The sequence below is a fragment of the Mastigoproctus giganteus genome, chromosome 6 (genome assembly GCF_048544385.1).
Source record: "Mastigoproctus giganteus isolate SK-2022 chromosome 6, ASM4854438v1, whole genome shotgun sequence".
In the NCBI taxonomy this organism is placed as follows: domain Eukaryota; kingdom Metazoa; phylum Arthropoda; class Arachnida; order Uropygi; family Thelyphonidae; genus Mastigoproctus; species Mastigoproctus giganteus.
In genome coordinates, this window is record NC_143580.1 from 121987925 (window position 1) to 122240267 (window position 252343).

The following is a 252343-nucleotide window of genomic DNA, read 5'->3' on the forward strand; positions in this document are numbered from 1 at the left end:
CTTACTTCCTTTGCTGCCTCCTTTAATATAACTGGATAGATCCCATCCACCCCGGGTGCCTTTCTTGTGTTTATCTTCAACAGTTTCTCCTCCACTTTACTCCCAGTTATTTCAAGATTCTGTAACTTACTGCTAGAGTTGAATACACCTCTGGCATTCCCCTCGCTGAATAACTCCTCATGTGTGAATGTCGATGCAAAATATTCATTTAGTTTGTTAGCCACCTGAGCAGGATCATCAACATTTGAACCATCGATAGCATGTGGACCAATTTGATTCATCCCTTTCCATCTAGAGTTTACATAAGTAAAGAACTCTTTGCTGTTTTTCTTTGCATCCCTTGCCAAGGATTTCTCGTAATCTGCCTTCGCCTGCCTAACCTCCTTTGTAACTTGGTTGCATATCAACTTGTATCTATCATAGGCTTCTGTGTCATGTGTTAATTTGTAAGTATCCCATGCATTTTTCTTCTCTGCCATATGCCTCATTAGTTCATCTGACATCCATTTTGGCCTAAACCTTGAACAATATTTCTTAGTTGGTATGTAAAGCCTAGTAGCTTCCAAGATAAGTTCTTTGAATGCTTCCCATTTTGAATTTGCTGTTGGTAACATCATCAGTTGGTCCCACTGTATAGAATTTAAATACTGTCTCAGTCCATCGTAGTCGCCTTTACGGAAGCAATAACCCTTCCCTTTACCCCTAATGGTAGTTACCTCTTTGAGTAAATCCCACTTCAGCACACTGTGATCACTGCCACCTAGTGGTTCATTTATCTGCAGATTCTTAATGCATGAAGAATCACTGCTGATAATCAAATCAAGAGTATTACTCCCTCTAGTTGCCTCCCGAACATGCTGATGTAGAAAACAATCATCCAATAAATCCACAAAAGCCCTGCTTGTGTGTGAGTATCCAGCCCCCAAATTCCAGTCAATATCTGGGAAATTAAAATCTCCCATTATAAGACACTCTGATTTACTGGCCCACTATTTCCCTGTACAGTTCCTTATTATACTCATCAGAGTCATTAGGCCTATAGCACACTCCTACTCTCAATTTTGATCTCCCAATGTTTATGTCACACCAAACTGACTCCACACTGCACTGTCCAGCGATGTCGACTGGCTTCACTTCCTTGGTTTTTATGTGTTTCTTAACTAATAGCATAACACCTCCCCCCTTCCTATCCTGTCTATCCTTTCTGTAGACGTTGTACTCCCCAAATTGCAGTTCCGCATCCCTTATATCTGTGTGACACCACGTCTCTGATATCCCAACAATATCTGCCTTCGATGTTTTGAGCAATACCTCAAATTCATCAAATTTATTTACTAAACTCCTAGCATTGGTGTACACGCAAGTATACCTGCACCTGTTTCTATTCTTAGCTACCCTAACACAACCCATGTGTTTACTTGTACCACAATGGCTCCCAGCAGTCTCTGAAATACCATGCATCTTGTTTTTCAGGCTTCTGCTCATTCTAATAGAAGCAGTGCAAGAATCTCTTTCACCTCTGCCAGTGGCTACTGTCAATCTATTGGTCTTTGTTTACAAGATTATCTAGCTTACTGCCAGAGTTTAATACAACTCTGGCATTTCCCTCCCTGAATAACTCCTCATGTGTGAATGTAGATGCAAAATATTCATTTAGTTTGTTAGCCACCTGAGCAGGATCATCAACATTTGAACCATCGATAGCATGTGGACCAATTTGATTCATACCCTTCCTTCTAGAGTCCACATAAATAAAGAACTCTTTGCTGTTTTTCTTTGCATCCTTTGCCAAACATTTCTCATAATCTGCCTTCACCTGCCTAACCTCTTTTGTGACTTGGTTACAGACCAGCTTATATCTATCATAGGCTTCTGTGTCTCCGTTATTTTATATGTATCCCATGCATTTTTCTTCTCTGTCACATGTCTAATTAGTTCATCTAACATCCATTTAGGCCTAAAACTTGAACAATATTTTGTAGTTGGTATGAAAAGTCTAGTAGTTTCCAAGATTAATTCTTTGAATGCTTCCCATTTTGAATTTGTTGTTGGTAACATCATCAGTTGGTCTCACAGTATAGAATTTAAATACTGTCTCAGACCACCATAGTCACCTTCACAAAAGCAAAAACCCTTCCCTTTACCCTTGATGGTAGTTACCTCTTTGAGTAAATCCCACTTCAGCACACTGTGATCACTGCCACCTAGTGGTTCCTTTTTCTACAGATTCTTAATGCATGAAGAATCACTACTGATAATCAAATCAAGAGTATTACTCCCTCTAGTTGCCTCCCAAACATGCTGCTATAGAAAACAATCATCCAATAAATCCACAAAAGCCTTGCTAGTGTGTGAGTGACCAACTCACAAATTCCAGTCAATCTCTGGGAAATTAAAATCCCCCATTATAAGAGACTGATTTACTGGCCCAATCTATTTCTCTGCACAACTGCTCATTATACTCATCAGATACATTAGGCCTATAACATACACCTACTCTCATTTTTTCTTTCCCAGTGCTTATGTCACACCAAACAGACTCAACATTGCATTGTCCACCAACATTAATTGGATGCACTTCCTTAGATTTTATGTGTTTCTTAATTAACAGCATAACCCCTCCTCCCTTCCTGTCTATCCTTTCTGTACACATTGTACTCCCCAAATTCCAATTCTGCACTGCTTATGTCTGTGTGACACCACGTCTCTGATACCCTAACAATATCTGCCTTTGATGTCTTTACTAGCACTTCAAGCTCATCGAATTTATTAACTATACTACTAGCATTGGTGTACATGCAGGTATATATGCACCTGTTTCTATTCTTAGTTACCCCAACACAGCCAATGTATTTACTTGTTCCACTATGACTCCCAGCAGTCCTGGAAATCCCCATTGCCTTGCTTTCCAGTCTGCTACTCAATTGCATTTCAATAGAAGCAGTGCAAGAATCATTTTCACCTCTGCCAGCAGCTCCTGTTAATCTATTAGTCCGTGTATCCCCCCCCTCCCAAGCTAGCAGTTTTCTAACTTACCTAACTCTGCCTCGATAGCAACAGAAATGATCAAATCAAATTTAATATTGTAATTTGATATAAATGAATTACTTTACAAAACTAATATAATACATCTACAAATGTTGACAACCTACAATTATAGTATGGGACCAATACATTTTAAATGCAAATATTTATCAAGAGATCTTGTGGACCTTCAAACAGGAAAGTGCCCAAAGGCTACGAAGATTTTAATCTCCCCTGACTCAGCTACAATATCATGTTTTGAAATGATTAAATTTATATTTGTCCAGCCTCTAATAATTTTGTTCTTGTACTCACATCAAACATACTATTATTTTTAATATATATTGTCATAAAAAAAAAAAGATCCATCCATATATTGCCACCCTTGCACATTATTTGTACCTGGCTTTACACAGTTATTCTACTCAGAACTCCCCAAAAGGAAAAAAAAATTAAACAGAACTTCAATTCAAAATGAAGTTTCAATCTCATTTCATTTCTTCACCTGCCTATCATGCCAAGATCTAAATAAATATAGTTCTATAAATAATTCCCAGACAGAGAAATATAAACAGAACTAATGTCAGCTGACTATGACATTATGGTAGAGTATTTGAACAACTTCTCAGAAGGAACTAGAAGACAAATTATAGGAACTAGAAGTCCAAGAAGAAGCCTCTGTTGACCCAACAAATGAGGAAGAAGCGACTTGCTTGGGCTAAAATGCATCTTTCATGGACAAAAGAGCAATGGGACACTGTCATCTTTTCTGAAAAATCGAAATTCAACCTGCAAAAAAAACCAAAAAAAAAAAAAAAAACCCAAATTATAATATTAGGATTCCCCCTTAAACGATTACATCTACCCATATATTTATTTTGTCTGTAAATTGCGTGTGTTCTCTGGTCAATTTGCCTGTTTACTGGACAAAAAAAAAACCCAGTTTCTGGGGAGGAAAACTTTGCTATCTGCTTGAGACCGACTACACTGAGTGAATAAGCCCACTAAAGTTCCTTGCATCATCCACGGGATTCAAACCTGGGGCTTTTCCACCCGGTGTGGGATGGACGGTGACGATACCACTGTGCTACCCGCACAGACAAAATTTGACCCGCATGGCTCAGATGGGAAGCGATATGTGAGAAGATGAAAATTGGAGGCATACCATCCTGACTGCATAACACGAACTGTAAAGTTCCCCACCAACCAGATGGTCTGAAGATGCATAACAAGCAAAGGGATGGGGCGAATTAAGTTTATTAACGGAACGGTGGATGCAGAAACCTACACTGCTATCTTGGAGGAGTACCTGAAATCCGTTAAGGATCACCACACAGACGTCCAAAACTGCATTTTTCAACAGGACTCAGCACATTGCCACACAGCAAATTGGTAAGTTTTATGCTATTTAGATTTAATGAAGAGTTTGTCTTCTTGTCTTAGAAGGCTTAAAACATATTTACACCAATATTTTCCCTTGTTTTTCTCCTTTAAGGTGCAGTCATACTTCATAAATGCTGGCATTAGTGTTGGACTGGCCCGGATTTGAACCCTATTGAACATTGCTGGTACATAATGTTGTCTAAAATTGCTCATAAGAAGCCAACAAGTAAGATTCAGCTGCAGGAGAGCAGTGTAAGGGTTGGTACCACAAAATTGGGCAACCGTATATGCAGAAGTTGATTACCTCTATGCCATATTGTGGCAAGGCTGCAATTGTGGCTCAAGGAGGAACAACAAAATATTGAGGACTTATTTTGCTGATTTACAGTACATAATACTATTACGTTAACTTGTCATTTCAGTTTGTACACGTAAATGCAATAAAATGTATGTAGCAGTACTAATAGTAGTAGTGACATGTGATGCAAGAAAGCAAGTGTATGAGCTTATGAAGCATCAGCCTAAAAAAAAAAATTTACAAAACATCCCATTCTAAATGTTTGTCCAGTTCCTCCTTAAATTTATTTAACCTATCAACTTCCACAATGCGAGATGCAAGTTTGTTCCAGCAATTAACCACCCACTGCCTAAAGGCAAATTTCCACACATCTATTCTACATCTGTCTTTCCTTAATTTGAATTTATGCCCCCTTAGGTTCGTAATCTGAACAAATGGAAGAATCCCATCAGAATTCAGTGTGCTCAACCCATTCAAGGCCTTATATCAATCAGATCACCTCACATGTGCCTAGTCTCCAGCCACTGCAATTTGCAGAACTTAAGCCTCTCTTGGTAAGAGGATCCCTTCATTCTCCTTACAAATCTTGTTACCCTTCTCTTTACACGCTCAAATAAATCTACATCCTTCCTAAAATGAGGCCTCCAGACCTATACGCAGTACTCAAGGCGTGGCCTGACCATTGCCATATACAGAGGGACAATCACCTCCTTTTCTCTGCTAGCAAAATTCCTATATATCATTCACAAAACCCCATGACCTGCCCTAGGAGCCTATCTGCATTGCTCACAAAACTTCATATCTGACTGTACAATTACTCCCAGGTCTTTTTCATTTTCTACCACCTTAAGTGTACTACCACACAGTTGATACGTTTCTCTGGGGTTACTTCTACCCATATGCAGTACTTTGCATTTGTCAGTGTTAAACTTCAGTTGCCCCTTCTCATTCCATCTGCCTAACTTTTCCAGATCCTGTTGGAGTAGCATACTGTCATTAACAACCCTGCCAACCATTGTGTTATCTGCAAACTTAGACATTAGGCCTGATATACCTTCATCAATATCATTGATAAATATATAAAACAAAAGTGGACCCAACACCGAACCCTGTGGGACTCGACTTATAACATTAGTCCACGAAGAGCAACACCCATTTATTACCACCCTCTCTCTTCTTCCACTCAACCATCCTTTTATCCATTGTAGCAATTTACCTTTAATACCATTCTGTTCCAATTTGTACAGTAGTCTTCCATGCGCAAGTGTCAAAAGCTTTCCTGAAATCCAAATATATGATATCAAAATTATTTTTTGCATCCAGTTCCTTTGTAACCACATCATAATAACCAATCAAATTAGTCAGACAAGACTTTCAATTAACAAACCCATGCCATGTCCAAATTATTGCTACAGTCTTGTCTAGATGATCCCGCAATGCATCTTTAACCAGTGACTCCATTATTTTACCTGGAAGAGAAGTTAAACTAACTGGTCTGTAATTACTCGTGTCACCCTTCAATTCCCCCTTTGTGAATTGGGGACACATTTGCACATCTCCAGTCCGTGGGGACCTCCCCTGAGTCCATGGATGCTCTTATAATTATGGCTAAGGGTTTGCTTACTTCCTTTGCCGCCTCCTTTAATATAACTGGATAGATCCAATCCACCCCAGGCCTTTCTTATGTTTGACTTCAACAATTTCTCCTCCACTTTGCTCTCAGTTGTCACAAAATCATTAAGCACCCTGCTACAATTTGATAAGCTTCTGGCATTTTCAAACCTTAACAACTCCTCATGTGTGAATGTAGATGCAAAATACTCATTTAGCAGGATCATCAACAGTCGAAACATTGATATCAAGTTGAGCAATCAGATTCACCCCTTCCTTTTAAAGTTTATATAAGTAAAGAAATCCTTGTTGTTTTTCTTAGCATCCTTTGCCAAATATTTCTCGTAATCTGCCTTCGCCTGCCTAACCTCCTTTGTGACTTTATTACAGACTAACTTATAGCTGCCATAGGCTTCTGTGTCGCCTGATAATTTATATGCTTCCCATGCATTTTTCTTCTGTCACGAGTCTCATTAGTTTATTTGAGAACCATTTAGGCCTAAACCTTGAACAATATTTTTTTGTTTCATACCTAACAGTATGTTAGGTATGAAACTTTTAGTAGCGTCCACGATTAATTCCTTGAATGCTTCCCACTTAGAATTTGCTGTTGGTAACATCATCAGTTGATCCCACTGTACAGAATTTAAAAACTGTCTGAGACCACTGTACTCACCTTTACAGAAGCAAAAATCCTTTACCTTAACCCCTGATGGTAATTATATCTTTAAGTAAATCCTGCATCAGTACACTGTGATCACTGCCACCTAGTGGTTCCTTTATGAGCAAACAGAGATGGCTCTGTCTTCTAACTTCTTCACTAATGCCGGTGTCTCCCAAGGTTCAGTTCTTTCCCCCACTCTTTTCCTCTCGTATATTAATGACCTTCTTCCATTGACTGGAAATCCTATCCATAGTTTTGCCGATGATAGCACATTGCATTCCACTTTCCATTTTGAGAAACCTTGTCCTGCTCAATCAGCTTCAACTTCTCGAAAATCTGCTACCAATTCCTTAAATGCCGATCTTCAGGTAATTCTCCAGTGGGGCAAAGACAACTTAGTTGATTTCAACCCTTCTAAAACTCAGTCTTGTCTTATATCTCGCAAAACGGATTTTTCTGCTTCTATGCTTACCTTTGGTGACACTTGATTTCTAGGCAAAATGATATGTCTCCTTTGGGGATTACCCTGACTTCTAATCTCTCTCTCTCTTGGCACAAGCACATTACAAATATTGCTTCTTCTGCATCTAAAAAACTTGGTTTTCTCTTTTGCTCTCGGCGCTACTTTTCTTCCAAACAGCTGCTCACTCTGTATAAATCGCAAATCTGCCCTGCCATGGAATATTGTCCCCACATCTGGGTGGTGCCCCCAAAACCTCTCTCAGGCTTCTTGATTCCATTCAGAAGAGGGCAGTTAGGCTAATTAATGATTCATCTCTAACAGAGTCTCTCCACTCGCTTTCTCATAGACGTACTGTTTCTGCTGCATGCCTCTTCTACAGGTACTTCCATGGGTACTGTTCTTCTGAATTGGCTTCTATAATTCCTGCTCTCTCTTTCAAAACAGTCCGAACACGTGCCGCCACCAGCCAACATCCATTTACTGTCCAACTTCAAACCCACAGAACCAACTTTTCATCTTCCTCATTTATTCATTCAACTGTTGTTTTCCGGAACAACCTTCCTTCATACGTATTTCCTGAAAATTACAATCTACAGAAGTTCATGTCCATTGTCAACAAATATCTTCTTTTGTCTTCTCAACCTCCAACCCAAGCACGGTACTAAGTACTATAGGTTCTAATACCTCTCGTGATTGGGGTTCACATAAAAAAAAAAAAAAGTCTTAATACACGAATGATCACTGCTTATAACCAGATCAAGATTATTATCTGGTTGCCTCTCAAACATCTTGCTGCTGTTGCAGAAAACAATCATCCAATAAATCCACAAGTCTTATTAGTATATGAGTGACCAACCCATAAGTTCCAGTCAATATCTGGGAAGTTAAAATACGACATTCTGATTTACCTTTAAGACCCTTATAAGACATTCTGATTTACTAGCCTACTCTATTTCTCTGTAGAATTGTTCATTGTACTCATCCGAGTCATTAGGCCTATAACACACTCCTACTCTTATTTTTGCTTTCGCGGTGCTTATGTCACACCAAACTGACTCAACAGTGCACTGTTCATCTATATCAACTGGATGCACTTCTTTTGATTTTATGTTTTTCTTAATTAACAGCATAACACCTCCCTTCCTATCCTTTCTGTACACATTGTACTCCGCAAATTCCAGTTCTGCATTCCTTATAACTGTGTGACACCACATCTCTCATATCCCAACAATATCTGCCTTTGATGTCTTGACCACCACTTCAAATTCAAATTTATTATGTACTATACTTACACCTATTCTTATTCTTAGTTACCCTAACACATCCCATATACCCACCTGTTTCACGATGACTGCCATCAGTCCCTGAAACCCAATTGCTATTTGCATGATTTCTCATATTTTCATTAATTACGCATTTTACCCTTAGGGAAGATATTTATGGCAATGAGGTATATCAGGTGGAGTCTTTTTATTGGATTTCATTCGCAGAGATATACAGGTTATCCCAAAAAGGTGTAACCAATTTTAAATGTTTGTAACAAATGTAATTTTAATGATAGAACCACAAAACTTGTGCTAAATGCGAGAAAACAGTTGAAGGTTTTACTGACATTCAACATGTGCACCACTTGTCACACAAAGAGTATTTTTTTTTTTTTTTTTTTGTAGTTGTTGGCGCATCGGCTTCTGTGGCCATAGTGCACCTCCCAAGGTTTTTGCAGAACTCTGATCCAAGCCCGAGGCGGGATTCGAACCTGCGACCTTTGGGTTGCCAGGCAGGCACTTTACTCACCTGGCTAGCCCGGTCGGCGAACAATATCTAATCGGTAATAAAATTCATCCCATGTTTTTTCAAGGATGTCACGCTTAATCATGGTAATTGCATTTGTAATCCTGCGCTTTAAGTCTGCGATGTCTGTATCAGGGGTCTTGTAGACTGTGTCTTTGATGAATCCCCATAAGAAGAAATCACAAGGGAATAAATCTGGTGAATGTGGTGGCCACGCAATGGGACCATCACGTCCAATCCAGCGGCCAGGAAACTTGTTATCAAGAGACCTCCTCACACTTAAAGCCCAATGTGGTGGTGCTCCATCCTATTGGAAAATAGCCCTATTTGGCAGTTCATCCAATTGAGGATACACAAAGCTCAAGCATGTCCTGGTAATTATACACTCTTACAATCGCTTCTTGAAAGAAAAAGGGTCCATAACAGGATCAACCATGATGCCACACCACACATTCACCTTTGGGCTATTTCGCTGATACTCCTGCATGCAGTGTGGGTTTTCAGTCCCCCAAATTCTGACATTTTGCTTATTCACCTTTGCCGAAACATGAAATGTGCACTTGTCTGTGAAACAAATGTGTCATTACATGTTCAACTTGTTCCATTTTCTCCAACATATTTGTATTGCTCATTTAAAATTGGTTATACCTTTTTGTTCGTGTAACAAGTGGTGCATATATTGAATGTCAGTAAAAGCTTCAACTGTTTTTCTCACATTTAGCACAGGTTTTTTGCTTCTATCATTAAAATTATATTTGTTACAAACATTTAAAATTGGTTACACCTTTTTTGGGACACCCTGTATATCCCATCTAACAAATGCATTTCGAACTTTTCTGCAACCCACAATGCAGCGCAAAACACATTTGCAAAATTCACAAGTGATGAAGTTTTTTTGTCCGCCACTGTAATTTAATATATACTTATTCAGATGACATTGACGCTAATGTTTTTAAAGAATTAATGCATTTTATACATTTTGCAAAAAAAGAAAATTTATATTCATCTTCTTTAATGAATGAAGCAATTCAAGGAAGACATTAACTTTCCTAATGTGAACATAATTTTAAAAATATTTTTGTCAATTCCTGTTTCGAGCGCATCAGCAGAACGATCATCCTCTGTGCTTAAAAGAGTTAAGAATTATATTAGAAATTCACTTGGACAAGAAAAATTAAGTACTTTGGCAATAATTTGTATTGAGAATGATATCACAAACTGATATAATTTCTCAGCCCAAAAAGCACAGAAAGTCCTTATAAAGTAGTACAAGTATAAAAATACTTATTAGTTAAGTGTATGTATTATTTCTGGATTAGATATTTTTCTTATATCATATATATACACACACATTTTTTTTTTTTTTTTTGTTGTCACAATAAAATCTTTATTTTTTTCTTTATATGGGGCCCCCAAATTCCATTTTGCCTTGGGCCCCATGAGGGTATAACGTGCCCCCTGACTATTAGCAGATATCATCTTTTAAGGGCACAAAAGATGATACTGTTGTACACGTTGGCATTAATATTAAGAGTAGGAGACCAGCGGAATTAACAAGTACAGGTCAATGTTGCAAAAAAGCCGTAAGTTAGGGTTGAATTTGAAAGTGTAAAATTTGAATTTGCGGGGGTCTTTGGTGGAGGATGCAGGAGGAACAGCGAAGTGTTCTTTACTTGTGTGAACTCTGGAAGGAGGGGGATGAGTCGGGTTGGTCCACTTGATGTCGGTGGTTCGGCTGTGGATGATCGTGCTCAGGTGGCTGGCGGACTGGGTGAATATTTTGCTTCTACATTCACGTGAGGAGTTGTGCAGGGAGGGGAATGCCGGCGGTGTGTTAGGCTCTGGCAGCGGGTTGGATGGTGTTGTGGTGGCTGGGAGTGGAGGAGGAGAAATTGTTGAAGATAAACATAAGAAATGCACTTGGGGGTGGATGGAATCTATCCAGTTATACTGAAGGAGGCAGCAAGGGAAGTGGGCAGGCCCTTGGCCGTGATTGTGGGAACTTATTTAGACTTGGGGGGGGAATGTGCGAGTGTGGCCCCAGTCTGCGGGGGGGGGGGATCTGAGGGAGAAACGGGTGGTGATTGTGGAACTATTGGTTTGGCTTCTGTTCCGGGAAGATTAGTGAGGCACTGGTTGGGGAGGTGTTGCAGGATCATCTGTACAGGACTTCAGTTATAGCTCGGACACGACATGGGTTTGTTGAGGGGAAGTCTTGTCTGGCCAGGTTGATTGGGTGCTGTGATGTGGTTACAAAAGAAAACAAAGAAACCCAGATTATTGATTTTTTCAAGAGAACAGATACAGAAGATACACAAAATCTAGATGCTGCAGAAAAAAGTTCAAAAAGTGCAGATATTCTACAACAGAGAAAAAGTTTGATTGTGCTTAGCAGCGATGAAGAGAAAGAAAAGGGGGCTCACATCTGGTGAGTATGGGCTTGGCACACCCAGGGTCCTGAGTTGGATATCATCATTCTTCTCTTCCTTGGTGATTTCCCTCTCTCTCTGTGTCTCTCTATCACAGGGTAACTCAGAAAGAAATTTTTTTTTGGCTGGTGCAGCATAAGCCTCAGGCTTCCTTGCACTATATGGCTAATAATAATAATAATTAAATGAACGTACATTATCTGATATATAATATCGGTGTGTAGATACACCATAGACAACTCTTAAGAAACTACAAAGTAGTTGTTGTAGGCATCATTTGCTCTTTCTCATATTGTGCTCTGCCTTCACGAGTTGCCATGATATTGCACTACCTCGAATAAGTAACGCTTCACTAATAGAGAAGACTATTGTTACTTATTCTCAGTGAGTACCACCACCCACACATGTTTCAAGGCTATTGGCCTATCATCAGTGGGTGGGCAGGTACCCTGGTATTGCAGACATGACAACCCAGTTGTGAAGATAATCACACAATATGAGAGATGCCAAAAGGTGTAGATGACAATATTTAAAATATTATGATGCTAACTGATGATAGGCCAATAGCCTTGAAACATGTCTGGGTGGTGGTACTCACTGAGAATAAGTAACAATAGTCTTCTCTATTAATGAAGCATTACTTATTCGAGGTATTGCAATATCATGGCAACTCGTCATGAAGGCAGAGCACAATATGAGAAAGAGCAAATGATGCCTACAACAACTACTTTGTAGTTTCTTAAGAGTTGTTTATGGTGTAGCTACACACCGATATTATATATATATATATATATATATATATATATTAAACTTAATGTATTATGCCTTGTGCATTTAGTTATTTTAAATATTGTCATATACACCTTTTGGCATCTCTCATATTGTGTGATTATCTTCACAACTGGGTCGTCATGTCTGCAATACCAGGGTACCTGCCCACCCACTGATGATAGGCCAATACCCTTGAAACATGTCTGGGAGCCTGATATTCACGGAGTTTCCGAGAATAGGTAACAACAGTCTTCTCTACTGGGGAAGCGTTACCTATTCGAGGAGTTTGAGTTTTTGAGTGGTGTGAGTTGAAGGAGTTAGTCCCTTTCATTCTTCTACATGTTTCTTTTTCCTCTTCCACTCCTACTATTACTTTCCCTCTACCTTTTTTGCTTTCTAAGTCTAATAGGGACAAGTGGACAGTAGAGCTATTATCCCACACATATACAAATATGCCTTGAAACATGTCTGGGTGGTGGTACTCACTGAGAATAAGTAACAACAGTCTTCTCTATTAGTGAAGCATTACTTATTCGAGGTAGTGCAATATCATGGCAACTCGTCGTAAAGGCAGGGCACAATATGAGAAAGAGCAAATGATGCCTACAACAACTACTTTGTAGTTTCTTAAGAGTTGTCTAAGGTGTATCTACACACCAATATCATATAGATATTAAACTCTTAATGTATTATGCCTTGTGCATTTAGTTATTTTAAATATTATCTGATATATATATGTACCACGGTTTGTAAGACATTTATTCAGTTATTACTATTTTAATAAAATTTAAGTTTCCGATAGTTATAAAAAAAAAAAAACTAATTGTGAACTGATATTATGCAACAATCGATTACTTACTTTATACATGGGGTTGAGTGAATTGGGCCACTACGTAATATCATATCATGCTTCCGACACAGTAGTGTCAACTCCCATAGACGATAATGTTAATTCCAGTTAACATTAACATTGTATACTGTCATATGTATGAAATGCATAGAAAGTGGCGCCACCAATTTCGGACCTAAGAAACAGGCTGGAAGAGTGCATGGAAAATTTTCTATGGCTTTGTAATTGCGATGGACAACATATCAGTTTACCGATTATTAGTATGAAATATTCACAATTAATTATTATTTTAATACAAAAAAAAAAGTGTAAAAGGCGAAAGAATAACAAAATATAACATAAGTAAAAATATCGGCAAACTTAAATTAACGGTTATAATTGCCGTGTGGTAACGCTAAACGCAGGCGTTTTCTTCCTCCTCAGTTTACCCCACTGCCTTTTTCTTTCCTTTTTTTTCCCTACTTATAATTTAAATTCATTTCTCAAGTATACACATGGTAATTTACGCATGTTTTCAGATTTTTAATTTATTTCTTTTCCTTTATTTATTTATTACTTTTGCTATGGTATCCTATGAACTGAACACTATCATATAGCTGCTAACCATAGCCACTAATAAACTTTTTTTTTTTTGGTATACTACACAAAAAAATCTGGAATCAGTGAAAAATTTGGAATACAATTATGTGACTAAATTTTGACTGTTTTATTGCTGAGTTAGTTATTTTCTTTAACAAAATTTAGCATTCTTTCATTTAGATTACTATTTATTTGAGTTAGCTGTACAACAAAAAAAGGACAAAATTCACACTTTATTATTCAAATTCCTTTAATTTATAAAGTTTCTCATTATGTATGAAAGATTCTGTAATATCATCACATGAACTGTCCTGTAATATATATATAAAAGCATATTGATTTGTCATAAAATTAAAAGAAAAACATATGTCCAGTACAAGCAACATAGACAAATCAATAATAATAAAGCACTGTGTTACAGTCTTCAATACAATCCTTGAATTCATAAACTGTAAAGATTCTATGATATGCTGTTACTGAGAGATAAGCTTTGCTTCCTTTGCAAATACAAAAATCAGTATCTTTCTTACAACTCCAGCATCAAAATTCAGATAATTTTCATACCGGAGTTGTAAGAAGATACTGATACAGATAAAGACTCTGAAACATGCTTAAGACTTCCTTGTGGACAGTTCACTAGACTAAAACAAGTAGGAGCTGTCATCTTCAACAATATCAAAATCTTTTTAAACTATGATGCCAATTCTGAACTATTTTTTTTTTTTAATAAAAAGGAACAGGTACTTTTCATATTTACAATAACCTTCAGGTCTGGCTTTCAGAGACATTCTGAAGATTACTTTGGAATATCTCTGAAAACCAGAAGACACCTCAGTGGTTTGGAGTTCACCAGACAATAGAATTCCATCCAATTGAAATGAAATTGTATCTTATTTGCGGATTTGTCATGTTTTATGTAGTTCAGAATAGTCGGTTAATATTGCTTTGATACAACTGATCTCTAATAAAAAAAAAATGACAATTTTTTCCCTCTAGCTTTCACAGCACATGTTTTATCTGGTGAGTATGGGCTTTGCACACCCAGGGTCCTGAGCTGGATATCATCATTCTTCTCTTTCCTGGTGATTTCCTTCTACTTTTGACTCTCTCTCAGGGTAACTAGGGAATTTTTTTTTGGCTGGTGCAGCATAAGCCTCAGGCTTCCTTGCACCATACAGCTGATAAGCTATCTAATCTTATTTCCCAGTTACAGGTGTTTAATATATTTCAATTTTTAAAAATTTTTTTATAAGGGATTTTGATGCTGGACTAGACCAGTAAGCCAAGTTCACATTTTTCACATATTATCTTTGTGCTTGTGGCTCCCAATCCACTCAAGGATAATAAAACATGTTTTATCACAAACATGTTTTTTCCCAAAATTTTCCTTATGAAATACCAAATCAACTTCAGAAAATAAGATATTTGATACACATATCATTGTATTCAACAATTCCTTTGGTGGCCATTTCAATCCATTCCCCTCACGTTAAAATACAATATTTTTTCAATATTAAGATCTTTTGGGCCTAATAGTAAATTTTTACGTTTCAATTGTTGCTCTTTAAAATATTTCTGGCTAGGTAACCTGAAACATATGCCAGTACATTTTCATCAGAAATATCCATATCCTCACTGTACCTGGTTATTCTGACTCTTTCACTTTGTCAGTGAGACTTACTGGCTCACTAGCATCCTGGCAAACCAATTCAATCTAAGTATCAGTATGGTTTTAAGAGGCCAAGAATTTCACAATTAGATAATGCACTTTGTTTATTCATTGCATGCATAGCTGTTATTTGCTTCCTTAAACAATTCAGCAAAACAGCAGAATCCTGGCTTATTAGCAATGTTCAACATTAAACGCTTCAGGGTTTTTCTGCTTGGTAAATTGATCTTCTTTCTCAATAACTTATAAGTACTTGGGCTTTGAAGGTAAGCAAAAGCCTTGGGAATGGCTGAAAAACACGGACTGAACACCTCACAATCAGTTGAAGGAGAAACTCAGTATTCGGCTAAGCAAATTTGATAAGTTTTCCCTTTCAGTGCTTGTAAAATACCAATCATAAAGATGAGCTCCACAGAGTCTAGCATTATTATATAATAATGATGCATAATTATCTTGATGTCGAATACTATCATACTTACCAACTGCTATCAGCCAGTCAGTAACCCAGAAAAAAAAAGTCAAAACCACGGATGATAATTAAAAAAAAAAAAGGTTAATATGAGTATGAGCAGGAATGGCATATACAGTATATAGAACTGCACATTTTATAAGGGAAGAGTAAATTCTCCAACCCAATTATGCCTTTACATCTATAAATTCAAATTATTTAATAAACTATTACTTTGATTAATATCAATATTCTATTCATATTAATGCAGCTGAGTGGTTAGAGGTAGGAGTGCAGTAGCACACACTAAGTACACTGCAGTTCAAGCCCCTGACTGCTAATCAGTGCATTGCAGGTTATGGTCTATTTCGTTCAATATGAATTGTTTGAGGAGGCTTCCATCCTGCAGTGGATTGATAATGGCTGCTGCTTACCTCTTACTCATATTAATTAAAGTAATAAGTTTGGAATTAGTTAAAAATTAGCTATTCAGTAGATACGTAAACCTTTGATTATAATTTATATAATTTTTTGCAAATTTTAATTTGTGATTTTGATCTAATTAAACTCTGATTATTGTCAGAATAATCAGAGTTTAATTAGAAATAATAAGAGTGAAAAATAAATAATCAGAGTGAAATAATTGTTGTTGTTTTTGGGAGCATTAGCAACTAAGGCCATATTGCTCCAGGATATGTGGTGGTCATTCCCTGACCTTTCCGCATCCTCCGTATTTGGTGGTGACGGACTCGAACCCCGGTCTAATCAAGAAGCATGTGCTATGCACTGCTGCTCCTTCCCACCTGGCTACGGAGGCGCCTGTAAAATAATTGTATACTGTCATTATTTTAGCATTAAAAAATAAATATTTCTATTTCTTTCCTCATATTATTATTATTATTAGCTACATGGTGCAAGGAAGCCTGAGGCTTATGCTGCACCAGCCAAAAAAAAAAAATTCCCGAGTTACCCTGAGAGAGAGAGAGAGAGAGAGAGGTAGAAGGGAATCACCAAGAAAGAGAAGAATGATGATATCCAGCTGAGGACCCTGGGTGTGCCAAGCCCATACTCACCAGATGTGAGCCCCTGGGGTTATTGTCTTATTACAGTGAAAATGATGATTATTATGTGATATAAATTCGAAAAGGTAAACAATTCATAAATGAATTAATTTATACAGATATCTAATAACTAAAACGACAATTGTAATTTTGTATTTATTCAAATAAGAAAAATAAAAAAAAAAAAGCTACACATGTATAATAATAGACATTTAAATTAATGAAACATCAGAATTTACATGTAAAGTATACAATGTGCTACTGCTCTTAAAAATTCTGGTATAATGCCATCATCATATTCCTTGCATAACATTTAAGTTTGTTAAATTACGTAATAAATAGTTCACTTCTTTTTTAAAATAAAACAACCGCATTACGCTGAGCCAGCTTAGTTTCATCTGCCACTACCTCAAATCGCATCTTCTGAATAAGGGCCCAAATGGATGGGTGAGATCGAGACACTAGTTTTGAACCGATGATTCCAACCTTCACATTGGTTGTTAATTCTTTCTTCCTCTGCAAGAGTAGATTCAAGTACATTCCAAAGCACTGGAGGAAAAAGAGCTGAAATTTTACGAAATTTTACACACCTGTGGGAAGTATTTTTGCCTACTCGTCTGAAACTCCCACTAACGTACGTGCAATCAAAATAATCCACGATATCAACAGCAGCAGTAGGCGTAATTTTTCTAAGATAATCCATACCATGGGGAACATCAGAGGTGGGCAAGAAAGCAAGATGTCTAGCATACGGCAAAACAACTAAACTCTGAGTCTTCTCTGTACATACTTTCTAGACCCAGAGATGGATTTTACGATGGGTATTCTGGCATAAATGGTAAAAGCATGCACGAATGGAAATGTGATCACCTAAAACATTTTTAATGGCATGAATGACGGACTGTTCAAAATCATGTGAATTGCCGTGGGAACTGGAAACATATCACAGGCTATACACTCATCTGTAATCATATGGAGCATATTTTATTATGTCCATTGTGGTTTTTGCTGCAAAAGACAGTAGTAGTAGTAGCAGCACATGCCACTACTACTATCTTTTGCAGCAAAAACCCCACAATGGACATAAGAAAATATGCTCCGTATGATTACAGATGAGTGTATAGCCCGTGATATGTTTCCAGTTCCCACGGCAATTCACATGATTTTGAACAGTCCGTCATTCATGCCAGTTCACTTTCCTGACAAAAATTCTGATTATGTAAAGCTGTTGAAAATGACGAGGAGCTACAGTGAAATTGCCATCCATAAACCATTCTTCAGATTCGCATAAATCAGAAAGATTGTCGTCAGTTGCAAAAATTACAATTCGTTCTTTTGAGTGAGGCCCATTGTCACAAAGAAGAAATCGACGAAAGATGGGAGCACCAGTAGAACTCCAATCAAAAGAAAAGCCAAATCGTTCAAACTATGAGGTTCAAGGGGAAACCTCTTCGACCTTTGATTACGAATTGTCATCTTTGCAATCTCCTCAACTGGCATACGGGCTTTTATGGAATTTGGAAGCTGTGATACCGCTTCTGCATAAATTTCTAGAAGGTTACATCCCCTACTAGAGGTTTTCACTTTCATATTAGCAACACATTTTAAATGGATTTTTTTATGTTGTTGCTAAGATTTGCAAAACACACATTCGTTGGCGTTGCTCTAAATATGCTTCCCTTAAGTGTAGAGGAGGCTTGAAAACTTTAACATTAAAACTGAATCCTGTTCCTACTTGTGAATATAACCATCCTGCTGACCAGGAAGAAGTGGAAGTCTTAAACATAATTTATCTTTCCCTTTGTTCGACTTAATAATTTCCATATTAGATGGAATTAAATTAAAAAGGTTGCAGTAACACAAAATAAACACAAAGTATTCACAAGATAACACGTCGGACTTCAAGGCCTAATGACATTTTCATGAGTTCAGATTTTTCTGTTCGAACAGAAATTTTGTTATGCGTGACCGTGTTTCTGTTTGAACAGAAATTTCATTAGGCGTGACCGCTTGACAAGAGGAAAAGCTAATAAAACTTTAATTTAACTAATTTTGCATTCAATGAACTTATAAAAATCACCAAAATATAGAAATAAAATAAATATTTGTAATTATAATAACAAGAAAATACGTTATTTTTAACGGAGATATTTTTATCGGTTAGCGCCTAGGGTGTTTCTCCTCACTTGATGACGTTTTTAAATCATGAACTCGTTTACAGATTTTAAAACAGCTAGATAGGAGGAAAACACCCTACCTCGGCTAATCCCCCCTCGACGATACAAATCAATCAGAAAGAAAACGATTTTAAAACACGAACTCGTTTACCGGTTTTAAAACAGCTGGATAGGGGAAAAACACCCTACCTCAGCTAAAACACCCCCTCGACGACACAAATCAATCAAAAAGAAAACGCTCTCGCCTTAACGGAATCACAAAATTCGACTCTACAAATAATCCGTTTTAACCGGATATATTTTTACCCCACCTCGACGACACAAATCAATTAGAAAGAAAAAACGCTTTTAAATCGCGAACTCGTTTACCGATTTTAAAACAGCTGGATAGGGGGAAAACACCCAACCTCAGCTAAAACCCCCTCGACGACACAAATCAATCAGAAAGAAAACGCTCTCGCTTTCACCGAATCACAAAATTCGACTGTACAATTAATCCATTTTTACGGAAGATATTTTTACCGATTACCAGATTTAGTAACGAATGGGCCTGGAGTCCATGGTATTAATAATATTCACGTAAGTTAAATCCAGTTTAATACAAATATATACTAACAAAAACAGTAGCTTTCGAGACGCGTGTCTCTTCGTCAACTGTTGACGAAGTGACATGTAAAGTTGACGAAGAGACACGCGTCTCGAAAGCTACTGTTTTTGTTAGTATATATATTTGTATTAAACTGGATTTAACTTACATGAATATTATTATTACCAGATTTATTACATGACAGGCACTTCTCTTCATAATGTCAGCACGAGAGGCGCTTCTTGTTCATAATGTCAGCAGACAAATACAAAAAAAAAAATAATAATGCACAAAAATAATTATAATGACAGTAACTAAAATGCAATGAAAAATGAACTCGCTACGCTAATAATAATACGATACGCCAAAAATAATACACAAATAATTAAAATAATAGTAACCAAAATGCAAAGGAAAATGAACTAGCTACGTTCAACGAATTAATCTTTTCAAACCAGTACCAATTTCATTAGCAATGGGCATGCGCGTTAGCACTCTGTGGATTTTGATGATCGCGTTAGTTTATAGGTCTGGAATTGGTGGCGCTGGGAGACACTCTGTATCTTATTGCTCTGTGGTTTCCGAGAAAAGGTAAGTTGAAACACAAAGTGAGTAGACAGCAGATGTTATCGCAGTTGAGACGTGAGCGCATGTGATTATTTTGCATTCACAATTACGTAATGCTATAACGAATGACAGAATATAACAAATTCCCAAACGCAAATTATAAAAAAGGTAAATACATATATAATTAGAGCTGCCCGAATAACTCGAAAATACTGGAGAGTTATATATTATATCTGTAACTTTCAGTTCCGTGCGAACACATTCCAGAAAGGCTTGAACCAAAAAAAAAAAAAAAAAAATTTAATTTCTCAATGGAAGTGTGAACTAACTTGGAACTTTATTCAAATAATCTACAAATGTACAACTTCTAATTTAAATTTCATTACACAGCTTAATCAAATTTACTTTATGGGTTTTTTTTGTTTTTTTTTCCCTCTGTTTTTAGAGAAAATATCTTTCACATCCAAACAACCAAGATATATTTTTTAAAAAAGCAGAAAATAAATTACTTCACACAAATTAAATGCAGAAAATGCTATGTTAATCTGTGCACAGAAATTGAACTTTTACAATTTTATTGTTCTGGTTATGTGGGAATAATAAGGGTTACAAAATAGTTTTCTATTTAAGACAGTAGAACTGTATCCAGAAATATCAACAATGGTTGCAAAATTTATTAAAAAAAACAGGTAATCTCCAGAACACGGTGCCCCTTTGACAATTACGTCGAGAAGAAGAGGGGGGGAAGCAGTGACGTACGGTTCGTAACTCCGCCCACTCACTGCGTTCCCCCTCTTCTTCTCGACAACTGCACGTGGCGAATGTCACGCGACATAACAGTATGGCGGAACCGAAAAATAACGAAATTATCGGCAAGCAGCGAAAATAATTGCAAATTAAACACTAATTTCGTTCTTCAAAACGAAAAAAAAAATAATGGGACGCAGCAAACGACCAATTTTAGACAAATAACTGGCGAAGTCCCGCAAAAAGGTAACCTACCATTTTTAATTAAACACAAACGAAAGACAATTAAAAACGTAATTCCCAATTGAAAAACGTTCTTCAAAACGAAAAAAAATACAATGAGACGCAGCAAACGACCAATTTTCGACAAATAACTGGCGAAGTCCCGCAAAAAGGTAACCTACCATTTTTAATTAAACACAAACGAAAGACAATTAAAAACGTAATTCCCAATATACATTTTTTTTTTCGTCCAACGACTGGTTTTTGCTTGAATCCTTCCCGAAGTCGCATGAAAACCTAACCTTTTCTGGCTAAACAGAAACGAAAGTCAATTAACACGTGCAACGAACAATAAAATTGCTCTTTGCATAAGCACAAAACGGCAACATACAATTTTTTCTTTTTTTAAAAAAAACGCAACGGACACACTACTACGTTAATAATACGTGAAAATAACACAGAAATACAAGACAAACTAAACTCACCTCACAGCAGCAAAAAACAAAGAAACAGTTTACCAGCAGGATGTAACGGGATAACGACAAAATGAAAACCACGAGGCAATAACCAGAGAAGCAACAGCTCAGCACCGTACGCACTAAAAACCAACATTCAAAAGAAAGAATACGCAACGAATTTCGCATTTAGCGCTCCAGTGACGTCGTGTCACGTGCCATCCACGTGAAACGAAGAGGGGACGCAGTCAGTAGGCGGGATCAAAACCTGTCAGTCACTGCTTTCCCCCATTCCGACAGCCAATTACAAGGGGGCACCGTATATTGGAGTATGGCCAAAAAACAGGAGAAGAAAACTATAATGAAATCTGAATATAACTAAAATTAAACTAATAAAATGATAAGGCACATATAGTTAGGGAAGGACGTTACTTGGTTGTATTCCTAAATAATACCATTCATGATTACTCCTAAATATAATACCAGAAACCTGTTGTGCATACCTATTGGGTATGCACATCAGGTTTCTGGGAGCATCGGCAAGAGGAGTCTGTCAGCAGCGCGGTCTGATGATGGGTATTGGTAAGATACCCATCATCAGACCGTGAAACATTACCTTAATGTATAGTAGTTTAGGCGAATAGTTTAATAAACTATATTATTAATTTCACGTGCAATAAATTAATTTTATGTGGTATTATATTTTGGAATAATCTTAAAACACACATGTATACTAGTGTACCAGATGATGCAACTTAAAAGGTTAACACACATGTATACTAGTGTACCAGATGATGCAACTTAAAAGGTTAACACACATGTATACTTAACCTTCTAAGTTGCATCATTTGGTACATGAGTCCTCCATTGTACCATGGAATAAAGGTAATGATGATTTAAACGAATAATTAGTAGTAGTAGTAGTAGTAGTGGCATGTGATGCAAGAAAGCAAGTGTATGAGCTTATGCAGCATCAGCCAAAAAAAAAAAAAAATCATACCATTCCTTCCAAATGCCTGTCCAGTTCCTCCTTAAATTTATTCAACCTATCAACTTCCACAACGACAGATGGAAGTTTGCTCCAGCAATTAACCACCTGCTGGCTAAAGGCAAATTTCTGCACATCTATTCTATATCTGTCTTTTCTTAATTTGAATTTATGCCCACTTAGGTTAATTCTTAATACAGTCATTATTTTGACAGTATAGTGGATATAAAAAAATGTATAATTTTTTCATTATTATTTGAATTAATTTATTCTTTTTATAAATTAACATTAACCAGGATTATTATTATTATTATTATTATTATTATTATTAGCTGTATGGTGCAAGGAAGCCTGAAGCTTATGCTGCACCAGCCAAAAAAAAAAAATTCCTGAGTTACCCTTGGAGAGAGAGAGAGAGTCAGAAGTAGTAGGACTAGTAGCAGTAGCGGCATGTGATGCAAAAAAGCAAGCGTATGAGCTCATGCAGCATCAGCCTAAAAAAAATAAATAAAAAAAAAAATTACAAAACAATCCCCTCTAAATATTTCTCCATACCTCCTTAAATTTATTTAACCTATCAACTACAACGACAGATAGAAGTTTGTTCCAGCAATTAACCACCTGCTGGCTAAAGGCAAATTTCTGCACATCTGTTCTGTTCTACATCTGTCCTTTTTCAATTTATGCTCCCTTAGGTTCGTAATCTGAACAAGTGGAAGAATCCCATCAGAATTCAGCGCTCAACCCATTCAAGGCCTTATACACCTCAATCAGATCACTTCGTAGGTGCCTAGTCTCCAGCTGCTGCAATTTGCAGAACTTAAGCCTCTCCACTGACTGCACAATTACTCCCAGGTCTTTTTCATTTTCTACCTCCTTAAGTGTAGCACCACACAGTTGGTATGTTTCTCTGGGGTTATTTCTACCCATATGCAGTACTTTGCATTTGTCAACGTTAAACTTCAGTTGCCACTTCTCATCCCATCTGCCCAAATTTTCTAGATCCTGTTGCAGTAACACACTGCCATTATTGTCATTAACAACCCTGCCAACCTTTCTATCGTCTGCAAACTTTGATACTAAGCCTGATATACCTTCATCAATATCATTGATAAATATACAAAACAACAGTGGACCCAACACCGAACCCTGTGGGACTCCACTAATAACATTAGTCCACGAAGAGCAGCACCCAATGATTACCACCCTCTGTCTTCTCCCACTCAACCATCCTTTTATCCATTGTAGCAACTTACCCTGAATACCATTCTGCTCCAATTTGTACAGTAGTCTTCCATGCGCAACAGTGTCAAAAGCTTTCCTGAAATCCAAGTATATGATATCAAAATTATTTTTTGCATCCAGTTCCTTTGTAACCACATCATAATAACCAATCAAATTAGTCAGACAAGACTTTCAATTAACAAACCCATGCCATGTCCAAATTATTGCTACAGTCTTGTCTAGATGATCCCGCAATGCATCTTTAACCAGTGACTCCATTATTTTACCTGGAAGAGAAGTTAAACTAACTGGTCTGTAATTACTCGTGTCACCCTTCGATCCCCCTTTGTGAATTGGGGACACATTTGACATCGCCAGTCCCTGGGGACCTCTCCTGAGTCCAAGGATGCCCTTATAATTATGGCTAAAGGTTTGCTTGCTTACTTTGCCGCCTCCTTTAATATAACTGGGTAGATCCCACCACCCCAGGTGCCTTTCTTATGTTTAACTTCAACAATTTCTCCTCCGCTTTGTTCTCAGTTATTACAAAATCATTAAGCACCCTGTTAAAATTTGATAACCTTGTGGCATTTTCAAACCTTAACTCCTCATGTGTGAATGTAGATGCAAAATACTCATTCAGTTTGTTTGCAATCTGAGCAGGATCATCAACAGTCGAACCATCGATATCAAGTGGACCAATCAGATTCATCCCCTTCCTTTTCGAGTTTATATAAGTAAAGAAATCCTTGCTGTTTTTCTTAGCATTCTTTGCCAAAGATTTCTTGTAATCTGCCTAACCTCCTTTGTGACCTGATTACAGACTAGCTTATATATATTATAGGCTTCTGTGTCGCCTGATAATTTATATGCATCCCATGCATTTTTCTTCTCTGCCACGAGTCTCATTAGTTCATTTGACAACCATTTAGACCTAAACCTAAAAATGTTTAGTAGCTTCCACTATTAATTCCTTGAATGCTTAGAATTTGCTGTTGGTAACATCATCATTTGGACCCACTGTACAGAATTTAAAAATTGTCTGAGACCACAATAGTCACCTTTACAGGAGCAAAAACTCCTTCCTTTACCCCTGATGGTAATTATATCTTTAAGTAAATCTCACATCAGTACACTGCGATCACTGCCACCTAATGGTTCCTTTATCTGCAAATTCATAATACATGAATGATCACTGCTGAAAACCAGATCAAGAGTATTACCCTCTCTGGTTGCCTCTCGAATATGCTGCTGCAGAAAACAATCATCTAATAAATTCACAAAAGTCTTACTAGTGTGTGAGTGACCAACCCATAAGTTCCAGTCTATATCTGGGAAGTTAAAATCCCCCATTATAAGACATTCTGATTTACTAGCTCATTCTATTTCTTTGTAGAATTGTTCATTGTACTCATTTGAGTTATTAGGCCTATAACACACTCCTACTCTTATTTTTGCTTTCGCAGTGCTTATGTCACACCAAACTGACTCAACAGTGCACTGTTCATCTTTATCAACTGGATGGATGCACTTCTTTTGATTTTATGTTTTTCTTAATTAACAGCATAACACCTCCTCCCTTACTATCCTGTCTATCCTTATTGTACTCCCCAAATTCCAGTTCTGCATTCCTTATATCTGTGTGACACCACGTCTCTGCTATCCCAACAATATCCACCTTTGATGTCTTGACCAACACTTCAAATTCATCAAATTTATTTACTATACTTCTAGCATTGGTATACATGCAAGTATACATGTAGAAGGGAACCACCAAGAAAGAGAAGAATGATGATATCCAGCTCAGGACCCTGGTTGTGCCAACCCATACTCACCAGATGTGAGTCCCTGGGGTTGTTAAGATCATCATAGCAGTTAGCAAATATTCTCATAAGCATATAAATACACAGAGAGGTGCAGACTGAGCTAGCCATGTGGGTAAAGTGCCTGCCTGGCAACCCAAAGGTCGCGGGTTCGAATCCCACCTCGGGCTTTTTTTTTTTTTTTTATGAAAACCCCAAACATGAAAGGTATCAAAACCTATAGTACTTAGTACCGTGCATGGGTTGAAGGAGAAGTATGGGGGGAGGGAGGGATGCCGGAAACTTTGCTCTAGAGACTAAACATGGGTTTCACCACTTCAAGCCACCAATAAGCAAAGTGGGCTTGGATCAAAGTACTGCAAAAACCTTGGGAGGTGCATTATGGCCACAGAAGCCGATGCGCCAACAACTACCAAAAAAAAAAAAAAAAAAACACACAAAGAGGTATCCTGTAGAATATCTTTTAAGCATATATAAAAAAATAAATTTAAGTTTTAAAATAAAAGAATAAACTTTAAGTTTTAAAATAAAAGAAAAGATTGAAGAATAAACAGAATAAGTTTTTCTATATCTGCTTTGTTTTAAATTTTTAAAAAATTCTTTAAAATTTTTTAAAAAAGAAAGAATTTGAGATTTCCAGCACTTCCTGGAAATTTCCGCAATCACGTGCTTAGATAATTCTTAATCAGTTAATGCTATGGCCAAACCAGCCATGGCCGGGGGCCTCACGCAAAGTAGTGATAAAAATTTATAATGAACCGAGAAAAAGCATTCTTAAACTTAACTTGTTAAGTGTTTAAATTTTATTCTTATATATTTTTTTTGTACAATAAATAAGTTAAAAGTTTATATTAAAATTATTTTTATTGTTACTTTAATTTTCTAGTCAAAAAACATAAAACATTTTTGACCTCTTAGTTTACATTTTTATCAAGGAAACAATATAAATATAAAAACCAATGTAGTATTTGTATTTATATATATATTCAAGGGGCCTCAAATTTCAATATGGATGGGAGCCTACTTCATCCTTAATCCAGCACTGATCAAATGCAAATATTGTAGGGATATTGGAGATGTGGTGTCACTGATACAGATCAGAAAAAGAATTTGAGGGAATAAATGTACAGACTGGATAGGAAGCTGACCACTGAAATGTTTAGCCAGTTTGGTGAGACATAAGCACAGGGAACACAAAAAAAAAAAAAAACTGGGAAAACAAAAAGGATAGTTGAAGTGTGTTATAAACCTAATGACTGTGATGAGTATAAGGAATAACTGCAGAGAATTACAGTGGGCCAGTAAATCAGAATTCTTATAATGGGGAAATTTTTTATCAGATAATAAATGGAACTTGTGGTTTGCCATTCACACACTAGCAAGATGTTTGTGAATTTAATGGATGACTGCTTTGTATAGCAGCATGTCAGAGAGGCAATAACAGGAAGCAATACTCTTGTTCTGATTATCAGCAGCGATTCTTCATGCATTAAGATTCTGCAGGTAAAAGACTCCTCCAGATCAATGATCACAGTGCACTGATGTGGGATTTACTTAGAGATAACTACTGTTAAGGGAAGGGCTTTTCTATTCTAAGAGTGATTACAGTGGTCTCAAAAAGTTTTTAAATTTTGCAATGAGAGCTTGATGATCTTACCCACAGAAAATTCTAAATGGTAAGCATTCATGGAAGCAATTGAAGAAACTACTAGACTTTTTGTACAAACTAAGAAATATTATTTAAGGCTTAAGCCTACATCAGTGTTTCTCACACTTTTTTTTAATTATCGCCCCCCCCCCCACCAAAGAGCTTTCTTAAACAGTTTTTTTTTCCTAATCGAACCCCCATGAAATTTTAAACAAGAAAATACTTTATACTTACTCCTTTTATTCAATGGGATACCTAAGCCTGATGCTTCTTAGCTAAAAGTTCAATGTTCAGCATGATGTTAGTAAGTTTAATTCTAATGTCTCCTCTTGAACATTATTATTATTATTATTAGCCATATGGTGCAAGGAAGCCTGAGGCTTGTGCTGCACCAGCCAAAAAAAAAAAAACTATATCAATTCTGTTTCTTTCCTTTGTTAATATTTTATTTACTGAACTAAACCATATAAGACATTGGAAAACAAAAAAGTACTTTGGCCATTACAGACTACATTGTTGGATAAAGAAGTTCAGTTGTTTTTATCCCAACAACTGCCATTCCACCTTTTTTGAATTTATATTTGCATTCTTCGTTACATGTTAATTAAATGAGTTATTGAATTTCTTCATTAGCAGACACAAAATCACATCCAATTGGATCTAACATCCATGGCTTCACTTCAAAGAAAATTAATCTGAAAATCTATTTTTCATTTCACCTTTTAAAGAACACAAATGATCTGAATAATTCTTAAGATCATTCTCAGTGAGAGATTCATTGATTTCAGCTAACTCTTGCATACCATGAAATTGTGTTCTGTTTAAATTGCTTTCAAATATTTTCAGTTTTTCACTGAAGGCGTTTAATATGCGTTTGCAGTCTATCACCATAATTAATTTCCCTTGAAGTGATACTTCATTAAGTTTTTGAAAACTTCAAGCCATATAGTATAAGTTGTTTTTATGTTTACTGATCTCCTTTGCTAAATCTGACTCCTTTTCTTCTAAAAAACTAATTATCGTATCAGAAAGGTTTACAAATCTTGTTAAACAGTTTCCTTTAGAAAGCTATCTGACTTCTGTATGTGAAAGAAGCCTCACATACTATTCTTCATTATCAACACAAAATTTTCTGAAAGGCAATCATATTTGCTATGTGACTTTGTTTTATTGATGGTTTTAATCACTATCCAGAGAGATTGATAAAGAACTGGACTAATATTTTTTGCAACCAGAGGATGTCGATGCACAATGCAGTGTATTGCAAGACTTCACTTCGGAACATACTTCCTTTAGATGGGCTATAAAACCTTTATCTCTTCCAACCAGAGGTGTATTGCTAAAAAAATAGTACCGGAACGCTCATTGATTAACTACAAATAGTTACCTACCCTTTTTTCATTTGCAAAAATAAATAAGTCAAAGATTAGAATATTTGTTCAGTATTTATTTATAACTATTAAATAAAAATTTCAGAATTAAAAAACAAAGACAAAAAATTTTAAAAAAATCAGAAAAGAAAAAAACAAACTCCAAAACAATATAAAAAGTACTGTTCAGAAGAATCATAGAAATTCCCATACAGGATCGATCACGTATCCTTGTGTGACTGCCCTTTTTATTTGTCGATCAACAGCAGAACGACGAGACCGCAACCAAGTTTGGACATTAAAATTTGGATTCCATAATTCTAATGGTGGACTGTGTAGTTTAATAAACAACAAACTTGCCACATGTTCGACAAGAATACGGGATCTTTTCTCAGTTAATATTAAATTCATACTGCTGAAGCCACGCCACATTCAGAAGAACTGCAAGCTATAATTTTGGAATAAGTTTTTAAATGTTCCAACTCTGTGGGCACATTACGACCACCATTAGCTAAGTAATCCCTGTAGGCATTCAAACATTTTGTGAAAGATAAATTAAAACGTTTACAGAGAGATTATATTTCATTTTCTCCAAATCCAAGATCAATTTCAGATGGCCATTCACTTGGTTCAGGAATTCGCAACTCTTTTATAATGTCTGAAGTTGAAATTCCTTCAGTAAATTCAGTAGAATCTGTACTAACACTCAGCCTATGCTTCATATTAATAATACTGTTTAAAAATTGATTTCTATGAATTAATGTTACTTTGTTATTGTCACTGAAAATAATTGCATTTTTTCAATAACATCTGAGGCTTCTAACAACTTTTTTTCCTTTTTGAGGATCTTTTAAAAATTCCAAGTAACGAATGATCAATTTGTCTGCATATACTATTGTTGTATCTCTTTTTTGCAATGACTCTGAAAGAATCTGTTGCTCAAATAATACATCGTACATCAGGACTAAATTTAGAACAATCTGTTTGGATGAAATTTGTATATATATAATCCATTGAACATGGGTTGTTCAGTTTTGTTTTGGTTGTTATCTTTACTGGCATTTTCAAAATGATGGCATAAAGGTGCAAAATTTTGCCAAAATGCTGATACGGTCCTAAAGGAGCTGGCCACCCACCTTACATTAAATACCCATCCAATCTTTAATTTCTTCACTGATGCTGGTAGTGCATGCTTCTATTTCTCTCTGGTTTTTTGGAGATTGACTGTACAAAGTGTACAGGTTGTCCATAAACATTTTAAAATGGTTAATTCCATGAACTTCTGATATTGCAGAAGTTCATGGAATTAATTTCTGCAATAACCAACTGATAACTCAAGCTGATGGTTTAAACAATGCCATATGATCAAATTTGGATATTTTTCTAATAGTTTATTGACAACTCAGATTTTCTGCCCAACGTAACACTTGCCCCATCGCTCGTAAAAGAAATTAAATTGTGTTTTAAATAATTGTTGTCAAATCCATATTTTTCAAGACATTTTAAGAGACACTCTGTTATTCTGAAAGCTGTTTGTTCTGGCAATTCGATTAAATCAAGAAACAAGTAATGTGAATCTTTCACTTTATTGCTTTCACATTTTAAATAAATAATCAGAGTAGATTTCTTGCTTAGAGTGGCAGACTCATCAGTGAGAATTGATAAGTTTCCACGTATGTCCACAATTTGTTGGCACAATTTTAATTTCATTTGCATCGCAACATGCTCTATTATACTAGTAGCACTTAATCTTGAACGCAAGCCATGAGCATTAACAGTACCATTCAATTCTTGAAGTTGTAACAACTCAAAATGGTCAGAATGTGGTCGATCATGTTTCGCAATATAATATGCAGTTCTAAAAACCTTACAGGTGCTAGAAATTTCGGAGTCATTCATTTGCATCTTACAGGATTTTTTCAGCCTCTATGTGTGAAGTACTTTTTGAATGTTCATAAATTTTCTTATGCAAAGATGTCAATCTTTGCCATAAGATACCACTACTAAACTCCATTCCTTTGAAATGCTAACTCCCTGCGTTTTAGATGGTCCTAGTTTTTTTTACAGCAACACATGGAACTGATATTCGGGTGACACTCAAGTCAAGTGGACCCAATTTCGGCGAAGTCCGGACGGTCTGTGACAGCCAAATCCTCTGCTTGCACCTTCACGATGGTGGGACTGTTAGTAATCCTGGGTATAACCTCCATGCACAAGCACATGGTGGGCGACCACCCAGGTGTGAACCAACATAAGCAGGGGTCGAGGTGTGGCGCCCACACCACATGGAGGAATGCCGCCCCTCTATGTTACCAGGCAGTACTAGGTGGTAGATGACTCTCATCAACCGGTGCAATACCACCACTTTGCTTATTGGAGGCTTGAAGTGGTGGAACCCATGTTTAGTCTCTAGAGCTAAGTTCCGGTCAACCCTTCCCTATCTCTTCCATCATGCAGTATGATTGATGACTTTTGAGGTTATGATGAACGTCGTGGCGAGATCCAAATTCCTTACATTTCGAGGGGACAGCTCTAAAACGGTTTTTGCAGGCCGGCCGCTAGTTAGTACACCGGACCGAACCTATTGGTAACTCTCTAGGAGGCTTCCGGATCAGCTAGTGTATAATCTTGCTACCTCTTCTCTGCCAGATAGTGACTGGAGGGAGTCCGAGTAGTGCGTATGCGGAGAGCATTGTCGAGGCCACGTTATGTCAAGGATCTGGGTATATTCTTACCACATGTACGCCATATCCAAAAATTTCATTACTTCATACAGCATGTCCCACCCACTTTTTCTTACTATTGAGTACACCATGAATTGTCAAACTAATAGAACAAGCTTATCTGCGAAAAGATCTAAACCTCCCAAGGACTTCCTAATTCATTTCACAAATATACGTGGTCTCAATTCTAATCTCAACGATGTCCATTTCCACTTGCAGTCTGCCAAACCACATGTACTTTTTCTGACAGAATCTCAGTTATCAGTTGATTCAACTACTGCTCATCTCAGATGCCCAAATTATTTGCTGTATGATTCCTTTCGCCTCAAAGGTGGTACTTGTGCATATGTCCATTCTGATATTCCCTGTCAGAGACTTCGCAATTTGGAATCTCCTCTCTTTGATCTTCTCTGGCTTAAAATCTCTCTACCTCATTGTGTCAAATTCATCTGTTGTCTCTACCGTTCTCCCAACTCCACCAATCACTTGTGGAGCTCTTTGACTTCCTCTCGTTGCAACTTGACTTTCTTCAGTCCAACTTTCCTAACAGTGAGGTAATTTTCCTTGGTGATTTTAATGTTCACAACTCCAGCTGGCTTCCGTTTTCTAGTCACACCGACCCAGCTGGTCAAGATGCTGAGGTTCTTGCAATTACTAATGACCTAGCACAGATTGTTCATTTACCTACAAGAATACCGGACAATCCGAATCATACAGCCAATATGCTTGATCTTTTTCTCACAAACAACCCTTCTAAGTACACGGTCGAAGTGAGAGGTCCTTTAGGCACTTCAGATCACAACTTGGTGATTGTCTCTTCTCCAATGGAACCTTTATCTCGTGGCTATTCCCAACCTCGTGTTGTTTGGCATTACAAGAATGCAAAATGGGATGACCTGCGAGACTTCTTTTCTTCTTTTCCTTGGTCGGATTACTGTTTCAAAACTACTGATGTCAACGTTTGCTCAGATCGTCTCAGTGAAATTATTCTTGCAGGAATGGAATCCTTTATCCCACACTCCACTTTAAAATCTCGTTCTTTATCTAAACCTTGGTTTTCCAATAAATGTGCTAAGGCTGTTCAAGAGAAGAATGTTGCATATCGTAATTGGCTTGTTTCTAATTCTTCAGTTTCATTTTCTGCCTACACCAAAGCTCGCAACAATTGTAAAGCAGTTATTAATCAGTCCAAACTAGAGTTTGAACAGGCTAAGAGTAGAAAACTTGCTTCTTGCCCTAATGGTAGCCGAGCATTCTGGTCTCTTGCCAAAGCTATTGGCTGCAACTTTTGCCCATCTCTGCTTCCACCTCTGTCCAAACCAGATGGTTCTGTTGTCACTTCAGCCAAGGATAAAGCTGACCTGCTAGCATCCCATTTTTCTTCCAACTCATGTATTAATGAACTTGGTAAAACACCTCCCACCATTCCCAACACGGTCCATTCAATGCCTCCTGTGGTCTTCCCGTCAAAAGGATATCAGAAGGATTTTGATGAATCTTGATGCTAAGAAAGCTCCAGGTCCTGATGGTATTTCTCCACTTGTTCTCAAAATCTGTGCTCCAGAACTTACTCCTATTCTTTGCCGCCTTTTTTCACTTTCTTATTCCAAAGGTGTTTTTCCTTCTGCTTGGAAATTTGCTCATATCCAGCCAGTTCCTAAAAAGGGTGACAAATCCCTCCCATCCAATTATCGTCCCATTGCAGTTACTTCTGCTCTTTCTAAAGTAATGGAGAAATCAATTAACCGCCAACTCTTAAACTACCTAGAAACCTTCCGTCTGATCAACGATCACCAGTATGGATTCCGTCAGTGTCGATCCACTGGTGATATCCTGGCTTATGTTACCCATTTATGGACTACTTCAATGGAAAGGTTCGGTGAAACACAAGTAGTTGCTCTTGACATCTCAAAGGCTTTTGATCGTGTTTGACATAAAGGTCTTCTAAACAAGCTTCCATCTTATGGTTTGCCAACTGTTTTTAGTAATTGGTTATCCAGTTTTCTCTCTGATCGCTCACTGAGGGTGATGGTAGATGGCTCTCTGTCTTCTAACTTCTCCACTAATGCCGGTGTACCCCAAGGTTCAGTTCTTTCCCCCACTCTTTTCCTCTTGTATATCAATGACCTTCTTCCATTGACTGGAAATCCTATCCATAGTTTTGCCGATGATAGCACATTGCATTCAACTTTCCGTTTTGAGAAATCTTGTCCTGCTCAATCAGCTTCAATTTCTCGAAAATCTGCTACCAATTCCTTAAATGCCGATCTTCAGGTAATTCTCCAGTGGGGCAAAGACAACTTAGTTGATTTCAACCCTTCTAAAACTCAGTCTTGTCTTATATCTCGCAAAAAGAATTCTTCTGCTCCTATGCTTATCTTTAGTGACACTCCAATTTCTAGGCAAAAGGATATATCTCTTTTGGGGATTACCCTGACTTCTAATCTCTCTTGGCACAAGCACATTACAAATATTGCTTCCTCTGCATCTAAAAAACTTGGTTTTCTCTTTCGCTCTCGGCGTTACTTTTCTTCCAAACAGCTGCTCACTCTGTATAAATCGCAAATCCGCCCTGCCATGGAATATTGTTCCCATATTTGGGGTGGTGCCCCCAAAACCTCTCTCAGGCTTCTTGATTCCATTCAGAAGAGGGCAGTTAGGTTAATTAATGATTCATCTCTAACAGAGTCTCTCCACTCGCTTTCTCATAGACGTACTGTTTCTGCTGCATGCCTCTTTTACAGATACTTCCATGGGCACTGTTCTTCTGAATTGGCTTCTATAATTCCTGCTCTCTCTTTCAAAACAGTCCGAATACGTGCCGCCACCAGCCAACATCCATTTACTGTCCAACTTCAAACCCACAGAACCAACTTTTCATCTTCCTCATTTATTCATTCAACTGCCGTTTTCTGGAACAACCTTCCTTCATACGTATTTCCTGAAAATTACAATCTACAGAAATTCAAGTCCAATGTCAACAAATATCTTCTTTCGTCTTCTCAACCTCCAACCCAAGCACGGTACTAAGTACTATAGGTTCTAATACCTCTCGTGTTTGGGGTTCACATAAAAAAAAAAAAAAAAAAAAAAAAAAAACATCCTAATTTTCCGATGTCGCATGTAAGCCAAGGATATGCTTTTTTCTTCTCAGTCCACATGTCAGCATTCCAAACATGGGGCCAATTAAATTTTAATTCTGTGTCACTGTTTTTCTCACCTTTAGATCTTGATGGAAAAGAAGAGGTCATGTCGTTATCATTTCCACATGTTTGTACATTTTCTTGCACAATTTTAAGTTTTTTTAATCAAGAAATCTATATAATGTTGTTTGCTTGCATTTTTTGCTCATTTTGTGTTTAATGAAAATTTCCTTTAATTTTTAAATAATGAAATTATGTAAATTTAAATTTATATATTTAATCCTGTAAAAATTAATTTTTACCTTAGAAGAAACAGTAATAAATAAATTGTCTTGTTTTGTCTTTCTTCACAGATTAGGCGATCCACCTGTTTCGATCTCAAAGAAGTCTGCCCATCTTTTCTTCGGTCTTCCTCTGTCTCTTTTTCCTTTTGCTCTGTAAATTAATTAATAAATAAATTAATTAAATTATCTAAATAGTAGAGATTGATCATAAACTCACATGTACATATTATATATATAATATATATATGAATGACAAAAAAAAAAATCCTGTATGTCGTTCTCCAGAAGACTATATGATCATACCACTTCAACTGTACAGTAACTGAATCAGACTCACGGTTCATAGAACAACCAGTTCTAGTGTTCAGCTCATGGCGAACCAAAATGCAGCATTCACACGCATCACCACCGTATGTCTCATTTGTTGGATCTCTTTATCTAACACATTGTACTTTAGTAAGAAACGTTCAAGTTTCATTGCAAAATTTATATTTGTTTTTAAATAAATTTTTAAAGAAATATTAATTTTAAAGATTACTATTAATATGTATATTTAGTAGCAATGGGTAAAATAGATATTATTTCTCCCTCCCCTTTGATTATGCCATTCTTTCATAATATTAGTTGTATAAATTTAATGATTTTCTATTATAACATTTAGAAAAAAGTACTGGAATGTTGTTCTGATGCATTCCGGCCCTAATACGCCACTGCTTCCAACCATGGAGGTAGCAGCATCAGTGGAACAGGATACCAAATTTTCCAATGGTACTTGATTTTCATCAAACCATGTTTTTACATCAGCAAAAATGGATGCTCCAGTACATTCAGTTTCTATAGATTTTACAAACAACATCTCTTCTTGCAATTTACAATTATTATCGAAAGAACGAACATATGCCATTAGAAGGGCCGTATTGTCAGTAACTGTGGATTCATAAATCTGAATAAAAATTTTTCTCTGGTTTGTCAATTGCTGCTCTTCACTGTTGGAATTAGTCTCTAATGCAGATCGTATAACAGTCTGAGCAACTGCATGAACACTACCAGTTTTTTCAATGATTTCTGCAATTTTATAAGATGCATTTATTCTATCGTCATTTGTTTGTGTATTCTTCTTCAATAAGGAAGTAACAGTGTTATGTTGCTCAAAATTCTGTTTTAAATTATTAAAATATTCTACATGTTTACCAACTTTATCAGGATGTTTCCTTTTTAAGTGATCTAAAAATCTTGAAGGTTTCATAGCCTCATTTGAAAAAGAACTATTACACATAAGACGCATAGGCTGACTCGAGTCGAACGGGCTTTCAATAAAACCAAAACTAGGTATTCATCCTGTTAGTGTTGACACTTTTCTTTCCAGCACCTGACATGGTTGATGATGGGTTGAATAACTACAAAGAATTAGACTACAAAGAACGATAGGAGGGAGTATATGATGAGAGCCCTGTCGATCAATTCGGCCCTGGAAGGATTGTACAAGGCTCAAGGGGTAGAATTTTTTTCAGCCTGGTCTGTACTTGTTAACAGGAGAGACTGCTTCTACAAGGATGGGATACACTTAAATAGAAAGGGTGCAAGAATGTTTGCTGATGCTATCGAGGCAGTGTTAGGTGGTTCGGAAAACTGCTAGATTGGGGGAATACAAGGACTAATAGATTAACAGTAGCCACTGGCAGAGGTGAAAGTGATTCTTGCACTGCTTCTATTGGAATGAGCCGCAGCCTGGAAAATAAGATGCAGGATAGTTCAGAGACTGCTGGGAATCATTGGGGTACAAATAAACACATGGGTTGTGTTAGGGTAGCTAAGAAAAAGAACAGGTGCATGTATACTTGCGTGTACACCAATGCTAGGAGTTTAGTAAATAAATTTGATGAATTTGAGGTATTGCTCAAAACATCAAAGGCAGATATTGTGGGGATTTCAGAGACGTGGTGTCACACAGATATAAGGAATGTAGAACTGGAATTTGGGGAGTACAATGTCTACAGAAAGGATAGACAGGGTAGGAAGGGAGGAGGGGTTATGCTATTAGTTAAGAAATACATAAAATCCAAAGAAGTGAAGCACTGTCCAGTCGACATTGCTGGACAGTGCAGTGTCCAGTCAGTTTGGTGTGACATAAGCATTGGGAGATCAAAATTGAGAGTAGGAGTGTGCTATAGGCCTAATGACTCTGATGAGTATAATAAGAAACTGTACGGGGAAATAGAGTGGGCCAGTAAATCAGAGAGTCTTATAATGGGGGATTTTAATTTCCCAGATATTGACTGGAATTTGGGGGCTGGTCACTCACACACTAGCAAGGCTTTTGTGGATTTATTGGATGATTGTTTTCTACATCAGCATGTTCGGGAGGCAACTAGAGGGAATAATACTCTTGATTTGATTATCAGTAGTGATTCTTCATGCATTAAGAATCTGCAGGTAAATGAACGACTAGGTGGCAGTGATCACAGTGTGCTGAAGTGGGATTTACTCAAAGAGGTAACTACCATTAGGGGTAAAGGGAAGGGTTATTGCTTTCGTAAAGGCAACTACGATGGACTGAGACAGTATTTAAATTCTATACAGTGGGACCACCTGATGATGTTACCAACAGCAAATTCAAAATGGGAAGCATTCAAAGAACTTATCTTGGAAGCTGCTAGGCTTTACATACCAACTAAGAAATATTGTTCAAGGTTTAGGCCTAAGTGGATGTCAGATGAACTAATGAGACATATGGCAGAGAAGAAAAATGCATGGGATACATACAAATTAACACGTGACACAGAAGCCTATGATAGGTACAAGTTGATCTGTAACCAAGTTACAAAGGAGGTTAGGCAGGCGAAGGCAGATTATGAGAAATCTTTGGCAAGGGACGCAAAGAAAAACAACAAAGAGTTCTTTACTTATGTAAACTCTAGAAGGAAGGGGATGAATCAGATTGGTCCACTTGATATCGGTGGGTCAACTGTTGATGATCCTGCTCAGGTAGCTAACAAACTGAATGAATATTTTGCATCGACATTCACACATGAGGAGTTATTCAGCGAGGGGAATGCCAGAGGTGTATTCAACTCTGGCAGTAAGCTAGAGAATCTTGTAATAACTGAGAGTAAAGTGGAGGAGAAATTGTTGAAGATAAATACAAGAAAGGCACCTGGGGTGGATGTGGGATCTATCCAGTTATATTAAAGGAGGCAGCAAAGGAAGTAAGCAATCTGTTAGCCATAATTATGAGAGCTTCCTTGGACTCAGGGGAAGTACCCATGGACTGGGGATGTGCAAATGTGACCTCAATTCACAAAGGAGGATCAAAGGGCGACACAAGTAATTATAGACCTGTTAGTTTAACTTCTGTTCCTGGAAAATTAATGGAGGCACTGGTTAAAGAAGCACTGCAGGATCATCTAGACAAGACTTCAGTTATAGCTCAGACACAGCATGGTTTTGTTAAGGGGAAGTCTTGCCTGACCAATTTGATTGGATACTATGATGTGGTCACAAAAGAACTGGATGCAGGGAATAACTTTGATATTATATACTTGGATCTTAGAAAGGCTTTTGATACTGTTGCACATGGAAGGCTGCTGCACAAATTGGAGCAGTGTGGCATTGGAGGCAAATTGCTGCTATGGATAAAGGGGTGGTTGAGGGGGAGAAGACAGAGAGTGATAATCAATGGACACTGCTCATCGTGGACTAATGTTATTAGTGGAGTCCCTCAGGGTTCAGTATTGGGTCCATTATTGTTTTCTGTATTTATAAATGATATTGATGATGGTATATCAAGCTTAATGTCCAAGTTTGCAGACGATATGAAGGTTGGCAGGGTTGTCAAGGACACTACTGACACTATGCTACTGCAACAGGATCTAGAAAGGTTGAGCAGATGGGCTGAGAGGTGGCAAATGAAGTTTGACATTGACAAATGTAAAGTACTACATATGGGAAACAGCAACCCCAGAGCAATGTATCAACTCTGTGGTACTACACTGACAGTGGTAGAGAATGAAAGGGACCTGGGGGTGGTTGTGCAGGCAGATATGAAGTTTTCTGAGCAGTGCAGACGGGCTGCAAGAGTAGCTCATGGTGTATTGTCGATGATATATAGGAATTTTTCTAGCAAGGATAAGGAGGTGATTATTCCCTTGTATAAGGCAATGGTCAGAGCACACCTAGAGTACTGTATACAGGTTTGGAGGCCTCATTTCAAGAAGGATGTAGAGATGCTGGAATGAGTACAGAGAAGGGCAGCAAGATTAGTGAATGGAACAAAGGGGTGCTCTTACGAAGAAAGGCTTAAGTTTTGCAAATTACAGTGTCTGGAGACTAGGCACTGGCGAGGTGATCTGATAGAGGTGTATAAAGCCTTGAATGGTTTGAGCATGATCAATGCTGATGGGATTCTTCCTCTTGCTCAGAATAATCACCTGAGAGGGCATAAATTCAAATTGAGAAAAGACAGATGTAGGATAGACGTGAGGAAATTTGCCTTTAGCCAGCGGGTGGTTGGTTGGTGGAATAGACTTCCATCCCTTGTCGTGGAAGTTGACAGCCTAAATAAGTTTAAGGCTCGGCTGGACAGGTATTTCGAATGAACAGAGGGGTGAAGTGGAAGTGGTTATTTTTTATTTATTTAATTATTTATTTATGTTTTTTTTTTTTTTTTGGCTGATGCTGCATAAGCTTGCTTTCTTGCATCAAATGCCTCTACTAATGCTAATGAAATAAAACACGCCCACTATTCTGCAGCCATGGTTGCAGCTGTCGGAAGGGTGCAAATGGCAAGGATTGCAGAGACATTACCTCTGAAAGCACTTAGGCATTTAATGCCCATGACAGCAAAGGTGGTTGAATTAAATCATGCCCACTATCTTCCTTTTATCAAATTTTCTCACTCACTCTCACTTTTACCTGATATAATATACCTAATGTTAAAAATCAGTTGTCTCTGGGGAAAATAAACCCAATGAGAGAAATTAAATATTTAGGAATAAGATGTTGTCGAGTAGTGTTGAACTTGAGGGCCACAAACCATTGTAATACCAATGATTTTTTTGCCCCCTTGCAATCTGAATCCCTGGCCTAAATAGATATCAGGTGAACTAATATGACTTGCGGCAGATATAAACTGGTCTGCAATCAAGCCATAAAGGAGGTTTCATAAGCTAAAGTATATTATGAGAAATCTTTGGCAAAGAACAGCAGTAAAGTCTTCTTTACTTATATTAACAATAGAAAGAATGGGTTGAATCACATTGGTCTCCAGTTGACTTTTAACTGTTGATGATCCTGCTCAAATTTCTGACAAAGTAAATAGGAATTTTGAATCTACATTCACACAGGGAATTCTTTAGTGAGGGGGATCTCACAAGTTTATCAAACTCTACCACGAAACAAAATGAGTTTGTGATAATGGAGAGAAAGAGAAATTGTTGAAGCTAACATAAAAAAGGCACATGGGGTGGATGGGATCCATCCTGTGTATTAAGTTGGATAGATAAGCAAGCGAGATAAGCAAACCCTTAGCCATAAGTATGAGAGTGTTTCTTTGGATTTGTGGGAGGTCCCCCATGGACTGGAGATGTGTGACTGTATCCCCAATTCACAAAGGGGTATCAAAGGGTGACAAGTAATTACAGGCCTGTTAGTTTAACTTTTGTTCCAGGGAAAATAATGGAATCAGTAGTTAAAAAGTAATGCAGGACCATGTATACTGAAGTGCAGTTGTACTTCAGTCCCGGCATGGGTTTGTTAAGGGGAAATTCTGTCTGACCAATCTGATTAGATACTATGCAGTTACAAAGGAAATAGATGGAAAAAATAATTTTGATTTCATATACAGTACTTGGATTGCAGAAAGGCTTTTGATACTGTTGCACATAAAAGACTGCTGTACAAACTGGAGCAATGTGGCATTAAGGGCAGGTTATTGCTATGGATAAAGAGATAGTTAAGTGGAAGAAGATCCCAGGGGCTCACATCTGGTGAGTACGGGCTTGGTACCCAGGGTCCTGAGCTGGATATCATGATTCTTCTCTTCCTTGGTGATTCCCTTCTACTTCTGACTCTTGTTCTCTCTCAGGGTAACTCAGAAATTTTTTTTTTTTTGGCTGGTGCAGCAAAAGCCTCAGGCTTCCTTGCATCATATGGCTAATGATTATAATAAGCCAGAGAGTAGTTATCAATGGGCACTACTCTTTGTGGACTAATGTTATTAGCAGAATCCCCAGGGTTCAGTGCTGGGCCCATTGTTGTTTTCAATATTTATCAATAGTATTGATGAAAGTATTAACCCCAGGGGGCTCACATCTGGCGAGTATGGGTTTGGCACACCCATGGTCCTGAGCTGGATATAATCATTCTTCCCTTCTATTTCTGACTCCTGTTCTCTCTCTGTCTTTTTCGGGGTAACTCAGGATTTTTTTTTTTTTTTTTTTGACTGGTGCACCAGCAATCCTCGGGCTTCCTTGCACCATATGACTAATAATAATAATGTCTAAGTTTGCAGTTGATACAAAGGTTGGCAAGGTGGTTAACAACAGTCATCAGAGTGAGCTACTGCAAGATCTAGAAACACTGGGTCGATTGGCTGAGAAATGGCAGCTGAAGTTTAACATTGACAAATGCAAGGTACTGCAGTAACCCCTGAGTAACTTATCAGCTGTGTGGTAATAATAAGGTCTTTTTCATTCTCCACTGCACTTAGGGTAGTGGGAAATGAAAAAGACCAATGGGTAATTGTGCAGTCAGACATGTTCTCTGAGCAGTGTAGATGGGCTTTTAGGGTAGCTCATGAGGTTATATTGTTTATATACACAAATTTTCCAGCAGATATAAGATGGTTTTCCTGCTATGTAAGACAATGGTTAATGCACATGTTGGGTACTGCTTACAGGTGTATAAGCCTCATTTTAGGATGGACATTGACTGTTGGAACTGGTGCAGAAAGAGCAATGAAATCAGTGAGGGGGTGGGGGGCAAAAGGGTACTCTAACCAAGAGACTTCAGTTCTGCAAATTGTAGCATCTGGAAACTTGCTCCTGTGAGGAGTTCTGATTTGCTTAAAGCTTTGAATGGATTGAGTAAGCTAAATACTGATGCATCCTTCCTCTTGCTAGACAACACACATAGGGCTGCCATCCATCCTCATGTTCCCGGACATGTCCTCCTTTTTTACATATTATGGATAGTCCAGGAGGAATTTCTAAAATTTTGAAAATATCCGGAATTTTGGCTCTTAAAATTTGAAAATCTCCTGATCCTTATCATTGGTAAATTTTTAAGGCACACACCAGTTAGCTTTGCAGAAGTAATCCCAAGAATCTCCACTTCCGGTTATAAACAATGCAGATCGAGGAATTTATCATTTAACATTGAGGAGTTTATCATGCATTTTCGAGTTATTGACATTTCGATCCTGCAGTTTGACTTTTTCACTCCATGTTTTTTTTATTCTCTTTTATGTTCTTGGTGAGTAGACAATTCAAAATAAATTTTCTCTCGTTATTTATTTTATCTGAAATTCATTATAATTAAGTGAATTTATTCTAAATTAAAATTATGATTCCACGTTTTTTTTTAAATTAAGAGATCTCACATTTTCAGTTCTTCTTTCAGCAGTTCGTATAAACAATAATTTGATATGTCCAGCTTCAATTTGTCGTATTTATTTATGAGTAAGCACAGTAGCCGAGTGGGCAGGAGCGGGAGTGCAGTAGCAAACGCTCTTTGAGTAGACCGGGGTTCAAGCCCCTGACTGCTGAATACGGTCGATCTGCCAACCCGCACTGGACCAGCGTGGCAGATTATGGTCCATTTCCCTCAGCATGAATTGTTGAAGAGGCTTCCATCCTGCAGTGGGTTGATAATGGCTGCACTTTACTTTTTTAAGCACAATTTTTGTATGCAATATTTCTTAATTATCAGTTGATGAAGTAATTTTTTTTATTTATTTATTTTTTATTATTATTATTAGCTATATGGTGCAAGGAAGCCTGAGGCTTATGCTGCACCAGCCAAAAAAAAAAAAATCATAAGTAGAAGGGATTCACCAAGAAAGAGAAGAATGATGATATCCAGCTCAGGACCCTGGGTGTGCCAAGCCCATACTCACCAGATGTGAGCCCCTGGGTAATCAGTCACTTCTTCAAATATTTTTTTTATTTCTACTATTTAAATTAAAATAATTCTTTAATTTACATAAATCCAGGAATACCAATTATGCCGAAAAGTAAGTGCAAGTTTACGGATGACTCGAGGATGAAATATCCAGGTTTTTGAAAGGGAAGAGTAGATGAGGAGGTGGAATGCATCATTTGCAGTTCAGAAAGCTACATCTCGGTTGCTAACAAAGGTTCAGGTGATTTGAACATCCACATGAATTCAGAGAAACATAAGAAGAACATTAGCTTTGAAAAGTCTTGCAGCAAGGTAACAGACTTTTTAGTAAATGCCCCCAAAAGGCTTGATGCAAGAGTTTCTGCTGCTGAAGAAACCCTTGCCTTTCATACAGTGGCACATCACCACAGCTATAAATTGATGTCTTGTACAATAGAATTATTAAAGTCAATATGCTCTGATTCAGATATTGCTAGGAGGTTATCTTGTGGAGGTTATCTTGTCAGTGGAAACTCCAAAAAACTGTAAATTCTGCAGTCCCTGCAGAATTTACAGTTTTTTGGAGTTTCCACTGACGTCACTAATCATGGATTTCTGAAAATTTTCCCTATTCTTATGCATCATTTTGACTAGAAAAATGGTGGTTCAAAGGTTAAGAAAATCGAATTAAATAGCAAGTCAGATGAGACTACACCTACTATTTCTGGCTATATTTATGAGACCTTGTGTAAAAGTGGCCCGGATAAGAAACGTATTGTATTTGGTGGAGATAATTGTAACACCATGTTTGGAGGAGTGCGGAGATAAAATTGAAATAATGTATTTTCAAATTTACAAAGATTATTTGGTCGATCACTAATAGGAGTGAGCCACCCTGCCTATATTCTGCATAACTGTATCCAGCATGGAGCAGATGCAATTGATATAGACATTGACTCTATTGTTCTTAATATTTTTAATTATTTCAGTGTCTATACTGTAAGTGTTGAAAACCTAAAAAAATTATGCGAATTTACAGAGGTTACCTATAAGAAACTTCTGTATCATAGCAGAACATGTTGGCTTTCTCTGTTATCTGCAATTGAAAGGATTATAAGTATTTATCCAGCCCTGAAGTCTCTTTTTGTCTCAAGAAATCCCCCCCATGATTTTAAAACTTTTCTTTGAAGATGAGTTTAGTGAAACTTATCTTGTTCATTGCCAAACTATAATGTCAGTCTTAAATTCACATATAATGAGCATTGAAAGGAATGACATTTTTTCTTTGGTAGAAGTTATTGAAGCTCTTGCTTCTGTAAGAGATATTCTGTCAGAAAGAAGTAATTGTCAGTTCATTTCCCTCAAAAGTGAAGGAAATGTTGGAGAAGGGACAAGAAGAGGGATATACACAGAAATGTGGAGTTTTCAGAAGAAATATCCAGAACTTAATCATGCATCATCAGAAATATTCATCATGCACTGAATACTTGGACATGTGGTTGAAACCACTGGAAGAAGTTTCTTCATTCAGGTGGTTTAAGAGAGCCTCTTGATTGGGATAGTGTGGTTTCAACAATTAGGTACCTTCATACAAAAGGAGTGTATGTGTTTATAATGTGAAGTGCTTTGATCAGTTTTGTAATTTTAAAAAAAATTGTAGTGGAAATTAAGGAACATGTTTCTGTTCCTTGAAATGTAAGATGGGCTAATTATTTTAGCCACTGTAAGAATGAAGTTTTTCACAGAGCTGTTAATGATTGCTCAATTTTTCTTTTCCATACCACCACATAATGCATTTATTGAAAGACTGTTTTCAATGTTGGAGATGCTGTGGTCTAAGGATAGAAATTCGTTTACTGTGGATTCTACACTGGTGTGCAAAACTTAAGGACCAACACTATTTCTAAAGGTTACAACCACAAAATCAAATGAAACAGCCTGTGGCAATTTGCATAACTGTGGCTGCAGAGTTTGGTATCGCCCATAGCATCGTCTCACGTGTATGTGGTCAGCCTTCAGAATGACAGATACTGCTATTCGAAGGACCAGTGGTGGTCGTACACGAAAAACAACGCCGTGATGACCGCTATATACTCATACAGGCCAAGAGGGACCGACACCAGAGCAGCAGAATCCATTGCAAACCAGCTGCACAGGATGCAGGATATTGCGGATTACTGTGGCCAGGCGACTCCACAAAGGTGGACTGTTTGCCCGACAGCCAGTACACTGTGTCCCTTTAACACCTGTCCATTGGAGACACCGCTTACAGTGGTACATCGAACACAAGGACTGGACAGCAGCGCAATGGGGTAAGGTACTCTTTATTGATGAGAGTAGATTCAGTCTCAGCAGCGATTCTGGACATCAGCTAATCTGGGGAAAGGTTGGCACACGTTATCACCTCACAAACAGTGGTCATGGTGTTCTCGTCTGGAGAGGTGTTATCTTGGATGGAAGTACACAACTTCAGATACAAGAAGGCAGTATTGTAACTGATGCACGATACTGTACTCAGGTAATCCTTCCCCATGTGCATCTGTTCCGAAGTGCCATTGGTTCCGAGTTCGTGTTTATGATGATAACGCCACACCCCATTGATATGCTTTTGGAAAGTGAGGACATTGTTCGTATGGAATGGTCTGTTCGTTCCGCCAATCTAAATCCCATCAAACACATATGGGATGCTCTGGGGAGATGCCTAGCAGCACATCCACATCTACCAACTGAAGATAGCACTGACAGAGGAATTAGCATTAGTAGAGGCATATGATGCAAGAAAGCAAGCTTATGCAGCATCAGCCAAAAAAAAAAAAAAACCTTCCACTTCATCCCTCCGTTCGTTCGAAATACCTGTCCAGCTGAGCCTTAAATTTATTTAGGCTATCAACTTCCACAACAAGGGATAGAAGTCTGTTCCACCAACCAACTATCCGCTGGCTAAAGGCAAATTTCTGCACATCTATCCTACATCTGTCTTTCCTCAATTTGAGTTTATGCCCTCTCAGGTGATTATTCTGAGCAAGAGGCAGTATCCCATCAGCATTGAGCATGCTAAAACCATTCAAGGCTTTGTACAACTCTATCAGATCACTTCGCCGGTGCCTAGCCTCCAGACACTGTAATTTGCAAAACTTAAGCCTTTCTTCGTAAGAGCACCCCTTCGTTCCGTTCACTAACCTTGTTGCCCTTCTCTGTATTCGTTCCAGCAGCTCTACATCCTTCTTGAAATGAGGCCTCCAGACCTGTATACAGTACTCAAGGTGCGGCCTGACCACTGCTTTATACAAGGGAATAATCACCTCCCTATCCCTGCTAGAAAAATTCCTGTATATCATTGATAAGACACCATGAGCTACTCTTGCTGCCCGTCTGCACTGCTCAGAGAACTTCATATCTGCCGCACAATTACTCCCAGGTCCTTTTCATTCTCTACCACTGTCAGTGTAGTAACACAGAGTTCATAAGTTGCTCTGGGGTTGCTGTTTCCCATATGTAGTACTTTACATTTGTCAATGTTAAACTTCATTTGCCACCTCTCAGCCCATCTGCTCAACCTTTCCAGATCCTGTTGCAGCAGCATAGTGTCAGTAGCGTCCTTGACAACCCTGCCAACCTTTGTATCGCGCAAACTTGGATATTAAGCTTGATATACCATCATCAATATTATTTATAAATACAGAAAACAACAATGGACCCAACACTGAACCCCCTGAGGGACTCCACTAATAACATTAGTCCACGATGAGCAGTGTCCATTAATTACCACTCTCTGTCTTCTGCCACTCAACCATCCCTTTATCCATAGCACCAATGCCACACTGCTCCAATTCGTGCAGCAGTCTTCCATATGCAACAGTATAAAAAGCCTTTCTAAGATCCAAATATATAATATCAAAGTTATTCCCTGCATCCAATTCTTTTGTGACTACATCATAGTATCCAATCAAATTGGTCAGGCAAGACCTTCTCTCAACAAAACCATGCTGTGTCTGAGCTATAACTGAATTCTTGTCAAGATGATCCTGCAGTGCTTCTTTAACCAGTGCTCCCATTAATTTTCCTGGAACAGAAGTTAAACTCACAGGTCTATAATTACTTGTGTCAACCTTTGATCCTCCTTTGTGAATTGGGGTTACATTTGCACATCTCCAGTCTGTGGATACCTCCACTGAGTCAAAGGAAGCTCTCATAATTATGGCTAACGGATTGCTTACTTCCTTTGCTGCCTCCTTTAATATAACTGGATAGATCCCATCCACCCCCAGGTGCCTTTCTTGTATTTATCTTCAACAATTTCTCCTCCACTTTACTCTCAATTATTACAAGATCATCTAGCTCACTGCCAGTGTTTACTTCATATATGTCATTCCCCTTCCTGAATAACTCCTCATGTGTGAATGTAGATGCAAAATATTGATTTAGTTTGTTAGCTACCTGAGCAGGATCATGAACAGTTGAACCATCAATATCAAGTGGACCAATCTGATTCATCCCCCTCCTTCTAGAGTTTACATAAGCAAAGAACTCCTTGCTGTTTTTCTTTGCATCCCTTGCCAAAGATTTCTCGTAATGTGCCTTCGCCTGTCTAACCTCCTTTGTAACTTGGTTACAGATCAACTTATATCTATCGTAGGCTTCTGTGTCACATGTTAATTTATATGTATCCCATGCATTTTTCTTTTATGCCATGTCTCATTAGTTCATCTGACATCCATTTAGGCCTGAACCTTGAACAATATTTCTTAGTTGGTATGTAAAGCCTAGTAGCTTCCAAGATAAGTTCTTTGAATGCTTCCCATTTTGAGTTTGCTGTTGGTAACATCATCAGTTGGTCCCACTGTATAGAATTTAAATACCGTCTCAGACCATCGTATTCGCCTTTACAAAAGCAATAACCCTTCCCTTTACTCCTGATGGTAGTTACCTCCTTGAGTAAATCCCACTTCAGCACACTGTGATCACTGCCACCTAGTGGTTCATTTACCTGCAGATTCTTAATGCATGAAGAATCACTACTGATAATCAAATCAAGAGTATTACTCCCTCTAGTTGCCTCCCGAACATGCTGATGTAGAAAACAATCATCCAATAAATCCACAAAAGCCTTGCTAGTGTGTGAGTGAAGAACCCACAAATTCCAGTCAATATCTGGGAAATGAAAATCCCCCATTATAAGATTCTCTGATTTACTGGCCCACTCTATTTCCCTGTACAGTTTCTTATTATACTCATCAGAGTCATTAGGCTTATAGCACACTCCTACTCTCAATTTTGACCTCCCAATGCTTGTCACACTAAACTGACTCGATACTGCACTGTCCAGCGATGTCGACTGGCTTCACTTCCTTGGATTTTATGTGTTTCTTAACTAATAGCATAACCCCTCCTCCCTTCCTATCCTGTCTATCCTTTGTGTAGACGTACTCCCCAAATTCCAGATCTGCATTACTCATATCTGTGTGACACCACGTCTCTATATCCCAACAATATCTGCCTTTGATGCTTTGAGCAATACCTCAAATTCATCAAATTTATTTACCAAACTCCTAGCATTGGTGTACATGCAAGTATACATGCACCTGTTCTTTTTCTTAGCTACCCTAACACAACCCATGTTTACTTGTATCCCAATGACTCCCAGCAGTCTCTGAAATATCCTGCATGTTATTTTCCAAGCTGCTGCTCATTCCAATAGAAGCAGTGCAAGAATCACTTTCACCTCTGCCAGTGGCTACTATTAATCTATTAGTCCTTGTATCCCCCCAATCTAGCAGTTTTCCGACCCACCTAACACTGCCTCGATAGCATCAGCAAACATTCTTGCACCCTTTCTATTTAAGTACATCACATCCCTGTAGAAGCAGTCTCTCCTGTTAACAAGTACAGACCAGGCTGAAAAAAATTCTACCCCTTGAGCCTTGCACAATCTTTCCAGGGCCGAATTGATCGACAGGGCTCTCATCATATACTCCCACCTATCGTGTCTGGGCAGAATTGCAGGCACTTTTAAATTCAACCCTAATTCACGGCTTTTTTTCAACAGTGACCTGTACTTGTTAAGTAATTCTGCCGGTCTCCTACTCTTAATATCATTAGTGCCAACGTGTACAACTATATCACCTTTTGTGCCCTTAAAAGATGATATCCGCTCTACGTCATCAAAGTTTGCCCCTGGCAGACATACCCTGGTCCTGTTCCACCTATCCTTTTTACAAAGCATGTTTTCCGTTTCTCTGACAATAGAGTCACCAACAACTACTAGTTCCTTTGGGACCAGCGCATTCTGTGTTGCGTGATGTGCAAGCTCTGGCGTTGGTGTGGGCAGCTGAGAGCTTGATGGGTCCCTCACTTTTAATCCTTCGAGGGCATCCACCCTGTCCTTCAAGCTCTGATATAGGCCCATAACAACGCTGAGTTGTCGCCTGATTTCTTTACACTCCTTGCATCACGCACATACAAAGACATCCCCCCATGGCAGTATCATGTCCCATACTTGACTGTTCCACAAACATCAAGCAAATAGTGCATTTTAAAAGGGTGTGATTCAGAGGGCAACTGCCCCCCTCAGTTCTTCCCTGAGCCACAGCACTCCCATTAGCTTGAGCCTTTTGCTTTGCTGCTCTGGTCTGAGTCATAATTTCGATTTAATTTCAATAAAATTTCAATTTCAGTACAAAATTAAAACCCTAAACTTGTATCCCAACACAGTTATAACGCTATATTTATGTTTCAGTATCGAGAGTTATCTGCAAAATTCCTTTATATAACTTCCGTATCAAGTTAAATATTAATTATTTATTTTTGCTAATTATTTATGTTATGTATTCTAAACTGTTATATGTATATAGTTAAAAGTACAATTTAATTGACAATGAAGTTCAACAAGATTAATAGATTTACTGATTAATTGACAATATTATATTATGTACTATATTATACTAAGCTTATGCTATCTAGTTCGAGAATTTTCTATCGCATAACAATGGCGGCAATTTACGAACGGTAAATCTACGGACACTTAAGTATCGATTAACTTCCAAATCTCGCTGTCTCAATTCAGAATAAACTAAGGATCCTGACTAGCTACTTACAGAAAATAATGGATGTGTTACCACAAGAACTTATCAACAACATTGTTCTAAGTAAGGACAGGCAGTGCAGAGCCTGCATCGACGTTAGGGGTGGCCATATCTCCTACTGAGGACCACCTCTTTCCTTTGTTCCATCTTTGGCAGTGATGCATCTGATTCATGATAGCCAGTGCTATGTTGCCATTTTTGAATAAAATCTCTCTGTACCGTTTTGTTTCCATTGTGTCGGTGTTGTTTCCTTCATCATTTCTGTATCTCACAAGGTTCCTTTGGTATGTTTTTCCCCTATCCAGGCCACTCCTATGAGAATCTGCAAGTGAAAACCTGACTGGTCCTGAAGTTTTGCCCACCAGTGTATTAAGAGACTAATGCTTACAAAATTCAGTTTCAGTGACATGCTGTGTAAAGTTTTCCATTCATATTTATCCAAAGACACAGGTTTACAGAGAAAAATTGCATCAGTGGAAAAATATAAAAGAAATATAGAGAACAGCAAATAAATTATGCCGAGAAACATAAAAGTATTTTTTTCATCCATACCATAATTAAATTTTTTGTGTATCATTTTACAAGTTAAGCAATCCACATAATAATGGTAAGTGCGAATTCTGTTAATTTAAGGGATTTGAGATATTCACTTAAAATATTTAACATGTTATTACCCTATTATTATAACAAACTGGCATAGGCATTTTTGAAATGATTGTAAGCTGTTTTGGTAGAATAGGGAAAGGTGTCCTCAAAAGTCCGGATTTTTCAGCCCAAACGCCCTCAGTTTTAAGGTTAGAGAGGTGGCAGCCCTAAACACATGAGGGGAGTGTAAATTTAAATTGAGGAAAGTTATTTGAAGGATAGATGTGTGAACATTTGCTTTCACCCAACTGATAGTTGACATTGGAACAGACTTCCGTCTGATGCTGTGAAGTGATTAGTTTGAATAAATTTAAGGAAGAACTAGACAAATAATTGGAGGGGATGGACAGGCAAAATGGGAAGTGTCTTTTCTTTCTTTTTTCTTTTTTTTGTTTATGAATATCATAGTTCAGTGAAGATGATCTGATGTGTACTATACAAGTGAAGTAGGGTGAAGTTATCAGTAGTCTGCATCATGGCTGAGACCTTAAGAGTATTCATCATTTTTTGGTATCTAGTTCAGATATTAGCATTAGCATTAGTAGAGGCATTTGATGCAAGAAAGCAAGCTTATGCAGCATCAGCCAAAAAAAAAAAAAAAAAAAACCACTTCCACTTCACCCCTCTGTTCATTCAAAATACCTGTCCAGCTGAGCCTTAAACTTATTTAGGCTATCAACCTCCACCACAAGGGATGGAAGTCTGTTCCACCAACCAACCACCCGCTGGCTAAAGGCAAATTTCCGCACGTCTATCCTACATCTGTCTTTCCTCAATTTGAATTTATGCCCTCTCAGGTGATTTTTCTGAGCTAGAGGAAGAATCCCATCAGCATTGAGCATGCTTAAACCATTCAAGGCTTTATACACCTCTATCAGATCACCTCGCTGGTGCCTAGTCTCCAGACACTGTAATTTGCAAAACTTAAGCCTTTCTTCGTAAGAGCACCCCTTTGTTCCATTCACTAATCTTGTTGCCCTTCTCTGTACTCGTTCCAGCAGCTCTACATCCTTCTTGAAATGAGGCCTCCAGACCTGTATACAGTATACTCTAGGTGTGGCCTGACCATCGCCTTATACAATGGAATAATCACCTCCTTATCCCTGCTGGAAAAATTCCTGTATATCATTGACAATACTCCATGAGCTACTCTTACAGCCCGTCTGCACTGCTCAGAGAACTTCATATCTGCCTGCACAACCACCCCCAAGTCCCTTTCATTCTCTACCACTGTCAGTGTAGTACCACAGAGTTGATACGTTGCTCTGGGGTTGCTGTTTCCCATGTGTAGTACTTTACATTTGTCAATGTTAAACTTCATTTGCCACCTCTCACCCCATCTGCTCAACCTTTCCAGATCCTGTTGCAGTAGCATTGTGTCAGTAGTGTCCTTGACAACCCTATCAACCTTTGTATCGTCTGCAAACTTGGACATTAAGCTTGATATACCATCATCAATATCATTTATAAATACAGAAAACAATAATGGACCCAACACTGAGCCCTGAGGGACTCCACTAATAACATTAGTCCATGATGAGCAGTGTCCATTGATTACCACTCTGTCTTCTCCCCCTCAACCACCCCTTTATCCATAGCAGCAATTTTCCTCCAATGTCACACTGCTCCAATTTGTGTAGCAGCCTTCCATGTGCAACAGTATCAAAAGCCTATCTAAGATCCAAGTATATAATATCAAAGATATTCCCTGCATCCAGTTCTTTTGTGACTGCATCATAGTATCCAATCAAATTGGTCAGGCAAGACTTCCCCTTAACAAAACCATGCTGTACACGTTGGCACTAATGATATTAAGAGTAGGAGACCGGCGGAATTACTTAGCAAGTACAGGTCACTGTTGAAAAAAAGCCGTGAATTAGGGTTGAACTTGAAAGTGTCTGCAATTCTGCCCAGACACGATAGGAGGGAGTATATGATGAGAGCCTTGTCGATCAATTCGGCCCTGGAGGGATTGTGCAAGGCTCAAGGGGTAGAATTTTTTTCAGCCGGGACTGTACTTGTTAACAGGAGAGATTGCTTCTACAGGGATGGGATACACTTAAATAGAAAGGGTGCAAGAATTTTTGCTGATGCTGTCGAGGCAGTGTTAGGTGGGTCGGAAAACTGCTAGTTGGGGGGGATACAAGGACTAATAGATTAACAGTAGCCACTGGCAGAGGTGGAAGTGATTCTTGCACTGCTTCTATTCAAATGAGCAGAAGCCTGAAAAACAAGATGCAGGATATTTCAGAGACTGCTGGTAGTCATTACGTTACAAGTAAACACATGGGTTGTGTTAGGGTAGCTAAGAATAGAAACAGGTGCATGTATACCTGCGTGTACACCAATGCTAGGAGTTTGGTAAATAAATTTGATGAATTTGAGGTATTGCTCAAAACATCAAAGGCAGATATTGTTGGGATATCAGAGACGTGGTGTCACACAGATATAAGTAATGCGGAACTGGAATTTGGGGAATACAACATCTACAGAAAGGATAGACAGGATAGGAAGGGAGGAGGGGTTATGCTATTAATTAAGAAACACATAAAGTCAAAGGAAGTGAAGCCAGTTGACATCGATGGACAGGGCAGTGTCGAGTCAGTTTGGTGTGACATAAGCATAGGGAAATCAAAATTGAGAGTAGGAGTGTGCTATAGGCCTAATGACTCTGATGAGTATAATAATATATTGTACAGGGAAATAGAGTGGGCCAGTAAATCAGAGAGTCTTATAATGGGGGATTTTAATTTCCCAGATATTGACTGGAATTTGTGGGTTGGTCACTCGCACACTAGCAAGGCTTTTGTGGATTTATTGGATGATTGTTTTCTACATCAGCATGTTCGTGAGGCAACAAGAGGGAGCAATACTCTTGATCTGATTATCAGTAGTGATTCTTCATGCATTAAGAATCTGCAGATAAATGAACCACTAGGTGGCAGTGATCACAGTGTGTTGAAGTGGGATTTACTCAAGGAGGTAACTACCATCAGAGGTAAAGGGAAGGGTTTTTGTTTTTGTAAAGGCGACTATGATGGTCTGAGACAGTATTTAAATTCTATACAGTGGGACCAACTGATGATGTTACCAACAGCAAACTCAAAATGGGAAGCATTCAAGGAACTAATCTTGGTGGCTACCAGGCTTTACATACCAACTAAGAAATATTGTTCAAGGTTTAGGCCTAAATGGTTGTCAGATGGACTAATGAGACATGTGGCAGAGAAGAAAAATGCATGGGATACATACAAATTAATGGGTGACATGGAAGCCTATGATAGATATAAGTTGGTCTGTAACCAAGTCACAAAGGAGATTAGGCAGGCAAAGGCAGACTACGAAAAATCCTTGGCAAAGGATGCAAAGAAAAACAGAAAGGAGTTCTTTACATACTTGAACTCGAGATGGAAAGGGATGAATCAGATTGGTCCACTGGATATTGATGGTTCAACAGTTGAGGATCCTGCTCAGGTGGCTAACAATCTAAACGAGTATTTTGCATCTACATTCACGCATGAGGAGTTATTCAGGAAGGAGAATGATGTAGGTAAAGTAAACATTGGCAGTGAGCTGGATGATTTTGTAATAACTGAGAGAAAAGTGGAGGAGAGATTGTTGAGGATAAACATAAAAAAGGCACCTGGGGTGGATGGGATCTATCCAGTTATATTAAAGGAGGCAGCAAAGGAAGTATGCAAACCCCTAGCCATAATTATGAGAGCTTCTTTGGACTCAGGGGAGGTACCCATAGACTGGAGATGTGCAAATGTAACCCCAATTCACAAAGGAGGATCAAAGGCTGACACAAGTAATTATAGACCTGTTAGTTTAACTTCTGTTCCAGGTAAATTAATGGAGGCACTGGTTAAAGAGGCACTACAGGATCATCTAGACAAGAATTCAGTTATAGCTCAGACGCAGCATGGTTTTGTTAAGGGCAGGTCTTGCCTGACCAATTTGATTGGATACTATGATGTAGTCACAAAAGAACTGGATGCAGGGAATAACTTTGATATTATATATTTGGATCTTAGAAAGGCTTTTGATACTGTTGCACATGGAAGACTGCTGCACAAATTGGAGCAGTGTGGCATTGGAGGCAAATTGCTGCTATGGATAAGGGGATGGTTGAGTGGCAGAAGACAGAGAGTGGTAATCAATGGACACTACTCAACTTGGACTAATGTTATTAGTGGAGTTCCTCAAGGTTCAGTGTTGGGTCCATTGTTGTTTTCGGTGTTTATGAATGATATTGATGATGGGATATCAAGTTTAATGTCTAAGTTTGCAGATGATACAAAGGTTGGCAGGGTTGTTAAGGACACTACTGACGCTATGCTGCTGCAACAGGATCTGGAAAGGTTGAACAGATGGGCTGAGAGGTGGCAAATGAAGTTTAACATTGACAAATGTAAAGTACTACATATGGGTAACAGTAACCCCAGAGCAATGTATCAACTCTGCGGTACTACACTGACAGTGGTGGAGAATGAAAAGGACCTGGGGGTAATTGTGCAGGCAGATATGAAGTTCTCTGAGCAGTGCAGACGAGCTGCAGGAGTAGCTCATGGTGTATTGTCGATGATATATAGGAATTTTTCTAGCAAGGATAAGGAGGTGATTATTCCCTTGTATAAGGCAATGGTCAGAGCACACCTAGAGTACTGTATACAGGTTTGGAGGCCTCATTTCAAGAAGGATGTAGAGCTGCTGGAACGGGTACAGAGAAGGGCAACAAGATTAGTAAATGGAACAAAGGGTTGCTCTTACGAAGAAAGGCTTAAGTTTTGCAAATTACAGAGTCTGGAGACTAGGCACCGGCGAGGTGATCTGATAGAGGTGTATAAGGCTTTGAATGGTTTGAGCATGCTCAATGCCAATGGGATTCTTCATCTTTCTCAGAATAATCACCTCAGAGGGCATAAATTCAAATTGAGGAAGGACGGATGTCGGATAGATGTGCGGAAATTTGCCTTTGGCCAGCGGGTGGTTGGTTGGTGGAACCGACTTCCATCACTTGTTGTTGAAGTTGATAGCCTAAACAAATTTAAAGCTCAACTGGACAGGTATTTCGAACGAACGGAGGGGTGAAATGGGAGAGGTGTTTTTTTTTTTTTTTTGGCTGATGCTGAATAAGCTTGCTTTCTTGCATCATATGCCTCTACTAATGCTAATGCTGTGTCCGAGCTATAACTGAAGTCTTGTCTAAATGATCCTGCAGTGCTTCTTTAACCACTGCCTCCATTATTTTTCCTGGAACAGAAGTTAAGCTCACAGGTCTATAATTACTTGTGTCAGCCTTTGATCCTCCTTTGTGAATTGGGGTCACATTTGCACATTTCCAGTCTATGGGTACCTCCCCTGAGTCCAAGGAAGCTCTCATAATTATGGCTAAGGGTTTGCTTACTTCCTTTAATATAACTGGATAGATCCCATCCACCCCGGGTGCCTTTCTTGTGTTTATCTTCAACAGTTTCTCCTCCACTTTACTCCCAGTTATTTCAAGATTCTGTAGCTTACTGCTAGAGTTGAATACACCTCTGGCATTCCCCTCGCTGAATAGCTCCTCATGTGTGAATGTCGATGCAAAATATTCATTTAGTTTGTTAGCCACCTGAGCAGGATCATCAACATTTGACCCATCAATATCAAGTGGACCAATCTGATTCATCCCCTTCCTTCTAGAGTTTACATAAGTAAAGAACTCTTTGCTGTTTTTCTTTGCATCCCTTGGCAAGGATTTCTCGTAATCTGCCTTCACCTGCCTAACCTCCTTTGTAACTTGGTTGCATATCAACTTGTATCTATCATAGGCTTCTGTGTCATGTGTTAATTTGTAAGTATCCCATGCATTTTTCTTCTCTGCCATATGCCTCATTAGTTCATCTGACATCCATTTTGTCCTAAACCTTGAACAATATTTCTTAGTTGGTATGTAAAGCCTAGTAGCTTCCAAGATAAGTTCTTTGAATGCTTCCCATTTTGAATTTGCTGTTGGTAACATCATCAGTTGGTCCCACTGTATGGAATTTAAATACTGTCTCAGTCCATCATAGTCGCTTTTACGGAAGCAATAACCCTTCCATTTACCTGTAATGGTAGTTACCTCTTTGAGTAAATCCCACTTCAGCACACTGTGATCACTGCCACCTAGTGGGTCATTTATCTGCAGATTCTTAATGCATGAAGAATCACTGCTGATAATCAAATCAAGAGTATTACTCCCTCTAGTTGCCTCCCGAACATGCTGATGTAGAAAACAATCATCCAGTAAATCCACAAAAGCCCTGCTAGTGTGTGAGTGACCAGCCCCCAAATTCCAGTCAATATCTGGGAAATTAAAATCTCCCATTATAAGACTCTCTGATTTACTATATCCTGAAAGAGGCCTGTGAGGTCGGGAAAACTCATGTCTAAAAATATATATAAATTCATACACCGACCATTGAATAAAATTTAAAATTTAATATGACTACAATCTTTACACAAAAATATTTACAATCTATTTCCCTGTACAGTTTCTTATTATACTCATCAGAGTCATTAGGCCTATAGCACAATCGTACTCTCAATTTTTATCTCCCAATGCTTATGTCACACCAAACTGACTGGACACTGCACTGTCCAGCAATGTCGACTGGCTTCACTTCCTTGGTTTTTATGTGTTTCTTAACTAATAGCATAATCCCTCCCCACTTCCTATCCTGTCTATCCTTTCTGTAGACGTTGTACTCCCCAAATTCCAGTTCTGCATTCCTTATATCTGTGTGACACCACTTCTCTGATATCCCAACAATATCTGCCTTTGATGTTTTGAGCAATACCTCAAATTCATCAAATTTATTTACTAAACTCCTAGCATTGGTGTACACGCAAGTATACTTGCACCTGTTTCTATTCTTAGCTACCCTAACACAACCCATGTGTTTACTTGTACCGCAATGGCTCCCAGCAGTCTCTGAAATATCATGCATCTTGTTTTTCAGGCTTCTGCTCATTCTAATAGAAGCAGTGCAAGAATCACTTTCACCTCTGCCAGTGGCTACTGTTAATCTATTAGTTTTTGTATCCCCCCCAAGCTAGCAGTTTTCCGACCCACCTAACACTGCCTCGATAGCATCAGCAAATATTCTTGCACCCTTTCTATTTAAGTGTATCCCATCCCTGTAGAAGCAATCTCTCCAGTTAACAAGTACAGTCCAGGCTGAAAAAAATTCTACCCCTTGAGCCTTGCACAATCTTTCCAGGGCCGAATTGATCGACAAGGCTCTCATCATATACTCCCTCCTATCGTGTCTGGGCAGAATTGCAGACACTTTCAAATTCCACCCTAATTCTCGTCTTTTGTTCAACAGTGACCTGTACTTGTTAAGTAATTCTGCCAGTCTCCTACTCTTAATATACTGGCCCACTCTATTTCTCTGCACAATTGCACATTATACTCATCAGATTCATTTGGCCTATAACACACACTGACTCTCATTTTGTCTTTCCCAGTGCTTATATCACACCAGACTCAACATTTTGCATTGTTCACCAACATCAATTGGATGCACTCCCTTAGATTTTGTGGGTTTCTTAATTAACAGCATAGCCCCCTCTTCCTTTCCTGTACACATTCTACTCCCAAAATTCCAATTCTGCACTGCTTATATCTGTGTGACACCATGTCTCTGATATCCCAACAATATCTATCTTTGATGTCTTGACTAGCACTTCAAGCTCATCAAAGTTATTAACTATACTCCTAGCATTGGTGTACATGCAAGTATACATGCACCTGTTTCTACTCTTAGTTACCCTAACATAGCCCATATATTTATATGTTCCACTATCCCAACAGTCCTGGAAATCTCCATTGTCTTGCTTTCCATGCTGCTTCTCATTCTAATAGAAGCAGTGCAAGAATCACTTTTGTCTCTGCCTTACCTTTTAGTCAAATGATTAGTTGTACAGTAGTGCGAGTTATGCTAAGGATTATTTTGTATTGCTTTGCTATTACTTTAGTATTTTGGAAGCTTTGTTATATGCATTCACTGCAATTACTTTGGAAAACATTTCCGACAAGGAATGCAATTTTTTTGGGAGGATACATCTTATCCCTTCCAACTGAGGATCAAAAGAAAAGTTAGTGGTGACTTGCTGTTGAGTTTGTTTCCAAATCAGTTGATCATTAGCATCTTTGGCAATAGTCAACACAAATCTAATCTGAGAACCCTTTCCTGCCTGTCTTCCTACATGATGTGCATCTGCTCTAAATGTCTCATCATTGCTACAGTTATTAGTTGCCAGATGTTTGCAGAACAGGTTCCATATTTTTTTTTTTTTTTTTTTTTTTTTTTGAGTACATTTTTCATTTCCTACAGATAACTGTGGTATGATGTCAGGTTTAGGCTGCACCTTGGATTTGTGGACTTACTGTTCAGTTACATTTTTATCATGTTCAGACTCACTGAGATTGATATCAAACACAACATGAGTGGCATATTTGTTCCAGTCTGCTATGAAAAATTTCCATTTCTCATGTGGTTATTTGGATTCAACAAACTATTGGATAATGGTCACTGTTATAAAGGTCTTCTATCACTGACCGATCAATGTTGGGAAATAATACTGGAGAATAGATGGAAAGATTGATCATGTAGGAAAGTGAAGTAATATAACTTACTATACTAACATATGGAAACCAATGTTAGTATAGTAAGGTTTTATTCATTACTCTGCTTAGAGTAGTTTTCCTCACTTGGCCATTAGATGTTATTCCTAAAGTGGGTGGTGTCCACTGAAATTGCCTACATAATGAAATAACCTAATACTTAAGTGTTTTGGTGCACTATGGCCAAGTTGGTGATGCACCTAATAAATCCCTAAATCAACAACAACTTAAGTGTACACATGAGTTGGAGGTGTGTGTAGAAAAGAGTGAATTTGATGGTGAGAGTAATGCACAATGTAACAACCACTAAATGAACACAAAGAGGGAATTCTAGATTCCACAAAAATGGCAGCACCCCTGTGAGCTGCTTGCTGAATCTCTGTCTCATCTATAGTATTCAAACTTTAATTGAAGGAGACACTTCAGGAGTAAACCTGCAAACATGTGTGCCTATTGGGTTATAATGGGTATTCTACAAGTCATTAATGTTGCTACATAGTCTTCTACAGTTCCATTGTAGAACATTGTCCATTATTTTGATTTGGAAGTGTTGTGTGCATCTGCTTGTTTTTACATTGACTGTTTAGTTTTTATTGATACCTTTTTTTAGAAAAATGAGGCATCTTCTATGCACAGCACCTTCAGCATATATATTTCAAGTTATTCTTCATCATTGGTTGTTTTATCACAGTACAGTCAGTCCTCGTATAGCACGATAGTTGTGTTCCTAGAAACCCTCGTGCAATGCAAAATCGTGCAATATAAACAACAGGCCCTATCGAAAAAATAGGGTTAGGTGCCGACCACCCAAGATAGAACACACATTTGTAACCAAAACATTACCAAACACAATAAATTATCGAAATAAAATACATATTTTATTGCGACTATTATGTAATAAAATATTGCTAATGCTTTTGCTTCTATCGTAAGCAGACTTGTATTTTGTTTGATTTTCTATCAAAACAGATGACAGCCGTTCCATCTCTTCCAATTTTTTGTGTCTTAATCTAATGGATTTTAATTACACTTTGAGTTGTTCCTGCTATATTTTTATTTTCTCTGCATTCTTTGTAATTCTCAGCGTTGCCTCATTTAGGCCTATAGCACGTGCAATATCGCATGTTCTTTCATTTCGCTCAAAGCATTTCACAATTTCATATTTTTTCTCTATCAACAGAGACGGACTGGCCATAAGCCTTACCAGGGAAACCATGGTGGGTCGGAGGCTGGTGTGATTTTGGCCATAAACCATAGTATGAGGCCACTACAAATTTTCCCGGGTAAGAATTTTTGACCCAGTCCGCCTCTGTTTATCAATACAGTATTGCTTTCCTTTTTCCCTCTGAACCTGTAGTGTCTTCACCAGGATGCTTCCTTTTCACACCTTTTAAGTATTCTACTCATTTTTAGGGAATAAAGCACTATTACAAAACGAGGAGGCAAGCTTGATACACATAAACAAAGCTGTGGGCGTGTAGCAACTGAATAAACAACACCGTAAAGGCAGAGACAACTCTACTTCACTAGCTCACATTTTACTAAAGCACATTTCTGGAGGTCACTATCATAAAACAATAAAAACAATTTCCAGTTGCGTTGCTGCTAGTGGAATCTGTTATAAACTGATAGTAAACTTGATCTAATTACATTTACAATAATACCGATAGCTGGAATTTTACGTTATTATGGTGAAATGCGTTTCCCATTCACTGATATAAAAAAACAAATACATTTTCAAAATCTTCTCTTCATTCCTATTGTGTTGCGTTCAGTTGGGGTGATTCCGGTCCTACTGCCATTTCTTGTAAACACAAAGGTGAATCGTGCATAAGCAAATTCGGTTCGTGTTATATACGATATCGTTCCCCTATTTATATGATCGAATTCGTGTAATGTAAACACATGTTATACAAGGACTGACTGTACTTCATCTAAGTCGGAAAGTTTTTTTTTTTTTAAATTTTAACAGAATCGATTCTGTTTCAATGCTTTTTGAGTTGCTGGAACATAAGCAAATGGGACTGGGTTCGAGGTATTACTGGCTTCATCTGATAACCTCTGCTGAGTAGAATACTCAGTATATGTATGAACTAGTGGGAGATAACTCTCCTGGCCAGGTTTCTGGCTCCAATATAGGGAAGCAGGAGAAATGCCTGGTGTGACCAGGTGAAGATTAGTAAGGCTACATGATTAACTACAAAAAAGGTAACTTTTCTTTCTTAGTCTCTTTAAATGCTTTTTTTGAAAGAGGAGCACTTGAATAAGGAAATTTAATGAAACCTGGGAAAGTAAAAGAAGTGGTGAAATTTCTCTCTCTCTCTCTGAGCAATAACTGTGAGGTACAGTTATTGCTGTTCAGTCACATACTTGATAACTGGGATGTACAAGTGAAGCTAAATAAGGTAATTGTGTCATTCACCATGTCAAATGGAAATGAGCTCAGAAAATTTGAAAATGGGAAAGGAGTGAAATGTCACAGGTTACTACGTAACATATGACATTTACAAGTTCCTTAACATTCCTAAGTCTCCACTAGGAATACCATATATACGTGGAAAGCAGTTGGCCCTATAAAAGTTGAACATCAACCAGGGGTGTCATATATTTTAGTATTAGCAAATGATGCAAGCATATACAGAATAAGGGAAAATGTCTGTACCTCTGTCCTACAACCATTCTCAGTTTGAATTTATGCACCCTCATATGTGTAGTCTGAGCAAGAGGAAGGAAGCCATCAGCAATGATGGCTTCCTTCAGTCTATACAGAGCCTTAAACACCTCAATCAGATCTTGCAGGTACCTATTCCCCAGAAGCTACTATTTGCAGAACTGAAGTCTTTCTTGATAAGAGCACCCTTCTGTTCCCCTCACTAATCTTTTTGCTCTTCCTGCACCCATTCTGGCAGATCCACATCCTTTCTTTTAGGTTTTCTTTTAGCTCTTCTTGGATACCATTCTGTTATTTTCTTAGTCCACCTGTCATCATGTCTTCGAGCTATGTGTCCTGCCCAAGACCATTTCAGTTCTTTAGTTTTGATAAGAATGTCCTTTATTTGAGTTTGCTGCCTAATCCACGTGTTTCTCTTCTTATCTAACAGTCTGATTCCTAATATAATTTGCCCCATTCTTCGCTTCTCTTCCATTCTTTTGGTGAGTGCCCAAGTTTCAATTCCATAAGTCATGTTGGGGAATATACATTGGTTCATTATTTTACGTTTCAGACAAATTGGGATATTGCTCCTCAGTATGTGACTATATTTTCTGAATGCTATCCATCCAAAATTTATTCAACTCTTGATTTCCAACCATTTATCATTATTACAACTAATGACTTGTCCCAGATAAGTATATGAATCCACATTTCAATTATTGCTTCTTCAATGATTATATCCCTTTCTGTGGCATACTTGTTCATCATTATTTTGTTTTAGCCATATTCATCTTTAGTCCGATATCCTTACTAACTCTGCATAACTGATTAAGCTTTTCCTCCAATTTTTTGGGATCATGGCTTATGATCACAATGTCACCTGCAAATTGTAAATGGTTTAGGTACTCTGCGACCAGTCTAATCTGAAAGCTTTCTCAATGGCAGCAGTAAACAACTCTGGAGATGTCTCCTTGTCGAACTCCTCAGTTTTAAATTTGCTACTGTCTTTGTGTAGTCTAATAAAGGAGATAGCATTCTCATATATCTTCTTCAAAATCATAATATATGGGGAATCTATGCCATGTCTTTCCAGTGCCCGAAACATTGCCTTATGCTGTATGGAGTCAAATGCCTTTTCATAATTCACAAATGCCAAGCATAATGGCATTTTATATTCATTTGCTGTGATATTATGTGAAGGTGATCCATAGCTGAGAATCCTGTCCTAAAGCCAGCATGCTCTTTCGAGTGATTCTCATCAAATATTCTTTCTAATCTGTTAGTAATGACCCTTGTGAACAACTTGTAGATGTGGGATAACAAGCTGATTGGTCTATAATTTCCAATTTATCTCCTTTCTTATGCAGCAAAACTATGATTGCATTATTCCACTCCTGAGACATCACGCCTTTTCTAATGCATTTTGTGAAGAGTCTTGCCAGTTTCTGTGTTATGTCTCTTCCTTCCAATTTTAATGACTCTACAATAACTGCATCTTCTCCCGTACCTTTCTGATTCTTCATTTTGTTCAACGCATGTTCTGCCTCATCAGGAAGGATACCGGGTATGTCATATGTGTTACTAATTTGTGATCCATCTTCCCGACTGCTGGCATCGTTCCCTTGCTCCTTGAATTCTCTACAGTAGTCTTCTGCTATTTATAAGTACACCATCGCTATTCTTCAGTTTCAGTTTGTCTTTCTGTATTACTCCTCATGGCTGCTGATTTAAGCCCTTTGTTTTTCCTTAATGCTTGTTCTACTTTTCTTGTGTTAAATCTTATGTCCTCTCTGAGTCTCTTTCTAGTGGCTTTGCATAACTCAGTATACTCAATTTTATCCTTGTCAGTGTTTATCTTGCTCTTCATTTGTCATCTTCAGTTCATCATGACAAGTATTTCTTGATTAATTTTTTCTTCTTTGAATTTCTTTTAACCTATAGGTTTCTTGGGCTTTCACTTTCAGAAAGTTATAGTATTCCTCATTGATATCTTGGTTCTGAACAGTCTGCAGAAGCTCAAATTTGTTTTCAAAATACTACTTTGTCTATATCAAGCGTGCATGATACCACTCTGGGATCACTTGCAACACATATCTTGTTCAGGATGCTAACATCATTCACAATATACTTCTGTTAGTGAGGATGAAGTCAATTCCATTAGTTGTTAATCCATTTGGGCTCTTTCATGTCCACTTTCTGTTCACCCTTTTCTTGAAAAAAAAGTGTTCATTACTGACATTCTGAAAATTCCACAAGTCTTTCACAATTCCAAAATTTCCTATAGTTCCCCTTTTTGCACTGTTTTGTCTCTTTTCAACCTTAGGATTGAAGTCCCCCATAATGATAGTGTAGTGGGTTTTCTGCTCATCAAGAAGTCTCTCGATTTTAGTGTACATTTCTTCATCATCATGGCTCAATGTTGGTACATATATCATTATAACCTTTAGCTTGTACCCCTTAGAAATCCCGAGTAGTCTTGACACCCTTGGTGATATACTTTTGAATTCCAAAATGTTGTTTTTTCTATCTTTATGGGCTCTTTAGATTCCAGAAAGCCAACTCCATCTTCACTCCTTTCACTGTTTCCATTGATGTACAGCAGATTTCCACTTGATACTCTTATAAGTGATCAATTTCTTCTTGTTTCAGCCAAACAGATGATATTCAGTTCACATTTTCTAATTCCTTTTCCAGCTGTAATATCCTATCTTCAATGATGAGCAATCTTACATTGTAACAGGCCAAGTTCAGTTTCCGTGCATTGCAGCCTGGTCATACCCAGAGATTCTTAGCACCCTCTGCTTCAACTCTGATCCTCTTGCTGCTGTAAGAGGGGGAGTGAAAGCCGCTGGGGACTGAGGACCATTTGTTTCATCGTGCTGTCATGTGCTGAAGGGGTTGGTCTTTTCCTCTTCACACTGACCAGGCATCTTGAAGAGTGCCACTTTACACATTCGTTGCCACCTAGTGACATAACAGGGCTTACCATCGAGGTGTGCATGAGTGGATTTTAGGGAGGCAGGCCAATCGGACTTCTCCTAAATCTTCTGAAATAAAGATATTAGATCCATCAGTGTTTTAGACTGAGTGTCTGATAACGTACAGAATGCCTGTTTCCCCTCTAAACCCTGCATGTAGTACCATACAGAAATTGGTACATTAAACTGGGATTACTGCTACTCATATACAGTATCTTGCATTTGTCAATCTTAAACTTCAATTGCCATTTTTCTAGCTTGTTGCAGAAGTATATCTAGATTACTGTCATTAACTACCCTGCCAACCTTTGTATCTGCAAACTTAGACATTAGGACAGATAGACCATCACATCATTAATATATATGGAAAACAACAATGGGCCCAGTAGTGAACCAGGGTGGCACTAATAACACTAGTCCAAGAAGATTAGTGCCTATTTGTTTTCCAGCACTCAACCACCTCTTTATCCATAGCAGTAACTTTTGGTTACTGCTATGACATGAAGTAAGCATTTGCTATGTTGGGTTTCCAGAAGAATTTAGACCAGCATGATTCGTTCATAAGTGTTTTTAATTTTGTTTCAGTGCCTAGGATCCCCACCTACATCCAGTTAGCAATAAATGTACTCGTCCCTCTAACCATGAGGATAGGGGAACTCGATTGATATAGCTGACCCTCCAGCCAAGGCTACTAATTGATTGATCCTGGTTAAGCCATCCCAGGGCCACCCATGCTGCTGACGAAGGGGTGGCAAACTGGTGTGTTGAAGCTGGACCCTCAACCACCAGGACCCCCCTTTCTGAGTTCTGATGGGTCACATACAGCAAACATGCCTGATTCCTAAGATGGTAGCCTGGAACCTAGGCTGTAGGTAGTGTACCTTGTGATACTAATGATGCTGCTGCTGGAGCAGCAGCATCACTAGGAGGTCTCCTCGTCACATACAAGTGTCCACATTCAGGGAAGCACAACAGTGATGCTGCATGTAGAGTTTTATACCTCATGATGCTAATCTGGAGCACCAACATCACTAGATCTCACCACATACAAGTGCCCACGTTGATGGAAGCACAAAGTGATGCTGCATGTAGAGTGGTATATCGGTACACTGGTATACCACTCTACATTAAATAGATGTATGTTTTTTAATTTCATTATGCATTGCCATTTCATCAATGACAACAATTTTACTTTAAATGGTGTAGTTATACAGAATACACTTTACTAATCACAGTAAACAAAGTTTATGAATAAGGATAGTTTTATTGCATATTAACTTAAGTTTCTGAGAAGGTAACTAAATCTATATGACCTTTTATCAAGCAAGTTGAGCATTACGTGAAATGCACATTTTTAGTATTCACATTTCATAGGTGGATCAAAGTTGCACAAATAATGGAGAGGCTACAATGTTGAAACAATGCACTTCTACTATTATTTTTAGATTTAATTCTTTTCATGAGTAAATAAATAGATCTACGTTTTTCACACAAGTGCCCTAAGCAGTATATATGTATTTAGGTCTACGTTTTTCAAGGTAATTTCAAATAAAGTGTGTTCATGTATAAACTATTTTGAAAATTTTCATAGTATGTGCTTCCATCTCTTATCTGTATCCAACTAATAGACACAGTTTTGACAGATGGCACCATTAAAACAGTTTTGAAAATCAGGAGAACCTTGTCCTGTTGGCCAGCCATTGTTTATCTGATGTTGGCTTACAAAGCCAAAATTAAAGTACACAGATTTGGACAAATTAAGTAAAAAGATTTGGACAAATTAAGTAAACAGATTTGGGCAACATCCAATAAGCTTCAAAAATTTAAAGTTATCTTGTTATTTTCATTTTTATGAATTTTGCTTTTTTAAAATTCTGGTCTGAATTTTGACAATAATTTTACTCTAATGCTGAGCAGTGTGAAGAAATTAATAGGGCTGTTCAATGATGAATCTTTTTTTTTTTCTTTTTCTTTTTTCACAATATAGGTGGTGGAAAAGGCCCATATTTTGATGGGCTTTTTTCAAAGTAGTCCCCATTTGATGAAATGCATTTACTCCAATTTCTGCCACTTTTAAAAAACTTCATGGAAGCCATTTTTTGACATGCATTTGGGAATCATCTCCAATGTCTTTATAACTTCTAACAACTGAAAACGCTTTCCTCACAGTTCTTTCTTTTACTTTGGAAATAAATAAAATGGCACAACGTCAGAGCAGACATCAATGCTGGCTAAGTACTCCATGACAGTATGAGCAATGTGATTTGCTATGTTATGATGCAGCATCCACCCACCTGTGTGCAGTTGTGGTCATTTGCAACAAATGTGATCCCACAAAGTGTGCAGTACAGTTCTGTAGTAAGGTCCTGTAACAGTCGCATGACATGGCACAACATACTCATAAACCATTCCTTGAATGTGAAGAAAAAGAAATACCACAGCTTTTCCTGCAGAAGCCACAACTTTTGTTTTTTTTTTTCGATGTTGGCAATGACATAGACCTCCAAACAGAGCTTTATTACTCACTCTCTGGGTCGAAACGATGAAGCCATGTCTCATCCACCATTGTCACCTTGTATCGGTAACTATCCATTGCAGCTCTCGACAAACCTCCTTGCAAACTCCATTGCTCAGGTATGAGAAGTTTTGGAACCCATCGTGCACAAACACGTATCACACAAATGGCACAGAGAATATCATGCATGATTCTTACTGATATTCTCAACATCTTTACAAATTGCCTTACTCTTATACAATGATTCTCTCTCTCAATTACAGAAGCAGTGTTTATGGTTCTGTGATGAGAGCAGTGGTTGAAGCTCCAGGACTGCCAATTTTTGTGATTGAATCATGTCCATCTTGAAACACTGTAAACCACCTTGAAAGTTGTGCTATGTAGAAGCATAGATTTACCATAAGACTCTTAACATTTCATACACTTCAGCTGATATTTTCTTGAGATGAAAAAAAAACTTTGAGAGCAACATACTGTTCCTTGCATCACATCCATTGTTACACAGGTTAAACTGAACAGGCATAAATTTGACCAACTGCCAAGGTCATACAGTGCACATAAGTTGACTGCATAGCTGCTATGTGATGCAGCTTGGTTTAGTCTCAAATTCTGCAGCTCAGCTGTAAATAGCAAGCAGCACAGTTGTTCATGAAAAACATTTATTCAAATAATTTTAATTTTTATTAACTTCAAAATTTCACATACAAACTCACTTGCAATTAGGGAAAACTCACCAGTAAAAGGATTAAACAGTATCACAAACTCCCATATGTCTCATTTAACAGTATTAGAACTGCTGGTTGCAAAATCAACATATGCATTAGGCATTTTTGCAATGAAAACTTCCACCTTAAAAAAAAAAAAAAAAACACGTCTCCAAGGTATTCAGCACTTGCCAAAGATGTAAATTTTGTTTATTTTGAATAACAGAAACTTAATGCTGTCAAAATATGCATGATAACAAGTTAGACTTGATGTCTGGTGATACATGAAAAGAACAAGTGCTACAAATGAAGAAAAGCAGCCTAATGCAAATTTATAGCAATTGTTCAAAGTATGTGGTAGCAGCACCAATACATGTTAACTGTCCTATGTAAAACTGAATTACAACACACTTGTACATACCTATTATTGTCTGCATATTGCTTAATATATCACAGACACACAGTTCATTGTCTAAATGGAATACACATCTCCATGCGTATTTTTGAGATACTCTTCATTTTTTTTTTTTTTTTTTTGTCACTTCCAGAATTTTAACACTTTATTCATATGTGAAACACTAATATTTCATAGAATAAAGGCAACTGGGGCATATTTATTTCTAATAATTCTGGGGAAGCCCAGACATTAACATTATTATTAGTTTTCCACATTAATCGTGTATTTAACTGATTACCTTCATTATACATGTGTTCTGAGTATACTATGCTTTGAAATCTAATTGCACTTGATATTGTTTTTTTTTTTTTTTTTTTTTTTTTATTTTGATACATTAACCTTTCCTTTTGTCTTGACCACATTTGGCATACCGCAGACTCCAAACTCGTTAATGGCAATTGTTCAACCTGATAGTTGCCAAACTTGGACATTCAGAATGTACTGGTGTTTCTTTTTATTTACTCTCTGATTTATTCACTTTTAATCTACAAATTTATCTATGCTTACTACTTACACAACATTAGTAATCCTCCAATTTATTGCTCCAAATTACAGAAAAGTAAACACAAGATGACATGTACAAAGGCATTGCAAAGGTGTCATGAGTTTCCTTCTACACATACAAGTTCCTAATCATGACTTCAAAGAATCATTTACTTCATAGGTTATTTCCTTTAGGAGATAAATACAAATTATTACTTTAACATGCACCTCGATTATTACATTTGTTAACAGTATTAAGTTCTGGAACCTCTTCCAGTTCCTTAATCATAACACTACTCTGTGTTCAAATTGTCCAGGAAAGTAAGAGAAGGGAGATGACATCATAAAGGAGCAACTGAACCCTGATTGGTCCATCCATCAATCCAAGCTACCCCCACCCCTCCCTGCAAAGATCAGTTCTATCATTACATACATTGATTTTAATTCCTGAGTTTAAAAAAAGGAACTTATTTATTTATTTTAATTTATATTCTATTGTGAAACAGATACATCCATAGTGGTATTTAAAACAATGGGCAATGTTTCAATGATTCCCTCAACTAGGAGAAACGCATTATATACAAAAATGTTTAGTTGCAGAAAAATGTACATCAGTGAGACAGAGGTATTATTATTACAATTACCGAACATTGTAAACATGTACAAAAAGGAAATCAAAGGTAGCTGAAGAATACTGAGAGAGATATATAGTCTTTAATTGTGTTTCAACCCAGTACAATAAGTTGTATGGAATTCTGAGCTAAACAATGTGCTGAACAATGAACAAATAGTTGCAGCTGGCTGGTGAACACCAGTAAATCTATCAGCAACATTACCAGCTCCATCATGACATATGTCAAGGTAATCTCTGAAAGACAAGAAAAGCCTCTTTAGTGCATTTCTAAAATCAAAAGAAATGCTTTAGTGATAGTACCGCTCAATTCAGAGAATTCAACAAATGAATTGCATACATCACGCTGTGTCTTAATCGACATGGCAAAAAGAAATGCCACCAAATTCTGTTGTTGCAACATTAGTTGCTGGACATTCTTTTTTTTTTTATAAAATTTCTCACTTATAAATGTAATCTTTCTTACTGGAGGTTAGAATGTTTATTTTTGGAGCCCTCTTTTTATAATACCCAGAACATTACATTTTTTGAATTATCAAAATACCTTCCTTGATGATTGCTATTTTAGAATTTTTGTTTTTGATACATTAACCTTTCCTTTTGTCTTGGTCACATTTGGCATACTGCAGACTCCAAACTCATTAATGGCAATTGTTCAACCTGGTAGTTGCCAAACTTGGACATTCAGAATGTACTGGTTTTCTTTTTATTTACTCTTTGATTTATTCACTTTTAATCTACAAATTTATCTATGCTTGTAATATCAGCTCTCTGCTTCATACACATTTAAATAATGTTCCAAAGATAACACACAAACACTATCTGCAACATATATGCAATCTTGAGAATGTAACTGAAGTGGCTAATAGAAATCTGATTCATTATCATCATATCCACAAACTGCTAATCCTTGTTACCACGTGAATTGTAAACAGAATTTCAAAACACTATTCAGTTGGCAAACTGGCTGGAGTTCTGAAAAATACTACTGTCCTTTGTCCTTTGCTGGAACTGTCAGAATACCATCTAGAATCTACTGGACTGCAGTATGGCATTAGTTATTAAAATAATGATATCTGCTATTCAGCATTTTTGAGGAAACAAAGGTTACAGGGGGGAACACAACTATATCAAGGATCCAACTCCTTCTGTAACTCTCATAAATGAAGGAAGATTTTCTCCACTGGGAAAAAAAAAATAAATAAAACAAAGTGGCCAGAGAGAAATCCCAGAAATAAGAGTATCAAGAATGCTTCTTGCTTTGTAGATTACAGAATCATTCAGATAGAAATGGAATTGCGAGGGGAACCCAGCAAAAAATTGCTGTATTTCCCTCAGTTTTGAAAAGGGAAAATCTTGTATAATCAACCTGATTAGCTATTTTTACAGTCACTCATAAGCTGGATTTAGGAAATAATTTAAACATCATTTACTTAGATTTCAGCAAGTGTTTGACTCAGTCCAGCATGGGAGGTTATTATATAAGTTGGAATCACAGGGAAAATCCTTATATGGATTGCAGATTGGCTGCAGGACAGGAGGAGGCAGAGGACTGTAGTTAATGTTTATTCTTCAAATTGGACTAATGTAAGAAATGGGGTTCCCCAAGGATTGGTACTGGGACCACTGTTGTTTTTGATTTTCTTAAACTACATCAACAAAGAGATAGAGGACACAATGTCAAAATTTGCAGGTGACATCAAGATTGGCAGAGTATTTACAGATCAGTGTCAAGCACAGCTTCTTCAGGATGACTAAGATATATTTCAGAGATGGTCAGAAAAGTGGCAGAAAAGCTTTAATGCAGCAAAATTTATGGTCTTATATGTGGGGCTGAATTAAAATCAGTAGAGGCAGAAAGAGATTTGGGAGTTATGATACAACTGGACATAAAGTTGTCTGAGCAGTGTAGACAGGAAAGGGGGCCTGTGATGTCCTATCGATGATTTATCAGACATTTGCTTGTAGAAATAAGGGGTAGGGCTCATAATACCAGTGATTAAAGCAAATACTGTGTCCAAGTACAGAGACCACACCTAGAAAAAAAAGACACTGAGCTTCTTGAAAGGGTCTAAAGACAGGCAATGCACCTAGTGAGATCAGCAAAATTCTCATATGAAGGACTTCAAAAATGTGGGCTGCAGAGATGACTCCTCAGAGGAGATTTGATAGAAGTGCATAAGGAGAAGTTAACACATATTTGAAACGCTTCATCTATGATTTCATATAAATCAATAAGAATATCACCATCTTTTAATAGCATTTTTTCCTTTTACCTACTACTGTACTCCACTTTACTTTCATTCCAACTTGCAGCCCAGTTAAATGGCACATTATATGTCACAATGTTTAATACTGGCCAGTCTTTTCTCCCCTTATATCTTGCTCACTGTTGATTATGAAGAAGGAAAAAAAAAAAAAGGGGGGGGGGGATTTTCAATAGTTTCTTTCAACATAAATGTTTTTAGTCAAGCATGATCTCCTAATTCATACATTGTATAAGGGCTGTGATATTGGAAAGTAAGCACTTGACAGTACAAACATTAATGCATAAAATTTCAGTGGAAAGATGTGCAGGTGTATTATCTAACGATAATAATGCCTTATAATGTTTTCACATGCATTGAATTTTTCTTTATGAAACAATTCTGCTTCTTTTACAAAGTTAGTGAGATTCAATTTCATAAAGAAAAATAACACAGCCTTAAGGCTAAATTTAGAAGCATCTATAAATAGTTGCCATTCTTGGGGAATCTGCCTCATGTTCATTGCTGCCATTAACATCCTTACGAACAGTGAGCTGACCCTCTGTTTCGAGTACAAAATGTTGTCACTTTCACAGGATGATCTAGAACAGTGGTGTCCAACCTACAGCCAGCAGGCCAGATATGGTCCAAGAATAATTTTTATATGGCCTGCATGGAAAGTGAACTAAAACAGCATTTTAAATTTTGTAAATTATCAACCAACATTTTCTCATTAAATGTTAAGTTTTGATCAGTAAATGTTATTGTGTATTGTACTTAATAAAGTTTTTGAATATTTTCAATTTTAGGTATATCATTATATTTATTTATTCACCTTAACATTAAAAAGTACTGATCCTTTTCAAGTTGTAAATTTTCTAAAGTGAACATTTAAAAGAAAAAGTGAAGTATTTTTTTAAAAAACAAAAGTCAGTCATATTTTTATAATTTTAATAAAATCTAAAAAAATAAATCACTGACAGATTTGTTGCATATAAGTGTTGGGAATTTGCAGTTTTTATACATAGCCTGAAAATAAAAAAAGTTAACACAAAAATAGAAACTTCCTTTTACATGTAACAAGATATGAAAAATGTAGCACACTAATTTTTCTTGAATCACTCAGTGCAGCCCATGAAACAAATCTAGCTTTGAATATGGCCCCTTGTTGGACCACTGATCTAGAAGATTCCATTGTTGTAGCCTCAAGGCCAAAAGCTCTGCCTTATTCTTCAGCAGTTCAAGATCTCTGATCATTAAGTTCCCTAAGGCATAGGTTCCCAAAGTGGGCGGTACTGCCCCCCCAGTGGGCGCTGAAGCCTTCTAGGGGGGCGATAGTGGGTTCAGAACAAGTATCCTTTTACTAAGGATACATATATTTCTTGCCTCGTGGTTCTTCTGTTTTTGGCACCCCCTTAAAGAATGGCACCCTGGGCAAGGGACCTACTAGCCCATGACAATCTAGAATTGTTCATCAGTGTACAGAAAAACAGTCAGGTGGTTCAGGAATGGTGGTATTTCACGGTGAGTCACGGGATGAATTGCAGATGGTATATTTGGTCCCTTCACTGTCCACTTTTTCTTCATTGTCATCCCTTTTCTAATAGGAGGCAACATACAGAAGTGTGGTCTGTGATGTGATTTGTTCGCTCCCTCCATGGGTACTGCGAAAGGTATAAAATGTCCCTTTCGATTCACCCACATGTTGAGTTTTGATGAACAGGTAGTGTAGCATATGTGTGGAGCCCAGTTCTTGTCCTGTTCATCTACTTTACACCCAAGTACAAGTGGCTTGAGTTAAAGGACACTTTCTTGAAGCTAACATGACTTCTCCATACGTAACAGAAGTCACACGGACTATTCACACAATTACAGGGCATATTAATCTTATGCAACAAATACTGTGCAAAAAGTAGGAATCTCACAGAGAACAAATCACCCAGTTTTGTTCGAATATAGCAAATCACCTTGCCATATTCGAAGATTACTGCAACAGAGTTGAAGACGCATTTGAGGTGACAACTTATCATGTGATGCACAGTGAGGTGACAGTTGGCGGTCAAGTGATAAGAGCATGGTGGTACTGAAACAGCAGTGTTGGCATGCGTTTTGCCAAGAGCCATAGTTGATAACGTAGCGTAACTCGCTAATATGAGACCCTCACTGTAATTTGAAAACGAGAGCCAATCGACAAATTTTAATGATTTTCATTCAGCAGCATAAAATTAGTCAAGATTGGGTATTTTCATAACATTTTGTGTGTTGATCAGTTATTTTCAAAAACATTTCTGAGAAGAACAAAATTTATTGCTGATTTCTCAATTCACTGATTTCTGAACATAAAATTGTCCTCCACACTCACAAACCACTATTCATTTCTGGAGATATAATTTCTAATTTTTGCAGATTAATTCCATATTAGCCATTAATCCATTTCTGTATCTAATTGTTGTTGCAGTGCACGAAGTAGTTGCAGTTTTGGAAAAATTCTTTGATATTAACAAAATCTTTAATGATGTTAATCTTTGCTCTCTCACTGCTACATCCACATAGACCTTCCCTTTTACAGTCAACAGCTATTTTCCAAATATTTAATTACATTAAATTTAATTTCTAAGAAATTCCCATTCCAAAAGTGCAGAAATGCTCAGCTGCTAGTTTTTGTTAGCTGTAGGAAATAGATTTGAAAACAGATTGCAAAATTAAAAAACAGAATACAGTAACAACAATTTGTGAATTGCCACACTTGACACTATTCAATGCACTGCAATACCATGGCAATATTGTCTGGCATTTCTGATGGTAAAAATGCAACTTTGAAAGTGCAGTGATATTAATTGAGGCCTTCCTGTATTATATAATAACAGTTTCACTCTTCTAAAAAAAAAAACTGAATACTTGCTGTTTTACTGTTTAACAGATTGGATTTATGGAGAAAGATATATAATTACTTGTAAAGAGTAATTGTTGCTTATATTAAAAATTTATTAGTAAAATAATAAGAGGAGTTTACCTCAATATAGTGCGTAGAACACTTCCTTATGATACCCTCCAGAAATTAAAACGGAAAAAACGAAAAAATCAAAAGTTTTTAATTGTTTTATATTGATTTGAATTGTGTTAAATTGATTATTTAATTATTTATATTTTACTCTAATGTACCGGTTAGTTTTCGATTTTTTCGTTTTTTCCGTTTTAATTTCTGGAGGGTATCATAAGGAAGTGTTCTACGCATTATAATGAGGTAAACTCCTCTTATTATTTTACTAATATTATTATCTACGTAGAACATATTGAGCAGTATGGCTCTGATTCATACTATCTAATTAAAAATTTATATAGTAAAATCTCACCGATTTTTTTCTGTGTATATTAAATATGTCATTATGTAATTTATTTACATAAAATTTTTCCTAAACAAGAATTTAATGATATGATTCTAAAACTTTTTTTCCCCCAATCACCTTGTAAAAGAAGCAAAATCATTTCATAAAGAAAAATTCAATGGACGGCATACCTCTTGTCTAAAAAAAAAAAGAAACATACACAAACATGGAGAACATCCTCTTAGGTGTACACTATCAGAAGTGTGAGTGGCAGATATGTAGTGATTTAAAGGTAATTGCCATTTCATTAGGACTACAAAAGTGCTACACTAAGTATTGTTGCTTTTTCTGCAAGTGGAATAGTTGTGCCCAGGATATATGCACTACGAGAAGAGTTGGCCTCAACGAAAATCATTAACATCTGGAATGAAGAACATAGCATTTGAATCTCTGGTAGATCCAAATAAAGTTTTGCTTCCACCACTCCACTTCAAACTGGGGCTCATGAAAAATTTCATGAAGGCTTTGGAAGTGAACAGTCCTGCATTCACATACTTGCAAGAGAAATTCTCAAGACTTAGTACAGAGAAGATTAAGGCAGGTGTTTCATTGGTCCAAAAATAAGGCAACTTTTCAAAGACAAACAGTTTGAATGTGTTCTTAGTGATAGCGGGAAACCAATGTGGAAAAACCTTTGAAATTTGACTGGTTTTCTAGGAAATGTTAAAGCTGGCAACTACAGGCAGCCTGTGGAAGATCTCATTACTTTTTACGACAAACTGCAGTGCAACATGTCATTGCAGATGCATTTCTTACACTCACACCTGGATTTCTCCCAGCCAAACTGTGGTGCCATCAGTGACGAACATGGTGAGTGCTTCCACCATGACATTGCAGCGATGGAACAAAGATACAAAGGCAAATAGAGTGCCGCCAAGTTAGCTGATTATTGTTGGATGGTAAAAAGGGATGCTCCCAAAGCTGAATACAAGGTCCTATGTGTGATACAGATACAGGTTACCCCCGCTTAACGCTGATAATGCGTTCTGGAAAAACAGAGCGCTAAGTGAATCCGCGTTAAGCGAGCGCCGCATTCCCATAAGGTTAACATATGTATTTGTGAGTTGCGGTCGGTGCCATAGGATATTTCCTAATCAATAATAAACAGTAGTGAAAAGATGTACAAATGTCGTTCAAAATATTTAATATTCAAATATTTGTACATATAAAATATTCTGCATTACATACGTATATAATTATATGGTAACTACTTACGTGTCAAAATTAAACTTAAAATTCCAATTAAAATCATGAATTTAATTGATCTAAATTGATTTAATTTAATTATGAAAAATGTTTCGATTTTGGGTTGAACTTTGGCCCTTTTCCAAATAAATTAAAAGGGTATTAATTTTAAATCCCCCGCAGTTTAATTACTACCCGACAATAAAGTCAACCGATCCTTCGCCGCTTTGAAACCTGGCACGTTTTTTCCTTCTTTCAATATGAAACTTCTTTTAGGCATTCGTTTCCACAAAAGTCCTGCTTCATCTATGTTAAAAACTTGTTGAGAAGTATAACACATAATACCCCTCTTCAATAATTTTAACAAGTTCTTTTTGAAAGTTTCGGCTCCTTGATCTGCACTTGCGGCTTCTCCCTGGATTTTAAATCTATTCAACCAGCCCTTACTAGTTTTAAATGGTTCCAATTTTTTTTTTTTTTTTTTTTTGTAGGTGAGTTTTCTTCAGATCATCATATTGGCTAATCTCTCTCTTTTTTATTATTTATAACATTTAACTTAACTGAATTCTGCATTGGATATTATCTTCAATAAAATTAGTAAGTCTTTCCATTTCAATCCTAATAGCCGGCCTAGCCCTAGTTGCTTGCAGTGAAACAGCTATCTTTCCCGCTACTAAAATTAATTCTTTATTATTATTTTTTTTTTTATAATTGTTCTTACAGTTAAACTTGCAAGTCCTAAATTTTGGCACACATCCGCTTGTCTTTGACGGATCGATTCACTTCAAAACGTCTAATTTGATTTTCAAATTCAGTCTTTTTCCTTACATTTACAGTCTTCGTATTGCGCTCAGATGTTGTTGCTTTTTCATTCTTATCGGTCATTATTAACTCTTCGAAAATGTAACTGCGTTGGTTGCATTAAGTATGATACAATGTTCAAGTAAACTGTCCGTTACGCACGATGTCTAATACGGTACTGAGTGATGACTAGACTTCGGATAAATGAATATAACGCAAATATTACAAGCAATATACGTGATCATTTTTATTAAAATGTTGATATCTGAACTACGTAACAAGTCACTGTACTGCAATTAAATTAGCGCGCGAGAGAATTTCACTGAGCGTGGGAATATTTCTCAGGTCGGCGTGGGAAACGTTTTAACCGTATTTTTATATTCATTTTCAAGCTATCGACTCCATCAAATGAAACGATTTCATTAAATATGCCAAAAATGCAATCTGTAAAAGAGCGTTATAGTCAGATACGGGTTATAATATAAGAACAGCGTTATATCGAATCAGCGTAAAGCGAACCGCATTATAACGGGGGTCTGCTGTATGTTCGTAGCTACATCTTACTGCCATAAAAATAAAAAAATACTTTGTATAAATATAAAAAACAAGAGCCAATCTGCCATTTTACACACTATTTCCATGTCTAACACCCCAAAACGTATAAAGTAAACTTACTTTCCTGTCTGTAACAAGATGACCCAAAATTTGTTGTTCAGTGTAATTTAAAAATTAAATGATATTAGGTGCTATAAACTACTTAAGCTTATGCAAATGAAATCATAGTACTGAGACAAAGTAAAAATAAAAAGAAAGAAAAAATATTTGTATTTATATTTTCAAATGTTACATGAAATTTGACTGTTTACATAACTAGAAAACTGGATGCTTGTAATAACTCTGATAACACTGTATGGGATTATTCTGGAAACTTTATATACACTGGATTGGTTTTAATGCAAACTGCAAATGGCTTAGTAAAAATAACTACATAACTTCACTAATGGCAACTTTCAAAGGTACATTTAAGTTCAGCAAAATACACACTGCCTCCTTGTACTTTTGCAGAGTATTTTCATTTTCTCCTTCATTATAGAGGTTAGTAACAACTTTTTCATACTCTTGAACTTCTGTCAGCGAGACAATGTCTTCTAGTGAACAATCCCCAGTTATTTGAGAAAGATATGAAGGAACATTATGGATCTTGTTATGGTCACTTTTCTAAATGGAAGAAAACAATTTTAATTAGATTTTTCTCAATTGAAAATATATAAAACTTTTAAGATTAATTTATATCAGTGTTTTTCAGTAACAGTTTCCTTTACTTATTTATTAACTAGGAAATCATAACAAAACAATAAGATCATATATGTTGTTATATATAGAATACACACACTGCCAGGCTTACATAATACTCGTGTTATGGAAATTCAACTTTATGTAAGTTTTTGCCGGTCGGTGCAAAAACATAAAAAAAATTGTGGAAACACATTTTGCATCCTGCAGGAACCTCAGAAGTTGAAATTTGCACTATATAACTAAGCTATTTATTTCTCTTGGAAATTGCACTACACTTTCATCATTATCATATGTTCCGGTATAAGAATCAATTTTGAATGGCTTTGTGATATTTTTCTAAAACACATTTCTGTAGGTCACAACCATAAAACAAAAACAATTTGCACTTTCCAGTTTATTGGGCTTTTCTGTTAGCGCAATCTATTATAAACGGGTAGTAAAATCAATCTTATTGCATTTGCGATAATACCGACAACTGGAATTCTGTGGGGGGGGGTTGTATTATGGTGGAATGAGTACCCCTTCACTGATATCTTCAATTGTATAAAAAACAAATAAACTTTCAGAATCTTCTCTTCGTTCCTATTTACTTATTAAAATGGTCAAGGGAAAGTGACCAACAGAAAATGTAAGTGGTGTTAGGGCTAGGAAACAAAACAAAATTGATTTAGAAATGAAGATGTATGAAACAGTCAAAGTTTGTCGTCTATTCCACGGGAATTAGGTCTCGCTGCTTCAACAGTGAATACTATTTTAAAGGACAGTGCGCATATAAAAGAACATATTAAAGGATCAATGCATTTAAGATCAACAGTGATCACAAAACAGCTTTCAGCTGCTATGTCGATGATGGAAAAGCTATTAATAATATGGATGGAAAACCAGATTCAGAAGTGAGTGCACCTGAGTCTAATGGCCATTCAAGCCAAACCAAGAAGTATTTATGAAGATATTAAGGATAAGTATGCTGAAACCCAAGCCAAGTTAGTGGTAAGCAATGGGTGGTTTAATAGGTTCAAGCATTGTGCTGGTTTCCAAAACATTAAAATATGCGGTGACATAGCCAGTGCCGATTCTGCAGCTGCAGAGAAATTTTGCAATGTGTTGGAGAGTTAATTCTGGCAATGATGCTCAAAGGGTAAAACTTGCTGACGTTATGCCTGTTTCCTCTGTCTCTTTCTGTAATTTTATAATTTTGAAATTTTTAAAATTTTGTACACTATTGTAATTTTCCTGCGCATTAGATAAAAAAATTAAATACATAATTCTATTTACATGTTCGTCGACCATTTCTTTTTGCTTCAATAAAATTCAGTGTGCATAGTTGTGAGTGCTGCATAAGCATTCAGGGAAATTCCAACTTACGTAAGTCGGGGAGTGCCTGTATATGAATTTCTTGTTACTCTCCTTAATCTGGTGATGGTTTTAAAAGATGTGTCTAAATAGCAAAAAAAAAAACAGCAGGCATTTAACCCAGAGGTAATATTGTCCTGTTTTGTAATATGAGTGATACCAGTAGCCTGACAGGCCCAAGATTTTAACTTTAATATTGGGGGGGGGGGTAATATTAATACATCAGTACACTCCAAGCGGAATTTGAAAGTCTTTGAATTCTGCTTGGAGTCTACCAATGCTTGATCTTTTATCAATAGACTGCAATGCTTATTAATTTTATTTTTTCATTTTTTTAAATAATTTAGACTATTGCAAATGTGTTTTTTGGCCACTAAAATGCTAATTAAAAAAAAGTTTATTAATTATACTTAAATTTTCAGAAAAACTGGTAACATAAAACAATTAATTTCTGGCAAATTTAAGTTTGTGCAGGCATAAACAAGAAATTTCAACATAACAGATCAAGTGAATATTTACCAAAAACACTTTGAAATTAATGTATTCCAATGGAAAAAATAAAAAATAAATTGCTATTAATTTTGCCTGTATATATAAACAAATATTATAAACATGAAGTTATTCACCCCCCCCCATCTGGTGACATTCACTACTAAAAATTTATTGGGTTTTGCTGATTTACTGTTTGTGGCCACAAAGTCTACTAAACATTCTCTTATTTTTTCACCAGTTCCCAAAGTAAACCAGTAACTGGTGAACTTTGGGAAGCTGTTTTATGGTGAAAAGCATGCCATTCTGATGAAAAACAATACTTTGCTACATAAACTGGTAAATAAATTTGATGAATTTGAGGTATTGCTCAGAACATCAAAGGCAGATATTGTTGGGATATCAGAGATGTGGTGTCACACAGATATAAGGAATGCAGAACTGGAATTTGAGGAGTACAATGTGTACAGGAAGGATAGACAAGATAGGAAGGGAGGAGGGGTTATACTATTAGTTAAGAAACACAAAATCCAAGGAAGTGAAGCCAGTCGACATTGCTGGACAGTGCAGTGTCGAGTCAGTTTGGTGTGACATAAGCATTGGGAGATCAAAATTGAGAGTAGGAGTGTGTTATAGACCTAATGACTCTGATGAGTATAATAAGGAACTGTACAGGGAAATGTGCAAATGTGACCCCAATTCAAAAAGGAGGATCAAAGGCTGACACAAGTAATTATAGACCTGTGAGTTTAACTTCTGTTCCCGGAAAATTAATGGAGGCACTGGTTAAAGAAGCACTGCAGGATCATCTAAACAAGACTTCAGTTATAGCTCGGACACAGCATGGTTTTGTTAAGGGGAAGTCTTGCCTGACCAATCAAATTGGTCAGGCAAGACACAAAATGATGCAGTCACAAAAGAACTGGATGCAGGGAATAACTTTGATATTATATACTTGGATCTTAGAAAGGCTTTTGATACTTTGCACATGGAAGACTGCTGCACAAATTGGAGCAGTGTGGCATTGGAGGCAAATTGCTGCTATGGATAAAGGGGTGGTTGAGGGGGAGAAGACAGAGAGTGGTAATCAATGGACACTGCTCATCGTGGACTAATGTTATTAGTGGAGTCCCTCAGAGTTCAGTATTGGGTCCATTATTTTTTTCTGTATTTATAAATGATATTGATGATGGTATATCAAGCTTAATGTCCAAGTTTGCAGACGATACGAAGGTTGGCAGGGTTGTCAGGGACACTACTGACACTATGCTGCTGCAACAGGATCTGGAAAGGTTGAGCAGATGGGCTGAGAGGTGGCAAATGAAGTTTAACATTGACAAATGTAAAGTACTACATATGGGAAACAGCAACCCCAGAGCAACGTATCAACTCTGTGGTACTACACTGACAGTGGTAGAGAATGAAAGGGACCTGGTGGTGGTTGTGCAGGCAGACATGAAGTTCTCTGAGCAGTGCAGACGGGCTGCAAGAGTAGCTCATGGTGTATTGTCAATGATATATAGGAATTTTTCTAGCAGGGATAAGGAGGTGATTATTCCTTTGTATAAGGCAATGGTCAGGCCACACCTAGAGTACTGTATACAGGTCTGGAGGCCCCATTTCAAGAAGGATGTAGAGCTGCCGGAACGAGTACAGAGAAGGGCAACAAGATAAGTGAATGGAACAAAGGGGTGCCCTTACAAAGAAAGGCTTAAGTTTTGCAAATTACAGTGTCTGGAGACTAGGCACCAGCGAGGTGATCTGATAGAGGTGTATAAAGCCTTGAATGGTTTGAGCATGCTCAATGCTGATGGGATTCTTCCTCTTGCTCAGAATAATCACCTGAGAGGGCATAAATTCAAATTGAGGAAAGACAGATGTAGGATAGACATGTGGAAATTTTCCTTTAGCCAGCGGGTGGTTGGTTGATGGAACAGACTTCCATCCCTTGTCGTGGAATTTGATAGCCTCAATAAATTTAAGGCTGAGCTGGACAGGTACTTGGAACGAACGGAGGGGTGAAATGGAAGGGTTTTTTTTTTTTTTTGGCTGATGCTGCATAAGCTTGCTTTCTTACATCATATGCCTCTACTAATGCTAACTGTACTCAGCTGGCACAATAGAGTAACAAACAATATCGTTTCACCTCATACACAAAACAAACAACAATATAAATGGGCAAAAAAAAAAAAAAAAAGGAGCACATACAAGACTAAAGACACTACTAAGATACAACCTTAACACCTGCTAATCCGCAATCTGATCACCAGGATTAAATATTTTCCCACTGGGCCTGTCAAATGCACTGGTATAGAAATATACAATTCTTTAAGAGTTGTAAGGCTTTTATAATAGGGTTTTTTTTTTGGTTTTTTTAAACAATTGGAATTGAGAGTTAAATCCATTTATTTTCATCATTTTTTACTCTATTCAGTATGGTACTGAATATGGAAAAAAAAAAAAAAAAAAATCTTTCATCATGAAGCTTTCCTATTCCAGAAACACTTAATTCAAAGGGAAGGCATTATTTAAAAGACAAATATTCATATCCTGCTCAACAAAATTAACAGAACAAAATGTTTTTCATAAATATTTTATTGTGAACAGTATCGCTGATGGTGAATATTTGATATAATAGGCATCCTGGTAGGCAAATTCAAGTATCCAATAGAAATCGATCTACCACCTTACAGAGCTGAACATTATGATATTTAAGCCTATAAAAACAAGGGTTGCAACCACATCACTCTCAGGATGGCAAGTCATCCATCCTGAGAAGTGAAGTGATGTGGTCATTGCTTCTCCTGTACCCAGGATGGCAAGTCATCATTTTTTATTTGATTCTTTGAGATGGTGGGCCATTGGACAACTTGAAGCTGAGCAGTTGCAGGCAGAGGTGCCATGTTGGCTTAATGTGTCACACAGTGTCGTTTGTTTGTTTGTCATTTGGTTTTTAGGAGCATTAGCAACTAAGGCCATATTGCTCCGGGATATGCGGTGGTTATTCCTTGACCTTTCCGCATCCTCCGTATTTGGTGGTGACGGGCTCGAACCCCGGTCTAATCAAGAGGCGTGTGCTACGCACTGCTGCTCCTTCCCACCTGGCTACGGAGGCGCCCACACAGTGTCACCTTGGCACTACAGATGCAGTTTCAGGAGACAGGATCCATTACAAGAAGAACTGGCCAAGGATGCTCGAGGGCTACATCAAACAGAACAGACTGATATCTGGCTCTAACAGCAAGACAGAACCCTATGATGTCCTGTCATCAAGTGTCTCTTGAGGTTGCTGAAAACATTTCCAACCAGACAGTGTTAAGAATGCTCAATTCAAGTAGACTCTATACAAAGAAGCCAGTGGTTTGTATTCCAATAACCCCATACCACTGCACAGCTCATTGAACCTGGTGCCATAAACACGTGACTTGACAAATGGAGTACAGTTATGTTCTCCGAATAGTCCCGTTTTAGCCTACAGATTCCAGATCTTATTGATTTGGAGAAAGCGAGGAATGCGGTACCATCCATCCAACGTTAGAGAAAGGGATGCTTACAGTGGAGGCGGCATTCTCATGTGGGGTGGAATAATGATCAACAGCCATAGTCCCCTTCATGTTTTCGATATGGGTACCATAATCATAAAGAGGTACTGAGAACTGATCCTCAAACCCTATGTGCAACTTTTTTAGGGGTGTGGTTGCCCTGATTTTCTTTTCATGCATGACAACTAATGCACATGGCAGCTGACAGCCAAATCCTCTGTAACTTGCTTGGCTAAGGTCTAAGCTAGTGGAAGAATGGAAGTTGTTGCCACAGAATCTTATAGACACCCTAACATCGAGCATGCTTCACCACTGTCAGGAATTGGAAGAGATCATACGCTGTACTAATGTCATGTGACCATATATTCAAGCATCTTGTACAGACTTCTGTAATGTGACTGTTTTGGTAATTCTAATGCAACCCCTATAAATGTCCCTTATATTTGTTTAAAGTTTCTCACTGTTTCTTCATTTCATCATTATTCTATGGTACACCACTATACCAAATTTTGTCCCTCCTCATCTCCAGCTGCACAAGTTAAACCACATTTTCGATGTGTTCTGTTAATTTTGTTGAGCAGTGTATATTTACAATACATGTATGTTTATCTTGGGAGTGTACAAAATGCCAATAGTCGATTAACCTTATAAATAAACACAAAAACACTATGAACTGGATGTCTGCCGAGCTCTTCACCTAGCTTGTACATTCAATTAAGTAAAGAGAAATTTAGTACCACAAAATAGAATAGATCACATGGTGAGCTGCACTTGACAAATGTATGACATGTATTTCAGAATTTTGCATTTAATATGTGCTCTTTTTTTTTTTTTTTTTTTTTTTTTTTTTTTTTAATAATACCAACAACCAATATTTGAAACCATTCCAAATAGCAGCCTGTCATAACAATGTCAATAATAATATTTTGCAGTCGGTGGAAATGAGTCTACAATTAGTTTTGTATGCCAATTTAATTAAATCTATGAATATCATCACCAAAACTTAAATTATGATTATGCCCTTTTACTAAAACTGATTGTTGTGCTTCTGATGAACGTATAAGGAACATGTCAAGCATTTGATAATATAAATTTTGTTACTAACATCACATATGGCAGTAACTATTTCTGACCTGTGGTTCAAAATTATTATAAAAATCTAAACACCAATCGAATGTCCATTCCTTTTAAAAACTTTGCTTTAATCTTCTTACCACTGTACATGATGTGGTAATGATGCTATAATTGGTTTCAAACACCTTTCATTTATATTTATAGTATTTGCTTTTAGCAATGGTATTAATAGATTTCAGAATTCTGCAAGGAAGCAAGCACTTAAACACTTTAACCCAGCCGTAATGGTGGGTCACTTTACATGTGCTTCTTTTAAATAACCCCATTTTAACTATAAGTAATTTTTTAAGGTTTTCACAGAATAACTGTGCATGAGAACTTGTTTTCATGCACAATTACTCTGTGAAATACTCTTCACACTGTTCTCTGCTCATAGAGAACAGTGTGAAGAGAATTGCATAACATGGCTATCTGGAGTAGGGTTACCCAGAGAAAGGCCAATGTTAACAGCTGCACATAAAAAAGCCTGACTGATATGGGCTAAATGGCATGAGAGATGAATGGTCGATGATTGGAAAGCTACAGTGGTCTGACAAATCCAAATTTTACCTACACTAAATTTTTCCAGCCGGAAGTTCACAAGAGAACCAATGAGGCATTTCATCCAGGCTGTGTGCAAAGTGCTATACCATCTGGTTGTGGGTTAGTGATGTTTTGAGGATGTTTTAACTAACTGGATCCACTATTTAAAATACCAACCAGGATAAATCAAGTTGACATATATTTTACATTCTTAAAAAAATTAGTTGCATTTTTTTTTTTTCACTAGATCTTGTTTTGTTCAAAACTTTTTTTTTTTTTTTTTTTGTTTTATAACAAAGTTATAAAATTCCATGCATGATCAAGATAGCAAATTGTAATCATTTGCTACTTGCAGAATTGCTTTAAATACAGAAACTTCCCTTCAGTTTTACATTTCTGTCTACCACATGTATTAAAATAAAATATAATTTCCAAATTGGTAAGATAAGAAAGAAATGAAGTGAAAGGTATTATCACAGCTTCAGACATCTCAAGTACTGCTCTACTTAAGCACATTTTTTTATACGTGGTGCATAAGTGAGGCACTTGCCACAGGTGCCGCCTAAAATAGGTGCTACTAGATGTACTACTGCATATGTGTGTGTGTGTGTGTGTGTGTGTGTGTGTGAGTGAGTGAGTGAGTGAGTGAGTGAGTGTGTGAGTGTGTGTGTGTGTGAGTGTGTGTGTGTGTGTGTGTGTGTTAAGATACGAGATGAATTAGGTGCCATCCCAGAGTAGTATCCATTTTTCTTAACAGCACTTTATTTTAATACTTCATTGGAATACCGGCCAGTAAAAAACAAGATTGATTGATTTTGAAAAAATCAAATTGGGGACGTGTTATTGTGAACGGAGAGTACCTAAACCATTTACGATTTGCAGATGACATTGTGGTCATAAGCCACGATCCCAAAGAATTAGAGGAAAATCTTAATCAGTTATGCACAGTTAGTAAGGATTTTGGACTAAAGATGAATATGGCTAAAACAAAAGTAATGATGAACAAGTATGTCACAGAAAGGGATATAATGATTGAAGGTTATTTGGGTTTTTAGGAGCATTAGCAACTAAGGCCATATTTCTCCGGTGCGGTGGTCATTCCCTGACCTTTCCGCATGCTCCATATTTGGTGGTGACGGGCTCGAACCCCGGTCTAATCAAGAAGCGTGTGCTACGCGCTGCTGCTCCTTCCCACCTGGCTACGGAGGCGCCAATGATTGAAGGAGCAGTAATTGAAAAGGTGGAGTCATATACTTATCTGGGACAAGTTATTAGCTGTAATAATGATAAATGGATGGCAGTCAAGAGAAGAATAAATTTTGGATGGATAGCATTAGGAAATATAGTCACATACTGAAGAGCAATATCCCAGTTTGTCTGAAACGTAAAATAATGAACCAATGTATACTCCCCACCATGACTTATGGAAGTGAAACTTGGGCACTCACCAAAAGAATGGAAGAGAAGCTGAGAACTACACAGCGAAGAATGGAATGAATTATATTGGGAATCAGACTGTTAGATAAGAAGAGAAACACATGGATTAGGCAGCAAACTCAAGTAAAGGACATTCTTATCAAAACTAAAGAACTAAAATGGTCTTGGGCAGGACACATAGCTCGAAGACATGATGACAGATGGACTAAGAAAATAACAGAATGGTGCCAAGAGCTAGAAGAAAACCTGGAAGACAAAGGCAGAGATGGATAGATGAAATTCATGAGTTTGTGGATAGTAAATGGATGGCCAGTGCTCAAAACAGAAGGAACTGGAAAGTTGCTGGAGAGGCCTTCATCCTGCAGTGGATTGAAAATGGCTGATGATGATGATGATATTGTGGAATCAGGGCAACCCTTACATCCACAATTTTCAGGGGCAGCAAAAACTGTATATTACTAGAATCTTTTCATGTGACTCAATTGTCAGAGAGACGGGGAAATACACCGATGAGCCAAAACATTATGACCAGTGAGTCGTTATGCAAATCGAAACAACTGCAGGAAAACTACACTGTGCGTGGGTCAGGACATGGTATAAAAAACACCTAATACTGAGCTCTGTTAATCAGTATTACTCTTGTTCTTCAGATGGGAAAGGGAAGCGAACTTAAGCGAGTTTGACAAAGGCCAAATTATAATGGCCAGACAACTGGGGCAGAGCATATCCAAAATGGCATGGCTGGTGGGGTGCTCATGGTCAGCCGTCATTAGTACCTACCGAAAGTGGTCCGAGGAGGGGGAACCCATGACCCGCTGGCGAGGTGTTGAACCACCACGGCTCATCGATACTCGGGGTGAGCAAAGGCTCTCCCACATGGTACATGGCAACAGAAGGGTGACTGTGGCGCAACTAGCTGGTAATTGGAATGCTGGTGATGGAGGTAATGTGTCACAACACACAGTACATCAAACCCTGCTGAAAATAGGGCTGCGTAGCCACAGGCTGCTCCAAGTGCCCATGCTAACTACCGAAACTGGACCTTGAGTGATTGGAAGAAGGTCATCTGGTCCGATGAATCACGTTTCCTGTTGCATCATGTGGACGGCCGGGTACATGTGCATCGTTTACCTGGGGAAGTGATGGTGCCTGCATGCACTGTGGGATGAACGCAAGCCGGTGGTGGCAGTGTCATGCTTTGGGCGATGTTCTGCTGGGATACCCTGGGTCCAGTTATCCATGTGCCGGGCACTCTGATGTCTACCACCTACCTAAACATCATTGCTGACCAGGTACACCCTTTCATTGCAATGGTCTTCCCCTCTGGCAGTGCCATCTTTCAGCAGGATAATGTGCCGTGCCACACAACCCAGACTGTTCGAGACTGGTTTGTAGAACATGAGGAAGACTTTCAGGTATTGCTCTGGCCTCCAAATTACCCAGACATCAATCCCACAAGCATCTGTGGTTTGTGTTGGAACAGCAACTCCAATCTGCGGCGTCTCAACCACGGACCTTACAGGAGTTAAAGGATCTGCTGGTTATGTGTTGGTACCAGATACCACAAGCCAATTTAGAAATCTTGTAGTGTCCATGCCTCGCCAGGTATGGGCTGTTTTAGCTGCACGTGGAGGACCAATATCATATTAGGTAGGTGATCAAAGTTTTTACTCATCGGTGTATATTGTGCAAAAATGATAGATGGAATAGGACCATGGTATATCTTCCAGGGGCAAAAGTTGATGACGACGTAGAGCAGATATCATCTTTTAAGGGCCCAAAGTATGATTTGTTGTTGTACACATTGACACTAATGACATTAAAAATCAACAACATAATATACCTATATGTTGAAAATCACTCGTCTCGGGGTCAAAGGAAACCCAATGATAGAAAAAATATTAAGGAAGATGTCATCCGGTAGGGATGAACTTTGGAGGGCCACAAACCATTGTAATTCCCCATAATTTTTCACCCCATTGAGAATCCCTGCTCTACATTAACTAAGCAAAAGTAACAGTCATCACTGTAGTTTGTATGCTCTCACCAAACCATGGGAATTGCAAATGGTGTAGTCTTCTTTTTACTATTTTTACACAATCTCAATGCTTCAACACGGGTTTGGAAAAATGTGGAGCCCATTGTTTATCTTGGTCACCGAGTTTCATTCCAAAATAAGAATTTTTTTCAAATTCTGTAATATCTTGTCTTTGCTTGAGGACTACATAACTTCCACAAATACAAAGGGTACTAGGAAAGTTTTGCAATACAGCTTTGTTTATTTAATTTTTTCAAAGTAATTTCCTCTACATTCAATACACCTCTCCATCCTCCGAAACCAATCTTTAAACCAGTTCTGCCAAGTTTCACTAGGGAGTAAAGCACACTCGTTGTCCCAAGCCCGTAGAAGGTCCTCATCACTGGAAAACCGCCTCCCTTTTAGCTTCATTTTCACATGCGGGAACAGTGCAAAGTCGCAGAGAGCAAGGTCTGGACTGTAGGGAGGGTGCTCGAGAAGTTTCAGTCCTGTCGTGGTCAAATATTCGGTGCAGGCTTTGGCGCGGTGAGCTGCAGCATTATCGTGATGGAGGTACCAAGTGTCCATTCTTGACTTTGGCTGCAGGTTCTTCATAGATCCAATGACTTTAGGCAGGCATTGTTCAGTATACCACTTAGCTGTGACTGTCTTCTGCGTGTCCAAAATGACATGTTCCACAATTCCACTCGATTTGAAAAATACAGCTATCATTTTCTTCTTTACAGATTGGGATTTTCTGACAATTACGGGTGTGTCGTCATCATCAAAGACCCAAACTTTGTTTTGAGCCTTGGTCGGCAGATCGTAATAGTACAGCCAAGTCTCGTCACCTGTCACGATGTTGTTCACATACCGAGATTGTCCCTTATCAAACTTTTTTAACATCTCCCGGCACCAAGTCACACGTCGTGTCATCTGCTCTTCAGTCAGTTGATGCGGCACCCAGAGAGAACAAAGTTTCTTCACGTGCAAATGATCTTGCAGAATCGAACGAATTGCTGGTGCATTTAGGCCCAAAGTATCCTCTATCTGTTGGTAGGTCACTCGCCTGTTTTCGTCAAGCATTTTCCTCACAGCAGTAACGTTTTCCTCCGTAACTGACGTTCGTGGCCTTCCCGGCCTCTCAGAATCCTACAGAGTGAAATTTCCCCTTTGGAATTCTCTGTACCACCTGAATATCGTTGTACGATGTGGACAATCATCATCTAGTGCAAGAGTCATTTCTTCTAAGCACTGGTCTATGGTTAAACCACGCACGAAATTATACCGCAAAACTGTCCTTATCTCATTTCGTGACCACGATGCCATCGCAAGCACTTTACACTCTCACTACTAATGAATAACTGAGCCCATCGACTTGGCGCGGCAGCTACTATGCACGTATGAACATGTCTCAACATGCAGCAACAAGCAGCTTCCTGTGATTCATTGTTGCGTCATATTGTAAAACTTTCCTAGTACCCTTTGTACAACAAAATAAGTTTGGATTGTTCAAACACTTGCGTGAAGACATTTTATTCATTTTCCAGCACAAGTTTGGCACAATAACTTCAAAAATAAACCGAGCTCACACTGATAAACATTGCTGAATGGAGCTCTCAAGGTCAAGAAACAAATGAACGAAGGCAGTGTTGCAAACATGAAGATTTAGTTTACAAATTCTCAGCATTTACACCTAACTTAATAGATTCAATAATACAACTCATGACATCAACCTAAGTGGTTTGGGATAAAATGGTACATGATAGGGGGAAAAAATAACATTTCTAAAATTGTGTAAAAAAACAAGTTAAAAACAGCTATTAGTTTACAAAATACAGAGGATGCGGAAGGTCAGGGAATGACCACCGCATATCCCCCAGCCCGGATAAAGGGTGAGGGTTGGCATCAGGAAGGGTATCCGGCTGTAAAAAAAAGTAGTTGCATGCCAAAACAATAAAAAACGCTGACCCCATATATAATGGGAAAAGGGGAGGACAAAAAATAAAAGTTTACAACCATTGAAAACTATGCAGGGTGGTGTTATTGATCACTCGCACGATTTCTGCTTCTGCTAGTGACAAAAATGAGGCACTGCATATTTTTACTGTGGACCTCAATTTTAATAGATCCACCTCATTACATGATCTGCACATCCTACAATACAAGCACTTGTACATTTGGAATATTGTTGCCAATGCATAACATTTATTGCCACCAGATCGAGATTAATCAGTTTTTTACTGTGATATATTTTTATTGCTTTTAGTGTTTTAATTTTTTTTTTAATAAAGATTAAAATCTTAATAAGACTTATTTTTAATTTATTTTTACTTATTTATTTTAATAAAGTTGAGTCAGTTGTTTCAAGTAATTTTATTACTGATATGATCCCTGATACCCAAGGCCCTTTTCCTAATGAACACACCTGAATATTTTAAAAATAACATAAATTTTACCATAAATCAAAAGAAAGCTGAACTTATTGAAAAACCATAACACCAGACTGATTATCAGAAAACTTCTGATTGAATCAGAAGAGTTGGCAGATACGTTCACTTGTTTGCTATCTACAAAGCTACTAGGGCACCATGTGATGCTTTGTGTGTTCAAGTAGAGGCATCCCAACACCATTAGGCAATGTGTGCCAAGGATGTGTTCCCTTGTTTGTGCAATTTCCTGTTACTTGCAATAATTTTGCAATAATGCAAAATTATTACAAGTAACAGTAATATGCCTGTATTAATATTGAGATTTTGTTGGGAAACAAGACACACACACACATTGAATTTGAAAGATCACCTCATATGTACTACTGTAAATTTGCTTTAGGTTTACTGCCTTTGCTTGGATTAAAACAAGGTTATAGGAGTTCAAGTCCTTTTCTGTATAAGATTCAGAGTGAATCTGAATTTGATTCTGGGTGAATCTGACGGCCACCATTATTTCTGGGGATGTTCCAAGGAGGCAGAGCTCGTGCATTTAAGTTTTGGACCTCGTTAAAATCTTAGCTACTGTAGTTTGATTTTTTTTTTTTTTTTTTTTGATTTGATAGTTGTTGGCGCATCGGCTTCTGTGGCCATATTGCACCTCCCAAGGTTTTTGCAGTACTTTGATCCAAGCCCGAGGCGGGAATCGAACCCGCGACCTTTGGGTTGCCGGGCAGGTACTTTACCCACTCGGCTAGCCCGGTCGGCACTGTAGTTTGACTTGCAGCACACAAGCTCAATGAACAGTTGCCTTTTATTCACCCTACAAGAAATCCCTCTTGGCATATCAGCAATATGACTATATCAGCAATACAGTCAACCCTATCAATGTTCTAGTGCTTCTGATGTGATGATGCATTCTATTATAAGTTAAATGCTAACACAAGTGCATTTGTGCAGGTCAAGTCAAAACAACCCTGTATCATGAGGGCATGAGTATACATTAAAAAAAAAAGCTTAACTTACCTGTTTATTTAAAACATAGTTAAATTTCTTAATGAGCTCTACAACAGCTTTTTCTGATTTACTTCCTTTCCAAAAGAACTTCTCCATATCAGCCTCTGTTTTTTCTGACTCCCATGCTTCTACTTTCTAAATGTAAAACAAATAAGAATGAATATTTGGTAAACTTAATAAATGCATTTATTCTTCCCTTACAACAAATTACAACTCAATAAAATAATATAATTCATAAAAATATGAGCAAAACACTATAGAAATCTGAAAGTGATCATTACAATAATGGAGAAGTGGCCAACAAGTGTATAAAATGAAACTGATCCTGCTTAGAGACCACTAAGGCAAAATATCCATTGAAAAACAAATTGTAGGTACTCTCAGTTAAACCTGTTGTCAGCAGCATGATATCATATATAAAATATTTCCCACTCTGAGGGCCATTTTGTCACTATTCAATTCAGATTTTTTTGAATTTGTAATAGAAAATTGTGAGAAAAAATTACCTTAGCATCATGAGTTATTCTTGAATGAAGAGAATGATAACCTAACCTTTTTAATTAAAATGTTGCAGTGTCAGTCAATCACTGAAATGACATAATAAATGCAGACCAATTACTTGAAGGTCCTTTAAGACAATTTTAATCTAAACTTTAAAGCACTGAGAGTTAATATGCAAGAAATATTTTTCTAATAAGATGGAGAAAGACCACAGGAGAAAATGTGGTTGCTGATTTCCTTACGGAACATTTTTATAATAGGATCAATCACCTGAAATCCTGGATGCTTAGGATTTCAGTGGTCCTGGCCTACCATATAACCAGATTTGAATCTGTGTAATTATTTCTTGTGGGCTTAAGAACAATTCATATTTGGTGAAGAAATTAAAACTGAGATTACAGCTAATGTGAAGACTGAAGAAACAAGCTGTTGTCACAAATCTTCCACTGATATCAGAAACAATGTTGAAGTGAGATATCTCAATAAATAAGCAATTCACAGTGGAACTTTTTTTTTATCATCATAAGATACTATACAGCACATTGCCAGCATATTGCAGTGCAAACAACATAGGATTGATGCAGCATATCAATGACATCATTGTTATAAGGTGACTATGGTCGTAAGTAGTTGGTGACATGCAATGGTGATAATAAATGACTTTAACATAGGTGATTACTTCTTACAACCAGTACAATCCAAACAAACCATAACCATTTACAGCTAGCATTATCATCCTATTTTCTCACAGAATTTTTGAACACAGACAGAATCTACAAGTGCATCCAAGTTCTATCAGCAAACCTTAAAGTTATTCCTATGCAACATGAAAATGCTCACACTGTATCTGGAATGTGACAATGCCATTTATAAAATATAGTGTCAGAATTATGACAATATTAAAAAAAAAAAAAAAAAATGTAAGGGATGGTGTACTATATGAAATAAGTTATATAGCTATCAAAGAAAATGGCTTTAACCCTCTCCTCATCCCTGCTAGCAAAGTTCCTATATATTGTTGACAAAATCCCATGAGCTGCCCTGGAAGCCTGTCTGTAGTGCTCAGAGAACTTCATATCTGACTGTCCAAAAAAAAAAAAAAAAAAAAAAAAAGGTGATGCTGAACTCAAAATGGGTGCAACCTGAGTTTGGTGCCACTTTTTTTTTTTTTTGACCATTTGCTATTTCAGAAAAGGGACAAAAATGCAGTTTCACTTACAACAGAATTAAAGGCAGCCCCCCCCCCACACACAATTTGAAAGTGTCATTACTATACCCCATTTCATATCAAGATGACACAGAAAAGGCTGTCTTAAACAGTTCGCACTTGTCTTAGTATTAGAATAGATATGATATATGATGCAAGGAAACAAGCTTATACAGTACCGGGGGGGGGGGGGGTTAGCAGCAGCAAGAGCTAACCTCTGGTCAAAATTATGAGAGCATCCTTGGATTCAGGTGAGGTTCCCTACAGATTGGAATGTACAAATATCTCTCCTATTCAGAAAGGGAATCAAAGGATGAAGTGAATGATAAAAATTATTACAGGAATGGATAAAAGATGTGGGCAATTCTTCGCTTCACCCTTTGATTCCCTCTTTCTGAATAGGATAGATATTTACACATTCCAATCTGTAGGGTAACTCACCTGAATCCAAGGATGCTCTCATAATTATGACCAAAGGTCTCCTTACCTCTTTTGCTGCTTCTTTTAATATAATTAGATATATTCTGTCGGTCCAAAGTGACAGAATCTATCCCCTTATTTACTTTTCTCAACAATTTATTTTCCACTCCCCTCAGTTTTCACAAAATCACTTAGTTACAGTTAGAATTTGGTATTCTTCTGGCATCATGGTCTCTGAAACTTCATGCATGAATGTAGAATCAAAATATTTATTCAGTTTGTCATCTATAGTATTATCTATAGTTATGCCATTGATGTATAGTGCATATCTGGTGGACCAAGGTGGTTTATTACTTTCCTTCTCGAGTTAAAATAAGCAAAGAATTCTTTGCTACTTTCTTCACATTCATAGCCAAATACTTCTCATAACCTGCCTTAGCATGCCCAATCTCCTTAGTGATTTGATTGCAGACTACTTTATATCCCTTATAAACTATGATCATCCCATGTAGTTTTCTGCTCTGCCACTAGTCTCATCAGTTCATCTGACATCCATTTAGAAGTTGCAGCTGTTAACAACATCAGTTGATCCCTCTGAAAAGAATATCTAAACTATCTAAGACCATTACAGTCACCTTTATGAAGGCAAAATTCCCTTTTCCTTACCCTGGACAGTAAATCCCACTTCTGTAATATTCTCATATATGAAAAGTATGTGTTTTTGAATTAAAGCCAAATTGAAGATCAGTAAGGCCCATTTTACACTAAAAAAAAAAAAGAATGACCAAGCTCCTTCAACAAACAACAAAGGTTAAGATATGGTGACATTTTGTCAGCTATTTACAGAAAAAAAAACAGTTCATGACTTATTTAAGCAAAAATTAATGGGAATGCAGAATTAAGTTTTGAAAAACACGAGTAAAGTAACTTTGTGGCATCTTATGCACGATATGATCATTTTTTTTATTTCAAGTAGTTTTTTTTTGTTAAGTGAAAGGAAGTTTAAAAGAGGCATCAATTAGTTCCACAGTGAATTTGGCTACATGAATTAATAAATTGTCAGCACTCTCATTTCCAGGTATGGCAACATGACCAGGGGACCCAACAAAAGTTTACTAATTTCATCTCCTTAGCTAGATCAGTCAGCAAGTTCTGAATATGATCAAGTAGCTGTGATATTTCCTTGGTTGCTATAAAGTGAGAATGGCATTGAGATAGTCAGTGTATAAGACACTATAAGCAAACTGGTGCAATTTTATAGATACCAGGGCTAACTGAGCTGCATGGAGTTCAGTAGTAAAGATGGCACAATCTAAAAGTAACTGACTGGAGATTATGAAGAATGGAAGAACAATGGCAGCACCAATATAATTGTCAGTTTTGGAGCCATTGTGTATATCTGAGTATAAAATTTATATTTTGCAATTAGTGACTTATGAAGCTGTTTTATATTCCATTCAGAGAGAGTAGTTTTTCCCCATTCCTGAAGGGATAGATCACATGCTGGGGGCAGGAAAGCCCATGGAGGGGCAGTGGAACTAGTGATGGCTATTTCACAAATATTTGCCGATTATCAAGTAATGAGTGAAGACATCGCAACCAGGTGATTCACTGACGGATTAACGGCATACAAGTTATATGAATCTGGAGTAAATAGATTTCTCCAAGCTGGATGCATGATTTGACTTTTGATTTTGATAGCATAATTTAGTAGTAATTTGTCATCATAGAGAGAGAGCAGAAGACGATGAGCTTCAGTGAAGACTTTGGATGGAAGATGTGCAGTACGTTCCAAGAGCAATGCACAGGCCACGATGAATAGTGGTCTAACCCTCGAGGTGCTCAAGTTTAGCAAAGTTGTAAACTGCAAATCCATAATCTAACTGTGATCTTACTAGAGTGTGATACAAATGAAGGGGATGACAGTCGGCACCCCCATGATGTAGCTGATAATACTCTCAAGATATTTAATTTCTTGAATATTTGAATTTCTTTCTTGACTGATACAGTCAAGAAAGAAATTCAAATATTCAAGAAATTAAATAGCCAAGAATTCAGACAGTAGGCACAATAGGTATGATGGGGTCACCCACCTTTAGAACTGGGTCAGGATGGAGATTGCATCTTCTACAGAAATGAACTGCAACTATTTTCTCAGACGATATACGAAAACCATTATCTGCAGCCCAATTTGTAATCCTGTTAAGCATACACTGAAGTTACCTCCCAATCATTCTCATGTTTCAAGAGGGGCAAGATAAGATAAAGTCATCTGTGTATAAAGTAGTAAAAACAGAGGCTGGAAAAGTCATAGTTATGAGTTGAAACTGAGTCCTGTGGCACACCTTGGATGAAGTTACAAGAAAGAATGGACCTGGAAAGACCACTACTTCAGAAAATTCTGTATAAACTTTGGGAGATTCCTCCTTAGGCCTAATGTGTACACATTGTGGAGAATTCCACAATGTGTCAAAATCTTTCTCAATGTCTAAATAAACTGGAATTAAAGGCTCCTTCCTTATGAATGCATTATGAATCTGGGCTTCTGTCTAAAGTGACCTACTGGTATGAAATCCACACCATGATGAGCCGATGAGATTATATTTGATCAGCGACCAGGTGAGACAAAAGTTTACCATTTTTTCCATTATTTTGCCCATATGGCTAGTGAGAGCAATAGGAAAATAGGTGACATGGTTTCATTGTATCTTTGCTAGGTTTTAATAATGCTATGACATGTGAATGGCATCAGGTACTAGGGAAAGCATTTTCTGTAAAAATCCAGTTATACAGGAGTCAGACAGTTATTTTCACTGAGCTCTTTTATAACATGGAATAGTGAATTCCATCAGGTCTTGAATTGTCAAGAGCAAGCCACGATTTGATTATCATGACGGGGCAGCTGTGTAGTTGATTAGCATTAGTAGAAGCATATGATGCAAGAAAGAAAGCTTATGCAGCATCAGCCAAAAAAAAAAAAAAAAAAACCTTTCCCATTTCACCCATCCATTCGCTTCAAATGTTTGTCTAGTTCTGTCTTGAATTTATTTAAGCTGTCAACTTCAAGAACAGATGGAAGTTTGTTCCAACAATCAACCACCCACTGGTTAAAGGCAAGTTTCTGCACATCTATTCTACAACTGTCTTTCCTCAATTTGAATGTCTTCTCAGGCGATTAATCTGGGCAAGAGGAAGAATCCTATCTGTTATGGGGATCAGTGTCAAAACTTAGGGTCTGTTTTTCAGAATGGGACTTTAATTTCTGGAAGGCTGGTAAGTAAGAGGAAATGGCAGAGGTTTGACCTGATTTTCTCAATCCTCTGCAGTATCTGCTATATGGTGGAAAAACATCATTCACATTCAGTATGAACAGGTGTGAAGGAGGATATTTATTATACATTTTACTAATATGTTTTCAGATGGGTTGTGTTTTAGTAGACCTCACAATGTTGAAACAAAATGTTTCCACAACTTTCTTTTGCTTGCTCGCTGAAAATGTCTGGCATTTTCGGGCTTTCTCTGGTTTTCTTAAATTGCACTAGATTTGCGGCAATAGGGTTCTTGCAAAAGTTATTCCAGGCTTTATTTTTCTCTCATTTGGCTTGACAGAATTCATTCTTCTACCAGGGTTTCAGCATATTCAAAGATTTGTGAGCATTCTTGCTATTGTTATTTTGGTGGCCAGCAATATTTGATCTGTTTTATAAGTTACAGCAGCATTAATTGAAGCTTTTTTTATTTATTTATTTTTTTATTTATTTTTATGAAAACCCCAAACACAAGAGGTATTAGAACCTATAGTACTTAGCACTGTGAATGGGTTGGAGGTTGAGAAGATGAAAGTAGATATTTGTTGACATTAGATTTGAACTTTTCCAGATTGTAATTTTCAGAAAATATGTTTGAAGGAAGGTTGTTCCAGAAAACAGAAGATGAAGGAATAAATGAGGAAGAAGAAAAGTTGGTTCTGTGAGTTTGAAGTTGGACAATAAAAGGATGTTGACTGGTTGTGGCATGTGTTTGGACGGCATTGAGAGAAAAAATGCAGGAATTATAGAAGCCAATTCAGTAGAACATTGCCCATGGAAGTATCTATAGAAAAGGCATGCAGCAGAAACAGAATTTCTATGAGACAGAGAGTGAAGAGACCCTGTTAGAGATGAGTCATTAATTAACCTAAATGCCCTCTTTTGAATGGAATCTAAAAGCCTGAGAGAGGTTTTGGGGGAACTGCCCCAGATGTGGGAACAATATTCCATGGTAGGATGGATCTGCAATTTGCACAGAGTGAACAGCTATTTGGAGGAAAAGAAAACCTGAGAGCGAAAGAAAATAAGTTTTTTAGACGCAGAGGAAGCAGTATTTTTGTAATGTGCTTATTCCAAGAGAAAGAGAGATTAGAAGTAAGGGTAATCCCAACAGAAATACATTGTTGTTGTTATTTGGTTTTTAGGAGCATTAGCAACTAAGGCTATATTGCTCCGGGGATATGCGGTGGTCATTCCCTGACCTTTCCGCATCCTCCATATTTGGTGGTTACGGGCTCGAACCCTGGTCTAATCAAGAAGCGTGTGCTATGCACTGCTGCTCCTGCCCACCTGGCTATGGAGGCGCCACAGAAATACATGATCTTGCCTAGAAATCAAAGTGTGGCAAAGGTGAAAAAAAAAAGCCAACATGAGAACCACAGGAAACTTTTACCGGTTCAAAGCATTTCCCGGTACCGCAGCTTCTCCTGCATTCTCGGTAAATAGATGGTGTGTGTTAACAGATGTTTAGTGGCAGTAGAAGTCGATAACAATATATTGATTAGTTTTTTCTTATTATTAAAAGTAGATTATTGGAGTTCATGAGTGGACTGCAATTTACTTATGAGTACACCCTCCAGACTGTGTCAGTCTTTGCGTGTTTATCCTCCCTTCCCACAGTTTTAACCCGATATGAAAACGACTTCTACAGACAGTGCATGTTATTGGTAGTTGCAGAAGAAGTCGTTTTGCTATCAGGTTAAAACAGCGGGAAGGGGAGATAAACAACCTAAGACTGAGGCAATCAAGAGGGTGAACCCGTAAGTAAATTTCAGCCGCAAAGGCATTACACTCATGAACTACAATAATCTGCTTTTAATAATGAGAAAAAACTGATCAATACATCGTTATCGACTTCTCCATCATCAATAACACTCTCCATCTGTTTACCGAGAATGCAGGGAGAAGTTGCAGTACCGGGAAACAAGTTTGAACAATAAAAGTTTCCTGAAGTTTCCATGGTTCTTGTGTTGGCTTTCTTTACCTTCGCCCAAAGTGTCATCAAAGATAGCAGAAGAATCCTTTTTACAAGATAAAACACAGGACTGAGTTCTAGAAGGATTGAAATCAACTAAGTTATTTTTGCCCCACTGAAGAATTACCTGGAGATCAGCATTTAAGGAATTGATAGTGGATATTCAAGAAGTTGGAGCTGTATGAGCAGGGCAAGGTTTCTCAAACTGTAAAGTGGAATGCAATGTGTTATCATCAAAAAAACTATGGATAGGATTTCCGGTCAATGGAAGAAGGTAATTAATATACAAGAGGAAAAGAGTGGAGGAAAGAACTGAACCTTGGGGGACACCAGCATTAGTGCAGAAGTCAGAAGACAGAGAGTCATCTACCATCACCCTCAATGAGCAGTCAGAGAGAAAACTGGATACCCAATTACAAAAATAAGTTGGCACACCATAAGATGGAAGCTTGTTTAGAAGACCTTTATGCCAAAACGATCGAAAGCCTTTGAGATGTCAAGAGCAACTGCTTGTGATTCACCAAACTTTTCCATTGAATTTGTCCATAAATGAGTTTGTTTGTATGTTTGTTATTTGGTTTTTAGGAGCATTAGCAACTAAGGCCATATTGCTCCAGGGATATGCGGTGGTCATTCCCTGACCTTTCCACATCCTCCGTATTTGGTGGTCATGGGCTCAAACCCCAGTCTAATCAAGAAGCGTGTGCTATGCACTGCCACTCCTGCTCACCTGGCTACAGAGGCATCTCCATAAATGGGTAACATAAACCAGAATATCACCAATGGATCGACACTGACAGAATCCATACTGGCAATTGTTGATCAGACAGAAGGTTTCTAGGTAGTTTAAGAGTTGGCAGTTAATTGATTTTCCATTACTTTAGAAAGAGTAGAAGTAATTGCAATGAGACAATAATTGGATGGGAGAGATTTGTTACCCTTTTTTTTTTAGGAACTGGCTGGATATGCTGGATAAGCAAATTTCCAAACAGAAGGAAAAAATACCTTTGGAATAAGAAAGTGAAAAAAGTCAGCAAAGAACAGGAGTAAGTTCAGGAGCACAGGTTTTGAGAACAAGTGGAGAAATACCATCAGGACCTGGAGCTTTCTTAGCATCAAGATTCATCAAAATCTTTGACATCCCTTTGACATAGGACCACAAGAGGAGCATACTGGGAATGGTGGGAGGTGGTTTACCAAGATCATTAATACACAGGCTGGAAGAAAAATAGGATGCAACCAGGTCAGCTTTATCTTTGGCTGAAGTGGCATTAGAACTATCTGGTTTTGACAGAGGTGGGAACAGAGATGGACAAAAGTTGTGGCCAATAGCTTTGGCAAGAGACCAGAATGCTCGGCTACCATTTGGATAAGAAGCAAGTTTTCTATGCTTAGCCTGTTTGAAATCTAGTTTGGACTGATTAATAACTGCTTTACAATTGTTGCGAGCTTTGGTGTAGGCAGAAAACGAAACTGAAGGTTTGGAAACAAGCCAATCACGATATGCAACATTCTTCTCTTGGAACAGCCTCGGCACATTTATTGGAAAACCACAGTTTAGATAAAGGAAGGGATTTTAAGGCGGAATGTGGAATAAAGGATTCCATCCTACATGGATAATTTCACTGATACTATTTGAGCAAATGTTGACATCAGAAGTTTTGAAACAGCAATCTGACTAAGGAAAACAAGAAAAGAAATCTTGCAAATCATCCCATTTTGCATTCTTGTAATGCCAAACAACATGAGGTTAGGAATGGCCATAAGAGAAGGGCTCCATTGGAGAATAGACCATCAACAAGTTTTGATCTGAGGTGCCTAAAGGACCACTCACTCCGACCGTGTACTTAGAAGGGTTGTTTGTGAGAAAAAGATCAAGCACGTTGGCTGTATGGTTAGGACCCAGTATTCTTGTAGGTAAATGAACAATCTGTGCAAGTTCATTAGTAATTGCAAAAGCCTCAGCATCTCGACCAGCTGGGTCGGTGTGACTAGAAAACGGAAGCCAGCTTGAGTTGTGAACATTAAAATCACCAAGGAAAATTACCTCACTGTTAGGAAAGTTGGACTGGAGAAAGTCAAGTTGCAAAGAGAGGAAATCAAAGAGCTCCAAGTGATTAGTGGAGTTGGGAGAACGGTAGCGACAACAGATGAATTTCACAGAATGAGGTAGAGATATTTTAAGCAAGAGAAGATTGAAAAGAGGAGATTCCAAATTATCAAGTCTCTGACAGGGAATATCGAAATGGACATATGCACAACCTTTGAGGAGAAAGGAATCATACAGCAAATAATTTGGGCAACTGAGATGAGCAGTAGTTGAATCAACCGATAACTGAGATTCTGTCAGAAAAAGTACATGGGGTTTGGCAGATTGTAAGCGGAAATGGACATCACTGAGATTAGAACTGAGACCAAGTATATTTGTGAAATGAACAAGGAAGTGTTTTAATTGCACTCACCAAAAAATGATCAAGTGATAACTGAATATTAAAATACATATTTTTAAATATACATTTAAATATTTTAAAATATGTATTTATAATTTGTGAGTATATTAGTAGGGTGTATTAACATATGCTGCCTGTTATGTGACAATGGTATCAACTTAACCTGAAACAGACAACACACAGATGCAACTTTCTCACAAGCTGGAAGCATTGCAACATGATTTTAGAATTTCTGTTGCCTTTTAGGTTATCTTCAATCTAACATAGCAGCCAGCTGAAGCACTCTTGTCGGTTTGAGCTCAGTATAACTCTGATCCAGAGATAAAAGAGAAACCAAGCACTACTCTCCTCTCATACACATTCTGAAGATGACATGGAGGAAAGGATTGGAATCCCAATAAAGCTTCATGATTATTATTACCATAAAAGCCAAAATATTTCTGTGTATCATCCTTGGCACTGTGCCAACTCTTTACAATAATAGGAATTTGTCATAAGCCTGCCACGCTAATGTAACATTTGCCTTGGGGTTTAACGAAGCACTTGCTTATGACAATTCATTTTATTGTGAGCAGAATGAATGACTACTACAAGAGCAAATAAAACCTTGAGCAAACTAAAATCAGATGACCATCTGACTGTGCCAGTCACAGAACTGCAATCACAGAATGAAAGTTACACTGGGTAATCCAGTGCAAAAAGAGAAGTAAATACATTCAATAATTCTAATCAAATAGAATTAAGAATTCTAATCAAATTAAAAAGAATAAACAGAAATTGAGACAAGAAGTTCAGAATTCTAAAGAGCCAAATAATGAATAACATTATTTTGGCCCAATGTCAACTATCTTTGAGGTTTACAACTAAGAAATTTTTTCAAAGAAAGACCCAAAAACAAATTTCAATAGTTATTATTGCAAAAGCAAATTAAATTTCAGACAGGCATGACAACACTTTCTCCATGAGCTAACATCATATCCAAACTTTCATGCATTATAAAAATTTCAAGAAAAAAAAAAATTACAACTTATAACAGTTGTTTTTTCATTTGTTTCAATGATATAGCACTATTGTAAGTTGTAAGAGTGCTATATCATTTGATTCAATGGATGCAAAAATTGCTAAATACATGTCATGGGATCATGTAATTTTAAAGTTCCTTGTCAGATTTACACTGGTCTCTTCACTGATGATGACTCAAAACTGTTACTGTTATTAGGCACATCAGCAGCTTAGGTCATTTTCATGTTTGCGTGAGCCAATTTGCATGTTGCATGGGCTGAAAAATGTGGATATTAACTCATGGGGTGGGGGTGGGGGGGAGCCCTACTGCCTCTGCATGAGATCAGCTAACTATAAACCCGATTGAAAATTTCATCAAAAATTCACGCAGTCTATGACAGGACTCAAAGCTAGATGTCTCAAAACAAGCACAACGAAATCGCTATACACTCATGGAGGATGACTCTCAGAAATTGCTGCAATTCTACATATATGATAGCACAGAAACTGTTGATACACATCTTAGATAGCCACATGGCTGTCACAGGGATTTAAACACAAATTTTTCCCATCATTATATGCTAGTCATTTTATAATATTCAATTGGTGCCACATCTAAATATTTTTATTTTTTTTTATTGATGACTCACTAATTTCTGTAAATGAATAAAAGCCTAAATTATATTTGTGAGTATTCAAGCCTTTGCCAATGTCAAGTGTGAGATGATGACGTTAGCATTCAATGTATTCAAACTTTAAATACTTTTTATCATCTTTTGCCTTGCAATTTAAATAATCAGTGGTTGACAATGACAGACAAATGAAATATATATAAACTGTAGCAACAACTCTTTAGAGTGGTTTATTTATATTTAGCATTATAAATAAACAGCATTATACTAAAGTGCATCAGTAATTCAAGCAATCAAAGCCTATAACAAGAAAGGACTTGATGGTCTTATTTGTAGCCAACTCACTACAATGTTCTTGCATCTCTCTATCTTATGAATTCCTCAGACCTTATGTGATAATCCCAGAATATAAACAGAAAATTTAGTTTTAAAGTGCCATAATGACCAAATGGCCAAGTAGAAGGTATAGAAGTACACATGCTTTGAGCAACTGTGGTTCAAGCACACATGACTACTAAATGTGGTAATGTTCTTGTAGTGCAGAAGAGTTCTCTTACTTGCAAACTCAAAATTAATTGAATATCCAATGGGATGAAAACTATCAATGACTCATTTTTCAAATATACCAGAGGCATTCAATAAATTATCTACCTACCAATCAAGGAAATGAGATGGAAGCAAAAATCTTTTTTTATTTTTCAATGTAACTCCCCTGAACTTCAATACACTTGTTCCGTTTTGTTGGCAATAAGGAAATACCAGACTAATAAAATTCTTTGTCCTGTCCATCAAAGAATGCAGAAACAGCAGACTTCAGTTCACTATCATCAGCAAAGCAATGTCCATGTTCATTTTTTTTTTTTTTTTTTTTGAGGTGTCGAAACAGGAAAGTCACTGGGGCCAGACTATTATATTACCCATTAAATCTGGTCTGTAAGGTGGATGGGTAAGTTCTGTAAAGCCAGTCTCTCAAAGCAGCAGCAACAGCATGTGACCTGTGCACTAGTGCATTGTCCTGAAGAAGCAGTACACCTCTGGGAAGTTTCCCACAGCATTTTTCCTTTATGACACCCCTCAGGTTGTATAGCAGGAATCCGTATGACTCCCCAGTGACTGCCTGCTTGTGTTCCAAGTAGTGAATGTACAAAATTCTCTCAGCATCCAAAAAAATAGTGGCCATAATCTTGCCAGCTGAAGGTTGTATCTGAAATTTTTTGGGTGGGGAAGAACTCTTGTGCTTCCATTGCATTGATTCTTGCTTGGCCTCAAGATCCCAGTGATGAACCCATGTTTCATCACCCATAAACAATTCTGGAGATGAAGGTTTCATGATTCCTTCCATAAAGCTCTAAATTCTCCTCACAACACAGTATTCTGAATTGCTTCTACACAGGGGTCAGAAATCTGGGGATCCACCTGGCACTGACCTTAGTCATCCCCATATGCTCATGGAGGATGGTTACAACTGCTCCCTCAGATATGTCACATTCCCTAGAGATTAGCATTAGCATTATTAAGGGCACATGATGCAAGAAAGCAAGCTTATATAGCATCAGCCAAAACACACACACACACCCTTCTCATTTCATCCATCCACTCGCTCCAAATGTTTGTCTAGTGCTGCCTTGAATCTGTTTAAGCTATCAACTTCTACAACGACAGATGGAAGTTTGTTCCAGCAATCAACCAAACTTCCGCACATCTATCTTACAATTGCCTTTCCTCAATTTGAATTTATGCCCTCTCAGGTGATTATTCTGAGCAAGAGGAAGAATCCCATCAGCACTGAGTATGCTCAAACCATTCAAGGCTTCATACACCTCTTTATTAGAATTTACAATTGCAATTTGCAAAAGCCTTTCTTCGTAAGAGCAATTGTTTGTTCTATTCACTAATCTTGTTGTTCTCTGTACCCGTTCCAACAGCTCTACATCCTTCTTAAAATGAGGCCTCCAGACCTGTATACAGTACTCAAGGTGTAGCCTGACCATTGCCTTATACAAGGGGATAATTACTTCCTTATCCCCGCTAGAAAAATTCCTGTATATCATTGACAAAACACCATGAGCTACTCTTGCAGACCGTTTGTACTGCTCAGAAAACTTCATATCTGCTGCACAATTACCCCAGGTCCTTTTCACTCTCTAACACTGTCAGTGTAGTACCACACAGTTGATATGTTACTCTGGGGTTACTGCTTCCCATATGCAGTACTTTACCTCTGTCAATGTTAAACTTCAGTTGCCACCTCTCAGCCCATCTGCTCAACTTTTCAAGATCCTGTTGAAGCAGCGTACTGTCATTAACAACCCTGCCAACCTTTGTATCATCTGCAAACTTGGACATTAAGCCTGATATACCATCATCAGGTATATCAGGCCTCCAAATGAGGCCTCCAGACCTGTATACAGTACTCAAGGCGTGGCCTGACTATTGCCTTATACAAGGGGATAATCACCTCCTTATTCCTGCTAGAAAAATTTGGACACCTTTAAACGTGTATCATTCAGCACAAGGGTTTCCCCAGCTTGGCACATTTCTGGAGTGGTCAGCGACCACTCCAGAAATGTGCCTTCCTGGACGAGGATAATCTTCAATGGACTCTACCCCACTTGAATTGTTTTGACCAGAATTTCACCTGGTACTCTGAAGGTGCACTGTTGCCATACACAGCCACCATCCTTTCATGAATGGCCTTTGGCTCATTTCCTTCTTTGATGAGAAACTTGATGACTGAGCAATGCTCCAATTTCAGCAAATCCATAATTTGATACAGGTGTCTTCCTTCTTTCTGTTACAGCAGCACAACCTAAAAACATAGTAGAATCAAAATTAGTATGATTCAAGTTGAGATATGTAGGAACATGATAAATCATGAATCACTGAAATATAACCATAGGAAGTACCCTAGGTAGATAATTTATTTAACACCCCTTGTATAGTACACTTGTACTGCTAGTATATATACAGGTATGTTACCACATAAATATAGCAGAAGAATAAAACGTGCACTTTATTTTTAATCATTTCTTTTGAAGGTAATGGTAATTTCTAACAGAAAAAATTACTTACCCAAGATTCATGAAATAATACAGTTAACAGATAGATAACATAATCATAATTCTGCTTCTTCAGGGGGCACCTAGAATAGCAAGGTTTAAATTTTTTTTCCCCTAATTATTGTTAAATTCTAAATGCAAATTCAGAGAAATAAAAACTATGTAGTATATAAAAACATGCAAACTTTAAAAAAAAAAAATTATCTGAGCTAGAAGTTCATTCAACTAAACAACCATGGTGAATGTGTGCACAAAGATATCAAACCTAATGTAGTCACATACCAACAAAATCTTTGAATCAAACTTGCAAAATTAAAGTACAGTCAGTCCTTGTATAACACGTGTTTACACTACATGAATTCAATCATACACGATTTATAAATAGGGGAACGTTATCGTATATAACACAAACCAAATTCGCTTATGCACAATTCGCCTTTGTGTTGTCAAGAAATGGCATTGAACGCGGAATTACCCCAACTGAACGCAACACGATAGGAATGAAGAGAAGATTCTAAAAATGTATTTATGTTTTTTATATTAGTGAAGGGGAAACACATTTCACCATAATAAAGTAAAAACCCACACAATTCCAGCTATCGGTATTATCGCAAATACCATTAAATCGAGTTTACTAACAGTTTATAACAGATTCCACTAGCAGAAATGCAGCTATAAATTGTTTTTGTTTTATGGTAGTAATTCCCAGAAATGTGCTTTAGTAAAATGTGAAGTGTTAATAGTGTATCTCTGCCTTTACGGTGGTGTTTATTCAGTTGCTACACGGGCACAGCTTTGTTTATGTGTATTAAGCATGCCTCCTCATTTTGTAATTGTGCTTTATTCCCTAAAAATGAGTGAAATACTTAAAAGGTGTGAAAAGGAAGCGTCCTGGTGAAGACACTACAGATTCAGAGAGAAAAAGAAAAGCAATATCGATAAACAGAGGCGGACTGGGTCAAAAATTCTTACCCGGGAAAATTTGTAGTGGCCTCATACTATGGTTTATGGCCAAAATCACACCGGCCACCGGGGTTTCCCCAGTAAGGCTTATAGTCAGTCCACCACTGTCAATAGAGAAAAAATATGAAATTGTGAAATGCTTTGAGCGAAATGAAAGACCATGTGATATTGCACGTGCTAGAGGCCTAAATGATACAATGCCGAGAATTAGAAAGAATGCAGAGAAAATAAAAAATTTCATAGCAGGAACAACTCAAAGTGTAATTAAAATCCATTAGGTTAAGACACAAAGAGATGGAAGGGATGGAACGGCTGTTATCTGTTTGGATAGAAAATCAAACAAAAAAACAAGTTTGCTTAAGATAGAAGCAAAAGCATTAGCAATATTTTATTACGTTTTATTAATTTTTTTACATTAGCAAAGTTTTATTACTAAATAATCATAATAAAATACTTACGTATTTTATTATGATTATTTAGTGTGTTTGGTAATGTTTTAGTTACAAATGTGTATTCAACCCTGGGTGGTTGGCACCTAACCCTACTTTTCCCATAGGGCCTGTTGTTTATATTGCATGATTTTGCATTGCACGAGGGTTTCTAGGAACACAACTATCGTGCTATACGAGGACTGACTGTATTTTGATTACACTGAACAAATTTTGGGTCATATCTTGTTATGGGCATGAGAGTAAGTTTACTTTACAGATTTTGGGATGCTAAACACAAAAACAGTGCTTGAAATGGCAGATTAGCTCTTGATTTCTGAAATGTTTTCAGAAAAAAAATTAGTTTTTTTTATATTTATACAAGGTAATTTTAATTTATATGGCAGTAAGATGTAGCTACGAACATACCTGTATCAAACAAGACCTTTTTGCCTTTCGCTTGTATTGAGCTTCGGGAGCATCCTTTTGCATCTTTGTTCCATCGCTGCAATGTCTTGATGGAAGCACTCAACCATGTTCGTTGCTGATGGCACCACAGTTTGGCAGAAAGAAATTCAGGTGCGAGTGCAAGAAATGCATCTTTAATAACATGTTGCACCCCAGTTTTTCATAAGAAGTAATGAGATCTTCCAACAAGCTGCCTGTATTTGCCGGATTTAACATTTCCTAGAAAACCAGTCGAAACATTTCAAAAGGCTTTCCACATTGATTTCTCCCTATCACTAAAGACACATTCAAACGGTTTGTCTTTGAAAAGTTGCCTTATTTGTGGATCAATTAAAACACCTGCCTTAATCTTCTCTGTACTAAGTCTTGGGAATTTCTCTTGCAAGTATGTGAACAAAGGACCATTCACTTCCAAAGCCTTCGCGGAATTTTTTATAAGCCCCAGTTATGTGGAGTGGTGGAAGCAAAACTTTATTTGGATCTACCAGAAGTTCAAATGCTACATTCTTCATTCCAGGTGTTAATTTTTGTTGAGATCAACTCCTCTTCTCATAGTGTGTATCCTTGGCACGATTATCCCACTCACAGAGAAAGCAACAATATTTAGTGTAATTGTTTTATAATCCTAATAAAATGGCAATTAACTTTAAATCACCACACATCTGCCACTCATACTTCCGATAGTGTATACCTAAGAGGATATTTTCCGTGTTTGTGTATGTTTCTTTTTTGTGGATGGCATACGCAAGAGGTATTTGAAGGCTGCATATTTCCATTGTGTAATAACACAGCATTTAGGCTAATCTTAGAAGCACTATAGTCACCATTCTTCGGGAACGTGCCTCATGTTCATTGCTGCCATTAGACCATCAACATCCTTACAAACAGTGAGTCCATCTTCTGTTTGATAGCATTTATCAGTCTTTATTTTGAGTATGAAATGTTATCACTTTCACATCTAGAAGATTCCACTGTTGTAGTCTTGAGGCTAAAAGCTCTGCCTTATTCTTTGGCAGTTCGAGATCCCTGATGAGGTCATTAAGCTCACTTTCTGTGATCTTATGTGGCTCAGAAGGATAAAGGTTTGGACAAAATGGTGGATCCCTTGACGTATACAGCTGCTGTACTTCTTCGTAAATATCAAGTTGATGTCCATCAGTGCCTTCATCTTCATCAGTGTACACAAAAAAAAACAGTCAGGTGGTTCAGGAATAGGTAGTACTTCACCAGCTCCTCTGTAGCCAGGTGGGCAGGAGCAGCAATGAACTGCACATGCTTCTTGATTAGACCGGGATTCAAGCCTGTAACCACCAAATAGCCTAGTGGTCAGGCGTGCAGGTGCATAAGTACACATGCCTTGAGTGACCGGGGTTCAAACCCATGACTGCTGAATACGGTGCTGTTTGTTGTATTCTGTCTATCTTGTGAACTCCTCTGATCATTTCGTCATCCCAGAGTATAAACAGAAAAAATTTATTATTTATTTAAATATGGAGGATGCGGAAAGGTCAGGGAATGACCACCGCATATCCCCGGAGCAATATGGCCTTAGTTGCTAATGTTCCTAAAACCAACAACAACAGTACTTCACCACGAGGCACAGGACGAATTGCAAATGGTAGAGTAACTCGAATTTCAGATGGTAGAAACTCGAACTGCAGATTGTAGAGATGCGAATGTAGAGTAACTCACTAATATGAGACCAACTGTAATTCGAAAACAAGAGCCAATCGACAAATTTTAATGTGATTTTCGTGTTCAGCAGCAGCATAAAATTAGTCAAGATTGGGCATTTTCATTTTCGTATCATTTTACATGTTGACCAGCATTATGATTAATCAACCAATGAAACAATTTTTTTGTTGCAAAATGAAACATTCTTTTAATTTTTATTATGAAAAAATATTAAGATTCTCTGCAAAGAATTAAAAGTGCAAATCAACTGATGCATTTTCAAAATTATTAATAAATAAAATCAATGTTTCAAGAGATCCCATTCTGGGACTTCTGCCAGTCCCCTGGCCACATGCACTACTTCTCTCAGTAATCAGATTTGCAGGAAAGTAATGGAAGGGAGTGACATCATAAGAGAGTAATTTACTGGTCAATCAGAGACACCCTACCCTTCTAAAGATCAGTTCTCTTATACATTGATTTCAATCCCTGAGTAAGAGGTATTTAAAAAAAAAAAAAACAAGCAGTTTTTGTTTTATTTTATATTCTAATGCTAAATAGATGCATTCATAATGCATCTGCATCCCTTTCCATATTTCTAGTCATCATCCTATCTCTTTAAATTTTTTTATTTTATATACATAGCTCCTTTGACTTTTTCTTTGATCAATCCCTTTCAACCCTGATTATTTGGAAAGTTTTTTTAACATTAAAAGTGTGGGACCTCCAATTACACAGTAATTTCCTTTTCTATATTTTTAGAATGTTTGACAATTCTAGTTTCAAATACACTCCCTGTCTAACCAACGCACATTTTCATTCCTGTAGTTTTTGTATGTAATGTTTTCTCTTAGGTGGGGAAATTGCATATCCTAAAATACTGCCCATTTTGTTTAAATATCTAGTCTGTACTCATTACATATTCTTGTGGTTTTTCTCTCCTATAACTTTTATGTTTTATACTGTGACCTATTTTCCTGTGAAGTTTGTTGTTTGTTATTTGGTTTTTAGGAGCATTAGCAACTAAGGCCATATTGCTCCGGGGATATGCGGTGGTCATTCCCTGACCTTTCCGCATCCTCCGTATTTTGTGGTCACGGGTTCGAACCCCGGTCTAATCAAGAAGCGTGTGCTACGCACTGCTGCTCCTGCCCACCTGGCTACGGAGGCGCCCCCTCCTGTGAAGTAGCATTCCTGTAATATTCCACATATTTGCAATGCCTATGGAAACCTATTGTTATGAACAGCTGAGTGATAGACAGGAATGCAACAGCACACGTTTGGGTTGACTCTTGTTCAAGTCCATATGATATAATCATTTTGAAAATAATACCATACATGATATTACTGTCAAAATGTAAACTCCTCTGATTTAGGTGGTGCTGTAGTATAAACAAGACTTTTTTTTTTTTTTTCATAATCTAATTTTGGTGCTACATCAGTATTTTGATGATGATCTTTTTAATATTCATCAGGTGGTTTGAATCAAAATTAACATAACAACCAGTCATTTCCCGAGTAATAACAGAATTTTGTTCCCAACACACCAAGACATCCAAAAATTATAGTTTCCCAATTTCTTCTAGTTCCATTTTGAACCTAATATTTTTATATCTACTCAAACTGTTTTTAATTGTGGTTCTCTGTGTTCCCATGTCAAAAAAGTATCATCTGCATATCTGATTCATATTGAAGGTCTTGTAGTGACCAAACCAATGCTCTCTCTCTCTCTCTCTCTCTCTCTCTCTCTCTCTCTCTCTCTCTCTCTCTCTCTCTCTCTCTCTCTTCAAAATCTTCCCTAAATATACCTACCATTAGTGATGAGAGTGAGTTCCCCATAGTTAACTAGCATGTAAATATTTTCTTCGAATTTGAAATACCCAGGTTCTAAAAAGGCAACTATAATAATTTATCATAATATTAGAAAGTATTTCATTATTTATTTGTTGAACTCCTATTTGGTAAAGGCTGATGTAATTAATGTAATTTTATAAATGATCTCTGTTTAGAAAGTGTTTAGTAGCTTTTGTGATTTATTTTTCTCTACTAGCAGTTGTATCTTTCTTAATTTCGTGATAAGCTGCATTAAAACTAATGATTATTTAACAAATTAAATAACCTTATTAATTAAAATTATAGTCAGTTTTATTTAAAATCACCGCTGCACTGTCTTCATCTGCTTTTATAACAGTGATATTCCTATCCACGTACGAGTAGGAACATCATTTATTAAATGGTTGAATAGGAACAGCACCATCATAACAGCAGATATCTGTCAGAAAATTTATATTAGTGTATTCCATCTTCAGAACATGGCTGATTGGACTTAACCTAATATTTTGTGGACTGCACATTATATCGCTGCATTGTTTTACTGATGAGTTTAGAAGAATGAAAATGATCAGTTAGTCAATGACCTTTATACAAATCCATACAGAATAGACTAGCTGAAAGTAGCAAATGAAATGAAAATTCAACACTACATGAAATATTTTGCCCAAAATTCTTAAAGAAAAATTTTAGGTGGAAGGAACATTAATAAATCTGACTGCACAATTACCCCAGGTAATTGTGCAGTCAGATATGAGTAGTGCAGACGTGCTAGGACAGCTCGTGGGGTTTTGTCAATGATATACAGGAATTTTGACAGCAGGGATAAGGAGGTGATTGTATAAGGCAGGGGTGGGCAACCTTTATAAATGGCAGGCCAAATAAAATGTCTTTATTTGGCATTTTATTTGGCAGGCCAAATAAAATGCCAAATAAAAATCCTAGAAATCGTGAGCTTTCCACGATTTCTAGGATTATTACAATGGTGTGAAATGAATAAATTGTCATAAACAGTTTTATGTTATTTATTGTAATATTTATACATACACGTACATATAATAAATTTTATTAATAAGAAAAATGAAATACAAATTCAAGATAAAATTATAAAAATACAATTAACACTTGCAATCATATTTACTGCAGCAGTAACTGAGGGAAGTATGATTGTGACGTCATACCATTCAAAAATTCCAAAATGTTAGAATTCGAGATATCGTACTGGTCACGAAAAATGCATCACTCACTCTAATCATACTACTAGTGAGTGCTCCACACAGACTAGTGGTCTGAGCATGGAAAGTGCCTCGGATGATGTGACCGGTAAGATTTACTCGGTAGGTACCTCCCCCCCCCCACAAAAGATGTTTCACATCAGAAAGTTGGCAAAATTGCGAGTCCATTGTTAAAATATTCACAGCTCACCACTGGGTATAACTCATGCAACTTGCATGAGCCATACCGTGGTAACATTTCATGGTAACAGCTTCTTTAATGAAGAACATATATATGTTAAAATACACATATACATGGTGAAAAGATACATAAATGGGATCATCCATCAAGTAGCATTGATTCATTGCATGCTGATAAAAAATTAGGGCCATGCTACTCAGGCTACTCCTGGTAACAAAATGCAAACAATTCCAGTAACAAAAATTACAATATTTTATTTTTATAATATTTAATGAGAGATTCGATACTGTTTATTTTTATCAGTGAATTGATATCTGGATCAATATTTCTCGTAGCAATGTGCAGAATATTTTCTAAATTTACATCAGAAATTCATTAATTCAAAAATATATATAATAAACAGCTGGTCATTTATTATATGTATTTTGAAAACAACCGTGGGAGCTGGGTTATGCATCTTCACAGGCCGGAGTTGGACCACAGGTCAAAAGTTGTCCACCCCTGGTATAATAAGGCAATGGTCAGGACATATCTTGAGGTCTGGAATCCTCATTTTTGGAAGAACATGGATCTGTTGAATGGGTGCAGAGAAAAGCAGTGAGATTATCCCATTGTACAAGGCATTGGTCAGACCACATCATGAGTACTGCATACAGGTCTGAATCACACAGGACATGGATCTGTTGGAACAGGTGCAGAGAAGAGCAATGAGATTACTGAGAGGAACAAAAACTCTTACCAGAAAAGGCTTCAGTTCTGCAAACTGCAGACTATGTGTTGCAATTTGTGAAGATACCAGATTAAGATATTTAAGACTTTGAATGGATTGAGTATGCACAATGCTGATGGCATTGTCTTGCTCAGACTACACACGAGAGGGTATAAATTCAAACTGAGGAAGGATGGTTGCAGGATAGATGTGCAGAAATTTGCCTTTAGCCAGCAAGAAGTCAAATGTTGGAACAAACTCCCATCTGGTGTTGCAGAGGTGAATAATTTGAATAAATTCAAGAAAGAACTGAACAAACTGTTAGAAGGGATGGACTGGTGATATGGGAAGTATTGGCTTTTTTTGGCTGATGCTGTATAAGCTTGCTTTCTTGCATTTTTGTCTATTAATACTAATTACTAAGTATTCCTAATTTCAACACAAAAACCACTAAATTATTTTTAGTTTTGCAACATTTCTAGATTTTACCATGGAATACTGTGATCAAGCCTGAACAATGTACTAAATGGTCCATGAATATTATAAAAAGAAGTCTGACAAGATAATGCCCTGCTCCACCTTAATCTTATAAAATGCTTCCTTCAATTCCAGCTGCAGATTTACCATTCTTATAAAAAACTTTTCATTCCACATTTTTCACTTTTACTTTGAAAAAGCAGATTCTTTGCCATATGCTTTTCAAGATTAACAAATCCTAAATACAGGTTTTACATTTCCATAATTTTCTGTAATTTCTCTTAGTGCAATTAATTGGTCGTAGCATTTCCTGTACAGCCTAAAACCTGATGTTTCTTCCCATTCAATAATACTTCAACAATCTTCTTCTTCTTTAAGGTTGAACAGATTCTACCTGGCAATTAAGCTTTAATTTCTTTTTTATATAATGGTACAATTAGCAACTTAGTCTAATCTTCTGAAACCTGTCCTTCAGAAAACAACCTACAGATGATATGTGACCACTATGACATTATTTTTCATCTGGCTTTCAGTATTTCAGGGCTAGTTTTATCTACACCTGTTGCCCTTTACATTTTCCATTACCTTTTCTACCTCAATAATAGAAACGGCATCAAAATTTACCATCATTACAATTTTTTTGTCAATTTCTTTTTCAGTGATGTTTCTTCTGCTCCTTCATTTAGCAAATAATCTAAATATTTACTCCATAATTATATTTCTGATTAACTTTAACTATAACTCTATTCCCACTATAATGGCTGAAACAGCCATTATAGTGGGTATAGAGTATATATATATATATCCAGTCAGACCTCTATATAATGAAATTGGTCGTTCCCTTGAAAAAATTCATTATACAAAAATTTCGTTATAAAGAAATATGACCTTCTCGAAACGTCTCTCGGAGCACAAAAGAGCGATCCGTTTAGCGGATATAGAACACTCAGCTATCGCCGAACATGTCTGGACAACCCACCACGACATCGACCCACACCGCGATGTCGTGGTGGTAGACAGATCCCACCATTACCTAAAGCGTACCTGGTTGGAATCATTAAATATAAAATCTTCGGATAAATCCTTAAACAGGAACAGTGGTTACCAAGTCAACCCGATCACAGAGTCAGTAGTTCTGTCATTGGACAAGCGCTGGCCACGTCATCATGCGTCACAGCCACAGACGTCAACAAACAATTAAACCTCGCGTCTCACGCACCTGGCAGTGCACATCTTCATTCCAACTGCCATTCATGTATTTTAATTCTGACGAAGGCTACCATATAGCCGAAAGCTCATATATTTCTGCTTTATCTGTACGCTCTGTGTTTAAGCTACAATAAATTCCTCAATGAAAAATACTGTAAATTCATAAATATAGTAAAAGATTGGAAAGAAGTGGAAATAATAAATTTTCTAACATTTTAAAGCAATTTATCAACACACACACACACACAATATATATATATATATATATATTAAGAAATGACTACTTACACAATGCCCACAATTTATTAGTACACTTTTCAGAATGATGTCGTAAAATGTTTGGTTATTTTTTGTTGTACACTGGATTCTACTGTACACCATTCATAAAAATGTTCGCATTTGTTTAAACTATAAACACTCAGATATATTTTCTGTTACATTTTCTTCCCACTTCAGCCTCGATGCAAAGTTTAAAATGCTGCCAACATTTGTTTGGAAGGTTTAATATTGCCCTCATTTTCATCCCACTCATCGTCGATATCATCAGTAGTTCTTTAAATACGCTCCAAAATGGAGTCACTCGGATATTCAGCTACTGTGACATCATTATCAACTCCTAAAATTTTGTCAAAAACAATTTCTCTACTGATCAAACCTTGCTTGGAACTCTTCCCAAGATTGCTCAATGTCTTCTAGTAGTTCACCCCTCTCATCTCTGTTAATTAGCATTTTAGCAAAACCTACTTTTGTGAAACAATTCTTAATCATTGTTTCTGTCACATCTTGACTCCACACTTTTGCCAACTGTGATATGCACATCCACAAATCTATAATATAATCTATAGGTTGGTTGGTTTCTATTCTCAATATAATTTTTCTCAGTATGGACCTTCGGTAGTGCGTTTTCAAATTCTCGATAAAGATGAATTATTCAGAAGGAAGAAAACAAGCTTCACATTTGTAAGTTTCAAACAGGGCAGTTGTCGACAATCAACGCGATTTTTCTATTTTCTATCGAACTTTAAAATCCACTGCTCAAAAATTTCTCTTTTCATTCAAGGTTTTTTGTTGTAGTTGTAGTCCAACTCTAAAGACTTTATTCCTTTGAAACATTGGGGTTATTTACTTTTGCCTATTACCAAAAGCTTCAGTTTTTCATTACCAACCATATTTGCAATCAAGAGTGTAATTCTCTCCTTACTATTTTTACCACCTAAACACTAATAAGCAGCTCAAATAAGTGATAAATAAGCAGCTCAAAGGTTCTAACCATGTAGGTTGGCATATATTTTTTTGTTTTAGCTTAAGAAATTTTAATTTTGCTAAAGACATAACTACCGTATTTGTCAACTTATAAGACGCTGCGGCATGGAAGGTGCACCCTAATTTTGGAACAGTAAATTTAAGAAAAAAAAAATTTGAAAAAAATTTGTTAATACAAAGGAAATTTAAAATTCAATAAAAATAAAACCCAAAAGCCAATAACGAAAGGATTATTACTTTTATTATTTTAGTATTATTCAACTTCAGATTGATTACTGACTTGATCGTCATTATCGTCAACATCACCATCCTCTTCACTAGTATCACTGTCACTCTCAAACAATAAATGGTCTTCAGTGCCATTCATTGCATTACTTATACCACATTTTTTAAAGGACTTGACCACAATTTCAGTATTAACATATCCCACGACTTCAGCACCCATTCACACACTTGTACTATTGATGGATGTTTAATCCTTCCCATAGGTGTCGTATCATGGTTCCCCTCTATCATCTATTTATCCCATTGCTCCTGCATGTTATTCTTGAATGGCTTTATTGATGCTGACATCTAACGGCTGTAACTGGGAAGTTAAGCCACCCAGAATTACCACCAATTCTGTGTTCATCATTTCGGCCAGTTGTTTGATGTTTTCAGTCCTGTGCTCTAAACTGATCCGTACTAGAAGTGTACTTTTAGACAGTAGTCCACCAGGATGCTTGGACCAAACTTTTAAAAAAACAAACCTTGATACATTCTTCATCCATCCATCTCTTCAGTTGTACACTTACATGAATTCCATTTGTCTTTCGGTAAATTTTTCTTTTAAGAATTAACATTGGCAGAAGTTTGGTCCCATCAGCACAAGTTAAAACTGCAGTGCAGGCATTCTCTGGGCTATTCTAGTTCTTGTGCGTAAACTTAACCGTTTTTCTTTTCTTTTTAATGAAAACCCCAAACACCAGAGGTCTGTTTGTTATTTGGTTTTTAGGAGCATTAGCAACTAAACCCATATTGCTCCAGGGATATGCGGTGGTCATTTCCTGACCTGTCCGCATCCTCCGTATTTGGTGGTCACAGGCTCAAACCCCAGTCTAAATCAAGAAGCGTGTGCTACGCACTGCTACTCCTGGCTATGGAGGCACCCCAAACATGAGATATTAGAACCTATAGTACTTAGTACCGTGCTTGGGTTGGTTATTGTTATTTGGTTTTTTTTTTAGGAGCATTAGCAACTAAGGCCATATTGCTCCAGTGCGGTGGTCATTCCCTGACCTTTCCGCAACCTCCGTATTTGGTGCTTGGGTTGGAGGTTGAGAAGACGAGAGAAGATATTTGTTGACATTAGACTTGAACTTCTGTAGACTAATTTTCAGAAAAGACACATGAAGGAATGTTGTTCCAGAAAACAGCAATAGAATGAATTAACAAGGAAGATTTTTCATCTTCAGTTTGTCAAAGCTTCAGCTGGTTCTGTGAGTTTGAAGTTGGACAGTAAATGGATGTTGGCTGGTGGCAGCATGTGTTTGGACTGTTTTGAGAGAGAGAGAGAGAGAGGGAATTATAGAAGCCAATTCAGAAGAACAGTGCCCATGGAAGTATCTGTAGAAAATGCATGCAGCAGAAACAGTACATCTATGAGCCAGCGAGTGGAGAGACTCTGTTAGAGATGAGTCATTAATTAAACAAACTGCCCTCTTCTGAATGGAATTCAGAAGAGGGCAGTTAGGTTAATTAATGAAGTTGAAGGCAGAGGTTGAATGGAATTCAGAAGATGTGGGAACAATATTCCGTGGTCGTGCGGATTTGCGATTTGTACAGAGTGAACAGCTGTTTGGAAGAAAAGTAAAAGAAAGAGAAAACCAAGTTTTTTAGATGCAGAGGAAGCAATATTTGTAATGTGCTTGTGCCAAAAGAGATTAGAAATCAGAGTAATCCCCAAAAGAGATATATCAACTTGCCTAGAAATCGAGTGTCACCAAAGACAAGAATAAGAGCAGAAGAATCCTTTTTGCGAGATATAAGATAAGACTGAGTTTTAGAAGGATTGAAATCAACAAAGTTGTCTTTGCGTCACTGGAAAATTACCTGGAGATCTGCATTTAAGGAATTGGTAGTGGATATTCGAGAAGTTGAAGCTGATTGAGCAGGGCAAGGTTTCTCAAAATGAAAAGTGGAATGCAATGTGCTATCATCGGCAAAACTATGGATAGGATTTCCAGTCAATGGAGAAGGTCATTAATATACGAGAGGAAAAGAGTGGGGGAAAGAACTGAACCTTGGGAGACACGAGCATTAGTGGAGAAGTTAGAAGACAGATTGCCATCTACCATCGCCCTCAGTGAGCGATCAGAGAGTAAACTGGATAACCAATTACAAAAAACAGTTCGCAAACCATAAGATGGAAGGTTGTTTAGAAGATCTTTATGCCAAACACGATCAAAAGCCTTTGAGATGTCAAGAGCAACTGCTCGTGTTTCACCTAACCTTTCCATTGAATTTGTCCATAAATGGGTAACATAAGCCAGAATATCACCAGTGGATCAACACTTACGGACTCCATACTGGCGATCGTTGATCAGACGGAAGGCTTCTAGGTAGTTTTAAGAGTTCACGGTTCATTGATTTCTCCATTACTTTAGAAAGAGTAGAAGTAATTGCAATGAGATGATAATTGGATGGGAGGGATTTGCCACCCTTTTTAGGAACTGGCTGGATATGAGCAAATTTCCAAGCAGAAGGATAAACACCTTTCGAATAAGAAAGTGAAAAAAGGCAGCAAAGAACAGGTGTAAGTTCAGCAGCACAGGTTTTGAGAACAAGTGGAGAAATACCATCAGGATCTGGAGCTTTCTTAGCATCGAGATTCGTCAAAATCCTTCTGACATCCTTTTGACGGAAGACCACAGGAGGCATTGAATGGAGCGTGTTGGGAATGGTGGAAGGTGTTTTACCAAGATCATTAATACATGAGTTGGAAGAAAAATGGAAGCTAGCAGGTCAGCTTTATCCTTGGCTGAAGTGACAACAGAACCATCTGGTTTTGACAGAGGTGGGAGCAGAGGTGGATAAAAGTTGTGGCCAATAGCTTTGGCAAGAGACCAGAATGCTCAGCTACCATTAGGGTAAGAAACAAGTTTTCTACTCTTAGCCTGTTCAAAGTCTAGTTTTGACTGATTAATAACTGCTTTACATTTGTTGTGAGCTTTGGTGTAGGCATAAAATGAAACTGAAGAATTGGAAACAAGCCAATTATGATATGCAACATTCTTCTCCTGAATGGCCTTAGCACATTTATCAGAAAACCAAGGTTTAGATAAAGGACGAGATTTTAAAGTGGAGTGTGGGATAAAGGATTCCATTCCTAAAAGAATAATTTCACTGACACGATCGGAGAAAACATTGACATCAGAAATTTCGAAACAGTAATCCGACAAAGGAAAAGAAGAAAAGAAATCTCGCAGGTCATCACATTTTGCATTCTTGTAATGCCAAACAACACGAGGTTAGGAATAGCCATGAGATAAAGGCTCCACTGGAGAAGAGACAATCACCAAGTTGTGATCCGAGGTGCCTGAAGGACCACTCACTTCAACCTTGTACTTAGAAGGGTTGTTTGTGAGAAAAAGATCAAGCGTGTTGGCTGTATGGTTAGGATTGTCCGGTATTCTTGTAGGTTAATGAACAATCTGTGCAAGGTCATTAGTAATTGCAAAACCTCAGCATCTCAACCAGCTGGGTCAGTGTGATGAGAAAACGGAAGCCAGCTGCAGTTGTGAACATTAAAATCACCAAGGAAAATTACCTCACTGTTAGGAAAGTTGGACTGGAGAAAGTCAAGTTGCAAAGAGAGGAAGTTGAAGAGCTCCAAGTGATTAGTGGAGTTGGGAGAACGGTAGAGACAACAGACGAATTAGACAGAATGAGGTAGAGAGATTTTAAGCCAGAGGAGATTCCAAATTACCAAGTCTCTGACAGGGAATATTGGAACGGACATATGCACAAGTACCACCTTTGAGGCGAAAGGAATCATACAGTCAATAATTTGGTCAACTGACATGAATGGTAGTTGAATCAGCAGACTGCAAGTGGAAATGGACATCGTTGAGATTAGAATTGAGACCACGTATATTTGTGAAATGAACTAGGAAGTGTTTGGGAGGTTTAGATCTTTTCGCAGATAAGCTTACTCTATTAGTTTGACAATTCATGGTGTATTCAATAGTAAGAAAAAGTTGGGGGTGGAGGGGACATGCTGTATGAAGTAATGAAATTTTTGGATATGGCATACATGTGGTAAGAATATACCCAGATCCTTAACCCCAGGGGCTGACATCTAATCAGTATGGGCTTGGAACACCCAGGGTATATCATCATTCTTCTTTTTCTTGGTGATTCTCTCTGTTTCTGGAGAGAAGAATTTTTTTTTTTTTTTTGCTGGTGCAGCATAAATCTCAGGCTTCCTTGCACCATAGGGCTAATTATAATGTGGCCTCAACAAAGCCCCTCCCCCCGCATACACACTACTCGGACTGCCTCCAGTCACTATCTGGCAGAGTAGAGGTAACAAGATTATACACTAGCTGATCTGGAAGCCTCCTAAAGAGTTACCAATAAGTTCGGTCTGGTGTACTAACTAGCAGCCGGCCTGTTTTAGAGCTGTACCCTCGAAATATAAGGAAGATTGGATCTCGCCATGATGTCCATCATAACCTCAAAAGTCATTAGTCATACTGCATGATGGAAGAGAGATGGGGAAAGGTTTACCAGAACTTAGCTCTGGAGACTGAACATGGGTTCCACCACTTGAAGCCTCCAATAAGCAAAGTGGTGGTATTGCACCAGTTCATGAGAGTCATCTACCACTTAGTATTGCCTGATAACACAGAGGGGCGGCATTCCTCCATGTGGTGTGTGTGTACCACATCAATGCAAAGCTTACAGCATTGGGAATAGTGGAGGATCCGCGTTGTACTTGCGGGGAACAAGAAAGCTGGGTGCACATTATGTTTGAGTGTGTCCAATACGAAGACCTTAGATGCAGACTAATAACTAGAGTTCACTATCTACCGAGGGATCTCGAGTCACATCTACTAGATACACAAGAAGAATATTTAGCTTTAACTGATTTTGCCCAGGGATTATTTAGCAGGCGCCAAACACTAGCCGCCATATACAGAAGACCTTAACAGAATGAGACAAAACAAAACTGCAAATAGCAGCGAGACGATACAGAGGAGCCGACTATACAGACCTTGGACTGACTACAAAATGCACTGGGAAAAGACAAGTGACAATATATTGTATAACCACAAGAGGTTATACAATATATTGTCACACGCATGATTACCGCCAATGGGAGCGAAAAATACCTTTAAATAGTCATGACATCAAAACAAAGGGACACTGCCCCAAGACCTTGCAGCATAGACCCACTACATAATGACAAAAGGTAGTGTAAGGACTAGCAAACATCACGGAAGGGATGAAACCCCATAATGACAGCCAGTAGACTTGATTATGACCCCAAGATAATGACCAGTAAATAGGCCCCAAACCACATGCAGTCTGGAAGGATGACATCCCAGATTTAACTCCCTATTAGTGTCCCGCCTAGATGAGACTCAATGGCCAGTTTTTTAGGGCCTGCAAACTGATGGAGACGACATACGGTGGCACTCTCCCGCCAGAACAGCCTATTGGCGACCCAAATCCGCACTCTCTCGAGCGGATCTTTCTTTCCAAACTCCTGGGGAGGAGAGGCTTTCCTCTCCTTGCCTCACCAATTTTTTCACTCTGGTGGGGCACGGGCATGCCTCACTACCTGCAGGGGCCATCTACTCTGTCGGCCCCTTATTTCCAATTTCTTCCCCCCAGTCTTCATCCTTCCCCCAAACTTTTGTCTTGCACAGCGTTTAGCCCTACATGTCAAAATCAAAAGAGAACATCAAAATTCTTGCCCGAACCTATTTGGTTTTTAAAACTCACTTTCACCGCACAGCCCCACATCGCGCACTATTAATACTAACTTGTAAAGTATCACTAATATCAACCTCGATTTTTTTTTTTTTTTTTTTTTTTCTTGGTCCTAGCCACTAAAATCCCAGGAAAGTAAGTGGCAAGACCAGCCAGAGTACAAATATTGGTAACACCCGGCCGGCCTCCCTGTGGCAGGTATTGGTAACGTCGGGTCTCACTAGGGGCCCGGCGGCTAACAGGCCGGACGAACAATGGGCACAACAAACTACATAGTACATATCCCACACACTTTTAAATCTCTGGCTTGTCCGATACAGAGAATATACGCGGAGATGGGAGAAATCCCAGGTGCCGTCAGACCCCGAACATACCTAATACCTAGACCCCCTGCTTACGTTGGTTCACATCTGGGTGATCACCCACAATGTGCTTGTGCATGGAGGGTTATACCCAGCATTACTAACAGTCCCACCAGTGTGAAGGTGCAAGCAGAGGATTTGGCTGTCACAGACTGTCCGGACTTCGCTGAAATTGCCATTTCTTTTGAAGACCGCCCAGACTTCGTCATTTCTTTTTGTGAAGCAATAACACCAAGATTCAGTTCCTTAAAGTCCTGTATCCCAATATCAGCTGCTCGTTTCAGCACTTCTACTATTATCATTTTAGTCTCACTGAAATACCCAAGCATCTAAGTTCATTATCCAATTACACAAGATTTCTTCCAAATTTCGCCATTTAGGTGGAATTTTACAAATATTGTGCTTCATTTTATCAGCTTCTTGTAATAAAACTTCCTGCTTCCTCCACTGATGAATCATCTTCTCAGTGAGCATTGGTCAAAATTTCATTCTGTTGCTCTGTTCCTGTGTTCTTTGGCATATTGTACTACTTTTAGCTTAAATCTAATAGTATGATTTTGCCTTCTTGATGAGGCCTGCGATTGATTAGGGCTTAAATGTATAACTGGAATTCGCTTGTTACTCCAACAACGGCCTGGTAATTACTGAAAAGTGTACTAACGTATAGTGGTTAACTATCCATCAACTACTATACGTTAACTCTCGGTTTTGCGCATGTGCTGTATTTCTACTTTCCACTTCTAAGACAGAAGGCAATTTTTTAAGGTATTTATAAGGAAAAAAAGTATCATATAAGTCGACAAATATGGTAATTTAAAACTCTGAGAAGTTATATGTAATGGTATAGTATAACATGTACTAGGATAGCATAACGAGTTCAGGTTATATGTAATGGTATAGCATAACACGTATCATGGTGTTTAGGAATCTAAATTTATTTGATTAATTTTCGTTGTTAGTGAATTAAATTGTATTTAAGGGGAAATGATGCCCAAGACTAGAGCAGCAAAGTAACAGGCATAAAGTGCTGTGGTTTGGAGAAGAACCAAAGGAGTGATTTTCCTATGAATCGGTCTAATGAAATGTGTAATTTGTGCAATGTTTGCTGACTTTTTAGGACAGGATATGATACAGCCAAGGTGGGGATGTCTTTGTGCATGTGTTCCGTACAGAGAGAGTGAACACACGCACAAAGACACACGCACGCACGTGTGTGTGTTCAGTACAGACAGTGTGTGAAGAAATTAGGTGTCAACTCAGTGCTCCGATGGCCATTTATGAGAGCTTGAAGAGTAGGGTGGATGCCCTCAAAGGAATTAAAATAGGGGCCCATCAAGCTCTCAGCAGGCCAACTCAACAGAGCTTACACTTGTGCATTATGCTAACACAGCAGCAATCACCAAAGCAGAATGTGCTGGTCCCACCAGGAGGTAATTATTATCAGTGAGTCTATTGTCAAGGAAACAGGAAATATATTGTGCAAGGATAGGTGAATGGGACCAGGGTATGTCTGCCAGGGGGAAAAGCAGATGATGTGGCAGAGCAGATATCATCATTTAAGAGCATAAAAGATGATATTGTTTTGCACTGACATGTGTATTTTTTTCTGATTCTGCACTTTGTTTCTTGAATACCAAACTTTTTCTAGGCTTAATTTAAGTTTATGAAATTCATCCTCCCTTGCTTGCCCATTAAATTCACTGAATTTCAGATGTTTTGTCTCAGTGCCACTTGAGGGTAAACTCTTTATTCACAGCCTCAATTGCATGGCAAATTAGGCATATGGGCTTGCCAAAGTGTCGTGTAAAACAGTATTTTTCTGTCCAAGTGTCTTGGAATACTCGGTATCCACCATCCTGCATTTTGTTGCCATTGGAGTTCACTGAACAAAAAAAAAAAAAAAAAAAATTCAAACATTACTATCACTATAACTATTATAACTGTAAGTGAAGATAATGCCTCACAGTTTAGCTATAAATTACACCACCATGCCACAAGTAGAAAGTAAAAAAACGCATGCACTGTATGACAGAAAAAAACTCATCCAAGGAGATGGCAAGTGAAAGAGTGACAGACGTGCCTATATGCAAGCACCTCCCACGCCAAGCGTGGCTGAGGCAACACAAGCCGTGGTGCCGTCAGGCACTATAGCACAGACAGAAAACGGGAGCTATGGGAGATCTAAACCAAACAAAAATCTAAATGCTTCTTTTTTGTTTCTGTTTTAGATATTAATTTTTTTGACTTATAACCACATATGTATGTTTATATATGTGGCCCGTAACGCTGTCCAAATCGCTATAATTTATTAAAATACTGCTCTTTGACATCAGGCACGACATAGAATAGAACTCGAATTCTTTTTTAGGACCACCGCAGGCCAGGTGGATATGATATTTCTTTTTTGAAACTACAGGCCAAATGATTTCAGGTGGCGGGCCAAATAGGGCCTGGGGGCCATAGATTGCCAACTGCTGGTCTAGACAGTGATATAAAAGCTGTATACTTGGTTAACAGTTTCATATGTTCTTTGCTTACGTCAAAATTACTTTATCAAGTTTAGAATTTTCCATAAGAAAAAGGGTAAAATTTTTTTAAGAATATGTTTGCTGAATTTTAATTATTTAGTTTGAGTGAAGTATGCAAAGAAGAAAGCACTCTGTTAACTGATTTGCTACAGTGAAATATAGAGTGAAGTTGAGTATGTAATATAACTGATATAAACTAGAAAAATTTTCTTGAAAAAAATTGTGCTGATTTATTCAAATGTTTGTGTTGTTGTTGTTTTGGTTTTTAGGAGCATTAGCAACTAAGGCCATATTGCTCTGGGGATATGCGGTGGTCATTCCCTGACCTTTCCGCGCATCCTCCGTATTTGGTGGTCACAGGCTCGAACCCCGGTCTAATCAAGAAACGTGTTCTTTGGCATATTTGGCACTGCTGCTCCTGCCCACCTGGCTATGGAGGCGGCCAAATGTTTGTGTGCACTTGTTTTTTTGCCAAAGCAACTAAGGCTACAATGCATCATAAATTTGCACACATTCTTTGTCTATTTTGCCTGATGAAAAAGCTGAGTTTCAGCAAGGTAAAAACCATGAAACCCATGCCAGTGGTCAAGGGTTGCATGGTTTTTGCCCTGCATAATTCAGCCATGGTGTAAAAAAAAAAAAAAAAAGTCCACAAAATGTAAACCACCTTGCCAGGATTTAGGTCAAGGCCTTTATCACACAGAGTGGAAGGACAAAAACTATAACTAATCATTTGTTTACTGAATGCACATTCAGTAACATGCATTCAGCAAAGTTCATTCCCTATGCTCGTGATGCAAATACACAACGCTTACTTTTGTGTGGAAAACACATTTGAGTCCTAAAAATACTTACTGAAGAATGATATTGAATCAAACTCTACAAAAAATATTATGTTACACTAAAGGCACATAGAGAGGACACATAAATATAAGCAGCAGCAAATGTGTTAAACACATGGTTGCCATATGATAGTAATGCAAGGACTGAAAGTAATAAACAAGTAAAACAAATAATCAAAGTGCAATAAATTTATTCCTTCATGGATATGGCTGAACATGGTTTATGCAGAAGACAATTAAACAATTCAGTGGTGAGGTTGTTACATATGGATGGATCTCACCACGGTAAATTTCATAGCAGCAGACTTTGTAGAATGAAAGTATAGAGTAAAATTAGTTTCAAAATTCAAATCATAAAAAAATTTTCTTTTCTTTTTTTTATGCAATTCTACATCTATTTATTGATTCACTTTTCATCAAATGCTGGAGTTGAATTCTGCAGAAATGCTTCAATTTCAACTTTTGTGAGTCCAAAGTGGACAAAACAGGTCAGCGGGTGCAATCTTCTTCAATTTTGTGCTGCCTCCTATTATGAAATGCATTTACAATTAGTTGGAAACACAGATAAGAGATGGCAGCAGATACTAAAAAAAAAAATTAGCATCAGTAGTGGCAAATGATGCAAGGAAGCATGCATACATATAAAATTAACAAAAAAAAAAAAAAACTGTCCAATCCCTCTAATAATTTGTCTAGTTCCTCTTTAAATTTATTCAAGCCACCCACTTCCACAACACAAGATGGAAGTTTGTTCCAACAACCAACTGCTAGCAGAAGGCAAACTTTTTCATATGTATCCTGCAACCATCCTTATTCAATTTAAATTATGCCTCATACATGTTGGCTGAGCAATAGGAAGGATACCACCAGCATTTAGCTAACTTTCTATTCAAAGCCTCATGCATTAACAATATCTTGATAATTTGTACTTATCAAGATGTGGTATCTTAAAGATATAATTACTGCCAACAGAAATGGGAAAGTATTTTGCTTTTGTAAAGCTGCAAAGATGACTAGAGTGGTCTTAGACAGTTTTTATATTCTTTTCAGTGGGAACCAACTGAGGTTACCAACTGCATATTCTAATTGGAAGGTGTTCAGGGAAGTAATCAGAGAGGCTACTACACTTTATACCAACTATGAGATACTTTTCAAGGTTTACACCTAAAAGGATACCAGATGGATTGATACAAAGAAGAAAAATATGTGGATTGATTAAAGTAAGTACAAACTAGTCATCAGTCAGGTGAATATGAAGATTAGGAAATTAACACAGATTATGAGATATCCCTAACAATGAAAATAAAATAAAAATGGCACCCAGGGTGAATGGGATCTATCCAGTTATATTAAAGGAGGCAGCAAACCCTTAGCCATAATTATGATAGTTTCCTTGGACTCAGGGGAGGTACCCATGGACTGGAGATGTGCAAATGTGACCCCAATTCACAAAGGAGGATCAAAGGGTGACACAAATAATTATAGACCTGTTAGTTTAACTTCTGTTACAGGGAAATTAATGGAGACACTGGTTAAAGAAGCACTGCAGGATCATCTAGACAAGACTTCAGTAATAGCTCAGACACAGCATGGTTTTGTTAAGGGGAAGTCTTGTCTGACCAATTTAATTGGATACTATGATGTGGTCACAAAGCAACTGGATGCAGGGAATAACTTTGATATCATATATTTGGATCTTAGGAAAGGCTTTTGATACTGTTGCACATGGAAGACTGCTGCACAAATTGGAGAAGTGCAGCATTAGAGGCAAATTGCTGCTATGGATAAAGGGATGGTTGAGTGGGAGAAAACAAAGAGTGGTAATCAATGGACACTGCTCTTCATGGACTAATGTTATTAGTGGAGTCCCTCAGGGTTCAGAGTGTTGGGTCCATTGTTTTCTGTATTTATAAATGATATTGATGATGGTTATTAGGCTTGATGTCCAAGTTTCCAGACGATACGAAGGTTGGCAGGGTTGTTCATGACACTAATGACAGTACGATGCTGGAACAGAATCTAGAAAATTTGAGCAGATGGGATGAGAGGTGGCAAATGACGTTTAATACTGACAAATGTAAAGTACTACATATGGGGAAGCAGTAACCCCCAGAGAAACGTATCAACTGTGTGGTACTACACTGACAGTGGTAGAGAATGAAAAGAAACTGGGGGTAATTGTGCAGGCAGATATGAAGTTTTCTGAGGAGTGCAGACAGTCTGCAAGAGTATCTCATGGTGTCTTGTCAATAATATACAAGAATTTTTCTAGCAGGGATAAGGAGGTGATTATCCCCTTATATAAGGCAATGGTCAGACCACACCTTGAGTACTGTATACTGCTCTGGAGGCATCATTTCAAGAAGGATGTACAGCTGTTGGAACAAGTACAGAGACGGGCAACAAGATTAATGAATGGAACCAAGGGTTGCGCTTATGAAGGAAGGCTTAAGTTTTTCAGATTACAGTGTCTGGAGACAAGGCACCTGCGAGGTGATCTGATTGAGGTGTATAAAGCCTCGAATGGTTTGAGCATGCTCAATGCTGATGGGATTCTTCCTCTTGCTCAGAATAATCATGAGAGGGCATAAATTCAAATTGAGGAAAGACAGTTGTAGGATAGATGTGTGGAAGTTTGCCTTTCGCCAGCAGGAAGTTGATTGGTGGAACAGACTTCCATCTTTAGTTGTGGAAGTTGATAGCCTAAATAAATTTAAGGTTGAGCTGGGCAGGTATTTGGAACGAAGAGAGGAGTTAAATGGGAGCGGGTTTTTTTTTTGGCTGATGCTGCATAAACTTGCTTTTTTGCATTGTATGCCTTTATTAATGCTAATGCTAAAAGTAGCAAAGAATTCTTTGCTTTATGTGTAGAAGGAAAGAGATTAACAACACTGGCCCACTACATGTGAATGCATAACTATTGATGATCCTGTTCAGGTTCTGATAAACTAAATAAATACTTTGCATTTACAGTTATGCATGAAGATGTTTTAGGGCTGGGAAGCACTACAAGCACACCAAGTTATAACTGAGAAGTAAATAATTTTATTATGATTGAGAAGAAAGTGAAAGAGAAATTGTTGCTGCTAAAATTAAGTAAGACACCAGGAATATAAGGAATCTATGAAGTTATATTAAAAGAATCAGCAAAAAGAGGACACAACTTGGATGTAATTATAAGAGCATCCTTAGATATTCAGGGTTCTTATAGATTGGAGGTGTTCAAATGTATCTCTTATTCACAAAGGCAACATGAGCAATTATAAACCTATAAACTCGACCTTCTATTCCATGGAAATTACAGACAGTGGTTGAAGAAGTACTGTAGGATCACCTCAATGGAAATGAAATATACAGTAATCACCACGAGTTTACTAAGAGGGGATCCTGTCTGGCTAACCTGATTATCTGTTATAACTCTTAACAAAGGAACTAGATGCAAATAATAATTCTGACATTAGATATTTAGATTTCAGTCAAGTTTCCACATGAAATACTGCTGTACAAATTGGAGCAGCATGGCATTAGAGGCAAGTTACCATTATGGATAAAGCAATGATTGAATGGCATAAGACAGAGGGTGGTTATAAACGGGCACTGCTCTTCTTGGACTAATGTTATTAGTAGAGTCACTCGTGGTTCATCGCCGGGCTCCTTACCATTTAAAATATAAACAATACTGGTGAAAGAATATCAATCCTATTGTCTAAGACACAAAGGTTGAAAGGGTTGTTAATGATGGGAATCAAAGCATACTACTACTGCATAACTTTGCATAACCTACTACTGCATAACCTTGAATAACTAGAGATAGGCTGAGAACTAATAATAAATAAAAATAAATTTTCTGTTTATACTCAGTTTTCTCTCTGTCTTCTTACTTCTCCACTAATTCTGATGTTCCCCAAGGTCCAGTTCTTTCTCCCTCTCTTTTCCTCTTGTATATTAATGACCTTCTTCCACTGACTGGAAATCCTATCCATTGTTTTGCCGATGATAGCACATTGCATTCTACCTTCCAGTTTGGGAAGGTAGAATGCCCTGCTCAAACAGTTTCAACTTCTCAAATATCCAATACCAATTCTTTAAATGATGATCTCCTAGTAATTCTCCAGGGCTGCAAAGATAACTGAGTTGATTTAAATCCTTCTAAAACTCATTCTGTCTTATATCTCATAATAAGGACTCTTCTGCTCCTATGCTTATCTTTGATGGCACTCTGATTTCTAGGCAAGATCATATATCTCTATTGGGAGATTACCCTGACTCCTAATCTCTCTTGGCATAAGCACATTACAAATCTCATTTTCATAAATGTGGGGTTGAATTAAAAAGTGGAGGAGGAAAGTATCTGAGAGTTACAATAAGGGCAGATATGAAGTTTTCTGAACAATGTAAACAGGTAGCCAGGAAAGCCAATGGTGTCCTATTGATGATTTAGGAACGTTGTTATCCTGTAGAGAAATAAGGAGGTCATAATCCCACGGTATAAGGCAATTGTAAGACCACATTTTGAATGTTCGAGTATGGGGACCTCGTCTGAAAAAAGACATTGAGCTTCTTGAAAGGATCCAAAGACAGGTAACTCGAATGGTGAGACTGGCAAAAAGGATGACTGTATGAGAAAAGACCATGATTATGTGGGCTATTGTGATTATAAACCACAATCAGGTCACCTACAGAGGTGACCTGATGGTGGTTTATAAGGCTCTGAGAAGGATTAGTAAAATGAAGATGAAATTTTCACTGTTATAAAGAACTCCAGAACTAGGGCTCATAAATTCAAATTACAGAGATGGGGTTTAGGTTAGATTGTGGGAAGTTTTTTTTTAGCCAGTGAGTCTTGATTGCTGGAACAAGTTGCTTCGCTGGTAGTTGAGGCTGACAGTTTGAATAAATTCAAAGGTCAACTGGATAGGTACCTGTATAAGGAGGAAAGCATATAATTTGTGTTTTCTTATCTACTTGCAGTTTTGTTTTTACCAGTGCAGCAAAAGCTTGTGGCTCCCTTGCACTATATGGTGAATACTATTACTTCCTCTGTATCTAAGAAACTGGATTTTCTCTTTCGCTCTCAGCTTTACTTTTCTTCCAAACAGCTGTTCACTCGGTACAAATCGCAAATCCGCCCTACCATGGAATATTGTTCCCACATGTAGGGCAGTGTCCCCAAAACATCTCTCAGGCTTCTCTGGGTTCTATTCAAAAGAGAGCAGTTAGGCCAATTAATGACTCATCTCTAACAAAATCTCTCCATTCTCTCTCTCTCTCTCTCTCTCTCTCTCTCTCATAAATGTTCTTATTTCTGTTGCATGCCTTTTATATAGATACTTTCATGGGCACTGTTCTTCTGAATTGGTTTCTATAATTTCCACTCTCTCTTCCAAAGCAGTCCGAACACGTGCCACAACCAGTCAATATCCTTTAATGTCCAACTTCAAACTCACAAAACCAACTTTTCTTCTTCCTCACTTATTCATTCAACCTCCATTTTCTGGAACAACCTTCCTTCATACATATTTTCTGAAAATTATAATCTACACAAATTGAAAGGTACTGAGTACTATAGGTTCTAATACCTCACGTGTTTGGGGTTTTCACAAAAAAAAAATAATAATAATACCAATTGGGTGGTACCACACTCAATGTGGTGGAGAACAAAAAAAAAAAAAAAAAAAGCCTAAGAGTATTGTGCAATCTGACATGAGTTCTATGAGCAGTACAGGCAAGCTGCTAGAACAGCTCATAGGGTTGTGTCAATGATAGATTTCACCAGAAGGGGAAGAGGTGATTATCCTATTGTATAAGGCAATGGTTAGGCTACATCTTGAAAAATGCTTCCAGGTCTGGAAGGCTCATTTTAAGAAAGATGTGCATCTCTTAGAATGAGTGGAACAGGTGCAGAGAAAGGCAACTAGATTAGTCAAGACAGGGGCATTCCTAGGATATGTGGTGCCCGGGTGGCAACTGAAATCTGGCACCCCCTTTAAAATTTTCTTCATATATGTATGTAAGTTTCAGGTTTTCAGGCACCTCTTGAATGTTGGTGCGTGGGTGCAGTGCATCCATTGCACCTTCAGGACAGCCTACCCCTCGGTCAAGAACACAAAGAAGTGCTCTTATCACAAAAGACTTCTTTGGTTTGCAAATTTCAGCTCTTGAAAACTAAACACTTGTGAGGAGACCTGACTGAAGTGCGTAAATTTCTTTAAATGGAAGGAGTAAACCTGATAATAGCATTCTAACTCTTTCTTGGAAAAGACATACACAAAGAGGTATCAACTTTAATTAAAAAAGGGTGGCTGCAGAAGAGATTACAAAAATTTGCTTTCAGCCAAATGGTAACTGATTATTGGAACAAACATGTTGGGGAAGTGGGCATACTGAACAAATTTAAGGAAGAAGTTGTTGTTGTGACGTTTCAGGAGCATCAGCGACGAAGGCCATATTGCCATATTGCAATTAACAGACAATATATTGACAAAGGCATATATTGTCTGTTAATTGCATGTGTTCTGAGGTCAATTTTCTGTTTGCTGGACAAAAAACCAGAGTTTCAAGGAGAAAAAACAATTCAAGGAAGAAGAGTGACTGGTGAGGTGGGTAGTTTTTTTGGCTGATTCTGTGTAAGCTTGTTTCCTTTCATCATTTGACAGGAGTACTACTACTACTACACAAAAAAGTGAAATGAAAGTGCTATAATTATATTGCACTTTCATCAATTAATTCTTTGTAATAACAATAGCATTTTCTTGTTATCTACTAATGAAATAAAAATAAACTGCTTTAATGCATCAAGATTTGAAGAGGAAAAATGTCTAGAAGCCTAAAGCATCTTGGATATATTTATAGACAGAATTAACAGAACAAAATGTTTTTCATGAATATTTTATTATGAACAGTGTCAAATAAGGTATACTTCTACGTTGTTATCCTGTAGAGAAATATTTGATATAATAGGCATCCTGGCATACAAATTCCAGGTATCCAATAGAAATCAATCTACCACCTTACAGAGCCACACATTATGCAAATTATTCATGCCTATAAAAATATAGGTTGCGGCTACATAATATCATTCCCATTATTTGGTTTGCTCAGACAGATAGACACACCTCCAGTACATACTCAGGATTGCAAGTCATTGTCATTTAGATGATTCAGGAGACAGGAACCATTACAAGAACAGCTGGACAAGGTTGTCCGAGGACTACGTGAACCAGAACAGACCGCTATCTGGCTCTGACAGCAAAACGGCATCCTATGATGTCATGTCATCAACTGTCTCTTGAGGTTGTTGCAGCCACAGTTGAAAACATTTCCAACTGAACTGTGTTAAGGACCAATTCAAGTGGATTCTATGCAAGGAAGCCAGTGGTTTGTATCCCATTAACTCCACACCACTGCACAGCTCATTGAAACTGGTGCCATGAATATGTGACTTTGAGCCCTGACAAATGGTACAGTTCTGTTCTCTGATGAGTCCCTTTTTAGCCTACAAAAAGATTCTAGATGTTACTTCATCTGGAGACAATGAGGGATGCAGCACCATTCATCCAACGTCAGAGAAAGGAACACTTACAATGGAGGCAGTGTTCTCATGTGGGGGAGAACGATCAACAACTGCAGCCCTCTTCATGGTTTTTACGGGGTACAGAAACCAAATTCCCGAACCCTATGTGCGACTTTTTAGGGGTACGGTTGACCCAGATTTTCTTTTCATGCATGACAACATCACTGCACACAGAGCTCAAGTGGCAGAGGAATATCTTGAAACTGAAGATACCCAATTACTGCTGAGTCCAACACGATCACCAGACTTAAATCAGATCAAACATCTGTGGGACGCTGCTGGGTGTTGTATTGCATGCTGACAGCCAACTCCTCAGCCATTTGGAGAGCAAAGGACTGTGCTGGTGGACGAATAGGATTTGTTGCCATAGAATCTTTATATTGAGCATGGTTCAACCACTGTCAGTCCTGTTTAGCCATGGGGAGATCATACACCGTACTGGTATCATTTGACCATATATTCAAAACATCTTGTACAAACTTCTGTAATGTACAAACTTCTGTAATGTGACTTTTTTTTTGGTAATTGTTATATATCCCCTATAAATGTCTCTTATACCTGGCCGAAGTTTCTTGCTGTCTCCTCATGTCATTGTTATTCTTTGGTACACCATATCAAATTTTGTCCCACTTCATTGCAAGTTGCACAAGTCACACCACATTTTCTATGTGTTCTATTAATTTTGTTGAGCAGTGTAGTATATAGTCACTTATATACATTATAGAATATTTATATACAGAACATGACTCACCTATTGCTAACAAGTGACAGAATATCTGTTGTCGGATCATAACGATCTCCAACTAAACGCAGTAATTTGTCACGGGCATGATAATCAAGGGACAACAAAGATAACTGTATCTGTAAAGAAATTTTTTTTTGAGATTCAGAAATAATTGCTGGCTTAGACAAACAATAAATGTAATTTTCTGAAGTACAATGCAACTTAGACTAAACAAAAATATCTAAACTAGAGTGTGAAAATAGATTTCAGATGATCTCGGCCTCCTACTCAGATCCAGAGTTTTATGAGGCAATACTTGTCACATTAAAAGTCCACACTGCACTCTTGGATATAGCAGTCATCTACATCCCTACTGTCCTTAATCTAGAATTGATAAATAATGTAGTAGACTGGCTTCTCAACAAACTACATGTGTTAGCCACCCATATAATAATATGTGGAGATTTCAACCTTCCATCATAGCTCAATAACCTGCTGGACACCATGTTAAACAGGCTGCAGCCATGCTCCATCTCTCTCATCAATGACCAACCCACAAGGGGCAAAAATAAACTAGACCTGATTTTGTCTTTTGGAAAATGTCTGATGTACCGCCAGAATTGTTTTTTTCTATCTGATCACAGTCCGGTTGCTGTCCTCATAATGCTGCCCTATATTGACTTCAATGTTAAGGACAAAGGACATATGCCTTTCTGAACCTGAATAAAAGTATATGCTGCTAGCTGTATCCCTTGGAATTGTCTACTCACATGCAAAGCCTTACCTGCAACATCTCTCTTAAGCAGTTGGATCAACACTGTTGAAGAATTTACAGCTTCCAAACTTGTAAGGATCTAATCAAGATCAAGAGCTTGGTGGAACTCAATCCTGTCTTGTTTAAACTAAAGCAAACTCTGCACAGAAAATGGAAACAGTCAAATAATAAACGAGACAGAATTAACTACTCATTGGCCAGAGCAAAATTTATCAGGGAACAATCTAAAGCAATCAACTGCTACATGAAAGATACACTTGACAAGGGAAAGCTACCCTGATGCAGATATAGGAATGATACATATCAGGCAATTGACAGTGAAGCTTGGATGGACCACATCAGTAGATTCTCCAACACACATCATCAGTCACATATCATGATGGAGTTTGAGAGGGTTCGGTTGGTTGATAATGCGCTGGAGTCTGTTATTATCACTAAAGAAGTGCTGATACAGCATATTAATCCCCCCCCAGGGCCACTAAGACAGCTGGAGTCAATCAGGTCACTCACTTCATGGTAAAGTGTCTCAGCCCATATTTAATTGGACCACTGCAAGCTATTTATAACTATCCTTGATAATAGAGTTTTCCCTGAAAACTGGAATAAGTATGCTGTAATCTCTATGCCAAAAATTACAAACCCTAACCATATGGAGCACTATAGGCCTATATCTACTGCATCTACACTCTTGAAAATACTGGAGAAAGCTCCACTGCCAAATTTAACAGATCAGATCCTGGCCAGTCAGCCTCAACAAATTCATTATGCATTATCTAGATCGGCAATTACGAACCTCCTTACAGTGCAAACTGTGATACTGAATGCTTTCCAAGCCAGAAATGAAGTTGCAATAATATATGCTAATATAAAGGCCACCTTCTGAATGCACATGCCCTACTACATCTGCTGCAACATGCCTTCGAAATAAAAGGAAACTTGCTGAAGTTCCTGCAGTCCCTACTAACTTGTCATTCCATTTATTTGTATACAGACAGTTAGATCCTCCAACGACCAGTCCATGCAGGAGTTCCACAAGGTGGCATCTTATCCAGACTCCTCTTTACAGCAATGATGATCCCATTCTGTAATGGCAAGGATGATGTATACATGTACACAGATATTAAAATTCTAACAACCATCCAACTGCCCTTGTCTATTATGCATTGTGGGACCAGATGAATCATAAGCTTATGGATTTATTCATGTACTCAGATAAATTTGGCCTGGCCCTAAATCCACAGAAGAAAGTAATGATGGTGTACTTGCTGAAAAAGTACTGACTTGCTTGTAAAGAAAATGAACTATCTTCGCTGGACAACCAAACAGCTCCTCTTGCATGTGAAACAAACTGCGACAACTGCATGTTATATAACAACCACAGTGTATTCAGCCATATTATATGGTGCTGAATTATGGGTGTCGGCCACACCTACCCACATTAGGAGAATATATGTGACTGAATTCTAGCTGAAGTGGGCCAACAATAAGCACCATCTCCCCTCAGTTAAGGACCATGCAGCTTGCTGAATAGCTTAAACTACAGCATTAACCAGACAGTGTGTGTGTTATGGAAGTTTAATGGCTAAGCTTCTGGGGCTATAGTGCTCCTATCAGACATTGCCTGAAAATGACTAATAACTACAATAATAACTACATATCATCATCATGCTTCTGCCAGCTTTGTGAGTGGCACATCCTGCCATCCGCCTTAAGAGGCATGAAATCCCTGAGGATGAAGGCCAACAGATTGAATATGGCTGATAGATTCATACCAGCCAGGGCGTTGGAATCAATCCACAGCTTATTTCAAATTGGAATTGACCTAGAAAGGCTAATAGAAGATCCGACAGAGGAAATAAACAGCAGTGTGGTTTGCTCGGGCTACTATCGCCTAACAGATCTGCGCATTTTTTGAACAACTGTGCATATTCAATAGTATGCTTATGTGAACAAGTGTACCACATCTATAGTGTATTCAGATGTGCGGTGTTGTTATACTGGGCAATTTTTTTTTTTTTTTTTTTTAAGTTAACTGCCAGGACTCTACAGACAGAAATGCAGTGTAAATCTAATCACCATATATTTTCTATTCCTTTATATTTTATTATATGTGAATCCTCTGGCATTTACTGCTGTGCAGGGAATTTGTCACTCACCAATGTAACACTATTTATTTTGGTAGGACAAATAAAGATTTATTTATTTACTCAAACTGGGACACATGAGCCCCTTATTATATATATATATATATATATTGTGTGTGTGTGTGTGTGTGTGTGTGTGTGTGTGTGTGTGTGTGTGTGTGTGGAGCTGGTTAACTAATTAACTGATAATTATTTATTATAAAGCTCATTAACCCTTTCATGATTGAATTTGCTGCACACGAGGTAGGCACTTACCTGATCAAGTTTCCAAAACCAGCAGGCTCTGTGTAGCATGAATTACTTTGTGCAATTAGGAAATTTTGCAAAAATCAAAAATATTAATATTAAAAACAAAAATAATAATTAAAAATATTTTACATATTAACAAGTTCTTGTTTTGACTTGATTGCCAATAGTAGAGTGAAATTTCTGTCAAAAATCAAATAAGAATTTTTTTAAAATCTTTAAAAAAAAATCCTAAAAATAATCATCAAAAATATCTGTGCAAAAAAAACTGTGCTTTTTTTTTTTTTTTTTTTTGAAGCGATAATATCCTCCATATTCAGTTAGATACCAGTTGATTCAATTTTATCAATTTCTGAATTTGAATTCCAGAGAATTTCTTCAACTGCAAGATTTTGCAGGCATCACCTCCAAATGTGGAAATAATAATCAACATAGGGTAAATTTGTAGTCAGTAGCAGTTTAGAAGAAAATAAAACCAAGAGCAAAAGAATTTTTTTTTTTTTTTTTTTTGATTCACCAAAAGTAATAGCCATATAAATGAAAGGAAGCCACAGGCTTTTGCTACACTGGCAAAAAAATAAAATCAATATTTGTGATATGTTTATGCCAAGAGAGGTCAGAAGTCAGGGTTATCCCCAATGAAAATATGTAATCTTGTCTAGACATTGAGTGTTGCTGAAGATGGTGAGCAGAAGAAATTTCTGCAAGAAATAACATAGAACTGAGTTTTTAAAAGAGACTGAAGTTAACTAAGTTTTCTTCTTCTCACTGGAAAATACCTAGAAATCAGCATTTAAAGAATTGGTGATGGATATTTAAGCAGTTTTTTGCACAGAGCAGGATTTCACAAACTGGCAGGTGGAACATTAATAACAGCAAAACTATGGTTGGGATTTCCAGTCAGTAGAAGGTCATTAATATACAGGAAGAAAAGAGTTGCCAAAAGAACAGAGCTTTAGAGGACACAGCATTAGTTTAGAAAAGAGAAGTTTAGAAAATATTTCTAACCCATCTTCAAAAATTTGCCCTTTCACATTTCAAAGTGCTCGGATTTAAAAAAGAAAATTAAAAATCAGTCTGTCCGTACATACAGTCTGTGCAACATCATTTCTTACATTTTGGCTTCCAAAAATGCTAGCGGAAAAAAGGCTCAATTTTTTTCCTCTAGCATCCTTTTTACCTCTAGACCTCTCAGAATTAGTGTTATGAGGGAGCTTATATCTTTTTTTTGTTACGCAACTCACATATATACAGAAAGTCCATCTTCTGGTGAACCTTTTTTGCCATTTTTGTTCATTACAACTACAAAAAAACTTCACACTTGGACAAATATATCCAAAATAATTAAATAAATATCCTTTTTAAGAACTATGTTATTATACCCCATTTTATTTTGGCATTCACGAAGATAAGAAATTCAGTATATTAATATTGTAATAAAGTAGCATTTTCATGGTTGTAAATTAATTAATTTTAGTTATTATAAAAAGATTAGATGAACTAGTTAGAAATATTTTTACTTTATGCAAAGAACATAAACTCAACTGAACAGGTTTATCTAATTCATGACACATTCATAGTGAGGAAGCTATCTGAGTCAGTTCATAGAGATGTATAGCAAAAGTAAGATATTAGATCCTAGAATCCTGCACGGGGTCAGATACTCATGGAAATCAGCAGATTACCCACAAGCAGGTCAGGTCTCAGGTAATTTTAAGGTCATGTGTTAGGTTGCAGTTTCAGTTTTTAAATGAAAGTAATTTATCACAATAACATCAAAAATGTAATACACTGGTGTGCAAAATTTAAGGACCAGTCAGGTTTTCACTTGTAGCTTCTCATAAGAGTGCTGGATATGGGAAAAGCAAAAGCATACCAAAGGAACCTCGTGAGGTACAGGAATGAAGGAAACAACACCAACACAAACAAAACGGTACAGAGGGCTTTTATTCAAAAATGGCAACATAGCAATAGCTGCCATGATACGGATGCATCACTGCCAAAGATGGAACAAGGGGGAGAGGTGGTCCTCAGTAGGAGATATGGCCACCCCTAATGCCGATGCAGGCTTTGCACCACGTGTCCATACTTAGAACAATGTTGTTGATAAGTTCTTGCAGTAACATTGTCCATTCCTCTGTCAGCGCCATCTTCAGCTGGTGAATATTTTCTGGTGGGTGTGGACCTGCTGCTAGGTGTTTCCCCAGAACATCCCATATGTGGCTTTTTTTTTTTTTTTTTTTGTTAGTTGTTGGCAGGATTCGAACCTGCGACCTTTGGGTTGCCAGGCAGGTACTTTACCCACCCGGCTAGCGCGGTCGGCCCCATATGTGTTCAATGGGATTTAGATCGGTCAGGGGATGGGCAAGCCAATCCATACAAACAATGTCCCGACTTTCCAAAAGCATATCAACAGCTGCAGTGCGATGGGGTATGGCGTTATCATCTATAAACAAACTCGGGGTCAATGGCACCTTGCAACAGATGCACATGGGGAAGGATTACCTCAGTACAGTAGATGCACTGGTTACAGTACCGCCTTCCAGTATCTGGAGTTGTGCACATCCATCCAAGATAATGCCTCCACAGACAAGAACACCTCGACCACCATATTGATCCCTTTCAGTGATGTTTGTGGGGTGATAATGTATACCAACCTCTCGCCAGATCACTGCTGAGACAATCTACTCTCATCAGTAAAGAGTACCTCAAGTAAAGATTTTGTGGTTGTAACCTTTAGAAATAGTGTTGGTCCTTAAGTTTTGTACACCAGTGTATATTACTGTATAAAATAACTATTTTATTAGTTTTTTTTTAGTATTAATTAAATTATCAGGTGTGTGTGTGTGTGTGTGTGTGTTACATTTTTATTGTGCAATTTGAATTATACATAGCACTACTTCAGCATTGCTATTTTTTTTATTAAATATGACATTTGTGTTTATAAATTATGATTAATTTTCTAGATTTAAATTTTTTTTTTTTTATCCCATCCTCCTCTATCCCAATCTTTCACATGTGAAAAGTAACAAAAAATAGACATCAATTCATAATTTCTGAATCTGTCTCTCTCTCATCCTTGAAAAATGAGAAATTGTACAATTTTGCTTCAAGTACTCTATTATTATTATTATTTATTTATTTTTTTCTGAACCATTGTGGTACATCCCTTTCGCACTGATACCACTATATTAATAAAAAAAAAAAAAATTTAAATAATCACTTCTTTTAAAAAGCATCATAACAATATATTTGTTGTTTTATGCATTTTGTGTATATTAACCATTCATGCTATTGTTCACTGTTTTTCACAAAAGTTCCGTTTTGAAGCTCAACAAACTCCATCTATCAAAAATATAGGAAAGTAGAATTAGTTTTCATTTGGCAGTTTGGACTAAAATTCATATTATTACCCTTTGAGGTTGTTGTTTCACTTCTGCTACGAGGGGCGTTCAATAAATTATCTACCTACCTACCTATGAAGGAAATGAGATAGAGGAAAAATCTTTTTTTACTTTTCAATGTAACTCACTGAACTTCAATAAACTTGTTCCATTTTGTTGGCAACAAGGAAATACCAGACAAATAAAATTCTTTGTCCTGCTGCTTTGAGAGCACACCTCTGAAAAGTTTCCCACGGCATTTTTTCCTTTATGACATCCCTTAAGTTGTACAGTAGTGATACATATGACTCCCCAGTGACTGTCTGCTTGTGTTCCAGGAAGCGAATGTACAAAATTCCCTGTATCCCAAAAAATGGCAGTCATAATCTTGCCAGCTGAGGGTCGTGTCTGAAATTTTTTGGGTGGGGAATAACCCTTATGCTTCCATTGCATTGATTCTTGCTTAGTCCCAGGATCCCAGTGATGAACCCATGTTTCATCACCCATAACAATTCTGGATATGAAAGTTTCATGATTCCTTCCATAAAGCTATAAATTCTCCTCACAACACCGTACTCTAAATTACTTCTCCACAGGGATCAGAAATCTGATGACTCACCTGACACTGACCTTAGTCACATCCCCAAATGTTCATGGAGGATGGTTATAACTGCTCTCTCAGATATGTCACATTCCCTAGAGATTTAGGACACCTTTAAACATCTGTCATTCAGCACAAGGGTTTCCACAGCTTGGCACATTTCTGGAGTGGCCACTGTCACAGGCCTCCTGGACGTGGATAATCTTCAACGGACTCTTTACCCCACTTGAATTGTTTTGCCCAGAATTTCATCTGGTACTCTGAAGGTGCACTGTTGCCATACACAGCTGCTGTCCTTTCGCAAATGGCCTTTGGCCCATTTCCTTCTTTGGTGAGAAACTTGATGACTGAATGATATTCTAACTTCGGCAAATCCATAATTTGACACAGGCATCTTCCTTCTTTCTGTTACAGCAGCACAACCTAAAAACATAGTGGGATCAAAATTAGTATGATTCAAGTTGAGATATGTAAGAACATGATAAATCATCATCATCATCCTTTTGGGGATTTTAGGCCAGATGGCCTGTTCTGGTCTCAGTCCATCTTTTCTTCAGACGTCCTGGATCTCTTCTCCCAACTGGCTGATTAACCACGGGGGCTCAGATCTGGCCACTCAGGGTCCTGAGCTGGATATCATCATCATCATTCTCTTTCTTGGTGATTCCCTTCTACTTTTGACTCTCTCTCTCTCTCTCTTAGGGTAACTTGGATTTTTTTTTTTTTTTTTTTTTTTGGCTGGTGCAGCATAAGCCTCAGGCTTCCTTGCACCATATAGCTAATAATAATAATAATAATAATAATAAAAAATAATAATAATATTTCATAATCTTCTTTGGTAATTCTTCCTAATTCTTCACAAATACCAAAACTTTTCTTCTTGTCCAATAATCTATAGCCACTGGTTCGGCAAATAAATTTCATTTCAGCACGTTCAATCCTTTTCTCATTTTTTGATTTAATTGTCCATGTTTCGCTTCTATAGAATAAAGTGGATCTCGCTATCACCTTATAAGCTTTCATCCTTGTATGCTTTTGAACTTTAATCGGTTTTAGGATATTGTTAATTAAATCTGTAACTTTTAGAAAATTGGAAAGTTTTAATTTTTAATTGGAATGATAAATCATGAATCATTGAAATATAACCATGGGAAGTACCCTATGTAGATAATTTATTGAATGTCCCTTGTATAGTATACTTGTACAGCCAGTATATACACAGGCTGTACAGCCAGTATATACACAGGTACGTTATCACATAAATATAGCAGAAGAATAAAACATGCACTTTATTTTTAATTATTTCTTATTGAAGGTAATGGTAATTTCTAACAGAGAAAATTACTTACCCAAGATTAAAAGAATAATACAGTTAACAAGACAGAAGTACCTTAGGTAGATAATTAATTGAATGCCCCTCATAACACTACATTCTACCATTATTGGCTACCACATCACGTTCATGTGTGATGTAGTTTGCATAATGTTTATTCTTTATTCTTCAGTTTTAGATAGACATTTTTAATCGTATTTAAATACTGTCGATTTCAGAACGGAGAAGCATAATCCTGTCAACTGATATGCAATGGGTGGACGAATTTTAGAATATTTTGCAAAATTAGGTGCATTGTGAAAATTTAATGGTGAATGAAATTTAGATTACTGAAATTATGCAATCAAAATGGAAATGGTAAAAAGCTAAAACTTCCAGCTTTTTTTTTAAATACAAGTCTCTTTATATTATTGGGCTAAAAAGTGGCAACTGAAGTTTAACCTTGACAAATGCAAAGTACTGCATATGGGTAGAAGTAACCCCCAGAGAAACGTACCAACTGTGTGGTACTACACTTAAGGTGGTAGAAAATGAAAAAGACCAGGGAGTAATTGTGCAGTCAGATATGAAGTTTTCTGAGCAATGCAGACAGGCTGCTATGGCAGGTCATGGGGTTTTGTCAATGATATATAGGAATTTTGCTAGCAGGGAGAAGGAGGTGATTGTCCCTCTGTATATGGCAATGGTCAGGCCACGCCTTGAGTACTGCGTACAGGTCTGGAGGCCTCATTTTAGGAATGATGTAGATTTACTTGAGCGTGTACAGAGAAGGGCAACAAGATTGGTGAGGGGAATGAAGGGACCCTCTTACCAAGAGAGGCTTAAGTTCTGCAAATTGCAGTGGCTGGAGACTAGGCACCTGCGTGGTGATCTGATTGTGGTGTATAAGGCCTTGAATGGGTTGAGCATGCTGAATTCTGATGGGATCCTTCCACTTGTTCAGATTACGAACCTAAGGGGGCATAAATTCAAATTAAGAAAGGACAGATGTAGAATAGATGTGCGGAAATTTGCCTTTAGCCAGCGGGTGGTTAATTGCTGGAACAAACTTCCATCTGTTGTGTGCAAGTTAGATTGAATAAATCTGAGGAGGAACTGGACAGGCATTTGGAGGGAATGGTGTGTTTTTTTTTTTTTTGTTTTTTTTTGGCTGATGCTGCATAAGCTCATCACTTGCTTTCTTGCATCACATGCCACTACTACTAACTACTACTACTATTATTTACAAATATTTGTAAATTTAAATTTGTAATTTAAAGTTTTTTTTTTTTTTATATTTACAAAAGTAGGATACCTCATTTTAATGTGCATGCTTTTAATACAACATGACTACTTGGCCTACAGTTTTTTGCAAAGCTTTTCATATGTTGCATAGTTATAAATAATCTCTTTCACTGGTAATGTATCCATCATGGCAACAGGGCCAGGAGCAGCTTTTCAGGAATACTTCCTTTATTCAGTAAGATATTACTGATCAGTTTAGCCCCAGTGCCATAAAATTCTTCCCACTGGTGGTAGTGATGGTCAGTTTTGACAAGGTCGGTAGGTGGTTTTTTAAAAATTCAACAAATAACTGATAATTATTGAACAAATGGAGATCAAGTAGGGAACATTCTCTTCTGCTCAAAGTTGATGGTATATTCCAATATTTTCAATTAATTTACGGCTTTGGAAAGGAAACTGTCCCAAAAATGTCTGTTATTGTTCCTGAAGTCATTAAAGTTGCCGTTTAATTATTTGCAGCAATACAGAATGCTGATGTTGCACAAGTTTTAGGCAATGTTTATTAGTCAAAATGATATCTGCCCTACGTCATCAACCTTTGCCCCTGGCAGACATACCCTGGCCCTGTTCCATCTATCCTTTTTGCACAATATGTTCCCTGTTTCCCTGACAATAGAGTCACCTACGACAACTAGTTCCTTTGGGACCAGCGCATTCTGCCTTGGGGGTTGCCGCTGTGTTGCGTGACGTTCAAGTGCAAGCTCTGTCATCGATGTGGGCAGCTGAGAGCTTGATGAGCCACTCAATTTAAATCCTTCGAGGGCATCCACCCTGTCCTTCAAGCTCTCATATAAGCCCATAACAATGCCGAGTTGGCGCCTGATTTCCCCGCACTCCTTACATCGCGCGCGCGCGCGCGCACACACACACACACACACACACACACACACACACACACACACACACACACACACACACACACACACACACACACACACACACACAAAGACATTCCCCCCTTGGCAATATCATGTCCCATTCCTGATTGCTCCACAAACATCAAACAAGCAGTGCATTTCAATAGACTGATTCAGAGAATCACTGTCCCCCTCAGTTCTCCCTTGAGCCACAGCACTTCCACTAGTTTGAGTCTTTTGCTTTGCTGCTCTGGTCTGAGTCATGATTTCTATTCAAGTTCAATAAAATTCCAATACAAAATATAACCCTAAACCTATATCCCAATTCAGTTATAACACTATGTATATGTATTTTGGTATCGAATATTATCTCCGAGTTACGTTATATGACTTTCTTATCCCCTGTCAACTTATATGTATTAATTTTTGATGTTAAGTTTGTAATAACTAGGTTGCTATACTTATTTAGTTAAAAAAGTACAATTCAATTGACAATGAAATTTAATATTGATTAAATTTCATTGTCAATTGAAATTTAATACTGATTAATTGATACTACTATACTCGCTATCTAGTTTTCCGTTAAACCTTATGTTGTCTAGTTTTCCATTAAACCTTACGCTATCTAGTTTTCCGTTAAACCTTACGCTAGCACACGTATCTTATAACAATGGCAGCAAGTTACGAACGGTTAATCTATGGACACGAGGTATTATTTACTTTCTAAATCGCGCTATCTAAATTCAAAATAAACCATGGAGCTGACTAGGTCTATAAGCTACTTATAGAAAATAATTTAATCTAACAAGTAAGTCAATAAAGCAGCTAAGTATAATTAAAAACTTTACGTTTGCGGGAGCTGCAAAACCTGTCCACACGTGGATTTGATACCCTTACCGATACTAAGTAATAACCTACAAAATCTCTATCTAAATTCAATTTAAACTAAAGTATTGTTACTAGGAATATAAAGCAACTTTAAAAAAATAAATTAATACGCCAATTTAAGTCAATAAAAAAAGCAAAAACTTCTCTATTTGCTGGAGCCGTAAAAACTTTGCCTGTTCACATATACTCTCGCACACACTCTCTCAAATATAGAGAAAAAAATAATATAAGTATATACCTACATATTATTTGTATTTAAGTTTGTAAGACACAAAGTCTTGCAAATACAGTCGAACTTGGTTATGACAAGCATCAAGGGACCAACAAATTTCCTCATTTTAACCGTTAATATATCCGTGATAGCGGAGATGGGGAAACCTCTGGGGCCATTAAACAATGAACACTTTATATCAGTGATAAGTTAAATCTACCTCATATTTTTTAAAATTCTCAATAACTTGATAAAAAGATAGATTCGAAAAACAAAAAAAATAGAGAAAAAAAAATAACATGCCTACATATTATTTGTATTAATATGCTTGTATAAACTACAATACACTTAATATTAAGCAAAATTTGTCTGTAATTTTAAAACCATACACTTAATACTAAACAATTTCTCTGTAATTAAAAACAATACTAATTAATAATAAACACGATTTCAATTAGTCTTTATTTATGAATCTTAAAATTGATGTTTGTTTTAAAGATTTCACTTTGATATTTCTTAAGTTTCCCTTTAAAACACTCAACACGTTAAGTCTCATTACTTGCCCCAGTTCCTTCAAAAATTGACTAATGTGTCCATTGCAACATGAGCTTGTAAGATTGTCGCCACTGATTTTGATTCACTTGTCATCATATCATCATCATTGTCGTTATTGTCATTGTTAAGCACAGCATCTACAATGTCACTCTCTGTAGGAAGACCACTAGTTAACAAGTTGTCATTGACTTGTACAAATTCATCAACGTTATCTGTAATAAAGCCTACAACATTGTTAAGTAGCAACCATTCAGATAACGTTAAGTTATTTTCTTCATTTCCATCAGCTTCATCTAAGATTGAAATTTTGTTTGAATTTAATTTCAATTTCTTAAAGCAATTTCATATGGTTGTTCCACACATCATTCAATAAATTCCAATTTATTCCAATAGCATCCAATTTATAGACTAAGTTTCTGTTCTCTTTGACTGTTCAGATGTAAAACTAGAAATCTTTTATAAAATCCTTTCAAACTCTTGATTACACCTATGTCCATTGGTTGTAAAATTGATGTCGCACTGGGAGGCAGAAACACTAGCTTAATGTTGGACAAATTTTGAATCTGGGGATGTGCAGGACAGTTATCAACTAACAATAAAATTTTTTCTTCTTTTTGAACAGCTTCTTATTCCAATCATTTATGTATTGCCGAAAAATATCCGAAGTCATCCAAGCTTTTTTGTTTGCAGGTGTAATCCAAAGGAAGTTTCCTTATGTTTTTGAAACACCTTTTCCGATAACAAACAGTTTTTTTTTTTTTTTTTTTTTTTATCAGTTCCTGTAATATTTGTGCATACAAGTACCGCCAAGTGAGCCTTTGATTTTTTTTCACCAACACATTTTTCCACTTTGAATTTAAACGTCTTGTCAGGTGTCAAATTATAAAACAGTCCTGTTTCGTCGGCGTTGTGTCTTCGTTGTTGAAATCTTTCCTGATTTCTGTCCAAACACGGTCAACCCATATATTTGCCATTATTGGATCTGCAAATCAAGATTCTCCACTAATTTTTGCATAAACAATGTTATGCTGATTTTTAAATCTATCCAGCCAACCGTTGTTACATACAAATTCCTCGTGTCCAAATTGTTTAGCAAATTTTTCCCCTTGAGCCTTCAAGATCGGACTGTCTATTGAAAATCCAGCAATTCTTGGTGTAGTGAACCATTGAAGTAATGCTTCATCGACATCTGTAACCTCACACTGTCTAAATTATTTTGTTTCTGTTATGTTCTTTTCTAGTGCTGATATGTAAACATCTTTATTCCTCAACAATGTCGATACACTTGAAGAGGACAAAGAAAACTTTTTACACACTTCAACATTTTTTGCACCACATTCTAACTCACGAATAATTTCCACTTTTTCGCGAATCGAGAGACACTTTCTTTTGTTAGTAGACATGTTTCCGAAGGAAGGGTTCATTAAGAATGATATTAAGAATGATAAAGTGATCTGCATACAAAGTTCTTAGGCATCCTGCAATGCATACAAAGTTCTTAGAAGTCAAGAAATCCATTCAACATTCTTAGAAGTCCTGAAATGCATTTAAAGTTCTTAGAACTCCCGAAATAAATTTATGGTTCAGTGAATACAAGATAATCTGTAAATAGGGTAATGTGACAAATGGAACACCAATGCAGTATTGTATAGCCCCATCCCCAGAGGACAAGGTCATAAACCGCCTGCTAATCTGATGCAGGTGGTCACATAAAGCTAAGTTGCCCTTTTCATTTTCGTTTATTCCAAGAATTTGGTTTTTCCAACTACCCAAGCAATTAAGAATGTTTGGTTTGCATAGTTACCAAAATTTTTCAACATATCTGTGTAGTACGCTTGTTATAACCGTGAGCGACTGTATGGGAATACGTGAAAATTAAAATCATTATGGCTTTTTGCTTGTTACAGCCGTGATCTCGTAATTTCCGTGCTCATTATAACCAAGTTCAACTATACCTATTTCTCTGGACATGAAGAATAATATGTGAGAATAAAACAATTTTAACAAAGAAAACATTTCAGAAATATTTCAGTTAGCGGGAGTGGACCTGTCAGAACAATAGACATACATATATGCAAACACTTTTCATATACAATCATTTGGTTCTTCAGGGAAACTCCTGATTATAGACCATCTCATACAAATCCATAAATAACCATAAAACACTCAAAGACTAAAGAAAAACATGTATATGTGGTGTACATGTTTTTCTTTAGAGTCCGATTGTTTTATTGTTATTTATGAATTTGTAAATTGAATTTGGATTTGGAACAATATACAAAGCAAAATAGTAAAGCAGAAAGACCATGGATTTAAAGGGTGCTCAGGGAGGTAGTCAACACCAATTTAATCTCTCTATCATACCGCCACTTAAGATGCAGCAGCATTCAGTAATTTTTAGGAAAGGTGGCTCGGCATAGTTCAAAAAGTAGCATAATCAGTAGGGGATGTAATAGTAGGAAATGAAAAGGTTCTGTGGTGAGGGAAAGTTACGTATGAGAAAATAAGTTTAAGAAATAACATAGTGATTGGGTCTCCCACAAGTTCAATCGCTAACTGCCAATTTTTATTGTTTCTCAAATTGTAAGCTGTATTTTTTAAAATACAGTATAAATTTAAAGAAATGTCTGAAACTTCAAAAAAAAAAAAAAAAAAAAAATCAGAAATTTACTAGAGAAGAAAAAATTGCTGCTCTTGATAGAATCAAGTCCGGAGTCCAGCAAACTCATGTGGCTAGAGACCTTGGAGTGAATGGATCTACTGTGGGTGGAAGGAAGAAAGAAGAGGAGAAACTTCGTGATGCAGCCAAGTCTATGGAAACAAGTGATGGACTGCAACGAAAACACATGCAGCAACCTGAAGATGAACAATTGGATAAAGCTGTATTTCGGTGGTTTGTGCAAGAACGAGCTGAAGGCACACCTCTATCTAGACCCCATCTGCAAACCCAAACTAAAAAATTCCACAACCATCTTCATGGAAATGAGTCCACAACATTCATTGCAAGTAATGGATGGCTAACACATTTTAAAAAGCAGCATGGAATAACCAAAATGGCTATATCAGGTGAGATACATTCAGCCAATGATGAAGCTGCATGCTCTTACCTTGCTCAGCGTCAGAAAATATTGAAGATGGTAGCTATACTGCAGAACAGGTATATAGCTGTGATGAGACCGAACTTTGTTATAAAAGTTAACCCAATTCCACTTTGGCTTGTAAGAATGATGTTCAAAGAACAAAGCTTCAAGCAAATGAAAGACAGAGTGACCATACTTTTCTGTGTAAACCAAACAGGAAATCAAACTGAAGCCACTTTGCATAGGAAAATTTAAATGGCCAGGTGCTTCCATCATGTGAACATGGCCTCCATGGCATTTGCCTATGACTTTAGCAAAAATGCATGGATCACTTCCAGTATTTTTGAAAATTGGTTTCATAAGCAATTTGTACCTGATGTACGTAAACACTTATGGCAACAAGGACTGGATACCAAAGCTCTCTTGCTGCCGGATAACTGCCCTATTCATCTTCCTGACGATAACCTAATAAGCAGATATGATAAAATCTGAGTGAGCAACTTACCGAAAAACACCGCATCAGAGATACAACCTCGGTATCACGTTGTTGTTATTTGTTATTTGGTTTTTAGGAGCATTAGCAACTAAGGCCATATTGCTCCGGGATATGCGGTGGTCATTCCCTGACCTTTCCGCATCCTCCGTATTTGGTGGTGACGGGCTCGAACCCCGGTCTAATCAAGAAGCGTGTGCTACGCACTGCTGCTCCTTCCCACCTGGCTACGGAGGCGCCTCCTCTGGATCAAGGGATTATATCAAAGTTTAAATTAGTAAAATAATAAGAGGAGTTTACCTCAATATAGTATGTAGAACACTTCCGTATGATACCCTCCAGAAATTAAAACGGAAAAAACGAAAAAAATCAACAACTTACCGGTACATTAGAGTAAAATATAAATAATCAATTTAACACAATTCAAATCAAAATAAAACAATTAACGCAATTAAACAAATCTAACGAAAATATTCAAAACGATTTTCCTTCCTGAAGCTGACAACGCTTTTCGACCGTATGTCGTGATCACAGGAATGAAAATTACCGAATCAGGTTAAACCTGATACTTAAATAGAGATTGTCTTCGCGCATGCGCGTAAAGGTCCACGCATCGGAGATCAAATATGGCTGCCGAACATTAACAGAATTTTCGTGTAATTTAATTTCAACGGTTTCTGCAATTAATAGTCGTGTATAATTACGTTGAACATTAAGTATTTTGGCCTCGTTAAATAAAAAAGTATGTTTTTCGTTGATGGCATGAAAGGCTAATTCTGACGCTGCTGAACGAGAAGCACGAACTGAGGCTTCATGTTGATTTACACGAATATTAAGAGAAAATCGGGTTGAACCTTGGTAAGACGAGTCGCAATCACCACAAGATATGTTGTATACCAGATCATTAATTTGTGTTGCGAACGCTGAAAGAACCGAGCGATTGTTCAGTATAGTGTGTAACTTCCGTATTGGCCTAGCTACAATTTTAAATTCGGTATCTTTAAAGAATCTGTTAAGCTGTTTGTGCCACTGTTCAACAGATGGGACAGAAATAAAGTATTTTTTGATATTACTATTGTTGATAGGTGTAGTATTTTGTATCCTATCCTTAGCTTGTACCCTAATTCGGTTTATTGTGGTAATGGAATAACCCCTGTTTAAGAATCTGCTAGTTAATATTTGTATTTCTGAGTCCAAAGCAGATTCCGTCGTTGAATATTTATAGTCATTAAGAAATTGATTAAAGATAATCGATCTTTTGTAGGTGGACGGGTGATAGCTATTATAATGTAGAAGCATACTGGTGTTTGTAGGTTTTCGATAGATGCTAAATTGTATTTTATTCGAGTCCCGGGTAAGCGTGAAATTTAGAAAGTTTAATGACTTTGTATCCATATCCTCCCTTTCCAATGTAAATTTGAGTCTAGAATGAATATTATTAAACGAATGTAAAATGTCTTGGATAGTACTATTATCGGTAATAACTAGAACATCGCCTAAATACTTCCCATAATATGTGATACGGGTTCGAAAAGGTGTCAAATGTATCTGCTCAATCGTTGAGAGATAGATCTCTGACATTAAGCCACTCAGGCTCAAACCCATTGGTAATCCAAAAATTTGTTTGTACACCTTGTCTTGAAAGGTGATGTAGTTAGCCTCAACTAACAGTTTAATTAAGTGAAAAATTTCCTTAATAGGTAGCTTCGTATAATTAATCGGTGTCGAGTTTTTATTTAACATATCCCAAATAATATCTAATGTGTATTCAACGTTTACATTCGTATATAATGAGGTAACATCTAGTGAGAATAAATTGTCATTGTCGCCGAGTCTACAGTCTTTAAGCTTATTAAATAATGTATCGTATTTCTTAATCCCAAATTGTATTACCTGTCTAAAGGGTTTTATAATGTTATATACATGTTTGGCTAAGGATGAAAATGCCAAGTTCCTGTAGGAAACAATAGGCCAAATAGGAAACCCAGTCTTGTGTAATTTTACCTGACCGAAAAGTGCAGGAATATTGTATGTTCTGGACTTCAATTCCTTTAACTGAACCATAGTAATGTAGTCGTGTTTTCGATACGTGGTTAACGTTTTATTGTATTGATTGACCAAATTGGTAAACAGTGCCGGGTCTACTTTACGATAAGTGGAGGTATCTGACACAACTGAATCTAACTTATTAATATAATCATGTTTATCTAGTATTACCACCTTATCTCCTTTATCTGCCCTCTGTATAATAATGTCCTTATTTCCCTGAAGTTCTCGTAAAGCTGAACTGTCATGTGTATTCAATTTAGGAAGTCGCGTTTCTTTTATGTTATTCACTACTTGGTTAACTTGTTGAATAAATACATCTTTTTGTGGAACATTACGAAGTCAAATTCAAATTCAATATCAATTACGCATTGTTTCTTAGGTAGTTTTCGAGGTGGTAAATTATAATTTAGTCCTTTGGATAAAAGCGAAATCTGGTCCTGCGATAGTGTACACGAGGAAAGATTTGTAACTTGTTGATATGTCGGTTCGTTGGATACTGGGTGAGGGGGTGTTCGTGAACTAGTTGACATATTCTGTGGTAGCACGTTGTGTGTCTGTGGGGGGGGGGATGTCACCCAACTTGTATGAACTTGGTCGCAAGCCCACGACAATGTGTTAGAATTCGCATGAACGTGTCTTGACCTATCCGATAATGTTTGAAATTTATTAACGTGCCTGTTTTTTTATTTCTGAGGCTTGTGCTTCCCGTCGCAAATCTATGAAGGTCTTCAATACAGACCAATTGTTCGGATGTAGATAATTTTTTAATTTATCGCGAAGTTTCCTAACCTGAGAAAGGTATTTTTGTTTATTCGAATATCGAGATTTTAAGGCAAGCTTAACAATATTACGCGATGTCGCCAGTGTTAGTTGTTTTTTGCCTGAAATTTTTTGATTTAAATTCACCCTGGCAAACTTCGGAACGATGTTGTTTTGAAGGCAATATTTTAGAAAAGAAATATGGTAACTTTGGGCCGAGTACCTTAGTGTAGATTTAATGTAATTTTTTGTACCAAGCCATTCAAAAAATCTCCCATAGTTGTGTGTATCAATTGTTTACTGCTGGAGAGACAGGAAGTGAATGAAATAGTCAATAAGAGTTTAAAAATTAATTAGATAGTATGAATCAGAGCTGTACTACTCAATATGTTCTACGTTGATAATAATATTAGTAAAATAATTAAGAGGAGTTTACCTCAATATAGTACATAGAACACTTCCGTATGATACCCTCCAGAAATTAAAACGAAAAAAATCAACAACTTACCGGTACATTAGAGTAAAATATAAATAATCAATTTAACACAATTCAAATCAAATTAAAACAATTAAAAATCAAATTAACGGAATAATACGGTCGAAAAGCGTTATCAGCTTCAGGAAGGAAAATCGTTTTGAATATTTTCGTTAGATTCTTTTAATTGCGTTAATTTGATTTTTAATTGTTTTAATTTGATTTGAATTGTGTTAAATTGATTATTTAATTATTTATATTTTACTCTAATGTACTGGTAAGTTGTCGATTTTTTAGTTTTTTCCGTTTTAATTTCTGGAGGGTATCATATGGAAGTGTTCTACGTACTATATTGAGGTAAACTCCTCTTATTATTTTACTAATATTATTATCAACGTAGAACATATTGAGTAGTACAGCTCTGATTCATACTATCAAAGTTTAAAATAAACTTCCACAAGACTCTGATACAGCAAATAATCACTAGTGAGGATTCTGTTACCTCATTTTAAAGAAGCAGAACTTAAAGGAAGTTTTTTTACATTAGTGGCGAAGTGTGGGAAACTGTGACAAAAAGGTGTATATCAAAATGTTGGAGACACATATTGGGTGCAAGTCTGATCCTGGATAACTCCCAAATAGCCAGTGACAGTGATGCAGAGAATGACTTTGAGGGCTTTATAGAGGAAGATGTTGCTGCTACTGACCAGTTCTTGGAAAAATACACTAAAGAAGGCCTGAGAGAAGATGACATGGCCAATGTCAAGCAAGTACCGGCACAGTTCATCAATAGAGAAAGGGAGCCCACAATAGAATGTTGAGTAGATGGGGACAACTGTCCTACATATGACTGAGCACATGACTGACTCAGAAATAATTGAAAGCACTACTGGCAAAAGTCACGATCCAGATGCAACCAAAGACGATGAAGATGAGGAGCCAGAGCCACCACCTAAGATTGCAGAAGCATTCAATGGTTTGCAAACTGGACTTAAATTTCTTGAAACAGAAAAGGTAGATTCCCTTTGAATTTTACAGTTAAAATGCCTTATTGAAATTGTTAAAAAGAAACAAGAGTTGTAATGAAACAGTCAACCATTGATTGTTTTTTTTTTTAAATGAAAGACTTGAAAGTAACGACTAAAATGTGCAAAAGTTTGTTCGCTAATGTCCACTTAGTTGAAAGAACACAGAGTGCATTATGTTTTCCTTTTTCACCCAAATTTTCTACCATTTGTTAATTTCAAAACACAAACGTAACAGTCACGTGGAAATGCAGTTTTTATGAGTATTGATTTGTTTTTATGGCAAAAGGTGTGTGTTTATCATGTTTATGTATATTTAAACAACATGAAATTGGCTTTTTAAAATACTTTATTCTACAGTGCATCAATAAAAGGCTGAAACAATGCAATTGCATATTATTTCTATTATTATTCTTTGCATGATTTTTCTTAGACATAGTACTGCAATTATCATGCAAAAAAAGAGACAATCAAAATTGATAGTATGTATGAAGTTTGAATGCCAAAAAATTGCTAGAATTTTCTAAAACTATCCCGCTTATATTGAAATATGCTTCTTTGGACCCTGAGCATTGCGTTATAATGGGTTTCACTTGTACCTATTTTCAATTTTGGTATATTCCATTTAATTTTGATAATATGTGAATGAAAGTTAATTTTATATCATGTTTAGTACTTATAGCAAACTGGGATTGGAACCGAAAGCCCAATGGGTATGAATAAGCATGAAATATTGCAGTATTTACCTGAGATCTCCAAAAAACGTTGTGGATGGCACTCAGTAGGAGAAGTGAGCGTATATCAATCTGTACCTGAATTTATAGGTTGCAACAGGGTCCATCTTGCCAATTTGCTGGCCTAGCAGCAATCATAATTATTTTATCTAATTCTAGGTTATCACAACTCTATGTTAATGTTGGATAAATGGCAAACTTAGATATTAATGGATCATTTTGATATTAACTAAGAAATTTGTAAATGTTAATGTAAAGCCATTTTTGATAAGATTAGGATTAAAGGTAGATACAGAAAGGAATAAAAAGAAATAAGTTATAATGTAATATGAATTCTAAATTATAATGCTATCCACTGGGCAGACTGGTATAACCATTCTGCAGTATAACAATCAACATGTGCAAACACACAAACACACACAGTCGTTTACTTGCAATTTCACATTGCTTGCACTTCACGATGCTTTACTGCTTGCACCTTCATGATGGTGGGACTGTTAGTAATCCTGAGTATAACCTCCATGCACAAGCACACTGTGGGTGACCATCCAGGTATGAGCCAATGTAAGCAGGGGTTTGAGGTGTGGCACCCACACCACATGGAGGAATGCAGCCCATCTGTGTTACCAGGCAATTCATCAACCAGTGCAATACCACCACTTTGCTTATTGGAGGCTTGAAGTGGTGGTGGTGGTACCCATGTTTAGTCACCAGAGCTAAGTTCCAGTCAACCCTTCCCCATCTCTTCCATCGGTACGATTGATGACTTTTGAGGTTATGATGAACATCATGGCGAGATCCAATCTTCCTTACATTTCGTCAGTACAGCTCTAAAACGGTGTTCACAGGCCGGCTGCTAGTTAGTACACCGGATCTATTGGTAACTCTTTAGGAGGTTCCAGATCGGCTAGTGTATAATCTTGCTACCTCTACTCTGCCAGATAGTGTCTGGAGGGAGTCCGAGTAGTGTGTATGCGGGGGGCATTGCCGAGGCCACATTATGTCAAGGATCTGGTATATTCTTACCATGTGTATGCCATAGCCAAAAATTTCATTACTTCATACAGAAAGTCCCCCCACCCCACACTTTGTCTTACTATTGAATACACCATGAATTGGCATTAGTAGAGGCATATGATGCAAGAAAGCAAGCTTATGCAGCATCAGACAAAAAAAACACGCTCCCATTTCACCCCTCCGTTGGTTCCAAATACCTGTCCAGCTCAGCTTTAAATTTATTTAGGCTATCAACTTCCACAACAAAGGATGGAAGTCTGTTCCACCAATCAACCACCCGCTGGCTAAGGCAAACTTCCGCACATCTATCTTTCCTCAATTTGAATTTATGCCCTCTCAAATGATTATTCTAAGCAAGAGGAAGAATTCCATTAGCATTGAGCACGCTCAAGCCATTCAAGGCTTTATGCACCTCAATCAGATCACCTCGCAGGTGCCTAGTCTCCAGACACTGTAATTGTCAAACTAATAGATGTCAAACTTATCTGCAAAAAGATCTAAACCTCCCAAACACTTCCTAGTTCATTTCACAAATATACGTGGTCTCAATTCTAATTTCAATGATGTCTATTTCAACTTACAGTCTACAAAACCCCATGTACTTTTTCTGACAGAATCTCAGTTAATTCAACTGCTGCTCATTGCAGTTGCCCAATTATTCACTGTACGATTCATTTTGCCTCAAAGGTGGTCCTTGTGCATAGAATTCGTAATTTGGAATCTCCTCTCTTCGATCTTCTCTGGCTTAAAATCTCTCTACCTCATTATGTCCAATTCATCTGTTGCTTCTACCATTCTCCCAACTCCACTGATCACTTGGAGCTCTTTGACTTCCTCTCTTTGCAACTTGACTTTCTCCAGTCCCACTTTCCTAACAGTGCGGTAATTTTGCTTGGTGACTTTAATGTTCACAACTCCAGCTGGCTTCCGTTTTCTAGTCACAGACCCAGCTGGTCGAGATGCTGAGGCTTTTGCAATTTCTACTGACCTTGCACAGATTGTTCATTTACCTACAAGAATACTGGACAATCCTAACCATACAGCCAACATGCTTGATCTTTTTCTCACAAAAAACCCTTCTAAGTACACGGTCGAAATGAGAGGTCCTTTAAGCACCTCAGATCACAACTTGGTGATTGTCTCTTCTTCAATGGAGCCTTTATCTCGTGGTTATTCCCAACCTCATATTGTTTGGCATTACAAGAATGCAAAATGGGATGAACTACAAGATTTATTTTCTTCTTTTCCTTGGTCGGACCGCTGTATCAAAACTTCTGATGTCAACGTTTGCTCAGATCGTGTCGATGAAATTATTCTTGTAGGAATGGAATCCTTTGTCTAAAACTTGGTTTTCCAATAAATGTGCTAAGGCTGTTCAAGAGAAGAATGTTGCGTATCGTAATTGGCTTGTTTCCAATTCTTCAGTTTCATTTTCTGCCTACACCAAAGCTCGTAACAATTGCAAAGCAGTCATTAATCAGTCCAAACTAGATTTTGAACAGGCTAAGAGTAGAAAACTTGCTTCTTGCCCTAATGGTATCTGAGAATTCTGGTCTCTTGAAAAAGCTATTGGCTGCAACTTTTGCCCATCTCTGCTCCCACCTCTGTCCAAACCAGATGGTTCTGTTGTCACTTCAGCCAAGGATAAAGCTGACCTGCTAGCATCCCATTTTTCTTCCAAATCATGTATTAATGATCTTGGTAAAACACCTCCCACCATTCCTAACACACTCCATTCAATGCCTCCTGTGGTCTTCCACCAAAAGTATGTCAGAAGGATTTCACGAATCTTGAAGCTAAGGAAAGCTCCAGTTCCTGATGGATTTCTACACTTGTTCTCAAAACCTGCGCTCCTGAACTTACTCCTGTTCTTTACCCCCTTATTTCACTTTCTTATTCCAAAGGTGTTTTTCCTTCTGCTTGGAAATTTACTCATATCCAGCCAGTTCCTAAAAAGGGTGACAAGTCCCTCCCATCCAATTATCGTCCCATTGCAATTACTTCTACTCTTTCTAAAATAATGGAGAAATCAATTAACTGCCAACTCTTAAACTACCTAGAAACCTTCCATCTGATCAACGATCAGCAATATGGATTCCGTCAGTGTCGATCCACTGGTGATATTCTGGCTTATGTTACCCATTTATGGACTAATTCAATGGAAAGGTTCGGTGAAACACAAGTAGTTGCTCTTGACATCTCAAAGGCTTTCGATCGTGTTTGGCACAAAGGTCTTCTAAACAAGCATCCATCTTATGGTTTGCGAACTGTTTTTTTGTAATTGGTTATCCAGTTTTCTCTCTGATCGCTCACTGAGGGTGATAGTAGATGGCTCTCTGTCTTCTGACTTCTCCACTAATGCTGGTGTCCCCCAAGGTTCTGTCCTTTCCTCCACTCTTTTCCTCTTGTATATTAATGACCTTCTTCCATTGACTGGAAATCCTATCCATAGTTTTGCCGATGATAGCACATTGCATTCCACTTTCCATTTTGAAAAACCTTGCCCTGCTCAATCAGCTTCAACTCCTTGAATATCCGTTACCAATTCCTTAAATGCTGATCTCCAGGTAATTCTCCAGTGGAGTAAAGATAACTTAGTTGATTTCAATCTTTCTAAAACTCAGTCTTTATATCTCACAAAATGGATTCTTCTGCTCCTATGCTTATCTTTGGTGACACTCAGATTTCTCAGCAAGATGATATATCTCTTTTGGGGATTACCCTGACTTCTAATCTCTCTTGGCACAAGCACATTACAAATATTGCTTCCTCTGCATCAAAAAAACTTGATTTTCTCTTACGCTCTCGGCATTACTTTTCTTCCAAACAGCTGTTCACTCTGTACAAATAGCAAATCTGCCATACCATAGAATATTGTTCCCACAACTGGGGCGGTGCCCCCAAAACTTCTCTCAGGCTTCTAGATTCCATTCAGAAGAGGGCAGTTAGGTAAATTTATGACTCTTCTCCAACAGAGTCTCTCCATTCTGTCTCATAGACGTACTGTTTCTGCTGCATGTCCTTTCTACAGATACTTCCATGGGCACCATTCTTCTGAATTGGCTTGTATAATTCCCCCTCTTTCTTTCAAAACAGTCCAAACACGGGCAGCCACCAGCCAACATCCATTTACTGTCCAACTTCAAACTCACAGAACCAACTTTTTATCTTCCTCGTTTATTCATTCAACTGCCGTTTTCTGGAACAACCTTCCTTTATATGTATTTCCTGAAAATTTCAGTCTACAGAAGTTCAAGTCTAATGTCAACAAATATCTTCTTTCGTCTTCTCAACCTCCAACCCAAGCACGGTACTAAGTACTATAGGTTGTAATACCTCTCGTGTTTGGGGTTTCATAAAAAAACCTTAATCTCATTTCCAGGTGGTTTGATGGATGAGTGTCTAAGGGATTATTTTTATAGTCTTGATATCAGGGTTTACTTTTGCCCTGAGGATAACATTAATGCAGGTATTGGCTTAGTTGATAATGGGAATAGTTAATACACATTTAAGGATATGTGATAAAAAATTGTTTTAAATTAAAACAGAATAAGGCAAAATTAAATTAAATTACATAAACTAAATATCAGAAAACTTTACCAATTATGATGTTCTGTTTCTAGGGTGTTTTATACGGTTTGACCTAGGTCATAGTGTATTCCTTAGTTTGAGGGGGGACTGTTTGGCTGGAGGGTTTGTTGCAGTTAAGAAGTTTAAACTTATTTTTTTAAACTGGGTCAGGACTCTATTCTTAATCTTTACTATTATTATTATGCTTTATCTTGAAAAAATACCAGGCCATATATTTATACTAAGAAGAGTCATGGAACATAACTAGAATTCGGGATGTGCTGACATTGGAAAAAAAAAAAAGCATATGATAAAGTAACTAGAAATCTGCTCTTTCAAATTTTAGAAAAATGGCATATAAAGAATAATCTTTTTAGGGGAATAAAAAGTTCACATAAAATTGGAAGATTTTCAATGAGGACTGAAGGAAGCACTGGAAAATTGTTTAAACTTCTGTGCGGCATTAAGCCTGTAACCAATTACAACTTCTTTTTTATAATTTTTATAGACCATTTAACACAAGAACATAAGTTATTAACAAAGTTTATTAAGGAAAATGTAAAACTTTTGCCGTTATTTGGATGATACTGTGCTGTCAAATAGTATAGTCAAGGATCTTTGAATAAATTGAACAAAGGATGCAGAAAATTTGGCATGAAAATTAGTTACCCAAAAACAAAAGTTAAGAAAATTGGGGGAAGGGGGATGGGGTACAATTTAGTGATTTTGATTTTTAATCCAGAAACCGTCTTTAATGAAGATGGAAGTTTAGACATGGAAAATAGAATAAGTAAATCAAGCAGTGTAGGAAGCCAGCTAAATAAATTCATTTGGAGCAAAAGAAAAATGCAGCCAAACAACAGAATGAATTACTTATAGTTTTCCAACCTAATCTAAATCTATACAATGAGTGAGAAATAAAGGAATGAATCAAAAATTAGAATAATCAGAAATAAGAAAAATAAATGAACTAAAAAATGGAAGTAATAATCAACTTATATCACAAATGAGGAAATGAAAAAAATCTGGGGTACCAAATATCCGATTGAAAGTGAGTGAAGTAAACTTAAGATTAAGACATGTAGATAGAATGGATGAAAAGGGATTATCTAGACATACTGAATTAAAAATTAATGGTAACAGGTGTGGAGACAAACCAAGAGGAAGGTGGATCAATAGTGCCAAACAAGCATTAGAGAAAAGAGGGATTATTGTGACTAGAACTAACGACCTAGCAGTAAATAAGATAGTACAGTAAATCCCCGCTATTCGCGGGGGTTACGTTCCTGAGAAATGTCGAGAATACTGAGTTATGGCTCCCATAGTAATAAAGGGGTTCCGTTCCAAAGTATGAAATATATAAGAAAAACTAGTCTAAAATTTTGTCTAGGTATGTATTATATGTACCTTCATAATATGACTATGTACATAGAGAGTACATAGTGAAATGCAAGCATGTGGCATCGAAATGAAAATAAGAAACAATTTAATATTAAATGTAATATTTATTAGAAATTTCAAACAAATCTTTCAAACCAGTGCCTTTGCTAGCAAAAAAACTTATCCAGCCAGTGCTATCACCAGTTTCGCTAAAGTGTTGATAAAGGAGTTTTGCCTTTTCACGAATGATGAGTGAACTTAACGGAATTTTATTTTGAGTTCGGTCTTCTATCCACAGATTTAAAGCTTTTTCCATTTTTCCTAATTTAACATCACGAATTACAGAGCAAATTTTTGAAGCAATTAGCGCGTTTTCACAGACACTACGGTGTTTTTTTTTTTTTTTTCAGAATTTTTGATAGATCGTACCGTTGACTCATTGATTTTATAATGTTTTGCCACTGAGGAGACACTTTCACCATTAGAAATTTTGTCTAATAACTCAATTTTATTTGCTAATGTCATCACCTTCTTTGATAATATCACATTTCTCTTGTTATTCATAGCCATATTTTTGTATGGGTTAGAAAGAACTTGTCCACAATAAAGTCACTTTCTTCCGTTAACACACTCGAAAAAGTCTGTTTTACACTGCAAAACGGTAGATTTATCACTTTTGTAAGCATATAAATTGATAAATTTATTCATATAAATTAAAAGCAAACGACGAAACCTTTCATGACAAGCTCATAACACATACTGAACAAGGATTAGCGAGAAACATCCACGCTCGCTATTTTGTCACCCCTCTACCCCCCACCCACTGAGCGCTGTTTTGACCGGGAAAGATAATTTTAGCCACGCCCATGTTTTTTTTATGGTGGAAAATATTCACGGCGCTTTAAAATTCACATTTTTTTAGATTTCATTTTATATTAAATCAGCGATCGCGAATACAGATACCGCGAATAGCGAGGGTTTACTGTATATAGGAAAATGGTGAATGAAGACCAACAGTCCATAAGGAACGATCTGTACTACTACAGTAACCTACAATCCACTGCATATAACAGATTTGGATGATTATAATGATGCCTTCTGGCATTTTATTCTTAAAACTTGTCATCACAGCACAGCAGAAAGATTAAATAAAGATTTAGATTAATTAATAAATTTCTTTCGGTATTATTCAGTAACAGTTTTTTTTTTACATATTCTCAATAAGCCACGTGTAAAAATACAAGTTATCACATTTATTGTTCAATCCTTACCATTAAATGTCCAAGATTAATTATACATATTTAAGAATTATTGACATATTCAAAAAAGAGAAATTCTCTATTTTTTTAAAGGATCTATAATTAAAAAACATGCTGTGAGTACATTCACAAATGAAATGCAAAAGACTTTCATTTATTTTGGTTTAATTAAGAACTATAAAAATCAGAATACTACCCTTAGTGTCACTATTCGTGATCTGCAGTCACGAATAGAAGGTCCGTCCTGACAATAGTCACTGCTAATGATCTCTAAAGGAAAATGTTGCTCACATTTCTCATCAGTTTCTAGACCTTTAGGCCAAGGTGTACAGAATTCTACGAAAGAGAGAGAGAGACTTTACTTTTCAGTGAATAATGATCACATAAATGGGCCATGAAACATCAAAAACATATTATTCTATTATTATCTTCACAGTTCTGGCAAATAAACTAACTGGAAAAATAAATTATGCAAGATCTGTGATCTAAGCACTGCAAGATATTGCCTGTATTTAGTCTGTGTGTGTGCCCTGATTTAATGAGCAAAATAAAAAATGCAAGATCTGGGATCTAAGCACTGCAAGATGACTGTACACAGACTTTTGTCTGTGTGTGTACATACCCTGATTTTACACACAAATCAAGAGAGGATGCCTTAGTTTTGAATGTCTATTTTTTTTTTTTCATGCATTTCGGCTGGTCTATTACTAGAACTTTATAATGTTAGCCAGTAGGTCAGTCTAACATTATAAAACAGTTAAAACATCAGGTTTTTTTTTTTTTTTTTTTTACCAATTAGTGATGCATCCCTAGCAGAAAAATTTTACATTACTAAGTTTATTTTCTGTGTGACAATGTTTTATCATATTGGCAGTTATGTTACAGTGCAGCACAAGTTTAAAGTAAAGTCTGGTTGCAGAAATGGTGTGACACAAAAATTTACAGGTTATTAAAGCAGTGTGAATAGTTAGTTCACACTGCTTTAATACATTTCGTTAAATACAGTTGTTGCAAGAAAGAAATCTGTAAGTATGCCTGAAAAAATGTATGTGTACAAGAAGTAAATATCTGTAGCCAATTTGCTGGGTTTAAAACTAATACAGTAAACTCCTTTTTTGAAGTGATCAGCCCCAAACAGCAATGTAAGTGGGACACCCCCCCCCATAATCCCTGCTTTTTGGAGGCCAAATTTCATTGTCATCAACATTTTAGTAGATAATATTGATTCTTTTTAGCTTTTTATGCAGTTTTCATGTAGCAACAGTTTATATACAAGTCAAAAACCTGCATCCTTAATGTATTATGCTTGCTTTTTTTTTTTTTTTTTTTTTTTTTAGCATCTTTGAGCCTTTTTTTTTCATTCTGTTCAAAAGAGCAAAAATTTGAAAGAAAAAAAAAAAAGATTTTATTAAACTAAACAGATCTTGAGTATTTATGACTGTATAAATGTAATATTAACATAATAATAATAATGCTGTAATTAATTAAATTTATTGATGCCATGCTGGACACACATGAGGAAACCAGACAAAAAATGTTGAATTAGAAAAAAAGCATATGAAGACAGAGTTGCACAGTCTTTCCACCTTGAAAGTGTTGAGTCAAATACTGTATGAGATAAATATATCACCTATACTCTGCACTCAAAACGATTTCTATAAAATAAACAAACTACAGTATAAATGATTCCTAGATTTTAGTCACTATCACAGTTTCCCAAACACAATAGAGTATATCTGGATTTGTTCTTTCTTGGAACCTTAAAAAAAAATAAAAATAAGCAGCAAAGTGTTTTAAATTGGAGTGCTACAGATAATAAAAAGTGAGTGGCACTTCATAAAATTAATTATGGGACCTGAAGAAAAGAACACTAAAAGCAGGACAATGCTATAAGCAGGAGAGTTACAATGGGAGTTTACCATATTCATGTCAGGCATTGCTTGACAAGATTCAAAACTGTTTCCTTACAAAATGTAGGTGACAATTCCTCCCTGGCAATGAAAAAGAATGGCTACTTGCTTCCTCTTATTCTGCTTTTCATCAATATTTGGAAAACAACACAACAGTTATTTTCACTACATATGGTTCAAAGATAAAATGTACCTCCACTTTAGTGACTATGTCAATTAAGAAATATGTGAATATGCAAGTATGAGGCAATTGACAACTGCATGTAGTCACTAAGATGCCTTTGCAACCTGAATAATGCTTGATGTGCACAGTTTCATCAGATGGAATTGAGACCAGTCTACTTGGATAATACAGTTAATGTAGTGTTACCAGAAGCTCCATCACAACCACTCTTTTTCAAACCTTTAAGGCATGCAAATAAACATGGAAAAAGCATTTTTTTAACAAGATAAAATGAGACCACATACAGCAAATACAGGTCTTGATTTCACAAAGGAACATATTTAAAGAATAGGTCATCTCTAATTGATCTTGGACAATATGGGGTTGAATGACCATACTATCAGTATTAGAAGTGGCAAATGATGCAAGCAAATAAACTTATACAGTGAGCCAAAAAAAAAAAAAAAACACTTCTAACATTACCTCTTCAACCCCCTCTAATAACTTGTCTAGTTCTTCCTTAAATTTATTCAAATTACTTAATTCCACAACACCATATGGAAGTTTGTTCCAATCTACTACCCACTTGTTGAAAGCAAATTTTCACACATCTATCCAGCAACCATCCTCCTTCAATTTAAATTTATGCCCACTCGTATGTGTTGTCTGGGCAAGATTAAGGATGCCATAAACATTTAGTGTACTCATTCCATTCCAAATGCTGCAGTTTGCAGAAATTAAGTTTCTCTTGGTAAGGGTACAGTTTTGTTCACCTCAATAATCTCATTACTCTTCATAGCACCTATTCCAATAAAATATCATTCCTAAAATTATGCTTCGATAATTGTATGCAGTACTGAAGATGTGGCCTAACCATCATCTTAGACAACAGGATAATCACCTGCTTATCGCTACTTGCAAAATTCTTATCTATCACTAACAAAACCCCATGAGTGGCCTAGCAGTACATCTCTGCTCAGAGAACTTTGTATCAGAATGTACAATTAAAGAGGTCTCTTTCATTCTCTACCACTTTGGGTGTGGCACCGCCTAAGTGGTATGATATTCCAGGATTATAACTGCCCATCCCATATGCAGTACCATTTGTCACTTCTCGGCCCAGTGCCCAATTTTTCTAGGTTATGCTGTAGTCTTAATTCCTGTCATTAACCGCCCTGCCAACCATTAGACAATAAGATAAGCTTGACCGAGTAAGCTCATGTACATAGGCTGCACAAGAGGGCATTCAGCCTTGTGTGCAGACTACTCACATGAGTGGACATAAATTCAAATTGAGGAAGGACAGATGTGTAGAAATTTGCCTTCAGCTAGCAGTGGTTAATTGTTGGAACAAACTTCCATCTGGTGTTGTGGAAGTGGATAGTTTGAATAAATTTGAGGAGAAACTAGATAAACAGTCATCAGGTTTTTTTTTTTTTGTTTGGCTGATGCTTGCTTTTTTGCATCATTTGCCACTATTAATTCTCACTTTCTTCAATTTCATTAATAAATATCATGAACAGTAAGTAGCCCTGCACCGAACCCTTAGCAACTCCACTAATAACATATGTCTGAGAAGAGCAGTGCCCACTGATAACCATACTCTGTCTTCTCTGAAAATTTCAACTATCACTTTATGCATAACAGTAATTTGTCCTAATGCTACACTGTTCCAATTTGGACAATCTTTTGTCTGCAACAGTAACAAAAGCTTTTCAGAAATCCAAGCATAGGTCAAAATTATTTTTTGAATCCAGTACCTTTATTAATGAATCATAATATCCAGTCAAATTGGCCAGACAAGATCGATCCTTTACAAGTCCATGATGTGACTATCGTATAACTGCATTATTTCTTTAATCAGTGACTATTGTTTATCCTGGAACAGAAGTTAAGTTTACAGGTCTGTGGAGTTATGTTCTATTGTTTCTCTGACCATTTAGCCCCTACTGGGACCCACCATTGCCCACACTTTGCCATGAGGAGGCAGGTCAGGCATCCAGTAGATTATTTAAGTACTCTGGCAGGCCCCACCACCCAATTTCCAAGGATTTTAGTGGCAAAGCTTATATGTATAAAAAAAAAAATGGGGAGGGAGGGTAACACTAAAATTTGAAAACGCCAAAAGAGATTTAAGAGAAAGCAATAGAATTTAGACATTGATTAGAATTTGGCGGCATTGTTAGGGGTGTACTCGATCAGTTTAGTTAGAGTGGGGGGTGAGACAGAAGGATGGGGGATGATAGAGTAGGTATCCCCAAAGAGGTCAGTGGGGACGAGCCCCACCAGGCAAAGGATGAGGGAGGTAGGAAGGCGAGGAAACAGACACCCGTCTCTTCTATCCCTGCCTGGGGAAGGGGTTTTAAAGGGAACCAGGTTTGAGTACCCAGTTCAGATCACCAAGTGGCAGCAGTCAAACCACCCATCCTGCTCCAGGGATAGGATATGTTAGCTGATAGTGGAGGGTTGGAGAGACACTCATTTACTTCATTCATAAGCTGCATTCTCACTCTACTTGTATTCTATTTTTATACTTTTTTCTTATATTTTATAATATATTTTTTTCTGTTATGTTACATATATAAGTAGGACCTGTTTTACGGCAGGGTTAGGTTCCAGCAAAACAGGGTCGTAAAATGAAGTCTTAAAACATGACCAGATTATAATGTAATTGAATGAGATAGGTTCCAAAATTCCCAAAATTTCCCAAGTACGTACTAATATTTGTTCTTTATAAATAATTAAATATTTTAAACATTAAATGTTCTAATGTTTTAAACATTTAATGCACTTTTTATTTATACTTATGCATAAAACAATTAATAAAATAAAATTTTAACTTTGGTCCTATATTCCCAATCAGGATCATTATCACTTACTTTGGTCCTGAATGTTTATTGCTTGAGTACATATTTACTTCACTGATATTTTATGTGATAATGGTGTAATGGGGCAACATTAATGGGAGCTTTCTGGTTGAGGGTCATCGGGTTCTGAGGATTCCTTTCCCTTCTTTGTCAAGAACTGTAGTTTTGACATATGGCATGACTTCCTTTAATTAATCATTTCCTACTTCTTTCTTCCAAGATGTTATAGTAGGGCTTCAACATCATGTTGACACCTCTTTGAATACCATGGCTACATTCCCAATCAGGATCATTATCACAAAGTTCATCAAATGCAGTACGAATTTTGGCAAGAGCACTCTGAATGTTTTGTTTTTAATGTTCTGATTGGCTCCAACTCTTCCACTCCATCTGGCGTGTCAGCCTCATGTTGAAGTTGCACAGTCAGTTCCTCCAATTCCTCCCTCAAAAGTGGGCTCACCATGACTCTCCAGCAACTGGTCAACATCATCTGGATCAACGTTGCCAATGCCAACATCCTTAACCATGCAAGAAACATCTTTAGCCACTTCTAAAACTGGGTCAATCCTTACAAAATCAATTACCGCTTCGGGCCACAATTTATGCCAGATGCCATTCATGCAGGACTGTGACACTTCCTCCCAGGCAGAATCAATGTTTGTGATGGCATTCAGGATATTATACAACTTCCAGTAGTCCCTCACAGTTATATCAGACTGCACAGCCTCAATAATCCCTTTGAAAGTCGTACACAAACAGTACGCCTTAAAGGTTGCAATTACACCCTGGTCCGTCAGTTGCAAAAGTGAAGTCGTGTTGGGAGGCAAATACACCACCTCAACTTCCAAATGGTCACTGTGGATTTCTTGGAGGTTGGCTGGGTGTCCTAGAGCACTATCCAGCAGCAACAGGCCTTTGGGAGGCAAAGTCATTGCTGCACAAAACTGAGCAACCTCTGGACAAAAAAAGAAACTTTCACATTATGAAAAAGTGTGGCACTTAAAATTGATCCCTGAGGTATTCCTTCTTTCATGTGAATTTTGGAGCTCATTCTGGAATCTTACTTGAAAGGTCCTGAGACGAAGAAAATTCTGAATGAATCCAGGCAGGTTACCTCTCAGTTCAAGGTTGTGTAAGTCCTGGAGGATTCCATATCACCAGGTTGTGACGAATGCTTTGGTAATATCAAAAGTTATCATTACCATGTGCTGCTTTTTGACAAAAGCATTTCGAAAGTGAGCTTTGACTTTGATGTGAACATCAGTTGTAGACCTGTTACGGCAGAAACCAAATTGGTGATGTGTTATAGCATCTAGATCTTCAATAATCCAGACAAGTCTCTAGTATCTTTACAAAACGGCTGGTCAATGATATTGGATGATAACTGTTGGGGGAGGAAGCATCTTTCCTGGATTTTGGTATAGCTACCACCATTGACTAATGCCATGTATGACGGTAAACATTCTCTTCAATGATTCTGTTATAAAATTTCAGTAGTGTAGATTGAGTTTGAGTTCAGGTGGCGAAGCATTATGTAGAAAATGCCATCTGGTCCAGTAGAACTATTTCAAGAATTCTATATTTTTCTACAGACATTTTTGTGTATCTAATATGAGTCTTCATTAAACTAAGAGGATGAAGTGGCAGCGAATGTTTCAGCCAGTGCCTCTGCAATATCAGTCAGAGAATAAATATCCATTCCTTTCCAAGACAGGACTGGGACAGAAGTTTGTTGAAACTTTCCCCTGAGGACAGAGGCGGATTTAACGGCGGACGCACCGGGCGCATGCCCTGGGCCCCGACTTCTGAAGGCCTCAGCAAAACCCCAACTTTACACTTTTTTCTAATGACACCAAGTTTGGTTTCATATGTGCAATTTTAATTACGTACAAGTTTACATTCGACGGTAAAACCTGATAGTATGTTTATATTCGCTTATTTTCATTATTTCATTACTACGCTGCATAGGGGCTGCGCTACTGCTCATCGGAGCAATAGAATCGTATTTGCTACTTTGTACTTACAAAGGTTCTCCTGCAGTGCAGACTTACGATATACGCATATTTGCGTATATCGTATATTGTTGAAATTATATTAAGATAAAATTAATTCCTGTTGTTACATCAGTGCCTGGATTTTCGTAGTTTATGAATAATTTTTGAATTTTAATTAATCATTAATCTATTGCACTATAACGAAAAATCTCTTCTCTAGTATTCTAATTGTTCAGACTATTAAATTTTATATTTTTCTTTTCATTGGTAGCCTACCAATGGTAGCTAGAAAAATGAAGCAACAGCTATCAGGGGCTGAAAAAAGACAAATTAAAAAAAGACGTGAGCAAGTTGCCAACCAACAGAAAGGAGCATTGGACAAATTTATAACTGGCCCTGGCCATTCAGGCCATATAATTCGAGCAACAATGAAGATGAAGAACAAGGAGCTTCCATCAGTCAACAAAAAGAGGAAGTTGAAATTTGATTTTTTGTGGCGCAAAAACAGCAAGGTTATAATGCGCCATGGAAAAATTAAAATTCAAAAAAGATTAGACTTGTTACTTTGAAAAAGGTTACTTCGTCTAAAGTTGCATATATACAGACATATAAATACATAAAATCAGTACAATGATAAAAGCAAATTGTATATTTCATATGAGTGTATACATATTGATCGATTTTAAAAATTTAAAAACTGCTGACACATTGTCGTTGTCATTTAAAATCTGACTGAGTGTATATGTCTCAGTCAGATGGGTAAAAGCAGTAAAACGAGGATTTATAAAACTGGTACAATCACATAAAATGTGTTGGACGGATAAAACGGTGTCGCATTGCTCACACATAGGAGGGTCATCAGCCCTCAGCAAAAAGGAGTGTGTCAAATGACAGTGTCCTATGCAGAGCCGGGTAAGAACAACTCCCTCTTTGCGATCCCTGCGTAAGCTGGACCGCCAAGGATGGATCACAGGCTTAATTCAACATTGTTTGTAGTAATCAGTCGATGCCACGAATCTTGCCACTGAGATTGTAGGTTACTACGGATCACTTGCCTGTAGTCTGTATAGGGGACTAACAGGTCAAGATTATCCGTCAGGGCTGCCGATTTGGCTGCAATGTCAGCCAAATCATTTCCTCTAATCCCGATGTGACTGGGGATCCAGCAGAAGCGGATATCGAATCCACTTGCATAATGATTGTATATTATCTGCTGAATTCGGGACAGGGTTGGATGATTAGTGTGTGACATCGCTGATAAAGCCTGTAGTGCACTCACTGAATCGGCATATATAATACACCGTTGGTAACGATGTTTTCTTATGTGATCTAGAGCTAACTCTATAGCATGCAGCTCTGCAGTGTAAATGCTGCAGTCAATGGGTATCTGCTCTGATATGGTATTATTTGGAAAGACAGCAGCAGATCCCACATACGATTCTGACTTCGAGCCGTCTGTGTAAACTGGCAAGAAGACAGAATGTTCTGCACGGTGTTGTGAATAGAGCTGAAGGTAGACAGAAGACGGAGTATTAGACTTCGTCGCAATCTTGAGCGAGAAGTCACATGCTGGTGTTTGTGCATGCCAGGGTGGAAGGGGTACCTTTGGTGATCGAGCAACCTTGTCTACCGAGATGTTAAGCTCATTGAGTAGCTCTTGAACACGAATGCCGAAAGGGCGATTGGCGGTCCGTCGTGTGTTATAGAGATTTTCCCATTGTGGCTCGAAAACGGATGTCCACATGGGATGGTCTGGCAGGGACTTCAGCTTGAAGGCATATTGTAGAGACAACTGCATTCGTCGAAGCGACAAGGATGGTTCATTTGCTTCGACATACAGACTTTGGACAGGTGATGTTCTGAATGCACCAGTAGCAATACGAATGGCTTGATGATGGATGGGGTCAAGCCAACGAACAGCGCTATTTCTGGCAGATGCATATACCTGAGACCCATAATCTAGTTTTGAGCGTACAAGTGCATGGTATAGACGAAGGAGAGTGCATCGGTCTGCACCCCAAGAGGTAGAAGAGAGAGAGCGGAGAATGTTAAGCCCTCTCGTGCACTTTGTGCGTAGCTGACGAATGTGTTGGACAAATGTCAGCTTTTTTGTCAAAAATGAGTCCCAGGAATTTCGCCTCTGATACAACTGGAATGGTGCTTTGTCCAAGTCGTAATTCAGGCTCAGGGTGGAGGTTACGTTTGCGACAAAAATGTACGCAAACGGTCCTCTCCGGTGAGAACCTGAAACCATTGGCCGTGGCCCAGGAATTAAGACGGTCAATAGCTTGTTGCAGTTGTCTCTCAATAACCCTCATATTGCATGATTGAGAGAATATTCTGAAGTAATCGACGTAGAGTGCACTGTTTATAGTTGGAGGAAGTTGTTCAGAAATAGCATTTATTTTAATGGCAAAAAGCGTGACACTTACGACAGATCCTTGTGGTACCCCTTCCTCTTGGCAAAAGGGCCGCGAAAGGGAGGATCTTACACGAACTTGGAAATAATGGTAGGATAAAAATTTTTTAATAAAAATGGGAAGGTGGCCTCTTAGACCGAGATTGTAAAGATCTTTTAAAATACCAAATCTCCAAGTTGTGTCATACGCTTTTTCCATGTCAAAGAAGATGGACACCAAGTGTTCTCTTTTTAGGAAAGCATCTCGGATAGATGTTTCCAGTCTAATTAAGTGGTCCAGTGTGGACCTGTTTCTTCGGAAGCCGCACTGAAAGCGGGAGAGAAGGTCGTTCGATTCTAAATACCATAAGAGACGAGCATTGACCATTCTCTCCAATATTTTGCACAGACAGCTGGTCAGAGCAATGGGACGATAGTTTTTTGGACATTTAGGATCCTTTCCTGGCTTAGCAAAAGCAAGAATAGTTGCCTTGCGCCAGGCATCTGGAAAATGCTCTTCAAGGAAGATTCTGTTGTACAGGAAGAGCACATGGTCCAAGGATTCTGGTGAAAGATGTTTGATCATTTCATAATGGATGTTGTCTGGTCCAACAGCTGTAGCCTTTGTACGGGCGAGTGCTGTTTTCAGCTCATTGATATTAAATGGCCCATTGTATGGGTGGGATCCCTTCGATGTGAATTTAAGGGCTTGTTTTTCAGTGTTGTGCTTTAAGACCAGAAACTCTGGGGAATAAGATGATGTTGCAGAAATGTTAGAAAATGTTTCCCCAAGAGCATTGACTATTGCAGTAGAGTCTGCAATAGTACATCCATTATATTCAAGGACCGATGAGGGGTGTATTTTCCCTTCATTTTCCGGATTTTTTTCCCAGACCACCTTAGTGCTGGTCGTCTGGGTAATGGATGATGTGAAACGGATCCACGATTCCTTTTGACTCTGGTGGCGGATGTAGCGTGCTTTGGCTCGTGCACGTTTAAAGGCTAATAGGTTGACCGTGGTAGGATATCGTCGAAATATCCCCCAGAAGTTGAAAACTAAGGTATAGAAGAAAGCAACAATGATGAAGAACCAGTCAACAGTCAACCAGGTGAAAAACCAGCAGAAAAAAAAAAATATAGAAGAAAGTCCACTAGAAAATATTGAAAGGCAAACAGAAAATATTCCATTCGAAGTTACACTAAAAGATATTGCTCTCTGGCCTAACGTTTTATCTAATGAAATGGTTGAATTTCTAATTTCAAATAAACCAAAAAATATAACTACACTTAAATAGGTCTATAAACACGGTGATCGCATTTACTACAGAGACTTGTGTAAAGACCATTTTTACAGAAAAATTTCGAAATCCAAATCAATTTATTGTTATCCATGCAAAATGTTTTCGGGCTCAAAGTCTAAGTTGACTACAGGGTTCCAAAATTCGAAAAATATTGGAATAACTTTGTCCGAGCATGAAATGTCAAAAGAGCACGTCGCTTCAATGTGTACATTATACAAGCGCTCCTCTACGTTAAATCGCATTGATGTTCAAAATCTGCGAATTACATTATTGGAGAGAGAGATTCTGCAAAGAATTTTATCCACAATAAAATTCCTCACAACTTTGGGCATTGCTTTTAGAGGCCATAATGAGAGTGCAACATCTTCAAGAAAAGGCAATTATTTGACTAGTTTTAGAGTATTTGAGTGAATATGACGATTTTTTAAAGTTGCACTTACAAAAGTATGGAAATCAAGGTAGCAGACATGTAAATTACTTATCGCATCAGATGTGTGATGAACTTTTTCAAATAATTGCCAATTATCTTATGGCACACATTGTGGAGGAAATAAAATGCGCAAAATATTACAGTATTATTTTAGATTCTACACCCGATGTTGTGCATGTGGATCAACTTACTTTTGTAGTGCGCTATTTATCAGCAAATGGGGATGTTAAAGAAAGATTTTTAAAGTTCTTCCCTATAGAAAGACATGATGCAGAGTATCTAGAAGAGACAGTTTTATCTATCTTGCAAAATTTGCCATTAGATATAGAATGTTGCCATGGACAATCGTACAACAATGCAGCAAATATGTCGGGCAAGTACAATGATCTGCAAACAAGAATAAGACAACCTGCTCCATCAGCAACGTTTATTCCGTGCTCCAGTCATTCACTTAATTTAGTTGGTTATGTTGCTGCAAAGAAATGTAGTAATGCTTCCAGATATTTTTTGTTCGTGCAAAATTTGTTTGTTTTTTTCTCTGCATCAACATTTCGACGGAACATGTTATGCAATAAATTGGATAAAGGTTCTTATACATTAAATAAATTGTCAGATATAAGGTGGTCTACCAGGGCTGATGCAGTTTTAGCGTTAAAATGTGGCTACAAAAATATAAAAGAGGCATTAGATGAGATATGCAATTCCACAAAAGGAAAAAAAAAAAAATTGTTATTGAAGCAAAATCATTACTTAAAGAAATGAATGATTATGAAACTGCTGTAATGACAGTCCTATGGAATAAAATTTTGCAAAGAATCAATGCAACAAGTAAATCTTTACAATCTATTGACTGCATAATTGTTAAAGGTGCGTCATTATTAAAAAGTCTAGAAATTTTTATTAATGAAAACATAAGACATAATTTCAACGAAATCGAATCAGAAGTTAAAGAACTAACAGATAAAACATTTGAGACTATCGCAAGTGAACATGTACAGAAAATTGGAAGGAATTTTTTTTACATAATGTACTCTATGTAATATGCGATCATTTAATAGCAGAACTGAACAGACACGGAAAAATCTATGACAATGTTAAGTAATTTTAGAGGTTTTTTTCTGTTTACATTGTGTGTAGAAGAAAAGAAAAAATGCGTTAATAATTTAATAGAAATGTATAAAGATGACTTTGATTCAAGTAATTTTAAAGATGAGTTGGAACAGTTTTTAATCTTTTTAGATGAAGAAGACAAGCGATCAATTAATAATATATACAAAAAAAGCATTAGATATGAAAGCAACTTTTCCAAATGTGGAAATTATTTTGCTAACCATGCCAATTTCAAATGCATCGGGGAACGCTCATTTTCTTGTCTAAAAAGAGTAAAAAATTATCTAAGAAATTCAATTTCAGAGGAAAGATTAAATAATATGGCTATTTTACATATAGGGAGCGATTTACTTAAAATTATTGATTGTGATGAGATAGTTAATAAGTTTGCAAAACAAAAAGCAAGAAAAAAATTTATTTAAATATTTTCACATTTGTAATTTTAATTTCAAGTAAAATGCTATGATTTTTTTGTTCAAATTTCTGATTGTTACTCCTATTATACGTATACTATCATTAATTATACTTTTACATATGTTCAACTATTAGTTCAAAACTGTGATTATTATTATGCTATTATTAATTATATTATATTCAAATTTTATTGGAAATAAAACATTAATAGTACATAATATTTTTCATTTATTTAAAAAAATAGTTAACATGTATTTTTATTTTCCCTGTCTCTCTCTCTCTTTTTTTTTTTAAGGGGCCCAGTATTTTCTTCTGTGCCCGGGGCCTCAACCGACCTTAATCCGCCTCTGCCTGAGGATACAGATCTTTCTCCAAATTATTCTGGGGTCAGTGTTTCTGTAGATGGTAGAATCACATCCTGTTTTGCTTTCCTACGAATTCAGCGTGCTTCAGTTTACAGTCGCTTATAATTTATAAGGTTCTCCATTGTAGCATTTCAGCAAAAAATGTTACAAGCTTGATTTTGTTTTCTTTTGGCAAGAAAGCAATCTCTTGCCCACCATTATATCTTTGTTTGGTAATATTTGATTTCAGTATTGTGGTGCCAGCAGCTCTAAGTTCTACTATATGCCTAGTGGCATTATTAATAGATGCAGTAAGGATCAAATGGCTATCAAATTGGATTGTATTAGAAAACTGTTCCCAGTTTGCTTGGTGAAAATTCCACGTAATTCGTTTGGTTGGAGGCATAGTTTGTATCTGTCAATATTTTGCAAATTATAGGAAAGTGATCACTGTTGTAAAGGTCAGTTAATACTGTCCACTCAAGGTTAGAATAAATGGATGAGGAACATATGGACAGATCAAGAGCAGATCTTGATCCTGTAGGCAGGTGGGTGTGTGTGTGTGTGTGTGTGTGTGTGTACACCAGTATTCAGCAAGGCTAACTGATCATTACTGAGTACAGTTTCAATCTAGACTAGTTTTATGCCTAGAAGGCATTCAGGGTGGGGCAGTTGATTTAGTAAATCGTCCAGTTCTGCAGTGGAATATGAAGCATTTGGTGGAATATAAATGGACACAAGAGTGAGAGTAATGCCAACAACAATATGAACAACTACTGCTTCCAGAATGGTGCAAAGCTGGATTAGCTTTGGATGGTATGTTATTACGAACTAAAATTGCTACTCCTCCTCTTGCCGGAGATTCGGAACATCAGTCACATCTGTATAGTGTATACCTTGAAAAGTGTAGAGTATAATTTGATGATAAATATGTTTCCTGTAGACCAGAGGTGGCCAACAAGTTGATCACGGCTTTAATTTCGGTCGATCACGATGAATTTTAAATACATATAAAAAAGATCCCCAGAGGGCTCACATCTGGGGAGTATGGGCTTGGCACACCAACAGTCCTGAGCTAGATATCATTCTTCTCTTTCTTGGTGATTCCCTTCTACTTCTGACTCTTGTTCTCTCTCTCTCTCTCTCTCTCTCTCTCTCTCTCTCTCTCTCTCTCTCAGGGTAATTCAGAAATTTTTTCTTTTTTTGGCTGGTGCAGCAGAAGCCTCAGGCTTTCTTGCACCATATGGCTAATAGTATAGTAATAATAAAAGATTAGTCAAAATCCAAATATTATTATTATTAAGTGCCCACTGCATCGCTTATTACAAATCTGTTGAATCATATGACTACTCTTGTCACTGCGGAGCCGCTAGGCTTGTCTAGTGAAAATTCATGCAGTTACGTTGCAGAGAGCACGTGTATGTGTCGAATTCTTATTTAGCTTACTTAATATTAATAACTGGACAGTACTTATACATTAATTTGATTTGATTTAAAATGAACACTACGAAAAAGAGTAAAATGCATCATTTTCATCAAGAGTGAGAACTAAAATATTTTTTGTAATGATAAAAGAAAAATATTTTGATTTGCAATGCTCTGTAGCTATACTCAAAAAAGGAAATTTAGAAAGGCACTCCATGGTAAATACCAATCGGATTTTCCACCTAATAGTGACCTTAGAAAAAATAAATTAAAAGAAGTTAAAAAATCCAGTTTATTCACACAACAAAATTTCTTCGTGATACCTAATTTACAATCTAAAGCTGTAGTATCATTTCAAGTTAGTTTTCTTGCAAAAAAAATGCAAACCATTTTCTGATGATCAATTCATCAAAGACGTATTTTTAGAAATAACAGATTCTTTTTGAAAATTTTAAGAAAAAAAATTAAATTAAAAGTGCTCTTCAAGATCTGCAATTATCTTGAAATACTGTGATCCGATGCATCGAAAAAATGAGTAAAAATGTGAACGAACAATTGCATGCTCATATTGCTATTTGTGTGTCCTTTTCTTTACAACTGGATGAATCTACAGATGTCAGTGATACAGCTCAATTGCTCGTTTTTGTTCGTATGGTTTTTGATGATTCTACCACTGGAGAAGAACTGCTGGGTATGGTTTTGTTAAAAGAAAGAACTAGAAGTCTTGATATATTTAACGCATTCAAAAATTTTATTGAAAAAATTAAATTACCACTATTTAAGCTCGTATCAATAACAACAGATGGAGATAAAGCAATGACAGGGCATCTTAACGAATTCATAAAAGGATGAGGAATTCTCAGATTTGAGTTACTGCTGTCTCATCCACCAAAAAAGTGTTAGCCAGTAAAATATTAAATTCTAAAAGTGTTATGGACTTAGCTTTGAAAATCATGAATTCCACAGAGGACAATCTCTTCAAAGGAGACTTTTCAAAATGCAACTCGATGAAAATGAACCAGATCTGATATTACACACAGATGTGAGGTGGCTGAGTCAGAGTAAGTCTCTACAGAGATTTCGAAATTTGCTGAATGAAATTAAAAAATTTGTTGATCAAACTTTTTTGGGGAGATGATTATCAGCAGCTACAGGATATGGTTGTGTGATTTGGCTTTTTTGGCAGATTTTACCAGTAAATTAAGTGATCTGAATTTGGAATTACAAGGAAAAAATAAAAATGCAGGTGACATGATTAGTAGTATTTATGCATATAAATATCAATTTTCGGCAATGGCTAAGAAACTAAAAAAAAAAAAAAAAAAACCTGATCATTTTGCAAATATGCAAGATCATTTGCAAAAATATCCTATTTTTGAATTTAATAGTGAGAAATATGTTTCTGAAATTGAGAAAGTTATGGATGATTTTGAAACCAGATTCAGTGATTTTAAAACAATTGAAGACATTCAATATATTTCTTATCCATTTAATGGTGACTTAGATATAAAACATATTGCAGAAAAAAATTGCTGAGATTTTTCACGTTTTACTTGAAAACGAAATTATTACATTGCAAAATGATATCTTCCTAAAAGCCAGATAATCAGAAAAAGATTTTTGGAAATATGTTTGCAGGAAAAAGTACCAAATATAAAAAAAATACAGTAAACTTTCAAATTCCTGTTTCAGTTGCAGATATCTATGTGAATCAGCTTTTTCCTATTTGAAACAAACAAAGAATCGCTCTACTCTTATGGACTTGCATACAGAAGAGTCTTTACAGTTGGCTTAATAACAGTATATCCCTGATTTTGAAAGTTATTGTTATTTGGTTTTTAGGAGCATTAGCAACTAAGGCCATATTGCTCCGGGATATGCGGTGGTCATTCCCTGACCTTTCCGCATCTTCCGTATTTGGTGGTGACGGGCTCGAACCCCTGTCTAATCAAGAAGCGTGTGCTATGCACTGCCGTTCCTTCCCACCTGGCTACGGAGGCGCCTGATTTTGAAAGCTTGGCAGATGACATTAAGACACGAACTTCATATAAATTAAAAATACGTGTGAATTTAAATGAAATTCTTGAGATGGTAAATCGGGGCACATTTTGAAGGAAAAAAGTCGATCGCATCACAAATTAAGTGGGCCACCCCTGCTGTAGACAAATGCTTGTAGAATCGTGTTGGTGCATTAAATATTTTAATTCATCAAGATTGCTTCTTAGGCCTCTACAATTCCATTGAATGATTTTCTGCATTACTTGGGTTTAGGTTAGGTGGATTGGTCTGATTGTTTTGGAAAAACTGGATGAGTGATATCCATCTCATCATGTAGCAGGAGAACTGCATCTTCATTATCTGACTTCTCATCAATTTCCATAGTTCGATCAGTTGGTTTATTCTGTATAAGGTGTATATCTTTCTCCTTTGTTAGCATTCCTGACTTGGGGTCATTGTCTTGTTGTGGCTTGGATGACTTTGTATTAGTAGAATGTGATGTAATCTTGATCTTTGTTGCTGTCAGTGTCTCACCATCCATGGATCTGGCCCACTGAGCAAGAGATAAGTTGGGGGGGGGGAGAATTGTAATGTAAGTCTGTGTTGAAAACTCTGTTTTTAACTGCATTGGAATATGATTTGGAAGGTATCACATTTAATATCTGTTTATGTGCTTCTTGGTATTATACATTTTTTTCTACCTTGTACTTCAGTATTTTTTTCCCCATTTTCCATGATTTGCAAGTTATAGAATATGCAGGGTGAGCACCCTGGCAGTTGGGACACTTTGGTGTTGCTGTTGTACATTCATTTTGGGAGTGGTCTGTTGAGCCACACAGAGAACAAATGGCCTTATCTTGACATGCTGTTTGAGAATGACCATACTTCTGGTGCTTAAAGCATCTAAGTGGATTTGGAATATATGGTCGGATTTTACAGGAAAGGTAGCCAACTTTAACTGATGCCGGGAGATGTGGAGTACAGAAAGTAAGGATTGTTGTTTGTTTGTTATTTGTTATTTGGTTTTCAGGAGCATTAGCAACTAAGGCATATTGCTCCGGGGATATGCGGTGATCATTCCCTAACCTTTCTGCATCCTCCGTATTTGGTAGTCACGGGCTCAAACTCCGATCTAATCAAGAAGCATGTGCTACGCACTGCTGCGCCTTCCCACCTGGCTACGGAGGCGGCTAGAATGACTGGCATTAGATGTTTCTATAAGGAGATCTCCTGAGTGAAGTTGTTTGACTATTTTTGGAGTGCCTACTACAGCCTCTATGCTTTTCTGCACCAGAAATGGAGATAAGCTGCTAAGAGGTTTCATAGACAGAGAATATAAAATTAAAAAATCAGGTGAAGAATTATCTTTTTTGATCCTTTTTGCTTGAGATGACTCAAGTTCACGTGAGCATGTAGGCTCTAGAGTCGGTGATATTAAGGGATCCAAGTTTGCTCTTTTTCACCCTGAGTATTGAATTTATACTCAGGTTACCAGCCCTGTCACATGGAGGCAGGAGCAGTGCCACCAGTGACCAAGCAATAAGAGATTAGTGTGTTAGAGAAGTTAGTTAGTTATATATATATACAAAAGAAAGGTATCTTTCCTTCTCAGTATGAAGCTTACTTCTTTATTTAGAAGGAGCCAAAAATAAATAACGTTGTAAAGTAGAGGCTGCAAAAATCTCTATAATCTGTCACTTAGAGAAAAGATGTTTTAAAATCACCTTGGAAATATCACTATGATCACTCGCTTGGCAATCAGAGCCTTTTGGCAGGGAACACCTAGTATAATAAAAAAAATTATTAAAAAAAAAAATTACACATTGTACTTCCCATATTCAAATTCTGCATCCCTTATATCTGAGTGCCATCATGTCTCCAATATCCTTACAATGTCCAAGTTTGATAATATAAGCAGTACTTTAAGTTCATCAAATTTGTTTAACAACTAACATTAGTGTACACACAAACCTTTTACTCTCAGTAACCCTGACAAGCCTTTTTGATTGTTTTATGAAGACCCCCCCCCCCCGACAGGCCTTGTATTCTCAGACAATTTTCTTTCAAGACTGTTGTATATGCCAACAGAAGGAGTGAAAGAATCTCTTACACCTCTGCCTGCTGCTGCTATTAATCTATAAGTCTGCATATGCTTCCAAGCTAGCAGTTTCCCAATCTGCCTAACACTATCTTGATAGCATCAGCAAATATTGGGGGGATACAAGGACTAATAGATTAACAGTAGCCACTGGCAGATTGGGGGGATACAAGGGGGGATGCTAGATTGGGGGGATACAAGGACTAATAGATTAACAGTAGCCACTGGCAGAGGTGAAAGTGATTCTTGCACTGCTTCTATTGGAATGAGCCGCAGCCTGGAAAATAAGATGCAGGATATTTCAGAGACTGCTGGGAATCATTGGGGTACAAGTAAACACATGGGTTGTGTTAGGGTAGCTAAGAAAAAGAACAGGTGCATGTATACTTGTGTGTACACCAATGCTAGGAGTTTAGTAAATAAATTTGATGAATTTGAGGTATTGCTCAAAACATCAAAGGCAGATATTGTGGGGATTTCAGAGACGTGGTGTCACACAGATATAAGAAATGCAGAACTGGAATTTGGGGAGTACAATGTGTACAGAAAGGATAGACAGGATAGGAAGGGAGGAGGGGTTATGCTATTAATTAAGAAACACATAAAATCCAAGGAAGTGAAGCCAGTCGACATCGCTGGACAGTGCAGTGTCGAGTCAGTTTGGTGTGACATAAGCATTGGGAGATCAAAATTGAGAGTAGGAGTGTGCTATAGGCCTAATGACTCTGATGAGTATAATAAGAAACTGTTCGGAGAAATAGAGTGGGCCAGTAAATCAGAGAGTCTTATAATGGGGGATTTTAATTTCCCAGATATTGACTGGAATTTGGGGGCTGGTCACTCACACAGTAGCAAGGCTTTTGTGGATTTATTGGATGATTGTTTTCTACATCAGCATGTTCGGGAGGCAACTAGAGGGAGTAATACTCTTGATTTGATTATCAGTAGTGATTCTTCATGCATTCAGAATCTGCAGATAAATGAACCACTTGGTGGCAGTGATCACAGTGTGCTGAAGTGGGAGTTACTCAAAGAGGTAACTACCATTAGGGGTAAAGGGAAGGGGTATTGCTTTCGTAAAGGCGACTACAATGGACTGAGACAGTATTTAAATTCTATACAGTGGGATCAACTGATGATATTGCCAACAGCAAATTCAAAATGGGAAGCATTCAAAGAACTTATCGTGGAAGCTACTAGGCTTTACATACCAACTAAGAAATATTGTTCAAGGTTTAGGCCTAAATGGTTGTCAGATGAACTAATGAGGCATATGGCAGAGAAGAAAAATGCATGGGATACATACAAATTAACACGTGACACGGATGCCTATGATAGATACAAGTTGATCTGTAACCAAGTTACAAAGGAGGTTAGGCAGGCGAAGGCAGATTACGAGAGATCCTTGGCAAGGGATGCGAAGAAAAACAGCAAAGAGTTCTTTACTTATGTAAACTCTAGAAGGAAGGGGATGAATCAGATTGGTCCACTTGAGATCGATGGGTCAACTGTTGATGACCCTGCTCGGGTAGCTAACAAACTAAATGAATATTTTGCATCGACATTCACACATGAGGAGTTATTCAGCGAGGGGAATGCCAGAGGTGTATTCAACTCTAGCAGTAAGCTAGAGAATCTTGTAATAACTGAGAGCAAAGTGGAGGAGAAATTGTTGAAGATAAACACAAGAAAGGCACCTGGGGTGGATGGGATCTATCCAGTTATATTAAAGGAGGCAGCAAAGGAGGTAAGCAAACCCTTAGCCATAATTATGAGAGCTTCCTTGGACTCAGGGGAGGTACCCATTGACTGGAGATGTGCAAATGTGACCCCAATTCACAAAGGGGGATCAAAGGCTGACACAAGTAATTATAGACCTGTGAGTTTAACTTCTGTTCCCGGAAAATTAATGGAGGCACTGGTGAAAGAAGCACTGCAGGATCATCTAGACAAGACTTCAGTTATAGCTAGGACACAGCATGGTTTTGTTAAAGGGAAGTCTTGCCTGACCAATTTGATTGGATACTATGATGCAGTCACAAAAGAACTGGATGCAGGGAATAACTTTGATATTATATACTTGGATCTTAGAAAGGCTTTTGATACTGTTGCACATGGAAGACTGCTGCACAAATTGGAGCAGTGTGGCATTGGAGGCAAGTTGCTGCTATGGATAAAGGGGTGGTTGAGGGGGAGAAGACAGAGAGTGGTAATCAATGGACACTGCTCATCGTGGACTAATGTTATTAGTGGAGTCCCTCAGGGTTCAGTATTGGGGCCTTTATTGTTTTCTGTATTTATAAATGATATTGATGATGGTATATCAGGCTTAATGTCCAAGTTTGCAGACGATACAAAGGTTGGCAGGGTTGTCAAGGACACTACTGACACTATGCTGCTGCAACAGGATTTGGAAAGGTTGAGCAGATGGGCTTCGAGGTGGCAAATGAAGTTTAACATTGACAAATGTAAAGTACTACATATGGGAAACAGCAACCCCAGAGCAACGTATCAACTCTGTGGTACTACACTGACAGTGGTAGAGAATGAAAGGGACCTGGGGGTGGTGGTGCAGGCAGATATGAAGTTCTCTGAGCAGTGCAGACGAGCTGCAAGAGTAGCTCATGGTGTATTGTCAATGATATATAGAAATTTTTCTAGCAGGGATAAGGAGGTGATTATTCCCTTGTATAAGGCAATGGTCAGGCCACACCTAGAGTACTGTATACAGGCCTGGAGGCCTCATTTCAGGAAGGATGTAGAGCTGCTGGAACGAGTACAGAGAAGGGCAACTAGATTGGTGAATGGGACAAAGGGGTTCTCTTACGAAGAAAGGCTTAAGTTTTGCAAATTACAGTGTCTGGAAACTAGGCACCAGCGGGGTGATCTGATAGAGGTGTACAAAGCCTTGAATGGTTTGAGCATGCTCAATGCTGATGGGATTCTTCCTCTAGCTCAGAAAAATCACCTGAGAGGGCATAAATTCAAATTGAGGAAAGACAGATGTAGGATAGATGTGCGGAAATTTGCCTTTAGCCAGCGGGTGGTTGGTGGGTGGAACAGACTTCCATCCCTTGTCGTGGAAGTTGATAGCCTAAATAAGTTTAAGGCTCAGCTGGACAGGTATTTCGAACGAACAGAGGGGTGAAGTGGAAGTGGTTATTTTTATTTATGTTACTTTTTTTTTTTTTTTTTTTTTTTTTTTGGCTGATGCTGCATAAGCTTGCTTTCTTGCATCAAATGCCTCTACTAATGCTAATGCTAATATTCTTGCACAACTTCTATTTACATACATCCCATCCTTATCAAAACAGTCTCTCTTAACAAGCAGAGACTGCACTGAGAAAAATTCTCAAAAATGCAAGGCTCATGCACAGTCTCTTCAGGACCAAACTGACTGACAAGACTATTGTGTACTCCCCCATTAACATCTGGCCAGAATTGCAGACACTTTCAAATTTATCCTAACTTGCGACTTTCTCAACACTGCCTTGTTAAATAAATCCTTAGATTGCTTACACTTAATATCATTAATACCAACATGCACAATTTTTACACACAATTAATATCGGCATGCACAATTAATACATGACAGTTCATGTGGGGATCCCTGTAGGACAATATCTTTATTCCTGTAATCTCGACAAAGGAATAATTCACATACCACTGAAGGGCTAAAAGGTAAAATCACCGCTGCTGCTGCTGCTGCTGTGAAGGACAATTCTGAAGCAGCACTAGTTGCAATCGTGGTAAACTTTAACATCTACAAATGGTCTTAGATGCACAGTGATCAGACACTGAACATGTTTTGACTTGAATTATAAACTACTGTGTTACATGTTTAGTGGCAAAAAAAACTTGCCAACACCAGTGCAATACATAAAAAAATACAGGCATTCAAAACTGCAGCATCTTTTCTTGAGGACTCTGTTTACATACTTTATATACACAAAATATTATAGTTGGATAAACCATTATTTAGAGAGAATAATATATAAATACAGCCAGGCCTCGCATAACGCGAGTTCGATTAACATGTTTTTCAGTTACCAGTATTTGAAAAAATTATACCACTTTTCACTTTACACGATGCAAATTTCCAGTTAACACGATCTTTTTTTTTATGCGATAGTTGAAAAAGATTTGAATTGCGCGTTAAGCTTACCGTGCGTCGGCTCAGTGTGTTCCAACAACCATCAGAAGACGTGTTACTTGTTTGTCTCCCGCTAATAAAGTCAATGCAGACTTTCATTTAAAAATTCAAATTTTTAAATGAGCCAGATGAAAATGTTACCACGAAGAAGATAACGGTAAAAGAATTAGACGAAATCTTTCGTATCGCAGAGAACCTCAAACAAGAGGTTTCAGGTTCTCTGCGATATTTATTTCACCAGGGCCCAGAGAAGATTGTCGGCTATCGGAAATTTATAGATGAAAAGAGAAAGTCAACACTGTTCAAATATTTCCGCAACAGTCATTTCTTCATTGTGTATTTTATGTCAGAGGTTCTCAAACTTTCTCAGTTCACAGTACCCTTAGTGTCTCAGTAATTTTTTTCACGGCGCACCTAGACCAAAAGAAATACCTAGCAGTTCCGTTTATTAAGCAGTTAGGTCCAAACAACTTAATAAGAAATGTTGAAACTGTGAACTACCTTGAGCTAATACTTCGTGCAGTATCCAACAGATGTCGAGTATTGCTGTGTTTCCCTTGAAAATTTAAAATATTCCATGGCACACAGTTTGGGAACCGCTGTTTTATGCAATAAACATTTAATTCCATAATTATTTTCATTATCTTTTACATTGTATACATTTAAAAAGTTATTTAAAAGGTATTTTTAAAATTCTTTATGGACATTCCAGAAGGTCAAGGACCAATTATAATTTTTTTACCTATTGATTATTATATTTGATTAACGCGTTTCCATTTTGCGCAATGCTCTCGTGGGACGAATTAAGTGCATTAATCGAGACCAGCCTGTATAGTAAATAGAGGAAGCAATATGGGGAACAAGGCTAATATCATTATACAAACAAATAGACATTACATTATAATAAATTTAAGGGCAGCTAAATATATGGATATACACAAACCTCTTTTACAAAATTAAAGCATTATTAGAGGCATATGATGCAAGAAAGCAAGCTTATATAGCATCAGCCAAAAAAAAAAAAAAAAAACCTTCCCATTTGACCCATCCATTCAATCCAAATGCTTGTCTAGTTCTGCCTTGAACTTATTTGTTTTCGACCTCCACTACCACCAGATCGTTCTCATTCTCTACTACCCTGAGTGCAGTATCACACAGTTGTTACGTTCTCTGGGGTTACTGCTACCCATATGCAGTACTTTACATTTGTCAATGTTAAACTTCAGTTGTCACCTCTCAGCCCATCTGTTCAACTTTTCCAGATCCTGTTGCAGTAGCATACTATCATTACTGTCAATTAACAACCCTTCCAACCTTCGTATCTTCTACAAACTTAGACAGTAACCCTGATATACCCTCATTAATATCATTGATAAATACACAAAACAACAATGGGCTCAGCACCGAACCTGGAGGACTCTGCTAATAAAATTAGTCCACAAAGGGCAGTGTCCATTTTTTACCACTCTGTTGTCTCCCACTCAACCATTCCTTTATTCATTGTAGCAACTTGTCCTTAATGTCATGCTGCTCCAATTTGTACAGTAGTCTTCCATGTGTCACAGTATCAAAAGCTTTCCTAAAATCCAAGTACAGGTAGCCCTCGATTTATGTCGGGGTTAGGTTTCTGGGGGAACATGTGCAAATGGAACCCTTTATATAATGGAGTCAATTGGAAATCACAGGGTTAGGTCCCGGGCACCAAAAATTTTACTTACCACTTTGCATTGATTGTTTTATTTTATTAGCATTCTTCATAGTTGTAGTGATAGTCGATTGAGGCATATTCATAGCCCTACACACATTAGAGTGGCTTTCACCAGATTCCATCCTCCGAATATTACACTAGGATTCAATGAACTTCTTTTACCAGACATGGCATCTCTTTATTCTATTAAATTAAAAACTTTATAACACGACTGGCAAAAACTGCACACGGATATCACTATTATTATTTAATTTATTAATAGCACAATTAATAAAAAAATGTTAGCGTAATAAATTTCCAACACGTGTAAATAGCATAAACAACCACCAACTGAATGGTTCACCGCATGGACCTTTACTACCCGCATTCACGAGTGGTTACTTTGAGAGCGGGAATCTTTCTCATCTCTGATATGGATGCACCAATTGCTGATTGCCTCAGATTGTCGTAAATCATGTGAACAGTTCAGAGCACAGTATGATGCCAATAAATTTTGTCTGACGATTTTAAACTTTCAATTTATAAAATTTTCAAAAAAAAAAAATTGCAAAAATAAATAAATTTAAAAAAATAAAAATAGTGTTGTGGTTAGTGATCGGCGCCATTGCGAATCGGTGCAAAACGAGGGCTATCTGTATATGATATCAAATTATTCTTTGCATCCAATTCCTTTATCACCAAATCATAGTATCCAATCAGATATGTCAAACAAGACTTCTCCTTAACAAACCCATGCTGTGTCTGAAGAATAAATGCAGTCTTGTCTAGATGATCCTGCATCGCTTCCTTAACCAGTGACTCCATTATTAGCAGGAGAAATTTTAACAATTTCTCCTGCATTTTGCTCTCCGTTATCACAAAATCATTTAGCTCCCTGCTAGAGTTTGATAAGCTTTTGGCTTCCACTTCTCTACAGACTTCCCCATGTGTGAATGTAGATGCAAAATACTCATTCAGTTTGTCAGCTACCTCAGCAGGTTCATCATCAAACTGTCGATATCAAGTTAGACCAATCTGATTCATCCCCTTCCGTCCAGAGTTTAGATAAGTAAAGAAGTCTTTGCTGCTTTTCTTTGCCTCCTTTGCCAAAGATTTCTCATAATCTGCCTTCGCTTCTAACCTTCTTTGTGACTTAATTACAGACTAGCTTATATCTACCATAATCTTCTGTGTCACCTGATAATTTATATGCATCCCATGCATCTTTCTTCTCTGCCCTGAGTCTCATTAGTTCATCTGCCATCCATTTAGGCCTAAACCTTCAACAGTATTTCTTAGTTGGGACAACAAGGAAGTAGCTTCCAAGATTACTTCTTTGATTGCTTCCCATTTAGAATTTGCTGTTGGTAACATCATGAGTTGATCCCATTGTATAAAATTTAAGAACTGTCTGATACCACTGTAGTCACCTTCACGAAAGCAAAAACCCTCCCCTTTACTCCTTATGGTAAAGGAAAGGGGTTTTTGCCTCCATATTTTGACTTATTTGAATTAAGTCTCGTTACTTTTTGCCACACCGTACCTGTACAGAAAACATTGCCTTAGCAGTCTATATAGTGGTAAGTCCTGTCTACTAAATCCAATTGTCTGTTAAATTCAATATATTGCAATACTACATTTTACTGCACTTAACAGTTTTGCAGAAGAGCTTGAAATTTTGCCATGTCATATAGTGGCAGTGGAAGCTCTGCCTGAAGCTTATTTAGAGTCTGAATGGCTCTCAAGTACACTCAACTGAAGGTTCAGATGACATCTGGCAATATCAGATATGCTCAGCTGATGGAACATGATGATGAGGAAAATCCAGGCACCCTTGCACTTGTTACTATGTGAATCTTATAAAGGAGACACAAAATCAGTTTCTTCATAACAGTAAAAACTGTAAAACAAGTCTACATTTAGCATTTCACTTATGAGAGACATCAATAGTCATAAAAGAGAAAAAAAAAATGCTTCACACAGTATTTTTATTTTTTTATCTGATACTGTATTGATAGATGAAAGCAAAATCAGCCTCCTCATTAGCAACAAGCTAAATCTGCATTACTGTTAATTCAAGTGCTTTAAATAATAGTAAATACCATCAGAATGAGGCAGCTGCATCACTGTGTCATATATGGATGAAAAGCTTGGTTCAGTTGACACCATCAGTTATTTTTGAAGTCTTAAATCCAGGGTTTACTACACACGCATAATTGCCAACTGATAGCAGAGATTGCATCATTAAGTATATGAGGTGATTATTGCATTGCATAAGGCAATGCGATAATCACCCTGAATAATGGTTAAGGCACCCTGAATACTGCATACAGGTCTGGAAACCTCATTTCAAGAAAAATGCGCATCTTCTGAAAGGGTACAGAGAAGAGCAGCCAGATTAGTCGAGAACACAAAGGAGTACTCTTACCACAAAAGATTTCATTTCTGCAAATTTCAGCACCTGAAACTAGGTACTTGTGAGATTTAACTGAAGTGTAAAATCTTTAAATGGAGTGAGTAATATTTCATGACAATAATATTCTTACTCTTTCTTAAACAATACATACAAGGACACATTAATAAAAAAAAGGGTGGCTACAGGATAGATGCATGAAAATTTTCTTTCAACCAGAGTAAATGATTGTGGAAACAACCTTCCATCTGGTGTTGTGGAAGGGGTAGTTTCAATAAATTTAAGGAAGAATTAGACATATTAGATTTTTTTTTTACCGATGATATTTTTAAAATAAACCTCATATTTCTAAATGACGAGTCTTCTTCTTCTGATTGTTCATATAAAAATATGAACAATCTGAAAAATATGCTTTAAAAATAAGTTGTTTCACAGATTTTCTAAACTTAAATGCCATTTTCGTAACTATAGTGTCATTTTCCAGATCTTCTAAATCACACTCTCTGAAAAAAAAAAAACTTTCAAATGAAACAGGTTGTGCATAATAAGATAACCACACTCACAAAAATATTATTTGCTAGTAAATGAATTATTCTACATGCTATTTGTTGTGAAAATAATTCATTACACTCTGGGAAGTGTAGCATAGCCACTTTCTGCAACAAATGGTTACTGGAGATGTACTTTTATTACACTTACATGAACTTGGGATTGTACCTTGCAGAAAGTACATTAGAGCTGCCTGTTATTTTATTTGTTTTATGGTCATACTTCTTCCAGCTAACAAAATCAGTGCTAAAGACTAAAGCAGAAACAATACCTAATATAATACTAAAATTTACACCAATGACTCTGACAGATACACAGTGCAGCAAAAAAGTGATGTGACTGAAGTAAAAAAATATACAACTAACATGTGTACTGCCCCAGGAAGGGTGATAGAAAAGCACAGAAGTGTAACTTTGGCAAGTACCACCAACCCATACCAGTTAGCCTCAAGCTGCTTTTTTTTGTATGAACATTCTTTTCACACTGTAGCTAATATAACCACAAAAAACCAAAGAATGGAATCACAGATCAACATCAAGTTTTGTGTAAAAGCTGGGAGGTTGTATGTTTCAGAGGGATTGAAACACACAAAATGTTACGAATAGCTTAGGGGGGACAAGGCTCTGTCTTCAACACATAGTACAGTACAAGGGTGGGCAACCTTTTTAAATGGCAGACCAAATTTTTTTTAGCTTTCAATTACACCAATTTGAATTACACCATTTTAGCTTAAAATGGTGTAATTCAAGATAAAATTAAAAAAATACAATTATAGTAACAAAATACAAATACCATTTAAATAAAATACATTTTTACTGGAAAGTAAAAAAAATTTAAATATTTTATTTTTATAATATTTAATGAGAGATTTGATACTGTTTATTTTTTATCAGTGAATCTGGATCAATATGTCATAGCAATGCGCAGAGTAATTTCTAAATTTACGAAACCTGTCAGAAATTCGGGACCTGTTCTTGGATTTTATAGTCATTTTTGAAAAAAAATTGTTCACATTTGCATGTGCTTCCAATTAACGACAGAATTTTTTTTATATTATCTATCACCTGTAGAAATTCTTTTGGGTTCAAATTTTTATAAAATGCGTGTTGAGATAATTACAAAAATTTCATTTTCAGTTCTGTTTTTTCCTGCATTTCTAATATTTCCATTTGATATTTATCCATAATTTTGTTAATATCAGGGTTAATTTTGTTAATTTCAATGAGTGTCTCTTTATCGGCAAAGGTTTGCATCACGTTTCTTCAAACTCTTGATGCAAATTTTTCAAAATAAGAACTCCCCGACTTATGTAATACCTGACTTACGCAACTTCGACTTTACGTAAGTTTTTGCCAGCCGGTGCAAACTTAAAAAAAAAAAAAACTTTGGAAATGTATTTTGCATCTCATAGGAATAAATGGAGGTATCATAATGTGAATCCAATAATACTTTTTTTTTTTTTTCTTTGTAATTCGTTCCAAGTCCTTAGAAGTTGAAATTTTCCCTATAAAACTAAGCTATTTATCTCTCCAAAAGGTCATATTTATAATGAAAATTGCACTACACTTTCATCATTATAATATGTTCCCGTTAAAAGAATCAATTTTGAAAGCCTTTGTGATATTTTTCTAAAGCACATTTCTGGAGGTTACGACCATAAAACAGCAAAAACAATTTGCACTTTCCAGTTTATTGGGCTTTTTTTTTTTGTATTTACAATAATACCAATAACTGCAATTCTGTGGGTTTTTACGCTATTATGGTGAAATGTGTTCCCTGCACTGAAATCTTCAATCATATAAAAAACAAATTTTCAGAAACTTCTCTTCATTCCTATTTACGTATTACAATGCCGAAGGGAAAGGGACTAACAGAAACTACAAGTGCTGGCAGTGCCAGGAAACGAAACAGAATTGATTTAGAAATGAAGATGATTAATTAAGAAGTACGAAGCACGACAAAGTTTGTCATCTATTGCACGGAATTAGGTCTCGCTGCTTCAACACTGAATACTATTTTAAAGGACAGTGCGCGCATATAAGAACATGTCAAAGGATCAATGCACTTAAGATCAACAGTGATCACAAAACAGCATTCGAGTGCTATATCAAATATATAACAGCTGTTAATAATATGGATGGAAAATCAGATTCAGAAGCGAGTGCCCCTGAGTCTACTGATCATTCCAGCAAAAGCAACAAGTATTTATAAAGATATTAAGGGTAAGTATAGCATGGTCCTTGAGGTTGTCACAGACATTCTCTCAGATATGCCAGACAAGCTGTACTTGCTATCTGGGAGTCTAAAACGCTGATGGAACTGATATTCGGGTGACATTCAAGTCAAGTGGATCCAATTTCTGTGAAGTCCGGATGGTCTGTGACAGCCAAATCCTCTGCTTGCACCTTCACAATGGTGGGACTGTTAGTGATCCTGGGTATAACCTCCATGCACAAGCACACGGTGGGCAACCACCCAGGTGTGAACCAACGTAAGCATGGGTCAAGGTGTGAAGCCCATACCACAGGGAGGAATGCCCCCCCCCCTCTGTGTTACCAGGCAGTACTAGGTGGTAGATGACTCATCAACCGGTGAAATACCACCACTTTGCTTATTGGAGGCTTGAAGTGGTGGAACCATGTTTAGTCTCCAGAGCTAAGTTCTGGTCAACCTTTCCCCATCTTTTCCATCATGCAGTATGATTGATGACTTTTGAAGTTATGATGAACATCATTGTGAGAGCCAATCTTCCTTACATTTCGAGGGTACAGCTCTAAAACGGTGTTCGCAGGCCGTCCGCTAGTTAGTACACCGGACCGAACCTATTGGTAACTCTCTAGGAGGCTTCCAGGTCATCAAGTGTATAATCTTGCTACCTCTACTCTGCCAGATAGTGACTGGAGGGAGTCCGAGTAGTGTGTATGCGGGGGGCATTGTCGAGGCCATGTTATGTCAAGGATCTGGGTACATTCTTACCATGTGTATGCCATATCCAAAAATTTCATTACTTCATGCAACATGTCCCTCCCACTTTTTCTTACTATTGAATACACCATGAATTGTCAAACTAATAGAATAAGCTTATCTGTGAAAAGATCTAAACCTCCTAAACACTTCCTAATTCATTTCACAATACAGTCGAACTTCTCTATAACGAATTCGATAAATCCAGCAAAAAAATTCGTTATACAGAGAATCTTTTTTATTAAAAATTGTTATTTAATTAGAAAATGAAAATGAATCTACATTTATTTTTAATGTATTTTATTTCAAGACCAGTTATTTAAATTACGTTTATACAATTTTCGCCGGTAAGTATCACAAATTAAAAAAATCTGTAATTTTCGTTTGCACAGTACAATTAAAAAATGTCTGATTCTCAAAGAAAACCTCACATTTCTTCAGAGCATTAAAAACATCATCAGGAACATTTTCACACAACTGTAGACCCATACAAACCATTTTAAAAGTGTTAATCATTTCTTCGCGAGTTGGCTTTTCTATGGGTTGTTCTGATGCATCGTCAGTATCATCGTTAATTTCTTCGCGATCACGGTTGCATCTAACACTGTTCAGCAGTATTTCATCTTCATTTGGATGTTCTGTCGTAGTCAGATCTTGATCTAAATAAACATAACTATCCAGTGTTATTTCATTTTTGATGTTTTCGAATGATTCTAATAATGTCCAAAAGTTTTTCAGTTGTGAAAGGGGCAGTTCATCTTGTTCATCCAGTTGTTGTTCGACTTCTGTATTCAATGCAAATCCGGTTTCGAAAAACAATTCTGAATAGTGTATTCAGTAACATCGTTTGTCCAAACTTTTGCCAGTTCAGAGATGCAATCTCTAAGGTTAGTTGTAACCTCCAAGTTTCTATTTTCTGATAACGCATTGACAATCTTCATTATTATCTCTTTCGATAATGAAATTTAAAATTTTTAATAATGCCTTGGTCCATTGGCTGGAGTTTTGACGTTACATTTAGTGGTAAAAACAACAACTTCACACTTTTAAATTTGGCAGAAATACTGGCAGGATGTGCCGGACAGTTGTCAGTTACCAACACGATTTTCCTTTTTTTCTTTTGTTATACGCCTGTCTAGTTTTAATATCCAGTCTTCAAAGATATCACTTGTCATCCATGCTTTTTTATTAAAGGTGTAGTCAACTTCCAAAGATTTTGTGCCTCTAAAACATCTTGGGTTTTTTGATTTTCCGATGACTAAAAGTCTTAATTTTTCACTTCATCATATTTGCCCCAACTAGCACAGTGATTCTTTCTTTGCTTTGTTTTCCGCCAAAACATTTATCATCCTTAAAAGCAAGTGTTCTATTCAGTAAACATTTAAAGAATAAACCCATTTCGTCAGCATTAAAAACATCCTTAGGTTCATATTCTTCCAAAATCTTGTTTAAGGTATTGTTCCTCAAACGGCCTCTGTAGCCGAGGGGTCAGGAGCGGGAGTGCAGTAGCACACGCTCCTTGAGTAGACCGGGGTTCAAGCCCCTGACTGCTGAATACGGTCGATCTGCCAACCCGCACTAGACCAGTGTGGCAGAATATGGTCCATTTCCCCTCAGCATGAATTGTTGAGGAAGCTTCCATCCTGCAGTGGGTTGATAATGGCTGCACTTTACCTTTACCTCCAACTGTTGCAATCTTCTTCACTTACATTAACACTTTCTCCACAAATAACCTTTTCTACAATTCTGTGGCACTTCTTAAATTTATCTAGCCACCCAGTGCTCACATTAAATTCTGTATGTCCAAGGGACTCTGCAAATTTCAGAGCTTGTCGCTTAATTATTGGACCCAATATTGGTATATTCTTTTCACGTATCATTTGCACCCATTTTAGAACAGCTTTATCAACATCTTCGTATATACACAACTTAATTCGCTTCTTGTCTGCTCCTCCTTCTGCATTTAAAATTGATTCTCGATTTTTTAAAATCATAGATAAGCTGCTTGCAGGTATGCCATACTTCTCCGCAACATCTTTTTTCTTAAAACCCTGGTCAATATCATGAAGGATCTTTACTTTATCATTAATACTTAAACACTTTCTCTTCAACATTGTTTCCGCAATTGTAAAAATTACTTGACTGCAGCTCTTGCCGATACACACACCGCAAACTTCGTGCACTGGCCGCATAGTAAATTGTTAGTACCGTCTACTCAATGCCGTTCACTTGCCAATTCAACAGTACCACGTGACCTTTCCTATCAATCACTTTGAAGAAATATACGACTTTGTGAATTTCTTTTATTCTGCTTTCATTCATATATACACAAAAGAAAATTTATGGTTAATGTATGCTGTATGTTACTTTTCAGAAAAAAAAAATAAAATAAAATAAAAAAAATACAAAAGCATATAGCCTATGTGATTGATGAGAAATTTTTCTAAAAGAACAAAATTAAAAAAAAAAAAAAAAAATCATGAAAACCATCTACTGGAAGTCCAGTTAGATGAGAATGGACATATCGTATAATAATTGACAGGAATGTCATATGGTACGGTTGAGGTGAGAGGAGTTACTAAAATCCGACTATGGTAGCATTCTATGTATTGTTGCCGCAGCACGCTAAAGGTTTGCCGCAGCGAATTTCGTTTTCCCCTGAGCCAACATCAATTTACAAATCTACCCTATTTATAATAAAGTTTATGACCACTTTTAAGAAACCCATTTGGTTTTATAACTATAACAAAAATGAAACAAAGATCGTTCTACGGGCGTCAATGGCCACAAGTATTCACTAAAAGGATGATTAATTCCAGATGCTAATGCGCAATTCAGAGGGTAGGGGGCCATATATTTGAGCAGCTGTTTAGCAGTAAATGCTTGAAAATCTTCAAAAATGCTTTTACTAAGTTTTTTTAAAATTTGTTATAAAGAGACTAACACTTCGCTATATGGAGTTAATTTTACAAGTAATTTCGTTTCAAGGTGCAATGTTTTGCAAAAAAATTCATTAAATAGAAGTTCGTAATAGAGAAGTTCCACTGTATATATATGGTCTCAATTCTAATCTCAATGATGCCCATTTCCACTTGCAGTCTGCCAAACCCCATGTACTTTTTCTGAGAGAATCTCAGTTATCGGTTGGTTCAACTACTACTCATCTCATTTGCCCAAATTATTCACTGTATGATTCCTTTCGCCTCAAAGGCAGTATTTGTGCATGTCCGTTCTGAATTCTGTCAGACTTTTTAATTTGGAATTTCCTCTTTTCGATTTTCTCTGGCTCAAAATCTCTCTACCTCATTGCGTCAAATTCATCTGTTGTCTCTACCATTCTCCCAACTCCCACTAATCACTTGGAGCTCTTTGACTTCCTCTCTTTGCAACTTGACTTTCTCCAGTCCAACTTTCCTAACAGTGAGATAATTTTCCTTGGTAATTTTAATGTTCACAACTCCAGCTGGCTTCCGTTTTCTAGTCACAGACCCAGCTGGTCGAGATGCCGAGGCTTTTGCAATTTCTAATGACCTTGCACAGGTTGTTCATTTACCTACAAGAATACCGGACAATCCTAACCATACAGCCAACACGCTTGATCTTTTTCTTACAAACAACCCTTCTAAGTACACGGTCGAAATGAGAGGTCCTTTAAGCACCTGAGATAACAACTTGGTGATTGTCTCTTCTTCAATGGAGCCTTTATCTCATGGCTATTCCCAACCTCGTATTGTTTGGCATTACAAGAATGCAAAATGGGATGACCTGCGAGATTCCTTTTCTTCATTTCCTTGGTCGGATTACTGTTTCAAAACTTCTGATGACAATGTTTGCTCAGATCGTGTCAGTGAAACTATTCTTATAGGAATGGAATCTTTTATTCCACACTCCACTTTAAAATCTCGTCCTTTGTCTATCTAAACCTTGGTTTTCCAATAAATGTGCTAAGGCTGTTCAAGAGAAGAATGTTGCATATCGTAATTGGCTTGTTTCTAATTCTTCAGTTTCATTTTCTGCCTACGCCAAAGCTCGCAACAATTGTAAAGCAGTCATTAATCAGTCCAAACTAGAGTTTGTACAGGCTAAGAGTAGAAAATCTTGCTTCTTGCCCTAATGGTAGCCAAGCATTCTGGTCTCTTGCCAAAGCTATTGGCCACAACTTTTGCCCATCTCTGCTCCCACCTGTCAAAACCGGATGGTTCTAATGCCACTTCAGCCAAAGATAAAGCTGACCTGCTTGCATCCTATTTTTCTTCCAGCCTGTGTATTAATGATCTTGGTAAAACACCTCCCACCATTCCCAACATGCTCCATTCAATGCCTCCTGTGGTCTTCCGTCAAAAGGATGTCAGAAGGATTTTGACAATTCTTAATGCTAAGAAAGTTCCAGGTCCTGTATTTCTCCTGACGGCTTGTTCTCAAAACCAGTGCTCCTGAACTGACTCCTGTTCTTTGCCGCCATTTTTCACTTTCTTATTCCAAAGGTGTTTTTCCTTCTGCTTGGAAATTTGCTCATATCCAGCCAGTTCCTAAAAAGTATGACAAATTACTTCCCATCCAATTAACGTCCCATTGCAATTACTTCTACTCTTTCTAAAGTAATGGAGAAATCAATTAACTGCCAAGTCCTAAGCTACCTAGAAACCTTCCGTCTGATCAATGATCGCCAGTATGGATTCCGCCAGTGTCGATCCACTAGTATTTATGGACTAATTCAATGGAAAAGTTCGGTGAAACACAAGCAGTTGCTCTTCACTTCTCAAAGGCTTTTGATCGGGTTTGGCATAAAGGTCTTCTAAACAAGCTTCCATCTTATGGTTTGCGAACTGTTTTTTTGTAATTGGTTATCCAGTTTTCTCTCTGATCGCTCACTGAGGGTGATGGTAGATGGCTCTCTGTCTTCTAACTTCTCCACTAATGCCGGTGTCCCCCAAGGTTCCGTTCTTTCCCCCACTCTTTTCCTCTTATATATTAATGACCTTCTTCCATTGACTGGAAATCCTATCCATAGTTTTGCCGATGATAGCACATTGCATTCCACTTTTCATTTTGAGAAACCTTGAACTGCTCAATCAGCTTCGACTTCTCGAAAATCTGCTACGAATTCCTTAAATGCCGATTTCCAGGTAATTCTCCAGTGGGGCAAAGACAACTTAGTTGTTTTCAATCCTTCTAAAACTCAGTCTTGTCTTATATCTCGCAAAAAAGGATTCTTCTGTTCCTATGCTTACCTTTGATGCCACTTCGATTTCTAGGCAAAATGATATATCTCTTTTGGGGATTACCTTGACTTCTAATCTCTCTTTTCACAAGCACATTACAAATATTGCTTCCTCTGCATCTAAAAAACTTGTTTTTCTTTTTCGCTTTCGGCGTTACTTTTCTTCCAAACAACTGTTCACTCTGTACAAATCGCAAATCCACCCTACCATGGAATATTGTTCCCACATCTGGGGTGGTGCTCCCAAAACCTCTCTCAGGCTTCTTGATTCCATTCAGAAGAGGGCAGTTAGGTTAATTAATGATTCGTCTCTAACAGAGTCTCTCCACTCTCTGTCTCATAGACGTACTGTTTCTGCTGCATGCCTTTTCTATAGTTACTTCCATGGGCACCGTTCTTCTGAATTGGCTGCTATAATTCCCGCTCTTTCTTTCAAAACAGTCCGAACACATGCAGCCACCAGGCAACATCCATTTACTGTCCAACTTCAAACTCACAGAACCAACTTTTCATCTTCCTCATTTATTCATTCAACTGGCGTTTTCTGGAACAACCTTCCTTCATACGTATTTCCTGAAAATTACAGTTTACAGAAGTTCAAGTTCAATGTCAACAGATATCTTCTTTCGTCTTCTCAATCTCCAACCCACGCACGGTACCAAATGCTATAGGTTCTAATACCTCTCGTGTTTGGGGTTTACATAATAAAAAAAAAAAAAAAAAACTCCAACCCAAGTTTGTGGCAAGCAACGGGTGGGTTAATAGGTTCATGCATTGCACTGGTTTCCAAAATATTAAAGCATGCAGTGAAGTCGCCAGTGCTGATTCTGCTGCTGCAGAGAAATTTTGTGATGTGTTGGAAAAAATTATTGATGAAGGCAGCTATTCAATACAGCAAATTTAAACATTGAGAGACTGCTCTGTATTGGAAAAAAATGCCAGATTGAACATACATTGCCAAAGAGAAAAATACAATGCCAGGTTTCAAGGCATCAAAAGATAGGGCCACACTCTTGCTTGGGGCTAATGCAACAGAAGATTACAGATTAATACCACTGCTTGTGTACCATTTTGGAAATTGTCGTGCATTTAAGGACATCAATAAATGCCACCCTTCCCGTGCATTTCCGATCGAACCAGAGACCATGGATAACAATATCTCTCTTTGAGGATTGGTTTAAATGCTGCTTCATTCCAGAGGTTGAAAAGTATTGTAGAGACAACGATGTTCCTTTCACGATTTTGCTTCTATTAGATAATGCTTTTGGACATCTTAGATGATTTCAATTTGAACGTGAGAGTCATATTTCTACCATCAAACACTACTTCACTCATCCAACCTATGGATCAGGGTGTTATTTCGAATTTAAAAGCATACTATTTACGCACAACATTTGCTTAGGTATTGTCTGCAGTAGACAATGAGAAAAATTTTACATTAAGAGGCTTTTGGAAATCTTACAATATTTACCACACCATCTTAAACGTTAATAAGGCCTGGGCAGAAATTATTAAAGGTTGTTTAAATGATGCATGAAAGAAAACATGCCCACAGCATGTAAAAGACTTTGAAGGATTTGAAAAAGATGAATCATATGAAGAGGTTACAGATAAGACTGTAAAGGTTGCAGAGCTACTTCAGTTGGAGGTAGTTGCCAAAGACATGGAAGAGTTAATAGAGGAAGAAGAGAAGGAATTATCTAACAAAGAACTTATTGACTTGCAGACAGTGATAGTGAAAGAAGAAAATGCTGACGAAGCTCAAGATGAACCAAATGAGGAGCTGTGATGCTTCATCACCAGAGAAATGGCAGTGGCATTTCATGAAACTGCATCGGCAATGGCAAGGTTTGAGAAGATGGATCCTGACAGCGAGCGAAACTTAAAAGTTAACAGAGGGGTGAATGATATGCTTGCTTGCTACAAATAAATGTACAATTAAAAGAAAAAAGCCACTGTCCAGTCATCCATTAATATGTTCTTTCGTAAGGTTGAGCGGCCGACCTCTTCTAAATCAACACAGCCCTCAACCTCCCAGCGGAATACTTATCAGCTGAAGATGTTGATTCTGGGAACGATGCTTTAGAAGTAAAACTTACTGACATTATGCCTGTCTCCTCTCTTTTTTTGTAATTTTATAATTTTGAAATTTTTTAAATTGCACGCTTTTGTAATTTTTCCTGTGCATAAGATAAAAAATTGAATAAATACAATAAATAATTCTATTTATATGTTCGTCGAACATTTCTTTTTTGATTCAATCGATTCAGCGAGCACAGTTGCCAGTGCTGCACAAGCATGGGGGAAATTGACTTAACATAGTGTTCCGCGGAACGCAACCCTTACGTAATTTGGGGAATTCCCTGCATCAGGTTTCAATAAATACCCTCATAAAAATAAAATGGTAAATCCTCTCCATATTATTTACTTTCATCCATCGATTATTCACCAACTTTTGCCATTGAAATGCATGATACACTTGCACTGCAATCGCATTCTGCGAGTTGAGAGTCTGGGAACCACTACTGACTGTGTGCAAGTCTGTGCCTGCTTACCAGTGTTGTCAGAAGCTATGCCTGCTTACTGTTTGGCAACACTGTTGCTGCTTACTCGAGTTGTGACATAAGGCACAAATTCAAATGATTCATTGATGTCGTGCAATCAAAATGTTAAAAAAAATTTAATAACAATAAATATAATAAAAATTACAATAAACAATTTCATGATATATATTCTTTGGCAGGCAGTTTATTATATAAATTTTGAAAACAACCGTGGGCTGGTTTATGCACATTAGCAGGCCAAAGTTGAACTGCAGGCCAGAGGTTGCCCACCCCTGGCATACTATAAGTGTCTTAATGAATGGCGGCACCTGGAATGTCAGTTCAACTCTGCCGTGTTTCACTGTGCTGATAGCTGACATGTCTATAGGTAGAAAAGCAAAAGTAAAAATGAAAAAACCATTTCAGGTTAAATTAGGGGAATCATTTAGAGAGAGGCACCACTCAACTGTTTGCAAGAAAAATACAGAAAATTATACAACCTTAAATAAATAATTATACAAACTATTTGAACAAAGAAAATTTACAAAATTATACGGATACAAAATTTACAAAATTATACAGATACAAAATATACAAAAGTATACAGAATTATACAAATAATTACACAAAAGAAATTATAACATATTCAAAAAAGAGAAAAAAAAGGGAGGAATTAACTATTAAAGTTAATAAATGTCCAGTTCAACAATTAATGTCCAATCAATCCAAGACATGACAGGTGTTCAACACAATAAATTTTACAAAATAATGTTTAAATTATGTTATTATCAGTGAGAGTTCATAACATACAAGTTTTGATTAGAATCAAATAAACATTGAAGGTGGCAAAGAGCATACTTTACCACAAAATCTAAAGAAAACAAAAGTTTTATTTAAATATAACCTTAATCACTATTTACAAAATAGGAACAAATTGACAAAATATCAAATTTCACAGCAAAAGAATATTGAGCAAACAGATGAGATAAATGTTGCAGCTTATACAATGTGGTACCAGGCTGATAGCAACAAGTAAATTTTTGGATACATTCCTTAAAATTGTCTTCAACACAAACATTTTGATGGTTTAGGTATTTTAAAAAGGCAGAGAAGATGTAGTAGACAATCCTCAAAGTGGATGACTGAAATTGACCTGAAGCCCCACATTAGTGGACAAAGTGCACAATTTACTAGCAAGTAATGACTGCCGATTAACACAAATAATGCTAGAAAATGAGTTAAATATGAATAAATAATCATTAAGGTCCATAATTACCACAGACCTGGGAAAAAGAAAAATTTGTGCAAGTTTGTTCCATACTGTTTGTGGGATGAGAAAAAAAACTCTTGATTGCACTCTGCAAACATTTTGTCCAAACAGTTGATAATGAACCTGATTTTCCTAAACAGTTTTAGGTACATATTGTTGACTGTCAAGAGGCACTAGGGTCTCCCCCCACAGCATTAGGAACAGCAGACTTTTTTCTGTTCATCAAATTCAAAGTAAAATTGAAAGGAAGCCAATTTGATATTGTTTATTGATATACAATTACTTTTACTCATTCCTTTTTTGTCACACTGTGTATATTAATTGAAATAGTGACACTTTGAGGGGGGGGGGGATCACTATAGGGTTAAGAGAGATTAAGTCAGATAATATAAATGCTTACTTTTTATAGCTTCACAATGCTTTTTAATTGCAGGTGGTGTTAAATGAAGGAAGTTAGGAATTTTCATCAATTCTGCATTTGCAAATTTTCCGGGTGGAGCACCTTTATCTACCCACCCTTGTCGTACAGGTAAAGGAACTACAGCTGGATGAAAACTACGTGCAGCTGGCCACACATTTGTCCAATCTTGGTCAGTAGGCATTCGGGAGCTTCGTGGAGGTAACATCTAAAATGCATTAAAAATATATTTATTAAAAAAAAAATAAATAAAAAAAAAACTTTTTTTTTTTTTTTTTTTTTTTTTAAGTAGTTCCCCTTCACACTTCAGTTTTTTTTTTCTGTTTGCAGTGCTGAAGCCACATTATAAAAATATTCTCCTGTTTCTGATTTCTAAGCTGCCTAGTTATAAAAACAAAAGTAATAAAATATCACAAGTTTTCCAATAGAGTAATCCCCTAATTTTATTTTTCATTAGCTAAAAAATAGTAAAGAATATATAAGAATAGTTCTTGCACTGGTTTGTAGCATTTTAAAGCTATTATACCCAAGGGAGGCTAAATTTCAATGTATATTGATGAACTGAAGTTATTTTCTCAAAATAATTACTTTGTAAATTTAATTCTTAACTCTTCTAAAGCTAATTCTGCTAAGTTACTTTTTAGAATCTTGTAAGTTTAAATTTTCAAGTTCAGTAGTATATAAATTTTGATAGTGTGCACTATTACTCTGTAATAGTTTGTTAATTTATTTTCTCTAAGTGTAAAGTTAATTCTATAATATTTTGTTAGTTTAATCCTTATCTTAATAATGGTTGCTATAAAATCCACTTTGAATATTTTGTCTAAGGATATCATGACTCAGACAAAAATGGCTGTAGGTGATTTTCACGAGTCTACTGCCTGTACAGCCTGTGGTACATGTTGCAAGGTCGGTCTAAGAGATAATCCTAATTCAACTGACGTCTTGTCTTTTCTTTGTTCTCTATGTAAGGAGTATACCAATCCTGAATTAAAACTTGATGCATTACTAAATGAATTTGAGTCACTGAAGAAATGGATGATTTCTCAAGAGAAAAATAGAGCTAGGGACTTCTCGGGGACTCAAGTATTTATGATCTGCCGGGTAATGCACTCCCAATTCTGATCTAAGAACAGAATAATCAAGTGCACAAGTCCAGTTCAAGAAGATTTAGTTCCACTGTTAGACTCCAGTATCAGGGGAAATAGTTTTTTTTTTTTTTTTGTAATAAGTATGAGTGAACTAGAAACAGAGTATGTCTGCCAGGAGCAAAAATTGTTGGTGTTACCAACAGACTGTCAGATTTTAAAGGGCCTATAAAGAGAGCATTATTATTCATGTGGGGACTAGTGGTATTAAACACATACAAACTGACAATTTGTCAAATAAATATAGGACCATACTGAAATATTGTTGCAAGTTAGGCCAGAATGTGTATATATCTGAAGGTGTACACCCAATAGGTCTGTACACCCAATAGGAGGGAATATAAAAACACCTTGTACATTTACTCAAGGTTTGAGGGAATCCTCAAGGTTCCTTTGGTGAGGAGAGGATTTTTTCCAGACAAAGAGAACTGTGATGTACGGGATCAGGCCAACATAAGGCATTTGTCTAGCAGAGCTGTAGACCACAGAGTCGTAGTCTACACGTGACTGTATTAATGCACGGTACAAACGCGATAGTGTGTAATGGTTGGTTCCCCATGTTGTGCCAGATATTAAAATGTTTAGCTTCTTAATCGAGAGCTCTTTTATATGTTCGAGGAAGGCAAGTTTTTAGTCAAGAACCACACCAAGAAAGCAGACACTACGAACCACTGGGATTTGATTTTCTAGGTGAAATTCGGGTTTGGATGTAAGTTATGCTTCCTAAAGAAGTGTATCGCATCAGTCTTTTGGGGCGAGAGGCGAAAACCATTGTTTTGGGACCATTTAACAACTTTGTTGATGGCACCTTGCAACTGTCTTTCTACCATTCGCATATTAGGTGAATGGCAGGAGATACTGAAGTCATCGGTATACAAAGTAGCGGACACTGTTTTACGTACCTGAAAGGGAGGTGCATAAGATGTCGTGGCTGAGATTTCCATGAATGATCTGCCCAATGTATTCACAAGCTACACTGGTTTTGTAACATCATAACCGTTTACAGTGAGTATGGGAAGGCTGATGCATGGATGTTTTGAGTACATACGTCATATTTTGGCCCATATTGTTTGTGTTTTTGTAGTTCTTGTAATTGTGGAGGCAAAACTTCTACATGCTTCCCTTTTGCTAGTCTGCCTAATGTTTTGCTTTTGCCCGAGCCTGTTTAAAGCAGATGAGATTTGCAACCATTGGAAACTTCCTGAAGATGTTCCATGCTGTATTCATTATTCCACCACAATTTTCATCGTGCTAATATTTTGTTGGATTGCTTTGGAATTGCTTAGTTTGCTGTATTTAGTTAGATACATATTCTGTATCTAACTAAATTTATTTAGTATTTAGTTAGATACATATTCTGTGGCCAAGTATTATTTAGTTAGATACATATTCTGTATCTATTTAGTTATTAGTATTTAGTAAGATACATATTCTGTGGCCAAGTTTTTGGATGTTTTCCTAGACCTGCTTTTCTTCTAGTATTGCTAACTGCTTGTATATATCCCATTTTGCTTTGAAAAAATTCCATTTGGCAGTTCAGTTAGAAAAGTTCAGAATGCTTGTGTCAATCCAACATATCACTAGGTCACCCCAGTGGATTGCTATGAATAGTCCATCCAAATAGAGTATATGGAAGCTAAGCATAGAGAGACATCAATAGCTAAAGTAGATCCTGTAGGTAAATGAGTAAGTGTGTGTGTGTGTGTACCATTATTGAGAGTGCTGGTCAAGTAATTTGCAGTTTCCAGTTTATTGGGCTTTTCTTTTAGTGCAATCAATTATAAACGGCCAGTAAACTTGATATTATTGCATTTGTAAAAATACTGATAGCTGGAATTGTGTGGGTTATTATGGTGAAATGTGTTTCCCCTTCACTGCAATCTTCAATCATATAAAAAACAAATAAATTTTAAGAATCGTCTCTTCATTCTTTTTTTTTTTTTAAGCTTCATAAACTTGTTACACCATGCAAATCGTGTTAGTTGTAATCTCACTTGCGCATATCATGTTAGTTAGTTGCAATTTGTGCGTGCTGTTAAAAAATGCTTATGCATGCTATAGTGAAATTTATAAAGAAAAGAGAAGATTATCTTGGAAACAAACCTCTTGAAGCATTTCTGAAGACTACTCCTTATGCAACAAACCAACACCCAGTGCAGATCCAACGAGTGATCAATGAGTGTGCATTTAGTCAATGATGATGAAAAACAAACATTCTTTAACATTTGTAAGTCATAAATAATTTCTTTAAATTATAATTTGCTTGATATTACAGGCTGTTTTCATTTCTTTGGATAAATCAATCATTGTTTAAACAAACTAATTAGCTAACTAATTTCATTGTTGAGAACGTAATCTCTGTTTTTAACATTATGTCTATGGAAAATAAATAAACGCTTTACAAGTGCACGCTAGGAACGAATTAACTTGTAAAGTCAGGAACTACCTGTATATATAAAAATGACATCAACTCGGAAAGGCTTAAAGACGAAGTTATCCAATTTTTATTGTTTATTAAAGGAGAAAATATTGGCAACTATAATATGAATGAAATGTATGCATCATTAATAATGGACTAAGATCTACATTTCTCAACGTTGAAACAATATTAAAAATATTTTTAGTAACACAAGCAGGTAACAGTAATTTTCTGTTCTCAAACAAATAAAAAACTATTTGAGGAATAGTTTAATTCAAGATAAATTGAACACCGTCAGAACCGTAACTCGGTTCTGATGATGCAGGCGGCCCAGGTTCGATTCCGGTGGGGGCCCAAATTTATGTTGTTCATCCAGGTGATGTGAAATGAGGAGCTACTTGTGAAAGGGCAGAGGATGCTGGTCATGAAATATGGTGATGGAAGTTGATTCGCTGACCACATGATGACCCGCCAAAGCCGTGTGACTGGTCATCATACCCTCATGGGCTGTTGCGACACAGAATTGAGTTCATATTTCGCAGTATTACGACGTTTGTATTTAAAAAGATTGGTAAAAATAATTGTTTTTTTTTTTTTTCTGATTATATTTATACATGCAAGTTGTTTTTTTTTTTTTTTTTTTTTGGACTCTGGTATCTTTAAAGGTGGCCCCGCAAGAGCTTAGCGCCTTGGGCCTCCTAGAAGTGTAAGTACGACCCTGCTGTTAAGTCAACCACAAATCACATGCCTACTACTTATATCCTCCCCCATATATACATATTACATTAAATTCGTTCTAACTTCACTAAATTTTTAATTCTTTATTTTATCTTTATTTCTTGGCATGTGCTTTGCATTAGATTATCTCTCATATTGTGGATTATTTTCACAACTGGGTTGTCAGCTGTTATACCACTGGGTTCCTACCCACCAATAAAGGGCCAAATAGCCCTGAAATAGCCATCTGGGTGGTGGTATTCACTGAGAATAAGCAATAAGTAATAATAGTTTTCTCCATTGGGGAAGCATTGCTTATTTGAAGCATAACCAAATAAGTCACTGTTAAGGAATTCACAATACAAGATATAATGAAAAGATGCTACTATAACAACTCTGGTTAATTTTCTAAGCATAGACATTATGCACTTGCACTAACTTATATGATTGTATAACTAGATCTAGGTATAGCTTAGCTTAATTATTAGCACTCACCTCATAGTAATCCGCTTAGTTTGATGAAAGTTTCAACACGTACATAGTAGTTATGAAACTTTTAAATTCCAATTAGTAGCTATTTTTAACTTAAAAAAAATTAGAATTACTAAATTATGAGCTTTAAAAATTGTTAAACTTTGCCTAAGAAAGGAAAGTGCACATTCCATTCTATAGTTGTCTAATTAAAATTATGCATTAAAAAATAAAATAAAAATGAGATAAAAGCTAATAGCTGCACACGAGCGACTTTCGAAACTGTCTTCAGTTAGCTATAGTGGAAGGAGAAGAACACGCAAAGTATATTATATACTGGTTAAGTTCCCGAAATGCATTTCAGTGCATGTGGAAATTTTATGTGCGCTAAATTCCAAAGAGGGGAGAAGTTGATTGGAATCTTCTTCTTGTTTAATATGTTGAACAATGTGTGGTGCTTAAACCACTCAATGACGAGAGCGTCATTTTGAAGAATTGAATTCAGTTCAACCACTGTAATAGCCGAATCGATGTGCGGGTTATGATTATAAGATTGAACATGTTGTGTTAGTTTTTTTTTTTTTTTTTTTTGATTTGATTTGGTAGTTGTTGGCGCATTGGCTTCTGTGGCCATATTGCACCTCCCAAGGTTTTTGCAGTACTTTGATCCAAGCCCGAGGCGGGAATCGAACCTGCGACCTTTGGGTTGCTGAGCAGGTACTTTACCCACTCGGCTAGCCCGGTCGGCGTTGTGTTAGTTCTGTACCCGATAAATTAGATTTGAAGCTATTAAAGTGGTAGAAATTTTTGAAGTCCCAGATTTAGATGTTGTACTACCAATGTAACATGCTTGACAATCTGATTGACATCTAATCAAATATATAATGTTATTATAATCCTGTGTCACATATTCACATGTTGTCTTGTATGAATTAAATTTAGAACCTAATTTATTATAAGATGTAAATATTAACTTCATATCTGTATTCTTAAAAACCTGTTGAAGTCTGCAAGCATATTGTTGATGGTATGGAAGGACGATAAGGGGTTTGTGTATCTTATTCATGATTATTAATGTTGTTAGGGTTATTAATACTATTATGGACTTTAGTAATGGTTTCTTTTATTAGTTGTAATGGGTATTTCCTGTCGATAATTTTTTTTAGTGAGGTATTGCAATTCTACGGATAGATCTGTTTGTGTGTGACTATATTTAATAGCATTATATGTCTGATTATACAGAACTGCTTTTTTGATGTACAGAGGATGGTGTGAGTAGTAATGTAAGAACTTAACTGTATGTGTGTTCTTTCTGTATATTTTGGTGCCTAAAAATTTTGTACCGATTTTATATATAGTGAGATTTAGAAAATTAATTTTATTATTGATTTCTGAGTAAATTTGAGTCTCTCATCCATTGTGTTAAATGTATTAAATAAAGTGTCAATAGATGTTTTGTTACCTATTAAAAGGACGTCTCTGCATATCTCACATACAATTTGATATCTAGAGGTTGAAGTATTTTTTCTTAAATAAAAGTGAGGTAGATTTCAGATAAAGGGGTAGATTTTGGATAAATACTAAGCAGGTTTGTGTGCCTGCTTAGTACTGTAAACCCTGAACCGAGAAAATCTCATTATTAATTTTGCCATTAACAGCAATCACTATCCAGTTAAAGATGCGATGATTGAAATACAAACTAAGCTTGATAACCACCCAGATAAATATCGTATCATACAGGAAACCAACAATTAACCCACATACGAGACTTCATGAAAAATCTGAACATTATAATACAAACAGCAGACAAATCTGACACTATCGCAATCAAATAGATATACTGTGTATACCTATTTGTTGGAAGGTGAGTAAATTCTTCCACATTTTTGGAATAGTTAAACTCCATAAATAAGATTATCCTTTGAGACCTGTTGTTTCCTTTAAACAATCCGCTTATGCTAATCTATCCATGTTCCTCATCAAAATTATTTCACCTTTAAATATAGTCACCACACACAAACAGATCTATCCATAGAATTGCAATACCTCACTAAAAAAAATTTATCGACAGGAAATACCCATTACAACTAATAAAAGAAATCATTACTAAAGTCCATAATAGTATTAATAACCCTAACAACATTAATTCTTCCCTTATCCTTCCACACCATCAACAATATGCTAGACGACTTCAACAGGTTTTTAAGAATACAGCTATTAAGTTAATATTTACATCTTATAATAAATTAGGTTCTAAATTTAATTCATACAAGACAACATATGAATATTTGACACAGGATTATAATAACATTATATATTTAATTAGATGGCAATCAGATTGTCAAGCATGTTACATTGGTAGTACAACAGCTAAATTTGGGACTTCAAAAATTTCTAACACACGTGCCTACTACCACTTTAATAGCTTCAAATCTAATTTATCGGGTACAGAACAAACACAACATGTTCAATCTTATAATCATAGCCCGCACATCGATTCGGCTATTACGGTGGTTAAACTGAATTCCAGTTATAAAATTTTTCAAAATGAAGCTCTCGTCATTGAGTGGTTTAAGGCCACAGATTGTTCAACATATTATACAAGAAGATTCCAATCAACTTCTCCCCTATTTGGAATTCAGCACGTATAAAGTTTCCATATGCACTGAAATGCATTTCGGGAACTTAAACAGTATATAACATACTTCGCGTGTTCTTCTCTTTCCACTAGCTAACTGAAGACAGTTTCGAAAGTCGCTCATGCGCAGCTATTAGCTTTTATCTCACTTTTATTTTATTTTTTAATAAATAATTTTAATTAGACAACTATCGGATGGAATGTGCACTTTCCTTTCTTAGGCAAATTTTAACAATTTTTAAAGCTCATAATTAAGTAATTCTAATTTTTTTTTTTAAGTTAAAAATAGCTACTAATTGGAATTTAAAAGTTGCATAACTATAGCATTAGTAGAGGCATTTGATGCAAGAAGCAAGCTTATGCAGCATCAGCCAAAAAAAAAAAAAAAATAAATAAAATAAATAAATAAATAAAAAATAACCACTTCCACTTCACCCCTCTGTTCGTTCGAAATACCTGTCCAGCTCAGCCTTAAACTTATTCAGGCTATCAACCTCCATTACAAGGGATGGAAGTCTGTTCCACCAACCAACCACTCGCTGGCTAAAGGCAAATTTCCTCACATCTATCCTACATTTGTCTTTCCTCCATTTGAATTTATGCCCTCTCAGGTGATTATTCTGAGCAAGAGGATGAATCCCATCAGCATTGAGCATGCTCAAACCATTCAAGGCTTTATACACCTCTATCAAATCACCTCGCTGGTGCCTGGTCTCCAGACACTGTAATTTGCAAAACATAAGCCTTTCTTCATAAGAGCACCCCTTTGTTCCATTCACCAATCTTGTTGCCCTTCTCTGTACTCGTTCCAGCAGCTCTACATCCTTCTTGAAATGAGGCCTCCAGACCTGTACGGCTCTAGGTGTGGCCTGACCATTGCCTTATACAAGGGAATAATCACCTCCTTATCCCTGCTAGAAAAATTCCTATATGTCATCGACAATACACCATAAGCTACTCTTGCAGCCCATCTGCACTGCTCAGAAAACTTCATATCTGCCTGCAAAACCACCCCCAGGTCCCTTTCATTCTCTACCACTGTCAGTGTAGTACCACAAAGTTGATACATTGCTCTGGGGTTACTGTTTCCCATATGTAGTACTTTACATTTGTCAATGTTAAACTTCATTTGCCACCTCTCAGCCCATCTGCTCAATCTTTCCAGATCCTGTTGCAGTAGCATAGTGTCAGTAGTGTCCTTGACAACCCTGCCAACCTTAGTATCGTCTGAAAACTTGGACATTAAGCTTGATATACCATCATCAATATCATTTATAAATACAGAAAACAATAATGGACCCAATACTGAACCCTGAGGGACTCCACTAATAACATTAGTCCACGATGAGCAGTGTCCATTGATTACCACTCTCTGTCTTCTCCCCCTCAACCACACCTTTATCCATAGCAGCAATTTGCCTCCAATGGCACACTGCTCCAATTTGTGCAGCAGTCTTCCATGTGCAACAGTATCAAAAGCCTTCCTAAGATCCAAGTATATAACATCAAAGTTATTCCCTGCATCCAGTTCTTTTGTGATTGCATCATAGTATCCAATCAAATTGGTCAGGCAAGACTTCCCCTTAACAAAACCATGCTGTGTCTGAGCTATAACTGAAGTCTTGTCTAGATGATCCTGCAGTGCTTCTTTAACCAGTCCCTCCATTAATTTTCCGGGAACAGAAGCTAAACTAACAGGTCTATAATTACTTGTGTCGCTCTTTGATCCTCCTTTGTGAATTGGGGTCACATTTGCACATCTCCAATCCATGGGTACTTCCCCTGAGTCCAAGGAAGCTCTCATAATTATGGCTAAGGGTCTTACTTCCTTTGCTGCCTCCTTTAATATAACTGGATAGATCCCATCCACCCCAGGTGCCTTTCTTGTATTTATCTTCAACAATTTCTCCTCCACTTTACTCTCAGTTATTACAAGATTCTCTAGCTTACTGCCAGAGTTGAATACACCTCTGGCATTCCCCTCGCTGAATAACTCCTCATGTGTGAATGTCGATGAAAAATATTCATTTAGTTTGTTAGCTACCTGAGCAGGATCGTGAACAGTTCAACCATCGATATCAAGTGGCCCAATCTGATTCATCCTCTTCCTTCTAGAGTTTACATAAGTAAAGAACTCTTTGCTGTTTTTCTTTGCATCCCTTGCCAAAGATTTCTCGTAATTTGCCTTCGCCTGCCTAACCTCCTTTGTAACTTGGTTACAGATCAACTTGTATCTATCATAGGCTTCTGTGTCACGTGTTAAATTTATGTATCCCATGCATGTTTCTTCTCTGCAATATGTCTCATTAGTTCATCTTACATCCACTTAGGCCTAAACCTTGAACAATATTTCTTAGTTGGTATGTAAAGCCTAGTAGCTTCCAAGATAAATTCTTTGAATGCTTCCCATTTTGAATTTGCTGATGGTAACATCATCATCAGTTGGTCCCACTGTATAGAATTTAAATACTGCCTCAATCCATCGTAGTCGCCTTTACGAAAGTAATAACCATTCCCTTTACCCCTAATGGTAGTTACTTCTTTGAGTAAATCCCACTTCAGCACACTGTGATCACTGCCACCTAGTGGTTCATTTACCTGCAGATTTTTAATGCATGAAGAATCACTACTGATAATCAAATCAAGAGTATTACTCCCTCTAGTTGCCTCCCGAACATGCTGATGTAGAAAACAATCATCCAATAAATCCACAAAAGCCTTGCTAGTGTGTGACCAGCCCCCAAATTCCAGTCAATATCTGGGAAATTAAAATCCCCCATTATAAGACTCTCTGATTTACTGGCCCACTCTATTTCCCTGTACACTTTCTTATTATAGTCATCAGAGTCATTAGGCCTATAGCACACTCCTACTCTCCATTTTGATCTCCCAATGCTTATGTCACACCAAACTGACTGGACACTGCACTGTCCAGCAATGTGACTGGCTTCACTTCCTTGGATTTTATGTATTTCTTAACTAATAGCATAACCCCTCCTCCCTTCCTATCCTGTCTATCCCTTCTGGAGACATTGTACTCCCCAAATTCCAGTTCTGCATTCCTTATATCTGTGTGACACCACGTCTCTGAAATCCCAACAATATCTGCCTTTGATGTTATGAGCAATACCTCAAATTCATCAAATTTATTTACTAAACTCCTAGCATTGGTGTACACGCAAGTATACATGCACCTGTTCTTTTTCTTAGCTACCCTAACACAACCCATGTGTTTACTTGTACCCCAATGATTCCCAGCAGTCTCTGAAATATCCTGCATCTCATTTTCCAGGCTGCAGCTCATTCCAATAGAAGCAGTGCAAGAATCACTTTCACCTCTGGCAGTGGCTACTGTTAATCTATTAGTCCTTGTATCCCCCCAATCTAGCAGTTTTCCGACCCACCTAACACTGCCTCAATAGCATCAGCAAACATTCTTGCACCCTTTCTATTTAAGTGTATCCCATCGCTGTGGAAGCAGTCTCTCCTGTTAACAAGTACAGACCAGGCTGAAAAAATTCTACCCCTTGAGCCTTGCACAATCTTTCCAGGGCCGAATTGATCGACAGGGCTCTCATCATATACTCCCTGCTATCGTGTCTGGGCAGAATTGCAGACACTTTCAAATTCAACCCTAATTCACGGCTTTTTTTCAACAGTGACCTGTACTTGTTAAGTAACTCTGCCGGTCTCCTACTCTTAATATCATTAGTGCCAACGTGTACAACTATATCACCTTTTGTGTCCTTAAAAGATGATATCCGCTCTACAACGTCATCAAACTTTGCCCCTGGCAGACATACCCTGGTCCTGTTCCACCTATCATGTACGTGTTGAAACTTTCATCAAACTAAACAGATTACTATGAGGTGAGTGCTGATAATTAAGCTAAGCTATACCTACGATCTAGTTGTTACATCACAGCACATAAGGATTCCTTAATATATCATCAGTCAATGACTGAATAAATAAATAAATAATTTTCATATTGCTCAAAACCAATTAATCCAGCACTCTCCCAAATCGGTTTTTTTTTTTTGAATGTTCAATTTAGTTTCTAATGAAAAGCTTTTCCGATGACTTTTCACCCTCCACATTATCATTAATGGCTTACTCACTTGATCTTTTTGAGACCATTAAAAAAACGAGAAAAATAGAAGTTGAAACCAACACAAACTAAAATCAATCACACACACAAAATGCACATAAACAATAAATACACAGGAACTGACTGGAATTCAAAGCTAAACTGAACACAGCATCGATGAGATCAGTGCAATGCTGTTTTCAGTTTGAAATCATAAGCAGGAGTTGGTTTCAGCTAAAAGCAAACTCCCTCTCATGAATTTTATATAAAGGGTATACTGTATCTTTGTTTATATGCAATGTGGTGTCACAAAAAACAGTTTTACAGCCGTAGACACAGAAAACTTGTGCCAGTACAAATAACTACAAATATTAACACAAAAATATAAATTACTCATAAACACAAAAAATTACTATTCGGGAAATAAAGAGACAGTTTTCAAATTTTCTCCTTGTCATAAAGTGGAAAAGCTTTACAGCATTTTAAGTTGGCTGGAAATTCAGCTGTTTTCTCTTTAATTACAGTATCTCTTTTATTACTACGTTTGTAAATTTAAATTAAAGAACACTGCTTTGAGGGAAAGCACTGTGAACTGCAGTTCATTGGAAAACCAAACTGAAGAGCATTAAAATTTCTTTATCAACAGGGCCTTTCAGGCCCACACACCTGCTAATGGGTAGCCCTCCCAAGCTGTTTGGAATGAACAGTGCTATTCTGAGAGTACAGAGTGCAACTCTGGGGGAGAGTATCAAAAAATACAGAGTGTTATAACAAACAAGTGCTGAATGAACTGAACCATGCTATAGTGGGGGACAACTGTATAGAGCAAACCCCCGCTATTCGCAGTATCTGTATTCGCGGCAGTGGGTTTAATATAAAATGAAACCTAAAAAAATCTTGCCCAGTCAAAATAACACTCAGTGGGGGGGAGGGGGACACAATCACACAAGGGCAGATGTTTCCCGCTAATCCTTGTTCAGTATGTGTTATGTGATGTCATGGAAGGTTCTGTCATTTGCTTTTAATTGATATGCTTACGAAAGTGAAAAATATACCATTTTGCAGTGTGTTAGTGTGAACAGACTTTTTCGAGTGTGTTAACGGGTAAAAGAAAGTGACTTTGTTGTGGACAAGTTCTTTTCTAACCCCCTACGAAAATATGGCTACGAATAACAAGGGAACTGTGAAAAGATCAAAGAAGGTGATAACATTAGTGAGTAAAATTAAGTTATTAGACAAAATTTCTAATGGTGAAAGTGTTGCATCAGTGGCAAAACATTATAAAATCATTGAGTTAACGGTACAATCAAATAAGAAATCGGAAGAAAAAATCCACCATAGTGTCTGTGAAAACACACTAATTGCTTCAAAAATTTGCTCTGTAACTCATGATGTTAAATTAGAAAAAAAGGAAAAAGCTTTAAATCTGTGGATAGAAGACCGAACTCGAAATAAAATTCCGTTAAGTTCACTCATCATTCATGAAAAGGGAAAACACCTTTATCAACACTTTAGTGAAACTGGTGATAGCACTGGCAGGATAAGTTTTTTAGATAGCAAAGTCTGGTTTGAAAGGTTTAAAAATCGACATGGTGTTCATAAAGTGAAACTTGTAGGTGAGTCTGCGTCAGTGGATTTCGTGGCTGCAGAAAGTTTCCTGACTGAATTAAAAAAATTAAGGACAAAGAAAAAAAGATATGTTCCCAAACAAGTGTTCAATGCAGACGAAACTGGGTTGTTTTGGAAGAGAATGCCAGCTAGAACATACTTAACATAAAATGAAAAATCTGCTCCTGGATTCAAAGCTTCCAAAGATAGGCTTACTCTTTTGTTTTGTGCAAACGCTAGTGGACACATGATCGTGACACATTTATACATGAGCATGAACCGATCCTCGTGTATAAATCGCAGAATCCATGTGCTTTGAAGGAAAAGAATAAAGAACATCTTCCATTTATCGGAAATCCAATAAAAAAGCCTGGGTAAAAACTACACTTTTTAGAGAGCGGTTTAATGATAGCTTTGTGCAAGAGGTGGAAAGTTACTTAGCTTCAAAATCTTTGCCTTTCAAAGTTCTGCTTCTTACTCATTAAGTGCTAGGGCATCCAAGCAATCTATCATTTGACCACCCAAATGTTGAAATTGTGTTTTTGCCACTCAACGCCACATCACATTTACAACCACGAGACAAGGTGTGATTGCTGCGTTTAAGTCCTACTATGTCAGGAGAAGTTTTACTGGCTTAATTTAAAAAATGGAAAGGGAATCAGACTTAACTATAAGTCAGAGTTGGAAAAATTATAATATCGCAGACTGCCTGATCAACATCAAGGCATTGATGTTGATCAGGTTGATGAGAAAAGAGCATCTACAATTAACGTGTGTTGGCGAAAATTGTGGCCAGAAGTGGTTGCTGCTAAAACAATCCCCAGTGTCAATGAACTGGTTGCCGATATTGTAGCAATCACACAGGGAATAGAAGAAGGGGGCTTTGAAAACATCACTGCAACAGACATTCAGAAACTTATTGACTCAGGCAGATGAACTTACAATAGAAGAGTTGGATGAATTAGCGACAAGGTCAAATGAGAACCAAAATGATCGCGAGGAGGAATATTTTGATGTTAGACCAGAATTTTTTAAATAAACCATTAAAAAGGAAATCTTGAGCCTCTCCATACAACTTTCAGAAAAGGTGGTGGATGTGGATCCTAATTTGTAATGAAGCATCAAGTTTAAACGAGGCCTAGAACAATTACTCTTGCCTTACAGGGAAATCCAAAAAGGAGCTCAATAATAAAAATGAAGAAACAAACTTCAATTACGAGTTATTGTTATTGCTTTAACATTTGTAAGTCAAAGATTTGTTTGAAATTTCTAATAAATGTTACATTTAACATTAAATTGTTTTTTACTTTCATTTCAATACCTCATGCTTGTGTTTCACTAAGTACTGTCTATGTACACAATCATATTATGTAGGTACATATACAGGCAATTCTCGCTTTACAAGTTCCCGGGTTTACGAGTTTTTTCCCCAAGTATCAAGTATCAACAAAATCGAAAATATGAACATTAATTGCAAAAAATGAATGTTAAACATTCATAAATACTGCATTCCAAACCACGTGCATAGCTACACAATACAGTGTACCCCGATTTACAATATAAATCAGGAGACACTATCGTATCGTTAAAATATCGTAATGTAAACCCAATGACACTTTTTTTTGGTGGTTCGTTTCAAAATCTTGGAAGTTGAAATGTTCGCTGTATAACTAAGCTATTTATTTCTCTAAAATGTCATTTTTAAGATCACGAGCATAACCTTAAGGCCATATAAAAGGTCATGAGCATGGTTTTTAAATTGTATTAGTTACCAATTCAAATCATTAAAATGCACTACACTTTCATCGTCATCATATGTTCAGTTATAAAAACCAATTTTGAATGGCTTTGTGATATTTTTCTAAAGCACATTTCTGGAGGTCACTACCATAAAACAATAAAAACAATTTGCACTTTCCGGTTTATTGGGCTTCTCTGTTACTTTCTGCAAGCAATTATAAACGGGTAGTAAACTCAATCTTCCTGCATTTGCAAAAATACCAATAGCTGGATTTTTGTTGTTATTTGGTTTTTAGGAGCATTACCAACTAAGGTCATATTGCTCCGGTGGTCATTCCCTGACCTTTCCGCATCCTCCGTATTTGGTGGTGACGGGCTCGAACCCCGGTCTAATCAAGAAGCATGTGCTACGCACTGCTGCTCCTTCCCACCTGGCTACGGAGGCGCCCCGATAGCTGGAATTGTGTGGGTTTTTTTTTACATTATTATTATGGTGAAATGTGTTTCCCCTTTACTGAAATATTCAATCGTATAAAAAACATAAATTTTCAGAATCTTCTCTTCATTTCTTTTTTTTTTAAGCTTCGTAAACTTGTTACTCCACGCGAATCATGTTAGTTGCAATTTGTATGTGCCGTTAAAAAATGCTTACGCATGCAATCGTGAAATTTATAATTAAAAGAGAAGATTATCTTGGAAATAAACACCTCTAGAAATATTTCTGAAGAAGACCACTCCTGGTGCAACAAACCAACGAGTGCTGAGCCAATAATGAGTGATCAACGAGTGTGCATTTAGTCAATGACGATGATGAAGAATAAACATTCTTTAACATTTGTAAGTCGTAAATAATTTCTCTATTATTATAATTTGCTTAATTTTACAGGCTATGTTTTTGTTTCGATAAATCAATCATTGTTTAAACAAACTAATTAGCTAACTAATTTCATTGTTGATAACTTAACCCCTATTTTTAACATATGTCTATGGGAAATAAATTCCCGCTTTATGAGCACACGCTAGGAACAAATTAACTCGTAAAATCGAGAACTACCTGTAATACATACATAGACAAAATTTTAGAGTAGTTTTTCTTATATATTCGGTATTCGCGTCATTTCTCAGGAACGTAACCCCTGCGAAAAGCGGGGGTTTACTGTATATATAATCTGTGTCTATACAGATTATAGTCCCATAAACTATAACTTGGACTGTCTCAACATGAGTATCAGAACCCCTTCAGAAGGAGAAGAGCATCAACCTCTCCTGGATAGTGTACCAAGTTCACTCTATTTGGCTGGAACCTGGATGCCATTCATGTATTCTGAAAATTAAGTGATCTGTGTGTAAAGATTTTGCTAAAATAGTACACAAGGGTGAATGAAGATTTCTGATATGCACTTAAGGAATTTACTATGAAATGTAAATATGTGCAGAGTACTGAATGAAAGTAAATTTTCTATAATGATACACAAAAATGGCAACTGGGAAAATAAAAATTTATAGCAAAAAAATGCAGAAACTTCCCCCTTTTAAAAATTGCAGAATTCACAACTAAATGAAATGGAATACATCCAGTGCATTTAAAAGCTTGAACTGCTACTGCCACATATGTTTTGCTAGAACTGGTCAAGTAGCTCATAAGAAAGTGTTTAGTGGCCTTCTCAAGTCTTCTCTGTCTGCATATCTTCTAAAGAGATCCTCGGATCGAGGGTCTTGTCAAATTCTATTCATACAGTTTGTTAACAATGGAATGCATATCTACTCAACTTGAAAACTTCATAGCATGTGTTAAGATGAGGTAATGGCAGCCAAGATAAAGAGGTGACTGGAGGAGTGATCTATTCACCCCAATAAGACTAAAATTTCCAAGAGCAGCCAGATAGCGCCTCCGTAGCCAGGAGCAGCAGTGCATAGCACACGCTTCTTGATTAGACCGGGGTTCGAGCCCGTGACCCCCAAATACAGAGGATGCAGAAAGGTCAGGGAATGACCATCGCATATCCCCGAAGCAATATGGCCTTAGTTGCTAAGCTCCTAAAAACCAAATAAAACAAACTTGAGCAGCCAGATATTTTTAAGTTTTAATTCCAACATATTATTTTCTTTTTGTAACTGAAGTTTGTAACACTGAAGAGAAAGAAAATATTTATCAATAATTTACAGAAACTTCATTTTTACTCATTTATAAGCTGTAACTGCTACTATAGTGTTCCATTTGCCAGCATATTCTCTATCCACCCTTACAATTATCAACTTAAGCATTAATCAATGATAGCATATCAGTAATTTTAAATGAATAAAATTAATGATAAAAGTTAAAATCCAAATACCTCTTGCTTCCATGGTGCTTTATCCATTTTATTTTTAATAGGGCCTTTTTTAGCATAGATTTCTAGCTTGCGAAACTCTTGTTCAGTAGCTAAATGCACGTGGAAAAATGCAAATAAATGAAAGGTTACCTAAAAAAAAAAATTTTACACATGCAATTTCCATTAACATAACCAGAAATGTGTTAAAAAATCTTAAGATGAATATAGCTACCAATCACCAAAACACAAACACCTATCTAACACTGTACTGGACTTCCCTGAGTAGGAGAGGTTGCCTCAGAACAATTATGAGATACTTCTGCATCAAGCAAGTCACTTTCAGAGAATTTATGTTGGCTGGAATTAAGTTTTATTAGATATTAAGTTTGGCAATCACAACTAATTATTGTTTTCTATTTTGTTTACATGCAGACAGCCAAGTAAGATTAAAATTTTCAAGAGCAGCCAGACATTTAAATTAACTCCAGCGAATATTATTTTCTTTCTGTAATTGAACAGTACTATACATAAAAGTTGTGTTCATTATTAAAAATTTGAACAACTATAAATAAGACATATGGAGGGGGTGTTATATTTTTTATAATGTAAAGGTGGCCATGCAATCAGAAATAGCCTTGACTGTAGAGAAAACAAGAATCTCAGCAAGAAAATGTACTTTCATTAGTGACTTCCAAAATATTCTTTCAAAATCAAATGTAATATAGGGTATCATAAGCACACATTTATAATTCTTATGTTTATCACCCTTTCCCTCCATATTTTATAACTACCAGATTTGCTTTAACTATCCCATTAATATGATGCACAGCATCATACTAATAGGATAATCAGAGTGAATTACTGGGTACAGATCAACAACTGTACTGGCATGATAGTTGATGTGTACCACAAGCAGTCATTTGACTTCATTTATGCCATTAATGTTCAAATGAGTTTAACTCTGGGAAACAGTTGCAATCAAGGAAGGCAGTCTCAGGAGAACAACAGGGTTATCAGTGAGTTAACTGATCTGAGATAGTTTACAACTTTTAGCAGTTATTACATACATATGTATTACAGGCACCAAAGATTCAAACAAAGCATCTGCAAGATAAGTGTCAAACCTACAGCTCATTAACTGGATTTGGACACTCAAAAGTTATGTACTCAGGCATCCTAAGAAATATCTGAACATTGTCTGTCTGTTCTGTCCTGAAATCATCATGGATATACAGTAAACCCTTGCTAATCTGGAGTAATTGGGGGAGAGGTCATCCGGATTAGTGAAGCAAAATACAGTCCTAAAAGACAAAAAAAACTTAGAACACAAATAAATGGAAAATTTAATGATTTTGCTGATGAAAATAAAAAAAATTATCATTGTAGAGCCTTTATTTAAAAACTATAAAAGACAATACGTTTATCCATCAACTAATGGATAAATATTTTGTCTGTTTATACATTTATCAGGTGGCGCTGGCATTGCACACCAACGCCACTTGATCATTGCTGTGAATACCACTTAATACAGCTTCTTCCAGCAACACTTTTGGCTTTTTTTAATGTCTATCTATTTGATGCACTTCTTTTATCACTCCCAACACAGGGGCAGCTCATTAGTAGGCACTGCGGAACTGCAGCAACCCCAGCTTTTTAAATCTAAATATACAGTCAATGGAGTTATATGAAATTTTGTGAAGAACAATGCAACGCAATGAATATTTTTATTAACAGGTCCTACAATTATATACTCATCCTCTATTTCCAATAATCATTTCAATAATAAACGAATAAAAACACGAAATCGTTTAACTTTGAAGTATAACCGTAGGCGGAACTGTGCGTTACACAGTTCCACATTTTGGTTGCAGTGATTCAGTCAATGCCTAGTTAGCAGGTTGCCAATACGCATTTCTTAGAGGTGACAAAACAAGGCAAAGGAACTGCAGAGCAAGCAGTGCCAATATGAACAGTCACCAAACTTGAATGAAAAAGAATCTATTTTCAAAAAAAAACCAAAGAACGGATTTTATTTTTAAATAAAATTTCATGATTACCCAAGTCTGTTAATGGTAAGAGTCCGGTTAATGTTTTGTAGTATTTTTAACTCGCTTATTATTATTACTACCTATGTCTACATGTCTTATAACCAAGACAATTTAATGTAACTTTAAAAAGCAGCACCCCAATACATCACAGTCACGAGCTGCCACTGCTCTCACATCGAATTTTAAAGGAAATGTCTTTATAGATTATTTTTGTTTTTAAATATCTAACACGGCCTGTTTGCCAACACCAAATTCTTCAGCATTTTTTTTTTTCCAGGAACACCATTTTCAAGTTGTTCTATCACTTTGAGCTTGTTAATGATAGTTAAAGTAAAGTGTTTTCTCTTTATTTCACTTTTATAGTTTTTACAAGTACAATTATTTAATTTAACTTAATTCTTTAGAACCCATAATTATATAAAATATGTTAACTTATGTACATATGTATAAAGGAGTACGCAAATGAAATGATATAAGTAATAACATCTGTCCGACTCAACAAAAATACTGAACAACACGCAAAACAACGTAATGTAAAAGACAAAGTCTCTCTCTCTCTCTCTCTCTCTCTGCGCAGTCAATCAGCATGCAGTGAGAGTTACTCATCTGCCCTCCTAAATCCCACATGGCTTTCAAAGTACTCAACTGTGACCAGAATTTTTCATATTTTGATCTGGATTAACCGTAACTGGATTAGTGAGGGTTTACTGTATTTCCTATCTGCATAAGGAAACAACTTCCCTTGCCTCCATACCTTTTAACCTATAAGAAAAAACAAGCAATGATTTGAAAACAATGATATTTAATTGCAGTCTGTATATATGGATGCATAGGCAATTACTACTGTGGACATAATGAATTTATACACTGATATCCAAAAGTTAAGTTACAGCCATAAAATCAGAAATGTCAAATAAAAAAGTGTACCTGATGAAATTCAATCAAATATTTTGTTGAAGAATATTAAGTAAGACTCAATAATACTCAGTTTGAAAAGAAATATTCTTGCTTTCACAATTATAATCATTGGCTCATGACCACTCAAAAGTGATGGCCAGTACCACATAACTTAGACATTTAATGTAGAATGATTACCCTCGAGAGCCATCAACTTTCAAAACAAGCTCTTATATTGTTTACAAGGTCTACGATAAGGCCTCATGGTGGTTAATTCTCACTCCTGCAAGAACAGACTTGGCATGTGGAGGGTTCTCAAGGAAAAACAATGTGCTCCAATTCATCTCCCCAAACCATTCCAAACATACTCAACTGGTAGTAGTAGTGGCATGTGACGCAAGAAAGCAAGTGTATGAGCTTATGCAGCATCAGCCAAAAAAAAAAAAATTTACAAAAACAGTTCCTCAAATTTATTTAACCTATCAACTTCCACGACAGATAGAAGTTTATTCCAGCAATTAACCACCCACTGGCTAAAGGCAAATTTCCACCCATCTATTCCACATTTATCTTTTCTTCATTTGAATTTATGCTCCCCTTAGGTTTGTAATCTGAACAAGTGGAAGAATCCCATCAGAATTCAGCCTGCTCAAGCCATTCAAGGCCTTATACACCTCAATCAGATCACCTCGCAGGTGCCTAGTCTCCAGCCACTGCAATTTGCAGAACTTAAGCCTCTCTTGGTAAGAGGATCCCTTCATTCCCCTCACCAATCTTGTTGCCCTTCTCTGTACACGTTCAAGCAAATCTACATCCTTCCTAAAATGAGGCCTCCGGACCCTTACACAGTACTCAAGGCGTGGCCTGACCATTGCCTTATACAGAGGGACAATCACCTCCTTTTCCCTACTAGCAAAATTCCTGTATATCATTGACAAAATCCCATGACCTGCCCTGGCAGCCTATCTGCATTGCTCAGAAAACTTCATATCTGACTGCACAATTACTCCCAGGTCTTTTTCATTTTCTACCACCTTAAGTGTAGTACCACACAGTTGGTACGTTCCTCATTTTAAAGAAATTCAGCAACCAATCAGCTTGAACTTTATGTGGAAAGCACATTAATATCCATGAAATCAAATTTAGAACGTATGATACCTTTAAAAGTCACACAAAGTGAATTTACGCCCATAACATTGTCCTGAACTTTTGTTCTAGATAAATGTGTAAGACGTGTTTACATATGTACAGAAAGGGCTGTTCGTGATTGGTTCTTGATCAAATGAGCAGGGGGAATGAATCATTAACATGCAGACAGTAAGACACAGGATGGCAAAATTTACTTCCGTGATGATATGAGGCACACAGCTTTGTTTTCACTCAGAAATTGAAAACAAAAGCAAGTGTTCTTTCTTGAATTTTGACATGTGCACAATCTATTTTCCTGTTGATGGGTTTATACAACTCATTTATCGATTTTGAGACACTGTGCATGATATCAATTACAGTAAATATCATGTGTTTATTTAAGCAGAATTCCAAAGTGAATTTGCAGGTAAAAGGCAGGTAATTTGCAGGTAAAATTTACACATTACATCTATTTATTAAATTTAGGCCAATTTTAGTATAAATTAGACTACGCAAAGAATTTATTAGCAAATTCGGCAAAATTCAAGATTACAGGTGTATATTAATGATGAAACCATCATAAATTATCAATTTCGTTTTGCTTCAATTTTTAACTTACTTTTCCTTTAATTAATATCAAATAAATTCTGTCAGTGTCAATTAAAGAAGTAGGAATGATTAACCTGTAAGTTTGAAAATATTCACAAACATTCCAGTGAATTTTCATTTCAACAACTAAATTAACATGTTGAATTTTATTTTTAATGAAAACCACAAACACGAAAGGTATTAGAACCTACAGTACTTAGTATTGTGTGTGGGTTCAAGGTTGAGAAGACAGAAGCTGCTTGTTGACATTAGACTTCAATTTCTGTAGATTATACTTTTCAGGCAACACATGCAAAGGAAGGTTGTTCCAGAACACAGAAGTTGAAGGGATAAGTGAGGAAGACTAAAAGTTGTTTCTGTGAGTTTGGAATTGGACAATAAATGGATGCTGACTAGTTACAGCAGGTGTTGGGCTGTTTTGGAAGAGAGAAGAGGAATTACAGATGCCAATTCAGAAAAACGGTGCCCATGAAAGAATCTACAGAAAAGGCATGCAGCAAACATTGAATGTCTATGAGAAAGAGCGTGGAGAGGCTTTACAAGATGGATCATTAATAAACCTGAGTAAATCAGCATGCTATGATCACTGCCCACCCAGAGGTTCTTTTACCTGCAAATTCTTATTGCATATAGAATCACTGCTGATAATCAGATCAAGAGTACACTTTTTGTTGCCGCTCTCTAATATGCTGCTAACCAAAATCATCCAATAAATCCACAAAAGCCTTGCTAGTGTGTGAGTAGTGACCAACCCACAATTTAGAGTCAATATCTGGAAAGTTAAAATTCCCCATTATAAGACATTCTGATTTACTAGCCCACTATTTCTCTGTATAGTTGTTTTTTATATTCATCACAGTCATTAGGCCTATAACACACTCCTCTCGTTTTTGTTATACAAAACTGACAGGATCACAATGGTCACCATGTACACCAGATGCACTGGCCACCATGTACACCGTCTTAGATGTTAATATGCTGCTGATGCTGTTTCATTAGACTCAAGGGCACTCGTTTCTGAATCTGATTTTCCATCCATATTATTAATAGCGTTCCCATATTCGATATATAGCACCTGAATGCTATTTTGTGATCAATGTTGATCTTAAAGAGTTGATCCTTTAACATGTTCTTTTATGCACACACTGTCCCAATAATATTCACTGTTAAAGCAGCGAGACCTAATTCTGTGCAATAGATGACAAACTTTGTCCTGCTTCATACTTCTTAATTAATCATCTTCATTTCTAAATCAATTTTGTTTCATTTCCTAGCACTGCCAGCACTTGCACTTTCTGTTGGTCCCTTTCCCTTCACCATTGTAATAAGTAAATATAGGAACGAAGAGAAGATTCTGAAAATTTATTCATGTTTTTTATACGATTGAAGATTTACGTGAAGGGGAACTCATTTCACCATAATACCGTAACGTAAAAACCCACAGAATTTCAGTTATCGGTATTATTGCAAAAGCAATAAGATAGAGTTTACTACCTGTTTTTAATAGATTGCACTAACGGAAAAGCCCAATAAACCCAAAAGTGCAAATTGTTTTTATTGTTTTATGGTAGTGTTTGTTTGTTATTTGGTTTTTAGGAGCATTAGCAACTAAGGCCATATTGCTCTGGGAATAGGCGGTGGTCATTCCCTGACCTTTCCGCATCCTCCGTATTTGGTGGTGACGGGCTCAAACCCTGGTCTAATCAAGAAGCATGTGCTACACACTGCTGCTCCTTCCCACCTGGCTACGGAGGCACCCTTATGGCAGTGACCTCCAGAAATGCGTTTTAGAAAAATATCATAAAGGTGTTCAAAATTGATTCTTATAACGGAACATATGATAACGATAAAAGTATAGTGCAATTTCCATTATAAAAATGACCTTTTAGAGAGATAAATAGCTTTATAGCGAAAATTTCAACTTCCAAGGTCTTGGAACAAATTACCAAAAAAAAAAAAAACGATATTTTAACGATACCTCCATTTATTCCTATGGGATGCAAAATACACTTCCACAATATTTTTTAAGTTTCACCGGCCGGCAAAAACTTGCATAAAGTCGAATTTACGCAAGTTGAGTATTACGTAAGCCAGGGAGTGCCTGTACTAAATAATAACCACAACAACAATAATAAGATATGACTATAATAAGATGTAAGAATATAATAAATTATATTCTTACATTACAGTTAAATTTCTCATACCCAACTTGAAAATGCCAATGTGAAATGTCTGGGCTTCGTCTGATATTCTGAGTTCACAGTCTTAGGATAGTAATTTAACCGTGGTAAGGCTATTTATTCAAGCTCTCAAATCTTAGATATTACTTGAGTAGCATGATGCATAAGTAAATGTAAATTATATTAAAAGGACAATGAAAGCACTTCTACCTATGTGTGAACTAAACTATCTGTGTATTTCCATCTGAAATTTCATACAGATAAAAATGAGACATTTCCTAATACATTTCTACCCCTTCTTCAGTGATTGATGTCATTGCTACTTCACCATTACAAAGGACAGAATGGCCATGATCTGTATGTTACATCTTGTAAAGATCATTTATGTTAAATCTTTGGCTATTCTGTTGTATATAATTGTGAAGTATAATTATATAAAGTAAAATTATAATGTATATAATTTTCAGTTATATACAGATGAAAGCCAGCACTACCCACTAGGTCAACATTCCCCCAACCTTTTGTGCTGGACACATTTGAGAGTTTAAGAGAGAATGGCAGGCAACAACCATTTAAATTGAACCAAAACATAGTACTTTTAGTGTACAGAAGAATTCCAAGTATATAACCACAAAATACAAGAGAAAACAGTAACATCACAATTTTCTAGTACAGCCCACATTCCATGAACAGTTACAGTGTTCCCACAAGTTTACTAGCAAACGGCTGGCAACCAGTATTCCCTCAGCTGAACAGACAGTGCACGTTACATGATACTAATATCTCACCAAAAATTAAGCTGCTACTTTTTTCTATGTGAACCCCAAACACGAGAGGTATTAGAACCTATAGTACTTAGTACCGTGCTTGGGTTGGAGGTTAAGAAGACGAAAGAAGACATTTGTTGACACTGGACTTGAACTTTTGTAGACTGAAATTTTCAGGAAATACGTATGAAGGAAGGTTGTTCCAGAAAACGGCAGTTGAATGAATAAATGAGGAAGATGAAAAGTTGGTTCTGTGGGTTTGAAGTTGGACAGTAAATGGATGTTGCCTGGTGGCTGCATGTGTTCGGACTGTTTTGAAAGAGAGAGCGGGAATTATAGAAGCCAGTTCAGAAGAACAGTGCCCATGGAAGTATCTGTAGAAGAGGCATGCAGTAGAAACAGTACATCTATGAGAAAGCGAGTGGAGAGACTCTGTTAGAGATGAATCATTAATTAACCTAACTGCCCTCTTCCGAATGGAATCAAGAAGCCTGAGAGTGGTTTTGGGGGCACCACTCCAGATGTGGGAACAATATTCCATGGCAGGGCGGATTTGCGATTTATACAGAGTGAGAAGCTGTTGGAAGAAAAGTAAAGGCGAGAGCGAAAGAGAAAACCAAGTTTTTTAGATGCAGAGGAAGCAATATTTGTAATGTGCTTGTGCCAAGAGAGAGATTAGAAGTCAGGGTAATCCCCAAAAGAGATATATCATTTTGCCTAGAAATCGGAGTGTCACTAAAGATAAGCATAGGAGCAGAAGAATCCTTTTTGCGAGATATAAGACAAGACTGAGTTTTAGAAGGGTTGAAATCAACTAAGTTCTCTTTGCCCCACTGGAGAATTACCTGAAGATCGGCATTTAAGGAATTGGTAGCAGATTTTCGAGAAGTTGAAGCTGATTGAGCAGGACAAGGTTTCTCAAAACGAAAAGTGGAATGCAATGTGCTATCATCGGCAAAACTATGGATAGGATTTCCAATCAATGGAAGAGGGTCATTGATATACAAAAGGAAAAGAGTGGGGGAAAGAACTGAACCTTGGGGGACACCGGCATTAGTGGAGAAGTTAGAAGACAGAGAGCCATCTACCATCACCCTCAGTGAGCGATCAGAGAGAAAAACTGGATAACCAATTTCTAAAAACAGTTGGCAAACCATAAGATGGAAGCTTGTTTAGAAGACCTTTATGCCAAACACGATCAAAAGCCTTTGAGATGACAAGAGCAACTACTTGTGTTTCACTGAACCTTTCCATTGAATTAGTCCATAAATGGGTAACATAATCCAGAATATCACCAGTGGATCGACACTGACGGAATCCATACTGGCGATCGTTGATCAGACGGAAGGTTTCTAGGTAGTTTAAGAGTTGGCGGTTAATTGATTTCTCCATTACTTTAGAAAGAGTAGAAGTAATTGCAATGGGACGATAATTGGATGGGAGGGATTTGTCACCCTTTTTAGGAACTGGCTGGATATGAGCAAATTTCCAAGCAGAAGGAAAAACACCTTTGGAATAAGAAAGTGAAAAAAGGCGACAAAGAATAGGAGTAAGTTCAGGAGCACAGGTTTTGTGAACAAGTGGAGAAATACCATCAGAACCTGGAGCTTTCTTAGCATCAAGATTCATCAGAATCCTCCTGATATCCTTTTGACGGAAGACCACAGGAGGCATTGAATGGAGTGTGTTGGGAATGGTGGGAGGTGTTTTACCAAGATCATTAATACATGAGCTGGAAGAAAAATGGGATGCTAGCAGGTCAGCTTTATCCTTGGCTGAAGTGACAACAGAACCTTCTGGTTTGGACAGAGGTGGGAGCAGAGATGGGCAAAAGTTGCGGCCAATAGCTTTGGCAAGAGACCAGAATGCTCAGCTACCATTAGGGCAAGAAGCAAGTTTTCTACTCTTAGCCTGTTCAAACTCTAATTTGGACTGATTAATAACTGCTTTACAATTGTTGCGAGCTTTGATGTAGGCAGAAAATGAAATTGAAGAATTAGAAACAAGCCAATTACAATATGCAACATTCTTCTCTTTAACAGCCTTAGAACATTTATTGGAAAACCAAGGTTTAGATAAGGGACGAGATTTTAAAGTGGAGTGTGGGATAAAGGATTCCATTCCTGCAAGAATAATTTCACTGACATGATCTGAGCAAACGTTGACATCAGAACTTTTGAAACAGTAATCCGACCAAGGAAAAGAAGAAAAGAAGTTTCGCAGGTCATCCCATTTTGCATTCTTGTAATGCCAAACAACACGAGGTTGGGAATAGCCATGAGATAAAGGTTCCATTGGAGAAGAGACAATCACCAAGTTGTGAAGTGCCTAAAGGACCTCTCACTTCGACCGTGTACTTAGAAGGGTTGTTTGTGAGAAAAAGATCAAGCGTATTGGCTGTATGATTAGGATTGTCTGGTATTCTTGTAGGTAAATGAACAATCTGTGCTAGGTCATTAGTAATTGCAAAAACCTCAGCATCTCGACCAGCTGGGTCGGTGTGACTAGAAAACGGAAGCCAGCTGGAGTTGAGAACATTAAAATCACCAAGGAAAATTACCTCACTGTTAGGAAAGTTGGACTGGAGAAAGTCAAGTTGCAAAGAGAGGAAGTCAAAGAGCTCCAAGTGATTAGTGGAGTTGGGAGAACGGTAGAGACAACAGATGAATTTGACACAATGAGGTAGAGAGATTTTAAGCCAGAGAAGATCAAAGAGAGGAGATTCCGAATTGCCAAGTCTCTGACAGGGAATATCAGAACGGACATATGCACAAGTACCACCTTTGAGGCGAAAGGAATCATACAGCGAATAATTTGGGCATCTGAGATGAACAGCAGTTGAATCAACCGATAACTGAGATTCTGTCAGAAAAAGTACATGGGGTTTGGCAGACTGCAAGTGGAAATGGACATCGTTGAGATTAGAATTGAGACCAAGTATATTTGTGAAATGAATTAGGAAGTCCTTGGGAGGTTTATATCTTTTCGCAGATAAGCTTGCTCTATTAGTTTGACAATTCATGGTGTATTCAATAGTAAGAAAAAGTGAGTGAGACATACTGTATGGAGTAATGAAATTTTTGGATATGGCGTACACGTGGTAAGAATGTACCCAGATCCTTGACATAACGTGGCCTCGACAATGGTCCCCGCATACACACTACTCAGACTGCCTCCAGTCACTATCTGGCAGAGTAGAGGTAGCAAGATTATACACTAGCTGATCCGGAAGCTTCCTAGAGAGTTACCAATAGGTTCAGTCCGGTGTACTAACTAGCGGCCGGCCTGCGAACACCGTTTTAGAACTGTACCCTCAAAATGTAAGGAATATTGGATCTCGCCACGACGTTCATCATAACCTCAAAAGTCATTAATCATACTGCATGATGGAAGAGATAGGGAAGGGTTGACCGGAACTTAGCTCTAGAGACTAAACATGGGTTCCACCACTTCAAGCCTCCGATAAGCAAAGTGGTGGTATTTCACTGGTTGATGAGAGTCATCTACCACCTAGTACTGCCTGGTAACATAGAGGGGTGGCGTTCCTCCATGTGGTGTGGGCGCCACACCTCGACTCCTGCTTACGTTGGTTCACACCTGGGTGGTCACCCACCATGTACTTGTGCATGGAGGTTATACCCAGGATTACTAACAGTCCCACCATCGTGAAGGTGCAAGCAGAGGATTTGGCTGACACAGACTGTCCGGACTTCGCCGAAACTGGGTCCATTTGACTTGAGTGTCACCCGAATATCAGTTCCATCAGCGTTTTAGACTCCCAGGTAGCAAGTACAGCTTGTCTGGCATATCTGAGAGAATGTCTGTGACAACCTCAAGGACCAAGTGTTGAGTACTTACAATCAATTTGATGTGCCTTAGCACATGGATTAAAAAGTGTCATATTAAGGCAAACTAAGAATTACCTCGAATTGCATTTCACTGGAGAGTTTGCTTGTTTTGCTGGATGAAAAATCCATTTGGTTGTGGTGGGGGGGGGTGAGGTCACATGAGACAAATTCAGCCATGCAATGAAAAAAAGCCCATAAAGTGCCTTGCTTTATTAACAGGATTCAAACCAGAGCCTTTTGCAGCCAGTGTGAGAAGGACAGTGGTTTAACTACTGTGCTGCTTCCTGCAAAGATTTAGCACACAAACAGTGTTGACGTCACTGCGAGTTTATAATTTAATGTACATTCCCTACTTATATTATAGCCATTATTCACCAACTTCTTCACAAAAGCACCCAAAAACACCTTGGAAGTGCCATGGTGCCATTGGGCAATGTGTTGGGGACCACCACTGCACTAGTGGTGGTCCCCAACACAACTAAGCAATTGCCAATACCTCAAATCCTGAATAAACTAAGATAAAATTATGTAATTTAAATAAAAATACATAAACTCTTAAAATATGTAAATGGGCATGCTATGGGTATTTTTCACAACAAAACAGTAAAACCTATAAATTTATATGTCTATTAAAATTACATCAGTGTGAATTTCAGTATGGCATACACAATCATCGATCCTACACATTCATTCATAATGACCAGGAATGATGGCAATTGATATAAAATGAAAAAAAAAAAAAAAAATTGTGGAAGAGTGTTAAAATGTTTTGTACCTACACAAGGTTATAAAAACTTTCTGCTAAATTCTAGAACATGGGTACACCTGAGTCACTGCATTGGGGGCATGGCTGAAGAACGGAGTAATCGTCTGGTTGAGTTCTGTGATTGGCTGATTACTGGGAATGTATAAATTACTTCATTTTGTATTTCTGATTGTTTGATTGGATGCAAATTCGCTTCTGATTTTTGAGGGAAATGCCAAAATTATCATGCTGCTCTGCTGCCCTCAGTAATTGTGCATTGTTTTTATTATTCCATGTTCGTGGTTTAGAAAAAGACTGTAATTGAATGGTGTACGAGTGTGAATTTGATAGCTTCAAAGTACAAGTGTTTTCAGTGTGGATGTTTGATGAAGTGTACCAGCCGGCATGCAAGGACTGATGAGGTGAGTTTTTTTTGTTTTCAAGTTGTTGCTTGACAATTTGATTTTTTTTCCGCAGTAATTGTATGAGTTGTTAGTATCAGGTTCTGTTTTTATAACCAAGGGTCTGGGGGCTGCAGCCCCCCAGAAAAAAATAATGCATTTCTGTTGACGTGCATCAGCAATTCTCATTGCTAATGCAAGTGAAATTGTCTAGTAATGTACAGGAGAGAAGAATCAGTAGTTGCATATGGTGTAAATTTTTATTAGTTGTTTAAAAAAAAAAATTGCCGATTTGTCGTTTCTTTTTCTTCATTTCAGTTCCGACATATTGTGATGTCATGTAACACCCCTCCGGTAATGGGCAGGCGAGGAGAGGGGGAAAGCGGTGAGTTGAGGTTCCTTCACTAGCCTATCACTGTCTTCTTCCCCTCTCTTTCTCGCTGAAGTACAGTGCCCCATGTTCTGAAGTAAAACCAAACTTACTAGGGTGCACATCCAAGGGCTCACTGTGGATGCCAAATACACCTTGGATATTTAATTCACACGTTTAATTCTTCATTTAATATATCTTTTAAGCACGGTAGCTTTACTTATCTAACCTTCACTTAACTTCCACGGTATGCTCGTCAGTTAGGGGAACTGGGAACTCTCAAGCCAACAGCAGTGTCCTAGTTTCTTTATGGATACACTCAGGGCCGTGCGGTAGATTTTCTCAGTATGATGCAAGTCTTCAAAATGCCACCCCCATGTTGATTTCCCGTATTTTGATTTCGCTGCTTATGCTGCCCACTTACGGTGCCGCCTGATGCGGCCGCCTCTCTGTATCATAGCACGGCACGGCCCTGGATACACTCACTGTCATATTGTGCAGTGGTCATCTAATCTTAATATTATTTCATTTACAGTGTAAGTGAAATAATATTAAAAAATAGACGCTTTCAGGTAGGTTCACCAGTAATGGATGAAGGTTTCTTAGTTCTGACTGGAATAAAATTCAAGGCCACACTAAATGGGCACATTAAATCATCATTTACTGCGTTAAACAATAGAGTCAAGGTATATTTTTATCTTTTTTTAAATGTTATTATTATTATTAGTCATAAGGTGCAAGGTGACCTGAGACTTATGCTGCACCAGCCAAAAAAAAAAAAAAATTCTGAATTACCATGAGAGAGAGAGATAAAGTCAGAAGTAGAAGGGAATCACCAAGAAAGAGAAGAATGATCATGTCCAGCTCATGTTTAACGTTATTTCTAATACAAACGTTAGAAGAGTTACAGGCAATAATGTGAGACACAAACGATATCAGGGGAAAGAAAAAAAAAAAAACTTTCGATTTAACGGACTCCCCCCCCCCTTATACTTACGTCCATAAAACTTAGGATTTACTGAACTCGTTTTGAACCTTTTTTTTTTTTTTTCCTTGATATTGTTTGATGTATAAAAAAATAACATAAGCGGCGCACACTTATCATCATCATTCATCCAAATATAACACAAAAGCGCCAGTTTTGAGCAGAGGAGGACTAGGTCAATAATTTTTAGCGGGGAAAACAAATACAGTACCGGAGGTCAGCATGTAATATTAAAAATCACACCGGCCACCAGGGTTTCCCCGATAAGTCTTATGGCCACTCCGCCCCTGGTTTTGAGAACTAGCACAATTTTGCATGGTATCTGGATTTTTAAACTTTCGAAATTCTCCATGCACCAGATCAAATCAACGAATAAATCCGTGCGGTTTTTATCCATACAGGAGCGGTTTACTCCATGGTTGTCGATTCTCAAGTTTTCCCCTCTAATTTTTCACGTACGTTTGGCGGACAGTTTTCTAGACTACAGTACAGATCTGTGAATAAAATAAGGTACACATGTGGGTAAAATCGTTTGTCTCGTCAGCCGGAAAAACTTTAAGTCGGCATCTTATTCTTACCTTCTGTTATTGATTCTGGGGATGATACTGATGAACTTTCGGGCAATGAAGTACAATACACAGCACCCAATTTAATCCGACATTTAATACATAAATTTGAGAAATGCAAGAGACCCCGCCGGCATAGCATCCTGAACTTCCCTAACCCTGAATATTAAAACGCAAATATTAAAGCCACTATACCAATGCAGAATTACACTGCCATATCCTTTATGATTCGTAACGTAATAGCACAGAGTAGAGTAGTAACATACTTCTGCATGTAATAGCAGTAGTAAGATATTCTGTGTAGCAAATATATTACTGCGCCCTCTAACATAGAGAGCTCGCATAGGTTCGACAAATAATAGCATTAACTTTTAATTGTACATAAATACGAAATTATTATTATTATTATTAGCCATATGGTGCAAGGCAGCCTGAGACTTTTACTGCACCAGCAAAAAAAAAAAAGTTACCCTGAGAGATAGAGAGAGAGAGAGAGAGAGAGAGAGAGAGAGAGAGAGAGTCAGAAGCAGAAGGGAATCACCAAGAAAGAGAAGAATGATGATATCCAGCTCAGGATCCTGGGTGTGACAAGCCCATACTCACCAGATGTGAGCCTCTTACCATAAATGAGAGAGAAGGAATAAATAAATAAATGTTCTATATACACTCCTGAAACAATCACATAATCCAGAAGAGTTGAAAAGAAATAATTTTTGACAAGAATACAATTATTACCGCAAGCAGTAGTCCCGCGAGCTCGAACAACGGTACCCTAGTGGGTAGCACGGTTGACCTAATCACCGTCCTCCCAACACTGGGCGGAAAAAACCAGAGTTCTAATCTTGTCAATAATGCCAGGAATTTTTAAGGGTATTTATTCCAATGTGGCAGAGTTAGTCAGTCTCAGGCGAGGCTAACATTAAACCAGAGTTTCCTGGAGAAAACTCGTTTTCTCTCGTAAAATCGAATTTTTCGTCTAGCAAGCAGAAATCGACTACAGAAGAGTTACAGACATATTATGTATGGCGCAATATGGCTTAAGTTGCTCATGCGCCTAAAACCCTATAACAAGCCTACATTTTTGAGTATTTCTGTGTTTTGTAATCTAACTTTTTTTTTTTTCTTTTTTTTTTTTTTTTTGTGCGGTACCTTCTGAACTTCTGCGGTTATGTAGTAGACTTTTTCAGGGGCATTAGCGATTTACGCCGTATATAATGTCTATAAATTGCGTTTGTTCTGTGGTCGATTTGCCGTTTGCTAGAAGTAACACACGACATTCCGGGAAGAAAACCCATGCTACCTACGCCTGAGACCGAATAACTCAGCTACGTTGTGAAAAAGGCCCATAAAAATTGCTCGCATATTTTTTTTTTTTTTTAGTTGTTGGCGCATCAGCTTCTGTGGCGATAATGCACCTCCCAAAGTTTTTGCATTTTACTGTGATCCAAGCCCGAGGCGGGATTCGAACTGCGACCTTTAGGTTGCCAGGTAGGCACTTTACCCACCTGGCTAGCCCGGTCGGCCCTCGCGTAATTAATGAGATTCGAACCAGTAGCTCTGCGATCCTATATGCCACTAATACGCCAAATAATATTTGCTGCCGTAAACGTTGAATACTGATAAACATGCCCTCGTGGGTAACATAGTTTGTAGGATCTCTGTCCCCCCCCTCCACACCGAGTGGAAAAGAACTGAGTTGGAATCCTGCAGTTCCGTGGGGAATTTTCATAGGCCTTTTTCACAACGTGGCTGAGTTTAGCATTAGCATTAGTAGGAAATATGATGCAAGAAAGCAAGCTTACACCGATGAGCCAAAACATTATGACCAGCGAGTCGTTATGCAAATCGAAGCAACTGCAGGTGAACTACAGCGCGTGCGCGGGTCCGGACACAGTATAAAAAAACCTGATACTGAGTTCCGTTAATCAGTGTTACTCTTATTCTTCAAATGGGAAAGGCAGCGGACTTAAGCCAGTTTGACAAAGGCCAACTTGTAATGACCAGACGACTGGATCAGAGCATATCCCAAAAAAAAAAAAAAAATGATATTATGATATTAGGGTCCCTTGTAAATGATTACATCTACCCATATATTTATTTTGTCTGCAAATCACCTGTGTTCTCTGGTCGATTTTCCTGTTTGCTGGACGAACAAAACCCCAGTTTCTGGGGGGGGGGGAGTCTTGCTATCTACGTCTAAGACCGACTAGCTAGCCACGGAGTGAAAAAAGCCCACTAAAGTTCCACGCGTCATCGACGGGATTCGATCCCGGGCCTTTTCCGCCCGGTTTGTGGAGGACGGTGACAATACCACTGTGCTACCCTCGCACACGGTCAGAGCATATCCGAAACAGCACGGCTGGTGGGGTGCTCACGGTCAGCCGTCGTTAGCAACTACCGAAAGTGGTAATTGGAGGGAAAACCCAGGAACCGCCGGCGAGGTGTTGGACAACCACGGCTCATCGATGTTTGAGGTAGCGAAGGCTCTCCCCAGAAGGGCGACTGTGGCGCAACTTTCTGGTAATTGAAATGCTGGTAATGGGAGTAATGTGTCACAACACACGGTATATCGAACCCACGCGGAGATGGGGGAAACTCTTGGTGCCGCTTGACACTAAACACACTTTAGACAGTACATCGAACCCTGCTGAAAATGGGGCAGCGCAGCCGCAGGCCGCTCCGAGTGCCCATGCTAACCACGGTTCACCGGCGACAGCACCTACAATGGGCACGCAAGCATCGAAACTGGACCTTGAGCGAGTGTAAGAAGGTCGTCTGGTCCGATTAATCACGTTTCCTGTTTCTTCCTGATTCTTCTCTTCTTGGTGATTCCCTTCTACTTCTCTCTCTCTCTCTCTCTCTCTCTCTCTCTCTCTCTCTCTCTCTCTCTCTCTCTCTCTCTCTCTCTCTCTCCCCCTCTCTCTATCTCTCTCTCTCTCTCAGGGTAACTCGGAATTTTTTTTTTAGCTGGTGCAGCATAAGCCTCAGGCTTCCTTGTACTATATGGCTACAACTACTACATGTGCATCGTTTACCTGGAGAAGTGATGGCGCCTAGATGCACCGTGGGACGAAAACAAGCCAGTGGCGCCGGTGTCATTATTATTATTATTATTATTAGCCATATCGTGCAAGGAAGCCTGAGGCTTATGCTGCACCAGCCAAAAAAATTCCCGAGTTACCCTCTGAGAGAGAGAGAGAAAGAGAGAGAGAGAGAGAGAGAGAGAGAGAGCATAAGAATTAGAAAGGAATCGACAAGAAAGAGAAGAATGATTATATCCAGTTCAGGACCCTGGGTGTGCCAACATGCTTTGGGCGCTGTTCTGCTGGGATACCATGGGTTCAGTCATCCATGTGCCAGGCACTTTGGTGTCTACCACCTACCTAAACATCAGTCTGCGCGTGTAGCATAGTGGTATTGTCATCATCCTCCCCACACCGGGTTGAAAAGGCCCGGGTTCGAATCCCGTCGATGATGTGAGGAACTTTAATGGGCTTTTTTCACTCCGTGGCTGAGTTAGCCGGTCTCAGGCGGAGATAGCAAGGTTTTTTTTCCAAAAAACTGGGGTTTTTCGTCCAGCAAATCGACCATAGAACACACGCAATTAACAGACATAGGACACAGCAAGGCAGATGAATTTAATTATTCGGGTAGCCTAAATATAATAGTTTTTGTTTAGTTTACTTAAACATTATGAGATCCCAATATGGCTTCCGTTCTGTGTGCATGTGCTAATTAACGCTCAGTTAATTCCAGTATAAATTAATGATTTTATCCTGTGCTACAGCTTAAAATTTTTGCATAACAAGGCTTTTGTGGACGAAGAATAACGTGGCGAGGTTTGTCTCTTAATTTATGGGTCTATTCGTGCGTTTCAACGCGTTAATTACTCAACGTCAACGATAACGTGTCTCACTACTTGACGTGAAGATCGCAATATATCCGCCGATACAGTCGGACAGTGAAACATCGCTCCGTAAATACTGCCTAATAAGATGTGTTTAGATTATAGTCTAAGTGACAAAAAGGGTTCCCATAAGAAGATATCAATTGCAAGATTCCAATGTTGAGTAAATTTTAGTTAATCATTGGGATTTACGCCAGATAGTAGTGTTATTTTCTGTTCTCCTTTGTTTCCGATACTGCATGGTCATCATGTGGCTCGCGGAGGGAAAATAGAGAAGCGCTCCGGGATAACGCGGCTGCGGCGCTAGGATCTGGCCCTTGACTGGGGCGGGTTCCCCATCTGTATAAACCAAACAGACTACTGTTCCAACCTAACTGTGATCAAAATTGCGTTTCTAATGCTGCGAAAATATGTACTTAGTGAATCCCCACCCCCACTCCATCATAAACTTTCCATAGTGCCATCCAAACTTCTTTCTGGCTCATTTTACAGTAATTTTAATGTCATCTTCATCTCTGCTGCCCCAGAAAGCCCATAGGGAACTAGCTCTACCGCTCTACGGACATTTCAGCACCTGGCTGTACTCTCCTCCCCAAAGTGATAGAGGGGGAAAGTCTATATCTTCAAAGGCACACCAGTGGCCACCAAATAGCCTAAATAAGTTTAAGGCTCAGCTGGACAGGTATTTCGAACGAACAGAGGGGTGAAGTGGAAGTGGTTATTTTTTATTTATTTGTTTTATTTTATTTATTTTATTTTTTTTTGGCTGATGCTGCATAAGCTTGCTTTCTTGCATCAAATGCCTCTACTAATGCTAAATACACCCACGAATTTGTGGGGGGCATTATTTTCCATCATTTTACAAACCCCAGCCAACCCTATCAACAATTTCTCGCTCATTCGAACAGTCTCCCTAATCCGATCTGTAAAGGAATGGAGAGAGAAATGGAAAAAATCAAGGGTTCCCAGCAATCAAAACAAACCGAAGACATTCAGATCTTAACGGACCAACTGGATGACCTGGAAGACACCCGGTCCGGAGCCCTGTCGACCAAAAACGAAAGAACTGGAAGCCTATGGGTCCCAAGTTGGAATGGAAAACCCGTTCCCAGACTGAAGCGAGGGAGCCACAACAGATAAACACAAAGGAACAGCAAGACAACAAACAGCAGGAACTACCCCTGGATCCTACACTACCAGAGGGCACTGTATATGAGAAGTCTCTCTTCCTCAAAACGCCCCTGGAAAATATTTTCAAAGAAGACCCAAACAGAATGTCTACTGAACTCAGAGCCCAGATAGTAACTAAATTTAACAAAATGGAAACCATTCTCGTGGATACCTATTTAAAGAGTGAAAGAGCCACTCCACGGCTCCAAACGTACATGGAATGTGGGGAAAACCAAATGCTACAGCGCGCGCCCACATATGCCCAAGCGCTGAAGACCAAAACACATGGACCACCGACGATGACAATGCAAATTGCACCCAGACGAAAGACACTATTGCCAACTCCGCACTTGGTCATTCTCCGACCAACCTCCACAGACGAACACGTCACTAGTGAAGAGGTAAAAAGCACAGTCATAATGAAACTAGCAGAGGACCTCAAAACTACCAGAATTAAATCTGTCCGGAAAACACACAACACAGGCGTAACAATTGAAACCTTAACACAGGAAGATGCCCAAAAAATAATTGCAAACCTAACAATGTAAACCCTTGGTCTGGAAGCTGCACCCCCCCCCACCAAAAAGAGGACCCAGCATGATTATATATAACATTGAAAATGGCTGACACCAACCACGCTACGAGAGGAGTTATATGCAAGAAACCTCCAGCAGGAACACCTGGATGCGGACTCAACAACACTAATAATCCCAAGATACCAAGCAAAATCCCGAACAAACACTGCCACCAACTGGGTTGTAGAGCTGTCGCCAGCCGCCTGGAGGACCAGCAATCAACACAACAGGGTTTTATAAACTGGAGCAGCCATCGCTACAACGAGCACGTGACTGTCCCAAAGTGTTTCCGATGTGGCCGTCTTGAATGCACCACTCACACGTGTGCCCGAACTCAGCCAACATGCGGGCACTGCGCTGAGATAGGCCATGAAATCAAAACATGCCCTAAGAAAGAAGATCCACCAAAACGCGTAAATTGTAAAGAGAAAAAAAGTGCAAGCTGATCACTCAAACAGGGACAACAAATACCCGATATACATCAAAGCAAAGGGAGCGTACCAGCTACGGCTTGATTATGGAAGTACACCCTAAACAGTTTAACAAAATTAAGGTAAAATTCGTCCAACTAAACGCACAAAGATCTAAGGCAGTTGCCGCACAACTAGTGAAGAAAGCAAAAGAAGAAAACATCGATATCATGCTTATACAGGAGCCATATACTCACAGCAAGGTCAGGGGATCCCCCCCCCTAAAGTACAAGTTTGTTCAGACTGTTGCCGACATCCCATGGGTAGCCATCCTAATAAGAAACCCTGATTACATAGTAACTAAGCTTCCAAACTACTGTCTCCCTTGGGCTGAATGTGCACACATAATTACAGTATTAGGATAATTTTATGCAGTCTCACTCTACAGTCGGCCGGGAGCTGACATGTTCCAGACCATAACCTACCTGCAGACCATCCGTACAGAGTTTCCAAATGCAAGAATCATTATAGACGCTGATGTTAACTGCTGCTCACCGGCATCGGATAAGCTGTAAAGTGTAAAGTGTGTTTGGTGTCAAGCAGCACCAGGGGTTCCCCCATCTCCGCGTTGCTTGCATTGTGATGGGTGTGCCAGTTTACTGGAAATGCCAGAGATTCAAAAGTGTATGGATATTGTACATCTGTAGTGTCGTGTACCGTTGTTCATCTGGTCATTTAGCCGCTGGACTCCTATTGAGGCCCAACGTTGCCCCACTTTCGCCCCGCGCTACAGCAAACCTAACAATGTAAACAGGCAGACCAGGAAATATCAGTAGACTAAGATTTACTCTGGCAGGTACCTAATTTCCTGAGAGTTCAGTGGCTAGGACCTTAAAAAAAATAATAATAAATAAAAAAAAAAAAAAAATATATATACATACCTTTTATGCGCTCGCGTGGAAGGGAGGCCCTAAAAATGAAAGGCCGAAATTAGTGGGCGAATGTGATTTTAGATAGTTTAATTTAGATTGTGTGGGGCATTCACTTGCATACAGGTAGAGTGTGTGAGTAAATTGAAGACGGGGGGGGGGGAAGGCAGAGACATGGAGCCGATAGAGAAGACAGCTCCAGTTTACAGTGAGGCATGCCCATGCCCCACCAGAGAGTAAGAATGGGAGTGGCGCGTGGGGGGGGGAACACGGCGGGACATCACGCTCCCCCACCCGCCGGGGTGGGGTGGAAAAGGTGAGCCAGACAAGGGAGCTGGCTCAGGTCGCCAATACGGCGCTGCGTGCAGAGGCTGCGATTTGTCCATGTAGAATTTGGTATAGATCACTAGGATTTCTCTTCTAGGATTTAATTCCTCTTCTCTGATGTCTGTGTACGCCAAATTTTGCCGCCAATTTGGAGGTATAGGGAAACTCCAGAACGAAGCGTTGCGGGGAACGGACAACGCCTTGAGGAGTATCTTGCAAATAGCTCCTACTCAATATTAAATCAGCCAAACAATCTCCCGACATTCTCTAGTACGATGGGGGAGGCCTCGATAGACTTCACTCTGGCCACCAGATCTATCGCGGACCACATCATCCCTTGGACCGTCACTGAAAACTGGACTACATCCGACCACAGAACAATTACTTTCCAGCTGAATCGATCAATAATCAGAAACACAATACCTAGACAAATGGAGCACAGGTATGCCATTGAAAAGGCCGACTGGCCCCTATTCCAGGAAACATTACGGACGACTGCACATACACTCAAAATGGAAGAATCAAGCCCAGACCAATACCAAGCTGAACTGGTGAAGTTCATCACAGAGGCTATAAATAAATCCATAAAAAGGAAGAAACCGTCTCCAGGAGCTGTACCCAGATGTAGCCCCAAGCTGCAACAACTAAGACAGACAGCAAAATTTTGGAAAAATTTCCAAAGCGCCATACGTAGCTTGCCAGCTGCAGCAGTCGAAACGCTACAAGAGCAATATCGTACAGCAAGGAATTGATACACAGCCAAAATTCGAGAAAGAAAAAAACGCACGTGGGAGCATCTAGTCTCCATGGCAGGAAATGAAGACCCCCTGGGGAGTAGTCTATTGGGTGACCACTAACAAACTCCCAAGAGGAGAAGTCATCCCCGCAACCAGGAAACCGCAAGGAGAATATGCAAAGACATGGCAAGAATCAATTAACAATATTCTAGACGCCATGTTTCCAGAACATCTGGATCCATCCGCCCTGGAGTAAATACAACTTTGCCAACAAAATATATCCTACATAACAACACAGGAACAGGAACCCTTCACCAGGATTGAGCTGGAAATTGCGGCTGCCAAGCTGAGGAACAAGAAGCCCCCACGGGAAGATCTCTTAGAACCAGAGATTATTAAGAAGACAGTTGAGACCATTCTGAACGAAATATTAAAACTATACAACAAATGCCTAAAAGAAGAATACTTCCCCCGTGCTTGGAGGGTGGTAATGGTCCGTCTAATCCTAAAAAATCCAACAAAGCGGCAGGACCTCCAGGGGGTCACACCGACCCATGGCTCTCGTAACAGTACTCAACAAACTGCTGGAACACCTGTTAGAAATAGGATAGAAAACCACTGTTCAAATACAGCTATAGTCCTCGAATCAGTTTGACTTCCGGAAAGGCTATGTATATATATATATATATATAGGTAAGGCGGCTCCCAGAACGTTCGTTCAAATCCACCTCGTTTCGTGTCTGGAGAGAATGCAGAAGGAGTTACTTCAGCGCTCTCTCTTTGAGGCTTCCAGAACATCTATGAAGCAAAAGAACTGTAATAGGATTCCAGTTCAGTTGTGGTCTGGTGAGTTAAGCCTACTTCGGAAGCAGGTTCATAAAGCGCGGAAAAGGTACCAAAGAAGTAAGCGTAATAATGGGGGGGGGAGGAAGTTAATGTACTTAAAGTAGGGTATCAGAGGATACGGAGCGCATACGTGCGTATGATATCTAAATCAAAATTAACTGCCTGGAGAACGTTGGTTAGAACAGTGGGCAATGAGAACCCATGGTGAATTGTATATTGGCAAGACTAAAATATATAATGGAGATACAGCATACTCTATTGGAGGTGTTGACCAGAAAAGTACGAGTTGGAGAGAAAGTATGTCTGCTATTTTGGATCATCTGATTGGAGATACTATCTCCGAGCAAGGCGATGAGGAACAGATGTTGAAGAAAAGGCTTAATCATGCTTACTCTGGGGTACATGACGAGGATCCCTTTAGCCTGATTGAACTCTTGATGCAGTACAACGCATAAGGAACAATAAATGCCCAGGGATGGACCTCATTGAAGGAGAGGTCATTAAACGGGCTCATCGACTAATACCAGGGATCCTTCTTGAATCTTTTAATAGCTGCCTGCGTGACGGGGCCTTTCCGTCACCATGGAAGGATGCCCTATTAAAGCTGATACTGAAAGGACCATCTAGGCAATAGGTCGATAAGATCCACGATCTTATCGACCTATTGCCCTCCTCCCTGGATTAGGAAAGGTGGTGTTTGAAAGGATGCTGGCGAGACGGATTACTGACTATACTGAAAAAAACTTAGGCTGATCTGGCAGACAATATGGTTTTACTCCAGGTCGTGGAACAGAAAATTCGCTTCGGGCATTGCAAAACTATATATTAGGTTCGAACAGTAAGTTGGAATCTTTATTGACTTTGAGGGAGCTTTTGGCTCCATTCAATGGAGCAGCGTTCTTATGATGTTGAGACTTGCAGGCTGTTCAACTAAGATCTTTAGGGTGGTTAAGGACTACATCACGCACCGTACAGTGACTGTTAAGTCGTCGGTTGATTCTATTGTATGAGAGGTGACCAGTGGAAGCCCACAAGGATCGGTTTAGTTGCTGGAGTTGCTTCTCATTTGCCGTGTCGAGCTTGATGTCATCCATGTACATCAGGTGGGTGAGGGTGTACAGGTTCTTTCTTCCTTCTTTGAGGTTATATCCACTCTTGCTTCCATTGAGCATGGTGGATAGCAGGTTGAGTTCTAGACAGAACCATTGTGGGCTCAGAGCATCTCCCTAAAAGATTCCTCTTCTAATGGGGCTAGGCCTGGTTGTGAAGTTCTCGACTTTAATGATGGTACTCCTTTTCGCCGTTGTTGCTCCTAGGAAATTTGTCACTATCGGATTGACCTTGTAGATCTTCAGGGTCTCTATTAGCCAGCTGTGAGGTACGGAGTCGAAGGCCTTGCGGTAGTCAATGTAGGCCGTGTATAGGTTGCGGTGCTTCTTGAAGGCTTGCTCCATAACTGCAGCATCTATGGTTAATTACTCCTCCGCTTGCATCCTTTCTGCTGTTCGGCCATTATGTTCTGACTCTCTAAGTGGTCTGACATCTTCTTAGTTATGCAGTTGGTCAGGATCTTCTACATCGTTGGGAGGCATGTGATTGGCCTGTATTTCGCCAGGTTTCTTGTGTCTTTATCTTTAGGCTTTAGATATGTGACTCCTTCAGTGAGAAACTTCGGGATTGTCTCTGGATGCCTTATCATTCGAGTAAACTTCTCTGCTAGGTGCTTGTGTGTGTGTGCAGGTGAGCTTCTTGTACCAGTAGTTGTGGATGTTATCAATTCCCGGGATTCGCCAGTTGTGGGTGTTCCTGATCGACTGTTCTACTTCTTCTTCTCGAATCTCCCACTCTCTCATCTCTTGTATGTCCTTGGTTTTCTTCCGTTCTACTTCTATCCAGGGTGCTCTGTTGTTATGTTTAACTTCCCTTCTCCAGATATTTCCCCAGATCTCTTCAATCTTCTTCTTCTTCTTCTTGGGTGATCCATTTCCTGCTCTCTCATCTTCACCCAGTTTCCTGTAGAAGGCTCTTTGGTCCTCATCGAAGTTTCGGTTGTTTATTTTAGTCTGGGAGCTCTCTTTATTTCGGTGTAGTCTCTTGCTGAGTGCGAGGAGGTTCTGCTTATTATTATTATTATTATTATTATTGTAAACATATTCTCTTGATAAATAAATTGTATTGTATTGTATTATTATTATTATTATTATTAGCCATATAGTGCAAGGAAGCCTGAGGCTTATGCTGCACAAGCCAAAAAAATTGAGTTACCCTGAGAGAGAGAGAGAAGTAGAACGGCTGAGGAATGATGATATCCAGCTCAGGACCCTGGGTGTGCCAAACCCATACTCACCAGATGTGGGGAGCCCCTGGGGTTAGTGTAAGCTAATTTAGGAAATCTATTATGTTCCATTCTTTCTGCATGTTCTTTCCATCTTTATCTATATTCTATAATTTTTTCATTTATTGAGTAAATATTTACGATTGATATTTTATCTAATTTTGTACATCCTTTAACATATCTTAAAAATTTCATTTGTGCAGATTGTATTCTATTAATGTCTCTTTGTTTTGGCATCCATGTTTCAGAACCATAAAGAAGTGTTGGTAATTACATTGTAAAATTTCAATTGTGTTTCTTTGTTTGTTTTCTTAGCCAGAGTTCTTTTTATTGTTCCACATATATTTTGGAATTTCGCCAATTTCTGGTTTATATCTGCTTCGACATCATATGTTATATCACATCCTAGATATTTCAAATGTTTTACTTGTTCTAATAATTTATTGTCTATAACTATTTTTGTTCTCACCGTATTTTCCCCCTTAAAATCAATTGTTTTAGTTTTCATTGTGGATATTTTAACCTTATATTCTTCTTTTATTTGGTTTAATTTAAACGCTGCTCTTTGTAAATTATCTTGGCTATCTTGAATAATTACTTGATCATTTGCAAATAACAGTGTATTAATCCTATTCTTTGTATTTAAATATATCCCTGTATTAATTTCCTCTTTCATTTACATATCATATCCTCGATATATATGTTAAACAACGTTGGTGACAAGCTACATCCCTGTCTAAATACTCCTTTATAAATACTCCTTGATTTATTATATAGGAACTCCCCGACTTAAGTAAGGGTTGCGTTCCGCGGAACGCTACGTCAGTCAGATTTTAAGTAAGTCGGGGAATTCCCCTCATGCTTGTGCAGCACTCGCTGAATTGATTGAATCAAAAAAGAAATGTTCGACAAACATGTAAATAGAATTATTTATTCTATTTATTCAATTTTTTATCTCATGCGCAGGAAAAATTACAAAAGGTTCAATTTAAAAAAAATTTCAAAATTATAAATTTCCAGAAAAAGAGAGGAGATTGGCATAACATCAGTAAGTTTTGCCTCTCGAGCATCGTTGCCAGAATCGACGTCTTCAGCTGATAAGTACGCCGCTGCAGATATTGAGGGCTGTGGAGATTTAGAAGGGGTCGGCCGCTCAACCTTACGAAAGAACATATTAATGGTTGACTGGACGGTGGCTTTTTTCTTTTCATCGTAGATTTCTTTGTAGAAAGCAAGCATATTATTCACCCCTCTGTTAACTTTTAAGAATCGTTCGCTGTCAGGATCCAGCTTCTCAAACCTCGCCATCGCTGATGCAATTTCACTAAATGCCATTGCCATCTCTATGGTGATGAAGCGTCTCGGCTCCTCATTTGGTTCATCTTGAGCTTCGTCAGCATTTTCTTCTTTCACTATCGCTGCCTGCAAGTCAATAAGTTCTTCGTTAGATAATTCCTTCTCTTTTTCCTCTATTAACTCCTCCACGTCTTTGGCATCAACCTCAAACTGAAGTAGCTCTGCAACCTTTACAATCTTATCTGTAACCTCTTCATATGATTCGTCTTTTTCAAATTCTTCGAAGTCTTTTACGTGCCGTGGGTATATTTTCTTCTATGCGCCATTTAAATAACTTTAAGTAATTTCCGCCCAGGCCTTATTAATGTTTAAGATGGCGTGGTTAATATCGTAAGGTTTCCAAAAGTCTCTTAACGTAAAATTTTTCTCATCGTCTACTGCAGACAATGCCTGAGCAAATATTGTGCGTGAATAGTATGCTTTTAAATTCGATAAAACATCCTGATCCATAGGTTGGATGAGTGAAGTGTTGTTTGGCGGTAGAAATATGACTCTCGCGTTCGAATTGAAATCATCTAGATTCGTAGGATGTCCAGGAGCATTATTTAATAGAAGCAAAATCTTGAAAGGAACGTCGTTGTCTTTACAATATTTTTCAAATTCGAGAATGAAGCAGCATTTAACCCAATCCTCAAAGAAAGATATTTTTATCCATGGTCTCTGGTTCGATCGAAAATGCACGAGGATTTCCAGAATGGTACACAAGCAGTGGTTTTAATCTGTAATCTCCAGCTGAATTCGCCCCAAGCAAGAGCGTGGCCCTATCTTTTGATACCTTTAAACCTGACATTGTATTTTCCTCTTTGGCAATGTATGTTCGATCCGGAATTTTTTTCAAATACAGAGCAGTCTCGTCAACGTTAAAAATTTGCTGCATTGAATAGCCGCTTTCATCAATAATTTTTTCCAACACATCACAAAATTTCTCAGCAGCTGCAGAATCATCACTGGCTACTTCACCGCATACTTGAACGTTGTATAAACCAGCACGATGCTTGAATCTGTTAAACCACCCATTGATTGCCACGAACTTGGGTCGGGGTTCACCGTTCTTACTCTCAATATCTTTATAAATACTTCTTGCTTTTGCTTGAATGGTCATTAGACTCAAGAGCACTCGTTTCTGAACCTGATTTTCCATCCATATTATTAACAGCTGTTCTATCTTTGATATAGCACCTTAACGCTGTTTTGTGATCACTGTTGATCTTAAGCGTGTTGATCCTTTGATATGTTCTTTTATACGCGCACTGTTCCTTAAAATAGTATTCACTGTTGAAGCAGCGAGAACTTGAAGCAGCGAGAACTAATTCCCTTGCAATTGATGACAAACTTTGTTCTGCTTCGTATTTCTTAATCATTTTCATCTTCATTTCTAAATCAATTTTGTTTCGTTTCCTGGCACTACACCACTTGTGCTTTTCGTTGGTCGCTTTCCCTTAATCATTGTAATACGTAAATAGGAATGAAGAGAAGTTTCTGAAATTTTTTTTTTTTATATGATTGAAGTGGAATAGATTTCACAATAATAGCGTAAAAACCCACACAATTGCAGTTATCAGTATTATTTCAAATGCAATAAGATCGAGTTTACTACCCGTTTATAATTAGATGCACTGAGTAAAGCCCAATAAACCGGAAAGTACAAATTGTTTTTATTGTTTTTTGGTCGTAACCTCCACAAGTGTGTCTTAGAAAAATATCACAAAGGCGTTCAAAATTGATTCTTATAACGGGAACATATGATAACAATGAAAGGTAGTGCAATTTTCATTGTAAATAAGACCATTTAGAGAGAGAGAGAGAGATGAATAGCTTAGTAACTTAGTGAAATTTTCAACTTCCAACGACTTGGAACCAATTACAAAAAAAAAAAGAAAAAAAAAAGTGTTTTGGGAGGTATCGTGAAAATATTGTAATTCACATTACGATATTTTCCCGACACCTCCATTTATTCCTATGGGATGCAAAATACGTTTCCCCAATTTTTTTTAAGTTTGCACCGACCGGCAAAAACTTATGTAAAGTCGAATTTCCGTAAGTCCGGGAGTTTCTGTACTTTCTTCTGTTAATTTATTACCTGTATCTATTACTATTTTTGTTCGTTCATATATATCAACTCTGTATTATTTTTGTGATGCTTTGGGTATCCTTTATTACTCAATATGTCCCATAGTTTTCGTCTGTTTACTCGATCAAATGCTTTTTCATAATCTCGATCGAGGAGTTCTGGAGACAACCAATGGAAAGCGAAATCAGACAAAAGGGCTGGGCTCCATGGATAGATATAGAATAAAAGAAAACCAAGGACACTGGTATTAGTAATACACTGGTGTGCAAAACTTAAGGACCAACCAGAGTAGCGTGGATGTGGGAAAAGCATACCAAAGTAACCTCGTGAGGTTCAGAAATGATGAAGGAAGCAACGCCGACACAACAACCGAAGCAAAACGGCACAGATGGACTTTATTCAAAAATGGCAACCTAGCACTGGCTGCCATGATACAGATGCATCACTGCCAAAGATGGAACAAAGGAAAGAGGTGGTCCTAAGTAGCAGATATGGCCACCCCTAATGTCGATGCAGACTTTACCCCGCCTGTCCATACATGTACTGCTGTGTGGTTTCTAATTTTCTTCTTTTAACGGCGGTGTTGGGCTTTCGGTACCATATGTAATGGCAGGCAGGAAGACAGTTTTTTTAGAATAATTTGAGGGTTCTCCTTCGCAGGCCCCAGTCCCTGCGGACGACCCTCCCAGGTAGGGCAGAGTATCCTCTAATCTTTCTTTGAATAAAGATCAGGTAGGGCGTAAATGAAAGGTTCTTGCCCAATATGACACCGAGGTGTTTTAGTTCCTTTGTGAACTTTATGGTGATTCCATGAATGCGGATTTGAGGAGGTCTTCTTATATCTAGGGTTCTTTTCAGTTGTATTGAACTGGTTTTGGTAGAGGATATGTGGACTTGATTATTGTCGGCCCACTCCTATAGGACACTAATGGCATGGGTTCCTGAAGCTTCCAGCATGGCCCTGGAATCCTCCCTCAGTACCAGGACCAGGTCATCCGCATACGCCTGAGATATGACGCGGCCAAGGTCCAGGTTCAGAAAGCTGTCGAGGACCATATTCCAGAGGAGCGGTCCCAAGACTGAGCCCTGAGGACAGCCTCTGAAAATCTGTGTAGTAATGGAATAGTATGGGGACTCAACGGCCACCGATCTAATAGTGAGGTACGTTCTTATGCATTGGAAGGGGTTTGCTGGGATGTTGGCCTTCCAGAGTTGGCCGATGACTCTTGGCCACCACAAGGTGTCAAATGCTCCAGCAAAATCTATTGATATTACCAGAAGGTATTTTTGGTTAGTTGTCTCTGCAGTTCTAGTAATTTTTTCCAGGGCGTTCTGGGTGGAGCAGCCCCGCCTGAAACCAAACTGATTTTGTGACTGCAGACCTGAAGTCGAGTAGTGAGTTTCAATTCTGTCTCTGAGAAGGTGTTCAAAGAGCTTACTTAGAGAGAAGTGCTATTGGTCAGTATGATTCCGGGAGGTCTGTTGCTTGTTTGGTTTTTTGAGGATAAGGTGCAGCCTGGCAGCACTCCAGGCTTGCGGAAAGTATCCCTCCTTAAGTTAAATAGGTTAAGTATCACCTCGGGAATGGGCTCGACGGCCTTCTTAACAATCTCGGGCTCGAAGAAGTCGGCACCCGGTGATTTCTTGTTTCCTAGCGGCGATATCAAGTTCAGTTCTGTTGAGTAGCTCTTCCATGTTGGTGTTCGAATAGGTGTCATTATCCTGGCATAATGATATTTGTTCCTGAGTAGATGGGGGTGAGGTGTCCTCGGAACATGCTGTCCAAAATATTCTTTATGGTCTCCTGCCACGTCTTGGTGTAAGTCCCTTGTGGCGTCCTGGTTTCGGGAATGACTTCTCCCCTCGGGAGTTTATTTGTTGTACTTTGTATACGACCCCCCCCCCCCCAAGGGTTGTCGTTACCCATTGTGGAGACTAATTTCTCCCAAGAGTGCTGCTTCCACCGACTGATCAGGGCAGTATACTGGTTTCTTGCTTCGCAATATTGCTCTCGGAGCTGGTCTACTTCTGCTGCAGGCGAGGAACGTCGTGCTCGCTGGAATAGCTTTCTCCTTTTGTTAGCTTCATGTCTAAGCAGCTGTAGATGCGCGCACCACCAGGGGACAGCCGCGGGAGTAGGATTTTTCATTTTAATGCAGCGGTTTGCAGTCGTGGTGATCAAGCTCACTACAGCCCCTTGATGTTGGTCAGGGTTTAGTTCCTCCCTTTGAATAGTTTGCGCTGTTTCGCTTAGCATCGTCTGGAATAATGACCAATCCGCTTTCTGTATGGCATATCTGTGTTGGGTTTGTCGAACAGGTTTTTGTCTGGCTATCGTACGGTGGAGTTCGAAAGTTATGACCCTATGGTCCGACGTGATCCAGCATTCTCTGACCATACATGCACGCAAAGAGTTGGCCGGCCAGAGACCTTGAGGCCAATGTAATGTCGAT

At 37.5% G+C, this 252343-nt stretch overlaps 1 protein-coding gene across 1 annotated transcript; it reads right to left on the reverse strand.

Moving 5' to 3' along the window:
- Nucleotides 1-78383: 78383 nt before the first annotated feature.
- Nucleotides 78384-235474, reverse strand: mRpS35 (mitochondrial ribosomal protein S35). The gene is made up of 8 exons (XM_090375310.1): nucleotides 235240-235474; nucleotides 220705-220793; nucleotides 203526-203751; nucleotides 164070-164209; nucleotides 135783-135892; nucleotides 107324-107393; nucleotides 92766-92891; nucleotides 78384-78738 (listed from the first exon to the last, which is right to left on the reverse strand). Exons 1-8 carry the CDS (start codon nucleotides 235367-235369, stop codon nucleotides 78505-78507), a joined length of 1125 nt encoding a protein of 374 aa, XP_090231436.1. The 5' UTR covers nucleotides 235370-235474; the 3' UTR covers nucleotides 78384-78504.
- Between the last annotated feature and the right edge of the window lie 16869 nt (nucleotides 235475-252343).

Bases quoted from the DNA above. Each gene is read 5' to 3' on its own strand.
- mRpS35 (XM_090375310.1), bottom strand. From the start codon at position 235,369: ATGCTATGCCGGCGGGGTCTCTTGCATTTCTCAAATTTATGTATTAAA. The intron at 107,394-135,782 runs GTGAGTCATGTT...TTGCTATTCTAG, and splicing joins CTGTCACTTGTTAGCAATAG to GTGCCCCCTGAAGAAGCAGA. The intron at 92,892-107,323 runs GTAAGTAATTTT...TTTTACATTTAG, and splicing joins TATTATTTCATGAATCTTGG to AAAGTAGAAGCATGGGAGTC.